Genomic DNA, 288358 nt, shown 5'->3' on the forward strand with positions numbered 1-288358 from the left:
ATAAGATTCGGCCCGGCCGAACTTAGCTGGCTTTTATTTGTTTATTATAACTCCACTCCCATATCCATAGTTATATCTATGTAGGGGCTTGTCTGGATCATGTTATATTCAGGTCCCTAGAACTCTTATTAAAGTTACAGTTTCAGCCTAATCAGGCAAAAAAATTCCCTTTTTGTGGGATTAAGATCCTAAATTGCAACATAGGTCTATATGGCAGCTATATCTACGTAGTCTCATCTGGATCATTTCTGTATGAGATGTCGAGAGGTTTGAAACAACTCACTATTACAAATTTCAAATGTCCAGGCACAATGTCCAGAGGCATTAGGTGTTGCACTAAAATTAGTAAATCAGATGGTGCCGCCCTCAGTGCAGTTGTGATGCACAAACTAGGCATCCGGCTGAGTATTGAACAATATGTGGACTTTTGAAGCGCCGTCCACCAGACCACAACACCATAGACCGGCACGGGATAGCTGTGAGCACCACACAGGCTGGAACTTTGAGGTCCGATCTGTGTGTGTGGAGCTCATTGTTGTGGATAGTGGAATACTCCATACGAAGTAGCTGCAATGGCAACCGCTGACAATAAGCGGTATCGAGCGGAGAGTCTCAGTGAGAGGCTGGGCGGCACCAGCTCATGCATAAATATTGAGTGCCTAATATTTAGAACAAGCCGATTACTGGCTTAGGTGTATGTCCATAGTGGTATATTTATATATAGCTGCCATATAGACCGATCTGCCTATAGAGGGTCTGAAGTCCATAAAAACTTTATCTATTACCCGATTTTGCTGAAATTTGAAGCAGTGAGTAGATTTGGGCCACATGATATCCGAGCTTAATATGGTTGAGGTTGGACTATATTTAGATATAGATGCCATATATACGAATCTGCTGATAAAGGGTCTGAAGCATATAAAAGCTTTATTTTTTATCGGATTTTGCTGAAATTTTAAACAGTGGTTAGTTTTAGGTCTCCCGACATCCGTCCCAAATGTGGTTCGGATCGGACTTTATTTAGATATAGCTGCCATGCAGACCGATCTCCTGATAAAGAGTATGAAGCACATAAAAGCTTTATTATACCCACCACCGAAAGATGGGGGGTATATTCATTTTGTCATTTCGTTTGCAACACATCGAAATATCGATTTCCGACCCTATAAAGTATATATATTCTAGATCAGCGCAAAAATCTAAGACGATCTAGACATGTCCGTCCGTCTGTTGAAATCACGCTACAGTCTTCAAAAATAGAGATATGGAGCTGAAACTTTGCACAGATTCTTCTTTGTCCATAAGCAGGTTAAGATCGAAATTGGGCTATATCGGACTATATTTTGATATAGCCCTATATAGATTGGTCGATTTGGGGTCTTAGGCCCATAAAATCCACATTTATTATCTGATTTTGTTGAAATTAGGGACAGTGAGTTGTGTTAGGCCCTTCGACATCCTTCTTCAATTTGGCTCAGATCGGTACAAATTTGGATATAGCTGCCATATAGAGCGATCCTCCGATTTAGGGTCTAAGGCACATAAAAGCCACATTTATTATCCGATTTTGCTGAAATTTGGGACAGTAAGTTGTGTTAGGCCCTTCGACACAATTCTTTAATTTGTCCCTGATCGCTTCAGATTTGGATATATTTGGATAGCTGCCATATAGACCGATCTCTCGATTTAAGATTTGGAGCCCATAGAAGGCGCATTTATTGTCTGATGTCACCGAAATTCGGGACAGTAAGTTAACTTGAGCCCCTTGACATATTTCTGCAATATGGCACAGATCGGTGCAGATTTGGATATAGCTGCTATATAGACCGATCTCTAGGTCTTAGGTTTTGGGGACATAAAAGGCGCATTTTTCGTCCGATATCGCTGAAATTTGAGACAGTTATGTTAGGTCCTTCGACATCCTTCTTCAATTTGGCCCAGATCGGTCCAGATTCCAATATAGCTGTCATATAGACCGATTTCTCGATTTAAGGTTTTGGGCCCACAAAAGGCGCATTTATTGTCCGATTTCGCCGAAATTTGGGACAGTGCGTTGTTTTAGTCTTTTCGACATTTTTCTGCAACTTGGCCAAAATCGGTCGAGATTTGGATATAGATGCCATATAGACCGATATCTCGATTTAAAGTCTTGGCCCCATAAAAGGCGCATTGATAATCCGATTTCACTGAAATTTGATACAGTGACTTATGTTACGCTTTTCGTCATCCGTCTCGTATATGGTAAAAAGACCAATATTTGGTTATACACAATTGAACAATGACTTGTACTTATTAGTATTCGGTCCAAATTGGAATATATTTGGATATAACTGCTATGGGACATAAGGTATGCAATTTTCACCGGACTTTGATGAAAGTTGGTTTACATATATACCTGAGGTGGTGGGTATACAAAGTTCGACCCGGCCGAACTTAACACCTCTTTACTTGTCTTTTATTCGATTTCGCTGAATTTTGACCCGCCGCCATCTGACCCAAATATGGTAAAGATCGGATTATAGCTTTCATATAGACCGAAATGCCGTTTAAGGGTCTGAAGTTCATAAAAGTTTTATATATTACACGATTTTGTTGAAATTTGAAACACAAAATTCAACACTGGACCACTCAATGTCCGTGCCAAATTTGGGTCATAAATTATCCAATTTTCACTGGATTGTGACAAAAGAGAATTGACATTTATACCTTAGGTGGTGGGTATTCAAAGTTCGGTCCGGCCAAACTTAATGCCTTTTTACTTGTTTTCACCAAACTGTGTCGCCTTACCTGCCCACTGTGTCGCCTTACCTGAATTTTTTTATTTCATAACATTTTTTTTTTCTGATAATTTGTCTAATTAATATAAAATTTTTTTAATCATTCCCCTACTGAACAATGACTAAACATTGACACTTCCTCCCCTCCCCTCCCTCCAATTGTTTTCATTATTTCATAAATTAATTAATTATAAGAAAATACGTAACAAAATTTTCTAAAGACCTGCCTAATGAGCTCAGCGAAACACAACACTAAACAAAACAAACTTGAAATTAAGTCGAAAGAAAAACAAAATGTGAGACACACAAGTAACCAAAAAAAAAAACAAAAAAAGTTGCATGGAAACTACCTTACCGGCGGGCACACAGTGCCGGAAACCAAAAGTGCGGAGCGCACCAAAGTCATGGTAACGACAAGTGCTGCAAAATGCAGTTAATGGAGGCCACAACCAGGGTCGGTTATTAAAAAAAAAGAAAAACTCAAAACATTGGATGCATGCAAACTAGCGTTTTACCAAAATTAAAAAAAAAATAATAAATTGGGTAAACAAACAAAAACTTGTTTCGAGAAAGAATGTTGAAGAGAATCCATCATCAAAACTCTCTTACATTTGCTGAAATGCTCTTAACTAACGTAAAGCTAAACGTAAGCATGACTTACGTTTGAATGTTACGCCACATTGCTGACTCTCGAATCATGAGCCTTATGTCTTCCAATGATGATGGTTGTTGTTTGCTTGGCTTAAATCTTGGCTTTCTCCACGGCAGCTTGAATTAGTTAAGAAACACCATTTACTACAGACGGTTGTGGTAAGCGGAAGATTGTTTTTAGCGTTCAAACTGGAAGTGCGTGGTTTTCTCCTACGAGTCGACGTAGAAACTGGTTAAAGCTCGGCGCTTCAATAGAATCCGTGAATTTGGCGAAATTTTGGCCAAAGCAAACGCATATCGTGTAAATTGCTGCCGCGCATGCGCATTGATTGTAGTTGAAAGAAAATATTTATTTCAGTTTCGTGTGCCTCTCAAACGCAACTAATCGATTTACTCTGGTAGTGCTTCGACTTGGCCATTTCCACCAAGCGATTAATACCACAGATCATCTTGGGAAAGTTATCCCATTTGTTGGATGGTGGTAAATAAAGAGCGAAATTAAGAAAAAAAAATTATAAAAAGATAAATAAATGAATACGTGAGTGAAATAGTTATGGTTTCGATTACATTTTGGTATCTGTGGTTTAATGAAGCAATATAAAAAAAAAACAACAATGTGTCTGAGCAGTGATCAATGACCTTTTTGTGACAAGATATTAAAAAAAATTTAAGAAAATAATAAAAAACAAAAATATTTTTTTCTATCAAATATGGATTTCCCTAAAGTTGGAAAAAATTAAGAAAACCCAAAAATGTTTTATCTGACCTTGCTAAAAATAGAACTCAACACAGCCTAAACTTGGATAATCACCGACATGCATACTGCTGCAATTTCACACATGGATTATTTTGAAAAATTGGATAGATGAATGAGTAAGAATTTTGGGACAAATCAGGGAATCCGTAGGCCTCGACACTATATTTGGTGTTGGTGTTGGAGAGTCTATGTGTGTTTCACTTATCGAAATAAAAGTGCAAATCATGGGCAACATGAACATTCCACTAAGGAATAGGGCAAACTTCTCACATATCATTGAGTGAAGTCCGATTCAAGTTTTAAGCTCAATGATAAGGGGCCTCCTTTTTATAGCCGAATCCGAAAGGCGTGCCGCAGTGCGACAGCTCTTTGGAGAGAAGTTTTACATGGCATAGTACCTCACAAATGTTGCCAGCATAAGGAGGGGAAAACCACCGTTGGCAATTTTTTTTCTGATGGTCTCGCCAGGATTCGAACCCAGGCGTTCAGCGTCAAAGGCGTACATGCTTACCTCTGCGCTGCGGTGGCCTCCCAATTAGTACAAAATCTGATTCTGCTCTCTCGACAAAATCAGACATTATTCCACTTTAAGGTTCTCATCGCACATCTGCCTCTCCCTGCACCAAACGCGAAGTCAAAGAACTAAAATTGCCATTTCTTTGAGAACCGATCGCACATCCAACAGAAGTCTGCCTCTCCCTGCAGCCAGCGCGACGTCAAAGACTCAAGTTTGCAATAAACAGTCTCTATAAGCAGTCCTAAGTCATGCTTTCTCAGCCCCAGGATAAGCGACCACAGAGCTACAACCTACAGCACCATACCACGCCGTATTCGCGCAGTCAGCGTAGAAAGCGCCCACCCTACCAAAAAAAGTGCAAAGTGGAGGTCTCATTGATTCCATAGCAAGATCTGCGGCAATCAGTGGTCTATTCCTGGCCAGCTCGTCAGCCGCTTCATTCCCCACCACTTCTTGATGGCCCAGCCGAGCCTGACAGCCTTTCCCATGGTTCGAAGAAGCTCTTTGCATCATCTAACCAGTTTTGCTCTGACGCGTCACCACGCCAGGGCCTTTAGCGCCGCCTGACTGTCCACGTATATAGTGATTGTCTGATCGGGCCCCTTCTGCTGTACTAACATTGTCTCTAGTGCCTACAGGATCGCGAAGACCTCCGCCTGAAACCCGCCCACCCTACCAAAAAGAGCGCAAAGTGGAGGTCTCATTGATTTCATAGCAAGATCTGTATATTCCTGGTCAGCTAGTCGGCGGCTTCGTTCCCCTCCACACCTTGATGGCCCAGCAGAGCCTGACAGCCTCTCCCATGGTTCGAAGAAGCTCTTTGCATCTTCTAACCAATTTTTCTCTCACACGTCACGACGCCAGAGCTGACAGCGCCACCTGACTGTCCACGTATATAGTTATTGTTTGATCGGGCCGCCTCTGCTGCACCAACATCGTCTCTAGTGCCTACAGGATCGCGAAGACCTTCGCATGAAACCCACCCACCCTACCAAAAAGAGTGCAAAGTGAAGGTCTCATTGATTCCATAGCAAGATCTGCGGCAATCAGCGGTCTATTCATGGCCAGCCCGTCAGCCGCGTCGTTCCCCACCACACCTCGATGGCCCAGCAGAGCCTGATAGCCTCTCCCATGGTTCGAAGAAGCTCTTTGCATCATCTAACCAGTTTTGTCCTCACGCGTGAAGACGCCAGAGCTTTTAGCGCCGCCTGACTGTCCACGTTTATATTGATTGTCTGATCGGGCCGCCTCTGCTGCACTAACATTGTCTCTAGTGTCTTCAGGATCGCGAAGACCTCAGCATAAAACCCGCCCACCCTACCAAAGAGAGTGCAAAGTGGAGGTCTCATTAATTCCATAGCAAGATCTGCGGCAATCAGCGGTCTATTCCTGGCCAGCTCGTCAGCCACTTCGTTCTCCACCACACCTTGATGGCCCAGCAGAGCCTGATAGCCTCTCCCAAGGTTCGAAGAAGCTCTTTGCATCATCTAACCAGTTTTGTCCTCACGCGTGAAGACGCCAGAGCTTTTAGCGCCGCCTGACTGTCCACGTTTATATTGATTGTCTGATCGGGCCGCCTCTGCTGCACTAACATTGTCTCTAGCGCCTTCAGGACGCATGAAACCCGCCCACCCTACCAAAAAGAGTGCAAAGTGGAGGTCTCATTGATTCCATAGCAAGATCTGCGGCAGTCAGCGGTCTATTCCTGGCCAGTTAGTCAGCCGCTTCGTTCCCCACCACACCTTGATGGCCCAGCAAAGCTTGATAGCCTCTCCCATGGTTCGAAAAAGCTCTTTGCATTATCTAACCAGTTTTGCTCTGACGCGTCACGACGTCAGAGCTTTCAGCGCCGCCTGACTGTCCACGTATATAGTGACAGTCTGATCGGGCCGCCACTCTTGCACCAACACACGAAACACGCTACACCCATCCAGAAGTCATTAGAATCCCTGATTCCAAGGAATTCAAAGAAAACTCCTTCTCCGGTGCCCCCACTCAAATTAGACTCATCCGTGTATACAGAGGGTCCCAGGAAGGGTGGGGTATTTCCAAATCAGATATACCTTTTCGGGAAAACGAATTTCAGCCCAACAACAAGGAAGGACTCCTCTGATATATAATCAGTCGCGCCGCATACTACATGGTGCCAAGCGGCAACACCATCCCCCCGCAGAGCAAACGAATGGGCCAAGTTAAAAGAGCGCCATGTACCTGACTCCCTCAGCCCTATGGCGACCTTTATTACCACACACCCAACATAAAGGCATAAGATCAAGAAAACGACTTTCAACCCAACAACAAGGAAGGATTCCTCTGGAATATAATCAGTCGCGCCGCATACAACATGGTGCCATGTGCCAACACCATCCCCCCGCAGAGCAAAAGAATGGGCCAAGTTCAAAGAACGCCATGTACCTACACCCTCAGTCTCATGGCGATATTTATTGCCACACACCCAACATGTATGTGCAAAGACATAAGATCGAGATTGGCATTCAGCGCATCTCTCGGGCAACTTATTCTTGCCCCAGAGACTAGCACTGCCGCGGTACCCTATACCTTCTCGATCATCTTGAGAAGGCTACGATTGTCCAGAGTTCTGTGCCGACACCAGACAACCATAGATGAGAGTTGGCCGAACGGTCGCAGTAAACATCCAGTGCACCGTCCCCGGTTTCGGCCCCTAAATACACCCTATCGAGTTGCGATAGCAGTAGAGCGCATTTGGTCCCCTTTTGACCCTTTGTTCACGGTTTCTTCCCCAACTTAGTTTCTGGTCAGAAATCACGCCCAACTACTTGGCTTCCGAAGAGAGCGGTAGCTCCACCCAGAACAGGGCCCTTAAAAACACCCAGCTTCCTCCTCCTGGCGAAAAGAAGCATTTCAGTCTTTCTGGGATTTATGCAAATCCCAATGGCCTTCGCCCATTCGGACAGCTTCCTCAAAGCTTCCTGAACGTGGCCCGCAGTAATAGAGAGGAAACAGCCGTGGATGGCTGATGACAAGATGACAATGTCGTCCGCGAAGGCCCACTCACTCTCTTCCCCTGTAAAGGCCTCAGAATCCCATTGATGGCCAAAACCATAATAGAGAAGATAAAACTCCTCCTTGAGGAGATCCTCGGGTCACAAACTTGTTTATCGAGCCTTCTGCAAGACATGCGTTCGGTTAGTATGAAAAGAGGATGCGGATATTAATCCGCCCCATGCCAGTATGGACATACACCTAAGCAATAATCGGCTTGTTATACATCCTAAATACTAAAAAAGTAACCTCGATCGAGAAAATCTAAGTTAGAAATTCCATGCTACTACCATTCAACGCCCCTAAGTTGGATCATGTCTGATATTGTGTCCCCACCTAAGAGCCGGCATCTGTTAGCCGCGAAAACTGGGCAATGACATAGAAAATGCTACAACGTCTCCTGCCCTACATTTGCTATCACTTTCCGCACCAATTTTACATAAGTGAAAGCTATATTGACCTTCTTACTTCTTTTCGGTAATAGCCTCGTCTCTCTCACGATCTGGATCTCCCCATAGGATTTTCGCCGTCCCACCGACCATTTCGCTGTTCCACAGGGTTACATGCGCATTCGTCGCCCTTAACTCGGACTGCGTTGACCCGAAAGGCCTCGTGTTAACCATGTTTATTGATGGGCCTCCTCTGGCCTTCACTGCCAATTCGTCTGCCCACTCCGCTATGGCACGGCCCCAAAATGATGCGGATCGTCAGAGAAGGCTTTATTCTCACACTCCAATACCGCTCGTGACGTCACCGTCCTGGTTGAGCTCTCCCTCTTTCGATATATTGGGTTGATACGATGCTGAAAGCCCTGATATTAATTGCCCTTATGGCCTGTTTACTGTCCGTAAAGAGGTTCATACTCGACATCCTCGCGTTAACACCACACCACCTCACTCATTCCGTGATCGCCCGGATCTCCGCCTGTCCTCTGTCCTCCTTGATCCATCCGTCAAAGCTAGAGGATAGAGTTGGCCTGAGGGTCTACATTGATAAGCCAGGGACTGTTTTATACTGCCTGACCATAATACTTCCCTGTAGGCGGAGATCCGAGTGATCACGGAATGTGCGTTAACGCGAGCACGTCCAATATGAAAATCTTTACGGACAGTAAACAGGCCATAAGGGCAATTAATATCAGGAGTTTCAGCATTCTATCATCCCAATTCATCGAAAGAGGGGGCCCTCCATGTCTACCAGAGCGCCTTGTATTGACACCATTTTCACTTTATTAAAGCCCCTTCTATGTCCAAGAAGGCCACCAAAGTGTAGTCGCTCACACCCAAATTCCTCTCGATGTAACAAAATACATCATGGAGGGCGCTATCAACCGACTAACCCTCAGTGTGCGCTTGCTCATGGCCGCATACCACTGAAGGGTCGAGACGGTCTCTAATACATATGCCAAAGTCTTCAAAATGAAGGATACAAATGCAAATTTACCCTTTAACATTCCCTTAAGGAACAATGGGCAAACTTCTCACATATCAATGAGTGCTGTCCGATTCAAGTTGAAGCTCTGATAAGGGGCCTCCTTTTTATAGCCGAGTGCGAACGGCGTGACGCAGTGGGACACCTCGATGGGTAGAAGTTCAAACATGGAAAAATGCCTCTCAAATGTCGTCAACATGAGGAGGAAATTCCAACCTTTGAAAATTTGTTTCTGATGTACTCTCTAATATTCGAATTCAGGCGTTCAGCGTCATAGGTGAACATGCTAATCTCTGCGCTTCGGTTCTCTCTATCGAAAGGCTTATTAGCCTGTATACCTTGGCGAGAGAATTGCTTGGTTTTCCAGGTTCCAGGATAAAAACCACCCTCCTAACCTCCCGCCATCCAGTCGTTACATAGCCCAGCAAAATGCTGCTTATAAAAATCATCTCAAGGATTCGAATGACAATCGGCCTCCATAGCAGGCAGTACGCCATACGGTCCCGTTGACTTGTTGGGTTCAAAAGAATTCACCGCCTAGATTATCTCCACCTCCGTTTTCATGTTCTGATACACGGACAGTGACTCGGCACTATATTGTGTCAGAGGGACATGGATACCATCGGCGTTAAATAAGTCACCGGCCACGCCAGAGCACCCTAGAGGGTATATAGCATCCAGTAGCTTGAACGTCTCAGAGCTAGATTCCTTCCAGGTACAGTCATCTCTCTGAAAGTTTCCATGAGTTTTCGAATACTTGGAGAGCAATCTGCGGAACCTGGAAGACTCATTTATTTCCTCAATCGACTTGCAAAAACAGGCCCATGAGGTCCTCTTGGACGATTTCACCACGCTTTTCTACTTGTTTAAGGACTCCCTGCACAGGTCCCAGTCCTCACGCAGCTTGGTTTTGTTTGACCTATTATAGAGCCTGCTCGTAGTCTGTCTAAGCAATCTCTTTTGCCCTGCCAGCCGATTCGCTACCAATTCAAGGTTCGTTGGTCTATACGGGGGTCTATACTGGGGTCTATACGGGGGTCTATACGGGAGTCTATACGGAGGTGTGTCTCGCACTAGCAGTTAGACCGATCTGCTGATTTAGGGCCCTTAGCCCATAAATGCCGCACTTATTACCCGATTTCGATAAAATTTGAAGCAGCGAGTTGCTTGAAGCCTTTCGTCATATGAACTGAAGATGCTCCAGATCGGCCAATATTTAGATATAGCTGTCAGCCCTTAAAAGGAGCCTTATCACCCGATTTCGCTGAAATTTGAAACAATGAGTTTTATTAAGACTCCAGACACCTGCCTTATGAATATGGCCCTGATCGGGACCTACTAATATATGACTGCTATATAAACCAATCTACCGATTTCGGGTCGTAATCCCATAAATGACACATTCGTTACCCGATTTCGCTGAAATTTTAAACAGCGAGTAATTTTGACTTTCCGTCTTCTATCTAGAATATGTTACAGATCGGACTATAATTTTATATATAACTAATGTATGAATTGATCATCCGATTTAGGGTCTTGAACCCATAAAAAGCTAATTTGTTGCCTAATTTCACTGAAAATGAGACTTATAGAACACTTCTCGGAAAATTGCATGTAAATTTTGACTTTAGAGAAAATTCATGGAAATTTTGTCTCTAAGGAATATTTCATGAAATATTTTGTCTTAAGAGAAAAGTTTATGGACATATTGTGTTAAGAGAAAAATTCATGGAAATTTTATCTTTCGAGAAAAATTTATGGAAATTTGATCTTTCGAGGAAAATTTATTGAAATTTTGTCTTTCCAGAAGATATCAAAAAAATTTTGTTTTTAGAACAAATTTTATGGAAATCTGTTATCAAAAAAAATTTCAGGAAAATATTGTCTTTAGGGAAAATTTTATGGAAATTTTATATTTAGACAAAATTTTGTCTTTAGAGAAGGCAAGACTTTATGGACAAATTGTGTTAAGAGGAAATTTCACGGAAATGTTATCTTTAGAAAAAAATTCATGGAAATTTTGTTTTTTTCAGAAAATTTTACTGAAATTTTGTCTTTGACAAATTTTCAAGAAAATTTCATGAATTTTTTTTGTATTTTATGTAAATTTTGTTTTTAGAACAAATTTTATGGAAATCTTTTCCATATAGGAAATTTCATGGAAATTTTGTTCTCAGAGAAAATTTCATAGAAAATTTGTTATCAAAAAAAATGTCAGGGAAATATTTTCTGTAGAGAAAATTTATGGGATTTTTTTTTTTTGAGAAAGTAGCATGCAAAATTTTTAGATAACATTTAAATAAAAAGTGTACCCAAGAGAAATCCCAGCATGAGTTAGTGCAGAGATATCCTAATGTAATTTTGATTGGTGTACACTGGATGAACAAATCTAGTTAAAAACCAGAAAGGAAATGCTAAAGTCGGGCGGAGCCGACAATACAATACCCTACACCACCGAGTCTTAATACATGGAACCTATGTTGAAATGTAGCAATCTTTAATTTTCAATAAAGAACGGACCAAATGGATAAACGACTTTCTATTGGAGAAAGTCATTTAAAGAATTTGACAAATACGACCCATGGTGGTGGGTATAAAGGATTCGGTCCGGCCGAACTTAGCACGCTTTTACATGTTTATAGCTCAAAAAGTCAAACTAAAAATGTTCCCAAAATTCTTGGGAGTGCGATTTCGGATGCCACCGTAGCGTGTCCGCCTATGACGCAGAACGCCTGAGTTCGAATCCTGGCGAGACCATCAGCTATATGGCAGCTATATCCAAATCTGGACCGATCTGGGCTAAATCGACGAAGGATGTCGAAGGGCCTGACACAACTCACTGTCCCAAATTTCAGCAAAATCGGATAATAAATGTGGCTTTTATGGGCCTAAGACCCTAAATCGGAGGATCGGTCTATATGGCAGCTATATTAAAATCTGGACCGATCTGGGCAAAATTGGCAAAGGATGTCGAAGGGCATAATAAAACTCACTATTCCAAATATCAGCAAAATCGGATAATAAATATGGCTTTTATGGGCCTAAGACCCCAAAATCGGCCGATCGGTCTATATGGGGGCTATATATAGTCCGATATAGCCCATCTTCGAACTTAACCTGGACAAGAAAAGAATCTGTGCAAAGTTTCAGCTCAATATCTCTATTTTTAAAGACTGTAGCGTGATTTCAACCGACAGACGGGCGGACATGGCTAGATCGTCTTAGATTTTTCGCAGATCAAGAATATATATACTTTATAGGGTCGGAAATGGATATTTCGATGTGTTGCAAACGGAATGACAAAATGAATATACCCCCATCCTTCGGTGGTGGGTATAAAAATTTAATAGGTTTTTTTGAGAAAATTTTGTCTTTAGAGAAATTTGATTTACCTTATGTCTTCTTTGAAATTTGGGAAGTTTTTGTGCTATCCATGGTGATGACTGTTCGTATCACATTAAACCTGTAAAAAAAAATTAAAAGAAAACTTAATTTAATTTAATTTAATTTTTTTAAAAATTCCGTCTTTAAAAGGAAACAAATATTTAAAAACTACTTCTTACCAAAAATGGTCGAAATATAACTACTTCAACACTTTTGGGTTAATCCAGTGAAAGGAGTGAAATTAAATTGCAACAAAAAAAAGTAAACCATAACCAGTGGTGATCCTTACCGGTTTTAAGAGGAGCTGCCATAAGAGTTTGTCCGCCACTCACCAACAACATTGGTGGCTTACATTTCAGCAGCATCAGTTTCAGCATCATCTGTCTTGGTCTCTGCTGTTGTCATTGTATTTAAAAGTTTATGACCAAAGAAAACAGAAAAGAAGAAAACAAAAAAAAGGAAAAAAATCCAAAATAACCAAACACAAAGTGCAAAAAAGAGTTTACAACCAAAAAAAAAAAAAAATCACTACCTACAAAATTTTGTGGCTGCTCGCGTTTTTTTTTTGCTTTTTTTGTTAAATGCATACAAAAACTAAAGTTATCAACAAAGCCTTTATCGCCCAAGACAACAAAACTGTTCATAACTCTTTTGTGGTGGGGCTTGCTTGAATTAAGAAGGGCACCCAGCATCCGTGGATATTTTTTTATGAGCAGATGTTTTATTGTGGAACTTTAAAAAAGTAAAAGGTAAGTTTATGAAAGTGAAATTTATGAAGTGGTGAGTGGGTTTTTTTTAAATTTTCCTTGGAATTGCAATGAACATAACTTTAGCATAATCCTGTATAATTTTTCTCAAATATGTTGTACTAAACATAAAAACAAAGTTTCGTAATTTCATTACCTATGTCTGGCTTAATGTGGTCACAGCAGTGGGTGTTTTAGTGAATTTTGTGGCATTTTGTCTCGCCTTTGATGATATTTTTGAAATAGAAACGTCTTGCTCTTCAACATATTCAAAGTGCTTTTAGACATATTTTAGACATCTCCCAAAATAACCCTAAATGTTGTCAAACAGTTAATGCTATTTTGGGGTTTTGCTCATACTTTATGGCAAACACTTGCCAAATTTGTCTACCAATATCCTTTGACGCAACAATAAGTATTACCGCGAATTCACATACACAGAGAAATATACAAGCATTTCAAAATTCTGTGAACCATTAAGAATGTAAAAATTTCTCTAAAGACAAAATTTCCAAGATATTGTTTATAGATATTATTTTTAACAAAATTTTCTCAATAGAGGGAAGTTTAATGCAATTTTCATTAAATATAAGATAAAATAAAATAAAACTTTCTCCAAGGACAAAAAAAAATTTCCCTAAAATGTCAATTAAATAATTAAAATTTCTCAAAGGACAAATGGCAGTTAAATGTCTCCAAAGATAAAATTTTGGTAAAGTTTTCCTCAAAGTCGCAATTTCAATGAAAAAGTCTCCAAAGACGAAATTTTAAAGAAATTTTCTGTTAAGACAAAATTTCCTTGAAATTTTCTCTAAAAAAAAAACTAAAAGCGTGCTAAGTTCAGCCGGGCCGAATCTTATATACCCTACACCATTGATCGCATTTGTCGAGCTCTTTCCACGGTATCTCTTTTTAAACAAACTAAGGATAAACGAAAAGAATTGCCATGTTATTGGAACAATATCAAGCTATGGTTCATTTCAGACCATAATTGAATTGAATATTGGAGGCCATAGTAAAAGTCATTGTGTAAAATTTCAGCCAAATCTAGTATGAATAGCGCCCTTTAGGGGCTGATGAAGTAAAATAGGGAGATCGGTTTATAGGGGAGCTACATTAGGCTATAAACCGATGCAGACCATATTCAACACGTATGTTAATGATCATGAGAGAAGCAGTTGTACAAAATTTCAGCCAAATCGGATAATACTTGCACTCTTTAGAGGCTCAAGAAGTCGAGATCCCATATAGGTTTATATGAGAGCTATAACAGGTTATGAATCGATTTGAACCATACTTAGCACAATTGTTGAAAGTCATGATAAAAAAACGTCATGCAAAATTTCAGCCAAATCGGATAATAATTGGGTCCTCTTGTGGCTCAAGAAGTCAAGACCCTAGATCGTTTTATATGGCAGCTATATCTGGTTATGAAGCGATTTGAACCATACTTAGCACAGTTGTTGAAAGTCATGACGAAAAACGTCATGCAAAATTCCAACCAAATCGGATAATAATTGCGCCCTCTAGTGGCTCAAGAAGTCAAGACCCCAGATCGGTTTTTTTGTTGTTGAAAGTAATGACAGCAAACGTCATGCAAAATTTTAGCCAAATCAGATAATAATTGCGCCCTATAGTGGCTCAAGAAGTCAAGACCCCAGATCGGTTTATATGGCAGCTATAACAGGATATGGACCGATTTGAACCATACTAAGCATAGTTGTTGAAAGTCATGACAAAAAATGTCATGCCAAATTTCAGCCAAATCGGATAATAATTGCGCCCTCTAGTGCCTAAAAAAGTCAAGACCCCAGACAAAAAACGTCGTGCAAAATTTTAGCCAAATCGGATAATAATTGCGCCCTCTAGTGCCTCAAAAAGTCAAGACCCCAGATCGGTTTATATGGCAGCTATATAAGGTTATGAACCGATTTGAATCATACTTAGCACAGTTGTTGAAAGTCATGACAAAAAACTTCATGCAAAACTTCACCCAAATCGGGTAATACTTGCAACTTAGAGGCTCAAGAAGTCAAGATCCCATATAGGTATATATGGCAGCTATATCAGGTTATGGACCGATTTGAACTATTCTAAGCACAGTTGTTGAAAGTCATAACAAAACACTTCATGCAAAATTTCAGCTAAATCAGATAATAAGTTCGCCCTCTAGAGGCTCAAGAAGTCAAGATCCCATATAGGTTTATATGGCAGCTATATCACGTTATGAACTGATTTGAACCATACTTAGCGTAGTTGTTGAAAGTCATGAAAGTCAAAAAACGTCGTGCAAAATATCAGCCAAATCGGATAATAATTGCGTCCTCTAGTGGCTCAAGAAGTCAAGACCCCAGATCGGTTTATATGGCAGCTATATCAGGCTATTGATCGATTTGAACCATACTTAGCACAAATGTTGAGAGTCATGACAAAAAACGTCATGCAAAATTTCAGCCAAATCGGATAATTATTGCGCCTCTAGTAACTCAAGAATTCAAGATCCCAGATCGGTTTATATGGCAGCTATACCAGGATATGGACCTAATTGAACCATACTTAGCACATCAGCTAAAAGTCATAAAAAAAAACACCGCATGCAAAATTTCACCAAAATCGGGTAATATTTGTGCCCTATAGTAGCTCAAGAAATCAAGACCCTAGATAGGTTTATATGGCGGCTATATCAGGTTATGGACCGATTTAAACCAAACTCAGCACAGTTGTTGGAAGTCAGAATAAAACACCTCATGCTAACTTTCAGCCAAATCGGATAAGAATTGTGCCCTCTAACGGCTCAAGAAGTCAAGATCCCTGATCGGTTTATATGACAGCTATATCAAAACGTGTACCGATATAACCCATTTATAGGAAGTATTTGTGCAAAATTTCAAGCGGCTAGCTTTACTCCTTCGAAAGTTAGCGTGCTTTCGACAGACGGATGGACGGACGGGCATGGCTAAATCGACTTAAATCAAGATCAAGAACATATATAATATATGAGATCTTAGACGAATATTTCGAGTAGTTAAAAACATAATGACAAAATTAGTATACCCGCATCCTATGGTGGAGGGTATAAAAATCAATTTGTGTTTGTTTGTAAATTTGTTTGTTTGTTTGTGTGTTCCTCATAGACTCAGAAACGGCTGAACCGATTTTCTTGAAATTTTCACAGATGGTCCATAATGATACCTTGGTGAAAATAGGGTACTACATATTTCGTTATCTGAAGGGGGAGCGGATCCTCCCCCTTACCATAAATTTCAGTAACGCCAGATCTCGGAGATGGGTGATGAGATTTAAGCAAAGATTTTGTCTGCTCTCTTTTAGTAACCTACAAACAAAAATTTGGATGGGGTACCTAGGGGGTCCGCCCCACCCCAAAACCTTCCAAATATATGTATACACCAATCACGATAATATGGGACTCAGATTAAAGGTATTTAAGATCAGAAAACGTATCTGATATCCAATTGTCGGACCAAGTGTTTGGGGGACCACCCCAACCCCCAAAACACCCCTAAATCGGACATATTTACCGACCATGGCAATATGGGACTCAAGTGAAAGGTATTTAGGAATAAGAAAACGTATCTGATATGCGATTGTCAGACCAAGTGTTAGGGGGGCCACCCCTAAAACACCCCTAAATCGGACATATTTACCGACCATGGCAATATAGGACTCAAATAAAAGGTATTCGCGAGTAGCATACGAATCTAATATCCAAATGTGGGACCACGTTTCTGGGGATCCACCCCTTCCCCAAAACATCCCTAAATCGGACATATTTACCGACCATGGCAATATGGGACTCAAGTGAAAGGTATTAAGGATAAGAAAACGTGTCTGATATCCAATTTTCAGACCAAGTGTTAGGGGGACCACCCCTTCCCCAAAACACCCTCCAAACAGGACTTATTTACTGACCATGGCAATATGGGTCTTAAATAAAAGGTATTTGAGTGGACTCTTGGTCCAGATGTGGGACCAAGAGTTTGGGGGGCCGTCGCTCCCCAAAAACATGCCCCAAAGAGGACAAATTTACAACCATATCATTATGGGGCTCTAATGAAAGGTCTTTGGGAGTAAAGCACGAATCTGATATCAATATTCGGGAAAAGTGTCTATTCACAACACCACCCAGATAGAAGATATTTGCTGACTATTGCAATATGAGGCTCAAATAAGAAGGTTTTTAGAATAGAACACGAATCCGATATATATTGTATTTGCAAGGCCAACTCATTGAGTGGCCGCCCATTCCCCAAAACACACCCAAGCCGGTAATTTTTGCCGACTATGGAAATATGAGGCTCAAATGAAGGGTGTTTGGGAGTAGACCATGAATTTGACATCAACATTCGGGACCAACTGTCTAGGGGACGTCCCACCACCGTAACAACCCCCAAATAGGACGTATTTGCTCACCAACACAATTTGGGTCTTAAAGAGAGTGGAACTAAATATTTATAGTTTTTAGGGCCAATACCCCATACCGGACATATTTGCTTAATTTAGAAATAAGCGGTTTAAATGAGATTAGAAAACAAACTTGATATCCAATTTTGAGGCCATTGGCAAACTTTCTATGGAATTTTCAATAAACACGTCATTTCCATGAATTTTTCTCTCAAGATCAAACTTTAATCAATTTTTCTGCCCATAACATCTTTTCTTAACACATAATTTTCATGAAATGTTCTCTTATGACAAAATTTCCACGAAATTTTCTCTAAAGACGAAAATTTGCTTTGAAAAGAATAAAATAAAAAGACAAAATGTCCATGAAATTTTTTCTTAAAATAAAATTCATTTTTCAAGTTTTTTGCCTAAAAGGGCGAGATCATTAAATTCTACAATTTATGGTTGTTTCTCTTTCGAGACGAGCTCAATGATCGGCGATGCAAATGTAAAAGGAAAGCCAAAGATACCAACACACACCAACTACTATGGGACGCGTTTCGTCTTTGTTTAGAAGACTTTTCAACCATATTAGGTGTGACGGCTTTAAAGGCCGCGCGTTGGTATGTTGTATTTGAATCGTATTAATAGCGAAAACGCATCTATGATACAATTACCACATTAACCACACTCGACAGCCCTGTCTATTAGGTGTAAATTTTCCAATGCATGTATTTTTGTGTAATGACAGACATTCTTTCTGTGACAAATTACACTTCTTCCGTACTACACATGATTTTGTGCATCTGTTGGAAGTTGTATTGATGTCTTCGAACTCTAAGACAACGGCAATGGCTCTCGCTGTTGCTCCGAGTGCCCAGGTTCGAATGCTGGTCGGGCTCTGCCGAATTTTTCATTTTTCTAGTCTTTTTGCCTGTTAGGGCGATGATCATTAAATTTTAAAATTTTTGTTTGTTGCTCTTTCGAGGTGAGCTCAATGATCGGAGATGCAAATGGAAAAGGAAAGCCAAAGAAAGTAACACACATCAATCACTGTGGAACGCGTTTCGCCTTTAGTTAGAAGACTTTTCAACCATATTTCCATAAAAATATCCTCATGAAGATTTCTCTGGGAACAAAATTTCTAAAAAAAAATTTTCTTAAGACAAAATTTTCATGAAATTTTCTCTTAATACTAAATTCCTATGAAATTTTCTCTAAAAACAAAATTCCCATGTAACTTTCTCTTAAGACAAAGTTTTGATGAATTTTCTCTTAAGACCAAATATCCATGAAATTTTCTCTTAAGACCAAATATCCATGAAATTTTCTCTTAAGACCAAATATCCATTGAATTTTCTCTTAAGACCATATATCCATGAATTTTTCTCTATAGACAAAATTAGAACGAAATTTTCTTTAAGGACAAAATTTGCATGAAATTTTCTTTAAGCACAAAATTTCAATGAAATATTTTTGAATGACATTTTGTGTAAAAACCAAATTGTATCAAAATTTTCTCTCAACACAAATTCTACCAAAGTTTCTTTCAAAACAAAATTTTTTTATAAAATTTTCTTAAAAAAAAAAATTAAAAAATTTTCTCCAAAACAATTCAATATTAAATATTCTCTAAAATAAAATTTGCAAAAGATTCACAAAGATGGTTGTTCAACTATTCGGCTTGACAAAAATCGTACATTTCTGCTTCATTTTGGGATCGATATCATTTGCTTGAGAATAATATTTTGATTGCCCTTATAACCATTGGCATTTTCATATCGTATTCATAGATTTCAATGTGCATTAGTATTCTTCATACTTTCTGTTTTTACGACCTTCTTTAAGTTTTTGCTTTAGGTCTACTCTGGTCTGCCAACCCAATAACAGTTCAACGAACCGCCAGACCTTAAGAAGACGGCGGGCAAACAACATCACCAAATCTTTGACATATATATTGAGATTTTTTGGTTTCTCTGGAATGTTTATTGCAAATAATGGAATTACATTAGGAGGAATTTTTGCAACCAGAGAGAATTTCAGAAATTCTAAGCTAATATTATTATTATTGTATAGCATTGATATTTCAAATACAACAATGACTTATTTATATGCTTTAATCTGACTGGAGTCACTTTTTTGCGCTCTATCTGTCTGTCTACAGGTTCATTGCTTGAATGTGGCCACAGGGGATGCTTAGGGATTCTTTGAAATAGAAATCATGGAAAATTGGATTTCCACTGAAATGTTAGAGATTTGAAAATAAAATTACACTAATGAAAGTGTATAAAAATCCAAAATGTTCATATTCCTGGAATTGCATCTAAGTCTAAGAGAGACTTTCTGCACCAAATGTTATCAAAAGTGTTATTAGAAAAGAGTGCAAGAGTATTTACACTAGCAAAATTGTTTTAAGGGCCAACTATCCATATTGGACAATGTGTGGGCAGAGTGAATGTACATACATATATATGCATGTATGTGTGTATATTAAGGATATACATTTGGAATTCTACAACATGCATTGGTGATGACATTTTTATACCCTCCTACATAGGATGGGGGTATACTAATTTCGTCATTCTGTTTGTAACATCTCGAAATATGCGCCGGAGACCCCATAAAGTATATATATTCTTGATCGTCGCGACATTTTAAGTCGATCTAGCCATGTCCGTACTTTCGAAGGACTAAAGCTAGGCGCTTGAAATTTTGCACAAATACTTTCTATTAGTGTAGGTCGGTTGGGATTGCCAAAATTGATCCATGTTTTGATATAGCTGCCATATAAACTGATCTGGGATCTTGACTTCTTGAGCTTCTAGAGGGCGCAATTCTCATCAGATTTGGAAGAAATTTTGTACAATGGCTTCTCTCATGACCTTCAACATACGTGTTGAATATGCGCATGGTATTTTGGTATCACTTCCAACAACTGTGCTAAGTATGGTTTAAATCGGTCCATAACCTGATATCGCTGCCATATATAACGAACTTGGATCTTGACTTCTTGAGCCTCTAGAGGGCGCAATTCTCGTGGTGTTTTGGTATCACTTCCAACAACTGTACGAAGTATGGTCCAAATCGGTTCGTAATCTGGTATAGCTGCCATATAAACCGATTTGGGTTCATGATTTCTTGAGCCGCTAGAGGGCGCAATTCTCATCCGATTTAACTAAAATTTTGCAAGTGGTGTTTAGGTATCACTTCCAACAACTGTATTAAGTATGATTCAAATCGGTTCATAATCTGGTATAGCTGTCATATAAACCGATCTTGGATTTTGACTTCTTGAGCCAATAGAGCGCGCAATTCTCATCGGATTTGGCTGAAATTTTGCACATGGTGTTTTGTTATGACTTCCAATGACTGTGCTAAGTATGGCGCAAATCGGTCAATAACCTGATATAGCTGCCATATAAACCGATCTGGGATCTTGACTTCTTGAGCCTCTAGAAGGCGCAATTCTTATCAGATTTGGCAGAAATTTTGTACAACGGCCGTCTGTCTGTTGAAATCATGCTACAGTCTTCAAAAATAGAGATATTGAGCTGAAACTTTGCACAGATTCTTTTTTTGCCCATCAGCAGGTTAGGTTCAAAGATGGGCTATATCGGACTATATGTTGATATAATCCCCATATAGACCGATCCGCGATTTAGGGTCTTAGGCATATAAAATGTTATCTGATTTTGACGAAATTTAAGATAGTAAGATGCGTTAGGCCTATCGATATTATTCTTCAATTTGGACCAGATCAGTCCAAATTTGGATATAGCTATATATATATATATATATATATATATATATATATAGACCAATCCGCCGATTTAGGGTCTTAGGCACATAAAAGCCATATTTATTATGCGATTTTGCTGAAATCTGGGACAGTGAGTTGTGTAAGGCCACCCGACATCTTTCTTCAATTCGGCCCAGATCGCTACAGATTTGGATATATCTGCCATATAGACCAATCTCTCTATTTAAGGCTTTGGGCCCATAAAAGGTGCATTTATTGTGCGATGTCGCCGAAATTTGGGACAGTGAGTTTAGTTAAGCCCTTCGACATACTCCTGCAATATGGCACAGATCGCTACAGATTTGGATATAGCTGCCATATAGACCGATATCTCGATTTAAGGCCTTGGGCCCATATAAGGCGCATTTATTGTCCAATGTCGCCGAAATTTGGGAGAGTGAGTTAAGTTAATCCCCTTGACGTACTCCTGCAATATGGCACAAATCGGTACAGATATGAATATAGCTCCCATATAGATCGATCTCTTGATTTAAGGTTTTGAGCACATAAAAGGCGCATTTATTGTCCGATGGCGCCGAAATTTGAAACTATGAGTTGTGTTAAGCTCTTCGACATTCTTGTCGTATATGGTTAAGATCGGTTTATTTTTAGGTATAACTACTACAAACACCAATATTTTGTTATACACAAATACACATTGACTTGTACTTATTAGTATTTGCTCCAAATCGGAACATATTTCGATATAGCTGCTATGGGGCATAAGGTATGCATTTTTCACCGGATTTTGACGAAAGGTGGTTTACATATATACCCGAGGTGGTGGGTATCCAAAGTTCGACCCGGCCGAACTTAACGCCTTTTTACTTGTTTAAGAAGACTACTTCCTTCTATTTACAACTGAACATTGTCTTTACAGAAATAAGATTTTCTATTAACAAAAAGTCCTTCTATGATCACAATTGAGAACCATCTATTCAAAATGGGTACCTGCATATTCACAACACAACACCTCGCTGATGACTCTTTTGTGCAACTCAATGGTTTATATAAAAAAAAACGTTGACAATTAAAGATGGTAAACTGCAAAATATTAAATCACATACGCATTTATTGCCATTTAACCGTTATGAAGAAAGTATTATGAATTTCTCCGAATTCGGGTTAATCCCATCAGCTGAGTGTGATTTTATTCATTTTCCGGTCTGTGTTAGCTAATCGAATGGTATATGGCATACTTTCCCAACTGAATCATCAGATTTAAAAGTGCGCCTGACTTTTATGTGTGTGTGTGTGTATTATGCAATCCAGAGTCATTCAAATGAATTTGATTGTTAATTAATGCGCGATGCGAATACTCTGTATTAGTTTTGTAATTAAAAATGAATCTGCCCTGGCATTCGGTCAAACTCATCATCATACCATTTGCTTTTTTTTGACTCATATCAAAGCCTTGAATGGTATTTTATCCACAAACTTGTTTGGATGCCACCACTTCACTACATCTTAGCCATATGCTGAAGTGGAACTTGTTGGCTGACTATCCCACCGATTGCCGGTTCAACAGATGACGGGTGCGTATATGCTCGCTGTGTATTTACAACTAAACAAAATCCAATCTTATTTCACTGGAATCTTCATCGGCCAAGTTTGCCCATGATGTTTGTTTGCTTGTCTCTCGCCAAGATTTTACATCTTTATGACACTTTCTTTTCAGCAAGTTGGCCAAGAGTCGGAAAAAGTGAAATAGCCAAAAAATTTGTTTGTTCACCAAAAACGAGAGTGAGAGTTTTTTGACGATTCGTTTGATTGGAAACATAGTTAAATATTTGTTTTTCCAACAAGCAAAAAAAAAGACAAAATACAGAAAAACAAACTCGAGACGAAAAATTCCGAAAGAGCAATTTTGTGTTTTTTTTTATTCGCTGTCAAAGTCGCACATTCATGTCGTAATAGAAATAAGTCATTCTCCACAAGTCATCAGTGTATATGGTGACCGACGATGCTTGACCTAACGTCACAGTGCACCCATGCAAAAGTTGGGTGCCACCCACCTTCATTTCACCATACATGGTGGCCATTTATTTTCAAGTATATCATGACAATTTCTTCATAATTTTCCAAGACAACACAGGTTGTGAGGTTTCAGATTTCAGATTTCTCCCCAGTATTGTCAAAAATTAAGTTCGTACTTGATATTAAACTAATGCGATTTTTGTATATTTTCTTTTTTTCATTAAAACATTTTCTTTCTTAATATAAAATTTAGGAATGAGTAAAGATAAGAAAAACAAGTAAGACCGTGCTAAGTTCGGCCAGGCCGAATTTTATATAACCTCCACCATGGATCGCATTTGTCGAGTTCTATGCGTGGTATCCCTCTTAGGCAAACAAAGAATATTGAAAAAGAACTGGTATGCTATTGGAGCTATATCAAGTTATAGTCCGATTCGGACCATAAATGAATGCTGAACATTGTCAAAGTCATCGGTGTAATATTTCAGTTCATTCGGATAAGAATTGCACCTTGTTGGGGCTCAAAAAGCAAAATCGGGAGATAAGTTTATATGGAAGCTGTATCAAGCTATTAATCGATTCAGAGCATATTAGACACGTATGTTGAATGTCATGAGAGAAGCCGTTGTACAAAATTTCTGCCAAATTGGATGAGAATTGTGCCCTCTAGAGGCTCAAGAAGTCAAGATTCCAGAATGGTTTATATGGCAGCTATATCAGGTTATGTACTGATTTGCACCATACTTAGCACAGTTTTTAGAAGTCATAACAAAACACTACGTGCAAAATTTCAGTCAAATCGGACAATAATTGCGCCCTCTAGACGCTCAAGAAGTCATGACTCAAGATCGTTTTATATGGCAGCTATATCAAAACATGGGCCGATTTGAGCCATATTTAGCGCGGTTGTTGGAAGTTATACCACGTGCAAAATTTCAGTCAAATCGGAAGAGAATTGCGCCCTCAGGAGGCTCAAGAAGTCAAGACCCAAGATCGGTTTATATGGCAGCTATATCAGGTTATAAACCAATTTGACAACACATATGTTGAAGGTCATGAGAGAAGTCGTTGTACAAAATTTCTGCCAAATCGGATGAGAATTGCGCCTTCTAGAGGCTCAAGAAGTCAAGATCCCAGATCGGTTTATATGGCATCTATATCAGGTTATGTAGTGATTTGCACCATACTAAGCACAGTTATTGGAAGTCATAACAAAACAGCGCGCTCTATTGGCTCAAGAAGTCAAGACCCTAGATCAGTTTATATATAAAACATGGACCGATTTGAACCATACTTAGCGCGGTTGTTGGAAGTTATACCACGTGCAAAATTTCAGTCAAATCGGACAAGAATTGCGCCCTCTAGAGGCTCAAGAAGTCATGACTCAAGATCGTTTTATATGGTAACTCTATCAAAACATGGACCGATATGGCCCATTTACAATCCCAACCGACCCACACTAATAAAAAGTGCAAAATTTCAAGCGGCTAGCCTTACTCTTTCGAAAGTTAGCGTGCTTTCAACAAACAGACGGACGGACGGTCGGACATGGTTAGATTGACTTAAAATGACATGACGATCAAGAATTTGTATACTTTATGGGGTCTTAGAAGCATATTTCGAGGTGTTACAAACAGAATGACGAAATTAGTATACCCCCATCCTATGGTGGAGGGTATAAAAAAAGTTACCTCGAAAAAGAAAATTTAAGTTAGGAATTCCGTGCTACTTACAAAATCCTTAATTGTTTCCATGCCACGCCGCTTAGTTGATTCATGTTGGGTTTTGTGTCAGTAGTTTTTTATGTAGAAAAAATTATGCCCTTTATCTAAATTTATTTATTTTTAGTTGAATCCATGGTGGTGGATTCTCAAGATTCGGCCATTACTGTGGTCGTGTCGTCGGTTTCCTGTACGTTTCCCTGTATTGGGTCATCCACCTCTGTACTGCCTGATATTCCAATATTAGGATCTATGCCTATACTAGTCTTCCTAATCTTGAGTAATTAGACTTCTTGGGAGAAGACAATGGTCTCATCGTCTGCTCCCCGTTTGTTAGGCTGCATTTAGTTTTCTGTCACTGCACTGCTGGATGTCTCAATATTATGATCTTTATCTATCCTAGTCTTCCGAATCTTGAGAAAGTCAGTAATGGTTCCATCCTCGGGTCCATCCTCGGGTCCCTGTTTGTTAGGCTGTATTGAGTCTTCCGTCCTTGCACTGCCTGATATTCCAATATAAGGATCTTTGCCTATCGTCGTCCTCCAAATCTTGAGTAAAAGGACTTCTTGAGAGCAGGTGATGATTCCATCGTCGAGTTCCTGTTCGTTAGGCTGCATTGAGTTTTCAGTCACTGCACTGCCTGATGTTTCAATATTAGGATCTTTATCGATCCTAGTTTTCCGAATTTTGTGAAAGTCTTTGATGGTTCCATCGTCGGGCGGACCAGCCACCGATCTGGCCTACATGCCATTTATCGTGCTACAGTCACCGCTCTTGCCTACGTGCCATTTATCGAGCTACTGAACACAGTAGAGGGAATGGCCAGAGCGGCGTCGGTGGATAGTTGTCGGACTGCAAAGGCCCTCTGGCCTGTCATCGACCGGAGTAGGGCGAGGGAGTTGCTGCCGTACGATACGAGGTCGATGAGTACCTCAACTGGACTTATAACCGGGCACTGTGTCATAGGCCGCATGGTGGCGCGGAATACGGCACAATGATATGGGAATACAACACAATGATGAATAACTCGATGAATATGAGGAGGAGACTGTCGAGCACTTTCTGTGTTCATTTCCTGGTCTCCTGGGACGTAGACTCTCCTTTCTGGGGAGTCGTTTCTTCTGCGATCTGGCTGAACTTGCGAACGTACCTCTGGTAGATCTCCTAAGATTTGTTGACGGAACAGCGTAGGTACATCGGTGCTTACGTGGGGATGGAAGTTCTTAACCTTCTGCTCGGGTTGTCCATTCCTCCTGTTTTTCTTTTATTCGTGTATAATATCTAGTCCGAGGTCTCACATCTATTTTCTCTCCCTTCCTTTCTAAGGTACCACAATTGGGTCAAACTGGTCTTTTTGTGAACTCACCTATTATGGGCAACCGACTCAAACTAACCATCGTCGGGTCCTAGTTCGTTAAACTGTGTTGGATCTCCCGTCCCTGCACTGCCTGATGCTTAAGCATGAGGATTTTTGCTTCTCCTGGTCTTCCCAATATTGAGATAATCGGTTATTGTCTCGCCGTTGGCCCTCTGTTCTTTAGGCGGTATTGAGTGTCCTGCCACTGCTCCGACTGATGGCTCAATATGAGGCTATTTGCCTATCGTAGTCTTCCCAATTTTGAAAAAGGCGGCGGTAGTCCCATTGTACGACATGCCTTCTTGCCAAACTTGTCATGGAGACTTGATCAATGCCCACTCCAAGGAGAGTTCCTCCCTCATTCTCCTCCTTCTAGAAGACTTCCCATTTCTCCACGACCAAATCTTGGTTTTGCTCGTTTATGACTTTCATTGCGAATTTGTCGCGCTCACCATTGATGAAGACCGTCGCCTTTGAGAGCTGGGAGATGTCCTTCTCACTCACAAGGACGAGCTTTGCGCCACAGGCAGTGTAGATATTTCCAACGAACTTTGACGGTATCAATACATTCTGTTGACGCAAAGGGCAGCGTTGAGATATCCCCTCTATACTCGCAGCTCATAATTTGTATGGGTGGACCCCCTTAAGAGTTCAACACATGTTGGAAAAACCGTTTGTTTACCAGATGGTCTGTTCGAATCCTACCGGATGCACTGCCCATATATATTACTGCATAAGTCGTCTCATATTTGTGGTGTTGTCATGCCACTCTTGCGTGAGAGGGCGGCTTCTTACCTTTCTCAGCAACCATCTTCCGCTTCCGTGATGGCTGTGGCATCCTTTTGGAAGTCACAGTCCTCCATGAAGATGCAGGGGTCGTGAGCGCTTGCTTCGACTTTTTTGTTCCGACTTTATCTCCCTCCTCAGTACACTGGCTGGAGTCTCCATTGCGGGAGGGATGGCTTGGTCTTCCCAGAGTACTTTAAAGCAGGGAGCTCATTTTCTTCTTCCGCGTCTTAGCAGTGTTATGCTCTTCGGGAGATCTGATTCTCTTCCCAGCTGCCGTAGAAGAGCCTGGAATCTCGGTTCTATCCCGTCCAGCACTCTACACTTTTGCCCGATAGCGCTGTCGGGCATACTCCGAAGTTCATAAAATTCAGTTCAGAATTACAAATAGCTCCAATTTTCCATTTAAAGGATAAATAAAGGGTATTATATTTGTCTTTTTTTTCTTATTTTTTCATGCCCAGCACTATAGGATGGGGGTATATAACTCGTAATCTGCCATTCCATTTGTAACACCTGATCTGACACCCTAACTAAATACTAAAATTCCCATGAACCTTCCATTAAGGAACAAGAGATACTTCTCGCATATCAATGAGTGCAGTCCGATTGAAGTTTTAAGCTCAATAACAATGGGCCTCCTTTTTATGCCGAGTCCGAACGGCGTGCTGCATAGCGACACCACTTGGTAGGGAAGTTTTAACATGGCAGTTTACATTACAAATATAGCCAGCATTAGAAAGGGGATAACCACCGGTGAAAATTTTTCTGATGTTAGCGCTGAGATTTGAACTCATGCGCTCGGCGTCATAGGTGGATATGTTAAACTCTGCGCCACGGTAGCCTCCTACACCCTGACACCCTATAAAGTGTATATATTTCTGATCGTCTTGAAATTATGAGTCGATCTAGTCTGTCAAAATCACCATAGCGTTCGAACGAATGAAGATATCAGTTTGAAATTTTGCAAAGACGATTTTAATGATGTAGGTCGTCGGGGATTGCAAATGAGCCATATCGGCTCAGAATTGGATATAGCCACGATACAAACGGATCCCCGGTTTTGACTTCTTCAGCCCCTAGAGACTTAAACGATTTGGCTGACATTTGGCACAAGGACTTGTGTTATGATTTCCAACTTACATGCCAAGAGATCAGAATCGGCCTATAAACTGATATAGCCCACCAATGAACATATCCCCGGATTTGACTATCTAAGCCTCTACTACCCCCATATAAACCGGATTCCGGATTTGACAGCTGCAAGAAGCCTTGGTTTTTGACTTATTTTCTCCAATAATCACAACGAATCCTACCTCAATAGGTTCATAAATAAGGCCCTCTCAAATCGTTATCACGATATCACTTCTTGAGTCAATTGAAGCATCAATCAAAATAATTCAAAAACAAGTTGAGTTAACAAGGACACAGAATCTGAGATAGTGCGTACTCAAGATTCGTTCCGGCCGAACATAGCACACTTTTACTTGTTTTTGATTTCATTTTCGAGACATGCGAAAGCGACATCGGCACATGTGTCTTTGATAATTAAATGCAACCAACTGGAAATGAGATAAACGCATGACTATGCACATGCGTAGAGACAGGCGACAGGTTTAGGCCAGTTTTACCCTTTCTTATTTTTATAAAAAGTGAAAAACAATTTAGATGAAAGGTGAAATTTCGTACAAAAATTCAAATCGGAGTAGGTGTGAAGAAGGTTGTTGCACTATTTCAGGTTGTGTGTTACCAGTAGTACTCGTAATGAGTGGTTTGGTCTCTTGAAGTACGTTATTGGGTGAACGATTTAAAACTTTTAATTTGGGTAAATGAATGAACGATGGTAAAATTAAAAAATAATAAAAGAAATAAAACATAATAAAATTAAACAAATTAAAAAAAAAAAAATTAGTTAAAATATTGAAATAAATAAAAAAAGATCAAACAAGTAAAAGCGTGCTAAGTTCGGCCGGGCCAAGTCTTATATGCTCTCTACCGTGGATCACATTTGTCGAGTTCTTTGCCCGGTATCTCAATTTAGGCAAACAAAGGATAATGGATAAGAATAGCTATGCTATTGGAGCTATATCAAGTTATGGTCCAATTGGAACCATAACTCAAATGAATGTTGAGACCATAGAAGAAGTCATTGTGTAATATTTTAACCAATTTGGATAAGAATTTCGCTCATTAGGGGCTCGAGTAAAATCGGGAGATGGGTTTATATGGGGGCTTTATCAGGCTATAGAACGATTCAGGCCATATTTGACACTTATGTTGACGGTGATAAAAGAAGACGTTAACAAAATTTCACCCAAATCGGATAAGAAGGCCCAAGATGTCAAGATACCATTTGGGATTACATGGCAATTATATCAGGTTATATAGCGATTTGAACCATTCTAAGTACAGTTGGTGGAAGTTATAACAAAGCGCCCTCTAGAGGCTCAAAAATTCAAGATCCGAGACCGGTTTATATGGACCATTTACAAACCAAACCGACTTACACTTTATTCCTTCGAAAATTAGCGTGCTTTCGACAGAAGGACGGACAAACGGACGGACATGACAAAATCGATATACACTGCCAAGACGATCAAGAATATACATCAACAAGTAAAAACGAACCAAGTTCGGCCGGGCCGAATCTTGGTAGCCCACAACATGGAATCTGTTGAAAATTTGCCCATACAAACTTATTTGATGGTCACATGTGTACTATGCAAAATTTTAGCAGAATCGTTAAGAATCGCCCCCTCTAGGGGTTCAAGAAGTACAAGATTGTTCTATACATTGCTTGAAATGAAGATGCGGATACTACTCCGCCCCATGCCACAATGGGCATACACCTAAACCAGTAATCGGATTGTTGTACGCTTTAAATACTAACAAGTATAAGCGTACTAAGTTCGACCGGGCCGAATCTTGGGAACCCACCACCATGGATTCCGCTAAAAATTAACACAAAATAAATTTAGTTGAAGGGCATTTTATTCTACATACCAAACTTCTGTCAAAGCAGCTAAAATTAAATCTCTAGGAACCCAACAAGGATGATCGAGAGACCGGTTTGCATGGGAGCTATATCAGGTTATAGACCGATATCGGAAGAAGGGTTTATATGGGAGCTATATCAGGTTATAGACCGATTTGGAGCGTACTTAACACAGTTGTAGGAAGTCATAACAGAACACTATGTGCCAAATTTCAGACAAATCGGATAAACATTGAGGATTCCAGAGGCTCAAGAAGTCAAATCAGTAGATCGGTTTAAATGGGAGCTATTTAAGGTTCTTGACCGATTTAGATCTTACTCGGCACAGTTGTTAGAAATCATATCCGAACACCGTATGCAAAATTTGAGCCAAATTGGACAAAAATTGCGGCTTCCAGGGGCTCAAGAATTGAAATCGGGAGATCAGTTAATATAGGAGCTATACACAAATCTTAACCGATATGGCCCATTTGCAATCTCCAACGACCTGCATCAATATCCAATAGCTGTACAAAATTTCAAGCCGCTAGCTCTACGCGTTCGACACCTATCGGGATTTCGACAGGACGGACGGAAATGGCTAGATCTACTCAGAATGTCGAGACGATAAAGAATATATAAACTTTATGGGGAACTAGATCAATATTTGGAGGTGTTTCAAACCTAGTCACTAGGTTATAAAAAGTAAGTAAAGTGGGTATAAAAAGTAAACTCGACAATTTGAGTCGGGAATTCTGTGCTACTAACAAAATCCCTGTTTTCTATAACACGCGCTTAAGTCGGTTCATGGCTGGTATTGCGTCCCCCCCTAAGTGCCGTCCTTGAGCCATGAGCTTGTAGTCCAAAGTGTCCCGTTATGATACCGACAGCTATACGGACCTTATCTAACTTCCTTTCAGTAATAGCCTCGTCTTCTCATGTTGCGGATCTCCACGCCCTTAACACGGATTGCGTCTATCCGAAATGCTTCGGGTTAATAAAGTTTGCTGAAGTCTGTACTCTGGCCTTTCTGGAGGCCACCGTAGCGCAGAGGTTAGCATGTCCGCCTTTGACGCTGAACGCCTGGGTTCAAATTATCGAGACCATCAGAAAAAATTTTCAGCGGTGGTTTTCCTCTCCTAATGCTGGGAACATTTGCGAGGCACCATGCCATGAAAAACTTCTCTTCAAAAAGGTGTCGCACTGCGGCACGCCGTTCGGACTCGGGTTTAAACAGGAGGTTCCTTATCATTGAGCTTAAACTTGAATCGACCTACACTCATTGATATGTGAGAACATTCCTTAGTGGAATGTTCATGGGCAAAATTTGCATTTGTACTCTGGCCTTCATGGCCAAATCTTCTGCTCTTTCATTCCCCTATGCTCTGCTATGGCCCGTCACCCAAGTAATGCGGTTTGTGCAATACCCAGAGAAGGCATTAATCTCCTTCATACCCTTCAAGACTGTTCGTGATTTTGAGGTACTGGTTGTTATTGCCCTAATGGCCAGTTTAGTGTCAAAAAAGAGGTTCACACTCTACGTCCTCGCGTTAACAACACACCACCTCACGCATTCAGCGATCGCCCGGAAACAGGATGTCGGAAACAGATCTCAGTTTCTGGGTTCTCAATGTAGTGTTTAGCATGGCAATACGAAAACGGACAAACGGAACATTCAAGATTGTGCCGCTGGCTGCAGTGCCTCGCACTCGACCTCAAATGTCCCATCGGATACTTAAGACAAGAATGTTGGAGGTCATTAATGGTGGAGGCAAATTTTCAGCCAAATTGGATAACAATGGTTCACTCTAGGGCCTAAGAAGTAAAATCGGGAAATCGGTTTACATAGGAGTTATATCAGACTATGAACCAATTTTGACCATACTCACCATAGTTGTTGGAAGCCATAACAAGATGCATCATCCTAAATTTCATCGGATAAGAATTGCGCCCTTTAGAGAAATCAAGGTACAGGAATGGTTTATATGTAGAGATGGGCGTTGGGCAAATACCCAAAAGGTATTTACCCGGTAAGTTGGGTCAATACCCGGCTATTTACCCATATATACCCAAAAGCTGGGTATTTATAATTTTGCAGATATCTTGCGTATAAAAACATTTTCTAAACAATTTTTGTTCATTTCGTATGCTTTATATTTAAATCAGATCTTTTAATCTCATAAAATCGGATCTTAGTTATATGTAGCCTCTATATAGACCGATCTCCAGACTTTAAGTCTTGAGGCAACAAATTGATCATTTTTCATCCGATTTCTATGAAATTTCTATGGCACACTGAGTTCTGGTTGGACCCTACCCATTTCTGTGAAGTGTGGTTCAGATCGGACCATATTGGGATATAGTTGCCCTATATGCCGGCCGCCTGATCTCCCGATATAGGGTATTGAGGCCATGAAAGATCCATTTATTACCGGAATTCGATTAAATTTGGCACAGTGTATTCTGGTAGACCCCTACCCACTCCTGTTGACTGAGGTCCAGGTCGGACCACATTTGCATATAGCTGCCATATGGACCGATCTCCCGATATGAAGTATTGAGCCCATAAAAGGAGCATTTTTCATCCGATTTTGATGAAATTTGTTTTGTGTGTTTTGATAAACCTCTTCACATTTGTGCCAAACATCGTTCAGATCGAACCATATTTGGATATAGCTGCCATATAGACCGATCTTCCTATATGGAGTACTAAGCCAATAAAAGGAGCATTCTGCATCCGATTTGGACGAAATTCGAAATATTGCGATTTGGTATGGCTCTAAAGATTTTTGTTGAATATCGTCCAGATCGGACCATATTTGGATATAGCTCCCATATAGACCGATCTCCCCATATAGAGTATTGAGCCCATGGGAGGAGCACTTTTCATCCGATTTTGATGAAATTTGAAACATTGAGTTTTGACCTCTACACCTATGTGACGAACATCATTCATCGTTCTATTTATATGGCAACTTTTTTGAAAATTGACGAAATTATTATGCCCCCATCTTATTATGATGGATATAAAAAAGTTACAGTGGGAATTTTCAGTCAATTTGGATAAGAATTGCCCTCTCTAGAGGCTGAAGAAGTAATATCAAAAGATTGGTTTATATGGGAGCTATATCTAAACATAGACCGAAATGGCCCATGTTACAATCCCAATGACCTACACTAATAAGAAATATTTGTGAAAAATGTCAAGCGCCTAGCTTTACCCCATTCGAAAGTTAGCGCGCTTTCGACAGTCACACAGACGGACGGACAGACAAACATCCAATGATGGAGGGTATGAAAACCACCGTGGCGGGGGGTTCATGGCGTATTCATGTACCGGAACATAACGATTTTATTATTTTTAATATTTCATTTTGATTAATGCACAACATAATTGCAATCGCCGTGGGAGGGAGTAAATTATTTGGCGAAAAAAAAAATTCCCAATTATATAACGAATTTTTCAAGTATTCTTAGTTCCATTAAATGTTAAGCCCCGATATGCTGTCACATACCCCACACACATTTCATGAAATTACCACAAAATTTTGCGGTTTTCTGTATTCCCATTAAAAGTCATTATTTTCTTATTACTGACATATCAAAGCATTACTTAGGAAGCCAATGCCACTGGCGCATGCCTGTAATGAGAATTTTGAATTCAAGTTTCAGGAAATCGGTTGTAGGCAAACGAGTTTGCCCAATATGTTGCGTCTACTGTTATTGATGTGACAGATGGTGTTGTAGCTGCTGCACATTACGGAGGTGATTCACAGGTTAATCGTGAAAATGAATGAAAAATTTCCCAGCGCGATATTTTAACCTTCTGCTCTCCTCTTCTCTTCTCTTCTCTTGCATCAAGTACGCAATTAACTTCAAGTGCCACACAGCCTTAATGTCAAAAGAAGTAATTTATTGCCAACGATAATGATGTATGAATACTTTTGGGCGTGTTGTTTTCCTAAGTAATGGAAAAGTTAACACGACATTTGAAATTGTGCCGTTTGCTGCTGCATCTTCACAAAGGACTTAAATGGTTTTTATAAAAAAGTAATGAAAAACAAAATTCAAATAATTCAATTTCGAACAAATTATGAATTTCTTTTCGCAAATACACCCATTTGTAGACATTAATGTACGCTTACACAAGAACATAAGTCTTCAAGTTTGCTCACCAATTACGGGGAACTTAGAGAATTTTAGAATCCTATTCGTATGAAACCATAATGATGTCTCAAAGAAACCTTGTAAGCCATTAGATCATCTACCATATGATTTAGGCATTTTAACTAATTTTAAAAGATCCTGCATTGAGGATTCTCCAAAATATACTTGTATCGCAAATGCTGGTTCTTTCTTCTTCTTATATATAAAACTCAATTTGTGTTTGTTTGTATGTTTGTCGGTTTGTTTGTTTGTTCCGTAAAGACTCAAAAACACCTGAACCGATTTCCTTTGTCTGGAAGGTAACATAGGCTATATAATTTTTTGATATCGGGAGGGGGACGTACCCTCCCCCTTACCCCACAAGTACTACCCAAAAATAAAAGTGGACCGATCGGGACAATATGGGATTCAAATGAAAGGTATTCAAGAGTAGAGTACGAATTTCATAATGAAAGTTGGGTCCAAGAACCTGGGGGCCGCCCCAGTCCCAAAAACCCCTCAAAATAAGTTTATTTGACGATCATGACAAAATGGGGCTCAAATGAAAGGTATTCGGCAGTAGATAACGAATATGGTCAGGAGGTAGGAATAGGCTTTATAATTTATTGATAACGGAAGGGGCGGACCCTACACCGTTACCCCAAAAACACCACCCAAAATCAAAAGTGGACAGATTAGAACAATATGGATATCAAATGAAAAGTATGCGGGAGTAGATAACGAATCTGGCATACAAATTCATGTCGAAGTATAGGGGGTCACCCCACCCCCACAAAAAACGCCCAAAATGGGCACATTAGCCAATCACGGATATATGGGACTCAGTTTGTTTGTTCAGTATAGACTGAAAAACGGCAGAACCGATTTTCTCAAAACTTTCGCATATTGTGTAAGTTGTTCTGGAAGGAAACATAGGCTATATAATTTTTCGGTATAGGAAGGGGGACGGACACTCCCCCTTATGCCAAAAACACAAACCAAAATCAAAAGTTGACCCATCGGGACAATATAGGTACCAAATGAAAGGTATTGGAGAGTTGAATACGAATATGGTATTAAAATTTGAGTCTTAGAATCAAATGAATGGTATTGGAGAGTAGAATATGGTATACAAATTTGAGTCTTAGAACCCATCGGGCCACCCCAACCCCAAAACTGCCTCAAACAGACATATTCAGTATGGGGCTCAAATGAAAGGTATTCGGGAGTAGATTTCGAATCTAGCATACAAAATCAGATCGAAGCATTGGGGGTCTCGTCACCCATCAAAAACGCCATTAGACCCATTATGAATATATGATACTTGGCTGAAACGATTTTCTTAAAATTTTTATAAATTGTGTAAGTTTGTCTGGAAGGAAACATAGGCTATATAATTTTTAGATATCGGGTGGAGGCAGAACCTCCCACTTACCCCTAAAACGCCACCCATATCCGAAAGTGGTCCGATGAGCACAATAGGTGCATCAAATGAAAGGTATTGGAGACCAGAAAAAGAATATCGTTTTAAAATTTGGGTGCTTATACCCAGCGCCCAGTGCTTTGGGGCGTACCCCCTAAAGCAACCCCCTAAACTGAACTCCATTTCCGTTTGGAATAAAAACGAATTTGATATCTATTTTCATTGCAAAGTGCCGGTGGCCGCCCAGCCACAAAACACCCTCCAAACGGTTCATATTGGGTTGCCCAAAAAGTAATTGCGGATTTTTCATATAGTCGGCGTTGACAAATTTTTTCATAGCTTGTGACTCTGTAATTGCATTCTTTCTTCTGTCAGTTATCAGCTGTTACTTTTAGCTTGCTTTAGAAAAAAAGTGTAAAAAAAGTATATTTGATTAAAGTTCATTCTAAGTTTTATTAAAAATGCATTTACTTTCTTTTAAAAAATCCGCAATTACTTTTTGGGCAACCTAATATTTACCGGCCATGGCAATATGAGCCTCCAATTAAAGGGATTTGGAAGTGCAGCACGAATTTGATATCCATATTTGAGTCGAAATGTCTGAGCTGCCATCCCTCCCCTAATAAGAACATTACCCCAAAGGAAGAACATTTCCACCAGGAACAGAGAAGAGGCAAATTCTCCCACATCAATGAGTGCTTTCCGATTCAAACTCAATGATAAGGGACCTTTTTTTATAGCCGAGTCCGAGCGGCGTCCCACAGTGCGACACCTCTTTGGGGAAAAATTTTTAAATGACCATGCAGGGCATTATACCTCGCACATGTCGCCAACATTAAGAGGGAATAAACACCGCTTTGTCCGATGTTCTCGCCAGGATTCGAACGCGTTCAGCGTCATAGGCTACAATGGCACGAAATCGATATCCGCATTCAGGGCGAAGTGTCCCCACCCTAAAAAGACATTAGTGAGTTAAAGAAGGCGCTGCGGAGCGGGTCTGGTTCGGCTAGATTTAAAATAAAAAAATTATCAAAATCAAATTACAAATTAGAATAACTTTTTTTTTAATAAATTATGTATGCTCCATCATGGCAACAGACAATTTGCTACTGTAAATTGTTCACACATGAAAGAATTATGGGTCTTAAACTAGAAAAGCAAAAAAAAAAAAAACTTTCTCTTTTCAAGTTTTTTTTTTGTATGTTGTGATACCAAGAATTGAGGATATGGTGCGCAAAACAAAGCTAGCCATACAGGGGAGATCACGTTAGTTTGCGACATTGGTCCGTCGCACTTTAATAACAATTCAATTGGGTATTCAATTTGTAAAATACCAACATGAAATACAATAGACGACATTGACTGGCGGAACAAGGCAAAAACGAGGTGGATGCGAACAAGCAGAAAAAAAAAAATAAATGCTTAAAATAAGATACCGCCCGAAGTGGGCCATTTGCCGTGACGTATGAGGAAAAAGTTGACAATGTTAATGAACGGCCCGTCAAACAACATCCCAACATTGATCGGAAGAGAGGCTTTTTCTATTGTCGTTATAAACATAAAAATGGTCACTAATTGAATGTTTATTTGTGTTATGGTATGAATAAAGCAAGTAAACTGCTTTGCAAACTTAGCTGCAAAGAACCCGATATGGAAGACTTTAAAATAGTTGGCCACAAGAAAGTGTTCAGTTTTGAATTGAATTGCAAGTCAAAGACAAATTTATCATAGTGGTGTTTTTCCAACAAAGATATCTTCAAAATGTGGCCTATAACCCAAAAAGAAAAGTCTTTTACAAAAACAAACTTTTCACCTATAGATGCAATTCATGGCAATTGAGGCTGAAGACAAGTATGATATGCATACCAGTTTCTCAAGTGATTAGTCTGCAGAGTAGCTTCTTTAAAAAGTAGCATGGAAACTAACTATTTATATTTGAATAAACTGTGATAGTAGCCAATGACAAAGTAACAAAAGTTAAAAAAAATTGCAAAAAAAAGAGTAGAAAAACTAATAATAAGAAATAAAGGGTGATTTTTAAGAGCTATAGGAAAGTTAAAAAAAAAACATAAAATTCAGAATATTAACTGTGACTACATCTCAAATGGTCCATCCGCTTAGTCCAAGTTTGGACATACCCTTTCCAATATTTCGCCCGGTATCTCACGAATAAATGCTTCAATGTTTTCTTCCAATGCGTCAATTGAAGAGGGCTTGTCTGATCTTTAACATACCCTCACAAAAAGTAGTGTAAAGGCGTTCAATTGCACGTTCTAGGGGGCCAATACATCGGTCCCGAATGTGAAATAAAATTTTCACCGAACTCGCCTCTCAATAAGTCCATTGTTATGCGTGCTGTGTGGCAAGCCTTTTTGACAACACATGTCATGCAAGTCAAGCTCTTGCATTTTGGGCAAAAAAAAACTTGGATATCATACCATGGTAGCGCCCACCATTTACAGTTACATTACGATTAGCATCATCCTTCAAGAAGTACGGTCCAATGAAGCCACCAACCCATAAACCGCACCAAACTGCAACTTTTCCGGGTACATTGGTAGCTCTAGCAATGCTTCTGGCTGATCTTCACTCCAAAATCGACAATTCAGCTTATTTACGTACCCATAGAGGCAAAAATGAGCTTCGTCGCTCAATGGAAGAAGCGCGCGATGAGCTTTCTTAACAGAGCACGCATTTTGATAATAAAATTCAAAGATTTGCAAGCGTTGTTCGTTTGTAAGACGAATCATGGTTAAATTATAGACCAAACTGAAGACATTTGACAGTGAAACACAACACGGAACGGGCGTAAGCTGTTAAAACCAGTGCTGCCACAAAGATAATAGTTAAAAAATCACCCTTTACAAGTGTGTTAAACTTTGGCTGGGTCGAATCTTATATATCCTCCGCCAAGTATAACTTTTGCAAGTTCTTTGGTTCATACGATTTTCGTCAAAATCATCGCAATTGTAATTATTTTAAATCTCAGGCAGGCTCAAATAAGTATTGTGCTAATTGCCTTTCGAATACTCATTTTAAGCCCAATAGTACGAGTGAGAAATCATACTCCAAGTGCCATCGAAGGCATCATACAGTGCTTCATCTTGAACCAAATAAGAGAAACTCATTTCAGAGACAACGAGACTCTAGCAAATCAGCGGAAATTTAAACTTCACGAGTTGATCCCCCTGTTTCAAATGATCAACGGTCACCTCAACCAATTAACACGGTTCAAGCTCATTTCTCCCAGAATGGTGGAACAACTATATTGCCTACCGCACTTATAAATATTGTTCATGCTGGAGCATTATTTCCATCAGAGCCCTTTTGGTTATTAACATAAGAGCCAGAAGATTCAACTACAGAATACAGATTTATGTCATTGTAGTATCAAAACTTTCCCATTTATTGCCCTCGAGACAAGTCAAAGTTGATAATCTTTCCGATACGAAAAACTTAGAACTTGCCGACCCGAACTTCTTCATGTCCGAACCTATTGAAATGATCATAGGTAGCGATTATTTACCAGGAATAAATCTAAATGGTGTTCGCTCGGACATAGAAAAAGGTTAATAAGCTCGCGAATCTCATTTTGGCAGATGGAAAAACATTTTCTATTCTGATATCAGAATCTGATGATATTGCTCTTCATGAACAAATTAAGAAATTTTGGGAAATCGAAGAAACTGACAAGAGAGTTCAGGTTTCAGAAAGGGATATATATTGTGAAGAATTTTTTCAGCGAACAATTTTCCGTCAACCTGATGGCAGATATGTTACGGCTTCCATTTAATTCCGAATTTCCTGAGAAAATATATTTGGATCATTCCAGAAACATGGCTCTTGCCCAATTCCAAAGAATGAAAGCACAATGATCTGAAAGCACAATTTCAAGCAGTTCTGCAAGAATACTCGGACATTGATCCTGTGGAGTCCAGTCTACCCTACGAGATCCCAGACGGGAAATAATCTTAATTGTTTTTCTCCCCCACCATGCGGTTGTAAGACCGAATAGTAAGGCAACAAAAGATCGTGTTGTTTTTAATGGATCTCAAAAATCCAGCAACAGATTTTCCTTGAATGATATCTTGAATTTAGGCCCAACTCTACAAACAGATCTTATGCAGCTCGTACTCAGTTGGCGGTATTATAAATACGACTTCACAGGTGATATACAAAAGATGTATCACCAAATTTTGGTTCATCCTGAGGATAGACAATACCAACAGATCATTTTTCGTCCTGACTCAATTCAGAATATTGCACAGTTTCAATTTAAGACTGTACCTTTGGGATCAACTGTGCCCCCTTCTTGGCGAAACTCAGTATCCCAAAGCATCCGAAGACTCGAAAACAGAAATTTATGTTGACGATGTATTGTCAGGAGGATATTCATAACACAAGGCCAAAGAAAAGCAGTAGCAAATAATCTGTACTTTAAAATCCGCCTCTTTCCCCCAGAAAAAGCATACGGCTAATAGTTCTACCCTTCTCAAAAATTTTGCCCGGGAGGGTCTTCTTGATGAAGATTTTTTGAAAATAGACGATTCTAGCACAATTAGAACTGTGGGAATTCGCTTCGCACAAACCTTGGAGCAACGTAGCGGCAAATTCTTTCCGTGATTGCCCGACTTTTCGACCCATTTGGTTGGTTAGGAGCAATAGTTATTATGGCTAAAGTTTTTATGCAAAATCTCTGGGAAGAAAAATCAGAATGGGACGAAAGCATCCCATTGCATTTGTAAATAAAATGGAACTCATTTGTTCAAAGTTTGCCCAGCATCGAATGTATTGAAATCCCCAGATGGGTGAAATATTCTTCAAGTGTATCAATGCAGATACATGGATTCTGCGACGCCTCGTACGAACCACGAGCTGTATGACGACGATAGCATAATTACACGTGTAAAAATATAATGGCTGCGTTGGCTAGATCAGGTCGTCTGAATGGTTTTAGAAACGGAATGACGAAATAAGTATACCTCATCCTATGGTGACGGGTATAACTAATGCCCATATTTTGATGACATTCGTACTCCTCTCATAAATCCCTTTAATTATAGACCCATATAGACCTGATCGGTCTTAGTGGCAACTTGAAGGATAATGGGCTTTGTGCGTGACTTTCCCCCTTCTGACAGTTTTCAATATATCGGTCGAGCAGAAGGCCACCATAGCGCAATTGATAGCATGTCCAACTGGGAATATCACAAACATGGCGGTGATTATCCGCTTACAAATGCTGGTCACATGTTTGATATCCTGCAAACGCAAAATTGTTCATGAATCTTCCAATGACAGCTGTCCGATTGAAGTTTAAGCTCTATTATAAGGGGCCTCCTTTTTATAGCCAAGTCCGAACGGCATGTCGCAGTGCATAATACCTCATAAATGTGGCCAGCATTAGGAGGCGATAACCACCTCTGAAAAATGTTTCTGATGCTCTCGACAGAATTCGAAAGCAGGCTTTCAGTGTCATAGGCTTACATACATGACGCCCAACGCCTGTGTTTAAACCCTGGCGTGAACGTGATATGGTAAAGGGTGATTTTTTTGAGGTTAGGATTCTCATGCATTAGTATTTGACAGATCACGTGGGATTTCAGACATGGTGTCAAAGAGAAAGATGCTCAGTATGCTTTGACATTTCATCATGAATAGACTTACTAACGAGCAACGCTTGCAAATCATTTTCAGTGAATGGGCCTTAGAAAAGTTGGCAGAAAATCCGCTTTTTTATCGACAAATTTTGTTCAGCGATGAGGCTCATTTCTGGTTGAATGGCTACGTAAATAAGCAAAATTGCCGCATTTGGAGTGAAGAGCAACCAGAAGCCGTTCAAGAACTGCCCATGCATCCCGAAAAATGCACTGTTTGGTGTGGTTTGTACGCTGGTGGAATCATTGGACCGTATTTTTTCAAAGATGCTGTTGGACGCAACGTTACGGTGAATGAACACATTTCGAACCGAACACTGATTTTGGTAATAAAATTCAATGATTTGCAAGCGTTGCTCGTTAGTAAGTCCATTCATGATGAAATGTCAAAGCATACTGAGCATCTTTCTCTTTGACACCATGTCTGAAATCCCACGTGATCTGTCAAATACTAATGCATGAAAATCCTAACCTCTAAAAAATCACCCTTTAGTATCCCCTGTTTCTTAATGAAATGTTCTCTTACCACCATGTAAAATGTCGCCGAAATTAATGTACAGATTTTTTCAGAAATTTCCCAACGGCCTTTTATTGAAAATGGTTGAAGTCGGTCCAGATTTAGATATAGATTTCATATATATGTTTGTCCAATTTAAGCTAATATTGGAAAAATGTGATCATTCGGTAACCGATCCTGATGAAATTTAGGACGAAAAATTCTCTCATGACTCTTCACCAGTAATCTAGGTGAATATCTGTAATCTAGGTGAATATCTCATTTAGATATAACTTCCATATTTTTAAATTGAACGGCTTTCTCTTCTATCCTATGTCAGCGCATTTATCAAACGATCTTCTCTAAATTGTCTACAATGTAATGTGTTTGCGAATGGTGGTAATCGGTTTAGATTTGGAAGTTTGCCCCATATATATGTTCGTGCGATTTAAAGTAATGCGGCAATAATTTTTTTAACCGATGCTCATGAAATTCAACAGATAACACTCTTTAATGACTGTTGATATTTCCAGTGAATTTTATCAAAATCGGGTTACACCAATAGATCCTTAGTTCTCACAATTTTGCATAGATTTGCCAGAGTTTTTTGGTAGGATTGTCTTGTTATCCTTCTGAATGACTCTATCGATTTGCAACAAAATTGGTTCACAATTGGATATAACGTCCATATAAAGATAAAGCCCAATTGATAATTATTGGGTAGGTGAAGGGTATTATATAGTCGGCATCACTCGAATATTACCTTACTTTACTTGCTTAAATTCAACATGCTTATTTTTAACCTTTCACTCTCTGGATCGAAATGATTTGTCTCCACACACTCATTAAAATACTGCATTTTACTACATTATTTCTCCTTTCTTTCATGCATTTTTTTCACAGAATCTTTCCAGTGTACAAATCCAATAATATTAAACATTAACTTCATTGTAATGTGATATGCCATGGCAAAATTGCAGTGTCCATGGGTTTTATTTTCCTGTCGGTTAATTTTATCTAACATTCTTTTTAATGGTGAAGGAATTCCGTGAATAATTACTTCAACAATTCTATTTCATAAAAATTCCACTTTTATATTTCTATGAATGGAAACCAAGCAAGCATTCCATCAATTTAATGCAGATAATTTTACAACTGTTATGTGAAACATTTTGAAGAGTGGTGTCATGATATGTTTTTTTTTTATTTTGGCTGAGTATTTAGGTTTCCATTGATTGTTGACCTTGACTTGGAATTTATAATAACTTAAAATAGAATCTCATACTTTTATAAAAATTGTTGAAGGGAACTCAATAATGACTTAAGGGAAATACCATAATTGTTCAAAGAAATGCAATAAAAGTTCCATGTGAAAACCTTAATTTAATAAAAGAAATTATAAGAAATACTAACATTAAGATGTTCCTTATTTCCCGGTCACAATTGCAACTAAATCTTTAATATTTGCATACAATTCGACATTCTCATAAGTTTTGTGAAAATTGAAATTTTTATGAAAAGTTTTCATCTTTGGATTGAAATTTCCCAATAATTGGAATGAAAATTTTCTTCTATTCCCTTTCATGCAAATTTTGCCCATGAACATACCACTAAGGAACAGTGCCAAACTTCTCACATATCAATGAGTACAGTTCGATTCAAGTTTAAGCTCTATGATAAGTGGCCTCCTTTTTTTAGCCGAGTCCAAACGACATGGCGCAGTGCGACGCCTCTTTGGAGAGAAGTTTTACATGGCATAGTACCTCACAAATGTTGCCAGCATTAGGAGGGGAAAGCCACCGCTGAAAATGTTTTCTGATGGTCTCGCCAAGAATCGAACCCAGGCGTTCAGCGTCATAGGCGGACATGCTAATCTCTGCTCTACGGTGGCTTCCCAAGTGTACCATGGAAGTAGAGTAATTGTCGCAGACAAAAAATTTTTCATTACACGAAAACACATGCATTGGGAAAAGTACAAAGTGAGCCCCTACAAGGTGTAATTCACTTATGGTCCGAATCGAACTATTACTTGATATATCTCCAACAGCATAACAATTCTTATGCTTTATTCCCTGTTTGTCTAAAAAGAGATACCGCGCAAAGAAAATCGACGAATGCGTTCCATGGTGGAGGGTATATAAGATTCGGCCCGGACGAACTGAGAACGCTCTTACTTGTTAAAGACTGTGGCGTGATTTCAGCAGACAGACAGACGGACGGGCATAGCTAGATCGTCTTAGATTTTCTACGACGATCAAGAATATATATATATGGATATTTCGATGTGTTGCAAACGGAACGACAAAATGGTATATACCCCCATCCTTCGGTGGTGGGTATAAAAAGTCACACACAAACCACTTTGAAATTAAATTTTTGTGAAATTTTTTTAATTCATTTTGTTCACGACGTTTTTTCCGACTTTTGTGTAAGATTTTATCTAATCTTAAATAAAGACTCTACAAAATATGATACAGGGATATGAGGTTGTAAAATAGTCATCACCTTAGTGTTTATACTACATATAGCGTCCTCTGGTCTCTGGCCTCCTTCTCCAAATTAGAGTGGAGATACAGTAAATTGCTGTATAAATTATGTCATCCTAGTTAACATTTTGCGCTACATAACTTGTCATACATTTAAATGGCTTCTGTGTTCAATGTCAACTTAATGTCCAAACGCGTCGATTATGTCATTTAAGTTTTATAAGAAATGTCGTCGTAATGTTCGCAAAACTGTCATTGCATAGCTGTCAAAGATATATCCATCTAAAGTAAGTGGCTTGGCATTGTGTCTCTGGACATGTAGTGTTCCACTATAAACAAGCAGTTGAGACATTGAATAAGAAAACCCAAAAACAATTACTTCAAATACTTAACGATTTAATAGGACCAGTTAATGTAAGGCAAGAAATGTACATCACGCTTGGGTTTGAACAGAGCGAACAACTAAGAGCGTGTTAAGTTCGGGTGTACTGTATGGTATGTACCCTCCACGGTTACTTTTTGCCAAAATAAGAAATCCACTGAACTTTTGCAAAATATTTGGACAAGAACTGTTTTCTGTAGTGGCTCCAAAAGCCAAATCGAGACATAGATAATAAGAGTTATGGATCGAATGGTTTAGCTTTTGAAGATCATAGTATGGTTTAAATCAGTCCATAACCTGATATAGCTGGCATATAAACCGATCTCCCTATTAAACTTCTTAAGCTTCTAGAGAGCACAATTCTTATCCGATTTGGCTGTAAGGGTGATATTTTAGCTACTATCTTTTTGACAACACTGGTTTAAACAGCTCACGCACATTTCGTCTTTTGTTTCACTATCAAACGTCTTCAGTTTGGTCTATAATTTAACCATGAATCGTCTTACAAACGAACAATGATGGCAAATTATTGAATTTTATTATCAAAATGCGTGCTCTGTTGATAAAGATCATCGCCCGCTTCTTCAATTTTATTGTCAGAGCGTCAAGGTATGTAACATTGCAAGAGCTACCAATGCATCCACAAAACGTCACAGTTTGGTGCGGATTATGGGCTGGTGGCATCATTGGACCGTACTTCTTCAAAGATGATGAGAATCGTAACGTAACTGTGAATGGTGAGCGCTACCGTGAGATTATATTTAACCTTATTTTTACCCAAAATGCAAGAGCTTGACTTGCATGACATGTGGTATCAACAAGACGGTGCCACATGCCACACAGCACGCGTAACAATGGATTTATTCAGAGGCGAGTTAGGTGAAGATTTGATTTCACATCCGAGACCGGTCAATTGGCCGCCTAGACCGGGTGATTTAACGCCTTTAGACTATTTTTTGTGGTGCTATGTTAAAGCACATGTCTATACAGACAAGCCCGCTTCATTGACGCATTGGAAGGCATTGAAGCATTTATTCGTGAGATACCGGCCGAAATGTTGGAAAGAGTATGTCAAAATTGGACTAAGCGGAAGGACCATTTGAGGCGCAGTCACGGTCAACATTTACATGAAATAATCTTCGAACATTAAATTATTTATATAAGCTGTACTATCTTCAAATAAAGATTTCATGAATTTTTATGGTTCTTTTTTGAAAAACTATCCTATAGCTCTTAAAACATCACGCTTTATGTTTTCGGGAACGTCGTTATATTCTAAGATGATTTAATTATGTCTGTGTGTCTGTCCGTTTGTTGTAAACACGGTACAGCCTTCAAAAAATGAGATATAGAGCTAAAGTTTGGCACAGATTCGTATTGCATCCATACGCAGATTAAGTTCTGAAACGAGCTACATAGGATCATATTTGGGTTGCGTTTATCACCCGATTTTGTTGAAATTTGGAACAGTGACATCCTATGCACATCCGCAACCAATTTGGTCCAGATCGAACTATATTATATGACATAGCTGCCATATGGACCTATCTGCCAATTAAGGGTCTTAGGCCCATAAAAGACCCATTTGTTACCTGATTTCGCTTAAATTTGGAATGTCGAGTAACATTAGACCTCTCACTGTCCCACCTGAACATAGTTCAGATCGGACCATTTTAAGATATAGCTGTATTATAAGCCGTTCTGCCGAATTAGGATTTTAAACCCATAAGAGCCCCATTTGTAACCCAATTTTGCTGAAAATTGAAACACTGAGTTGCACTGGGCCTCTCATTGTCCAAACTGAACAAAGTCCAGATCGGATCATATTTGGATATAGCTGCTATATAGACAGATCCACCGATTTAGGGTCTTAAGCCCATAAAAAGCCGTATTTTCCTATTTTGCTAAAATTTAGAGCAGTGAGTTGAACTAGATTTCCCGTTGTCCGAATCAAAGTTGGTCCAGATCGGACCATACTTTGATATAAATTTGGAACATGGAGTTGCACTAGGTTACCCGATAACCGAAACACGTATGGTCCAAATCAGACTATGTTTGGATATAGCTGCCATATAGACTGATCTGCAGATCTGTGATTTTGAGCCATAAAATCTTCATTTATAACCGTATTTCCTTGAAGTTTTAAACTGTGACTTATACAAACTTCTCGTTACCTGAACCGAAAATGAGCCAAATTGGCCCATACTTGGACATTAATATGGATATAGTACGTTTTTAATACAATAGGTACTTCGAAAACTTATAGGCAGAAACTAAAAATGGATAATGGTAGGTCATAAAAAGAGATACCCACGTGTTTTGTAAATGCTAGAAGAAGAATCGCGTTCTTTAGAGCCTCAAAAAGTATATTCGGCTATTTCAGGTTTTGGCCAAGGTTTCAGCCAAATCGGATCAGAATTGCGCCCTCTAGAAGCTCAAAAAGCCTATTCGGGAGATCGGTTTATATGGGAGCTATATTTAAACATGGACCGATTTGACCCATTTAGCTTCCATATAAACCGATCTGGGCTCTTGACTTCTTGAGCCACTAGAGGGCGCAATTATTATCCGATTTAGCTGAAATTTTGTACAACGGCTTTATTCCATTACGTGTAGAAAATGGCATGAATCGGCTTATAGCCTAATGCAGCTCCCCTATAAACCGAGCTCCCTATTTTACTTCTTCAGACCCTAAAGTGCCCAATTCTTACTAGATTTGGCTGAAATTTTACACAATGACTTCTACTATGGTCTCCAATATTCAGTTCAATTATGGTCCGAAATGAACCATAACTTGATATTGTTCCAATAACATAGCAATTCTTTTCTTGTATTCTTTGTTTGCCTAAAAAGAGATACCGTAGCAAGAGCTCGTCGAATGCGGTCCACGGTGTAGGGTATATAAGATTCGGCCCGGCCGAACTTAGCACGGTTTTACTTGTTTCAAACTGTATTACTTTTAACCGAATAGTCAGGCTGCGAGTGTGGAGCAACTGAATAGGGCCCCAAATAGTGTGTCTCATTCTATAGTTATGCTGGCGAACAAGTATTTCGTAGACTAACATAAAATATATTTCTAAAGCAATTCACTCATGCCCAACTGTTTAACTCTGGTTATCATTCTCCATTTTGGGTGAGCCATCACGGGATTTTATCTCTTCAAACAGTTAAGGCTAACTCCTTAGTGCCATGTTCACTGAGATTTAATTGTGTGGGGAAATCGAAATTCTGAATGAATTTTCCATTCATATTCATGAATATATTGATGATTATCTGACAAACTTTTGTATTCAAAAAATGCTCCAAATAACGCAAAAATTAAATACTCATTTAAAATCTTAATAAAAGTAGACAAGAATTTTGAAATATTAATGCGTTTTCCGTTAAGAATATTCTATTCATTTCTATAAAATGCTACGTTAACCTGATTCTCTTTCACTTTTCCACATGAGAAGGCATAAAAGCTTGGTCACCAAAGAATAGCTCACAGATTTACTGTATGGCTAGATGGTCATATAAAAGATTTACTGTGTCCGAATGTAACATTCTGACTTCTTTATTATCTCAGCATGGCCGTAGGCGCATGTTGTTCGGCCAAGTTGTATTTGGTCATTCATAAAGAAGAAAAGACCAAAACCAGCAGCAATCAAACACACAGAAAAAGTATCATCCCAAATACACAACCGGCGGCAGACAGTTATGTAATGTCATTGTCCGACTGGATAATGTCATAGTCGTGTTGTTGTTGTTGTTATTTCTTTATCTTTGTCTATTCTATGTTCATTTTTTTCTTTCTTTTTCATCTTTTTTGTTTTTCTTTCATTTTTGTTGGTCTATTTACCAACCTTCACAACAACCTACCATTATGCATGCCCTGAGTCAACTTTGAACTTGAAAGGGCCGCATGTTGACTTGTAACAAAATTATAAGGTTTTTTAGTTTCTTGCCTGTTATTTTATTTTTCTGGTCTACAATCATGAGCGTAAAGGGCATTTATTTTCCTAGCAATGCAAACAGTTTGTCAATGGTATTCTAGGGAATATGACACACAAAATCATAAACAAGAGAATAACAATAACAATATTTATACCCTACACCACTACTGTGGTACAGGGCATTATAACTTAGTGCATTTGTTTGTAACACCCAAAAGCAAGAGAGATGGACCCATTGATAAGTATACCGATCGACTCGGAATTACTTTCTGATTCGATTTAGCTATGTCCGTCTGTCTGTCTGTCCATGTTACTTTGTGTACAAACTACAGGTCGCAATTTTCATCCGATCGTCTTCAAATTTGGTATAGGCATGTTCTTTGGCCTAGAGACGAAGCCTTTTTAAATTGGAAAAAATCGGTTCAGATTTGGATATAGCTCCCATATATATGTTCTTCCGATTTGCAGTAATCATGCCATAAAATGGTCATTTGTTAACCGATTCTCTCGAAATTTGGCAGGAAGGACATTCTTATGACTCTCGACATTATTGAAATCGGTTCAGATTTGCATATAGTTTTCATATATATATATAACCCGATTTTCACTCCTAGAGCCATTGCAAGCGAATTTATTGACCAATCTTCCCAAATTTTTATGACTATCGACAATACTGGTGAATTTCATGGAAATCGGTTCAGATTTAGATATAGCTCTCATATATATATATCGCCCGATTTTCACTCCTAGAATTTCGCATTATTTAACCAATCTTCCCAAAACTTTGTACAACGCCTTGCTCGACGACTACCACATTATCTAAGAAGTTTGCTCAAAATCGGTTCAAACTTAGATATAGGTCTTATATATATGTTCGTCAGATTTTGGGCAATTTGCAATAATGTTGTCATTTGTCAACCGTAGTTATAACAGTTTGAACATATTTGCTCGCCAAGGTCCATCAAAATTGGTTCAGAATTGGATATAGCTCCCACATTGTACCTATAGGGTAGGTGTAAGGTATTATACAGCCGGCACCGTCCGAATTTTGCCCTTCCTTACTTGTTTTTATGTGAAAAAGTTTCTCATGCCTTCGGTTATGACTTGGGTTGCTATATAACCCAAGTCGAGGTATGGGCTAAAGTGGATATATAACTAATTTTGGACATATATGGACCATGTGGAATGCTAGTGTTGGGAAGTTTAAATGTACTTTGCATACCAAACTTTGGTCGAATCGGATAATATAAGAAGTTTATATAACAAGGCTGTATATAATATATGGCCCATTTACAATGCGTTTTGACCTTTATCATTAAAAAGTAAATGTTGTTAAAGAGGACCCAATATGCCTTAATGGGCTAAGAAAGTCCGATCACTGACTGCCGAGTGGGGTATTCTAGGTTAGAGTGATGGTATGAGTTCACTAGAGCAAACCGCGAAAAGATTTTAGAGTTCTCTGACCAAACAAATAACATGGGTCTTAAATGGAAGGTAATTAAGAGTGGAGTACGTATCTTAAATTAAAACTTGAGGCAGGTGTCAATGTATGTGGCAGCCACTTCTGTTACGAAATTTAACTATGGATAGGAAATAGAAGGAGGTCATACCATCGCTTAAAAGCGTGCTAAGTTCGGCGGAACAAATCTTGGAAACCCACCACCATGGATTCTGCTAAAAGTTTACACAAAGGATTTGGACCGTACGTGACACGATTGTTGGAAGTCGTAACAGAACACTACGTACAAAATTTTATCCCCATCGGCTAACAATTGAGGCTGTCAGGAGCTTGAGATTTCAAATCTGGAGATCGGTTTATATAGGAGCTATATCAGGCCAGGTCAAGTATGGTCAAAATCGATCCACAGAATTTGACCATACTTGTCACCATTGTTGAAAGTCATAACCAAACCTTACGTGCAAAATGTCAGCTCAATCGGATAGCAACTGTAGCTTTTAATGCCTCAAGATGTCAAATCGAGAGATCGGTTTATATGGGAGCTATATCAGGTGTTAGACCGATTCAGATCATACTTGGCACGATTGTTGGAAGTCGTAATGGAATACTATGTAAAATTTCAGCCAAATCGGATAGGATTTGCGCCCTTCAGAAGCTCAAGAAGTCAAGTCCACAGATCTTGGCACAGTTGTTGGATATCATAACAAAATACTTCGTGCAAAAATTAATTCAATTCGGATAAGAATTGCGCCCTCTAGAGGCTCAAGAAGTCAAGACCCAAGATCGGTTTATATGAGAGCAATATCAGGTTATGGACCGATTTGAACCATACTTGGCACAGTTATTGAATATCAAAATCGGTTAAGAATTGCGCACTCTAGAGGCTCAAGAAGTCAAGACCCAAGATCGGTTTATATGGCAGCTGTATCAAAACATGGACCGATATGGCCCATTTACAATACCAACCGACCTACACTTATAAGAAGTATTTGTTCAAATTTTCAAGCGGCTAGCTTTACTCCTTCAGAAGTTAGCGTTCTTTCGACAGACAGGCGGACGGACAGACGGACGGACATGGCTAGATCGACATAAAATGTCACGACGATCAAGAATATATATACTTTATGGGGTCTCAGACGAATATTTCGAGTAGTTACAAACAGAATGACGAAATTAGTATACCCACCATCCTATGGTGGGGGGTATAAAAATAGAGGAAGAAAGAACAGAGCCTTGTGGTACTACTGCGGTCAATTTATATTCGTCAGATGAGAACTCACCTTTATCAACTCTTATAGTGCGATCTCTGAGAAAACTCGATATAAATCGAGCGATATTATTACCGACACCAAAAGCGACAAGCTTTGAAAGGAGAGCACAGTGCCAGACCTAATCAAGTGCCCTGGAGATATCTAGAGCTACAACCTTACTCTCACCGAACTGGGGAATAGAGCGACTCCACTGTAGCGACAGATCAAGGCCTCTAATGGGAATCGAACCCGCGACCCCCGCACAGACAATAGAGCACGCTACCAACTCGGCTACCAGAGCGCCTTCTTCAGGCCCTTTACTCCTATAAAAATTTAGTATAGGTGTATAGTGCAAAAGAAAATTCTGTAACATTTTACTGAAATAGTATTTGGGAAATTCCTCTTTTTTTGATTTATCAACGATTTTTTTCTCATAATAACTGTATGTTTGATCAATTTCCCCATGGATTTCCTCTAAAATTGTATTGTTGTTTTTATGCTATCCACAATACTTGTGCGGATATTTCTCTCTTTAATCACATTCGATTTCCGTCTCACATTAGATTAGATTGATGAAAATGAAATTTTTGTTCCCGTGCACACATACATGATGACTGCGGAGTTTCTGTCATTCATAATGACGGCAAAAACAAAAAAAAAAGTTAACTCTCATAAAACGAGAATCAACCAAAATCATCCAAGGGACAGACAAATATTTTGATGTTTGACTTTCGGGGGTTTTCAACATACTTCTAACTGTTTATAGAATAATGGCACATTATAAGATTAGCCGAAACAAAAATAAACACATACAGACACACACACTCACTTACACATATATTTACAGCCACATGTGCCATAATGAAAATGAAAACTCGTGTGCTCTAAATTGAACCGTTATTATAAGGCATTATTTTAAAGATAAGCGCATTTTATGCGAACGTATTTGTTTTAATGGAACACATTCATAAACGTAAAGGCTCTTGTACGGCATGTACGGAATTAAAAATACTCAAAGCTGTTGTAAGAGCTTTGATTTGATAGAGATGGAGAGAGAGAGAATAACTTTAAAGAGGGCTGTTGGCTTAACTGCGTTCGTTTCAATTTCTAATGTCTAATTGTTTCACGAGCCAAATTTGACAAAAACATATGATGCCTTTGTTTCCATACCAAAAGACGTCTTCTTTTCTGCACTTTTTGCTTAATATTTTTTTTTCGGAAATAAATAATGTGACAAAAAGAAAACACGACCCATAAAACGAACATAAATGATGCCGGCAGTGCACAGTGGAGGCAAAAAATTGACAAAAATCAAAAATGTGATATCGCGATTTTGGTGTAAAAATTTATTAAATAGATTGAAAAGACATTAAATTTTATTGTTTGACCAGTTTTTAATGTTATATAATAGTATATTGTCTAAAAAGTGATGTAAAAGATAATCTATCAAAGTGATGAAATGTATGATTATAACAGAGCAAAAAGGCGTATGTTATAAACCCTCTACAACGGACAAAGAATAAACCTTTCTAAAATATTTTTTAATGCGACTTTGATGGAAAGTAAAAGCTTTAGTTGAAGCTTAAAACATCTCATGAATCGATTATGTAGATCACATTAAATTCGCGTTTAAGGTTCGATAATTTTTATACCCTCCACTATAGGATGGGGGTATACAAAATTCGTCATTCTGTTTGTAACACCTCGAAATATGCGTGTGAGACCCCATAGTGTATATACAATATATTCTTGATCGTCATGCCATTTAGTCGATCTAGACATGTCCGGCCGTCTGTCCGTCCATCCGTCTGTCTGTCGAAAGCACGCTAACTTTCGAAGGAGTAAAGCTAGCCGCCCGAAATCTTACACAAATACTTTTTATTAGTGTAAGTCGGTTGGGATTATAAATGGGCCAAATCGGTCCATGTTTTGGTATAGCCATATAAACCGATCTTGGGTCTTGACTTCTTGAGCCTCTAGAGGGCGCAATTCTCGCCCGATTTGACTGAAATTTTGTACGTGGTGTTGTCGTTTCACTTTCAACAACTGCGCTAAGTATGGTTCAAATCGGTCCATGTTTTGATATAGCTGCCATATCAACCGATCTTGGGTCTTGACTTCTTGAGCCTCTAGAGGGTGCAATTCTTATCCGATTTGACGGAAATTTAGCACCTAGTGTTTTGGTGTCACTTCCCATAACTGTGTTAAGTACGATTCAAATCAGTTAATAATCTGGTATAGCTGTTATATAAACCGATCTTGGATCTTGATTTCTTGAGCCAATAGAGGGCGCAATTTTCATCCGATTTGGAAGAAATTTCGCATGAGGTGTTTTGTTATGACTTGTTTTGTATGACCAACAACTGTGCTAAGTATGGCGCAAATCGGAATAGAACCTCATATACTGTACTTTACTTTAATTGGCTATGACAGAATATTTGTTCCACTAGCTGAACGTAGAATAGCGTTCCAAGCGCCAAAATCTCTGACACCAAGTTTCGAGATGTCTCCCACAACTTGATCTTTCCATCGGGCTTTTGGTCTTCCCGGTATGCGTGTACCACCGTGTTTGCCTTCGAAAGACTTCTTTGCAGGAGCTTCTTCATCCATTCTGACAACATGACCTAGCCAACGCAGCCGTTGTATTTTGATGCGTGTAACTATGCTTTCGTCGTCATACAGCTCATACAGCTCGTGGTCAATACGTCGCCTATATTCTCCGTTAACGCAAACTGGTCCATATATTTTACGAAGAATCTTTCTCTCAAATACTCCAAGCACTCCCTCATCTGCTTTCACAAGTACCCATGCTGCAGAGGCATATAACAGCACGGGTAGTATCAGTGTCTTGTAAAGTGTAGTCTTCGTCTGTCGAGAGTTGGCCTTGTTTCTAAACTGCTTACTTAGTCCAAAGTAGCATCTGTTTGCCAGTATTATTCTTCGCTTTATCTCAAAACTGGTGTCATTCGTTTCGGTTACGGCGGTGCCGAGGAGTATAAAGTTACTGACTATCTCAAAGTTGTGGTTCCCAACTTTCTCCATTTTCTTTATCTGCCGGTTGTGCAAAGCAGAACCTCATATAGCTGCCATATAAACCGAGCTGCGATCTTGACTTCTTGAGCCTCTAGAGGGCGCACTTCTCATCCGATTTGGAAGAAATTCTGTACAACAGCTTCTCTCATGACCTTCTACATACGTGTCTAATATGGTCTGAATCGATCAATAGCTTGATACAGCTCCCATATTAACCTATCTCCCGATTTTGCTTTTTGAGCCCTTACAAGGCGCAATTCTTATCCGAATGAACTGATATATTACACAATGACTTCTACAATGTTCAGCATTCATTTTTGGTCTGAATTGGACTATAAATAGATATAGCTCCAATAGCATAACAGGTCTTATTCAATATTCTTTCTTTGCCTAAAAAAAGATACCCCGCATAGAATTCGACAAATGCGATCCATGGTGGAGGGTATAAAGATTCGGTCCGGCCGAACTTAGCACGCTCTTACTTGTTCGATTTCAATTTACATATTCTTAATATCGATTTAGAGTTTCAGTACCTTGACCCAACGAGGTTTCTGTTAAACTATACACCAAAATGTCAGCTGAGATCTACATATTACAACTATAACTTTTACACATTTTTATACTTAACACCATAGGATGGGGGTATACTAATCTAGTCCTTCCGTTTGTAACACTTCGAAATAATCGCCTAAGACCGCATAAAGTATATATATATTCCTGATCCTCTCGCCGTTCTGAGTCGATCTAGCCATGTCCGTCCGAAACAAACAGAATCGTCCAACAAACAAACCGCGTTTTTTTCGGTGTCCCTCTGTTATCACAACAAAAAATATTAAGAGACATAAATTAGTTGTTCCAGTAAATCATTATTACACTTTAAACTCTTCTTAATTTGTGAACAATAAAATACAAACGCTTTGTGAGTCTTAATCGACGGAATTTAATTATTTAAAAGTTCTATTACCACAAAAAAAATACTTTGCAAAAATAAAATCACTGGAAAGTGCTTTGATTACACCATTACAAACAAATCAAAATAACTAAACAGCTGGCCTTGTCTATCAAACCTAGTGAAGACGATAAAACAAAACACTTCAACGATAACAGTGTAAAACTGCAAGAAAAATCGATTAACATCGGGTTTTTGTCTGTGATAACAGGGTAGTCAATAATATAGAGCACAGTGTTATTAAAGGGTTGCCATAACATCATTTTTAAATCAAAATAATTACACATAAACAAAATTAGAAATAAAATTCGTTAAAAATGAGTACCAAAATGTCAAGCCTACGAGCAAATTTAATTTCTACTCCTCGAGGAAAGTCGAACCATATTGAAAATACCCCGATTTCGTCCAAAAACAAATCTCCAAAATTGATTCAATTAATAGAGCAGAAGTTTGCCAAACAAACTGAAGTAATTACTGCAAAGATAGACGAAGCCGTGCAAAACTCTTTGCGTATATTCGAAAACAAAATATTAGAGATAACAGCAAATATAAATGGGCTTTCAGATAGAGTGAATTATATCGAAAGTTCATTACCTCAAATACAGGACCTTAAAAAAGAAATCAGTGATTTAAAAATTAAATTAAATCACCAAGAAAACATCAACGTCTCATGTAATTTGAAATTGTGTGGCATACCAAACACAGTGAACGAAGATCTTTCTGCCATTTTTTCGTTATTATGTGACTCACTCAAAATTGCAACACCTAACATAGCTTCTATACACCGCATTCGTAATAATAGAATCAAATCTGTCGATGGACCTATATTTGTGAAATGTTTTTCTCCAATTGATCGAAACTTCATTCTTAGAACTGTCTCTACATACAAACGTGAAACAGGAAGACAACTCTCTCTGGATATGTGCGGTTTTCATTCGAACAAACACTTTTTTTTAAATGAAGACTTAACTAAAGATAACTACAAAATATTTCAGACAGCTCTCAAAATGAAAAAGCAAAAGCTAATTTCTACTGCATTTACATTACGCGGGCTCGTATATGTAAAGATTAAAAACGAAGAAAAAGGTACTCGGGTAGATTCATTAAATCAACTCGACCAATTTTTTCGTGTGGCAGATGAACCAAATATTTTACGCTTGGAAAACAATATTGAACAACTTTAATTCGGCGTCAACAAAAATTAATTTCTTAAGATTATTAAAACTTTGCATAAATTACATAAAATTAAAAAAAATTAGTACTTTACCAGAATATTTTATTAATACTAGAAATAACCTCTATCTCACCAACCAATGTCATAATCCCATTAAATCATACAACTACAAATACTATTTACATGCGTTGCTTTTTAATCATTTGTATCGATGACTAATATAAGACACTGTTCCAATGACGGTTTATACAGAATGGTTAGGGTGCTCTCGAAACAAAAACATGGAATTTCTATTGTCCACATCAATGCACAAAGCCTTAACAACAAAATGGACGAGCTTAGAAACATATTTACTTCCTCCAGCATCGATATTGTATGTGTATCCGAGACGTGGTTCCACCCAGAACTTAATGATTTTGTATATAATCTTTCGGACTACAATCTATTTCGAGCTGATCGAGTATCCAATGCAGGCGGCGTGTGTATATACATTCGTAAGGAATTAAAATGCAGCGTAAAAATCAAGTCTGAAACCGATAGTGAAATTGAATATATATTCTTGGAGCTGATAACAAAAGGATCTAAAATTCTTTTGGGAACTTTATACCGACCCAACCGAAATATTCCATTCAATAATCTATTACGCGTAATTGAAACACATTCGGTTTACTACAATGATGTTATCATCGCTGGAGACTTTAACAGCAATCTCTTAGTCGAGAAAAAACTTATGGAGTCTATGAATACACTGGGTCTCTACTCAGTAAATACATCAACACCAACACATTTTTCCTCTGCTGGAAACACACTTCTTGATGCTTTCTTTGTCAACTGCACGTCTAAAATATTACTATACGATCAACTTTCTGCATCAACTTTCTCAAAACATGATCTGATTTTCATTACTTATGACACCTTTGTTGACAGAGCAAAATCTCAAACAGTGTACAGAGATTTTAGCAAAATTGACTTCCACAGTCTCTGGACATTAGAAAATGAAATTAATTGGAGCGTGGTCTATAATTTAGACTCTGTCGAAGATCAAATAGATTATATGGAGTACCATATCACAAATCTTTACAACGCTTGTGTTCCCTTAAAATCTCGAATTGTGTGCAACAATCAACAGCCATGGTTTAGCCAAGAGATCAGACGCCTAATTAACTACAGAGATGAGCTGTACAAGAGATGGAAACGTTTTAAAACCCACTTGCTCTACGACCAGTTCAAAAAGGCAAGAAAAAAAGTTTCGGATTCAATAAAGACTGCAAAAAACCAATATTATCAGCAAAAATTCTCTACTGCAGTCGATAGTGGATCTAAATGGAAGATCATACGCAACATCGGAATAGGACAAAAAAATAAAGCACCGGTTGAAATCAACTTGGATGAATTAAACTCACAATTTGCTAATTTAAACACCACTGATCCAGTCACTAACTTTTCAAACCAATTGACACTGAGAAATTGTTTTGTTCCACAAAACTCCTTCTCTTTTCGTTGTGCAGATCAGACAGAAGTTTTGCATGCATTTCGCTCAATAAAGTCCAACGCTGAAGGAATGGACGGGTTAAACCCAAAATTTCTTAAATTATTGTTACCCAGATGTCTACCTTTCTTTACACATATATTTAATACAATTTTAACAAAGTCTTATTTCCCTGCTTCCTGGAAGTATTCGAAAATAATACCACTTCCAAAAAAGAATAGCGATTTTAGACCAATTGCAATTTTACCTTTTTTGTCAAAAGTATTGGAGAAACTTTTATGCGAACAGATCAATCATTACATAGCCAGACACAATTTATTAACTGAACGTCAATCTGGATACAGGGCACAAAGAAGTTGTATTACAGTTCTCACTGACTTAGTTGAGGAATTAAGATGCAAAATGGATGAGAATATGACGTGCATTCTAGTTTTACTAGATCACAGTAAGGCATTTGATACAGTTAACCACAAAATTTTGCTCGAGAAACTAAGAAAATTATTCAATTTCGCTAAATCTGCTTGTCGATTGTTATCAACATATCTATATAATAGAACACAATCTGTATGCCATAATAATCTAACATCGAATGTAATAACAGTCAATAGAGGAGTGCCACAAGGGTCTATCTTGGGCCCTTTGTTGTTTAGCATGTATGTGAATGATTTACCATCAATTTTACGTAACTGTGATGTTCACATTTACGCCGATGACGTTCAATTGTATGCCAGCTCACAAAAAAACAATATAGCCCAGTGTATTGATGATATAAACAATGATTTACTAAACATATATACATGGGCCAGCAGCAACCATCTTACAATCAATCCAACAAAGTCAAAATGCATTTTAATATCAAACAACAAAGTAAACAAAGAAAGTCTACCCCCAATACACATTAATAACTCGGTTATTGAATTTGTGTTGAATGCAACAAATCTCGGTGTAATCTTTAACGAACGCTTAAACTGGACTAATCACATCCAAAGAAATATTGCAAAGACATATGGCATGTTAAGAAATCTATGGGCTGTACAAAACTCAACCCCACTGAATATTCGAATGCTGCTTGCAAAGACCTATTTGGTCCCAGTGCTCCTGTATGGATGCGAATTATTTGCCAACTGTAATAGTGCTGATAAACGATTGTTGACCGTAGCATACAATAGCATAGCTAGATATATCTTTCAAAAAAGTCGGCGGGAGAGAATATCGTCATACTCGTATAAAATTTTTAACATGAGTTTCGACAACTTACTCCAATTTAGGTGTATTACATTCCTACACAAAATAATCTACACTCGCGAACCGTCATACCTTTATACGAAATTGCAATTCGCTCGTTCCAATCGTGGAAGAAAAATTATCCAGTTACGCTACAGAAAAACTAAGTCTGAATACCAGTTTTTGATAAATACCATTCGTCTTTGGAACAACCTCCCCACAACATTACAAATAGTTAGCAACGCATCTCGCTTCAAAAAGGATTTGTCAACATATTTGCAGTAATGCGTAATCTACATAATTTTTTAATCTTAATTTTTATACTTTTACTTTTATATATTTATAGTTTGAAATTGTATCTACTGTATTTAAAAATCTTCATCTTATACCTAGTACTGTAATTTATAAGATATTATGTCTTGTTGTACTAGGATTTCAGATATTTAATAAATAAATAAAAATAAATAAATAAAATAAATAAAGCTTGCCGCTTGAAATTTTGCACAGATAGTTCATATCGATGTAGGTCGTTGGGGACTGGAAATGGGCGATATCGGTTCAGATTTAGATATAGCTCCCTTATATCGATCTACCGATTTGACTTCTTGAGCCCTCGAAGCCGCATTTTTTATCCTATTTGGGTGAAATTTTGCATTTAGTGTTCTGTTATCACTTCCAACAACTGTGCTTAGTCCAGTTCAAATCTGTCAAGAACCTGATATAGCTCCCATATAAACCGATCTCCCGATTAGACTTCTTGAGCCCCTGGAAGCCGCATTTTTTATCCGATTTTGTTGAAATTTTGCATGTAGAGTTCTGTTATGACTTCCAACAACTGTGCCAAGAGCGGTCCAAGTCCGTATTTAACCTTATATGGCTCCTATCTAAACCGATATCCCGATTTGACTTCTTGAGCCTTTACAATCCGCAATTTTTGTCCGATTTGGCTGCTATTTTGCTTGCGGTGTTCTGTTACGACTTCCAACAACTTTGCCAAATACGGTCAAAATCAGTCTATAACCTGATATAGCTCCCTAATAAACCGATCTCCCGTTTTGACTTTTTGAGCCCTCACTAGCCGAATTTTTTGTCCGATTTGGCTGCAATTTTGCAAGTAATGCTCTGTTACACTTCCAACAACTTTGCCATCGAAATCCCGATAGCGGTCGAGCGCGTAAAGCTAGCCCTTATATAAACTGATCTTCCGATTTGATTCTTGAGCTCCTAGAAGCCAACATTTTCGTCCGATTTGCCTAAAATTTTGTATATGATGTTCTGTTATGACTTCCAACAACTGTGCAAAGTACGGTTCAAATCGGTCTATAATCTGATATGGCTCCCATATAAACCGATCTTCAGATTTGACTTCTTGAGCCCCTGGAAGCAAAAATTTTTGTGCGATTTGGCTAAAATGAAGCAGTTTTAATACAGGAATTCTTATTCCACGAACCATTCCCCAACACAACTATTGTTGCTGGATAAGAACCATGTCAAATCCTCCTGCCTTCAGAAGGACCTTTAGCGCCGCCCTTACAATTGTGGAGATTTATCTGCAAAAACCGGACCATAGTCAGGATTCAGAATTTCCACCACTGTTGAGTTAGCCTCGTCATCTGAGTCCGCCAGTAGTTCATCCTATCAAGATTCATTCAATCTTGTCATGAAGAGTTTCCTTATGCGTTCAGGGGCAGTTGAGAAAGCATTCAATTGCCGCCGAAGCGGCCTTACAATTGTGAAAATTCGTTTAAAAAATTTGTCTGGTCCGAAAACCAGACCATAGTCAGAATTCAGAATTTTCACCACTATTGCGTTAGCTTCGTCTTCTGAATACGCCAAAAGTTCATCCTCACACGAAATTCGTTCGATCTTGTCATGATGAGTTTCCTTACGCGTCCAGTTGAGAAAGTATTGAATCCATTCTTCCTCTTCTTCATAAGCTGCTGCTGTCGAAGCACCTTATGAGTTCATTCCTTCCCCGCTGGCGCACAACCAGTTGAGATAATTTGCCCTTTTGCCTATGCACAGTACAAAAAAGACAAAGTGACTTCTCTTTTCAAACAAAAGGGCTACAACAGAATTCATCTATTCAAACGGCAAAGTTTGGAAAAAAGGTTAAACAATTTATAAGCCAAAGTACTTAACGATGTTGATCGCTTGGAGGTCCAAGAAGAAGAGAGAGTTTTAAAATCAAACTGAAGTTAAAAAAGTCTTAAAATCTAATAGAAAATGTATATATCGTACATATTTACTTATAATATGTTACATGAAAATAAACCAACTTATGTGGCGAATGCCTGTATGTCCAATCAAACTTAGTTCCAGCATGTTTGATGTTGGGAGTCATTGACTATCTATTTGTTGGATTGCCAAGCTATGGTTTGATCGTTGCACATGCAGGCATTCGCAATGTAAAACAAAAATACTAAAGTGCGTGTGATTATGCATAGGTGTATTGATGTGCGTGCTGCTATTCTGTAATCCCGGATATGTGGTTGTTGTTACGTTCTATATCAGACTAGGCGTATGCTTAGCCCTCGCAGTAGGGGGTGGTGACGCACAAGCTGCTGGAGTATAAGTATGCACATAAGAGGCAAGGGGGTAATGTGAACGCCCACGCAGATCAGTACGCATATTGCAGAGCTAATTTTAAATAAATAGAAATGCGTTATATTGGGTTAATTACTTTTTGGGCAACCCAATAGTTTAGAGGAGTTAGAAATAAGCTAATAATGATGTTATTTATGATAATAATGACCAGTTTGGCCTTGGAAGACTTAAAATAATTTTCAAAGTAATTGGGGTAATGTTGTTCGATGAGTTGATGACAAGCTGTGGGAGTAATTTTGACGAGAATAGTTGATGATGACCGGTAGGAAAAATGTTAATAAGTTGATGCATGTGAGTTATTTGGATGTGGTTTGAAACAGATATATTATTCATAACACAACCTGAGTCCATTTCAACCGGATGACCCACCCATATAGGGCTTGTCGGGTACCCTTTAGACGCTTTCCCCTGCTGTTTCAATCGTGGTAGGGGGATTTTCAGACTCCTTTAAGCCTCTAGACTTAAGAGATATAGTTGATAGTTTTTCAGACTGTTCCCCAGCAACAACTGCTGAGTCCTGATTCCACACCCACACCGTTTCTATACACCTTCAGTCTTAACTTGTTTCATAGATACTTCTTATTGATGTAGGTCATTGAGGACTGCAAATGGACCGTATCGTTTCAGTTTTGGATATAGCCTCCTTATAAACCGATCCCTCGATTGGGCTTCTTTAGCCCTAAGAGGGCACAATTTACCCCCGATTTGGTTAAAATTTCGCACAATGACTTCTTCCATGACCACCAAAAATTGTCCCAAGTACAGTCAAAATCGATCAATAAACTGATATAGCTTCCATATAAACCGATCTTCTGAATGAATTTCTTGTTCCTCTATAGTGCTCAATTCTTACCCAACTCGGCTGAAGTTTTGCATAATGACTACTACTATGACCTCCAACATTCGTGCCAAGTATGGCCGTTTCATAACCTGATATATCTCCCATATAACCTATTTCTCGATTTGACTTATCTATTTATTCCCCATCCAGCTTTTAAGATAAATCGTGCAAAAACTTGACAAATGCGATCCATGGCGGTGGGATCGGCCGAACTTAACACGTTTTTATACTCACCACCATAGGATAGGGGCTATCTTCATTTAGTCATTCAGTTTGCAACACATCAAAATATCAATTTCCGACCCTACAAAGTATATATATCGGATCGTAATTAATTTCTAAGATGATTTAACGATGTCCGTTTGTCTGTCCGTCCGTTTGTTGTAATCACTCAGCCTACAAAAATTGAGATATTGAGCTGAAATTTGGCACAGATACGTATTTTTGATGCACGCTGGTTAAGTTCTTGAACGGGCCAAATCGCACCATATTTGAATATAGCTGCTATATAGACCGATCTGACGATAAAGGGTCTGAAGACCATAAATTTCTATTTTTATCAGATTTTGCTGAAATTTGAAACTCCTGACATCTGACCCGAATATAGTTCAGATCGGACCATTTTTAGATATAGCTGTCATATAGACCGATCTGCCGATAAAGGGTGTGAAGTACATAAAAGCCTTATTTATGAACCGATTGCGCTGAAATTAGACACAGTGAGATGTTTAAGTCCTTCGTAGTCACACCTAAATATGGTTCAGATCGGACTATACTTAGATGAAGCTGTCATATATTGGGTTGCCCAAAAAGTAATTGCGGATTTTTTAAAAGAAAGTAAATGCATTTTTAATAAAACTTAGAATGAACTTTAATCAAATATGCTTTTTTACACTTTTTTTCTAAAGCAAGCTAAAAGTAACAGCTGATAACTGACAGAAGAAAGAATGCAATTACAGAGTCACAAGCTGTGAAAAAATTTGTCAACACCGACTATATGAAAAATCCCCAATTACTTTTTGGGCAACCCAATAGATCGAGCTGCCGATTTCGGGTTTAAAGCCCATAAAAGCTGCAATTATTATTAGATTTCGATAAAATTTTAAATAATGAGTTGTTTTGAGCCTCCTGATATCAGAGCTAAATATGGTCCAGATTGGACTATATTAAGATATAGCTGCCGTATAGACCGATCTGCCGACAAAGGGTTTGAAGTCCAAAAAAGCTTTATTTTTTCCGATTTCGCTAAAATTTTAAACAGTGAGTTGTTTTAAGCCTCCCGACATGCGTCCCAAATACGGTTCAGATCGGACTATATTAAGATATAGCTGCCATATAGACCTACCTGCCGTTTAAGGCATTGAAAATTGAAATAGTGAAGCGTTTTAAGCCTCCCGACATCCGACTTAAGTATGAGTCAGATCAGACTGTATAGATATAGCTGTCATATAGACCGATCTTCCAATTTAGGGTCTTTATCCCATAAAAAGGGTTATTGCCTGAAAATGTTACTTGTACATGAGTTCTAGGGACCTGAATAAAATATGATCGAGACCAGTCCCTATAGATAACTACGGATATAGTAGTGGAGTTTTCATAAAATAGGATGATTATTATATCCTTCGTGGTGGGTGTCCAAAGTTCGACACGGCCGAACTAAACACCTTTTTACTTGTAACTTGTCTAATGTTTATAACGGTTTCTTTTGTCGTTCTCCCTGCTCCTGAGATCATGTTAGAGGACTTCGCAAAAACATAAGCTCATGACGAAATTCCCCTCATTTTAGCTGAATATTCTCGAAAAAAACTTTTGGCACATGGCAACCCCTACTTCTTGCACATGGCAACTAATTCATCTCCCTTTCATCGTAAAAGCAAAAAAAATAATCGATTGAGTGTCAATACATTCATTCATATTCTTTTTCTGGTGTGGTAGTGCCAAAGATATGAATATTGATGTCTTCAATGCATGTGTGTTGTGTTACCTCATTCAAGTCGAAGAAATTTTTTTTTTTTTTTGGAACGTGATTCTTTGTCTTGGCCATTAGCTAACCCAGCCATTCAGGCCACTAACGAACTCACTAAACAACAGCACATATGGTGGTAAATAGAAAGTGATGAAGTGCTCAAGAGTTGACATAACAATGTCAATGACAAGAAGAAGAAGAAAAAGTAAAGTTTTGACGCAATACTTTCCTCTAAGCATGCCTTCGCTGATTAATTAACACATTTGAATGCCTGGCGTGAAGATCTAAGGCTAAGACGCATATCGTCCGAAATGGCCACATAGATAAGCGAATTCATGCCAGTTGGTTTGGCGTTTTAATTCACTGCAAAGCCGAATAAGCAGATAATTACTCTGTTAGGCATTGGCATTCGCTGGGATTCCAATCCAGACAGAGGGATGGACGGACAGACACTCCCGCTTGCCTTTAGTGAAAAAAACTTTGATTTTCTTCACCTTTTTTTTATTATTTGCCTATTAACATGAGCAGAAAGTGAAATTGTAAATATTGTAATAAAGTTTGGTGTGCGTGCATGGATTAAAAAAAAAAAAAACATTATTACTTTTAACGCTCTCTAGCTACATGGACTGAATGCACATAGTAGTCGTCATCATCATCACCTTCATCATCAGAGGCATCATTCGCAGCCATAACATAACCATCATCAACGCGGGCTTTGCGGTCTTAACGTTAAGTTGCTATTACATGGGGTTTTTTTCTGTTTGCGTTTTTACGATTTATGTGCCTTTAGCCTGAAGTCCATCATTGCAATTTCTGTGGACTCTTGAAAGAGTTTTTTCTTTGGAATGATAGTGTGTACCTGCCTACTATTTGCCATGCATTTTCACTTTCTATATTTGGCCCGAAAGCCAAGTTTAAATGATGTTTGCTGTTTGTTGTGGAAATAACACTTCAATCATGTCCCAGGGAAATAAAAAGAAATATTTATTTTGTGTAACATAAAAATTGCAATCAATGTTCAATGTTGCCGCAAATGCAAGCCGATTGTCATTCAATTTCGAATAATAAATGACTTTGTCATTAACGAAAAGTCCAATGACCATGTAAGGTCTAAGAGTACTAAAAATGCGGCACCATGGGGGAAAATGTTGCGAAATTTATGAAATACTGCACTTTCAAATTTTGAAATTTGATTATCAGGTTTTTAGTCAACCAAATGACAGTAACTGTAATCAGGTTGACACATTAGGACGATGATTGCAATATCGGTGTAAATACTAAACAAGGTGTCATATAAATTGGTTGAGAAAACACGTTGCAAAATCATGCACTAACAGTGTCTTATATATTATGAAACTGCCAAGGGTTTTATAAAGCCGATTATGTGGTACGTATTACGGCCAAAGACTGAATGGATTTTAATGCAATCAGCATCAAGCGAAACATATTTTTCCAGAGAAGAGACTAATATATATAAAAATTAATTTTCCTTAATTTTCAATAAAAGAAGAAGAAGGATAATCAAAGCAAATGATGTTGCTTTTTACTTAAGCATCCGTTATTTGTGTGAATGCAAAGCCATAGGTGGGAGTATAAGAAGCGAGAGTGCGAGAGGTGACTGGTATGTGCGAGAGAGAGAGAAAGATAGAGAGAGAGTGTGCTAAAAGAGGTGTAAATATTAAACAAGGTGTCATAGAAATTGGTTGAGAAAACACGTTGCAAAATCATGTACTAATAGTGTCATATATATTATTAAACTGCTAAGGGTTTTATAAACTCGATTTTGTGGTACGAATTACAGCCTAACAGCTGAATGGATTTTAATGCAATCAGCATTAAGCAAAAGATATTTTTTTGCAAAGAAGCGACTAATATATATGAAATAAATTTTCCTTAATTTTCAATAAAAGAAGAAGAAGCACAAACACAGCAAAATGACGTTGCTTTTTACTTAAACATCCGTTATTTGTGAGAATGCAAAGCCATTAGTGTATGTAGGAGTATAAGTGACGAGAGTGCAAGAGGTGACTGGTATGTGCGAGAGAGAGAGAGAGAGAGGTCACTATTGGGGTGTGATACAAGTGGTCCTCCTTGGTGGTCTTTGGCATTACGCAGCGACGGGCAGAGATTTTTGTCTCTGTGTGAGTGCATAAATATTTTTCTCCCTACACGCGAAAAAAATCGAAATGGTTTGGGGAAAAAGTAGTTTTTGAAGTACAATTTAAATTTTTTGGAAATTTGATGTAGTTGATTGTTATACCCACCACCGAATGATGGAGGTATATTAATTTTGTCATTCCGTTTGCAACACATTGAAATATCCATTTCCTATAAAGTACATATATTCTTGATCGTCGTAAAAATCTAAGATCATCTAGCCATGTCCGTTCGTCTGTCCCTCCGTCTGCCTGTTGAAATCACGCTACAGTCTTTAAATATAGAGATATTGAGCTGAAACTTTGCATAGATTCTTTTTTTGACCATAACCAGGTTAAGTTCGAAGATGGGCTATATCGGACTGTATCTTGATATAGCCCCATAGAGACCGATTTGCCGATTTAGGGTCTTAGATCCATAAAAACCACATTTATTATCCGAAATTTGGAACAGTGAGTTTTGTTAGGGCCGTCGATATCTTTCTTCAATTTAGCCCCGATTGGTTCAGATTTGGATATAGCTGCTCTATAGACCGATCTCTCGATTTAAGGTCTTGGGCCCATAAAAGTCGCATATATTGTCCGGTTTCAACGAAAGTTGGGCCAGTGAGTTGTGTTAGGCCCTTCAACATCCTTCTTCAATTCGGCTCGGATCAGTCCAGTTTTGGATATAGCTGGCATATAGACCGATCTTTCGATATACCGTTTTGGGCCCATAAAAGGCGCATTTATTGTCCGATTATTCAATCCCATTTATTGTTCGATTTTGCCAACATTTTAGACAGTCAGTTGTGTTAAGCCCCTCATCATCCTTCTTCAATTTGGCCTATGAAAAGCGCATTTATTGTCGGATGTCGCCGAAATTTGGGACAGTGAGCTAAGTTAAACCCCTCGACATACTTTTGCAATATGGCATAGATAGGTGCAGATTTGGATATAGCTGCCATATAGACCGATCTTTCGATTTAAGGTTTTGAGCCCCTAAAAGGCGCATTTATTGTTCGATTTCGCCGAAATTTGGGATAGTGAGTTCTGTTAGGAGCTTCGACATCCTTTAATTTGAATATAGCTGCCATATAGACCGATTTCCCGATTTAAGGCTTTGGGCGTATAAAAAGCGCATTTATTGTCGGATTTCGCCGAAATTTGGGACAGTGACTTAAGATAAGCCCCTCGACATACTTTTGCAATATGGCACAGATAGGTGCAGATTTGAATATAGCCGCCATATAGACCGATCTTCCGATTTAAGGTTTTGAGGCGATAAAAGGCGCATTTATTGATCGATTTCGTCGAAATTTGGGACAGTGAGTTCTGTTAGGAAGTTCGACATCCTTCTTTAATTTGATTCAGATCGGTCCAGATTTGAATATAGCTGCCATATAAACCGATCTCTCGATTTAAGGCTGTGGGCCCATAAAAAACGCAATTATTTTTCGATTTCGCCGAAATTTGAGAGAGTGAGTTCTCTTAGGAAGTTCAAAATCCTTCTTCAATCTGGCTCACATCGGTCCAGATTTGAATATAGCTGCAATATAGACCGATCTCGGATTTAAGGTTTTGGGTCCATAAAAGGCGCATTTATTGTCCGATTTCGACGAAATTTGAGACAGTGAGTTAAGTTAAGCCCCTTGACATACTTCTGCAATTTGGCTCACATCGGTCCAGATTTGGATATAGCTGCCATACAGACCGATTTCTCGATCTAAGGTTTTGGGGCCATAAAAGGCGGATTTATTGTCCTATTTCGCCGAAATTTGGAGCAGTGAGTTGTGTTAGGCTCCTCGACGTGTGTCTACAACTTGGCCCAAATAGGTCCAGATTTGGATATAGCTGCCATATAAAAGGCGCATTTACAATCCGATTTCACTTAAATTTGGCACAGTGACTTATATTAAGCTTTTCCACATCCGTGTCGTATATGGTTCAGATCGGTTTAGTTTTAGATATAACTACTAAAAAGATCAAAATTTTGTTATACACAATTAAACAATGACTTGTACTTATTGGTATTTGATCCAAATCGGAACATATTTCGATATAGCTGCTAAGGGGTATAAGGTATGCATTTTTCACCGTATTTCGATGAAAGGTGGTTTACATATTTACCCGAGGTGGTGGGTATCCAAAGTTCGACCCGGCCGATCTTAACGCCGTTTTACTTGTTGAGCACTCAAATGCTCTTAACATTTATTACTCTTAAACACTGTCAAAACTAGTTTTTGGCTAGGCTTACGCCATTTTCGACATAATAAACGTCACAGAGTTTCCGACAGACTGTCTCTGGCCACTAGACAATATCCATATATTTTCTGACTTTTGAATGGACAGGATTAGGGAATTAGGGTTAAGCGATTTTCATACAAACCCCACACAGTTAAGCCTATCTCGCCATCAACTAAAATACGGCTGCACGACATATAACTCTAACTTAATTATTGCTAAAAACCACAAAAATGCGATGCCAATGTGCAATTGGTTAACGATTTTTTTTTTAAATTTTAGATAACAACCATTCCCATTTTGCTCATAACACACTTGCTAATTGCCAACTATCTATGCAGTATCCCAAAAATATGCCAAATATGCCAATGCAAACTCTGCAGCACAAAACTAATAGGATTATGCATTTATTCAACTAAAATATTTTTAGCTGTTATTTCCATTTTAATACGCTATCCACTTAGTAAAGAACTCTTTCAAAACACGTGTAAATATATTTGAACGTGCCGCTGCTATTCTAATTAGCCTAGAAATGTTTTTGGGAGAGAAAAAAAAATGCAAACTACAAAATTATATACATTTAAATGCCATTAGAAATAATTTTTTCATTTGTTGTTACTCTCCATTTAAAGCTTTTAAGTGAAAACATTAAATAATCACTTAAGCTTCTTATCGCAGATTAAATCTGACCTAATTTCACGAAATTTTGAATGCACAGCTTGAACTCGGTGGAGTGGATTTGGAGCGTTAAAAATGTTTGTCTGACTACAGCAACAGATTCTGGGTAATGAGAATGAAAGTTGGTATTTAAAAACAAATTGAACGCTGGCGTTTTTAGAATGTGCAATGAAAATTAATTTGAATGAGCAACTTTTAACAAATTAACTTGAAATGGTTTCAGCACCATACTATTTATGGCAGTTTGGAATATGAACATTTTTGGAATATGAAAATTTGGTAAATTGAAGGCAAAAGAATAAAAAAATAATCAAATAGAATAACCTTAAATTATAAAAAAAACAGTAAGGAAGGGCAATAGTCGGGCGGTGCCGACTTTATAATACTCTACACCTACCCAATAATTACTATGAGGGAGCTATATCCAATTCTGAACCAATTTTGATTGACCTCGGCGAGGGTTTTCAGATGGGTTATTAAACAATCCGTATCAAATTTCTAGCAAATCGGTTGACAAATGACAACATTATTGCAAATTACCCAAAATCTGACGAACATATATATCGGAGCTATATCTAATTCTTAACCGGTTTCGAGCAAACTTCTGAGATATTCTAGTACTCGTCGAGGACAGCGTTGCGCAAAATTTTGGCAAGATTGGTCAATAAATGTGCTTGCAGTTGCTTTTGGAGTAAAAATCGGGCGATATACATATGTGATACCTATATCTAAATCTGGGACGATTTCTATGAAATTTACGAGTTATGTCGAGAGTCATAAGAAAATCCTTCCTGCAAAATTTCGAGAGAATCGGTTAACAAATGAGCACTTTATTGCAATATTTCTCAAAGTCGGACAAACATATACATGGGAGCTATATCTAAATCTGAACAGATTTCGAGCAAACTTCTCAGATATTCTAGTAGTCGTCGAGGAAAGCGATGTGCGAAATTTTGGCAAGATGGGTCAATAAATGTGCTTGCAGTGGCTCTAGAAGTTAAAATTGGGCGATATACATATATGGCAGCTATATCTAAATCTGAACCGATTTCTATAAAAATCTCCAGTAATGTCTAAATTTATAAAAAAAATTTTCTCCTGTCAAATTTCGAGAGAATCGGTTGACAAATGAACACTTTATTGCAATATTTCTCAAAATTGGACGAACATATATATGGGAGCTATATCTGAATCTGAACCGATTTCGAGGAAACTTCTCAGGTATTGTGGTAGTTGTCAAGGAAAGCGAAATTTTGGCAAGATGGATCAATAAATATATATATATATATATATATATATATATATATATATATATATATATATATACCGCCTGATTTTAACTTCTAGAGCCACTGCAAGCGCATTTATTGATCCATCTTGCCAAAATTTCGCTTTCCTTGACAACTACCACAATACCTGAGAAGTTTGCTCGAAATCGGTTCAGATTCAGATATCGGTTAACAAATGAGCATTTTATTGCAATATTATTGCATATCGGACGAACATATATATGAGAGCTATATCCAAATCTGGACCGATTTTTTCCAATTTTAATAGGCTTCGTCTCTAGACCGAAAAACATGCCTGTACGAAATTTAAAGCGATCGGATGAAAACTGCGACCTGTATTTTCTACACAAATTAACATGAACAGACGGGCAGGCAGACAGACAGACGGACAAAGTTAAATCGAATCAGAAAGTGATTCTTAGTCGATCGGCATACTTATCAATGGGTCTATCTCTCTCCCTTCTGGGTGTTACAAACAAATTTCAAAGTTGTAATGCCCTATACCACAGTAGTAGGGTATAAAAAACAAATAAAAAGTGCTAAGTTCGGCCGGGCCTCGAACTCGCATTTATCAAATTCTTTTATACGTTTTCTCTTTATATGCAGAAACTAAAAAGGACTGAAAGGTCAAGCAAGAAATGAATGAGATTGCTGCCTGTAGGTACTCAAAAAGTCAGATCAAGAGATTTGTTTATATAGAACGATATAAGATCAAAGATCGATTAGGACCAGCTTGGCATGGACGTTGGAAGTTAGTTTGCAAAAGTTTAGCCACATTAGACAATTATTTCTCCCTCTAAAGGCTAAGGTTAAGTTGAAAATAGGGTACACATATTAATCCGCCTCATGTCACTATGGGCAGTAATCGGCTTGTTATGCGCTCTAATAACTATAAAGTAACCTCTAAAAAGAAAATTTTTTTAGTTAGGAATTTCGTGCTACTTACAAAATCCTTAATTGTTTTCAATACCACTCCCCTAAGTTGGTTCATGTCTGGTATAGTGTCCCCACCTAAGTGCCGGTATCTGTTAGACGCGAAAGCCGGGCAATGACAAAGGAAATGCGCCAACGTCTCATCATCTTCCACGCATGCCCTACACATGCTATCACTTGCCGCACCGATTCTACATAAGTGAGCTCGTAGTCACATGTGTCCCGTTATGATACCAATAGCTATACTGAACTCTTTTTACTACCTTTCAGTAATAGCCTCCTCTCCTCACGTTCTGGATCCCCCCATAGGATTTTTACCGTCCTACCGACCGTTTCGCTGTTCCACAATGTTGAATACACATTCATCGCCCACTCCCTTAACTCTGACTGCGTCGACCTTAAAGGTTTCGGGTTAACCAAGTTTATTGACGGCAGTCCTCTGGCCTTAACCGGCAAATCGGCTGCCCTTTTATTCCCCCTTACTCTGTTAAGGCCCGGCACCCAATCGTTCCGGATTTTACCAGCCTCAGTGAAGGCGTTAATCTTCTTCTTACACTGCAAGACTGTTCGTGACCTTACCGTCCTGGTTGTTATTGCCCTATGGCAATTTTACTGTCGGCAAAGATGTTCACACTCGACGTCCTCGTGTTAGCACACACCACTTCACGCATTCCGTGATCGCCCGGATCTCCGACTGCAGGACCATATTATGGTCAGGCAGTATAAAACAGATCTCAGACCCTGCGTTCTCAATGTAGACCCCCAGGCCCATTCGGTTCTCTAGCTTTGATCCAGCCGTCTTCCAGATGGCAATACTAGGGTTCCGTCAATTCGAGACTGTGCCGATGACAGCTGTGCCTCGCACTTAACTCCAAGGTTCATCTGAGGTATCCGATCGGAAACCTCTACCCTTCCTTCCAGGTTTTCTATCGTCGCCTCGATTATACCGCGTTGGTATGAGCTGCTCCCATCCTCAATCCATTCTCCCATCGCCTAAGTCTCATAGCCGCAGTGGCTGCCTCACACTTAATCTGTATGTGAATGGGTCGGATATCTAGAACTCTAGTGCCCTAGTGGGCGTGGTCCTTATCGCTCCGCCTATGCCAAGACAATATGTTCTCTGAACCCGTTGTATGGTCCAATCCACCAAACTACTGAGGCGTAAGTAAGTATTGGTCTAATCACGCTCCTGTAGAGCCAGTGGTCTACTCTCGGAATCAGGCCCCATTTCGGGGCCTACGGCCCGTCTACATATTGCCCAACATCTGTGAGCCTTCTCAGTACGCTCCTGAATGTGACACTTCCAATTCAGTTTCCTGTCCAAGATCACACCAAAGTGTTTGACCTTGTCAGATACCAAAATCGTTTCGTTGAGGAAACGTGGTGCTTTAAATTGGTCCACCTTCGTCTTCCTCGTGCACAGGCATATTTCAGTCTTCTCTGAGTTAACACTGAGACCTCTGGGTCTAGCCCAGTCATATGCCATATGCAAGATCCTTTCGGTCCTTCTGCATAGCTCGTTCGGATCCTTATCCCTTAGAAGTATTATAACATCGACTGCATAGCAGACGGGTTCAAATCCCTCCTCAGTCAGCATCCGTAATAGGTCAATTATGGTTGTCACCCATAGGAGTGGCCATAAAATAACTGGCTAGAAGAACGCATACCCGATGGTTGGAACTTCAGCATACTATGTCCAGTACATAAGCAAAGCGACATCGCATACAAGTCAATGAAATAAATGAGCCCTATTAGTGCGGCTTTGGACCTTGCAAATCCACCATAGACCAGATATTTATACTGTGCAAAATCGTGGAAAAGACGCGAGAAATACAAATTAACGCCGCCTTCTGAGTTTGGTATACCTGCAAAACTTACAGAACTTGGGAGGATGAGGATTCCTGATATACATCCCTCAGAAAGAATAGAAAATAACCTCTTCCCGTCGTATACTGTGGAAAATGGGTTTTCATCAAAAGCCTCAACATGTCCTCCGTTGTCTCGGCTCTCATGGTTTGAATGGTTTGAAGCTCCTCAAGGATTCCTTTATCATAAATTCCGTTCCGTAAACGTTCGATTAAAGTCATTATTCCCACATTCCGTTGTCTCCGTGAGTCCCGTCGTATCCTTTGGAAAATGGGTTTCATTAAAAGCCTCAACATGTCCTCCGTTGTTTCTGCTCTAACTCCTCCTCCCCCTCCTCTCGCCAGATAGTCTGCCTCTTTCTGTAGTAGCACCGGAAATACCTTAAGGTCCGGGTGACATAAATGGTTTGAAGCTCCTCAAGGATTCATTCACCTTAAATTCCGAAATTACAAACCTTCGACCAACATCATTATCCCAAGATTCCAGTGTCTTCGTGAGTCCCTTCGTATCCTGTGGAAAATGGGTTTTCATTAAAAGCCTCAACATGTCCTCCGTTGTCTCTGCTTTAACTCCTCCTCCCCCTCCTCTCGCCAGATAGTCTGCCTCTTTCTGTAGTAACGCCAGAAATATTCCATCAGGTCCGGGTGACTTAAATGATTTGAAGCTCCTCAAGGATTCCTTCACCTTAAATTCCGTAATTATAAACCTTCGATCAACGTCATTATTCTAAGATTCTGGTGTCTCCGTGAGTCCCGTCGTATACTGTAGAACATGAGTTTTAATCAAAAGCCTCAAAATGTCCGCTGTTGTCTCTGCTCTTACTCCTCCTCCTCCTCCTTCTCCTCTCTTACTCCTACTCCTCCTCCACCTCTCTAACTCCTCCTCCAGATAGTCTGTCTCTTTCTGTAGTAACGCCGGAAATATTCCATCAGGTCTGGGTGTCTTAAATGATTTGAAGCTCCTCAAGGATTCCTTCACCATAAATTCCGTTATTATAAACCTTCGATCAAAGTCATTATTCCAAGATTCCAGTGTCTCCGTGAGTCCCGTCATAGACTTTGGAAAATGGGTTTTCATCAAAAGCCCCAACATATCCTGCGTTGTCTCTGCTCTAATTTCTCTTCCTTTCGCCAGATAGTCTGCCTCTTTCTGTAGTAACACCGGAAATACCTTAAGGTCCGGGTGACATAAATGTTTTGAAGTTCCTCATGGATTCCTTCACCATAAATTATAAACCCTCGACCAACATCATTATTCCAAATACCGGTTTTCATCAAAAGCCCATTTTCCAAAGTTTGGACATGGGTTTTTGAGAGAAACTTTTTTTTTTCGACCTGTTCGCAGAAAAGCTTCCAGGAGGCACGTTTTGCCGCTCTGGTAATTTTGTATTTCTCGAGCCGTGTGTAATACACATTAAAGAAGTTTACTTGTTCAAAATTTCGTTTATGACTTATGAATTATTTGTTTGCATATCTCTTCCCTATGGAACATTCAGGAAATTCAGATACTGAACATTTCATGAACATCCTATCCTAGCTTCAGATCAAACAATATTCATAGTCCAAGACCAACAATGTTCCTTACAGATACGCCCCATGTCACCTCAAAAGCCTTAAAGAGGTTATATGGTTGAAATTGCTTATGGTTATTATTATCTAGTTTCGTTCACAATAGGGCATTTTAACCTCTACGCTTAAGTGAATTCAGCTTATAATCCTTCAAACTAATGCTGGGTGCGCTAACTTATACACGGATCATTGTCACCTAAACTTTGGCCTTGTAACCTCAACTTCAACACTTTGGAGGATCCTGCTTTTACTCGATTTGTCTGAAAACCTGCATGTGATGCTCTCCTATAACTTTGAACAGCTGACAAGTTATAATAGGGAACTGAAGTGAAATAATCCATGACTACTTTAGCTACCACTTTGTTGAAATTTATGTTGTACCATATCCTTCGCAGATTTTGGTGTAGACTGTCCATGGCGGTGGAAACGATTCACATGAACATGCTTAGCCTTTGACTTGTATTTTGTTCTAGTTTTAAAGAACAACACGAATAATTATCCTTATTAAGTCAAGTTGATAAGTAAAGAGTTTTCTGTGTCTGTGACAGAATTCTGCGAAAGTAAAGTAGCATGAACACTGGTAACTTTGCGATTAAATACAAAGCCAAGAAGTGTGGGTGCATACAACATTCATCATTGCCAAGAAATAAGAAGTCATTATACATTACATGAACAAAAGAACAAATGATACACAGGCAGCCATAGATACATATCCTGTTGCTACTTCTCAGAATAGGGTAAATGAGTGTGTGTGTATGTGAGATCAACTAATTCAAGGATATACATTGTGTTGCTGTTCAACAATGAAGCTAATTTGAAAAGAGAGTGAATTGAGGCTGATTTTGGTTATTTACCACATCACATCACTTATGAAAATGAATATAATTTCTAGAACAGAAATGTTACTTAATCACATCTCATATCTCTGGAAAACCAATTTAGAATTTTATTGCTTGCATGTGTCATTCGTTGTTGGCCAGTTAATGTAATGTATGTATACAAATACAGAAAGGATTCACATTCAGAATATTTTCGACTACCATTGATGAGGGGTTAACCACTCGAATTTGTTAAATGCATCTGGGAAAGATTTCTGCTTAATGTAAAATGAAAATTTGTCGATGAACATGACATTAAGGAACATTGGCGAATTTTGCACATATCAGTGGGGGTTGTTATGGTGGTGGGACGTCCACTAGGCAGTTGGCCCCTAATGTTGATATCAGATACGTAGTCTACTCCCACATACTTTTAATTTGAGCCCCATATTTCCATAGTCGGCAAACATGACCGGCTTAGGGGGTGTTTTGGGGGATGGGCGGCCACTCAGTAAGTTGGCCTTGAAAATATATATCGGATTCGTGTTCCACTTTAAAAAACCCTCTTATTTGAGCCTCATATTGCAATAGTCAGAAAATACTTACTATTTGGGTTGTGTTGTGGGGTGGCGTGGCCCCATAGACACTTTTCCCGAATATTGATATCAAATTCGTGCTTTACTCCCAGAGACCTTTCATTTGAGCCCCATATTGATATGGTCATAAATTTGTCCCCTTTGGGGGATGTTTTTGGAAAAAGGCGGCCCCCCAAACACTTGGTCTCATATTTGGATACCAGATTCGTATTCTACATTCAAATACCTTTTATTTAAGCCCCATATCCCCATGGTCAGTAAATAAGTCTTGTTTGGGGGGTGTTTTGGGAAAGGGGTGGACCCCCAGAAACGTGGTCCCACATTTGGCTGTCAGATTCGTACCTCGCAAATACCTTTCATTTGAGTCCCATATTGCCATGGTCGGTAACTATGTCCGATTTGGGGGTTGGGGTGCTCCCCCTAGCACTTTGTCCGGCAATTGGATATCAGATACGTTTTCTTATCCTATATACCTTTCATTTGAATCCCATATTGTCGTGATTGGTCTTAATATGTGTTCGGTAGGGTTTAGGGTGGGGCAGCCCCCCTAGGTATCCCATCCGAAATTTGGATACCAAATTTTTATTTTTAGGCTACTATACGAGAGCACACAAAATTTCGCTTAAATAGCACCACCCATCTCTGAGATCTGGCGTTTCTGAAAATTAGGGTAAGGGGGAGGGTCCGCCCTACCCCCCTCCCCCCTTCAGATGTCAAAAAATTTAGTACCTTATTTTCACCACGGGATCATTATGCACCATCTGTGAAAATTTCAAGAAACGGTTCAGCCGTTTCTGAGTCTATAAGGAACACACAAACATACAAACAAACACAAATTGATTTTTATACCCACCATCAAAGGATGGGCATATATTCATTTTGTCATTCCGTTTGCAACACATCGAAATATCCATTTCCGACCCTATAAAGTATATATATTCTTGATCAGCGTAAAAATATAAGACGATCTAGCCATGTCCGCCCGTCTGTCTGTTGAAATCACGCTACAGTCTTTAAAAATAGAGATATTGAGCTGAAATTTTGCACAGATTCTTTTTTTGTCCATAAGCAGGTTAAGTTCGAAGATGGGCTATATCGGACTATGTCTTGATACAGCCCCCATATAGACCGATCCTCCGATTTAGGGTCTTAGGCCCACATAAGCCACATTTATTATCCGATTTTGATGAAATTCGGGACAGTGAATTGTGTCAGGCCCATCGACATCCTTCGTTAATTTGGCTCAGATCGGTCCAGATTTGGATATAGCTGCCATATAGATCGATCATCCGATTTATGGTGTTAGGCCCATAAAAGCCACATTAATTATCCGATTTTGTGGAAATTTGGGACAGTGAGTTGTGTAAGGCCCTTTGACATATTTCTTCAATTTAGGTCAGATCGGTTCAGATTTGGATATAGCTGCCATATAGACCGATTTCTTGATTTATGGTTTTGGGCCCATAAAATGCTCATTCATTGTCCGATGTCGCCGAAATTTGGGGCAGTGAGTTAAGTTAAGCCTCTTGACATACTTTTGCAATATCGCACAGATCGGTCCAGATTTGGATATAGCTGCCATATAGACCGATATCTAGGTTTTAGGTTTTGGGGCCATAAAAGACGCATTTATTGTCCGATGTCGCTGAAATTTGAGACAGGGAGTTTGGTTAGGCTCTTCGACGTCCTTCTTCAATTTTGCCCAGATCGGTCCAGATTTGAATATAGCTGCCATATAGACCGATCTCACGATTTAAGGTTTAGGGCCCATAAAAGAGGCATTTATTGTCCGATTTCGCCGAAATTTGGGACAGTGCTTTGTGTTAGGCTCTTCGATATGTTTATGCAACTTGGCCCAAATCGGTCCAGATTTGGATATAGCTGCCATGTAGACCGATATCTCGATTTAAAGTCTTGGCCCCATAAAAGGCGCATTTATAGTCCGATTTCACTGAAATTTGACACAGTGACTTATGTTCGGCTTTTCGACATCCGTGTCGTATATAGTTCAGATCGGTATGAGGTATATGAGTATAAGGTATGAAATTTTCACCGAATTTTGATGAAAGGTGGTTTACATATATACCCGAGGTGGTGGGTATCCAAAGTTCGGCCCGGCCGAACTTAACGCCTTTTTATTTGTAATATATAAGATTCTGAACGTGCCGCAGAGCGATTTCTCCCCAAAGACCACTTTGGAAAGGGAAGTTTTTACATGGTTTCTATGCGTGGCATAGTACCTCACAAATATCGCCCCATTAGCAGGGGATAACAACCGCTGAACATTTATTCTGGTGTTCTCACTAGGATTAGAACCCAGGCGTTCATTATCATTGACGGACATGATTGCTTTTGCGCTACGGTTACCTCCTTCTTAATTCAAGTTAAAGTTCAAGGTAAAACTACAAAACGAAATAAGAACTTTCTGTTGAAATTTTATTTTGTGTTTGTCTTACTGAACGTTAGCAAACCGGCCAGAGTGCATTGCTTTTCATCCTAAAGGCAACATTAACAGCAGAAAAGCAGATTAGAGAAAAAGTTACTAAACACAAACATGAAACCATTTCCATGAATAATAAAAGAATAGTTTTTGTGTTTATATTTTATACCCACCACCATAAGAAGGGAGGTATACTAATCTACACTCAAAAATATTTGAGTTTGGGACATTTTTACGACACAAAATATTGGGTTGCCCAAAAAGTAATTGCGGATTTTTCATATAGTCGTCGTTGACAAATTTTTTCACAGCTTGTGACTCTGTAATTGCATTCTTTCTTCTGTCGGTTATCAGCTGTTACTTTTAGCTTGCTAGAGAAAAAAAGTGTAAAAAAGTATATTTGATTAAAGTTCATTCTAAGTTTTATTAAAAAAGCATTTACTTTCTTTAAAAAAATCCGCAAATAATTTTTGGGCAACCCAATACTTTATTTACTATAAAGCTTTTCTTTTATTATAACTATCTAACGTTTAGCTATATCAAACGATAGCGAAGCATTATTGAACGTCATTAACTTTGTTTATTGTAATCCTTTTAACAGCTTTGCCCACTGTAAAAGGACCATTCTTTTGTTTTGAAGATTGTTAGTTAGCAATCTGTTGTGTCTCTCTTGCCAGGGAGAAGGGGTGAGCAATGAGCTCATTGACCAGTGATGGGCAAAAATACACACACTATTGCATGTTAAAGTGTACGTTCACACGAAAATAATATTAAGCAAGCCCATGAGCTTGTACATAATTGCAATTGTACGAGCAATTGCTAGTAACAGAACAAAGAGGAATCAGTATGTTGAACAGCTCGGTCGAGTGCGGATGCTAAAACCCGGAAGTGAAAATTTTTAAAGTTTCGCCTAAAACCTAGCTCTGGCTTCGACTTTTAGCCCGAACAACTGTCAAAACGTATTTTAAACAAGTAAGAGCGTGCTAAGTTCGGCCCGGGCCGAATCTTATATACCCCCCACCATGGATTGCCTTTGCCGAGCTCTTTTCCCGGTAACTCCTTTTAGGCAAACAAAGGATAAAAGAAAATAATTGCTATTTTATTGGAACTATATCAAGTTATGGTTCGGACCATAATTGAATTAAATATTGGAGGCCATAGTAGAAGTTATTGTGTAAAATTTCAGCCAAATCTAGTAAGAATTGCGCCCTTTAGGGCTGAAGAAGAGTTCATTTTATATGGGAGCTGTATAAGGCTATAAACTGATTCAGACAATATTCGAGACGAATGTTGAAGGTCATGGGAGAAGCCGTTGTAAAAAATTTCCGCCAAAATCGGATAGGAATTGCTCCCTGTAGAGGCTCAAGAAGTCAAGACCATAGATCGGTTTATATGGCAGCTATATCAGATTATGAACCGCTTTGAATCATACTTAACACGGTTGTTTGAAGTGATACCAAAACACTAAGTGCAAAGTTTCATACAAATCAGACGAGAATTGCGCCCTCTAGAGGCTCAAAAAGTGAAGACCCAAGATCGAATTTTATGGCAGCTATATCAAACCATGGACCGATTTGAACTATACTTAGCGCACTTGCTGAAAGTGATACCAAAACACTACGTGCAAAGTTTCAGTCAAATCGGACGAGAATTGCGCCCTCTAGAGGCTCAAAAAGTGAAGACCCAAGATCGATTTATATGGCAGCTATATCAAACCATGGACCGATTTGAACTATACTAAGCGCACTTGTTGAAAGTGAAACACAACGTGCAAGGTTTCAGTCAAATTGCGCCCTCTAGAGCCTCAAGAAGTCAAGGCCAAAGATCGGTTTATATGGCTGCTATATCAGGTTGTGAACCGATTTGAACCATACTTAGCAAGGTTATTGGAAGTGATATCGGAACACAACGTGCAAAATTTCAAACAATTCGGATTAGAATTGCGCCCTCTAGTGGCTTAAAAAGTCAAGATCCAAAATCGGTTTATATGGCAGTTATATCAAACCATGAACCGATACTTAGCGCACTTGTTGGAAGTGATACAAAAAAACCCCAGTCAAGCCCCAGATCGGTTTATATGGCAGCTATACCAGGTTATGGACTGATTTGAACCATTCTTGGCACAGTTGTTGGATACCATAACAAAATACTTCGTGTAAAATTTCATTCAAATCGGATAAGAATTGCGCCCTCTAGTGGCTCAAGAAGTCAAGACCCCAGATCGGTTTATATGGCTGCTATACCAGATTATGAACCGATTTAAATTATACTCAACACAGTTGTTGAAAGTGAAACTAAAACAGCACGTGCCAAATTACAGCCAAGTCGCATAGGAAGTGCACCCTCTAAAAGCTGAAGATGTCAAGACCCAAGACCGGTTTATATGGCAGCTATATCAGGTTGTGAACAGATTTGAACCATACTTAGCAAGGTTATTGGAAGTGATATCAGAACACTACGTGCAAAATTTCAGACAAATCGGATAGGAATTGCTCCCTGTAGAGGCTCAAGAAGTCAAGCACCAGATCGGTTTATATGACAGCTATATCAGGTTATGAACCGATTTAAACCATACTTAGCACAGCTGTTGAAAGTTATAGCAAAACACTTCGTGCTAAATTTCAGCTGAATCGGATAAGAATTGCGCCCTCTAGAGTCTTAAGAAGTCAAGACCCAAGATGGGTTTATATGGCAGTTATATCAGGTTATTTACCGATTTGAACCATACTTAGAACAGATGTTGAAAGTGATACCAAAACAGCACGTGCAAACTTTCGGTCAAATCGGACGAGAATTGCACCCTCTAGAGGCTCAAGAAGTCAAGACCCAAGATCGGTTTATATGGCAGCTATATCAAAATATGGACCGAATGGCTCATTTACAATCCCAACCGACCTACCAAGAAGTATTTTTTGCAAAATTTCAAGCGGCTAGCTTTACTACCTCGAAAGGTAGCGTGCTTTCGACAGACAAGCGGATGGAAGGACGGACAGACGGACGGACAGACGGACGGACAGACGGACGGACGGACAGACGGACGGATGAACGGACAGACGTACAGACGGACGGACAGACGTACAGACGGACGGACATGGCTAGATCGACATAAAATGTCACGAATATCAAGAATATATATACGTTTAGGGGTCTCAGACGTATATTTCGAGTAGTTACAAACAGAATGATGAAATTAGTATACCCCCATCCTATGGTGGAGGGTATACAAATAACATCATTGTTTTGAAATTTTCTTTTTTGGCTCAATAAAATTATCAAAATCATTCGCATAAGGAGAAATCTTTTCTTTGTGTGCATGTTATGTAGTGTAGAATCAAAGCTATTACTACAAAAATTTTCTCGAACAATCAAAATGTAAAAAAAAATCTGGGTTTATTAAAACATGCCAACTATTTTCAATTCACCTTGCATTCACTTAAATGTTTCCCTTATCTTCCTTTGCAGGCATTTTGTTAGCATCGCCTTTTGAAGAGACCAACTACAGATACAAAACACTAGGAAACCGACATCAAAAATTCATATGAATAATGACTGCAAAAAGAATTCCTCTTTCATCGAATGACCTCAAAAGAAATAATGCCAGCATGAGAGCAAATATGAATTGCCACAATAGCTGCAAAGACATGTTTACAACTGAAGCATCAACAATAAAGAACCAAAGCGTACAACATGCCAGCTGCCACAGGAGGTTGTTTTCAGAAAACTATGAATTAGTCCAATTTTATCCTGAATTACATCATCGCAGAGCATGCAATAGAATATTTAGTGTGGGCACACTGCAAATGTGCACTCTGGTATTCTTTGGCATCCTTCTGAGTATGGTAGCACGTATCCAAGCAACTTCTACAGCCACAACACCCAAATATAGCCAATTATTGTCAACCAACGGTCAGATGGAGGAAATGTCAACTGGCGATGCGGAGGACACATTCCGGCCATTCATACCCAAGGATCCAGCGGCAATAGCACGAACAGTTTTCACTCCCACTGGACAATTCCGAGTATTCCAAACGGTCGACACTGACCTAAGGTCCACTGTAAATCTGGCACGCAATTCGCAGGCAAATCAAATTATTTCGCCGCAACATTCAACCCTATCGACAGCGCCAATTGATAAGAATACTCTGCAAGACAACTCAACTGAAAACATTCATGAAAATAATAAAACCCAAACAATGGCGAAAGCAAAACAGATATCGGGCAATGACATTGATAATAAACTCAATACCATACCGGACAGCAATGGCGATTTGTCAACAGATCTTCGTAGTCTGGAGGACCTATTGGTTGAGTATGTGCAGAATTTCTTTGAAAAGGGCGAATATCAGCCATTGCCCGGACTCCTGGTTGAGTTGCAGAAAAATCATACCCCAACTGCGGAGGGCTCTCTGCAACAGAAATCCCGCCATACGCGACATACAGCACCAACTGGAGCAAAAATTAGTTTGGATATGCCACGGACACTGGCCACAGGACGGGTGTTGTTTTTAACTGGTAAGATGAAATAATGAAAGAAAGAACGTTTTTTCAAGGACTTCTAAGAAATCTCTGATATTTTGCATTACACATACTAAAGGCTAAAGTATTGCAGTTGTTTCACGTTTATTTGTATGCTTCGTATTGACGCAAAAATGGCTGAAACAATTTTCATGAAATATTCCCGAAATGTAGAGGTTGGCTGGAAAATTTTATACCAACCACCATAGAATAGGGGGTATATTCATTCCGCTTGCAAAACATCGAAATGTTCAAAATTCTAAAACGATTTGACGATGTCCGTGTGTCTTTCTGTTCTTCTGGCCATCTGCCAGTTGTAAACACGCTTGACCCTTCGAAACATTAAAATATTGAGCTGAAATTTTGCACAAGTTGGTATTTTTTCCATACGCTGGCTAAGTTATTGAATGAGTAAAATCCGACCATCTTTAGATATAACTGCCCCATATCTCCCGATTTCGATCTCCCAATTTAGGGTCTTGAGCCCATAAAAGGCGCAGTCATTATTCCATTTTGAAGAAATCTGGAACAATGAGTTGTATTGTGCCCTGCAAACCGAAGCGAATATCGGCCAGATTGGACCATATTTCGGTATAGCTTAAGACCCAGTATTGGCCAATTTGCCATCATTGGGTCTTAAGCCTTTAGCAGCCACATTTGTTGTACAATTTCGCAGACATTTTAAACGGTGAGTTTCAGTAGGCCCCCCTATATCAGAAACGAATATGATACAGATCGGACCATACTAATATATAGATGTCTTATATATCGATCTGAGGACTAAGATTTTAAGCCCACAATCGCTGCATTTATAAACCGAATTCGCTAAAATTGGGAACAGTGAGCTGTATTAAGCCTCCCGCTATCCGAACCAAATATAATACGGATCGGACCAAATTTTGATAAAGCTGTCATATAGACCGATCTGCCGAGTTAGGGTCTTAAGCCCATAAAACGCTTCATTTATTTCCGATTTCGCTAAAATTCTGAACAATGAGTTGGTCTAGGCTTCCCGTTGTTCGATCCGAAGAGGGTCTGCAACGGACCATACTTCAATTTCTTCTTATAAAGGGTGATTTTTTTGAGGTTAGGATTTTCATGCATTAGTATTTGACAGATCACGTGGGATTTCAGACATGGTGTCAAAGAGAAAGATGCTCAGTATGCTTTGACATTTCATCATGAATAGACTTACTAACGAGCAACGCTTGCAAATCATTGAATTTTATTACCAAAATCAGTGTTCGGTTCGAAATGTGTTCAAATTTTGACAAATTTTGTTCAGCGATGAGGCTCATTTCTGGTTGAATGGCTACGTAAATAAGCAAAATTGCCGCATTTGGAGTGAAGAGCAACCAGAAGCCGTTCAAGAACTGCCCATGCATCCCGAAAAATGCACTGTTTGGTGTGGTTTGTACGCTGGTGGAATCATTGGACCGTATTTTTTCAAAGATGCTGTTGGACGCAACGTTACGGTGAATGAACACATTTCGAACCGAACACTGATTTTGGTAATAAAATTCAATGATTTGCAAGCGTTGCTCGTTAGTAAGTCTATTCATGATGAAATGTCAAAGCATACTGAGCATCTTTCTCTTTGACACCATGTCTAAAATCCCACGTGATCTGTCAAATACTAATGCATGAAAATCCTAACCTCAAAAAAATCACCCTTTATAACAAGAATTTAAGCGTGGGCATTAAATTAAACAAGTATGAGCGTGCTGAGTCCGGCCGAGCCGAATCTTATATACCCTCCACCGTGGATCGCATGTATCTAGTTCTATGCGCGGTATCTCTTTTTAGGCAAACAAAGAATATTGAATAAGAACTTCTATGCTATTGGAGCTATATCAAGTGATGGTCCGATTCGGACCATAAATGAATGCAGAACATTGAAGAGGTCATTGTGTAATATTTCAGTTCATTCGGATAAGAACTGCGCTTTGAAGAGGCTCAAGAAGCAAAATCGGGAGATAGGTTTATATGGAAGCTTTATCAAGCTATGGATCGATTCAGACCATATGAGACACGTATGTTAAAGGTGCTGAGAGAAGGCGTTGTGCAAAATTTCTGCCAAATCGGATGAGAATTGCGCCCTCTAGAGGCTCCAAAAGTCAAGATCCCAGATCGATTTATATGGGAGCTATATCAGGTTACATATCGATTTGCGCCATACTTAGTACAGTTATTTGAAGTCATAACAAAACACCTCATGCAATATTTCAGCCAAATCGGATGAAAATTGCGCCCTCTGGAGGCTTAAGAAGTCAAGACCCAAGATCGGTTACTATGACAGCTATACCAAATTATAAACCGATTTCAATCATACTTTGTACAGTTGTTAAAAGTGATACCAAAACACTACGTGCAAATTGGATAAGAATTGCGCCCTCTAGAGGCTCAAGAAGTCAAGACCCAAGATCGGTTTATATGGCAGCTATATCAAAACATTGACCGATTTGAACCATACTTAGCGCAGTTGTTGAAAGTGATACCAAAACACCATGTGCAAAATTTCAATCTAATCGGACGAGAATTGCGCCCTCTAAAGGCTCAAGAAGTCAAGACCCAAGATCGAGTTATATGGCAACTATATCAAAACATGGACCGATTTGGCCCATTTACAATCCCAACCGACCTACACTAATAAAAAGTATTCGTGCAAAATTTCAAGCGGCTAGCTTTACTCTTTGGAAAGTTTGCGTATATATATATATATATATATATATATATATATATATATATATATATATATATATATATATATACAGGGTGGCTGATGAAAGCCGCTACCAAAAAAAAATGTAATAACTTTTTTTCTATTTAATAATAATAATTTAATAATTAATTTAATTAATTAATTAATTAATTTAATTAATAATAATTTAATAATTAATTTAATAATTTAATTTAACATGAATAAAAGAAAAATGTATTCCATACACCGAAAAAAAAATGTAGCAATATTCATCATTGTAGCAATATTCATCAGCCACCCTGTACATATATATGGGGTCTGAGAAGCATATTTCGAGGTGTTACAAACAGAATGACGTACATATTATATATGGGTATAAAAAAGGTTTGTCTTTGTTTGTCCGTTAGGGTGGGTTTTGTGATGTGGCATCCCCCAGGTTATTTCACCCCAAAATTTTATAACAATTTCCTGTTTTTCGGGGTACCATGAGGTGGCATGCAATTTCGCTTAAATCAATTCACCCATCTCCGAGATCTGGCGTATTTGAAAGTGGTGGTATGGGGGAGGGTCAGGGAAGATCATGCTACGCGGATTGATCAAAGCTAGAGGACAGAGTGGGCCTGTGGGTACCCACCTTGAGTACCCAAGGACTGAGATCCGAGCGATCACAGAATTCGTGAGGTGGTGGGGTGCTAAAGCAAGGACGTCGAATGTGAATATCTTTACGGACAGTAAAATGACCATAAGGGCAATAACAAGCAGGACGGTAAGGTCAAGAACATTCTTGCAGTGTAAGAAGGAGATTAACGCCTTCACTGAGGATGGCAAAATCCGCATCGTTTGGGTGTCGAGCCGTAACGAAGTAAGGGGAAATGAAAGGGCAGACGATTTGGCGGAAGGCCAGAGGACTGCCGTCAATAAACTTGGTTAACCCGAATCCTTTCGGGTCGACGCAGTCCGTGTTAAGGGCGTGGGCGATGTACGCTCATGCAACACTGTGGAACAGCGAAACCGTTGGTAGGACCGCGAAAATCCTATGGGGTGATCCGGATCGTGAGAAGACGAGGCTATTACTGAAAGAAAGGAGGTCAGTATAGCGTTTGGTATCATAACGGGATAATAGGATTACGAGCTCACTTATGCAAAGTCGGTGCGGCAATGTCATTGCCCGGCTTTCGCAGCTAAAAGGCACCGGTAATTAGATGCGGACACACCAGACATGAACCAACTTAGTGGCATGGCATGGAAAATAATTAAGGATTTTATAAGTAGCACCGAATTCCTAACTTAGGTTTTTCTTTTTCGAGGTTACTCTTTAAGTGTTTAGAGCGCACAATAATTAAAGCCTGACTTAGGTGTATGTCCATAGTGGCATGGGTTTAATATCCGTATTCGCTTTTCAACCTAACCTTCCCCCTCCTAATGCTAACGACATTTGTGAGGCAATATGCCGTGCATAGAAGCCACAAAAAAACTTCTCCAAAGAGGTGTCATGCACAGTGTGACTACTATAAAAAGCAGGTCTCTCATCATTGAACTTAAACTTGAATCCGACATCACTCATTGACATGTGAGAAGTTTTCACATGTTCCTAAATGGAGTGTTCAAGGGCAAATTTCTTGTGTGTGTATATCTATTTATATTTAGCGGAAGCGAACTTCACATACCATATTTCAGCCAAATCGGATACAAATTTCGGCATCTAGGGGGATCAAAAAGTCAAGGCGGGGATTGGTTTATATTTAAACCGATATGGTCTATTTGTAATACCCAACGAAATACATCAAAACGAAGTTGACTGCTATCGTGATTTCTAAAGACAGATGCGCAGACATGGCTAGACCGACATAAAATGTCAAGACGATAAATAACTTATAAACTTTATGGGATCGTACATCAATATTTCGAGGAGCTACAAACGGTATGGCTGGATAAGTGTACCCATCCTTTGGGGGGTATAAAAATTGATAACAATTAAATTTATATTGCTATATTTTTATAATATTTCTGTCTCGCACTGAAGTTTCGCAAAATTTTAATTTATAATAATTTTTTGATTTTACTTTATTTCAATAGGTCTAAAGAAGCTTTTATGGCCAGTTTTTATGGGTCTGCAGGTGCTTAAATCATTGTTGATTGCCATGTTTATACCAGCCATTATTGGATCGTTTACTAAATTACTGGGTAAAGGTAAGAAAATCACTAAGCTTAGTCCATCAATTAAAGATCTTAAATTGATCGACCTTATAAAAAGCAATAGAAGTGTCGTTTGACGCAAATGCATGACTTTTTTATGAATGTAGCATTTAAGGTATTACACCAGCAGCACGATTGTATTTTTTTTTATTTAACGTTAGGGAATAAAAAAAGCATCAAACCGCCCAGAATTCCCCAAAAATGATTATGAGATAAAATATAGGAACTGCATATATACACTGAAAAAATGTTTGTCTTTATTTTAAGGAATCGAGCCAAAGATTAGTAAACTTACTTTAGTTGATCATTTTCCAACTTTTTAACCATATTTGAGTCGGATAGCGGGCCTTATCCTACTTACTGTTTACTGTAACCACTGTGCTAAGTATGGTCGATTCATGGCCTGATATATTGGGTTACCCAAAAAGTAATTGCGGATTCTTTAAAAGAAAGTAATTGCATTTTTAATAAAACTTAGAATGAACTTTAATCAAATATACTTTTTTAACACTTTTTTTCTAAAGCAAGCTAAAAGTAACAGCTGATAACTGACAGAAGAAAGAATGCAATTACAGAGTCACAAGCTGTGAAAAAATTTGTCAACGCCGACTATATGAAAAATCCGCAATTACTTTTTGGGCAACCCAATAGCTTCCATATTAACCGATCTCGGGTCTTAACATCTTGAGCCGCTAGAGGGCGCAATTATCATTCGATTTGGCTGAAATTTTGCATGAAGTGTTTTGGTCTGACCATAAACAACTGTGACAAGTATGGTTCAAATAGGTTCATAAACTGATAAAGCTCCCTTATAAATCGATTTCGGATCTAGATTTCTTGAGCCGCTAGAGGGCGCAATTGTTGTCCGATTTGACTGTAGTTTTTGATTAACTGTTTTGTTTTAGCTTCCAACAAGTGCCAAACCAAAGTATGGTTCAAATCGATTCATAATCTGATATAGCACCTATATCAGACGATTTCGGTTCTTGACTTCTTGAGCCTCTAGAGGGCATAATAATAATCCGATTTGCCTAAAACTTTGCATGTTTTGGTTGGACCATCAACCACTGTGCCAAGTATGGTTCAAATAGATTTATAAACTGATACACTGGCATAATTATCATCTTATATGGAAATTGAAACAAATACTTCTGTTCTAACTTTCAACATCCATGCTACATGTGATCCGAATCGGTCTATAAACTGATAAACCCCCATATAAACCGATTCCCGAATTTTACTTCCTAAGCCCCTAAAAATGCCTCCATTTTCACCAAAATTACGACTTCCAGCATCCGTATCGAATATGATCCCAATCGGTCTATACACTTATATAGGCCCTCTTAAATTCCGATACCCTGAAATGACTTCTTGAGACCATAGAAGCCGTATCCGATACCCGATATGATGGTGGGTACCAAAGTTTCGGCCAGCGAAACTTGGCACGTTTTTTTTTTATTTAATTTAGAGCAGTGCAATATGTTTTTGAAGTACTATACCAATAACCGACTTGTTAAAATTTTAATAGAACTCAGATTTTTCCAAAATTTTTAAATTCCGGATTTCTAAATTAATTTTAAAAGAATGACTAAAATTTTATCAAATGTTTTAGTTTAAAAAGAAACTGATATTCTTTTCCTGCCAATCTAGGTCTCAGCCAAGGTTCGGCGCCTCTCTTCATTCGGCCCATGGATCCTCCGCAGGAGTTGGATTTCCGAGACAACTTTGGTGATGGTGACAAGTTTGTGGCGGGTGAAGATGGCCTCACCGACTTTATGCCATCCGAGGACAACAAGCCATATGCCTATAATCAGCCTGGTTTGTTTGAAAAAATACTTAAAAACCTCCTTAACCCCATTTAAGTAAAATTATTACCTGATATATTTATTATTTTTTTTTTTTTAATTTTCTAGAAGCCTCACAATACAGCAATCAATACACCCTTAATAGTGTTTCTCCCACCTCCCAACTGGGCCCCTTGAGTTTCACCCGTTTGGGCATGAATGAAAGACAGCATCAATTAATGCAAGATTCCTATGCTGGGGCACTACAATCCATTACATCGGCATCGTTTAAAAACTCCAATTCAATATCAGGAGGCTCTTCCTCACTATCAGCTCCTATGGTCAATAAACCTGCTGCTCCAGCAAATATGAATAACTTCCAACAATTTCAAAAAGTTCCAGCCTCATCACTGCTACTCTCAAATTATGACCCCTTTTACAGTCCGCTGCTGTCACGTCTGGACTCAGTGTTTGGCCAACTGAAGCTAAACTCGGACAATGAAGAATGTCGTGAAAAGGTGATATGTTTGATGTATGCGAATCCCGCAAAGTATGCACCATATAGTAATTTGGTGTCGGCGCAATTGAGTCGGTGAGTATGATGATGATGTGAGTATGATGATGATGATGTATTTAAGCAATAGTTTATAGTGCGCCTAAAAGCCTGCTTTTAATATTACCATGAAAAAAAAACAGGTAGGTCTGCGATACTGCGGCAAACACAATAATAGGCCAAAATAATAAGGGAGCATAGAAGTTAAGAAAATATGATAGCCATTACCGATTTTGTCTTTAAAATGACCTGCCATACGATGATTATTTAATCGAAAAGGTAAATTCTATTATTTTGTGGGGTATGCGATATTTAGTTTGTTAGTGGGTTGTATAATAGTAAGTTTGTTTTCTGATAATGCGATAATTGTATTTGTTTGAGAATCCATTGCAGGATATTTTCCGGCTATAGAACATTTTGTATCATTAAAAGAATATCACTGCAAAGAAAAAGAATAGCACAGCAAAGAACTCTTTAAAGTAAGGCAAACAAAGTGATGTTGTTAAAAAGCATTTTTGATTTGCCACGAACCTTCATCAGCGGGCATTATCAAAGGAATCATTGTGCTTTATATACCAACCCAATTAGAGTAGGTTGTAAAGCACTGGCACCATCAGTCGTTGGCTGATCGCAGTGCAGAGAACAAATACGTTCGACAAGTTGTGAGTGTTTGTTGCTACTGGCATAGTTGGATAAGTTCGATTTGAACATGGGAAATAAGATTTTACTTGTTTTCTGTTGCGCTTGTGGAGCAAGTCGTCATTAAGCGACCTATTTAAATTCAGATGTGTACTTTACAACCTACTCTACTTGGGTTGGTATGTCAAGCACCATGATTCATTAGACGAAGCCCACTGATGAGGATTCATGGCGATTCTGAAATCGCGATGCGCGTAGCTGGTCAAATGCTTTTTAGCAACATCACGCAGTTTGTTTTACTTTTAAGCGTTTTCTGCTGTGTTGTTCTTTGAATAGTAAGCTTTACAAAAATGGTCTAAAATGGCCGGACAATAACCTGCAATGGAATCTCAATAAGATTTTATGAGTAAGAAAGGAAAGCGCAAACTGACGAATTAGTTGCCTCAAATCTTATGACAACATTGTGCTCAAAGGCACAAACATATGTTTGCAAAGGGTACTTACTTTTTTAAGAAAGTCCAGAAGATTTTAATCTTATTCTTGAAGATCCATCGAATTTTAAACCTATGAAAATGTAGGGAAAAGTGAAAAATATTCTTATGGCGTTGAATGTTGAATCACTAATAAAGATTTTGGAAAGGATCCTGATGAGCCTTGTACATAATTTTGAATATAATTACCGCTTAGGAATAAAATTTGTGGATGGATTGAGTCCAGTGTGAACTGATTTTAAAGCGAGTAGGCTGGGTAAAAGTTAAGATGTTTGTCTCCTGATATAGTTGGCCCATATGAGAGCAAGGCAACCTTTCGCAGTTCGTACAGTTCCGATTTGGCGAAAATTTTTCACTTAGTGTTCTGTTATGACTTCCGACAGCTGTGTTAAGTATGGTCCAAATCGGTTCATTCGTGCAAATCGGTATATACCCTGATACCGATACCCATATAAACCGATCTGCCGATTTGACTTCTTGAGCTCTTGCAAGGCGCAATTGTTCTCGGATTTGGCTGAAATCTTGAATGAAGTTCTGTTATGACTTCCAACACCTGTGCCAAGTATGGTTTTAATAAGTCTATATCATGATATAGCTCCCATAGAAACCTGTCTCTATTATCCCTGTTCGGTTCGTAGAAGCTTTAATTTAGCTTAGCACGCTTTTACTCGTTTAATATCAAAATAGAAAAAAATCGACAGACTCACCTTTATTTCGTGAGTTGTATATTAGCAGCGTTAGTCTAAAAAAAGAAGTTAAATGTTCATTACTTTATCGAATGTTGTAATAAATGAAATTCATCTATGAATGCTGCTCTTTAATCGCTTTAGCCTCGCAAAACCTAATTAGATGTTAAGGTGCTTTCTGGGGTTAAACGATTTTATCCCAAAGTTATAGGTGTAAAAGCCATAATCGCTAGTTGTAATAGTCTAAGACAATTGAATGACTTTAAGCAAACAACACTAGTCTACAAATACGTGTACTATATCTGCTGAGATGCGGATGGTGTAAACAGACTGAACGTTAGACGATCCTATTACAAATACCTGCCTTGATTGCGGCACTACATGCCATGACACCCATCACCTTTTTAAATGCCCGGCAAAACCAACGAATCTGACTGCAAAGGCTCTATGGACCGATTGAGTTTAGGCAGCCAGATTTGTAGAGCCGGGTCGGAATGATCTTAGAGAGATGAGTGGACTAGGGACAAAAGAAGCATCAACAACATACCAATTTATCACTCCAATGCAGATTCTGGAAACTACTTAAAATGGGAGGCCACATTAGCGCAGAGGTTAACATGTCCGCCTATGACGTTGAACACCTGAGTTTGAATCCTGGCAAGAACATAAGAAAAAACTCAGCGAAGCTTATCTCCTCTGCAACAACAACATACCAATCTGTCACTCCAATACAGATTCTGGAAACTACTTAAAATGGTAAAATGGGAGGCCACCGCAGCGCAGAGGTTAACATGTCCGCCTATAACACTGACCGCCTGGGTTCGCATCCTGGCAAGAACATCAGAAAAAAATTCAGCGGTGGTTATCCCCTCCTATTGCTGGCGACATTTGTGAGGAACTATGCCATTTGAAACCAGTAAGGAAAGGCAAAATTCGGGTAGCCGAACTTTGGATGCCCACCTTGGATATATATGTAACCACCTTTCGGCATAATCCGATGAAAAGTGCATAACTTATTCTCCCATAGCTGCTATATCGAAATATGGTCCGATTTGGACCAAATTCAGCACGGACATTGAGTGGTCTAATAAGTAAAAGTCATTGTTCAATTTTGTAAAACAAAATTATGGTTTTTTTGGTAGCTATATCCAAATATAGACCCATCTGAACCAAAAACGACACGGATGTCGAAAAGCCTAACATAAGTCAGTGTGTCAAACTTCAGCGAATTAAATCGATAGATCTGTCTATATGGCAGTTATATCCAAATCTGGGCCGATCTGGGCCAAATTGAAGAGGAATGTCGAAGGCCCTAACACTACCCACTCTCACCAAATTTCGGCAACATCGGACAATAAAAGCGCCTTTTATGGGCTCAAGATCTTAAATGGAGAGATCGGTCTATACGGCAGCAATATCCAAATTTGGACCGATCTGAGCCAAATTGGAGAGGAATATCGAATGTCCCAAATATCGGCGACTTCGGACAATTAATCGTACTTTTATGGGCCCAAAACCTTAAATCTAGAGATTGGTCTATATGGCAGCTATATTCAAATATAGAATGATCTGAGCCAAATTGAAGAAGGATGTCGAAGGGCCTAACACAACTCACTGCCCCAAATTTTGGCAAAATCGAGCAATAAATGTGTCTTTTATGGGACCAAGACCTTATAGGGCGGATCGGTATATGGCAGCTATATCCAAATCTGGACCGATCTGGGCCAAATTGAAGAAGGATGTCGAAGGCTCTAACACAATTCACTGTACCAAATTTTAACAAAATCGTGTAATAAATGTGGCTTTTATGGACCAAAGACCCAAAATCGGCGGATCGGTCTATATGGGGGCTATATCAAGAATCTGTGCAAAGTTTCAGCTCAATATCTCATAAATTTAGTTGAAGAGCATTATTTTATTCTACATATCAAACTTCTGTCCAACCAGCAAAAATTAAAGCTCTAGGAACCGAATAAGGATGATCGAGAGACCGGTTTACATGGGAGCTATATCAAGTTTTTGACCAATTTGGACCGTTGTTGGAAGTCATAAAAGAAAACTATGTGCAAAATTTAAGCCAAAACGGATGAAAATTGAGGCTTCCTATGGCTCAAGAAGTCAAATCAGGAGATCGGTTTATATGGGAGCTATATCAGGTTATAGACCGATTTGAACCTTACTTGGCACAATAATCGGGAGATCGGTTTAAAGAAAGTCATAACAGAACACCACATGCAAAATTTCAGTCAAATCGGATGAAATTGCGGCTTTTTTTGCGACCATCTGCCGTTCGTTGACACTTTAAGTCGAACTAGCCATGTCCGTCTGTCTGTCGAAAGCACGCTAACTTTCGAACGAGTAAAGCTAGCCGTTTGAAATTTTGCACAAATACTTCTTATTTATGTAAGTCAGTTGGGATTGTAAATGGGCTATATCGGTCCACGTTTTAATATAGCTGCCATATAAACCGATCTGGGATCTTGACTTCTACAGCCGCTAGAGGGCACAATTCTTATCCGATTTGGCTGAAGTCTGGCATGAGGTGTTTTATTATGATATCCAACAACTGTGCTGAGTATGGTTGAAATCGGTTCATAACCTGATATAGCTGTCATATAAGCCTATCTGGGGTCTTGCCTTCTTGAGCCACAAGAGAGCACAATTATTATCCGATTTATCTGAAATTTTGCATAAGGTGTTTTGTTATGACTCTCAACAACTGTGCCAAATATGGTTAAAATCGGTCCATATCCTGGTATAGCTGCCATATAAGCTGATCCGAGGTCTTGACTTCTTCAGCCTCTGCAGGGAGCAATTCATATCCGAGATTGCTAAAATTTTACATGACATGTTTTGTTATGACTTCCAACAACTGTACTAAGAAAAGTTCAAATCGGTCCATAACCTGATATAGCTGCCATATAAACCGATATGGGGTCTTGACTGCTTGAGCCACAAGAGGGCACAATTATTATCCGATTTATCTGAAATTTTGCATAAGGTGTTTTGTTATGAATTCCAATCAAATCGGTCCATAACCTGATATAGCTGCCTCATAACCCGTTCTGGGGTCTAGACTTCTTGAGCCTCTAAGGTGCGCAATTATTATCCGATTTGGCTGAAATTTTGTACAACCGCTTCTCCCATGACATTTAACATACGTGTCGAATATGGTCTGAAACGGTTGAAAGCCTAATAAAACAGCTGTTTTCGAAAATTCGAAATTCCCTGTCCGAAATTTTGCATCATTCCATTCAATCGGAATAGGACGTTTTTATTAGGGGGATAAATTAATTCCCTGGGAGTTTATTCCCAGGGAGTTTTCAGAATTGGGCAGCTAGTCTTTTCTTCCTCGACGTTCTTAAAGCTTCTTCAAATGACGTTAATGGTTATCTTCAGTTCATCAACAAGTTTGTTTTACCCTGCGACTGCAAAGCGGTAGACTTATTCAAATTTTTTTTCTACTTTGTGACCATCTGTCATTTGTTTCAGTTCGGCCCGATATCATTATCGATAGATTATATATATATCGATATATTATTATATCGATATTTTATCGATGTAATCGATATTTTTTTTTGTCTGAATATCGATTGATATTTTTCCTATCGATAAGCAATATTAAATTTGTTTGCAAAATTGAACAAAAACAAGCGATCCGACACTGAATATATCCTACATTGCGCCTATGGAGGGTGCAATATTCATTTTGAACATTGATTTCTTTCATGACTTTCACCTGACCTTATCAAATTTGGTTTCGTTGGGTCTGTGCATTGTTATTGCTTCTATATAAATAGTCGATTTGCTGATTTTTCTTTCTCATTTTGGTTTAAAATATGTGATAGGAAGTTAATTCGACACTATCGATATTTATTATGAGAAATATCGAAAATATTGAATGTTGCGATTATCGATAGTTTGCCATCTCTAATTATGAAGACTTAACTTACATATCGATAGAGGCATAAATAATGCCTTTGGTCAATTACATTTTTGTATCACAGTGTAATCTCACAAGTATTATCAACATTATTTGCTCTACTCTCTCTCTATTATTGTAGACGACTTTCAGCTCATCCTCATAATGGTGAAGCCAGTTTTAATTATTGTTATACAAGATTAATCCCCTAGAGCAAAATACCTACCATTTAAGTCTGTATGATGAGGTAACTTTAAGAATCAGGAAAATATCCAATTAAGTGAGTGTGCTCATGTCTGCGTGAAGGCATGAAAAAGGACTACTTAAAGAGTTTCATAATGATAATGAGTGAAAATAACAATGGCTCATAGCCCTACAAAGGATGTGAGGAGAATAAATAGGATAATAAAAGTGAATGAATTTGAAGGTTTGAAAGGATGATGAAGAAATTTAAATGAAAACGTAACTAAATAGGATTATTGTAGCTCAAGGCAATGGTTGGGATAAACAATAAATTTAAATAATAATGGATTACAGTGTAACAAAGGTTTGTAGTTGACACCTGACTAAATATAGGAAAATTTATAGGCAATATAAATAACTTTGTAATGCTATTGTTCAAGTATGAACTAAAACAAGGAGTACAAGGCTCGCCGCGCCACCAATGGTCTATGAAATTGGTTTGTGTCAGAGACACAGATAGATATTTGAAACTGTGGAATTGGCGCCTGACATTAATAGTTTCAAAAGTCATTTGCTCTAAGCGTGAGAGCCATGACTGGGAATGAAGCAGTCATCAGATTGCATTTTGCTGGATCTGGTGACAAAACTATTGATATCAACTGAAATGGGTTCTATTGGGTTGCCCAAAAAGTAATTGCGGATTTTTCATATAGTCGGCGTTGACAAATTTTTTCACAGTTTGTGATTCTGTAATTGCATTCTTTCTTCTGTCAGTTATCAGCTGCGACTTTTAGCTTGCTTTAGAAAAAAAGTATATTTGATTAAAGTTCATTCTGTTTTATTAAAAATGCATTTACTTTCTTTTAAAAAATCCGCAATTACTTTCTGGGCAACCCAATATATTCACTACAAAGATTTAAAATATAAACAAGTAAAAACGTGCTAAGTTCGGCCACGTCAAATCTTATTTTACCTGTACCATGGAACGCAATTTTCAAGTTCTTTGCCTAGCATCTCTTTATAGCCAATCAAGGGATAATGGATAAGAACTGCTATGCTATTGGAGCTATACCAGGTCGGAAAGTTGGAGTCGCTCAATCCACCAGTTTGGTGAGAGTAAGGTTGTGGCTCTGGATATATCCAAGGCATTTGATTGGGTCTAGCACGGTGCACTACTATCAAAGCTTGTCGCATTTGGTGTCTGTAAGGGTTTCGTTCGATTTATTTCGAGCTTTCTCAGAGATCGCACTATTCGAGTCGTTATACATGGGTTCTCATCCAATGACCACAAATTGACCGCACGTGTACCCCAGGGCTGTGTTCTTTCTCCTTCTCTTTTTCTTATTTCATCAACGATCTGTTGGATCAGACATTGAATCCGATCTACTCATTGGCGGGTGACAGTAATCTCTGTCATTCGACCATAGGCCGAGTCTTCGAGAGATTGAGGACAAGAGACGGGTTATGGATGATACACTCTGCCAGGATTGCTGTCTGAGTTTGCACGGAAGACTCAGTGCTGCTTGTTGTCCCACACACAATTCGCAGACCCATTACGATCATCTTTGTCTATCAACGGTGCAGATGTTGAGCAATCAGAAGCTCTTGATGTGCTGGGCATGAAAATACATAGTGATGTCCGTTGGGCTAAACATTTATTGGAAGTGTCGAAAGAAGCATTCAAGTGTTTCAAGACCGAAAATGGAGTATAACTCACATGTATGGGCTGGAGCTTCAAAATCATCCTGGAGCTACTTGACCGTGTACAGAGAAGAGCGCTGGCGTTGATTGGGCACAGTGGGGTATCCAATTCTATTGCCTCACTTCATCATCGTCGCAATATGGATTGTTTGGCGCTGTTCTATCCTTAAATGGTGTAAGAATTACTTCACTCCGTCTGATCTTCTTAACATCTACACCACTTTAATAAGACTGAAAATGGAGTACAACTCACATGTATGGGCTGGAGCCTCAAAATCATCCTGGAGCTGCTAGGCCGTGTACAGAGAAGAAGAGGAAAAGGCACAGTAGGGTATCCAACTATATTGCCTCCCTTCATCATCGTCGCAATGTGGCGCTGTTCTATCGGTACTTTTATGGTGTGTGTTCGTCTGATATTCGTCTTCTTATTCCTGATGTAAGAATTTATGTCAGCGATACTAGACATTCCAGGAACTCACACCCGTTTGTAATTGATTGGCCAGCGGAACGCACAATGCATTATAGAGAGAATTCTTATTTCACCCCAACCGTACTTCTGGCTAATGTTTTTCCCACCCACTTTGACATCAATAAGCACTACATCCTTTTCTCCCCCTCCAAGTCCTAATTTCTTCTCGCCTACGCAATGCACTGCATTCATAGGGGACATACCCTGCGTGTTGGCTGACAGAAAAACGATCAGAGCCCGGCATTGCTGCAAAATGTCAGCCAAATCGTATAAAAACTGAGCCCTATTGTCCGATTACAAGAAGTAAAATCGGGAGATCGGTTTATATGAGAGCACTATCAAGTTATGGACTGATTCCGTACATATTTGGCAAGCACAATATATTAAAGGTCATAGTAGAAGTAATTGTGCAAAGAATAAATAAAAGAATAGCGCTTTCTAGAGGTTCAAGAAGTATAATCGGAAGATCGGATTATATGAGAGCCATATAAGCATTTGAGCCGATTCGAACCATTTGAATGTGTGTTGAATGCCATAAAAAAGTCATAGTACAAAATTTCAGCCCAATCGGATGGGAATTGTGCTCTTTAGAAGTTCAAGAGGTCAAGATCCGAGTTCGGTTTAGTAGCAGCTATATAAAAACATGCACCGATATGGCCCATTTACAATCCTAACTGACCTTCAATAATAGGAAGTAATTGTGCAAAATTTCAAGCGCCTAGCTTTCAGCCTATGGATACCCACCACCTCGGATCAATATTAACCAGATTTCGTAGAAAAAGGATGAAAAATGCACCATTTATGAATCCATGGCAGCTATATCGAAATATGGTCTGATGTGAACGAAACTGAGGATGGTGGTCGAAGGGTTTAACGAGAGCCAAAAAATGGGTCTTATATGGGTCAGTCCGTAAATCGGGAGATGGCTCTACATGGGAATTATATCCAAATATTGGCCGATTACACCATGTTCGGGAATGATTTAAAGGGGTCTTATTGTAAACAAGTAAAAGCGCGTTAAGTTTAGGCGGACCGAATCTCATATTCCCTCCTTCATGGATCGCATTTGACACATGTTTTGAATGACTTTTTTTAAATACATAAGAGATACAGACACAGAAGGACCGTACTTATCATGACGAACAGACGTAGCCATGTCCGTCCGTCTGTCCATCCGCCCGTCTGTCCGTCTGTCTGTCGAAAGCACGCTAACTTTCGCTTGAAATCTTGCACAAAAACTTTTTATTAGTGTAGGTCGGTTGGGATTATAAATGGGGCAAATCGGTCCATGTTTTGATATAATGCCACATAATCTGATCTTGGGTCTTGACTTCTTGAGCCTCTAGAGGGCGCAATTCTCTTCCGATTTGACTGAAATTTTGTGCGTGGGGTTTTGGTATCACTTCCAACAACTGTGTTGAGTTTGATTCAAATCGGTTCATAATCTGGTATAGCTGCCATATAAACCGATTTTGGGTCTTGACTTCTTAAGCCTCTAGAGGGCGCAATTCTCGTCCGATTTGACAGAAAATTAGCACGTATTGTGTTGGTACCACTTCCAACAACTGTGCTAAGTATGGTACAAATCGATCCATTGGTTTATATAGCTGCCATGTAAATCGATCTTGGGTCTTGACTTCTTGAGCCTCTAGAGGGCGCAATTCTCTTCCGATTTGACTGAAATTTTGCACTTGGTGATCTGGTATCACTTCCAACAACTGCGCTAAGTATGGTACAAATCGGTGCATGTTTTGATATAGCTGCCATATAATCGACCTAGGGTCTTGACTTCTTGAGCCTCTAGAGGGCGAAATTCTCTTCTGATTTGACTGAAATTTAGCACGTAGTATTTTGGTAACACTTCCAACAACTGTGTTAAGTATGATTCAAAGCAGTTCATAATCTAGTATAGCTGCCATGAAATCCGATCTGGGATCTTGACTTCTTGAGCCTCTAGAGGGCGCAATTCTTATCCGATTGGAATAAAATTTTGCACGACGTGTTCTGTTATGATATCCAATAACTGTGCCACGTATGGTTAAAATCGGTCCTTAACCTGATATAGCTGCCATATAAACCGATCTGGGATCTTGACTTCTTGAGCCTCTAGAGGTCGCAATTATTATCCGATTTTCCTGAAATTTTGTACGACGGATCCTCTCATGACCATCAACATACGTGTTTATTTTGGGTCTATAGCCTGACACAGCTCACATATAAATCGGTCTCTCTATTTTACTTCTTGAGCCCCCAAAGGGCGCGATTCTTATTCTAATTGGCTGACATTTTACACAGGTCTCCAACATATAATTTAATTGTTGTCCGAACCGGACCATATCTTGATATCGCTCTAATATCAGAGCAAACCTATTCTTGTATCCGTTTTTTGCCGGGAAAAGAACTCGACAAATGTGATCCATGGTGGAGGGTATATAAGATTCGGAACGGCCGAACTTAGCACGCTTTTCCTTGTTATATATCACGCCAAGACCTTTCTACAGAGTCCTAAATCATGCAAATCAATTTAGTAGATCAAAAGTTAGAGCCCATTGAAAGTTAAAGAAGTGGAAAGTGGTCAATTTTAACACCCTGTATCTCAACCTGAAAGCCTATTCCCCCCTCTACAAATGTCTAGAACAGTTTTTCTTCACATCAACAGGTTAAATTTTGTGGACTTATTTCGAAAATTTTCGCTGTTTGGTCAACTGTGGGATGGGTCATATCGGTTCTGGTTTGGATATAGTTCCCATGCAAACTGGTCCTTCGACTTGGCTTCTTAATTTTTCTAAAATTTTTTATGTAAAGTGCGCTTATACTAGGGTGATAAGTTCGGTGTTTGAAAACGGGTCTATCGGTTTGTCGAGCTCCCAGTCTATATAGTGACCAACATCTATAAAACTTCTTGGTATGCTCCTGAATGTGACACTTTCAATTTAGTTTCCAGTCCAAAATCATTCGTAAGCTTTGACCTTCCCAGCTGTCGAAATCGTTCCATTGAGGGCATGTGGTGCGCCAAATTGGCCTACCTCGTGTTCCAATTGGCAGATTTCGGGTTTTCTGGGTTAACATTGAGACCTCAAGGTCCAGCCTGTTCATATGATATCTCCAAGACTCTTTTGACCCTTCTCCATAACTGATTCGGATCCTTATTTCTAAGAAGTATTATAACATTGTTAGCGTAGCAGACGGGTTTAAATCTATCCTCAGTTAGCTTCCGTAATGGTATATTTGTGGTGGCCCCTATAAGAGTGGCGACAAAATCCCCCCCTAGTTTTGTGTCCTGTGCTACTTTCATATCATCTTAAATTAAGTTTGGTAGTCTTTGGCTCGAATCTTAAAAATTAGGACAAATATTTTTTCAGTGTGTTATCCATTATACGCTTCATGGACTTAAGATTTAGGGTCTATAGCACTTAAAGGTCTATAGGTTGCCTAACTTGCCTTGCCGGTCTTGGTTATAAACACCACCCTTGCCTACAGCCAGGCCTACTTCAAAGGCACAGGCAAGCAGTGAACATAGAGACCAGATGGGGCGCCAGGTATCCTGCCTCTATCTGCAGTATCGCCGGAAATATTTCATTAGATGCAGGTCACTTAAATGGTTGAAAGCTCCTCAAAGAAGGTCTATAGATTGCCTAACTTGCCTTACCGGGCTTGGTTATAAACACCACCTTTGCCTACAGCCAGGCCTACTTCAAATTCGCAGGCATGCAGTGAACATAGAGACCAGATGGGGCGCCAGGTAGTCCGCCTCTCTCTGCAGTATCGCCGGAAATATTTCATTAGATCCAGGTGACTTAAATGGTTGAAAGTTCCTCAAAAAGGCTAGCATTTGATACAAACTAATTTTGTTCGGGGTCATACTTATCATTACAAACCATATCATCTGTAACTTATTTATGCTCTTAACACTTCTTAACACTTTATGCTCTTCTTCTTACCATTTCAGAGAACTAAATGAATTGCGCAAACCCACATCGGATAATCCAGATATATTGCGATTCTTCAAATATATGCGTGCCGCCAAAGATGGACAGGATGGCATTGATTGCGAAAAGACATTTGACAAATGTACAGAATTTAAGGACTTTGAAAATCCTGCCATGGTATCAACCTATCATGACATCAACAAATTGGTACAGGCAAGAAAGATGGCATAGACCCAAAATAAAAAAATAAAAAAACTATAGAAAAGAAAATTGTAAAATTTAGTTGAGAGCTTTAAGAACAACGACTACGAAAATGTATTTATTACTAGCATATATAAGAATTATTTATTATTAGTTTTAAGTAGTTAACGAAAATATCAGCCATAGTTGTTTTGTTTTTTTGTAGTTAGAAATAAATTAAATTTTTTAAATAATTGGTTAAAAACATATGATATTAATATTTAAGCAAAATCAAGGAATATTATCTTTTGTTAAAAATAAAAATATTTTCTATTTGTTGAAGGAAGGCAATTTTGCTGTCAGTTTGTCCTATGTAGGGAAAGTTTTGGATTAGCAATTGTCATTTCATGAGGCCTTTTGCGCAGCACCCAGTATGACCTTTTTAAATCCAATGCTTCCGATCCATATGCCAAAATGCCAGAGAAAAATAAAATTGTTTTCTTGTTAAACCCTGCACTTAAGCCCTCTCGTCACTCACGACATAATTACTATGCATTATGCCTCATTCCTTAAAACCCTTAGTGCTAAAAACCCGGCAGTGCTAAAAATTCAACCTCTTATAATTTCCAAATAAATAACTCAATTGCGACATCTTTAATCTTTTTCAAGTGATTAGTGAATTTGGTGAAAATTTTATCTCCCACACTTAGTTTAATAACAAGTAAGAGCTTGCTAATTTCGGCCGGGCCGAATCTTATATACCCTCCACCATGGATCGCATTCGTCGAGTTATATGCGCAGTATCTCTTTTAAGGCAAACAAAGAATATTGATAAGAACTGTTATGCTATTTGAGCTATGTCAAGTTATAGTCCGATTCCGACCATAAATGAATGCTGAACATTGAAGAAGACATTGTGTAATATTTCAGTTCGTTCGGATAAGAATTGCGCCCTATAGAGGCTCAAGAAGCAAAATCGGAAGATCGGTTTTTTATGAGAGCTGAAGGTCATGAGAGAAGCCGTTGCACAAAATTTCTTCCAAATCGGACGAGAATTGCGCCCTCTCGAGGCTCAAGAAGTCAAGACCGAATATCGGTTTATATGACTGATATACCAGATTATGAACCGATTTGAATCATACTCAAAACAGTTGTTGGAAGTGATACCAGAACACTACGTGCAAAGTTTCAGTCAGATCGGACAAGAATTGCGCCCTCTAGAGGCTCAAGAAGTCAAGAACCCAGATCGGTTTATATGGAAACTTTTTATATTAAACCATGGACCGATTTGAACTATACTTAGTGCAGTTGTTGGAAGTGACACTAAAACACCACGTGCAAAATTTCAGTCGGACAAAAATTGCGCCCTCTAGAGGCTCAAGAAGTCAAGACCCAAGATCGATTTATATGGCAGCTATATCAAAACACGAACCGATTTGTACCATACTTAGCACAATTGGTACCAAATCAACACGTGCAAAATTTCGGTCAAATCGGAAGAGAATTGCGCCCTCTAGAGGCTCAAGAAGTCAAGACCCAAGATCAGTTTATATGGCAGCTATACCAGATTATGAACCGATTTGAATCATACTCAACACAGTTGTTGAAAGTGATACCAAAACACCACGTGCAAAATTTCAGTCAAATCGGACGAGAATTGCGCCCTCTAGGAGCTCAAAAAGTGAAGACCCAAGTTCGATTTATATGGCAGTTATATCAAACCATGGACCGATTTGAACTATACTTAGCACAGTTGTTGAAAGTGATACCAAAACACCAAGTGCAAAATTTCAGTCAAATCTGACGAGAGTTGCGCCCTCTAGATGCTCAAGAAGTCAATACCCTAGGTCGATTTATATGGCAGCTATATCAGGTTATGAACCGATTTGGACAATATTTAGCACAGTTGTGGGAAGAAATACCAGAACACTACGTGCAAAGTTTCAGTCAAATCGGACGAGAATTGTGCCCTCTAGAGGCTCAAGAAGTCAAGACCCTAGGTCGATTTATATGGCAGCTATATCAAAACATGAACCGATTTGAACTATACTTATCACAGTTGTTGGAAGTGACACCAAAACACCACGTGCAAAATTTCAACCAAATCGGATGAGAATTGCGCCCTCTAGAGGCTCAAGAAGTCAAGACCCAAGATCGATTTATATGGCTGCTATATCAAAACATGAACCGATTTGAACTATACTTATCACAGTTGTTGGAAGTGACACCAAAACACCACGTGCAAAATTTCAACCAAATCGGATGAGAATTGCGCCCTCTAGAGGCTCAAGAAGTCAAGACCCAAGATCGATTTATATGGCAGCTATATCAAAACATGAACCGATTTGAACTATACTTATCACAGTTGTTGGAACTGATACAAAAACACCACGTTGAAAGTTTCAGCCAAATCGGATGAGAATTGCGCCCTCAAGAAGTCAAGACCCAAGATCGCTTTATATGGCATTTATATCAAAACATGGACTGATTTAGCCCATTTACAATCCCAACCGACCTACACTAATAAAAAGTATTTGTGCAAAATTTCAAGCGTCTAGCTCTATTCCTTCGAAAGTTAGCGTGGTTTCGACAGACAGACGGACATGACATGACAATCAAGAATATATATACTTTATGGGGTCTCAGACGCTTATTTCGAGGTGTTACAAACAGAATGATGAAATTAGTATACCCCCATCCTAAGGTGGAGGGTATAAAAATGTAATCAATGGCCATGCCAATATATTCAATGTCAATTTCAGCGCCACGACTTTAACCTTAATTGACAGCAGCAAAGCTTACACAATGCCCAGCCCTGGGCACACCCCCCTATGTTGAAACACATATTTATACACAATTCCGATAACATCATTTTCCAGGGACACTTCAACGCTCGTTATCGTTATCATACGTACGAGTGTAAACAGAGTGTCCTTTGTAAACATTATTCCTTTGCCTGGTGGCACGATGCCTTTTCACAGCTTTGGTTCCTGCATTCTTTGCACATAGAGACCAAAAGGCGCTCATTTTCTTTCTCTCTAAAAAATGTCTTTTTTATTGTTTTAGGTTACAGTGACCCTAATGGTGGCAAAGAATGTAAAACAGAGTGCCTTAAAAAATGGTAGAGAGTTTTGTTTGTAATTCTGTTTTTTGTAATGTCCTTTTTCAAGGTCCTGTTTTTCAATAGTACAATAGCAAAAGAACTGTTGCTTTTTAATCTCATTTCTCTCGTAACGAAACCCTTGTTAAAAAGGATATTTAAAAAAATTTCAATTTTGTTTTTTCTACATCTTTTTTCCAACCAATGTCTTATTAGTGTAAATAGTTATGTCACATATTTTTATGTAATTTTCCCCATGTTTGTATATAAAGAAATTTAATTTTAAACATATTTTAAAATTATTTATTTCCAACAATTTCAAGTAATAGGTGAACAAAATCCTTATTGAGCTCTGGCCTATTAAAATATATTTATATTATATTGTATATGTATATGCTCTAATGAGCTTAGTCTGTAATTTAATCATAAATGATCCTATTTATTTATTTATTCGCTAATTTATTTATATTTTTGTATTTCATTTAAATATGAGTATATATTAAATCAATACTAATTTGTTTATTTATCGAAAATATATTGACCAGTCATTGTGCGGCAGAAATATTCGCATATAACCATGTTAAAAATTTTGTATTAAAATTTAAATAAATTTAATTAATGAGTAACATTTTTACTTTGATGGCAAAATGAAGCAAAAGGAAAGGAAGCAAAAGAATCTTGCTAATAGGCACTGGCCTCACAGTCGCCATTGTGGAAAGAGCTCCTGATTTCGGGCGGCCCGGTTGCGAGCGTACCATTCCCGATGTGACACTAGTGTCAGATACCATATCAAACAGAATAATAAACTGAGAAGTCCTAGCAATTCACACAGCAATAGGCAACACAACCACTACTAAGGACGGTAAAGAGCACCCCCAAGTGGAATGTTAATAGGCTGGAAACCTCTGTACTCAAGTCTGGGATCCACCGGCTAGTAGGTAGTCAACTGATCGAAGCAGATCCCAGAACCGTAGTACTCCCGACAATAAGTGTCATAATCAAAGCTTGCCACAAGGCGATGCCAAAAATCAAAACTCTAAGAGGAAACAAAAAAGCTGTATGTCTATTGGTGGAACGAGACAACTGACACACTAAGGCGAAACTGCCTTAAATATAGAAGAAAATATACGAGAGCTAAGCGGAGAGAGTAGAAGGGACGTAAAGCTTATAGGCCTATAGACCCATAAGCCTGACGTCCTTTCTACTCAAAACCATGGAACGTATTGTGGACACCATGATAAAGAGTATGACATCCAGCAAACTGCTCAAATACAAACAGCATGCCTGTCAGGTCAGAGGAGACTGCCCTGCACGAGGTTGTGCATAAAATAGAAGAATCTTTCGATGCCAAAACGTACACACTGGCGGTATGCATTGACATCGAGGGGGCTTTTAACAATGTGCGCACTGACACATTGATCCCATCCTTAGACCAGTACCGGGTGCAACCGGTTCATAGAGACTGGATAAACCATATGCTAAGGAACCGGTGGATAAATTGTGTGTCCCATGGCATAATTATAAGGGAGAAATAGGCACAGGGAACGCCACAGGGGACATTTTATTGCCACTCCTATGGGTGACCACCACACATGACCTATTACGGATGCTGGCTGAGGAGGGATTTGAACCCGTGTGCGGCGGACCCTCCCCCTTACCCTAAAAGTACGACCACAAAATAAAAGTGAACCGATTGGGACAATATCGGATTCAAATGAAAGGTATTCAAGAGTAGACTACGAATTTCATACTAAAAATTGGATCCCAGTAAATGGGGGGGCGCCCCGACCCCAAAACCCCCTAAAATAGGTTTATTGGACGATAATGACAACATGGGACTCGAATGAAAGGCATTTGGGAGTAGATTATAAAAATGTTCAGGAAGGAGGAAAAGGCTTTTTAGATTGTCGATATTGGAAGGGGGCGGACCCTCTCCCGTTAGGCCAAAAACACCACCTAAAAAAGAGGACCGATAGGGACAATATGGGTACCAAATGAAAAGTTATGCGGGGTACAATACGAATATGGTATTAAAAATTGGGAAGTATGCAAGGAGTCGTCCATCCCCAAAAAATCCCCCAAACAAACATATTAGACGTAAATATCAATATGGGACTCAAATAAAATGTATTTGGGACTGGACTACGAATATCTAACTAACAAAAAAACAAGTAAAAGCGTGTTTAGTTCGGCCGGGCCGAATCTTATATACCCTTCACCATGGATCGCATTTGTCGAGTTTTTTTCCGGCATCTCTTTTTAGGCAAAACAGGATATAAGAAAAGATTTGCTCTGCTATTAGAGCGATATCAATGTATGGTCCGGTTAGGACCACAATTAAATTATATGTTAGAGACCTGTGTAAAATGTCAGCCAATTCAAATAAGAATTGCGCCCTTTGGGGGCTCAAAAAGTAAAATAGAGAGATCGATTTATATGGGTGCTGTATGGGCCAAGCCATACTTGGAACAGATGTTGGATATCATAACAAAACACGTCGTGCAAAATTTCATTCTAATCGGATAAGAATTGCTCACTATAGAGTCTCAAGAAGTCAAGACCCAAGATCGGTTTATATGACAGCTGTACCAGGTAATGGACCGATTTAAACCATACTTGGCACAGTTGTTGGATATCACAACAAAACACGTCCTGCAAAATTTCATTCCAATCGGATAAGAATTGCGCACTCTAGAGGCTTAAGAAGTCAAGACCCAAGATCGGTTTATATGGCAGCTATATCAGGTTATGAACCGATTTGAGCCATACCGATTTGAGCAAAATTTCATTCAAATCGGATAAGAATTGCGCACTCTAGAGGCTCAAGAAGTCAAGACCCAAGATTGGTTTATATGGCAGCTATATCAGGCTATGGACCGATTTAAACCATACTTGGAACACTTGTTGGATATCATACCAAAACACGTCGTGCAATATTTCATTCAAATCGGATAAGAATTGCGCACTCTAGAGGCTCAAGAAGTCAAGACCCAAGATCGGTTTATATGACAGCTATATCAGGTTATGGACCGATTTAAATGGCACAGTTGTTGGATATCATACTTGGCACAGTTGTTGGATATCATAACAAAACACGTCTTGCAAAATTTCATTCCAATCGGATAAGAATTGCGCACTCTAGAGGCTTAAGAAGTCAAGACCCAAGATCGGTTTATATGACAGCTATATCAGGTTATTGACCGATTTGAACCACACTTGGCACAGTTATTTGGTATCATAATAAAATACTACGTGCAAAAATTCATACCAATCGGATAATAATTGCGCCCTCTAGAAGCTCAACAAGTCAAGACCCAAGATCGGTTTATATGACGGCTATATCAGGTTATGGACCGATTTAAATGGCACAGTTGTTGGATATCATACTTGGCACAGTTGTTGGATATCATAACAAAACACGTCTTGCAAAATTTCATTCCAATCGGATAAGAATTGCGCACTCTAGAGGCTTAAGAAGTCAAGACCCAAGATCGGTTTATATGGCAGCTATTTTAGGTTATGGACCAATTTGAACCATACTTAACACAATTGTTGGATATCACAACAAAACACGTCGTGCAAAATTTCTTTCCAATCGTATAAGAATTGCGCACCCTAGAGGCTCAAGAAGTCAAGACCCAAGATCGGTTTATATGGCATCTATATCAAAACATGGACCGATATGGCCCATTTACAATACCAACCAAAATTTCAAGCGGCTACCTTTACTCCTTCGGAAGTTAGCGTGCTTTCGACAGACAGACGGACGGACATGGCTAGATCGACATAAAATGTCGCGACGATCAAGAATATATATACTTTATGGGGTCTCAGACGAATATTTCGAGTAGTTAGAATGACGAAATTAGTATACCCCCCATCCTATGGTGGAGGGTATAAAAAATGAGGACCATGTAATTGGGGATCGCCCCACCCCCAATGACAATATAATTCGATCATAGCTAGATAAGCCTCAAAGTAAATGTATTTGATAGCAGGTTACGAATATGACATTAAACTTTGTGTCCAAAAATCTAGGTGGTGCTTTACTTCCTAAAGTCGCCTCCAAAAGTTTATTTGACCTATTAAAACAATGGGGGATCAAGTGATGGATATTTTGAAGTGGAGTGCGTTAATCAAATTTGTGCTCAAGTGGCAGATGGAGTGAGGCGCATAATTGTCCTACGCCCCCACCAAACGGCTGTATACACCAATTACTACAATATGGGGTTCAAATTCAAAGTATAAATTTGTGGACTATGAAATCTTTATTCTGCTCATATATCATGCTCATATATCTGCTCATATAAACAGTTGATCAGTTGTAATGACCTAATAGGACACTGCCGCCATACCTCCACAGTTATGATGTTCAGTGTGATAGGAGCAGTTGCAAACCTTAACGTCATGGTGGCCGCCATTTTTAGCTCATCGAAAAGAAGCCTTCTTTCCCCAGACAAATCCAAACAACGTGCTGCTGGGCGATATTTTCATGATTAAAAGTTTTACACGGTTTAATTACTAAGAACTGTCGCCACGGCACCTAATACAAAGACCGGTAAATTAGTTCTTTACCACTGAGAATCGTTTAATATGGCAATTTGATTTGATTTAAAAAGGCTAAATTATGACGATTATGAGAAGGCTCACAGATGTTGGACACTATGTAGACGGGCCGTAGGCTCAAAACGGGGCCTGAATCCTAGGATAGTCCACTGACTCTACAGGAGTGTGATTAGAAGTTTCCGATCGGATACCTGAGATGAACCTTGAGTCTTGGGTTGACGGAACCCTAGTATTGCCATCTGGAAGATCATGTTACAAGGATGGATCAAAGTTAGGAGACATAGTGGGCCTGGGGGTTTACATTGAGAACCCAGGGACTGAGATCTGTTTTAGACTGCCTGACCATAATACTGTACTGCAGGTGGAGATCCGGGCGATCTCGGAATGCTTGAGGTGGTGTGGTGCTAACGCGAAGACTTCGAGTGTGAACATCTTTACCGACAGTAAAATTGTCATAAGGGCAATAACAACCAGGACGGTAAGGTCACGAGAAGTCTTGCAGTATAAGAAGGAGATTAACGCCTTCTCTGAGGATGGCAAAATCTGCATCGTTTGGCTGTCGGGCCATAATGGAGTAAGGGGAAATGAAAGGGCAGACCATTTAGCGGTGAAGGCCAGAGGACTGCCGTCAATAAACTTGGTTAACCCGAAGCCGTTCGGGTCGACGCAGACCAAGTTAAGGGAGTGGGTGACGAACATTGTGGAACAGCGAAACGGTCGGTAGGACGGCGAAAATCCTATGGGGGGATCCAGATCGTGAAAAGACGAGGCTATTACTGAAAGGAAGCAAGAAAGAGCTTAGTATAGCTATTGGTATGATAACGGGACACATAGGACTACTAGCTCACTTAGGTAAAATCGGTGCGGGAAGTGATAGCATGTGTAGGGCATGCGGGAAAGATGATGAGACGGTGGAGCATTTCCTTTGTCATTGCCCGGCTTTCACGTCCAACAGATACCGGTACTTAGGTGGAGACACAATATTAGACATGAACCAACTTAAGGGAGTGGTATTGAAAACAATTAAGGATTTTGTAAGTAATTTGGCAGCTGCAAAATGAAACAAGTAAAAGCGAGCTAAGTTCGGACGGGCCGAATATTGGGAACCCATCACTATGGATTCTGTTAAAATATGGCAGCTTTATCTGGTTATAGACCGATTTGGGCCATACTTGGCACAGTTGTTGAAAGTTATTACAGAACACTATATGCAAAATTTCAGTAAAATCGGAATAAAATGAGATCGGTTTATATGGGAGCTACATCAGGTTATATATCGATTTTAACCGTAATTGGCACATTTGTTAAAAGTGATAACGGAGAATTATCTGTAAAATTTCAGCCAAATTGGAAAAAAATGCGGCTTAGTTATCTGGTTACAGGCTAATTCGAACCGTACTTGGCATAGTACTTGTAAGTCATAATAGAATGCTATCATCAAAATGTTTGCCAAGTAGGACAAAAATTGCGGCTTCCAGGGGCTCAAGAAATCAAATCGGAAGATCGGTTTATATGGAAGCTACATCCAATTTTGCACCGATACTTACCATTGATGTAGGTTATGTAGATCATTGGGGATTAGAAATGGGCTATATCGGTTGAGATTTAGATACAGCTCCCATTTAAACCGATCTTCCGATTTGACTTCTTCAACCCCTGGAAGCCAGATTTAGCTGAAAATTTGTATGACATGTTCTGGTACGGATAATAACAACTGTGCCAAGTACGGTTCTAATCGGCCCATAACCTGATATAGCTCCCATATAAACCGATCTTGTCCGATTAGGGTGACATTTTGCATGTTATGTTCTGTTAAGACTTTCAACAACTTTTCTAAGTAAAGTCGAAATCGGTCTATAGCCTGGTATAGCTCCCTTATAAACCGATCAGCTGATGTGACTTTTTGAGTTCTTAGAAGTCGCAATTTTTGTCCAATTTGGCTGAAATTTGGCAGAAAGTGTTCTGTTATGATGTCCAACAACTGCGCCAAGTACGATCTAAATCTGCACATAACTTGATATAGCTCCCATATAAACCGGTTTCTCGAATATCATTGTTCGGTTCCTAGAAGCTTTAATGTTTGCTGGTTTGACAAAAGTTTGGTATTTAGAATAAAATTATGCCCTTCAACAAAATTTATTTTGTATCAATTTTTAGCTGAATTCATGGTGGTGGGTATCCAAGATTCGGCTCGGACGAACTTAGCACGCTTTTACTTGTTTGATAGTTAACAGAGGTACAACAAATTTTGAGTGGCAAAGACAAGCTCGCATTATTTGCATTTATTTATCAATTTAACACTGCTTTTTCCATTATGGTATTTCTTTGCGTAGTACTAAAACTTGTTTTATCTCATTTTTATATCTTACAGTATTTAACGTTATTATGGATTTTCCAATGGATTCGAAAGAAAAAAACCCATAGACTTTATTTGTGGTTTTGTAAGGCATTAACATAACTCACTACATTGCTTCCATTGCTTTTGAAAGAAAATTTGGGAAAACCAAATTTGTTTGTAATCTGTAAAATCCCACTGACACAATGATACACTTAAATAATTTTGAATGGGGCAAAACTTGAATGCGAACAAATACACCATATAACATTGTCGGATTACAAAAAGTAATTGCATGAATACGTTTGAATAGCCTAACTCCAAAGCGGAAGGAAAAAAGCGAAAAATAAGAGAAGCTACCACCTTAGATGATAAGCCTCACAAAGTAATTCGACATAATAGAGCAAGGAAAATTATTCCCACAAGGATAGATTGTTTGAACTCAGAGAGGTTCCTCATATCCACAATACGTATCTTTTGATACCCATCACCTCGGATATATATATTAACCGGCTCTCGAGTTAAATAATGAAAAATGCACCATTTATGAATCCATAGCAGCTATATCTTAATGTAGTCTAGTCTCCACCATATTCGTGAAGGCTACGTAAGGATCCAACATAACTCATTGCAATAAATTCATCGGTTAATAAATGCTTATTATTATTAGCTTAAATCGGGATATCGGTATATGTATATAGGAGCATTATCCAAATATAGACAGATCTGAATTATATTTAAGACAAATGTTGAAGACCCTTCCACAGCCCACTGTGTCAAATTTCAGCGAATTCGATTAATAAATGTCATTTTATTGTCCCAAGAACTTAAATCGGGAGATCGGTATATATTGCAGCCATATCCAAATATAGCCCCATCTTGGTCATACTCGGTACGAATAAAAAGACTACGCATAAACATTCATTTCTGCTTTCAAGACACATTAACAATCATAAAGTATTTCAAGAACTGAAATCTTCGTTTAAAAATACAACATTGTGTAATACAATTGAGAACTGAGTAAAACTGATAAACAAGACACCTAGTAACGAGATGAGTGAATGCATAAAATGAGCCCTTCAGCAGAAAGAAAGATTGATTCGGATTTCAGTGAGTGCACGTTGTACAATGCATGTATTCTGGCATATTTTGCTTCTGATAATGAACCATTTTTCTTGTCGTCTACTTTCATAGTACGAAATTCGTACGAAGGCAAAGTGGTTGATATGGCAAAAGTATGAGTAAACACAAACACACCCCTAGTTTTCTTTTATATCAGAAAACCAACAGTTTGCAATTGATATGTGTGATCAGTTAAAATTTTGAAAATGATAACAAGACACTTTCATATACAGCAAGTAACTTCTCATATCTCACTGCACACAGAAAAAAATAAGAATCGGTTTCAATTACCAAAATAATTGATCCAAATAATTTTTTAATTAAAACTACTTCAATCATGAAAATGATAATATCGATCACTGTTTTTTGGAAAAGTAATTGGAAAAATTTCTAATTAAAAAAGTTGCATATTCAATTAAAAAAATTATTATAATTTTCAATTAATATTTTAATTGATCCAATTAAAGAATTTTTTGATTAATTTTTTAATTGATCGTATTACAAAATTATTGAAATTTTTTTCAAAACAAACTCAAATCATTTCTATATTTGGTATATTTACCTCCTGGAACATGAACTTGAGGTGCGTTGTTAGGGCAGCGGTACGTGGGCACCCCATAAAAAAAACTATCCTGCTGGGGTGGTCCTAAACATTTTTTAAAAACTCCAATTCATTTCTATATTTGGTATGTTTACCTCCTGGAGCATGAACTTGAGGTGCGTAGTTAGGGCAAAGGTCCGTGGGCACCCCCATTAAAAAAAACTCCCCTGCGGGGGTCCTCCTAAAAATTTCGGGTGTTGGTGTAATTGTCGCCGATGCAGATGAAGGAATCTATCGAGTTGATCTGTCACGTTGAACCGGCTGTCATAGTATTGCTAGAGATTTGTCGAAATGTGGGACGTATGGGGCTTTGAAAAACTCCTTCCCTTTATACTGTAGGGGAAATATAGGCATTAATTGAATTTACTTGAGCATCATATTTGAAAAAATTTTTAAGATTCGATTAAAAAATGATTGAATCAATTATGCAGGTCTTTGGTACGAATGTCGAAAGGCCTACTAGAACTCATTGTGCTAAATTTCAGCGGAATCGCTCAATAAATTCACCTTTTAAGAGCCCAAAACCTTAGACCGGTAGATCGGTGTATTTGAAAGCTACATCCAAATTGGGACCGATCTGGGACGTATTGAACAGGGATGTCAAGGAGCCGAACAAAACCCGCTATTCCAAATTTCTTCAAAATCGGACAATAAATACGCTTATTAAGGGCCCAAGATGTAAACGGAAAGATCGGTCTATATGGCAGTTATATGGAAATATAGATCGATCTTAACCATACGCGGTACGAATGTCGAGGAACCTAACGCAACTCATTGTGCATAGTTTAAGAAAACCGGCCAATAAATTCACCTTTATGGGCAAAAAAACCTTATATCGGGAGATCGGTATATATGACAGCTATACACAAATCTGAACCGATCTAGGCCGTATTAAACAGGGATGTCAAAAAGTCTAACACAACTTGCTATACCAAAATTTCTGCGAAATCGGACAACAAAGACCATAGGTCAAGAGATCGGTCTATATGCAAGATATACCTAAACCTGGACTGATCTGGACCGTATTGAACAAGGATAACAAAAGGGCTAACACAACTCACAGTACCAAATGTCAGCGAAATCGGATAATAAATGTGGCTTTAATGGGCCTAAGACTTTAAATCGGCAGATCGGTATATATGGGGGCTATACCAAAGTAAAGTCCGATATAGCCCATCCTTGAACTTAACCAGCCTATGGACAAAAAAATTTGAACAAATTTTAATTTATTTTTAAAGACTATAGCGTGATTTCAGCAGACAGACGGACGGATAGACAGATGGTCGGACATGGCTAGATCGTCTTCGATTTTTATGACGATCGAGAATATATGTACTTTATAGGGTCGGAAATGGATAATGCGTGCCACAGTGCGACACGTTTTTGGGAAAAGGGTTTTTAGAGAAGTAGTACCTCACAAATGTCGCCAGCATTAGGAGGGGATAACCACCGCTGAAAAAATTTCTGATGTTCCTGCCAGGATTCGAACCCAGGCGTTCAGCCTCATAGGCATGCTAACCTCTGCGCTACGGTGGTGCTATACTATTCAAGCTATATCAACTTGTGAAATGATTCAGGCCAAACTTGGCTTAAATAATGGAGATCATAGTAAAAGTCATTCAGCAGTATGTCAGCCAAATTGAATAGGAATTGCGCCCTATTGGGACTCAAGAAGTAAAATCGTAAAATCGAGAGAGCGGTTTATATGGGAACCGTTATGGACCGATTCAGACCATATTTGACACGTTAGTTGAAGGTCATAGGGGAAGTTGTTGTACAACATTTCAGCCAAATCAGAGAAGAATTGCGTCATCTACAGGCTCAAGAAGTCAATATCCGAGATCAGTTTATATAACAGCTATATCAGATAATGAACCGATTTAACCCATACTTAACTCAATTTTTTGAGGTCATAACAAAATGCCTCATACAAAATTCCAATTCAATTCGAATAAAAATTACGCCTTCTAGAGGCTCAAAAAGTCAAGACATATGTACCGATTTGGACCATACTCAGCGCAATTGTTGGAGGTCATAACAGAACATTTCAGCCAAATCGGACAAGAATTGCACCGTCTAAGGCTCATGAAGCCAAGATCCAAGATCGGTTTGTATGACAGCTATTTCAAAACATGCACCGATATGGCCCATTAACAATCCCAACCGACCTTTACTAATGGAAGTGGCAAATATCAAACGCCTAGCTTTATTCCTTCGAAAGTTTGTGTGCTTTCGACTGACAGACAGCCGGTCGGACGTGATTAAACGGACTTAGAATTTCATGACGATCAAGAATATATATATATATATATATATATATATATATATATATACTACGTTTTTTATATTCCCATCTTATGAAGAGGGTATAACAACATTTCCCTTCATAAAGTTATCTCAACTTTTCACCCTCCCAACAATTGAAGAAAACCATTAATTTGGCTTAGTGTCATGACAATAATTTCCTTGACTTCATTTTCGACAAGTATTCAAAAATCTTTGCCATTTTATTGTCTTGGCAAATTTAAATTTACAAAAAAAAAATCCGTTTTGTCTGGCAACATTATTCAAGGGTACCACTCCACATTGAATATAAATATTAAAATTTATAATTTACATGTACCGGTCATGTCTTGAGTCATATATGAAAGTGCCAACAAATTTAAAAAAACTCACTATATAAATATTGACAATCATTTAATTTTGCAAAATGAAAAATAAAAGGGAGAAAAAAAACAAACAAATATTGTCAATTTGATTGTCATCGCACAGTATTTAGTGGGAGTTGTACCGAAATCTTTCTTCACCATCACTGAACCGTCAAAACCCAAAACGCCATCAATGGCAGAAGAAAAAAAACAATTTTTACCTACAAAAGGTGTAGAAACCAGTTTGGACCAAAGCACCAGCAGTAAACATTTGTTTGACAATAGTGACCGTACATCATTATGATGATAATCATCATTATCAACATTATGATTATAACCATCATTGCTGCTGAAATAAACAAATAAGCTGCGAAACCGCAAACAGATGGCCGGACAGACAAACAGTCGTGTGTACATGAGAAATTGCATAATTTCTGTTGAATGATTTTTTACCTTTATTGCTTGGAATGATGGTCACAAAAAGTGCGTTTGGAGTATTCCCACTCGCATGACTCATTGAATGTTTGTTATGGGCAAACTGTGGTTCATATTTAATCAACTTATGGAAAGGTAAAGTCGGCAATCGAGTTACGCTGCAAAAAAGCAAATAATAAATAAACTTTTTATGCTGGCAATTTTTTATTATTAATATTTAATTACTTTTGGTTTGATGCGGACTAGTTAACAAAGGAAAAATTGTGGAAATAATATTTTATTGGACTGAGAATATATCAATACATATTTTAATTAGGTATATAGCGATAATTTTTATTAATGTTCCCATATCTTTCTTTACTTGAATTTGTGTTTGTTTGTCGGTTTGTTTGTCTGTTCCCTATAGACTCAAAAATGGCTGAACCGATTACCTTGAAATTTTCACAGATTGTGTAGGTTGGTCTGGAGGGAAACATAGGCTAAATAATTTTTTGATATCCGTAGGGGGGCGGACCCTCCCCCTTACCCCAAAAGTACTATCTAAAAATAAAAGTGGACCGATCGGGACAATATGGGATTGAAATGAAAGGTATTCAAGAGTAGAGTACGAATTTTATGTTAAAAGTAGGGTCCAAGTACCTGAGGGGCCGCCCCAGCCCCAAAACCACTTCAAATAGGTTTATTTGACGATCATGACAATGTGGGAATCAAATGAAAGGTATTCGGGAAGAGTATTCAGGAAGAAGAAATATGCTTTATAATTTGTTGATTTCGGAAGGCGGCGGACCCTTCGCGTTACCCCAAAAATACCACCCAAAATCACAAGTGGACCGATAAAGACAAAATAAATATCAAATGAAAGGTATTAAAGAGTAGAATACGAATGTGGTGTTAAAAAATTGGGTCCAAGTACCCAGAAAGTCGCCCTAACTCCAAAATTTCTAAAAACAGACAAATTGGTCTTCCATATCTATATGGGGCTTAAATGAAAGGTATTCGGGAGTAGATTACGAAGCTGGCATACAGAATCAGATCGAAGTGTAGGGGGTCACCCCACCCCCCAAAAACTCCCCAAATGGGCATAGGACCCATCATTACTATATGGGACTCGGTTTATTTGTTAGTTCCGTAGAATCAAAGAAAGGAAACATAGGTTATATAATTTTTAGATATCGGATGGTGGCTGATCCTCCCCCTGCACCAAAAACGCCACCCAAATCCAAAAGAAGACTGATGGGCACAATATGGGTATCCAATGAAAACCAAAAAACTCCTCTAAACAGAAATAAAGGGTGATTTTTTTGAGGTTAGGATTTTCATGCATTAGTATTTGAGAGATCACGTGGGATTTCAGACATGGTGTCAAAGAGAAAGATGCTCAGTATGCTTTGACATTTCATCATGAATAGACTTACTAACGAGCAACGCTTGCAAATCATTGAATTTTATTACCAAAATCAGTGTTCGGTTCGAAATGTGTTCATTCACCGTTCATTTCTGGTTGAATGGCTACGTAAATAAGCAAAATTGCCGCATTTGGAGTGAAGAGCAACCAGAAGCCGTTCAAGAACTGCTCATGCATCCCGAAAAATGCACTGTTTGGTGTGGTTTGTACGCTGGTGGAATCATTGGACCGTATTTTTTCAAAGATGCTGTTGGACGCAACGTTACGGTGAATGAACACATTTCGAACCGAACACTGATTTTGGTAATAAAATTCAATGATTTGCAAGCGTTGCTCGTTAGTAAGTCTATTTATGATGAAATGTCAAAGCATACTGAGCATCTTTCTCTTTGACACCATGTCTGAAATCCCACGTGATCTGTCAAATACTAATGCATGAAAATCCTAACCTCAAAAAATCACCCTTTATTAGACGTTCCTATCACTATGGGACTCAAATGAAAAGTATCCGGCAGTAGATTACAAATATGGCATACAAAATTATGTCTAAGTAATGGGAGGTCGCCCCACCCCCAAATACCCCAAAATGTCAATATTAACCGACCATGACCATGACGACCATGAAAGGTATTTGAGAGTAGAACACGAATTTGATATCCAATTTTGGAGCCAAGTATTTTGGGATACGCCCTCAAGCACCCCCTAAACTGAGCTTCATTTCCGTTGGGAATAAAGAATGAACTTGATATCTATTTTCAGTGCAAAGTGCCGGTGGCCGCCCCAGCCCCAAAACACCCAGCCAAGTATCATAATGTCGTAATGGATCTAATGGCATTTTTGATGGGTGGATGGGTGGTCGATCTGATTTTCTATGCCAGATTCTAAATTTATTCCCGAATACATTTCATTTGAGCCCCATATTGAAATGAACGTCCAATATGTCAGTTTGGGGGAATTTTGGGATTGGGGCGGCCTGATAGGTACTTAGACTCCTATTTTAATACCATATTCGTATTCTACTCTCCAATACCTTTCATTTGATATCTATATTGTCCCGATCGGCCCACTTTTGATTTTGGGTTGTGTTTATGGCATAAGGGGGAGGTCCGTCCTCCTTCCGATACCGAATAAATTATAAAGTCTATGTTTCCTTCCAGACCCACCTACACAATATGCGAAAATTTCTAGAAAATCATTTCTGCCGTTTTTCAGTCTATACGGAACAAACAAATCGAGTCCCATATATCCGTGATTGGCTAATGTGCCCATTTTGGGAGTTTTTGTGAAGGTGGACCCCCTATACTTCGACATGAGTTTGTATGCCAGATTCGTTATCTACTCCCGCATACTTTTCATTTGATACCCATTGGTATCGGTTCACTTTTGATTTTGGGTGGCGTTTTTGGTGTAATGGTGGAGGGTCCGCCCCCTTCCGTTATCAATAAATTATAAAGTCTATTCCTACTACCTGACCATATTCGTAATCTACTCCCGAATACCTTTAATTTAAGTCCCATGTTATCATGATCGTCAATTAAATCTATTTTAAGGGGTTTTGGGGCTGTGGCGGCCCCCAGGCATCTGGACCCAACTTTTATCATGAAATTCGTACTCTACTCTTGAATACCTTTCATTTGAATCCCATATTGTTTCGATCGGTTCACTTGTATTTTTTGGTAGTACTTTTAGGGTAAGGGGGAGGGTCCGCCTATGTTTCCTTCCAGACCAACCTACACATTCTGTGAAAATTTCAAGGAAGTCGGTTCAGCCGTTTTTGAGATTATACGGAATAAACAAAAAAACATACAAACAAACGCAAATTGAATTTTTTTATATAGAAGATATCCATACCGTGCAATATTGATATGCTATCATACGGCGTAGCTATTAATACCATATGGTACTGCAATGAGCACGTTTGGTATCAATTTTTCTCTGGGTGTACTAAACACTGCAACGCTGGCAGTCACAAGCTTAAATCCAGTAATAGGCCACCAGACATTGTAAGCTGGAGCTTGATGTAGCACTGTTGAGCTTCTGGCACGACTATAGAACAGCAAATATTAATTTCCTCATTCGGTTTGTAAAACATCGAAATATTGATCTGATGGTCTTGACGTCCTAAGTCGATTAAGCCATGTCCGCTCACTTCCGGACGGTTTATGTTTTTATATAGCCTCTAGAGGGGACCATTCGGGTGAAATTTTTGACGAGGTGTCTTGTTTTGACTTCCAACATAGTATGACTACATAATTTTATCCGTTATCTTTGGTTTGCCTATGAAGAACTTGGCAAATGCGATCCATTGTGGAGGGTATATAAGATTCGGTCCGGCCGAACTCAGCACACTCTTACTTGTTTTTTATACCCACCACAATAGGATGGGGGTTAGTATACCCTGCGACCTGCGACCCCATAAAGTATATTCATGAGCCTGTACAGGGCGCACTTCCTATACGATTTGGCTTAAATCGGTCCATAAACTGATATAGCTCTCATATAAACCGATTTCCCGATTTTATTTCTTGAGCTGCTATAGGGCCCAATTCTCATCCGTTTTAGCTGAAATTTTGCTCAATGACATAGTGGAAGATCTCCAACATCCAAAGCAAATATGACTCGAATCGAATATTGCTGAAATTTGGGACAGTAAGTTGTGTTGGCGCCTACGACATCTTTCTTCAATTTGGCCCAGATAGGTCCAGTTTTGTATAGAGCTGTCATATAGACCAATCTCTCAATTTAAGGTCTTGCGCCCATAAAAGGCGCATTTATTTCCGATTTTGCCAAAATTTGGGCCAGTTAGTTGTGTTAGGCCCCTTGACATCTCTCTACAATTTGGCACAGATCGGTCCAGATTTTAATATAGCTGACATATAGACCGATCTCTCGATTTAAGTTATTGAGCCCATATAAGGCGTGTTTATTGTCCGATTTTACTGAAATTTGGGATAGTGAGTTATGTTAGGCCCTTCGAAGTCTTTCTCCAATTTGGCTCAGATCAGTCCAGATTTGTATATAGCTGCCATATAGACCGATCCGCCGATTTAGGGTCTTAGGCCCATAAAAGCCACATTTATTATCCGATTTTGCTGAAATTTGGGACAGTGAGTTGTGTTAGGCCCTTCGACATTTTTCTTCAATTTGGCCCAGATCGGTTCAGATTTGTTTATAGCTGCCATATAGACCGATCTCTCGATTTAAGGTCTTGCGCCCATAAAAGGCGCATTTATTGTCCGATGTCGCCGAAATTTGGGAAATTGAGTTGTGTTAGTTCCTTCGACATCATTTTCCTATTTGACCCAGATCGGTCCAGATTTGTATATAGCTGCCATATAGACCGATCTCTCGATTAAAGGTCTTGGGCCCATAAAATGCGCATTTATTGTTCGATTTCGCCGAAATTTGATACAGTGAGTTGTGTTAGGTTCTTCGACATTTTCTGCAATTTGGCCCAAATCGGTCTAGATTTGGATATAGATGCCATATAGACCGATATCTCTATTTAAAGTCTTGTTTTTTGTTTGTTTTTTTATTTTTCTTCCCATTCACTTTTAATAACGCACAAATAAATATATAAATCACCATCCAATTATGTAGAGTGCAATCCATAATTACTTATTTGCTACTCTTTTCGATTAATTGTCAAGGTCTTTGAAAACGTCACTTATGCGTCAATGGAATTTTTGATGGCAAAAGAAGCTCTTCTTTGACCAAAAAAGTTGTATCTCTTGGCCACGCGTATTTTTCCAAGTTCTCGTGAATTCATGAATCGAAGCCAAACAAATCAATGATAAAGCGTGCGACTGCGCAGACAGTGTTAATAAACTAATGATGATTGAATTCAACGAACAACATAATCATCAACGCATATGAGCGTTATGGGGTTTTCAACCTACCACAATGCGAATCGGCTTGGCTAAGTCATAGTGGCAGTCTCTTTGATTGGATGTGGGTTTGTGTTACAGCCACAAAGTGGAAGTGAATGTGGAAGCGTGTGTATATTTCTGGACTAATATAATTTTAGCTCTGCCATGAAATTCGTTTTTTTCCGTTTTATAGGAAATTGTTAAAGGCAGAGAGTTTATGCTATTTTTGTTTTTTGGTTTGGTGCTCTTATTTCTCTTCAATTCTCGTATTTATCTTTTAACCATAATACGTTGGTATTGTTTTTTTTTTTTTTTTGGTTTTCTGGGTTTTTACCAATATCATTGCCATTATTACCCTAACTTGTAGTTGTCTCACAGACCAGCCATACAGCCAGCCAGCCAGCTTACAAATCTGTCTGCCTTGGCAACGTCATGATGCGATTTTGTGACTACGAGCGGTGGCTGTGACGTTGATTTTGTTTAATTTCGAGTGTTTTGTATAAAACCATTGTGACCGGCAATTGGTGCCAACAGTTCAAATTGTAACCTAGCAAAGGTAGTTCACAATACTACCAATTTTGTTAACTTTGTCGTAAGGACTAGATCTTAATCCCTTACAAGTAATAGAGAGCAGCAACAGAAAGTAAGTTCACTATAAGGATACACAACAAGAAACATTAAAAGTGCAAATTTAATATAAAAAAAAAAGAAAAAACAATCAACAAAAACAAAATCCAATTAAAAGTTTATTTTGAATTTTATAGTTAAAGAAGATGTATGAAATTGTGGAAAAACTTGAAAAAAAAAGTTATATAGTGTAAACATAACTGATTTTGAACTATGTTATAGTGAATTAAAACAACAACTCTTTGGACTGCAAAGGAAATAAATTAACAAATGAAAATCTTTTAGTTAAAAATCAAAGAATATATTCAAAACAAATGCAGATAAAAAGTGCATGTGAGAAAATGCTAGAAAAGAAGTGGTTAAGAAATCAAGTGTTGAAAAAAACAAGTATGTTCAAGCTAAAGTGGGTCAAAGCTGGGCATTCGATGCCCTAAATCTTAGTGAATATTAAAGAAAAGTAGTTTCAACAAATTCAGCGGAATATACTTTTGTAGCAACATTTAAACCCTGATAATAAAAAAAGGGACCGATAAGATCCGGTGAAGGTACATAGGTGTTTGTGTGAGTGTTAGGAGTTTCACCATCCGCTCTAGTTCTTCATTTCTCCTATTTCTTTTATTCGTGACCTCGTTTCCTCCGAGTGAACGCACCTATGGTGGGCAACCCAATCAACTTAATCTAACCTTAAAGCCCTTAATGAAAATTCGGTCAAAATTCAATTAGCCTATATTATTTGTATATTGCCTTACAACGAATTGTTGCAAGTTTGCCTGAATATTTAAGTTCGAATGATTTAGGCTGCTTTCCTTCTTTATCTCTCTTCTTTAAGCTTGTTCAGGTGGCTGGAAGTCGAAGAAGTCGCGCTAATAGTTTTCCCACAACCAAACTTGAAGCTTGTTCGCTAGCTTGGATCGTTGGAGGATTCTTTCCATTCGCGCTAATTCCCCTGCATCATCTTCTTTGCCCCGTTTGCTCAGCCGGATCGGAAGAAGATTTCTAAAGAACATGTTCTCTTTCTACTCCTCTCTTGGCAGCCTGTTCGCCTATTTTGGATGTAGAGAGAAACTTTCAATACCAAAACAACTTTTCAGCAACTTTTCAGCTTCATTTTCTAAACATTTTCGCTTTTTAAGTCTCACACATCAGATATTGTACTCACTCTCTATATAAGTCCCACACCGAAGTGACCAAGATTATCACGCCCTCTGTTGCAAAATCATGCACCAATAAAGACTACCTTTAAGAATAAATAAAAAACGTTAATCACACAGGTTTTTATTTATTTTTAATATCATGTCGTACACAATCCTTTCACCTCGACACGCTACCACCCGAATCCAAAGAGGTTTTCACGTACACTTTTTCTTTGGCGGTGAGAGAGAGAGAGAGAGCGTGAGAGTGAAAAACACTTGGAGAGTTTTTCCTAAATGAGAGGATTCATATTTCAAATTTACTTTTGTCTAGTCATTAACTTACCTTGATGAATGGAAGCACTTTATTCCCTAAGGTATCGTCGTAATCCCCAACACACATTTGGTTCCAAATGCAGAAAATGGGTACCTAAGAATATATTCCTTAGAACCCCCAGAACGCCGTGAAACATGTTGGCGTCTCATAGATGATTTGTGGTGGTTTTTCTGTATCTGGTCTATATGCCATTTTCTGTATTAGGGGCACAATGTGTTTTTTATTACGACGATATCATAGGGAATAAAATGCTTCCATTTTCCGAGGAAAAAATGCCACTTAAGTGACAGTTCAGGTAAGTTAATGACTCAAAGCACTCTCCCAGACTAGCGGAATTCTAGTTCCGAGAGTTTGTTGTACAGAGTTTGGATCGCCTTGACACCAAACGTGCTCATTTCAGTACCATACGGTATTGACAGTAAAGCAACACCATATGGTACTAAAACAATACTGGCTGGCATGGTTGAACCATAAAATGCTTAGTACCATTTGGTACTTGCTCCATTACCGAACTGGTATTGGTTTTAATACAAATCAGTTATTGGTTTTAGCACCAGACCTCAACAACAATTCTGGTGCGATGACAAGAATTTAAATGTGACGTCTTCAATTCTTAACAGCCTATTTTGTCTGGCATTGAATTGATACCAAATGGTATTAAAAATCTTTGCCAATGGCGCGAACATAATAATACCAGTAACTCCTTGACAATATTCGTCTTAGACCCCATAAAGTAGTTATAATCTTTATCGTCATGACTTTTGGAGTCGATCTAGCCATGGCCTTCCGTCTGTCTGTCGAAAGCACTCTAACTTTTGAAGGAGTAAAGCTGGGCGTTTGAAATTTCGCACGAATACTTCCTACAAGTGTAGTTCGGTGGGGATTGTAAATGGGCTACATCGGTCCATGTTTTGACATAGCATCCATATAAAACGATCTCGGATCTTGAGCTTCTGGAGGGCCCAATTCTTATCCGATTTGTCTGAAAACTGTGCTTAGTATGGCCCAAATCGGTTTATAACCTATTATAGCTGCCGGTTAGACTTGTTTAGCCTCTAGAGGGCCAAATTCTTATCCAATTCGGCTGAAATTTTGCATGATGTGTTTTGTTATGACTTTTAACCACTGTGCTTAGTATATTGTAAATGGGTTCAATACCTGATATAGCTCAAATATGAACCGATCTCCCGATTTTACTTTTCGAGTCTCTATAGGGTACAATTCTTATCCAATTTGAAATTTCGTACAACGACTCCCCCATGACCTTACAAATACGTGCCAAATATGGTTTGAATCGGTCTTTAGTCTGATATGGATCCCATATTATCCCGATTTTACATTTTGAGCCCCTTAATTAATCTTTAATCTAAATCTTTATTCGAAATTTTGCACATTGACTTCTATTTATGATCTCCATTATCCTAACCAAGTATGGTTCGAAGCGGTCCATTACCTGATATAGCTCCAATAGCATGGCCATTTATCCATTATCCTTTGTTTGCCTTTAAGAGATACCGGGCAAAGAACTTGCCAAATTCTATCCATGATGGAACATATATAAGATTTGGTCCAGCCGAACTTAGCATGCATTCACTTGTTATACCTAACATCATAAGATGGGTCATTCCGTTTGTTACACCCCGAAATATTGATCTGCGACCCCATAAACATATATATTTTGGATCGTGTCGACATTCTGAGTCCATGGTTGTCGAAATCACCATAGCAGTCAAAGGTGTAGAGATAGTCTCTCAAAATTTTGCAAAGATACTTCTTATTGACGTAGGTAGTTGAAGTTTAGATTTTGATATAGCCCCCATTTAAACCGATCCCCGGGTTTGACTTCTTGAGCCCTTAGAAGCCTCAATTTTCATCAGACTTGGCTGACATTTGGAACAAAGACCTGTGTTATGACTTCCAACATCCACGCCATGTACTATCATAGTCGGTCTATAAACTGATATAGCCCCCATATAAACTGATCCCCGGGTTAGTATTATTGAGCCCCTAGAAGTCTTAATTTTATTCCGATTTGGCTTAAATTTGGAATAAAGTCTTGTATTATGACTTCGTATATCTATGTCAAGTATGATCTGAATCGGTCTATAAGCAGATATAGCTCTCATACAAACCGATCCTAAATGTTCTCCTGATTTCGTTGAAATTTGATCCTAAAACCTATTTAATGACTTACAACATCAGTGCCAAGTTTTATTTGAATCGGTCAATATGGTGATATAGGCCCCCCAAGTACCGATTTCCCGATATGAATTCTTGAGACCATTGAAGCCTCAATCAACTCCCGATTTTATTGCTACAAAATAATTCAAATACAAATTCAGTTAAGAGGGTACATTTTTAGGGGAATCTATGGTGGTGGGTACCGAAGATTTGGACCGGTCATACATAGCGTGTTTTTACTTGTTTAAGTTGAATTTTTCAGCATTAAATATTTCCTACTCTCACTTAAATATTTACTGGGAAATTGTTACTGGAAAGGTACGGAACACTCCTAATATTGCGCATCAATCGGTAAATAAAAAAACAGCTGATTACATATTACCATCTGTTTCAATTTATCGGGTCGAAAGTCACTAGCCGACACTCATATGCCGATTAAAGTTTATCGATAGGATGAGAAATAAATGAATATAAACCCTGATATATTTGAGTTCTATATAGCGCAGCGCAACAAAAATTGTGTGGAAACGACATCTATCCAGTACAACAAAGCTCTGAAGAATGTAAAACATCTGTGTCTTCAAAATTGTCGCAGGTTTCGATATAACTCCTATATAATCTATTTTCTGATATCGCCTTTTTAAGGATGTGGTAAACCAATTTTGTTGTCTTATCGTAGCGAAATCTCACAGGGTTCTATTTGATCTTTCAAAAGGTATCCAAATTAAAGTCTGACTAGATTTCGAGATAAGTTCTACATATAAAAAGTACTACGTACACCAGGTGGTGTAGGGTATTATTAAGTCGGCTGCGCCCAACTTTTGCCTCTACTTACTGGTTTTCCATTGCCGGTGTTTGTGTGTGTAGTGGTAGACTTAATTTCTGCTCAACTACATTATCTCCCATGGCATACACATGTTGCTGTGCATCTTTTGGAAGTTGTGTCAAATGGCTTCGAATGCTAGATAACGGCAGCGGCTCTCGCTGTAGCTCTAGATGCAATTTTGAGTTTTGTTTTTGTCCTTCAAGGCTTGTGTATCCAGTACTAAAATAAAACCCAGCAATATTCAGAAATACAAATTCCCTTAACAAGATACGATAAATTTCAATCCTAGAATGAGTAACAGGCTCTTAAACTTCAATAACAATTTCTTTTTTTAAATGTCAATACAATCAATAACATATTGTAAAACATGATAAGCCTCTCTTAGTTGCAATTAAAATTTCCAAGAAATTTATTTTTATTTGCATATATCCCACAAATGTTTTCATCCATGTTTCCAATATGCAATATGCATACGTAAAAAATTCCATTTCAATATTAAATTGTTATTGTACCCAACACCGTAGGATAGGGGGTATATTCATTTAGTCATTCCGTGTGCAACACATCGAAATATCAATTTCCGACCCTACAAAGTATATATATTTTGGATCGTCGTAAAATTCTAAGATGATTTAACTATGTCCGTGTGTCTGTCCGTGTGTCCGACCTTCTGTTGTAATCACTCTACAGCCTTCAAAAATTTAGATATTGAGCTGAAATTTGGCACAGATACATACGTCTTTTTGATGCACGCTGGTTAGGTAAGGTTAGGTTAAAAAGAGGGCGCAGATATTAATCCGCCCCATGCCCCTATAAAGTAACCTTTAAAAAGAAAATTTTAAGTTAGGAATTCCGTGCTACTTACAAAATCCTTAATTGATGTTCAATACCACTCCCCTAAATTGGTTCATGTCTGATATTGTGTCTCCGCCTAAGAACCGGTATCAGTTGGACGCGAAAGCCGGGAAATGACAAAGGAAATGCTCCAACGTCTCATCATCTTCCCCGCATGCCCTATATATGATATCACTTGCCGCACTGAATTTACATAAGTGAGCTCGTAGTCCTATGTGTTCCGTTATGATACCAATAGCTATACTGACCTCCTTCTTGCTTCCTTTCAGTAATAGCCTTGTCTTCTCACGATCTGGATCCCCCCCATAGGATTTTCGCCGTCCTACCGATCGTTTCGCTGTTCCACAATGTTGCATGCGCATTCGTCGCCCACTCCCTTAACTCGGACTGCATCGACCCGAAAGGCTTCGGGTTAAGTTCTTGAACGGGCCAAATCGGACCATATTTGGATATGGCTGCTATATAGATCGATTTTCCGATAAAGGGTTTAATGCCCATAAATGCTTTATTTTTCATCCGATTTTGATGAAATTTGAAATAGTGAGTAGTTTTAAGCCTCCCGAGATCTGACCCAAATATGGTCTATATCGGACTATATATAGCTGCCATATATACCGATCTGCCGATAAAGGTTCTGAAGCCCATAAAAGCTTTATTTTTTAACCGATTTCGCTGAAATTTTAAATGGAGGGTTATCTTAAGCCCCTTGATATCCGACATATATAGTTAACAAATCGGTCTATATTTAGGTATAGCTGTCATATAGACCGATAAAGGGTCTGAAGCCCATAAAAGCCTTATTTTTTAACCGATTTCGCTGAAATTCGAAACATTGAGAACTTTTAGCTCTCCTAACATAGGACCCAAATATTGTTCAGATCGGACTATATTTAAATATAGCTGCCATATATATATCGATTTGCCGATAAAGGGTCTGAAGACCATAAACGCTTTATTGATTACACGATTTCGCTGAAATTTGCAGCAGTGGGTTATCTTAAGCCTACCGACATCTGACCTAAATATGGTTCAGATCGGTCCATATTTAGATATAGCTGCCATATATACCGATCAGCCGATAAAGGGTCTGAAGCCCATAAAAGCTTTATTTTTTAACCGATTTCTCTGAAATTTGAAACAGAGGGTTATCTGAAGCCTCCTGATATCGGGCCTATATATGGATCAAATCGGACTATATTTAGGTATAGCTGCCATATAGCCCGATCTCCAGATATAGTGCCTAAAGTCCATAAAAGCTTTATTTTTTAACCGATTTCGCTGAAATTTGAAGCATTGAATAGTTTTACGCCTCCTAACATATGTCCCAAATATGGTTTAGATCGGACTATATTTAAGTATAGCTGCCATATAGACTAATCTCCAAATAAAAGGTCTGAATCCCCTAGAAACTTTATTTTTTAACCGATTTCACTGAAATTTGACACATTGAGTAGTTATACGCCTCCTAACATAGAACTCAAGTTTGGTTCAGATCGAATTTAGATATAGCTGCCATATAGACCGATCTCCCGATTAAGGGTCTGAAGCCCATAAAAGCTTTATTTTTTAACCGATTTCGCTTAAATTGGAAACAGTGGTTAGTCTTAGTTCTCCCGACATCCGTCCCAAATATGATTCGGATCGGACTTTATTTAGATATAGCTGTCATATAAGCCGATGTGCCGATTAAGGGTCTGAAGCTCATTAAAGCTTTATTTAATACCCGATTTTGTTGAAACTTGAAATACAAAATTCAACAGTGACTTTGATTTATAAGACCACTCAATATCCGTGTCGAATTTTGGGTGCATAAGTTATCCAATTTTCACCGGATTGTGACGAAAGGGGGTTTACATATATACCCAAGGTGGTGGGTATCCAAAGTTCGGTTCCGGCCAAACTTAATGCCTTTTTATTTGTTTTTCTTTAGTTTCATTATTATATTCCAAAGAAGAAGACTCGCCCCTCTCAACCTTCACATTTGTGAATGAAGAAAAATTTGTCAATTTTTTTCTCCTATTTGTTTACCCAAGTTTTTTACTTCGTCTTCAAATATTGCCATTTATTTGGAAATACAGCCATCCTACCATATACATGCAATGGTACAATTTATTATGCATCAAATGAGTTTTTTGCTATGTTTCTTCCCATTTTGAAGGCTTCATTATTTGTTTTTGAACATTCAGGACGGTAATTCAATTCTTGACTGCCATATGGCAAAGTCACACTGCATTGGGTTCATATCGTTCATATCCTACGCATGAGATTAATTTTCATAATAAAAGCTTCCTCATTTTCGTAGAAATGTTGCAAGCATAAGGTTTCTGTTGAAGGAGATGGCGCATGAGGATGTCATGTTGCCAACGCCACAAAGTCTTTAAGAAATGTCTGCAAACAGACAGTGACACGGGGATGTAATCATGATGGCACAAATGAAGGAAAGGCTTCCGAATGAGCACAACTGTCACAAACAAAGTTATCATGGCACATCATCATGAGAATTATTTGTAGGCTTTGGTATTTTTAGGTTTCTTTGTTGAATTTTATTTTAATTTTCTTGCATTATATGCTTATTTTAATGCGTGTCGTTGTTTGTTCGACACGCCATTTGTTTTTATTTGTCAGAATAACCAAGTTTGTCTTCCTTATTATTATAATTGTATTATTATAAGGGTTTTATATTTCAATTAGCGTAAGTGTAATAACTTGTGATTGCATGTAATGCGACATTTCCCAATGAACTTTTGATAAGTAGACCTAGAAGACAAATTTAAATAATGTCTTATGATTAAGATAACATTTTTGGAGAAAGCCAGCAAAATAGTGAAGCATCCTAATCAACACTAAAAAGTCAACTAAAAAGTTCAATGAAATTTATAGAAAAAAACTATATTTTTATTTAAATAGCAAATGTCATAAAAAACTTTATTCAAACCTTTTTTTTTTTTTTTTGTCCTCATTATGGAGGTGTTAATGCAAGCATAATCTATTATACATTTATTTTCTTTTTTTATCACTTATGTTAATAGTTTTATGATTCATCTGCTGATTAGGTTCAATGAATTTGATAATATATTCGCATTGTGTTTGTAAACAAAACTGCCATCAATTTGCATCATAACCCATTTTTTCAAGGTTTTCTATAAACGAATTCAACAGCGTTTGGTTGGTTTAAAAATAAGTTATTAACGATAAAACAAAGAAAAATAGCAACAACAATTTTTTAATGTCAAAGCATTCACAGGGGATTATCATTGAAAAGGTTCAATGACCTTGTTTTAAAATTCATCGATTTTTGAATGACAATCTCTCTTTTTTGGTTCACATGACCCCTTTTTTAGGAGCACGATATCCACGTGAGGGTGAATATCAGATGGTGACTAAAATTCAATGGATTAAAGCCTATGAATCATAACAAACATCAACTTTCAGCCAAATTGGAAAAGTATTGTTGTAGTCTTACATGGCTCAAAAATAGATCTGGCAAAATATCGATGGCCGTATCGATATTTAATTTTTTGACTGAATATCGATTGATATTTTTCCGATGAATACTATCGCAAAAGTAAAATTTTTTGCAAAACTAACAAAAATAAGCAATCCGACACTGAATATATCCTTTAAGATACATTGCGCCTATAGAGGGCGCAATTTTCATCCAATAAGGCAAACATTTTGTACAATCATTTCTCTCATGACTTTATTAACCTTGGTTTTATTTGATCTGTGCATTGATATTGCTTCTATTGCTGAATTTCCTGATTTTTACTTCTCATTTTTGTTTGAAATATAGGGGATGGGAAGGGAATTCACGATACTATCGATATTTATTATTAAAACTATCGAATGTTGCGATTACCGATTGTTTGCCAGCTCTACTCAAGAAACAAATTTAAAAGATATTGGCCATATGGCAGTTTCTTGTAATATGAACCTATTTGGTCAATAATAATCGCAACTTAAGAACTTGAGAGAGGGACAGACATGTAGCAGACTGGCATCTAATGTCTGCTATTAGTTGGGTTTTTTTTTTAATTTTGATCAAAAATGTTCTCAAGCCAAGTTAAAAAAATTATAAAAATTTATCGAGATAAAAAAAAAAAATGTTTACAAAATTTTTTGAAATTTTTCTAAAGACAAAATTTAATGAAATGTTTTCTAAAACCAAACTTCAATGAAACAATAAAATTTCCAAGAAATGAAATTTTTCAACACAAGGCGAATTTGAATAAATTTTTTCTACAGAAAAATTTTAATTTTAATTTTTCATCTTTTAAATCCTTTTTTTTGATTTTTCGATATACATACAGCTCGAGATCATATTCAATGCTTTCCATTCTAAGAAAATTATTGCTTTACTATTCTTTGGATAGAAAACATTGAATACGATCTCGAAATGGAAGAAGTTCGACAAATCACAAAAAAAAAAATTCAAAAAAATGCATTGGAATTTTTTTTTTTTATAAATTTTTTTTTCTAAAAATAACATTTTTTCAAATTTTGTCTGTTTCTTTTTCGAGACGAACTCAAAGATAGGAGATGCGAATGGAAAAGGAAAGCCAAAGATAGCAACACACACCAACCACTATGGGACGCGTTTCGTCTTTGGTTAGAAGACTAGTTTAAAAGTCTTCTATTAGGTGTAATGGCTTCAAGGGCCGTGTGTTGGTATGTTGTATTTGAATCGTATTAATAGTGAAAACGCTTCTATGATACAATTACCAGTTTAACCACAATCGACAACCTTATCTATTAGCTGTACTTTTCCTAATGCATGTATTTTTGTGTAATGACAGACCTTCTTTCTGTGACAAATTACACTTCTTCCGTACAACACATGATTTTGTGCATCTATTGGAAGTTGTATTGATGGCTTCGAACGCTAAGATAACGGAAAACAAAAATTGTAAAATTTAATGATCTCGCCCTAACAGGCCAAAAGCTTGAAAAATGAAAAATTCGGCAGAGCCCGGCCAGGATTCGAACCTGGGCACACGCAAGAACAGCGAGAACCATTGCCGTTGTCTTAGCGTTCGAAGCCTTCAATACAACTTCCTAAAGATACACAAAATCATGGTACTACTCCAGAAGTGTAATTTGTCACAACGAAATCGGGTGTTAAATAAAACTGTTATGGGCTTCAGACCCTTTATCGGCATATCGGTCTATATAACAGCTATGTCTAAATATTGTTCGATCTTAACCATATTTTGGTCAGATAGTGGGAGGCGTAAACCAACTCACCGATTCAATTTTCACCGAGATCGGGTAATAAGTAAAGCGTTTATGGGTTCAGACCCTATATCTAAATATAGTCCGATCTGAACCATATTTGGGTCGCATGTTGGAAGGCTTAAAACAATTCACTGTTTCAAATTTCAGCGAAATCGGGTAATAAAAGCAGCAGACCCTTTATCGGTAGATCGGTCTGTATGGCAGCTATATCCATATATAGTCCGATCTGAACCATATTTGGGTCAGATGTCGGGAGGCGTTAAACTACTAACTGTTTCGAATTTCAGGAAAATCGGATAAAAAAATAAGCATTTATGGGCTTCAGACCCCTTATTGGGAGATCGGTCTATATGGCAGCTACATCTAAATATAGTCCAATCTGAACCATATATGGGTCGGATGTCGGGAGGCTTAAAATAACTCGCAGTTTAAAATTTCAGCGAAATCGGGTAATAAATGCAGGTTTTATGGGTTCCAGACTTTTAACCGGCACTTCGGTCTATATGGCAGTTATATATAAATATAGTCCGATTTGGCCAGTTCAAGAATTTACTCTTAGTGCAGCAAAAAGCCGTATCGGTGCCAAATTTCAGTTCAATATCTCAATTTTTGGAGGCTGTAGAGTGATTACAACAGACGGAGGGACAGACGAGGACCCCAAATATAAATACTTTATAGGGTCGGAAATCTTCGATACGTTGCAAACGGAATGACTAAATGATAAACCTCCTATCCTATGGTGATGGGTATAAAAAAACACATGCGTTGGAAAACAACAGCTAGTGTAAAAGGTGTCCAACTTGTGCCAGTGACGAGCTTACATCGTAGACACGTTACGGATTATTCGATTTACGTACAGCCTACCACAATGAATGGCCCTTGAAGCCTTCACACCTCAAATGGTTGAAAAGTCTGGCTTTCCTTTTACACTGCAAAAATCTCCGATCATTAGCTCGAGTCAAAATAATTTTTTATGGTTCAAGTCAAAAGTACTTTTTTCGAAAAGAATTTTTTCAAAAAAAAAAAAATTATTGCAATTTTCAGTATTGCCAATAAATTTTGTGTAGCGCAGATTTTTTATCTATGCAAATTAAACTACTGTCATGGTTGTAAAAAAGATTTCAATAAAAATTTTTACTAAAAGAATTTCAATACCAATTTTTCTAGAGACAAGATTTCAGTTTGTTTAAACATTGGTTTTTGAACATTTGTTAAACGAAATGCGACCTCTTATAACTAATTTTAACACTACGCATGTGCAAACGTTTTATTGTCACTTATGCTTACAGCCACTGGGAATATACACTAAGGGTGTAACAAATTTGGTGCATACATTCAGGCGCAATTCCAAATCTCGCATGCAACTCAAACCAAACAAATTTGTAGATTTTTATTTTCTTTTTTACCACCGCCACAAGCCAAGGTGAACATTAATTTTGTCATTCCGTTTGCAACACATCGAAAAATCCTTTTCTGATCCTACATTACATCTCGGCCCTACTTAACTTTAATGGGTAGGTGAAATACGGTCATCCTTTTGGTTGTTTAAGCTGCTGAATATGGAAAATTTCTCTATCAAGTGATTTCCGTAGATATACATGGCCTACATCCTCACTTCCCCTCATGTTATTTTTTCATTAAACCAAATTGACAATTACAATAATTATCTCATTACCTATTAGCATCAACTCATTCGTTTACATTTGTAAAATTGAGTTATTTTCTTCAATGAATCCCTAATTACAATAATATCATTTTAATAATAATAGCAGCCTTTGTTATAGTCGAGGGGTTCATTTTAATTTTGCAAAATGAACGCTGCTAATTAAAAATCGTCATAATTATCCATGACTTAATTTCATGCATACTATAATTACATAATATTTAATTAAGACAAGGTGTAATTAGAAAAGTTTCATTGGAACTTAGACAGAATATTTAATTTAATTTTGGTCCATTACCATAGGAATTTAAACATGAAAAAAACTTAGTGCTTACTTCTGAAGAAAAAAAAAATAAACGAAAACACACCCACAAAAATTGCTCAAAGAGAAAATCGAACAGTTTAAACAAAGCATAGAGTGCAAAAAAAGGACATTTAAAGAGCGTGTTAATTAAACTCAATGAGCAATATATCTCCAAAGGGCCATCCTTGCCACTATTAAACTTCTATGCGCCCAACTATGCTATGACTATTTAGTTTTTATTTCCCTTTTGTATAGGACAACCATTGACATCATAATTCTCTTTAATAGATATGAAAGTGCAAGTAGTTAATAACTGTCAAAGGATTATTAATAGCCATATTTAATTAGTTGGCTATTCACTTTACTTCTTTGATTTCTTGTTTGTGACTTAATTCATTTTCCTTTGAGTGGCTATCTGAAATCACATTTCCATTTGTGATTAAGATTTTTTTTTGCTCTTTATTGACCATTTCCAATGCAAAGTCATTACTTCACCAAACTGAAGTTGCCTCTTTGACAGCACATACATGTAAATGTTTGCAATTCCGGATTATTGCCAAAAAGGCTTTGGAATACTCAAAATTAATTCTATGCCATTTTTTGTGTTATCGCATGTTATTTGAACATGTTTGGATATTGCAAATGCCAGCAAATGTGTAGACGTTTGTATCTTAGCACTTAAGACGACGCAATAATGCTAGGAAGCCATTGTTATGTGTACATGATGAAAATGGGAAATTTAAGGATAACACTAGCCTGCAAATTTACTTGGTTTTCGAAAGTAAATAAAACAACTAACGATGAATAAGAAGAAAAACAAACACAAAAATTGGCACATTCCAGCTCAAGTAAGATGGCAGGAACCGATTGTATTCAGATTTCTCGGTGATGATAGCAACCCAAATAAATTGGCTATAAAAAGGAGATCCGTTATCAATGAGCTCAAACTTGAATCGAACAAAACTCATTGGTATGTGAGAATTTTGACCGCCCTTTGGAATGTTCGTAGAAAAATTAGCCTACAAACTTTTGGTTTGAACGAACTAGAGAACTAACTACACAAACTAGTGAACTAAATAAACAAACTGGTGAACTAACTTAACGAACTAGTGAACCAACAAAACTTGCTAGAGACCTAACTGATCGAGCTAGTGAACTAACTTAACGAACCAATGAACTAACTTAACGAACTAGTGAACTAACTTAACGAAACAGTGAACTAACTTAACGAACCATCGAACTAACTTAACGAACTAGTGAACTAACAACACTTATTAAAAACCTAAATGAACGAACTAGAGAACTAACTTAACGAACCAATGAACTTACTTAACGAGCTAGTGAACTAGTTTAACGAACCAGTGAACTAACTTAACGAACTATTGAACTAACTTAACGAACTAGCAAACTAACAAAACTTACTAAAAACCTAACTGAACGAACTAGAGAACTAACTTAACGAACCAATGAACTTACTTAACGAACTAGTGAACTAACTTAACGAATCAGTGAACTAACTTAGCGAACTAGTGCACTTACTTAACGATCTAGTAAATTATCTAGTTCAGTAAATTAAATTTGTAGTGTGTATATGTGTGAGACAATTGTCTGGCCTTGGTCATGACCATTGTCTGGCTTAGGTAATTTGATTCGCGCATATGGACACCCATCCGCGTCCCATATACACACTACAAATTAAACTCCATTTAATTTTTCTCCATTTATTGGCAGATCTACTTAGGTGAATTATATCTTCCTTTTTCTAATAGCTGATCGAATCATTATAGGAAGATATTGCGCCCATAACTTCGGTACAAGAAAAAAGTTGTTTGCAAATTTAATACCCACCACCATAGGATATGGGGTATATTCATTAAGTCATTCCGTTTGCAACACAAATTTCCGACCCTACAAAGTATATATATTTCTGATCGTCGTAAAATTCTAAGACGATTTAACGATGCCCGTGTTGCAAATTTAATACCCACCACCATAGGATATGGGGTATATTCATTAAGTCATTCCGTTTGCAACACAAATTTCCGACCCTACAAAGTATATATATATTTCTGATCGTCGTAAAATTCTAAGACGATTTAACGATGCCCGTGTGTCCATCTGTGTGTTGTAATTACTCTACAGTCTTAAAAATTGAGTTAATGAGCAGAAATTTGACACAGATACGTTTTTTTGGAGCACGCAGGTTAAGTTCTAGAACGGGCCAAATCGATTGCTGTATAGACCGATCTGCCAATAAAGTGTCTGAAGCCCATAAAAGGTTTATTTATTACCTGATTGCCCTTAAAGTTGAAACAGTGCGTTATTTTAAGCATCCCTACATCCGACCTAAATATGGTTCAGATCGCACTCTATTTGGATATAGCTGCCATAAAGACCGATCTGCCGATAAAGGGTCTAAAGCCCATAAAAGCTTTGTTCATTACCTGATTATGCTGAAATTTGCAACAGTGAGTAGTTTTAGGCCTCCCGATATCCAACTCAAATATGGTTCAGATCGGAGTATATTTAGATATGGCTGCCATATAGACCGATCTGCCGGTCAAGGGTCTAAGGCCCATTATACACCATTGATTATTCTTAAGGATATATGGGTGTATTGTAGGCCACCGTAGAGCAGAGGTTAGCAAGTCCGCCTATGACGCTGAACGCCTGGGTTCGAATCATAAAATTTTTCAGCGGGGGTTATCCCCTCCCAAATTTGTGAGGTACCTTGTCATATAAAAATTTCTCCCCAAAGAGGTGTCGCTCTGCGGCACGCCATTCGGACTCGGCTATAAAAAGGAGGTCTTTTATCTGTAAACATAAAATTGAATTGGATATCACTTATTGATTTGTGAGAAGTTTGCCCCAGTTCCTTAATGGAATGTTCATGGGCAAATTACATTTGCATATGGAGCTTATTTTTCATATGATTTCATTGAAAATGTTAATGGGCAGTTGAAATATCCATATATGGTTCACATAAAACCACTTTTCAATATAGCTCCTATATTGAACTCGATTTAATTTCCCAATTTAAGGTACTCTTATGAAAATAATTGATACCAAACGTGCTTATTTCAATACCATACGGTATTGATTGCAAAGCAACCCCATATGGTATCAAAACAATACCGGCTGGTATGTATACGGTTTGGTATTGGATTTATTACCAAACAGGTATTGATTTTAATACCAAACTGTTACTGTCTTTAGGAGCAAACCAAGATTGTTTTAATTCCATTCTCGTAATCGTTGGAGTGACAACGATCTACATACATATATGTTTAGTTTTGGTTGGCTCTCATTCTGATATCCAGATTCCAAAGGGCTAGTTTTTCAACTAATTTCAATAAAACTTAAAACATTGTTTGAATTCCGGATTTATATTAGCACTTCCAATAGAAAGGATGAAAAACGATCATGTAGGCCATGCTTTTGCGTATCAGCGGCATAAAAGTCTACTCCCAATATAAAATCACCTTACAATACGATAAAACAAAATGGTATTGTTTATACCCTCAAAATAATGGCCGTAAACTAGTGTTCCTAGATTTCCGTACCATTGAATGTTAATGAAATTCCTTAGTATTAAACATGAGGTTATAACCCTTTACAAACGAACACGTTTATATTTTCCCCAGAATAGAAAATAAAAAAAAAATGGTGTCACACCGAGAAAAATTTAAAGAATAGAATATATAGTGGATGACATAAAGGGGATTCACCTGAAAAATTTCACTTAAATAAATCGAATAAAAATGTCTTTATCTAGGCTCTTAATAAGTCAAATCTGTTGATCTATTTATTTAGGTAGTGTATACAAGTTTTTAAGTTGAATTAAAGTGTATGCCAAGTTTTTGACATTTACGTTCCATACATGAAGTGTGTGAAGCACGTGGTATAGAACTATATTTAATTTTAACCAATAAAAACGTGCTAAGTTCGGAATTCGGTGCCGAATCTTATACAGAAGGAAATAACAATCCATTTCAATCACTATATTAAATGATTGAATTAATTTTTTAATTGAAACTGTTGCAATCACGAAAATGTTTTCACTCACCCCTTCCAATCACATTTTTTGAAAGGAGTCATTGAAAATGACTTCAATTAAAAACATTACAAATTTAATTGAAAATATTTAAAAATTCCAATTATTTTGTTTATTGATCCAATCAAAAAAATAATTGGAAATTTAAAAATTTTTAATTAATTTTTTAATTGACCCAGTTTAAAAATGATTGAAATTTTTTAGCATTTCGGCTAATTTCTAAAATTAAGGGTGATTTTTTAGCTTTTCTCTTTTCGACAACACTGGTTTAATCTTACATTTTTGACAACACTGGTTTAATGTCGAATCAATTACTTTTTTAATTGAGAACGATTTTATTTTTTTTAATTAAATTTTTGATTGAAAAATGTGTGACCTTTTTTCTGCGTATAAACCCTTCACCATGGATCGTATTTGTCAAGTTCTTTACGCAGTATCTGTTTACAGGAAAAAAGGACCATGGTTATGAATTGCAATGCAATTGGAGCTATTGGGTTGCCCAAAAAGTAATTGGGGATTTTTTAAAAGAATGTAAATGCATTTTTAATAAAACTTAGAATGAACTTTAATCAAATATACTTTTTTAACACTTTTTTTCTAAAGCAAGCTAAAAGTAACAGCTGATAACTGACAGAAGAAAGAATGCAATTACAGAGTCACAAGCTGTGAAAAAATTTGTCAACGCCGACTATATGAAAAATCCGCAGTTACTTTTTGGGCAACCCAATATATTATGTTATGGACCTATCCGGGCCATACTTGTTAGGGATGTTAGAAATCATTGCGTCCTATAGAGACTAAAAAAGTAAAATCGGGAGATGGGTTTATATGGGGGCTATATCAGGTTATGGATCGATTTCGACCATACTTGATACGTATGTTGAACGTCATAAGAAAAATTGTTGTTCAGAATTTCAGCCAAAATGGAATAGAACAGCGCCCTCTATAGGCTCAAGAATTCAAATCGGAACATTTATATGGCAGCAATATCAGGCTATTGACCGAGTTAGATCGTAAGTAGAACCATTGTTGACCGCCATGACGAAACACCTCGCACTAAATTTCCGCCAAATCGGATAACAATTGCGCCCTTCAGAGGCTGTTTATATGGAAGCTTCATCAGGTTAACATTTGATTTCGACTTTAACGTGGTAGTTGAAAGTCACAGCAAAACACCACATGCAAAATTTCAGCCTAATTGGATGAAAGTTACGCCCTCTAGAGGCTGAAGAAGTTAAATATGAAAATAGATATAGGCAGCTATAACTTATTATGAATAAATTTGGATCAGCCAAATTTCAGCCAAATCGGGTAACAATTGCGCCCTCCATAGGTTCAAGAAATCAAACCTGGAGATCTGTTTTTATAGCAACTACATCAAAACATTGACCGATTTCCCAACTTCCTGCACTAATACGAATTTTTCGAATTCAAAATTTCAAGCGCCTAGCTTTACTACTTTGAAAGTAAACGAGCTTTCCACAGACGGACGGACATAGCTAAATAGACTTTGAATGTGAAGACTATCAAAAATATTTTACTTTGTGGGGTCTCAGATCCTTATTTCGATGATTTACAAACTAATTGGCGATATAAGTATACCCCATTCTATGGTTGAAGGTATAACAAAATCGGATTACCCTTAAGCTGCTCAGCAAAAGTAAAATCTCCCATGAACTTTCCTTTAAGGAACAGCGGGAATAATTCTGCTTTCTAATAAGGGACCCTCTTTTTATAGCAGTGTCTGGGCGGCTTGCCATAGAGCGACACAACTTAGTAGAAAAGTTTGCATGACTGTATAACTTAAGGTATACACCCCACAAGTATCAACAGCATTAAGAAGGGGTAACCGTCGTTGAATATAAGCTTTTCCAAAAACATGCAATTTTTTTCAGCGTATTTAAGATTTTATAAGCTATTTCCTTTGCCCTTAACACAGCTCCTAGCTTTTGGTTGACTTTTCATGGTCATATCTAACTGTTAGCCTATTATTTTTTTACACTATTTTCCCAGTGTATTTAGCATGTTTTTCTTTAATTTTCTCTTCTTCTTCTCACAAAGCCATTATAGCTTTCCCATCTATTTTTATTTGCTCTTGCTTTTACCCACTCACCCACAAATGCACACGTCATGATGTGGGCTTTTAATTCTATTAACAGGATTTGCTTCTCATTCATGAAAAAGAAAAACCTCAATTACGCCTTTAACAAAAGCTCTCCTAAAATACTGACAAATAGAGGCATACATTTGTCAAGGCACCCAAGCATCCCACCAAACGAATTCATGGACCCAATGATTGAGTGGTTGCTGAAATTTGTCTATGCGGCCTAAGAAAAATAGAAAAAGATTATCGAAAACATTTCAATAAATCGAACTGTCTGTCCATCTGTCCGTACTTCTTGGCTTTGAGTGCGGCTCTTTGTTAACGCTTCTCTTCTTTGATTTGTTTTTGAGGAGTGAATATTGGTATACCAAATCTCATGCATTTGTATAAAAAAAAAAACAAACAAAACAAAACAAAAAACTTTTACTTTCATTTTTACCATCATTTTCGTTTAAACCAACTTAAGTTTGATTACGTGTTGTGTTGATGGTGTTGTTCTTGTTGTTGTTATACATCGCATTTGGCCTTGTGCCGTTGATAGTTAAGGGGGGTATTTTGTTTCACAACGCCTTCAAGACACACACACGAGCAGCTACTTTCGTCTTTGTTTGAGTGTGTGTGTGTGTGTGTTTAGTTACTCAAGCTGCCATATGAAATCTTAAAACAGTGTTTTGTACGTGACAGCGTCAAAAGATCTCTCAGCTACTTCACACATATATCGCCGCAGCATCAGTTTTGCCTGATTTCATTACAATTACAAACAATTCAAGTGCACGCTTTTGTGGTTGTGAGTTTTCGCTTTATCTCCATTTAACAGCCAACTTTAAGTATTTGTAAGTTAAATGGAAAACCATAAAACACACAATTTTGCTTCAGTAAACAGTAGTGAAATGTTTTTGGGGGGGGTTATACAAAAACTGATCGAGTGCCCTTTACCATTTGTCTGTCTGTCCATCTCCCTGTGGGCGGTAACATCCCTTAAGAATGTTAAACAGAAAGTTTTGCTAATGACACCTAATTGAAAAGATTTTTTTTACATTTTTTAAGGCGCAATTCAAATGAAGTCAAATCCGTGAGAAACCCATTTACAAGATTTCTTCATGGTATAACAAATGAGATTAGGCTCATATGTGACAAATTTAAATTTCGTGGGTACATATTGAAAAAATTCATCAAATATGCGTTTGGTCTATGGAAACTAAGCAAAGAAATTTTTATTTGATGTGATAGATGAATAGAAGTCACATTGGTTCAGGCATTTTACAAAGAACCATTCCCTCACGAAATTGAGGGAATGGTTCTTGTATTGAAGAGAGTAGGTGAAAAAGAAGAAGGAAAATCAAGTAAGAGCGTGCTAAGTTCGACCGGGCCGAATCATATATACCCTCCATCATGGATCGCATTTGTCGAGTTCTATGCGCGGTATCTCTTTTTAGGCAAACAAAGAATATTGAATAAGAACTGTTATGATATTAGAGCTATATCAAGTTATAGTCCGATTCGGACCATAAATGAATGCTGAACATTGTAGAAGTCATTGTGCAATATTTCAGTTCATTCGGATAAGAATTGCGCCTTGTAGGGGCTCAAGAAGCAAAATCAGGAGATCGGTTTATATGGGAGCTGTGTCAAGCTATTGATCGATTCAGACCATATTAGACACGTATATGGAAGGTAATGGGAGAAGCCATTGTACAAAATTTGTGCCAAATCGGATGAGAATTACGCTCTCTAGAGGCTCAGGAAGTCAAGGACCCAGATCGGTTTATATGGCAGCTATATCAGGTTATGTACCGATTTGCGCCATACTAAGCACAGTTATTGGAAGTCATAACAAAACACTTCATGCAAAATTTCAGCCAAATCGAATGAGAATTGCGCGCTCTATTGGCTCAAGAAGTAAAGATCCAACATCGGTCTATATGACAGCTATACCAGATTATGAACCGATTTGAATCTTACTTAACACAGTTATTGGCTGTGATACCAAAACACTACGTGCAAAATTTCAGTCAAATCGGATAGGAATTGTGCTCTCTAGAGGCTCAAGAAGTCAAGATCCAAGATCGGTTTAAATGGCAGCTATTGCAAAATTTCAGTCAAATCGGATAGGAATTGCGCTCTCTAGAGGCACAAGAAGTCAAGACCCGAGATCGGTTAATATCGCAGCTATATCAAAGCATGGACCTCAAGAAGTCAAGACCCAAGATGGGTTTATATGGCAGCTATATCAAAAAATGGACCGATATGGCCCATTTACAATCCCAACCGACATACACTAATAAGAAATATTTGTGCAAAATTTCAAGCCACTAGCTTTACTCCCTAGTAAGTTAGCGTGCTTCCGACAGACAGACGGACGGACATCGCTAGATCGACTTAGAATGGCATGACGATCAAGAGTATATATACTTTACGGGCTCTCAGACGAATATTTCGAGGAGTTACAAACAGAATGACGAAATTAGTATACCCTCATCCTATGGTGGAGGGTATAAAAACGAAATTAACACATAATACAAGAAGAAACTACTCCCACAGTCGAGAGTATAATCCAGTCAGCCAATTCTGGCCTCTACAGAACTCCCAAATGACAAGAGGGCTAAGAGCATGCAGGGAATCTAGGCACAGAAACAGGTGTTCACCCATTATTCTGTGTCTTATCCTTGCAATTACGGGGCAGTGACATAAAAGGTTATCGACCGTCTCCAACTCTACGTCTTCATCACACGATGTTACAATGACCAGTCAGGACTCCTATTAGCAGTCCTAAATCATGCTTTCTCAGCATCAGGATGAGTGTCTTTGACACCCAACAACCTACAACACTCTCTTACGCCTGATTCGCGAAGGCGTCCGCTCTATCAAAAATCTCTTACAGTAAAGGGCTCACTGATTCCATAGCACGATCTGCGACAATCAGTTATCCATTCCCGGCCAGTTCGTCGGCCACTTCGTTCCCTACCACACCTTGATGGCTTGCGACCCAGCAGATCCTGACACCCTTTCCCATATGATTCGAAGAAGCTTTTTGCATCTTCTAACCAGTTTCGATCTCACACGGCCTGCCGCCAGAGCCTTCAATGCCGCCTGGCTGTCCACGGATATTGTGACAGTCTAATATGACCGCCGCTCCCGCATCAGCATCGTCTCTAGTGCCTTCAGGACAACGAAAATCTCCTCCTGAAAGACTCTGCACCCGTCCAGGAGAATATAAGATTCCCTGATTCCAAGGAATTCAATGAGGGCTCTTGTTCCAGTGCCCCCATCCAGTTTAGACTCATCCGTGTATACAGAGGGTCCCAGGAAGGGTGGAATGCCCCAAACTCAGAGATCCTTTTTGGGGAAAACGACTTCCAACCCATCAACAAGGAAGGTCTCCTCTGGTTTCACCGCATTTAGCATGCCGCCATTCGTCTACACCATCCCCTTTTGGAACAGAAGAATAGCCTAAGTTCGAAGATCGCCAAATACCTGACTCCCTGATTCTCATAGCGATCTTTGTTGTTAATTTAATATTTGAAGATTATTTTATGCAAATGTTGACCGTGACTGCGCCTCAAATGGTCCATTCGTTCAGTCCAAATTTGGCATACTCTATCCAATATTTCGGCCGGTATCTCACGAATAAATGCTTCAATGATGTCTTCCAATGCGTCAATTGAAGCCGGCTTGTTTGCATAGACATGAGCCCAATCTAGGGGAACAATTGACCGATCCCGAACTTGAAATAAAATGTTCACCGAACTCGCCTCCTAATAAGTCCATTGTTACGCGTGCAGTGTGGCATGAGGCACCATCTTGTTGAAACCCCATGTCCTGAAAATCAAGCTCTTGCATTTTGGGCAAAAAAAAATTTGATATCAGCTCATCATAGCGCTCACCATTCACAGCAACGATACGATTCGCATCATCTTTGCAGAAGTACAGACCAATGATGCCACCAGCCCCTAAACCTCACCAAACTGTGACTTTTTTAGGATGCATTGGTAGCTCTTGCAATGCTTCTATATGATCTTCACTCCAAAATCGACAATTCTACTCACTAACGTACCCATTGAGCTAAAACTGAGCTTCGTCGCTCAATGGAAGAAGCGCGCGATGACCTTTCTTAACAGAGCACGCATTTTGATAATAAAATTCAATGATTAGCAAGCGTCGTTCGTTTGTAAGACGATCCATACCTAAAAAATAGACCAAACTGAAGATGTTTTACAGTGAGACACCAGAAGAACGAGCGTGAGCTGTTTAAACTAGTGTTGCCAAAAAGATAATAGCTAAAAAATCACCCTTTATTTCCTGTTGAAAACAAAAATGTTAGTATCAATAGCCACCGCTTAACTCAAGCAATAGCTTTTAACCTAACTAAAGAGGCATTAAGAATAGCATTCAATTCAGTGCATAATAGGGAGTAGTCCTCAGTGCAGCTATGTGGCATAGATTAGCCATTCTTCCAGATTTCTTTCAGAGAACAGGTTTGCATGGCTGGTATGAGAAAACTTGCATTGACTCCCAACCGGACTCCCATTCCGGCTCGAGGACCCTGACTTCACAGCACAGGTAGAGACAATATTATGGACAATACACCTGCTTGGAGTAGCAATGTCCGCCTATAACGCTGATCCCCTGGGGGTAGATTTTTCTGACAAAATCAATTTTTTTTTTTAGCGGAGGCTATGTCCTCCCTATACTGGCGATATCTGTGAGCTACTATGGCATGTAGAAATGTCTCCCCAAAGCCGTTCGGAGTTGGCTATAAAAAGGAGGCCTCTTCTCATTGAGCTTATGCTTGAATCGAACAGCGCTCATTGATATGTGAGGAGTTTGCCCCTGATCTTTGATGGAATGTTCATGGGCAAAACCCACCTGCTGGTATTGCTCTACTGATTCATCTCTGTAGGTCAATATTTTTTAAGCTGGCTGTATTAAGTCTTCCATTAACTTTCTTACGGTATTAAAATACCATCGCCTATGGTTTTCTTGTAGTACAGTGTTTCCAATTTCATTGCAATTTTTATTTAATTCAATTTTAAATTGCTCATAATGCATATTGTGGCTAAGAGCTCATAATGCATATTGTGGCTAAGAGCACGTAAAACCTCATTGAAATTTCATAACCATAGTAATTAAGTCCCTGGAAAAAAAACATTTTTATTTGTTAGTTTATAACTGGATCTCATGGTATTTGTTATGGCTCTTTGAGTAGGCCTAAGCCAAATAGATAAAAAGCATTCATGCAATGGCCATATAACATAATAAGTAAACTATTAATGCAAATGGGCTTAAAGAAAAAGCCTCAGTGATTCATATGTTGGCAAGAGTCGCTAAATACATAAAATATGTTAAGTACAAGAAAACAAAAAAGGGAACTCTTAATAAAGATTGCCAAAGCTTAGTAAAGAATGGGGTTATTTAACATATTGAGTGCCAAGTCGTACGTTTCCGTACGTCATCTAGTGACAGACAGACGGACACTGAGTGAAATTTGTTGCGATCTTCCAATAAAAAAAATCTTTTACTGAATGTTTTTGCAAAGGCATACATGGGTGTAGAATGATTTTTGGAGGTTTTAGTAAGTGAACAAGTAAGAGCGTGCTTAGTTCGGGCCGAATCTTATATACCCTACACCATGGCTCGCATTTGTCGAGTTCTATGCGCGGAATCTCTTTTTAGGCAAACCAAGAATATTGAATAAGAACTGTTATGCTATTGGAGCTATATCAAGTTATAGTCCGATACGGACCATAAATGAATGCTGAACATTGTAGAAGTCATCGGTGTAATATTTCAGTTCATTCGGATACGAATTTGCGCCTTGTAGGGGTTCAAGAAGCAAACTCGGAAGATCGGTTTATATGGGAGTTGTATCAAGCTATAGATCGATTCAGACTATATTGGACAAGTATGTTGAAGGTTATGGGAGAAGCCGTTGTACAAAATTTCTGCCAAATCGCATGAGAATTACGCCTTCTAGCGGCTCAAGAAGTCAAGATCCCAGATTGGTTTATATGGCAGCTATATCAGGTTATGTACCGATTTGTGCCATACTAATCACAGTTCTTGAAAGTCATAACAAAACGCCTCATGCTAAATTTCAGCCAAAACGGTTTAAAATTGCGCCCTCTAGCGGCTGAAGAAGTCAAGATACAAGATCGGTTTATATGGCAGTGCAAAATTTCATCCAAATCGAATAAGTTAGCGCCCCCTAAAAGCTGAATAAATCAAGGCCCAAGATCGGTTTATATGGCAGCTATATCAGGTTATGTACCGATTTGCGACAAACTAAGCACAGTTCTTGAGAGTCACAACAAAACACCTCATGCAAAATTTCAACCAAATCGGTTGAGAATTGCGCCCTCTAGCGGCTCAAGAAGTCAAGATCCAAGATCGGTTTATATGACAGCTATACCAGATTATGAACCGATTTATTTCATATTTAACACAGCTGTTGGAAGTGATACCAAAACATTACGTGCAAGAATTCAGTCAAATCGGACGAGAATTGCGCCCTCTAGAGGCTCAAGAAGTAAAGACCCAAGATCGGTTTATATGGCAGCTATATCAAAATATGGACTGATTTGAACCATACTTAGCGCAATTTTTGGAAGTGATACTAAAACTCCTCATGCAAAATTTCAGTCAAATCGGACTAGAACTGCGCCCTCATGAGGTTGAAGAAGTCAAGACCCAAAATCAGTTTATATGGCAGCTATATCAGGTTATGTACCGATTTGCGCCATATTAAGCACAGTTGTTGGAAGTCACAATAAAACACCTCATGCAAAATTTCAGCCAAATCGTATAAGAATTGCGCGCTCTAGAGGCTCAAGAAGTCAAGGCCCAAGTTCGGTTTTTAAGGCAGCTTTACCAGGTTATGGACTGCTCAATTGCTGGAAGTCATAATAAAATACCTCATGCAACATTTCAGTTAAATCGAACGAGAATTGCGCCCTCTAGAGGCTCAAGAAGTCAAGACCCAAGATAGGTTTATATGGCAGCTATATTAAAACATGGACCGATTTGACCCATTTACAATCCCAATCGACCTACACTAGTTAGAAAGTATTTTTGCAAAATTTCAAGCCCATAGCTGTACTCCTTCGAAAGTTAGCGTGCTTTCGACAGACAGACGGACGGACGGACAGACGGACGGCCAGACGGACGGACATTGCTATATCGACTTAAAATGTCATGACGATCAAGAATATATAAACTTTATGGGGTCTTAGAAGCATATTTCGAGATGTTACAAATAGAATGACGAAATTAGTACACCCCCAACCTATGGTGAAGGGTATAAAAATCCTTTACTGAATATTTTTGCAAAGGCATATATGGGTCCAAAATGATTTTTGGAGGTTTTAGTAAGTGAAAAATTTATGAAATGTATTTTTTTTTTTTTTTTTTTTTTTTTTTTAAAATGTTTGGCCTTCGGGGAAGGTTTTCTTCAAACCCGCTTGGCACTCAATGTGTTAAGAAGGATGTTTTAAGAAAAGAAAAATATCCCTTATAAATTTAACTTATATAAGGCGGCCCAGCTTGCGTTATTAAAACCTTTTTGTGGGGTAACCCATAAGATTCGTAAAAATGTTTTTGTTAAGGAATGTTTTGGAACGTCATCCTGGTAACACTTTATATGTTACAATTTATTGAAAAAATGCTTAAAATCCAATAAAATCTATTGAAACTCCCTCTACCAAAAGCACTTAATCCATTTCATTACCTAAAGCCTTTTTCATTCATTAAGTCGGACTATTTACAATTCGAATAACGAAAACATTGTTACTATCATTGTTGCTTGACTCGTGTGAAGTTGAAGTTTGCGCCTCACTTTATTTTCCAAAACGAAATACATTTAACGCCACTGCATTGCAATGAGGGTTTTAATTAAAATGGGAGATAAACAACACACACAGCAAAATAAATTGAGTGCAACCATCACACCACACTGTTGATGGCCAAGTTCAATAGATTTAGTTTCAGTTGGCCATCAACATTGCTGAAGTGAAATTCTCCAAAGCCACCATAACAAACACCACCATCCAGCAACCATATGAGTTTAGTTTTCCAATTTGAACAAAAACCAAATATCTGCAATTGATTGATATTGGACAAGTTGTGGCGCTCACCAGTGCTGCCATTGCCACCACCATCACCACCAATCTCCATGAGGATAAAAGATTAAACCAAAAATAAAAATAATTCGATATGCCACCAATGATGGCATCTGTTGCAATTTGTCTGTAAAGTTTTTGGATTTTGTGTTATTTTTTTTTTTCATAAATTTTCCATATATGTGAGTGCAAGTGTTTAAGAGTGGTATTTAATCTGTATTTTTTATAGTTGAAATACTTTGTTTATATGGACTTTGAAACAAATTTAAGCATATTACTCGATTGACTTTTCCGATTTTAATGAAGTTTCTAAGAAATTTAACTTCTAGTGATACATAATGTATCAATGCAAAGTTTGGATACCATTCTACTGCGGTGATTAAGTAACGTACTCATGCAAAGTATCGAAACAAAGCAATTATGGGCTTTGTTTACATCTACCATATGAATGCAATACATTGTTTATTTTCATTAAATATGTTTAAAAGTATGAAATTAGTATTAAAAATGCTACCAAAACCTGCCAAAATTTGTTACCCGGCCATTTTTCTTTGTCTTTTGTTATCTATTGTGTGTGCGAAAGCAGAAAAATGTTTAAGCATCAATAATCAAATTGGTGCTTGGTTGCTATTATGTTGCGTTACAAATACTTTACCGATACAATATAAAAATTTTGTATCGTGATATTTTGAAACATAATACATTGTTGGAATACAAAGCAACCAAAATTTTGAAGTTGGCAAAAATAGCAAATTTTGCCAATGAACATTCCACTAAGGAACAGGACCAAACTTCTCACATATCAATGAGTGCACTCTCATTCAAGTGCAAGCTCAATGATAAGGGCCTCCATTTTATAGCCGAGTCCGAACGGCGTGCCGCAGTGCGACACCTCTTTGGAGAGAAGTTTTACATGGCATAGTACCTCACAAATGTTGCCAGCATTAGGAGGGGAAACCACTGCCAACAATTTTTTTCTGATGGTCTCGCCAGGATTCGAACCCAGGCCGTCAGCGTCATAGCCGGACATGCTAACCTCTGCGCCACGGTGGCCTCCTACATTTTGGCGGTTAGCCTGAATTAATTTCTTAAAAAAAGTCGGGCGATGACGACTTTATAATACCCAACACCTACCTCGGCGGATGTTTTCAGATGGGCTATTAAACAATTCTTATCAAATTTCGAGCAACTTTGTTCAAACTGTAATATCTACGGTGGACAAATGACAACATTATTGCCAATCAGCCAAAACCTGACGAACATAAATATGGGAGCTACATCTAAATCTGAACCGATTTTGACCAAACTTCTTAGTTATTGTGGTAGGCATCGAGGAAAGTGTTGTGCACAATTTTGGCAATATTGGTCAAAAATGCGTTTGCAGTGACCCTAAAAGTAGAAATCGGGTGAAATACATGTATGGCAGAACCGATTTCTATGTAATTCAACAGTAATATTATAAGAATATGAGAGAATCGGTTAACAATGAGCATTTGATTGCAATGTTAGTCCAAATCTGACGAACATATATATGGAGCTATATCTAAATCTGAATCGATTTCTTGCAAACTTCTTAGATATTGTGCTAGTCATCGGGTAAAGCGCTGTGCCAAACTTAGCTTTTGGGTCAATAAATACGCTTACAGTGACCATAGAAGTGAAAATCGGGTGATATATAAATATATGGCAGCTATATCTAAATCTGAATCGATTTCTATGAAATTCACCTGTAATGTCGATAGACATTAGAAAATCTTTCCTGCCGAATTTCTAGAGAATCGGTTAACGAATGAGCACTTTATCGGAATATTTCTCAAAATCGAACGAACATCAACATGGGAGCTATATTTTAATCAGATTCGATTTCGAGCAAACTTTATAGATATTGTGGAAGTTGTCGAAGAAGGCATTGAAGAAAATTTTGGGAAGATTGGTAAATAAATGCGCTTGCAGTGGCTCGAGGAGTGAAAATAGGGCAATATATATATAAATATGAGAGCTATATGTAAATCTGAACCGATTTCTATGAAATTCACCAGTAATGTCGAGAGTCATTAGAAAATCTTTCCTGCCGATTTTCTAGAGAATCGGTCAACAAATGAACACTTTATTGTAATATTTCTCAAAACCCGACGAACATATATATGGGAGCTATATCTAAATCTGAAACGATTCCGATTGATATAGTGGAAGTCATCGTGGAAAGCGTTATACAAAGTTTTGGAAAGATTGGTCAATAAATGCGCTTGCAGTGGCTCTAGGAGTGCAAATCGGGCGATCTATATATATTGGGTTGCCCAAAAAGTAATTGCGGATTTTTCATATAGTCGGCGTTGACAAATTTTTTCACAGCTTGTGACTCTGTAATTGCATTCTTTCTTCTATAAAAAAAAAGTATAAAAAAAAGTATATTTGATTTAAGTTCATTCTAAGTTTTATTAAAAATGCATTTACTTTCTTTTAAAAAATCCGCAATTACTTTTTGGGCAACCCAATACATGAGAGCTATATCTAAATCTGAAGCGATTTCTATGAAACTCACCAGTAGCAACGAGAGTCATTAGAAAATCCCTCCTTCCTAATTTCAAGGGAATCGGTTAACAACTAACCATTTTATTGTCTTATAACAGCAAATCGGACGAACATGTATATGGTAACTATATCTAAATCAGAACCGATTTTTTTCCAATTTCAGTGGGCTTTGTTTCTAGGCCAAAAAAAGTGAATGTACCTAATTTGAAGACGATCGGATGAAAACTCCGACCTGTAGTTTGTACACAAATTACCAAGGACAGACAGACAGACGGACAGTCAGACAGAGAGACAGACAAACGGACATAGCTAAATCGAATCAAAAAGAGATTCTGAGCCGATCGGTATACTTATCAATGGGTCTATCTCTCTTTCTTTTGGGTGCGTTACCACAGTAGCGCTGTAGGGTATTAAAAAAATGTGCCAAGTTCGTCCTGGCCAAATCTTGGGAACCCACCGCCATGGATTCTGTTCAAAAATATGGGAGCTATATCTGGTTATAGACCGATTTGGATCGTACTTGGCACAGTTGTTGAAAGTCATAACAGAACACTACACGCAAAATTTTCAGCCAAATCGGATAAAAGTCGAGGTTTGTAAGGGCCCAAGAAGAAAAATTTCAGCCAAATCGCATAAAAGTCGAGGTTTGTAAAGGCCCATGAAGTCAAATCGGGAGATCGGTTTATATGGGAGCTATATCATATACTCGATTGAATTGGACCGTACTTGAAACAGTTGTTGGAAGTCATAACAGAACACTAAATGCAAAATTACGGCCAATTCGGGTGAAAATTGCGGCTTCCATGGGCTCAAGAAGTCAAATCGGGAGATCGATTTATATGGGAGTTATATCAGGTCAAAGACCAATTTGGACCACATTTGACACAGTTATTGGAATTCATAACAGAACACTAAATGCAAAATTTCGACCAATTCGAGTGAAAATTGCGGCTTCCATGGGCTCAAGAAGTCAAATCGGGAGATAGGTTTATATGGGAGCTATATCAGGTTATAGACCAATTCGGATTGTACTTGGCACAGTTATTAAAAGTCATAACAAAACACTAAATGCTCAATTTCAGCCAAATCGTACAAAAATTTCGGCTTCCAGGGGCTCCAGAAGTCAAATCGGGAGATCGGTTTATATGGGTGATTTTTCCAAATTTAACCAATATGACAAATTTACAATCCCCATCGACCTACATCATTAGTAAGAATCTGTGGAAAATTTCAATCGGCTAGCTTTACGCGTTCGAACGCTATCGTGAGACGATCAAAAATATATATACTTTATGGGGACCTAGATCAATATTTCGAGGAGTTACAAACGTAATGACTTGATTAGTATACCTTCATCCTAGGGTGGTGGGTATAAAAATAGGTTTTTAACTAAGATTTACAAAACAAAAGCTTTACCTGAAAAAAGTTATGTTTAGGATTTTATATTCATCAACCTGCAAAAATCGAAAAAAAAATAAAAAAAATAAGAAAAATATTTTAAAAGTATGTTAAAATCACATAAAAACTAAAATTTAACAGAAAATTAAATATAGTGAAAAAAATTTTATTTTGTTTTTTTTTTGTGTTTCTTATTATTTTTTAGCTTTTGTAAAATGTACTTTTTTTGGCTTTTATTTGAAAATTAAATCGTATATATATTTCTTTTATTTTTGCGTTCTGATTTTCAATATCTGTGCCGAGAATGATTATAATCGCTCTATAAACTGATATAGCGCCCATACAAAGCAATCCTTAGATTTTAATTCTTGAGCCCCTAAAAGTCTCAATTTTCATCCGTTTTCTCTGAAATTTGGTTTTGACTTCTTGAGCCGCTAGTGATCTCAATTTTCATCTGATTTGACTGAAATTGGGACAAGGGCTTGGATTCTGACTTTCCATCTCAGTGCCGAGTATGATCGGAATCAGTTTATAAACTGATATAGCCCCCATACAAACCAATCCTCAGATTTGACTTCTTGAGTCCCTAAACGCCTTTATATTCAACCGATTCCGTTTTAACTTCCAATATCAGTGCCGAGTATGATTTGAATCGGTCTATATGCTGAGGTAGGCGCCTTGAATACCAATTCCTCCATATAACTACTTGAGAACAAAGCAACCGCAACCGATTTCCAATTAGATTTTTGTCAAATAATGCAAATACGAACTGAGTTAATAAAGCCAAAATTTTGTAGCGTAACCATGGTGGTGGGTACCCAAGAGTTGGTCCAGCCGAACTTGTTTTCTTTAACCATAAAAGGCGTTGAATACTATAAAACACCAAAATGATTAGCAGAAAACTACACAAAAGCCAGGGAACGGCTTGTTGTGCTCTGTATCAACTCTAATACAGAGGTTTTCACGTTTTCGATCCTAATGGATGGGGTGTCTCTCAGGCGTAGTACCGACATTGAAAAATACTCATCGCCCCTCCCATATGATATCCACACAGATTCACAGACTCTATACCCAAAATTAAAAAAAAAATTGTATGACATTTTTTTTTTTATTTGTTTTAATTCAAGAATTTTTTGCAATTACTGCTTTGTTTTTAAATTGACTATCTTACTTTTTTTTACTTTCATCATCATGGAATAGCGAGCAAGGTTTGTGAACAGTTTCATATTGTGCGCATGCGCAACATTTCTTACACAAAGACATATGTTCAAATTCCACTTACATGAATGATGATAGCTACAACACCGACACTCTGTGCAAGTGACCAAGGCAGAAAGTTTTACTTGCACTTGGTCATTGCGTGTAAGAGCCACACACGATATGACCAAAAATAACAGTACCAGCAGCATTTTCGGCTCCACAAGGAGTTTTGGAGCAAAAATGCATTGGCCAGGCTTAAACGAGTTGGCTGATTGGTGGAGTTATATGGATCGTTTTGTTTTTTTTTTTCAAGTGAATTTATGATCGATCTTATTTTTGTATGCGAAGTGGCGAAGAAAGTGTGTCAGGTGTGGTGGTGGTGGCTGCCTGATGTGTGGCTGCGCCTGGGATTTGGACTTGCACCACAATCACACACATTTAACCAAGCATTTCGATATTGTATGTCGTGTCATGGCACTTTGCTTACACAAAATCACATTCATTGAATGCCAGCGAGACCATAGCAAAATGGTCGGCTATATGTATGCTGCAGTGGTCGCCTTACAATGTTTGTCAACTGGGGAGAGATAGGCAAACGAGAGACTAAAACCGCAACAATCGCACTCGTACTCGCACCATCCGAAAACCAGCTTCCAGCAACTCAGTTCAAAAGAAATTTTTTCTCCATCTGCTGTTGTCTTCAGATAAAGCCGAAAAGTGTATAAACTGTTTCTGGATGTTTTTTTTTTTTTTGATTATTTTTTTTTTTGCCTGAAATTTATGTTGTTTTGATCAAAGTGAAAACCATACACCACACATCACTGCCTTAGCTGTAAAGGCATACAAAACATTTTAAACGCCATCGCCATCACTGGCAGCTGTGGCAAACTTGGCTTTAGCGTCAGACAGCGCCAGCGCCTTTGCCTGCAAGCAGTACAGCAACATCATCTCCATACACCATACACATCAACAGCACCGGCCCGCCACCGGTTTCGGTCTTAAAGTCAAAATGTGATTAAACTTTATTAGAAATCAATTAAATTTATGCATACAATTTCAAAGTAAACGTAGTCCAGTCAAAAATGACGTTGTTTGGGAAAGTTGTGGTGTGTTCAAATTTCATATGAAATATTTGGATAAGGGGGAGAGTAACAAAGAAAACAAAAAACTAAATGAAAATTTTGAAAAAAATGACAGTGTATACTTTTATTAAAACTTAACAACATTTCAAGAATGTCCAGGTGCAAGTGAGTTATCACTTTGTAAGACATTTACAATTTTTGTGAGTGTAAAAATAGTAAAAAAAAACACAATTTTGGAAAAAAAAATTGAAAAAATATTTGGTGAATATTTGGGTGAAGTTGGATTACTGCACATGTCAACAGCTAGCAAGCGCTATTCGCAATATCACATTTTCCTCACTTTAGTATCATGAACTTGGCTATATAACGTGAAAAATTGTTACCTCCTAAACTTAATCTTAAAGAACAGCAAAAGTGCCTTCACCCAGGCCGATTCTTTTGTACTTTCCCTTCAAATAGTAACAAGTCTCATGAAGCTTATCTGTTTTAATCATACATTTTTAAAATACAGACCAAAAAATTTAACACTTTTTCTAATTTTCCTTTCTTATTTTTCGTTTCATTTCAGAGATGGAATTTAAATTGAAATCATTAGGATTTTCAATTCTCATAACCACATTCATCTGTTTGTCCATCTTGGTTGGTCATATCTCCGCTGAAGCTTTACGTTTGCCCGACCAACAGGGACCCGTTCAACAGGTGCAGCAGCCACAGCTTCAACTTCAACCTCAGCAGCAACAACAACAACAACCCATTAATCTCAACAATGTTCAAACGATATTCCCCAATCAACAACAGCAGCCTCAACAACTGCAACAACCAGGTGTTGGTGGTGAGGAACGTGGTCGTTCCTCCATTCTAGATATCTTCGGTTTGGGCTCTGACAATGATCCCTATTTGGCTCGCACTAGCTCAAATTGTTTGAGTGGTGATCTCTCAGAATGTTTCAAAAATCAAGCATTGTCTACATTTGATGAGATTTTCTATCGCCAAAGTTATCCGTGAGTATTAAAGTTGAATGAATAAAACGAAAACTTTACTAAATGTCTTATTTTCGTTTTAGCTTAACTGAATTTGCCCGTGTTGTTCGCATGCCCGAAAATCAACAACGTTCGCTGTTGCAAGAACCTTTTGAATATTCCGAAGAACCCCGTAATGAGGATAACGATTGGGATCAAATGGCTAAATATGCCTTGAGACGAGCTGAAAGGTGAGTGTACATGAAAAGCTAATTAAAAACAAATGAGATAAGAATTACGCCCTCTAGTGCCCCTCAAGATCCCAGATCGGTTGGTATATGGCAGCTATATCAGGTTATAAACCGATTTGAACCATAGTACTCACAGTTTTTTGAAGTCATAACCAAACACTTCATGCAAAATTTCACCGAAATCGGATAAGAATTGCTCCCTCTAGAGGCTCAAGAAGTCAAGATCCCAGATCGGTGTATATGGAATCTATATCAGACTATAGACCGATTTGAAAGTCATAATAAAACACTTCAAGCTAAATTTCAGCTAAATCGAATGAGAATTGCGCCCTCTAGTTGCTCAAGAAGTCCAGATCCAAGATTGGATTAAATGGCAATTATATCAGGTCATAAACCGATTTGAACCATACTAAGCACAGTTGCTGGAAGTCATAACGAAATATTCCATTAACAAATTTTAGCCTCCCATGGTGGAGGGTATTGCTGGGCCGACTCTGTTGTACACACCTTCATGGATTTCTCCAAAAATTTGCCTTTATTAACTCACTTCATATTTGAATTATTTTACAACAATCAAATCGGGAAATTATTACGGCTTCCATGGTCTCAAGTAGTCATATGGGGCAATCGGTATGTAGAGGTCTATATCAGTATGTAGACTTATACTTGGCATGGATGTTGGAAGTCATAACAGAAGCCTTTGTGTCAAATTTCAGCCAAATGAGGTGAAAATTGACCTCCCTCCCTCCCTGAGACCTGGGAGCTCAAAAAGTCAAATTCGGGGATCAGTTTATACATGAGCTAAATCAGTATATAGAAGGATTCAGTTCAATTCCTAGTATGGATCTTGGAATTCATTAAGGAATTCGTTGCGCCAAATGGGATGAAAATTACTACTTCTAGGTGCTCAAGAAGTCAAATTCGGGCAACGGTTAATTTTGGGGGTATACCAGTTTATTGACCAATTCTGATCATACTTGGCAATGATGTTGAACAGAACAGAAGTCCTCATGCCAAGATTCAGCCAAATCTGATGAAAACTGAGGCTTTAATGGGCTTGAGAAATCAAATCCGGTGATTGGTTTGTATTGTATTTATAGACCAATTCAGATCATTCTTGGCACTGATATTGAAAGTCAGAACGGAAGTCCTTGCGCCGAATTAGATGAAAATTTGATCTTCTATGTGCTCAAGAAGTCAAATCAGGGAATCGATTTATATTGGGGGTAAACCGATTCTGATCATACTCGGCAATAATTTTAAAATCAGAACAGAAGTTTTTATGGCAAGTTTCAGTTAAATCGGATGAAGACTGAAAATTTTAAGGGCTCAAGAAGTCAAATCCGGGAATAGGTTTATATTGGGGGTAAACCAGTTTCTTGGCCGATTAAGATCATACTCCGCACCGATGTTGGAAGTCAGACTGAACGTCATTGTGCCAAATTTCTGCCAAATCGGACGAAAACTGGGGCTCAAGAAGCCAAATTCGGGGATCGGTTTGCAAGGGGGCTTTATCTGTTTATAGACCGGTTCGGATCATTCACGGTACTATTAACAAATGTCAGAATTATGTGCAAAATTTGAGCCGAATCGAAGGAAATTTGAGGTATCTTGGGGCTCAAGAAATGCAAAATGGGGATCGGATTACATTTTCTTCATCCAATTGCTTCGCTTCCCCACACAGCAAAGCTAGGATGCTGGTTCATACCAAAGTTGGACGTTTTCTTCGCCTTTCGTCCAGTGAGCCATTGTCTAAGAATAAAACTCTTCACTTTTCGCAGTGACCATGGAAACAAAACTCTTGTTTAATACGTTGGAGACTTAAATCGCTCGAGAGCAGTAATCTCATCCTGATACTTCTTCTTAGTCAAAGTGAGATCCATACTGTTTGGAAAAGCAAACATTGTATCACATGTTGCACAGTTGCCTGATTTTAAAGTCTGACAGCCTTAAAATAAGATATGTCCCCATCGTTGTTATGATGCACAAAAGTCCTTAACACCTTTTTGCAGGTGTAAGTTGTTTTGCCCTTTTCCAGCAACATGGATTTGCCATAACTCTCAAAACGATATGTTTTGAATGTTTCTGTGAGTGCTGGAATGTCATCTTTGTGGTGATTATCATCTATTCTATCGACATTCAGTAAGCATTCAGCCATATAACTCTTCTCTACGTAGAGATGTTCTCCACCATTGCTGAATGGAATTTTCATTCTTCATTCATTTCTGTTAAATCGGATAACAGCTAGCATAAAGAAGACTACACTGTGCAGCAATTACAATTACAATATGTTCATTAACATTAAATACAAGAAAAGATAGTTCTATTAGTCAAAAAATAGGATAATTCCATAGACTGAAAAAAAGAAATAAATAAAATAAATAAACCTCTTCTGAAAATCCCATACCAAACAGTACTCTCCACGATATAATAAAACTACAATCACATCTTTTTAAATTTCTTTACAGATTTATCAAATCCACCGCTTTGGAAGTAGAAGTTCCTGAAGAATTTACTGAAGCTGGACGTTATCAGGCTCGTTTCATTGGCAATGATATTGACAGTGAATTGGATATCATTGAAGACAAACATGCCTCAGGCCTAAGTAAGTGATATACATTTAGTTAACCTTAATTTCAACTCCTAACTAATTTTGTTTAAACCTTTTCTTTGTAGAACGCAAGAAGTTGAAGAAATTGATCATTCCCCTGTTGTTGGTATTGAAAATCTTCAAATTGAAACTGTTGCTGTTCTTGCCCTTCATCTTGGGTCTTGTTGGTCTGAAGAAGATTCTTAGCTTGGCTGCCATCATTTTGCCTGGAGTTTTTGCCTACTTCAAATTGTGTCGTCCACCAGGTGCTGGTTTCAGCTCAGGCGGTGGCATTTTGTCGGGTCTTTTTGGTGCCAAGGAATCCTTTACACAATACTCACCTCAAGGTGTGGGTTCAGCTACCTATTATCATCATCATGATCACTATGAACATGGAGGCTATAGGCCAGAACCTCAGTTCTCTAAACCTTATGGTGATTACTATAACAAGAACTATGATCAGGGAACGGCCACCAGTGGAAACTCGGTTAGCTTTGGTGGTTCTCATGAAGCTGCTTACTCTGGTTATTATGGCAGAAATACAGGCAAAGATATTGAAAGTACTCAAAAGAGTTAGAAAGAAGGGAGAACCATCTCTCTTTTATAGCTTTGCTGTAATGCCATGAATTTCTAATATTTATAGGCTTGTTTTCATTTCATTGTTATTTTGTTTTATGTGTTGTGAAATTTTTACTTCTATTAAGGGAATATTTATTTAAATTTTTTTTATAAAACTATTTATTTATATAGATTTTTTGTTAAAATAAAAATGTAAATTTTTTATAAATTCAAATTGTTTTCTATTAAATGAATTGCCTAATGGAGATGATAGTGCCAATAAGCCTTAACTACTTAACTGACCAAAGTTATGCAATTCAAAGAATTATAATTATACTTCAGTCTTGACAAAGATACTGTTTCTTCATTCACTCTGCCAAACACCAATAAATGTTGCCAGCAGTTAGCTATAATTAAGCAACCAGAGTTAAACAAATAGTTATCACTAGTTATTGATTTATTTCATCTAGATGTTCATATCAATGAATTCATGTTAAATTTGTTTCCAACTATCCATTGGAGTTGATAGTTCCAACCGCTCAATTGACCAAAGTTATTCAATTCGAAGAATTAAAACTACACTCCAGTCTTGACGAAGATAATATTTCTTCTTCATTCACTGTGCCTAACATCAATGAATGCTGCCTGCTGTGACCTTTTACTTAGCAACCATACACACATGGTTATCACTACTTGTACTTGTATTTCATTAAGAAGTTCATATCATAAAATTCATTGATGCCTTCAACTACATTTAATTATAAACAATTATCCTTTCGATATTTCATTGTGAACATCTTACCTTAGTTGTACACAATATAGCATGTATTTGATCTCGTAAAACTTTCCATAGATATAAACTAAAATTAATAAAGCTTTGCAGCAATTAAGTATGATATTGCAATTTGCAAAGTAATTGTGGAATTACTTTCAATAACTGTATGCAGAAGAATAATTGTAGCAAATATATGTGTTATAAGAAAGATTTGAGTTAGCAGGAATTTAATATAAATTGGTATGAAATTAATCCACATGATGTTCGGCAAAGGTGCATTTGGACGTTACGCATCAAAATGCTAAGAAATGATTTTCAAGGATTAATTTATAAATTTCAACCTTTGAGTTATTATACTGGGTTGCCCAAAAAGGAATTGCGGATTTTTTAAAAGAAAGTAAATGCATTTTTAATAAAATTTAGAATGAACTTTAATCAAATATACTTTTTTTACACTTTTTTCTAAAGCAAGCTAAAAGTAACAGCTGATAACTGACAGAAGAAAGAATGCAATTACAGAGTCACAAGCCGTTGAAAAAATTTGTCAACGCCGACTATATGAAAAATCCGCAATTATTTTTTGGGCAACCCAATACTATGTACAATAGGCCGTCCCATCCCCTACAGGAGAAAAACTTTTTCCTTAGTAGAGAAATCCTTCACTGTATTGTTCTCTTGATCCTAATAAGCAAAATACGAAAAATTATTATCCTCCACCATAACATGGAGGCATAGTAATTTCATCATTCAGTTAGTAACATATCGAAATATTGGTGTTAGATACGATAAAGAATATATATTCTTGATCGCCATGACATTATAAGTCGATCTAGTTTCGGCCGCCCGTCTGTGGAAAGCACTATAACATTCGAAGGAGTAAAGCTAGGCCATTGAAATTTTGCACAAATTCTTCCTGTTAGTGTAGGTCAGTTGGGATTGTAAATGGGCCATATCGGACTATATTTAGATATAACTGCCATATAAGCCGATCTTCCGATTATACTCTTTGAGTCTTGAGAGCGCAACCATGACCTCGTGTCAAGTATGATTTGCATCGGGTTAAAACCTGATATAGCTCCCAGATAAATCGATCATCCGATTATATTTTTTGAGTCCCTAGAGGGCGCAGTTCTTATCTGATTTGGCTGCAATTTTGCACAATGACCTTTCATACGACTTGTAACGTATATGCCAAGTGTGGTCTGAATCGGTCTATAATCTCATAAAGCTCCCATATAAACTGATCTCCCGACAATACTTCTTTAGCCTCAAAGGGCGTAGTTCTTTTCTGATTTAGCTGAAATTTTGCACAACAGCTTCTACCATGACCCTTAACTTACGTGGTTAATATGAATAGTTTCATAACCTGATATAGCTTCTATATTAAACCAATCTCCCGATTTTACTTCTTGAATTTCAGCCAAATCGGATGAGAATTGCGCACTCTAGCGACTCAACAAGTCAAGATCCAAGATTGGTTTCTATGGCAGCTATACCAGGTTATAAACCGTTTTAAACCATGCTTAGCACAGTGGTTGGAAGTGCCACCAAAACATCACGAGCAAAATTACAGCCAAATCGGATGAGAATTGCGCCCTCTAGCGGCTCAAGAAGTCAAGATCTAAGATTGGTTTATATGGCAGCTACACCAGGTTACGGACAGATTTGTACCATACTTAGCACAGTTGTTGCAAGTCAGAACAAAACACCTCTGTCAAAGTTTTAGCCAAATCGGGTAAGGATTGCACCCTCTAAAAGCTGAAGGAGTCAAGACCCAAGATCGGTTTATATGGCCGCTATATCAGGTTATGAATCTATTAAAAACATATTTAGCACAAATGTTGGAAGTGATACCAAATCACCACGTGCAAAATTTAAGTCAAATCGGATGAGAAATGCGACCCCTAGAGGCTCAAGAAATCAAGACCCAAGATCGGTTTATATGACAACTATATAAAAACATGGACCGATTTGGCCCGTTTACAATCCCAACTGACCTTCACTAATAAGAAGTATTTGTGCAAAATTTCAAGCGGCTAGCTTTAATCTTTCGAAAGTTAGCGTGCTTTCGACAGACAGACGGACGGATAGACGAACGGACAAGAACATATATTCTTGATCGTCGTAAAAATATAAGACGATCTAGCCACGTTCGTCCGTGCAAAATTTCAAGCGGCTAGCTTTAAACTTTCGAAAGTTAGCGTGCTTTCGACAGACAGACGGACGAACGGATAAGTACATATATTCTTGATCGTTGTAAAAATCTGTCTGTCTGTTGAAATCACGCTACAGTCTTTAAAAATAGAGATATTGAGCTAAAATTTTGCACATATTCTTTTTCTGTTCATAAGCAGGTTAAGTTTGAAAATGGGCTATATCGGACCATATTTGATATAACCGATCGGCCGATTTGGGTTCTTAGGCCCATAAAAGCCACATTTATTAACCGATTTTGCTGCAATTTGAAACAATGAGTTGTTAGGCAATCTGACATCTTGCTTCAATTTGGCCACGATCGGTCCAGATTTGGATATAGCTGCCACATAGACCGATCTCTCGATTTAAGGTTAAAAGGTGTACTTATTATCCGTCGCCGAAATTTGGAACAGTGAGTTGTGTTAGGGCATTCGACAACCCTCATAACTTTGGCCCAGATCGGTCCAGATTTAAATATAGCTGTCATAAAGACCTATCTACCAATTTAAGGTCTTGGACCCATAAAAGGCGCATTTATAATCCGATTTTGCTGAAATTGTGAGTTGTGTTAGACCATGTGACATCCATCTTAAATTTGGTCCCGATCGGTCCAGATTTGGATATAGCTGCCGTATAAATCCTATCTCTCGATTTAAGGTTTTGGGCCAATAAAAGGCGCATGTGTAATCCAATATCGCCGAAATTTGGGATAGTGGGTTGTGTTAGGGCCCAGATTTGGATTTAGCTGCCATATAAACCGTTCTCTCGATTTAAGATTTTGGGCCCATTAAAGGCGCATTTATTGTCCGATTTCGCCGAAATTTCAGTGAGTTGTGTTTGGGCCTTCTACATTCCCCTTAAATTTTGCCCAGATCGATCCAGATTTAAATATAGCTGCCATATGGATCGATCTCTCGATTGAGCTCATAAAAGCGCATTTATTGTCCGATTTCGCCGCAATTTTGGACAGTGAGTTGTGTTTGGACCTTCAGCAACCCTCTTCAATTTGGCTCAGCTCGGTCCAGATTTGGATATTGCTGCCATAAAGACCGATCAATCGGTTTAAAGTCTTGGCCCCATAAAAGGCGCATTTATAATCCGATTTCGTTGATATTTGACACAGTGATTTATGTTAGTCTTTTCGACATCAGTGTCGTATATGGTTTAGATCGGTATATATTGGGTTGCCCAAAAAGTAATTGCGGATTTTCCATTTAGTCGGCGTTGACAAATTTTTTCACAACTTGTGACTTTGTAATTGCATTCTTTCTTCTGTCAGTTATCAGCTGTGACTTTTAGCTTGCTTTAGAAAAAAAGTGTAAAAAAAGTATATTTGATTAAAGTTCATTCTAAGTTTTATTAAAAATGCATTTACTTTCTTTTAAAAAATCCGCAATTACTTTTTGGGCAACCCAATATTTAGATATAGCTACCAAAAACGACCAATATTTTGTTCTACAAAATTGAACAATGACATGTAGTTATTAGACCACACAATGTCCGAGCTGAATTTGATCCAAATCGGACCATATTTCTATACAGCTGCTATGGAGGCATAAATTATGGACTTTTCATCGGATTATGATGAAAGGTGGTTAACATATATACCCGAGGTGGTGGCTAACCAAAGTTTGGCAAGGCCGAACATAACGCCTTTTTATACCCTCCACCATGGAATGGGGGTATACTAATTTCGTCATTCTGTTTGTAACTCCTCGATATATTCATCTAAGACAACATAAAGTATATATATTTTTGATCGTCATGTCCTTTTAAGTCGATCTAGCCATGTCCGTCCGTCTGTTCGTCCGTCCGTCTGTTCGTCCGTCCGTCTGTCCGTCCATCTATCTGTCGAAAGCACGCTAAATTTCAAACCGGTACATAACCTGATATAGCTGTCATATGAACCGATCTGGGATCTTGACTTCTTAAGCCTCTAGAGGTCGCAATTATTATCCGATTTGGCTGAAATTTTGTACAACGACTTCTCTCATTACCTTCAATATACGTGTCAATTATGGTCTGAATCGGTGTATAGCCTGATATAGCTCCGAAATAACCCGATCTCCCTGTTTTACTTCGTGAGCCCCTAAAGGGCGCAATTTTTATTCGAATTGGTTGAAATTTTACACAACGACTTCTGAAATTGTCTCCAATATAATTTGATATTATAACTTTAATATCGTAGGAATCCTTTTCTTCTATCATGTGTTTGCCTAGAAAGAGATACCGGGAAAACAAATCGACAAATGCGATTCATGGTGGAGGGTATGTAAGATTCGGCCCGGCCGAACTTAGAACGCTTTTACTTGTTTCTTGTACTCTCAGCTTATTTTTCCATATATTTTTTGTAGCCTCCACCAAAAGATGGGGTTATACTAATTTCCGTTTGTAACACCTCGAAATATGCGTCTAAGACCCCATAAAATATATATATTCCTCATGATCATGACATTTAAATCGATCTAACCATGTCCGTTCGTTTGTCCGTCCATCCGACTGTCTGTAGAAAGCACGCTAACTTTCGAAGGAGTTAAATTAGGAGCATGAAATTTTACAAAAATACTTTTTATTAGTATAGGTCAGTTGGGATTGTAAATGGGCCAAATCCGTTCATGTATTTATAAAGCTGCCATATAAACCGATCTTGGGTCTTGACTTCTTGAGCCTCTAGAGGGCTCAATACTTAAGCGATTTGGCTGAAATTTTGCACTTGGTGGTTTAGTATGACTTTCAACAACTGTGCCAAGTATGGTTCAAATCGGTTCATAACCCGATATGGCTGCCTTAAAAACCGATCTCCCGATTAGACTTCTTGAGCTTCTAGAGGGCGCAATTTTATCCAATATGATTGAAATTTTGCATATATCATTTTGGTATCACTTCCAATCACTCTGCCAAGCATGGTCTTAATCGGATGATAATCTGATATAGATGCCATATAAGCTTATCTCCCGATTAAACTTCTTAAACTTCCAGAAGGCGGAATTCTTATCCGATTTGTCTGAAATTTTGCACACATCGTTGAGGAATATATTCTAACAACTGTGCCAAATATGGTCTAAATCAGTCCATAAATTGATAGAGTCGCCAAACAAGCCTAAATTGTACACATAGTTGAGGAATAACTTCCAACAACTGTGCCAAGTATGGTCTGTATCATTCCATAACCTGATAAAGCCACCATATAGACCGATCTCCCGATTAGACTTCTTGAGCATCTAGAGGGCACAATTCTTATCCAATATGGTTGATATTTTGGATATGTCGTTTCGGTATGACTTCAAACAACTGTGCCAAGTATGGTCTTAATCGGTTGATAAACTGATATAGCTGCCATATAAACCAATCTCCCAATTTGACACTCAGAGCCACTGGAGCCTGCCTGCTGTTAGAAGTCATACTTTTCTATGACTTCTAACAGCCATGACATGTAAGGTCCATATCGGTTAATAAATTGATGTAGCTCATATGTATATTGAAAAAGTCATTCACAGAATGATGCGATGGAGGGTATATAAGATTCGGGCCGACCAAACTTAGCACGCTTTTACTTGTTTTTTGACGTGCTCGCCAGTATTCGAACCTAGGCTTTAAGCATCACATGAGGACACTTGCGTTTCAACAAAAAACTTTTTGTGGGACACTCTAACACATTCACTTGTACAAGATTTTATTTCAATACCAAGCCAAAGGCAGACCATCATCAAATAGGTTTTGCTCTACAAACGACATTTTCATTAGCTAAGGTATTATTAAAGGCAAATGCCTAAAGGTGCTGTTGAAGTTAGAAAATATGTATGTGTGTGTAACATTAACCACAAAATTATCAGAATATCATACAAGGATTATGTATGCGTGTGCAAAATTAATGAAACAAACATGAAAATACTGTGTTACCAATTCATCAAATTTCAATTCCTTACCAACAACCCTCACACTGTAAGCTTCTGTTTGAACAAGAGAGAACCTAAGAAGTGATGGCAATATGAATAAATTATGTTCCATTAAGAGCACAACTTTTTAAAATAAGGTTGTAGTGGTTAGAATCATGGGCCAGATGAGGCAAGGATAGATTAAATTTAAGATGCATTTAATACATTTATGTGTGCCTTAATAAATATCAAAATAAATAATTGATATTTGGTTAACATAAGAAGAATAAGGGAAAAATTAAGAGAATTATGAAAAAGAAGGTAGAAATAGAAAAAAAATGTAACGGGGTTTTTTTTGAAGCGTATCATTGTAAGATAACTAAAAACGGGTTTACCTCTTCGCATAATCGGCGACTTTACTTTGTTAAAGTTATATATTGAGTAACTCAACAGTACTATTGACAGCACAAAAAGAATTTTATTTGTAACATTTAAAGCCTCAATTCTCATACAGAAGTGGTCGGTTTGGTCCCCTCTTTAAAAGGTTTAGAACAACGTTAAATTCCATTCTGATATATGTATTTGCAATAAAACTTTGCTATAGATATTTGAATACATCAAAGTCCGTAGTTTAAAGCGGTTCACATTAACTCATAAAAAAGTAACCACAACCATGGATTCTACTAAAGATGTACACTAATTAAGTCATTATTCCTCACAGAAACAAGTAAAAAAGCGTTAAGTTCGGCCAGACCGAGCTTTGGATACCCACCACCTCGGGTATACATGTAAATCACCTTTCGTTAAAATCCGGAAAAAAATGCATACCTTATGCCCCATAGCAGCTATATCGAAATATGTTACAATTTTGATCAAAAACTAATAATAATAAGTCACTAGCTGGACAGGGCCCGCTACGCTGCGCCTTCTTTATCTCTCTAATATCTATTTAGGGTGGGGACACTACGCCCTGAATGTGGATATCGTGCTACTGTAGCCTATGTCCGCCTATGACGCTGAACGCCTGCATTCGAATCCTGGCGGAACTTCGGTCAACATTTAAAGCGGTGGTTATCCCCTCTTAATGCTGGCGACATTTGCGAGGTACCATGCATGGACATGTAGAAAATTCTCCCCAAAGAGGTGTCGCATTGCGGCACACCGTTCGGGCTCGGCTATAAAACAGGTCCCTTATTGTTGACCAAACTCAACTTGAATCGAAAAGCACTCATTGATGTATGAAAAGTTTGCCCCTGCTCGGTTCCTGGGTAAATTTTTACTCTACTCCTAAATGCCTTTCCTTTGAGCCCCATATTACTGTATTGATAAATATTTCGGGTTTAGGGGGTATTTCGGGGGTGGTCATTTGGCCATTAAAGTAAATATAAGATTCGTGCTTTACTTTCAGAAAAATTTCGTAAGAGTCCCATAATGGCACGATCAGTAAATAAGTTGTGTTTGAAGGTGGGGTGGACCCCAGGGTCTTTGTCCCGAAAATGAATATAAATTTCCAGAAAATCAAAAAATATCCACCCCAAATGGCTTTTATATAATAGGGAGGTATTTTGGGGTGGGGCGGCTCCCCAAACACATGGCTCTATATTGCCGTGATGGGTCTACATATCCATTTGGCGGGTTTTGGACTGTCCCCGCGGCACCCGTCTTCAACAATAGAAACCATCATTTTTTTTTGGTGATTGTTAGAGTCCAAAAGTTCGAAGTAATCGCTTTACCAATTCTCGACATCTGGTATTTTTGAAAATACGGGGAAATGAGAAGTGCTTTTTAGGGGAAACATTTCGACTCAAATATGCTCCACATTGTATAGTCCGAAATAACGCTCAGTTTAAGGGGAGATTTAGAGGGTACCCCCAAAATTGGATATTAAATTCGTTTTCTACTCTCAAATACCTTTAATTTGAGTCCCATATTGCCATAATGGGTTAATTAACTTATTTGACATATTTTTAGGAGGAAAAGCGCCACCTGGATTTGAACGCAAATTTTAATGTCATATTGTAATCTACTCCCAAATACCTTTCATTTGAGTCTCATATAGCCGTGGTCGGCTAATATGCCCATTTGGGGGTATTTAGGGGTGAGGCGACCTCCCATTACTTGGACCTAATTTTTAATGCCATATTTGTAATCTACTGCCGGATACTTTTCATTTGAGTGCCATATTGATAGGAACGTCGAATATTTCTGTTTAGAGGAGTTTTTGGATTGGGACGGCCCGCTAGGTACTTGGACACAAAATTTAATTTGATTTTCATTTTCCAGTCTCCAATACCTTTCATTGGATACCCATATTGTGCCCATCAGTCCTCTTTTGAATTTGGGTGGCGTTTTTTGGTTTAAGGGGGAGGATCAGCCACCATCCGAAATCTAAAAGTTATATAACCTTTGTTTCCTTTTTTTGATTATACGGAACAAACAAACAACCCGAGTCCCATATAGTTATGATGGGTCATATGCCCATTTGGGGAGTTTTTAGGGGGTGGGTGACTCCCTGCACTTCGATCTGATTTTGTATGCCAGATTCGTAATCTACTCCCGAATACCTTTCATTCAAGCCCCATTTTTACATGGAAGACCAATTTGTCTGTTTTTGGAAATTTTGGAGTTAGGGTGACTTTCTGGGTTCTTGGACCCAATTTCTAATACCATATTCGTATTCTACTCTTCAATACCTTTCATTTGATATCCATACTGTCTTTATCGGTCCACTTGTGATTTTGGGTGGTATTTTTGGGGTAACGGGAAGTGTCCGCCGCCTTCTGTTATCAACATATTATAAAACATATTTCATCTTTCTGACCATATTCGTAATATATTCCCGAATACCTTTCATTTGAGTCCCATATTGTCATGATCGTCAAATAAACCTATTTGAAGGGGTTTTGCGGCTGGGGCGGCCCCCATGTACTTGGACCCTACTTTTATTATGAAATTCGAACTCTATTCGAAATTTTGTCCCGATCGGTCCACTTTTATTTTTGGGTAGTACCTTTGGGGTAAGGGGGAGGGTCCGGGCCTAACACAACTCACTGCCCCTAGTTTCGACGAAATCGGACAATAAATACGCCTTTTATGGGCCCAAAACCTTAAATCGAGAGATCGGTCCATATGGAAGCTATATCCAAATCTGGACCGATTTGAGCCAAATTGAAGAAGAATGTCGAAGGGCCCAACAGAACACAATGTTCCAAATTTCGACGACGTCGGACAATGAATTCGCCTTTTATGGGTCCAAAAGCTTAAATCGAGAGATCGGTCTATATGGCAGCTATATCCAAAACTGGACCGCTCTGGGCCAAGTTGAAGAAGGATGTTGATAGGCCTAAAACAACTCACTGCCCCAAATTTAGGCGAAATCTGAAAATACAAGCGCCTTTTATGGACCCACAACTTTAAATCGAGAGATCGGTCTATATAGAAGCTATATCCAAAACTGGACCGATATGTGCCATATTGCAGAAGAATGTTGAAGGGCCCAACACAACTCACTTTCCCAAATTTGGGTGGCATTGGACAATAAATACGCCTTTTATGGGCCTTAAGCCTTAAATCGAGAGATCGGTCTATATGACAGCTATATTCAAATCTGGACCGATCTATGCCGAATTGAAAAAAGATGTCGAAGATTCTAACACCACTCACTGTCCCAAATTTTGGCGAAATCGGAAAATAAATGTGGTTTTTATGGGCCTAAGACCCTAAATCGGCTGATCGGTCTATATGGGGGCTATATTAAGATATAGTCTGATATAGCCCATCAGCTCAATAGCTCTATGTTTAAAGACTGTAGCGTGATTTCAACAGATAGACGGACGGACATGTCTAGATCGTCTTAGATTTTTACGCTGATCAAGAATATCTATACCTTATTGGGTCGGAAATGGATATCTCGATGTATTGCAAACGGAATGACAAAATGAATATACCCGCATCTTTTCGTGGTGGGTATAAAAACTTTACTACAAATTTTGGAATTAAATGTTTCACTTCAGTTGTTTGTTTCCAAAGTGGAGCCGAGCTTAATAACAATGAGATTTATGTTAAGCGAAAAGATTTAGTTATTGAAAAGTAACTGAAACAAAATGACCTGATCAACAGATCCTTTAACATACACATAGCTGCCATTGGTGTACGTTTTGTTTTGAAAGGTGGCTAAACATTCTTGTCCACTACCATCGCTTTGCTCATATCCACATGACTGCAGAGGCATCTGGCTTTGAAGCTAATTTTTGTGATACTTATTCAAAATCCTTTGTTATTGGCATATGTGGTGCTGAGAGACCACAGCGACAACATTCCCTTACACCTACAGGTCAATATATCATTCATGAAGCTTTTTCAAATCTATCTCTAACAACATTATGCTCTATTATTTGACAATTGCAACGATTGCAATTTCCCATGTCTGCAATTTCATTGATTGTAGCAACAATGGTTTTGTTTTCTTGGCTTTCCATCCACTGACTGATGAGGTGGACATGGCAACAACAACGGCATTGCTGGCAATGTTGTTCTGTTTCGCAGGACACACGCTCAGTGGAATAGTTTTGCTATTATTTATGTTATACTGTTAATGTCCTGTCATGTATATCCCAACAAAAAATTGTTTAGATGACATTATTTTTCAATAATCTTTGCCAAAATCAGTGATTATCAAAATCGACAATTCTGCTTATTTACGTACCCATTGAGCCAAAAAGAGTTTCGCCGTAAAATGGAAGAAGCGTGCGTGGAACTTTCTTTACAGAGCATGTATTTTGCTTATAAATTTCAATTCAGTGTTGCCAAAAAGATAATAGGTAAAAAAATCACCTTTTAGAAGACAAAATTTCAAGCAAATCGGATAAGAAATACTCCCCCTATGGGCTCAAGAAGTATAATCTGAAGATCGGTTTACATGGGAGGCTGAAATCCGTAATTGGAAGAGTAATTGGAGATCAAAGGACCTAAGGAGTCATTGTTCTAAATTTCAGCTAAATCGAATAAGAATTCCGCCCTCTATAGGCTTAAAAAGTCAAATCGGGAGATCGCGATTTGGCCCACGTTTGTTTACCTTCCTAGATAGGAAGGATTTGAACAAAATTTTAAGGGACATATTTTAATCGCTTAGATAGATGGATGTACGAACGTGGCTAGATCGCTATACAATGTCATGACGATCAAGAATATGTATATATAATAGGGTCGCAGATCAATATTTCGATTTCGAAGTGTTACCAACGGAATGACTGAATTAGTATACTCCGATCCTATGGTGGTAGGTATAACAAGCAAAAGCATGCCAAGTTCGGCCGGGCCGAATCTTGGGAACCCACCACCTGCATTCAGCTAAAAAAGTATACAAAATAAATTTAGTTAAAGGGCATAATTTATTCTGCATACCAAACTTCTGTCAAACTGGCAAAAATTAAATCTTCTAGGAACTGAACAAAGATAATAGCGAGAAAGGTTTCTATGGTAGCTACATCAGGTTATAGACTGATTTAGATAGTACTTGGCACAATTGTTGAAAGTCGTAACAGAATATCGCATGAAAAATGTCAGCCAAATCAGACAATAGGGGGTGGAATAATCAATAACGATTTGGCAATAACACCAATAACAGATTGGTATTAAAACCAACACCAGTTCGGTAATAAGGCTAATACCAAACGGTACTAATCATTTTATGTTTCATCCATACCATCCATTTGTGCCATACTGTGTTGCTTTACTATCAATACCGTATACCGGCACTAAAATAAGCACGTTTGGTATCAACTTTTCTCTGGGTGTAAGCACTCAGGAAGTCAAATCGGCAGCTCGGTTTATATGGGAGCTATACTAGGTAAAAGACCGATTCGGACTGTACTTGGCACATTTGTTGGAGGTCATAACGGAACACTATCGGCAAAATTTTAGCCAGATCGGACAAAACTTGTGGCTTCCAAGGACTCAAGAAGTCAAATCGGGAAATCGGTTTATATGGGCGCTATATCCAAATCTGAACCGATATAGCACAGTTGCAGTCCCCCACATCCTCCATCAATAGTAAGTATCTTTGCAAAATTCCAAGCGGCTGTGGTGAAAATAGGGTACTACATTTTTTGATATCTAAAGGGTGGGCGGACTCTCCTCCTTACCCTAATTTTCAAAAACGCCAGATCTCGGAGATTGGTGAAGCGATTTAAGCGAAATTTTGAGTGCTCTCTTATAGTAACCTACAAACAAATATTTGGTATCCAAATTTCGGATGGGGTACCTAGGGGTGGCGTCCCACCCCTAAACCTTCCAAATATATATATTCACCAATCCCAACAATATTGGACTCAAATGAATGGTATAAGATAAGAAAACGTATCTGATACCTAATTGTCGGACCAAGTGTTTAGGGGACCACCCCAACACCCAAAACACCCCTAAATCGGACATATTTACTGACCATGGCAATATCGGACTCAAATAAAAGGTATTTGCGAGTAAAATACGAATCGGGTATCCAAATGTGGGACCAAGTTTCTGGAGATCGACCCCTTCCCCAAAGGACCCCAAACAGGACTAATTTACTGACCATGGCAATATGGGCCTTAAATGAAAGGTATTCGGGCGTAGAAAAGGAATCTGATATCCAGATGTAGGGCCAAGTATTTGGGGACCACCCCTCAATCAGAACATCTCCAAAAGTGGACAAATTTACGACTATAGCAACATGGGGCTCAAATGAAATGTCTTTGGAAGTAAAGCATAAATCTGATATCAATATTCGGGGAAAGGGGCCACACCACCCCATAACACGAATCTAATATATATATTTTCAAAGTCAAGTCACTGAGTGGCCGCCCATCCCCAAAACTGGTCCGATTTGCCGACTATAGAAAACTGGGCTCAAATAACATATCGGAGAGTAGACCATGAATCTGATATCAACATCTGGGACCAACTGTCTAGGGGACATCCCACCCCCATACCAACCCCTAAATAGGGTCTTCAAGACAGTGGAGCTCGATATACATAGTTTTTAGGGCCCATACCTCAAGCCAGACACATTTGCAGACTTTTGCAATAAGGGATTTAAATGATTGGTATTCGAGATTAGAAAACGAATTCGATATTCAATTTTGAAGCCAATGGCAATATGAAGTTCAAATAAATGATATATAGATATATGAAAATAGAGAACGTTGCCGATATATTTGCAGGGCTTAGTGTTTGGGGAACCACCCCTTTCCCCAAAATAAAATATTTTAAGAATGGAGTACACCTTACATCCAAACGTAAATTGGTAGACCAATAGAGATCATATGGAATTCAGATAAACTATTAGTCAAGCGATTTGTAGCACGGTATTTCACAAAAAGCTCTTTAATTGTCGAAAATACATACTCAAAGGATAAAAAGTAAAATAGGAGCACCGGAGCGGGCCGGTTCAGCTAGTCTATTATATAAAAATTAAAGCGTTGCGCTTTCTTTGTTTACTTCATAGTTTATTTGCATGTTTCCTATAGACTCAAAAACGGCAGAACCGATTTTCATGAAATTTTCACAGATGATAGAATTAGACCCCCGATGGATATAGGATAACCCATTTTTGATATCCAAGGGGGGAGCGGACCCTCTCCCATAACACAATTTTCAATAACATCAAATCTTGGAGATGGGTGGACCTATTTAATCGAAAATTGGTTTGCACGCTTTTGGTAACCCAAATAATCCAAGGGAACGCCCCACCCCAAAAACCATCCAAACAGACAATAACAATTTGACCCCAAGTGTCGAGGGGTGCGTCCCATCCCCAGAAACCGACCAAATATGACGCAGCACGACTAGGTTCGAATACTGGCGAGAACATCAGAAAAAATTTTCAGCGGTGGTTAACCTCTCCCAATTGTGGCGACATTTGTGAGGAACAATACCATTTGCAAACCAGTAAGGAAGGGCAAAACTCGGGCGGTACCGGCTGTATAATACCCGCGAGGATCTCAAAAGTGAACATCTTTACGGACAGTAAAATGGCCATAAGGGCAATAACAATCAGGACGGTAAAGTCACGAACAGTCTAGCATTGTAAGAAGGAGATTAACTATCTTTCTGAGGATAGCGAAATGCGCATCGAGAACATCAGCAAAATTTTTCAGCAGTGATTTATACCTCCCAATACTGGCCACATTTGTGAGAAACAATACCATTTGAAAACCAGTAAGGAAGGGAAAAAGTCGGGCGGTACCGACTGTATAATACTCTACACCTAACCTATAAGTACAATGTGGGAGTTATGTCTTATGCTGAACCGATTTCAAGCAAACTTCTCAGATAATGTGGTAGACGTCGAGGAAAGCGTGGTGCAAAATTTTGGCAAGATTGGTCAAATAATGTGCTTGCAGCAGCTATTGAGGTGAAAATCTGGCGATATACATATATGACAGCTATATCTAAATCTAAGCCGATTTCTATGAAATTCACCAGTAATAACGAGAGTCATAAGAAAATCCTTCCTGCCAAATTTCGAGAGAATCGGTTAAGAAGAGACCATTGTATTGCAATATTTCTGCAAATCTGACGAACATATATATGGGAGCTATTTCTAAATCTGAACCGATTTCAAGCAAACTTCTCACATACTGTCACAGTCGTCGAAGAAAGCGTTGTACGAAGTTTTGGGAAGATTGGTCAATAAATGCGCTTGCAGTGGCTCTAGGAGTAAAAATGGGGCGATATATATATGAGAGCTATATCTAAATCTGAACCGATTTCCATGAAATTCACCAGTAATGTCGAGAGTCAAGAGGAAATCCTTCCTAACAAATTTCAAAAGAATCGGTTGACAAATTACCATTTTAATGCATTATTACTGCAAATCGGACGAATATATATATGAGGGCTATATCCAAATCTGAACCGATTTCTATGAAATTCGGTAATGTCGGGAGTCATAAGAAAATCCTACCTGCCCAATTTCGAGAGAATCGGTTATCAAATGACCATTTTATAGCAGTATTACTGCAAATCGGACGAACATATATATAAGAGATATATCCAAATCTGAACCAATTTTTTTGCAATTCCAATAGGCTTCGTCTCTATGCCGAAAAACATGCCCATACCAAATTTGAAGACGATCGGATGAAAACTGCGACCTGTACTTTGTACACAAATTAACATGGACAGACGGAAAGACAGACGGTCGGACAGATAGACAGACGGACATAGCTAAATCGAATCAGAAAGTGATTCTGATTTGATCGGTATACTTATCAATGGGTCTAACTCTCTTCCTTCTGGGTGTTACAAACAAATTCAATAGGTTATAATACCCTGTACCACAGTTGTGGTGTAGGGTATAAAAATGGTATGGCCATATAAAAACTTCTCTCCAAAGAGGTGTCTCACTGCGGCACATCTTTCAGACACGACTATAAAAAAGAGCGTCAGCTATCATTGTGGTTAAACTTGCTTCGAACAGCACTCATTGATATGTGGGAAATTTGGCCCTGTTCCTTAATGGAATATTGTTAAGCAAATTTGCGTATGCATATATGGTAACATATGTTGGATGTTTTACTGTCAGCACCGCCTAATGTTTTCTTACCTCTACCTATATTTTTTTCTACATTTCAATCCCATAGGTGTTTTTAAAAATCAAAATAAATTTTCACTCCATAGCTTAACTAATTTTTCGCACAATTTTTTTTCATTTACAAACTGGATTATTGGCCACTTTCTTTTGGAAAATGCAGACCAGTCTAGTTTTCGTAAATACAACACGCAGGCATATATAAATGTTTGTTAACTGGACGTATCGCATTTATTTTCCATTTTGGTTTGTTGCTTTTTTTTCGTTTTGTTTTCATTGACCACAGAAAAACCCATTTGATTTCACTGCATGATACTGGTTTGATACATGGATATGTAGGAGGATCACATTTCGGCGATAAATGAAAGAAATCTTCAGAGGAAATCCAATTTGATATGCATGTGGATTTGGAAGTATTTTTCGCATACTGATCCTACAAAGACAACAAGATTGATGTTTTTCAACTCTTGGCAGCCATATTATGAATGTAATCTTAGAAGGCTGCTTTATTAATATTTTTGGTGATTGGATGGAAATTTCCTCATAATTTGATGACCGTAGAAATTTTGATCAATGTTTTACCATCACAGAAGATTTATATTAAAAATTGCATTATTTACAGAACATTTATCTCTAGGAAATAGCCACAGAAAATTTTAATAAACTTTTAATTTTGTCCAAAAAAATTGTTAATAAAATATTTCACGAAAAAAATTTACACAAAAATTTCACTCACTGTTGCATTTATTTAAGCTTCAGTTATTCCTTTAATTAAAAAAAAAAAAATATTTCTCAATTCCTTTGAAATATTAATACTCTGGCAAACAACTTTATACAAATTGCCTCACCAATTAATTACGAAATTATTTTTCAGTTTAAACTGAATTTTTGCCTTCAAGCTTAGTCATGCTGCTAATTAGAAGAGAAAATTTCCAAACCTAAAACATTTCGAAAACATAAACAACTCATTGCCAGCTATACGAATATTTTGCAAAAGCCAATGCAAACAATTCCCATTTAGAGTTGTTGGTTCTGGTCTCGAGAACTTTTCCATAAACTACAAACGGCCGTCGGCATCAATTGGTCCTGATTAAATTGACTTTGTATTCGGATTTATGGTGTCAAAGAGGTCGAAGCATTGGCAGCCAGAGGCATAAACATCCAACTCATCGATGAGTAGACAAAATCAATTAGACATCCATAAAGTGTGGCTCTTAAAGGCCATTACCGAAAAACGGTAACGTTTTAGTTCGCTATTAGAATCCTGCACAGATACTATTCAAAGTTTAAATACTTCTTTATCATAGCGAAAAAAAAAGTTCAGCGTAGTTATTGCGTTTTGTAAAGAGGCTTAACATGAAAAGGAAGATAGCTTGAAGCTGTAAATTACACGACTTCAATGAAATGAGTTACAAAAATTAGCTCTGGACATTCTCTCTTGTTTTTTTTTTTTAATTTTAAAAATTAAACAAAACAAGCAAAAACTTATTAAGTTCCGTACAAAGGCTGCTATATAAATTACTGGCCCAATAGTGACAATGCATGCGCTTAAGCTAATTGTCAAAGCACTCTTTCCCTTTAAAACAACAGCAATTTATGGCGCAAAAATCATTGACCACGTAATGTGCTGGAATAAAAAGGAACAGTGCGAACCAAGTCTAGGCTGTACAGTAGATGACCCATCAATCAGAAGTCAAAAGGCGCTGGTTTATACCGATGTGTCAGAGCTCGCTTTGTATGGGGAACAATATTTCGTATTCTCTTGTTCGCTTTTCGAGTTTCTCCCAATACCTCAGGCAATCAAATTATTGTGTACCACTCCGAATTGGCCATCTTGCTAAGAGTCTAAACTCAACCAAAGAGTCAAAAGTCAGCGTCAAGTTGTTTTGCATGCATTTTATATGGGAAAGCAAAAAACCGCCGCGGCTAAAATCAGAGTACAGCGTCGTGACGCTGAAATAGACTCTATTCTATTTTATATTTGCTCTCAATTTTCTCCTCTCTCAGCAAATTTCTCTCTGAAAATGTTTCCACAATTTTCATGAAAATTTGTTACATTGCCAAAAATTTTCAAAATTCTCTAAAATTCTTCTCTCTCTATATACATCCGATTCGCACCATTATTGAATTGCATGTTGAAAACCATAGTAGAAGTCATTGGGTAATATTTCAGTCCATTCGGATAACAATTGCGCCTTCTGGGGCTCAAGAAACATATTCGGGAGATCGGTTTCTATGGGAGCAGTATAAGGTTATAGATGGATTAAGATCATATTGAAGGTCATAAGAGAAGCCGTTGCACAAAATTTTAGTCAAATCGGATAAGAATTGCGCCCTCTAATGGCTCAGGAAGTCAAGACCCCAGATCGATTTATATGGCAGCTATATCAGGTTATTGGCCGATTTGAACTATACTTAGCACAGTTGTTGGAAGCCATAAGAAAACACTTCATGCAAAATTTCAGTCAAATCGGATAAGAATTGCGCCCTCTAGAGGCTCAAGAAGTCAAGACTCCAGATCGGTTTACATGGCAGCTATATCAGGTTATTGACCGATTTGAACTAAACTTAACACAGTTGTTGGAAGTCATAAGAAAACACTTCATGTTAAATTTCTGCCAAATCGGATAATAATTGCGCCCTCTAGAGGCTCAAGAAGACAAGATCCAAAATCGGTTTATATCAAAACATGGACTTATATGGCTAATTTAGAAAACCAACCGACCTACACTAACAAGATATATATATATATATATATATATAAAACTTCAAGAGTCCAGCTTTACTCCTTCGAAAGTTAGCGTGCTTTCGACAAGCGGACGGACGAATTTGTTAAATATCGCCCAGCTCGGACCATGTTTGGTTATAGCAGCCATATAGACCGATCTACCGATATAATCCCGATGTATTCATTAAGTCAGATTTTAACTTTGCTGTAGGATGATCATGATTTATCGCCGTACAAAGATTTAAGTTCATCAGTGACCTCTTGTCGTGATAATCCACGTCGAAAGTTGTGAAAAATGGTCGCTCAGAAATGTTGACGAGTTAATTCCTTTTTTTAGTGTTTTAAGTCACTTTATATAACACAAATGGTCGTCGTATGTCAAAACGTTCTAAGTACGATTATACTAGAAAACGTCAAACTTTCCAATGGAAATGTCGGATTGCACTTGTCCCGGAACTTTTATAGCACCACTCGTATTCATCATTCGCGATGCCTTATAAAAGTCACAGTTTCAGCAAAATCGTGTATTAAATACGCTTTTAAGAGTGTATGTAGGAGCTTTGTTTTAATATGGTACGATTGGAAAATAGATCAAGCTATCTAATATAACTCACTGTTTCAAATTTAAACGGAATCGGATAATAAATGTGCCTTTTATGGGCTTAAAACCCTTTAAGCGAATATAAGTCATATATATGACAGCTATGTCTAAGTATGGTCTGATCTGGACCATATTTTGGTCCCATATCTACCCACAAAATTTCTGTAAAATCAGCCAAAAACGGAAGTTCTTAGGCGACTAATTGGGAGGTCGGCGTGCTTTGTATTGCTTTAATTGGCTATGAAAGAACATCTGTTCCACTAGCCGAACGTAGAATAGCATTCCAAGCGCCCCGATCTTCTGCGCTCATTTTATAATCTCTGACACCAAGTTTCGAGGTGTCTCCCACCACTTGATCTCTCCATTGGGCTTTTGGTCACCAAGGATTGCGTGTACCACCGTATTTGCCTTCAAAAGACTTCTTTGCTGGAGCTTCTCCATCCATTCTGACAGCATGACCTAGCCGACGGAGTTGTTGTATTTTGATACGTGTAACTATGACATCGTCGTTATAGAGCTCATACAGCTCGTGGTTCATACGACGTCTATATTCTCCATTAACGCCAACTGGTCCACATATTTTACGAAGAATCTTTCTCTCAAATACTCCAAGCACTGCCTCGTCTGCTTCCACAAGTACCCATGCTTCAGAACTATATAACTGCACGGGTAGTATCAGTATCTTGTATAGTGTAATCTTCGTCTGTCGAGAAGTGGCCTTGTTTTTAAACTGCTTACTTAATCCAAAGTAGCATCTGTTTGCCAGTACTATTCTTCTCTTTATCTCAAAACTAGTATCATTCGTTTCGGTTACAGTGGTATCTAGGTAGATAAAGTTGCCGACTATCTCAGAGTTGAGGTTCCCAACTTTTTACATTTTCTTTATCTGCTCGGTTGTACAAGGCGTTTTGGGTATCAACTCCCATCCATTTTGTTTTATCTCCATTGACTGCCAGACTCATATTCACTGATTCTCTTTAGATTCTTTTAAAGGCTGCGGTTACTACTTTCGGTGACCGACCTATGATATCGATATCGTCGGCATAGGCGAGTAGCATGTGCTCTCTCGTGATTAGTGTGCCATATCTACTCACATCTCCATCTCGTATAATCTTCTCCAGCAGGATATTAAAGAGATCACACGATAGACTGTCTCCTAGTCTGAAATCTCGTTTGATATTAAATGGTTCGGAGAGATTCTTTTCTATTCTTACTGAGGAACGCGTATCAGCAAGTGTCATCCTGCAGAGTCTTATTAATTTTGCAGGGATACCAAACTCAGACATGGCTTGAAATACCTTTGAACGTAAAGGAGTATCGAAGGCGGCTTTGTAGTCAACAAAGAGGTGGTAGGTGTTGATTTGTCCTTCTCGGGTCTTTTTCAGGATTTGGCGCAGTGTGAATATCTGTTCTAGGGTGGATTTACCTGGTCTAAAGCCGCATTGATAGAGCACAATTATCTCATTGACTTTAGGTTTTAATCTTTCACACAGTACGTTCGAGAGTATCTTGTATGCGATTGGGAGGATATTTTATTCTTCTGTAGTTGGCACATTCCGTCTTGTCTCCTTGCTTGTGTACGGGTATCCTAAGGTTCCAATCATCGGGTATGCGTTTTTCTAGTCAAATTGCGCAGGCGAGCTAAAGCATATGCCTTATCAGCGTGTCACCTCCGGTCTTAATCAGTTCATCCAGCAACGCATCGGCTCCTCCTGCCTTATTGCTTTTCAGCCGGATATTTTCTACATGGACCTCTGACTGAACATTCTATACCATCATCAGGAATTGGTTTCACGTTATCCTCTTCGCCGCTGTTGTCGGACACTTGCAGCTGAGTAAAATGTTCTTTCCATATCCTCAGGACATTATCTGTATCAGTTACCACATGTCCTTCTTTGTCTCTGCAGGAGATGCCTGTACCAATGCCATTGGTTTGATGTTTGATTCGTTGGTCAAATTTCCGGACTTCATTCTGACTCCTGTACATCTCAACTTTCACACACTCACGTCTTTCCATTTCCTTCTTCTTTATGCGGAATATACGTTTCTCCTCTCTGTGTTGCTGCTGATTACAGGGGTGCTCTGTATGCTGCATTCCTGGGCAAAAACTGCTGTTTTAGCAAGCATTTTTGCTGGTTTGAATAACAAATTTGTTTGATTGTAACGGCCCAATAAGTTATATCTGGATTTCGGTTTATATGCGATCTATATCACGTTATAGATCGATTCATACCATACTTGACACATTTGTTGAAGGTCATAAAAGAACACCATAGGCACAATTTAAACCAACCCCTATGACTTTTTTGTGGCAGTTATATCAGAACACCGACCCGAAAAATACCCATTCTATTTTTACTATCTGTTTGCTCATAGAATCGTTTTAAATGCCTGCAATGACTTTTACACCGTTCCAACGTTTCTATAGGCCACATCGGATTCACTTTCATTTGCTACTTTTAAAGCAAGTTGTCCCAAAATTTGTTTATGATCAACCTATACAGATTTACAATGGGTTTATTGCCACTGCTACCTGAGAAAGAAGTGAAAACAAACCGTCGAGTTGGATAAATAATCGGACTTTAACAAATTCACATTTAGCGCTAAAACAAACATCAAACTTGTTGTTGTTATTGAATTTGGATGGAAAAACTGCACAAATGAAAAACCAAACTAGTGGTAAAATTCCATAAAACTCCTTGAACATGAAAAACCAGTCGGTCGCCAACATGAAGATCTGTGACTTTGACATTCACAATCAATTCACAAAAAAATAGTAATAACAACAAAAGCAGCAACAATTTTCATACAGGCTCAGAAGTACGAGTATCAGTATGTCACGAGACAGTTAGTTAGTCAATGGATGGTGAATATATTCAGCCATATTAGCCTATTATTAAGTCTACGAGGGTTGTGCAATACAATGAGAAAAGTTTTTAAGAAAGGTTTGTTTCAGTGTTATTATGTATTAGTTGGCCCGGGGTTCTTCGCCACAACCGTATGAGTTTGCGGCCCCTTTTGAGATGGTCCAAATTTGAAAATTATTTATATTCGTATTTAACTCCTAATTAACTTTCACTAGATTCCCATAACGTCGCATTTTTTTTTAATTTTTAAGACATCAATGAAAAAGTTCCACAGGGACCTTGAAAAAAGTCCCCAGGGACCTTGAAAAAAGTCCCCAGGTACCTTCTTACCCGCCGTAGGGCTAAATACTTCGTTAATTTCGTATGTACCTACCACCAAGGAATAGGGAAAGGTATTGGGAAAGAGAATGTCAAATGAATTTTGGCGATTCCCCAGCCTTGCACCAAAAATAACCCCAAACGAATATATAGGCCAACTTGAGATTTAAATAAAAGAATTTGGGAGCGGGTTTTTAAATTTGTTTGTTCAGTATAGACTGAAAAACGGCTAAACATTTTTTCTTGAAATGTTCACAGATTGTGTAGGTTGATCTGGAAGGAGTAAGAGATTATATAATTTTTTGATATCATCGAACTTTTCTTCTTTTTAGTTTCAGATACGTAATCTACTCTCAAATACCTTTCATTTGAACACCATATACTCATGATAAGCTAATATCACGATTTGGAGACTGGTTTAGGGGGTTGGGCGGCCCCCCATTCCTTGGACCTAATTTTTAATGTCATATTCGAAGTTTTATCCCAAATATCTTTCATTTGAGTCCCTTATGTGCATGATCATCCACAATGCATATTTGAGGCGGTTTAGGGCACTTTGGGCAGAAAGAAAAGAAAAAGACAGAAGGAGTCGGGAAACCCAGTGTCAAAATTCAAATTTACCAGATTACAGAAGAAAGGAGGGCCTACTCCCCTGCAGACCCGGACAGGAACACAACAAGTCCTTAATAGTCTCCTTCTCATCCTCATCGAGGCAACTCGTACAGACGTCATAGTGCGGTATCCCCACGCGCCGCCATGCGGCCTATGGCACAGTGTCTGGTTATGACCTCTGTCAAAGTACTTATCCACCTCTTATTGAACGCCAGCAACTCCCTCGTCCTCCTCTGGTCGATGACTGGCCATAGCGCCTTCGCAGTCCGGCAACCATCTACCGAGTCCCACCTCGCCACCGACGTTGCCCTGGCTATCCCATCTACTGTGTTCAGTAGGTCGACAAATGCCACGTAGGCAAGACCGATGACTTGTCCGCCCGGCGCAGTCGAACCCCTACTGGCGCACTCGTCCGCCCTCTAATTTCCTGCAATACCCTCATGCCTAGGAACCCATGTCAGCGTCACATCGTGGGCCTGGAGCCAATACCATCCTCGACCCCAAGGCCTTGAGCGCCGCAATACTGTCCACATAAATTCTGAGTTTCGAGGCAGTGGCCTTGCGGCCGCTGCAATGGCACAGACCTCTTACTAAAAGACCGTACACTCGTTCGGCATTCTCAGAGACATACTGATATTGAATACACCAGATTAGACCCCCAATCCAGTCCCTGATTCCATCTTGGAGCCATCTGTGTAGATCGAGGTCTCATCCTCCTCAAGCACACCATCCGCCCTCCATTCATCCCTCTCAGGAAAACGAATCGCGAATGCCCTCACTCCAGTCGGCACTGGTGCCAGTTAGTCGGAGATCCTCCTCAGTCTACCCTCCGTATCCATAACACCCAGAATCGAATTGTGGCAACAACCATCCTCCTTCAGCATGCCGAGCTCTCTCAGCCTAAGCGCGACCCTGGCGGCGCAGTTCCAAAAATAGGCCCCAATGGGCAGCATATCCATCATCGCTTTCAGGCCTGCAGTGCGCATCTCAGCCTTCCTGTGATCTCGACGCAGGCAAGTGTCTGGACCTTCTCGAACTCCTTCGCAAGCGTCCTCTTCCCTACCAGTACTCTATAGACCAGTACTGGCCTCACGATGGCCGTATAGGGAGAATCCCCGTGCGGTCCAGTTCAGGCCTCCAGTGCGGATCTCAACGTTCCTGTGATCCCGACGCAGGCCAGTCTCTGGACCTTCTCGAACTCCTTCGCACGCGTCCTCTTCCCTACCAGTGCTCTATAGACCAGTACTGGTCTCACGATGCCCGTATAGGGAGAATCACCGTGCGGCGACTATCGTCCCAATCTCTACATTATTGAAAGCTCCCTTTATATCTAAAAAGGTAGCCAAAGGGTTATCCTTCTGTCGGAGAGACGTCTCCATATCCTGTACCACCTCGTGAAGGGCCGTCTCCACCGATCTGCCTTTCGGGTATGCGTGTTATACCCCACTGAAGTTCTACGGCGTCAGTCCCCCTCTCACCTTCAGGTCAATCAATCTTTCCAGCGTTTTAAGCAAAACCGATGACAGACTATTAGGCCTATAACCCTTCAATCATCTAAAAATTAATGTATTTCAAAGCAACAGCAGTACTTGCTATTGTTTAATGAAGGCAATTCAAAAGGAACGACAACTTGAATGCGAATAGTTGTAATCTGTTCTCTGCCTGGGAGTAGATCCCAAAATATTATAAGTATTCCGAGTGGGGTAGAATGAACAGAGTAGACTTTAACGCACAGAAGACGCAGTGCTGCTTCTTGTCTCACAAGCTGACCCACTTCAATCGTCGATATCTATCGACGGTATAAATATTGAGCAGTCAGATGCTCTTGATGTTCTGGTCATGTCCGTTGGTCAAAACACGTATTCAAAGTGTCGAAAGAAGCATTCAAGTGTTTGGGCTTTCTTAAGCTGTGCAAGAAATATTTCACCTCTCCTAATCTTCTCAATATCTATACTACTTACATCAGAGTGAGGATGGAATAGCACTCTCATATATGGGCAGGAGCTCCAAAATCATCCTTGGAGCTACTTGACCGGTTCAACGGAGAGCGATTGTGTTGATTGGAGACAGTGGGGTATCCAACTCTATAAGCGTTGTATTGCTCTATCGTTATTATCGTGGCGTTTGTTCCAGAGACATTCGTCTTCTTATCCCTGACGTTAGGATATTCACCAGGAATACAAGACTTGCCAGGAACTCACACCCGTTTGTAATCGATTGGCCAGTCGAACGGATCATGCATTACCGAGAAAATTCATTTTATGCCCGAAACATTCGTTTGTGGAATCGACTTGCATCTAATGTCTTTCCCACCGACATTGATGTTCAGAAATTTAAGACTAATATTTATAAGGACTACTCCCTCTATACCCCCTCCAACCCTTAACTTTCCTTATTGCCAATGCAATGCACGGGATATATATGTCTGCGTAGCAAACGGGTTTCATTTTAACCAGCATCCGTAATAGGTCATTTATGGTTTATATAGTTTATATGGAAGATGTATCCAAATTTAGACTGATCTGCACTATATTTAGCATTTGCGAAGAAGGGTATGATACAACTTGAGTTCGTGCAATAAATGATGCTTTTATGGGACTAAGTCCCTTAATCGCGATTGAGCCCATCCTTAAACTGAATATGCAAAGAATCTGTGCAAAGTTTCAGTACAATATCTCTATTTGTAAAGTCTGCATAGTGTGATTCAACAGACAGACAGATGGATACGACTAGATCGACTTTGGATTTTAACGATGAACAGGAATATATATACTTTGTAGGGTTAGAAATAGATCATTTGATGTGTTGGAATGACAAAATGAATATACCCCCATCCCTCGGTGGAGGGTATTAAACATTTTTTATAGTAAATTTCTATTACAAAAATTGTCAAAAGTTATTGGAGTAGATGTCCATAAAATTTTAATAAAAAATCTACTCAACATGTGTATGAGGTTCTAATTTCAAGCATAAGCCACACTATATTTTAATTTTGATAATATTTCAAAATGAGACACTATGACACGTTCACTCCAGATTCAACAACTTTGTTCCCCATTGTTGGAAAACTTTACCTGCATGGTTTGTTCTTTTGCATTAAACAAACTTTTAGCCAACCATGATGGTACAGAAAATGCTGACGGCAAATGTACATTGTTGAAATAATCTATGAGAAAAGTTGTAAATGCTAGAGTTCACAAACAAAAAGAATCCAGTATGATGTGGCCGACTCAAAACTTAATTCTTGTATAGCATTTAATTAGAACAATTTTTATTATGAACAGAATATTTTAATTGCACTTTAAACAAGCACTCTTAAGTGTGGGAAGTAGTTTCGGTTTGAATTGAATTACATATAATGAAATTAAACTTTTATATGGATGAGTTATGAGGTATTAAAATTATTTTAATGTAGTAGTTAAATTTCCAATGTACTTACATAAATATTGCAAATTTGCCCATGAGCATTTCATTAAGGAATCCTTAAGTTGAACAAATGGGAATTCAAATGTGGATTTGTGGACTTGCTTCTTGGCTAATACCTAATTTGCAAATATTGACCGCACCCAATGTGCATTTGGTGATATGCCAAAGAGTTTTTGATGACCGAAATTGGGTTGCATATCATATAGACCCTGAACTTATACTTACGAGAGCGTTTGCAAAAGTTGCCGAAATAACAAAGAAAACACACAAACAAATTTGGGCCATTTTTCTAAAGTCTGAAAACGACTAACAAGTTAAAAATTGGGAAAACACCACTATAAATTAAGCTTAATTATTCATACTCGGTAATGCAAAAAGTAATAAGGCGCCGGACTTTGATAGAATCCCTTTTGAATTTCACAAATATGCTTCAGTTTCGTTTCTACAAGAAATTCTTCATCTGCTTAGCTTTATTTTTGTTCGGGAGTCTAAACCTTCGTCCTTTCGCAGAACTATAATCAGCCCATTGCACAAAAAAGGTTACGTAAATGTGGTGTAGAGGTTTGTCTCTGCTTGACACACTGTACACAATATTCAACGGTATAGTGTTGAATCCCATTAATTCGCGGGTAGAGTAAAATCGTATTCTGAACAAATACCAGACATGATTTAGACGGGGCTACTCGACTACTGGTAATATCTTTAACCTTAAAAGCATGCTTACTTTCTTTAATTGGCTATGACAGAATATTTGTTCCACTAGCCCAACGTAGAATAGCGTTCCAAGCGCCTCGATCTTCTGCGCTCATTCTAAAATCTCTCACACCAAGTGTCGCGAGGTGTCTCCCACAACTTCATCTTTCCACCGGGCTTTTGGTCTTCCCGGTTTGCGTGCATCACCGTGTTTACCTTCAAAAGACTTCTTGCTGGAGCTTCTTCATCCATTCTGACAACATGACCTAGCCAACGCAGCCGTTGTATTTTGATGCGTGTAACTATGCTATAGTCCGTCATACAGCTCGTGTTTCATACGTCGCCTATATTCTCCATTAACGCAAACTGGTCCATATATTTTACGAAGAATCTTTCTTTCAAATACTCCAAGCACTGCCTCATCTGCTTTCACAAGTATCCATGCTTTACAACCATATAACAGCACGGATAGTATCAGTGTCTTGTATAGTGAAATCTTCGAGGTGGCCTTGTTTCTAAACTGCTTACTTAAACCAAAGTAGCATCTGTTTGCCAGTATTATTCTTCGCTTAATCTCAAAACTGGTATCATTCGTTTCGGTTACGGCGGTGCCGAGGTAGATGAAATCACTGACTGTCTCAAAGCTGACTGTCTCCCAACTTTCTCCATTTTCTTCATCTGCTCGGTTGTGCAAGGCGTTTTGGGAGATGAAACCATCCATTTCGTTTTATTTTCATTTACTGTTAGATCCATTTTCACTGACTCTCTTTCGATTCTTTCAAAGCCTGCAGTTACTACTTCCGGTGACCGACCTATGATATCGATGTCGTCGGCATAGGCGAGTAGCATGTGTTCTCTTGTGATTAGTGTGCCATATCTATTCACATCTGCATCTCGTATAATCTTCTCCAGCAGGATATTAAAGAGATCACGCTATAGGCTGCCTCCTCGTCTGAAACCTCGTTTGGTATTAAATGGTTCGGAGAGATTCTTTCCTATTCTTACTGAGGAACGCGTATCAGAAAGTGTCATCCTGCAGAGTCTTATTAATTTTGCAGGGAAACCAAACGCAGACAAGGCTTGAAATACCTATGAACGTAAAGGAGTATCGAAGGCGGCTTTGTAGTCAGCAAAGAGATGGTAGGTTTGTGATTTGTCCTTCTCGGGTCTTCTCCAGGATATGACGCAATGTGAATATCTGGTTTAGGATGGATTTACCAGGTCTAAAGCCGCATTGATTGGGCCCAATTATCTCATTGACTTTAGGTTTTAATCTTTCACACAGTACGCTCGAGAGTATCTTGTATGCGATGGGGAGGAGACTTATTTCTCTGTAGTTGGCACATTCCGTCATGTCTCCTTTCTTGTGTACGGGACATAATATGCTTAGGTTCCAATCATCGGGTATGCGTTCTTCTAGCCAGATTGCGGAGATAGGCTGATGCATACGTCTTATCAGCGTGTTGCCTCCGGTCCTCCTCTTCGCCGCCAATGTCGGACACCAGCATGTTATCTGGGTCAGTTGCCAGATTCCCTTCTTTGTCTCTGCAGGAGGATGTGCCTGCACCAAAGCCATCGGTTTGGTGTTTAATTCTTTGGTAGAATTTCCGGACTTTATTCTGATTCCTGTACATCTGAATTCGCTCACACTCACGTCTTTCCATTTCCTTTTTCTTTCTGCGGAATAGACGTTTCTTCTCTCTCCTTTTCTCCCGACACATCTCCTTCATCTGGCGCGTTGATACTGATTGCAGGGTTGCTCTATATCCCGCATTCTTGGCTTCAGTAGCATCCCGACACTCTTGGTCGTACCTTGGGTTTATTGGAGGAGGCTTCCGGTACCCAAGTACGGATTTTGCGGCATTTGCCACCTTCCGTGCAGTGTCAGATCGTACTTCCCTCGCCATATTCAAACGGGTGCGAACATTTGCTGCAACAAGGTAATGATCCGAATCGAATTTGCTCTTCCAATTAAAGTAAACTATGCTTGTAAGGTCCCGGCCGATACGGGATAACTGTGAGCACCACTCAGGCTGGAACTTTGAGCTCTGACTTGTGGGGTGTCCATCGTTATCACGGCGTCTGATTTATTGTGACACCACAACTCAAGTATGGGATGGTTCTATCCTATCTACACTTTTTAAGGTTATTCGGGGAGTCTATCAAGGCTGTTTACTGAGCCCAATACTGTTCGCTTTGTATTTAAATGATTTACATGAAGTTCTACCCACTGGTGAACCTGCTTTTGGACTCACCGACGAAACTTCAGTAGATGATTGATGCTCTATACGCCTATTGCTCTTTATGGGGGTCTAAGTTTAAACCTGACCAAATCTAAGGTTGTTGTTTTCAGAAAGGGTCCTAGGATCAGTCGCAGTCTGTCTTGGTATTAGGGCGCGGATCCCATAGAGGTCGTAAATGAGTACAAATATCTCGGTATGAATCTAACGTACAACCTTTCCTTTGTAAAGCATCTTTCTAACAAACTACAATCTTCAAAAATGGCTATTAATTCTATATGGCTACGCTACATCCACAACGGAAGAATTAGCATTTCGAATAAGATGAAGATATTTAATACCACTGCCAAGTCTATACTGTTTTACAGCGCTCAGGTGTGGGGACATGTTAGCTATGAGCAAGAAGAGAGACTATTCAGGTTCTTCATAAAAAAGGTACTACTCTTACCAAGTAATAAGCCTAACTATATGTTGCATATCGAAACGAGGGCTACCGAGTATGTTTTTGGAGACCATCAGGATGCACTTTAATTATATTAGCAAGGTACTTACAATGCCTAGTGATAGATTACCCCGACTGCTGGCTGAGGAGACTATAGATGCCGGGGTTTACTGGACTAAGAGCTGGTTAGATTTAGGTGCTGAACTAAGTATTGAAGTTGATTTCAGTTTAAGATGTCGGGACCTAGTGTTAAGGCGCAATAGTATTCTATGCGACCTTATGTGGCGTGAAAAGGTCTTGAATGAGAACATGGCTATGGCTTTACAATACCACGACAATTACCTACATCTTAAATACGATATCCCCCTATACTTTCGAGATGGCAACTCCCAGGAATCCAAATATAAGTTTGATTTTTCGAGCCAGAGGTGGTCTGCTTAACCTCAATTACAGAGCCTTTAGAAATGATACAAACGGTAATTGCTCTATTTGTAACCTACAAGTTCCTGAAACCATTTCTCATTTTACAGGAGCATGCCCTATATATGCTTACGAGAGAAGACGATGTTTTGGAAAAAGCTCATTGACTCTTAATGAGCTCGGTAATTATCTAGTTAAATCCTTGAATTACCGAAAGTTAATTCTAAATGAATTTAATCAATAAAAAATAATAATAATAAAAGTAAAACCAAACCTGAAGCAAACCAAATCAGAAACTGGGCCAACCTAAAAATAGAACAAAAAAATTATGATAATTTATCACTCTACATTTTAGTTTTTTGTAATTTTTTTTTTGTATGCCAGTCTGACACACAACATAGATGTTATGTCAAATTAGATTTTCATAAAAAAAACTGTATCGAATTGTATTTGTAAATGAATTATAAATTAAATCTTTTCTTTTTTTCTAATCTAAATCAGCTAAAACAAGTAAAAGCGTACCAAGTTCGGCAGGGCCGAATCCTATATACCCTCCACCATGGATCACATTTGTCGAGCTCTTGCCACGGAGAATTACTACGTTATTGGAACAATATCAACTTATGGTTCATTTTGGACCATAATTGAAGTGAATATTGGAGACCATAGTGGAATGAGAGCATTGTGTAAAATTTCAGCCAAATCTAGTAAGAATTGCGCACTTTAGGGGCTGAAGAACTAAAATAGGGAGATCGGTTTATAGGGGAGCTGTATTAGGCTATAAACTGATTAATGGCATATTCGACGCGTATGTTAAAGGTCATGAGAGAAGCCGTTGTACAAAATTTCAGACAAATCGGTTAATACTTGCCCCCTTTAGAGGCTCAAGAAGACAAGATCCCATATCGGTTTATATGGCAGTTATATCAGGTTATGGACCGATTTGAACTGTTCTTAGCACAGTTGTTGGAAGTCATAATAAAACATCTCATGCAAAATTTCAGCCTAATCGGATAAGAATTGTGCCCTCCAGCGGCTCAAGAAGTCAAGATCCCAGATAGGTTTATATGACAGCTATATCAGGTTATGAACCGATTTGAACCATTCTTAGCACAGTTGTTGGAAGTCATAACAAAACACGTCGTGCATAATTTCAGCCAAATCGGATAGGAATTGCTCCCTGTAGAGGCTCAAGAAGTCAAGACCCCAGATAGGTTTATATGACAGCTATATCAGGTTATGAACCTATTTCAACCATACTCAGCACAGTTGTTGGAATAAAACACGTCGTGCAAAATTTCAGCCAAATCGGATAAGAATTGTGCCCTCTAGTGGCTCAAGAAGTCAAGACCCCTGATCGGCTTATATTTCAGCTATATCAGATAATGGACCGATTTGAACTATTCTTAAAACAGTTTTTGGAAGTCATAACAAAACATGTTGTGCAAAGTTTCAGTCAAATCGGATAGGAATTGCGTACTATAGACACTCAAAAAGTCAAGATCCCAGATGGGTTTATATGACAGCTATATCAGGTTATGGACCGATTTGAACTATTCTTACCACAGTTATTGGAAGTCATAATAAAACACCTCATGCAAAATTTCAGCCGAATCGGATAAGAATTGTGCCCTCTAGCGGCTCAAAAAGATCCCAGATAGGTTTATATGACAGCTATATCAGGTTATGAACCGATTTGAACCATTCTTAGCACAGTTGTTGGAAGTCATAACAAAACACGTCGTGCATAATTTCAGCCAAATCGGATAGGAATTTCTCCCTGTAGAGGCTCAAGAAGTCAAGATCCCAGATCGGTTTATATGGCAGCTATATCAAAACGTGGACCGATATAGTCCATTTACAATCCCAACCGACCTACAGTAATAGCTTTACTCCTTCGAAAGTTCGCGTGCTTTCGACAGACAGACGGACGGACATGGCTAGTTCGACTTTAAATGTCATGACGATCAAAAATATATATACTCTCTGGGGTCTGAGACGAATATTTCGAGGAGTAACAAACAGAATGACGAAATTAGTGTACCCCCGTCCTATGGTGCAGGGTGTAAAAATTACCCCAATCAGCTTAGTTGAAGGGCAAATTTCCAAATTCCTGTACAATTGTTTAGGTTGGTCTGGAAGGAAACATAGGCTATATAATTTTTTGATATCGAGAGGGGGCGGACCCTCCCCCTTACCCCAAAAGTACTGAACAAAAATAAAAGTGGTCAGATCGGGACAACATGGGATTCAAATGAAAAGGAAAGTAGGAATGGGCTTTATAATTTATTGATAACGTTAGGGGGCGGACCCTTCACCGTTACCTCAAAAACACTACCCAAAATCAAAAGTCGACCGATAAGGACAATATGGGTATCAATGAAAAGTATGCGGGAGCAGATAACGAATCTGGCATACAAATTCATGTCGAAGTAAATGGGGTCACCCCACCTCCACAAAAACGCTCAAAATGGGCACATTAGCCAATCACGGATATATGGGACTCGGTTTGCTTGTTCCGTATAGACTGAAAAACGGCAGAACCGATTTCCACGAATTATCGCATATTGTGTAGGTTGGTCTGGAAAGAAACATAGCCTATATAGTTTTTCGGTATCGGAAGGGGGAGGACCCTCCCCCGTTACCCAAAAACACCTCCCAAAACCAAAAGTGGACCGATCGGGACAATATGGGTATCAAATGAAAGTTATTTGAGAGTAGAATACGAGTATGATATTCAAATTTGAGTCTAAGTACCCATTGGGCCGCCCAACCCCAAAAACTCCCCCAAACAGACATAATGGACGTTGATTTCAATATGGGGCTCAAATGAAAGGTATTCGGGAGTAGATTTTGAATCTGGCATACAAAATCAGATCGAAGTATAGGGGGTCATGCCATCCCTCAAAAACTCCTTTAGTCCCATTATGACTATATAATACTTGGCTGAACCGATTTTCTTAAAATTTTCATAGATTTTGTACGTTTGTCTGGAAGGAAACATAGGCTATATAAGTTTTAGATATCGGGTGGAGGCGGACCCCCCCTTATACCAAAAACGCCACCCATATCACAAAGTGGTCCGATGGGCACAATAATTGTATCAAATGAAAGTTATTGGAGACCAGTAAACGAATATCGTAATAAAAGTTGGGTCCAAGAACCCAGCGTGCATATTAGCCGACCATGGCTATATGGGACGGAGGCCACCGTAGCGCAGAGGTTAGCATGTCCGCCTACGATGCTGAACGCCTGGGTTCGAATCCTGGCGAGACCATCAGAAATTATTTCAGCGGTGGCTTTCTCCTCCCAATGCTGGCAACGTTTGTAAAACTTCTCTCCGAAAAGGTGTCGCACTTCGGCACGCCGTTCGGACTCGTCTATAAAAAGGAGGCCCATTATCATTGAGCTTAAACTTGCTTCGGACTGCTCTCATTGATAGGTGAGAAGTTTGCTCCTGTTCCTTAGTGAAACGTTCATGAGCAAAATCTGCAAAAAAAATTTGCAATTTTGCTCAAATGAAAGGTATTAGGGAGTAGATTACGAATATGACATTAAAATTTGCGTTCAAGTCTAGGTGGCGCTTTTAATCTTTATGGTACGTCAAATGGGCTATTTGAGTTTTGATTACTTGGGAATAAAGAACGAATTTCATATGTATTTTCATTGTAAACAAAACAATCCACCAAACACCCACCATATTTACCAGCCATGGCAATATGGGGCTCAAATTAAAGGGATTTGGAAGTGCAGCACGAATTTGATATCCATATTTGAGTCGAAATGTATGAGATGCCATCCCTCCCCTAATGAGAACATTACCCTAAGGAAGAACCACCAGGAACGGAGAAGGGGCAAATAATTACTCATAATTATTACATATGGTATATTTATATATCGGAGATGGGTGGTGCGAATTACGCGAAATTTTGTGTGCTCTCATATAGTACCATAAAAATAAAAATTTGGTTTCCAATTTTCGGATGGGGTACCTAGGGGGACCGCACCACCCTAAAACCTACCAAACATATACTAAGACCAATCACGACAATATGGGACTCAAATAAAAGGTAATTACGATTAGAAAACGTATCTGATATCCAATTGTCGGACCATGTGTTAGGGGGACCACCCCAACATATTTACCGACCATGGCAATATGGGACTCAAATGAAAGGTATTCCCTTCCCCAAAAAACCCCCAAACAGGACTTACTTACTGACTATGGGAATATGGGGCTTAAATAGAAGGTATTTTAGTGTAGAATTCGAATCTGATATCCAAATATGGGTCTAAGTGTTTAGGGGGCCGCCTCTCCCCAAAAACATCCCCTAAAGGGGACAAATTTACGACCATGGCAATATGGGGCTCAAATGAAAGGTCTTTGGGAGTACAGAACGAATCTGATATCAACGTTAGGGACCAATTGTCTAGGGAACGACCCACCACTATAACAACCCCCAAATAGGACGTTTTTGCTCACCAAGACAATTTGGGAGTTAAAGTGAGTGGTATTGGCCCTAAAAACTATAAATATTTATTTTTAGGGCCAATACCCCAAACTAAAAATACTTGCTGACTTTTTTTTCCAAGGAAACTTTTGTTCCATACAAAGTAAAAGAAGGCACAGCGGAGCGGGCCCGGGTCAGCTAGTATACATATAAATTACAATTGGAATGACTAGATTAGTATACCTCCCATCTTATAATTGTGCGTTTAAAAAGCTTATATTTCATTGGATTTTTAATAAATTTGTAGCAGCGTGTACTATTAGCTCCTACAAAATCCTTGCCGCATATTTTTCAATGTAAACACTAATTACATAGTTTGGTGTGAAAATATGATTTACGGAATATCTCTTACGAAGGGCATAACAAAGTGTTAGCGTTTTTAATTATTTGCTTTAGGTGAAAAAAAAATCATGCGCGGTAAGAATCTCTGTTGTGGAATTTTTATTTTTGCATTGCAATTTCGCATTCATTATTCTTGGTAAAAAACATAAAAATTTCATTTATGAACCTCAATACAACATTCTCTTCTTTGTCTTGTTATGACTTCCCCCAATATCCCTCGTTTTTCTTTTTTGTTTTTTTTTTTTTTTTTTTTTTTTTTAATATAATGCAATACGAATATATTTCACTTTGGGAAAAAATATTTTTCTTTAACAAGACAATCAGCGAAAAACTATTTTTTTCCAAGCCATAGCAATGATGAAAAATAGTGCAGTAGCAAAGGAGAAAACTCGGCAATAGCAATAACATGAAAAGAGACGAAAAGAAAAAAGATTCCAAGTTGAAACAAAAGTGGACCGGTACAACGACTCCAGATGGGGCAACCTGGCCAAGGCGACTGACATGCATCCATGTCGTTATGTGTGTTTGTACATAGCAACGTTAGGAATTCTCACTTTTGGCTAGAAATGACGATGACAGCAACGACTTTTGCTGCTATAGAGGCAAGTTGCCACAACCGGAGTGCAGCTTGTGGCCGGGTGGCAGCTGTTGCCGCAGCCGTGTTGCCTGCACCAAAGACATGGTATGGGGTTCGTATAAAATCTTAATCACACTCACGAAAAATCGCATTAGGTTTTCTTATATCACGACGATGTCATCAAATTCTTAACGCAACGCTTAGCTCTAACGCTGTGTTCGAAGATAACATCGTCAAATTCGCCAGAAAAAAAAGGATTTACTACCCGCTAACTCAAAAAGACTGTCTCGTAGAGTGCCTGTGGTACAACAACAAAAAGCGTTAATGAAAATTGTATTGTCAAGGATGTTGAAAGTGTTGCCATAATTCAATTAAAAAAACTACAAAGTGCTTAAGATAAACTTCCATTACCAAGGATTGCATTAAGAAAAAAAACAAAAAAAAAAAAAATTTTACAAAAAAAAAAAAAAAACATAAGAAAAAAGGACATTTTCTCCTTAAACGCCAACAGCAGAAAAATGAAAGCTACATTAGTTCTGTGGACAATAGTTTGTACCGTGGTACTCTCTGCGTACGCCACACCTGCCATCAGTTCCAATGAAAATGCGGTAAATATTACAAGAAAAAAAATCCTAAAAACGAAACCTGCACTAACCACAACTTCCGCTGCGTGTTTAAAATAATCCAGTGTTGGACTGAAACTGAAGTATTGAAGGAAATTGAAAAACTTCATGTGAAATGGAACGTATCATAAACTAAGCAGAAACAATTAAATAAGAGATATTTATATAAAGCAAAAAAATGGAAAATTGGTTTACAACAAAAAAACAAAGGACAACTCGGGACAAGTTTTAATTAAAAGTGTGAAAAAATATACCAAAAGGGTTTTGCTTAAGGAATCAACCTTATAAGAAAGTAATAGGCTAGGCTGCATCTAATGTAACCCCCAACATGGATTTCAATCGGCAATTTCTTTGCATGATTTCAATAATAGGTGGAAACTAAAATAAGATAAAGAATTAGGATTAGGACGATCCGGGCCCGCTCCGCTGCGCCTTCTTTAACTCTCTCATATCTATTTAGGGTTGGGACACTTCGCCCTGAATGTGTATACTGTATTCATGCCACCGTAGCCTATGTCCGCCTATAACGCTGAACGCCTGCTTTCAAATCCTGGCGATAACATCACGCAAAATTTAAAGGGGTGGTGATCCCCTCTTAATGCTGGCGACATTTGCCATGTAAAAAATCATGTCGTGTAAAAAATACTCCCCAAAAAGGGGTCGCAAAAAGTCCCTTATTATTGAGTTTAAACTTAAATCGGTAAACTTTCATTAATGTGTGAGAAGTGTGCCCTTTCTCGGTTCCTGGGTAAATTTTTACTCCTCTCCCAAATATCTTGCCTTTGAGTCCTATATTATCGTATTGGTAAATATTTCCGGTTTAGAGAGACACTTGGCCCTTTTTGTGATTATAAGCTTCGTGCTCTACTTTCAAATACATTTCATATGAGCCCCATAATGGCAGGTGCTCTACTTTCAAATACATTTTATATGAGCCCCATAGTGGCATGATCGGTAAATAAATTCTGTTTGAGGGTGAGGTGGACCATAAAGTCCCTAGGGTCCACCATAAAGTCCCTAGGGTCCATCTCACCTCAAATGAGTATCAATTTCCCGAAAATCAAGCAATTTAAACATCAAATCGCTTTTATGTAATAGGGAGGTGTTTTCAGGTGGGACTGTTTACCAAACACATGGCTCTTCAATTGGATACCAAATTCGTTTTTTCCTCTCAAGCACCTTTTATTAGTGCTCCATATTGTCGTGATTGTTCTATATACCCATTTGGCGGGTTTTGTACGTCCCCCGGGGCACCCGACCCCAACAATAGAAACTACGTTTTGGCTGTAAGAGCCAAATTTCGAACGAATCGCATTACCCAATTACCAATAGGGTATTATAAGAAGTGGTTTTTAGGGAAGGCATGGCACTTAGACATTTTGACTCAAATATGAATATCAAATTCATACTGCACTCCCAAATCCATTTAATGTGAGCCCCATATTGCCATGGTCGGTAAATATGAACTGTTTGCAGGATGTTTTGGGGCTGGGGCGGCCACCGGCGCCTTGCCCTGAAAATAGATATTAAATTCGTTCTTTACTACCAAATACCGTTGATTTGAGCACCATATTGCCATAATCGAAAATAAAGTTCAGCTACGGGGGTGCTTTAGGACGTACCCCCAAACACTTGGCTCCAAAATTGGATTCGTTTTCTACTCTCAAATATCTTTCTTTTGAGTCCCATATTGTCATAATGGGTCAATCAACCTATTTGAAAAAGCGCCACCTAGACTTGAACTCAAATTTTAGTGTCATATTCGTAATCTACTCCTAATTACCTTTCATTTGAGTCCCATATAGGCATGGTCGGCTAATATTTTCATTTGGGGGTACTTGAAGGTGGGGAGACCTCTCATTACTTGAACCTAAGTTTTTATGCCATATTTGTAATCTACTGTAGAATACTTTTCATTTGAGACCCATATTGACATGAACGTCTAATATATCTGTTTAGAGAAGTTTTGGGATTGGGAAGGCCCGTTCGTAGTTGGACCCAAATATTAATACGATATTCGTTTTCTAGTCTCCAATGCCATTCATTTGATACCCATATTGTGCCTAACGGTCCACTTTTGGTTTTGGGCGGCGTTTTTCGGGTAAGGGGGATGGACCGCCCCATCCGATATCTAAAAATTATATTGCCTATGTTTCCTTCCATACAAACTTACAGAATCTGTGAAAATTGTAATAAAATCGGTTCAACCGTTTTTGATTCTACGGAACAAACAAAAAAAAAAAAAAAAACTTAGTCCCATATAGTCATGATGGGTAATATGCCCATTTAAGGCATTTTTGGGAAGTAAGGTGACCCCCTATACTTCGATCTGATTTTGTATGCCAGATTCGTAATCTACTCCCGAATACCTTTCATTTGAGGCCCATATTGACATGAACGTCCAATATGTTTGTTTGGAGGAATTTTGGGGTTGGGATGGCCCGATGGGTAGTTAGACCCAAACTTTAATACCATATTCGTATTCTATTTTCCAATACCTTTCATTTCATATCCATATTGCCCCGATCGGTCCACTTTTGATTTTGGGTGGTGTTTTTGGCCCACAAAAGCCACGTTTATTTTCCGATTTTGTTGAAATTTGAGACAGCGAGTTGTGTTAGGCCTTTCGATATTTTTCTTCAATTTGGCCCAGATCGGTCTAGTTTTGGATATAGCTGCCATATAGACCGATCTTTCGATTGAAGGTTTTGTTTCCATAAAAGGCGAATTTATTGTCCGATGTGGCCGAAATTTGGGACAGTGAGTTGTGTTAAGCCCCTCGATATACTTCTGCAATATGGTACAAATCGGTTCAGATTTGAATATAGCTGCCATATTGACCAATCTCTCGATTTAAGGTTTTGGGGCCATAAAATGGGCATTTATTGTCTGATGTCGCCGAAATTTAGGACAAAGAGTTGTGTCAGGCCCCTCGATAGCCTTCTTCAATTTGGTCCCGATTGGTTCAGGTTTTGGGCCCATAAATGTCGCATTTATTGTCCGATTTCGCTGAAATTTGGGATTGTGAGTTAAGTTAAGCCCCTCGGCATATTTCTGCAATTTGGCCTAGATCGATCAAGATTTGCATATAGCTGCCATATAGACCGATCTCTCGAATTTAGGTTTTAGACCCGTAAAAGGCACATTTTGTGCGATTTCGCGGAACGTGAGTTTAGTTAAGCCCTTCTTTATCTCTTTTCAATTTGGTCTAGATCGGTTCAGATTTGGATATAGCCCGATCTCTCGATATAAAGTATTGGTCCCATAACGAGCACATTTATAATCCGATTTCGATGAAATTTGAAACAGTGACTTATGTAAGGCTTTTCGGCATCCGCGTCGCATATGGTTTAGATTGGTCCATATTTGGATATGGCTACCAAAAAGACCAATATTTTGTTCTATAAAATTGAACAATGACTTGAACTTATTGGACCTCTCAAAAACCGTGTCGAATTTGGTTCAAATCGTACCATATTTCGATAAAGCTGCTATGGGGGCATAAATTATGCATTTCTTACCGGATTATGACGAAAGGTGGTATATATACCCCAGGTGGTGGGTATCCAAAGTTCGGCCCCGCCGAACTTAACGCCTTTTTACTTGTTATCCTTCTAAAGGTGAACTCATGGCACATTTTAGCTCTCTACCTTTAAGGGATGTTAAAGGTAGCTACCCAGGTAACACCGCGGGGAGGTTTGCATCCACATTTGTGATAAAAGAAGATTAAGATAAGCCTGGATTTTGCTAAGTCAAAAGCAATCAGAACCGTTACTTGGTTACTTGGTTCCCAACATCCCTAAGTCACCCAAATAGCATCGATCTTATCGTATATGGCGCCACGACACAACCGCAGTTCCGTCTCAATGTTAACTTATATAGTTACAGTCTAATCAGGCAGCTCCCGTATTCAGATCGTCTTCAGTGCCTTCAGAAGCGCAAAGATCCCCACCTCGAAGGTGCTGCAACCGCATCCATGCTTATGTGGTTCTCTGATTTCAAGGAATTCAATGAACACTCCTGCACCGGTGTCCCTATCCAATTTTGACCTATCGGTGTAAACAGAAGGTATCCGTAACAGCGGAATAACCGGAAGAAGGTTAACCACTAATGCTAACCTCTGCGCCTCGTTTTGCATTCTATGTGGGAGCAATATCAGGCCATGGTCCAATTTCTATCATCGGTTCAATATTGCGAACTATAGATGCTCAAAAAGTTTCATCTGGAGATCTGCTTATAGGCTTACATATATCAAAATATAGGCTAATTCGGTTCATTTGTGGCCCCAACCGACCTAAATATATAACAAATACTTGGGCAAATTTTTGAGCGACTATTCACTATACATTCCTTCGACAAACGTACGGGCATAGCTAAATGGACCTGTTATTGAATGACAGATACAACCGGAGTGATTTTGGTTAGGTATGGTTGAAAAAAGGGTGCAGATATAAATCCGCCCCATGGACATACACCTAAGCCAGTAATCGGCTTGTTGGGCGCTCTAAAAAGTATAAATTGTCCTCTTTAAAAAAAATTTTAAGTAAGGAATTCCGTGCAACTTACAAAACCTTTAACTGTTTTCAATACCACTCCCCTTAGTTGGTTTATGTCTGGTATTGTGTCTCCACCTAAGTGCCGGTATCTGTTAGAAGCCGGGCAATGACAAAGGAAATTCTCCAACGTCTCATCATGCCCTACAGATGATATCACTTGCCGCACTGATTTTACATAAGTGAGCTCTTAGTCCTATGTGTCCCGTTATGATACCAATAGCTATACTGACCTTATTCTTGCTTCCTTTCAGTAATAGCCTCGTCTTCTCACGATCTGGATACCCCATAGGATTTTCGCCGTCCTACCGAGCGTTTCGCTGATCCACAATGTTGCATGCGCATTCATCGCCCACTCCCTTATCTCCGACTGCCTCGTCCCGAAAGGCTTCGGGTTAACCAAGTTTATTGATAGCAATCCTCTGGCCTTCATCGCCAAATCGTCTGCCCTTTCATTTCCCCTTACTCCGTTATGGCCCGGCACCCAAACGATGTGGATTTTCTATCCTCAGAGAAGGCGTTAATCTCCTTCTTACACTGCAAGACTGTTCATGACCTTACCGTCCTGGTTGTTATTGCCCTTATGGCAATTTTACTGTCGGTAAAGATGTTCACACTCGACGTCCTCGCGTTAGCACCGCACCACTACACGCATTCCGTGATCGCCCGGATCTTCGTCTGCAGGACCGTATTATGGTCAGACAGTCTAAAACAAATCTCAGTCCCTGGGTTCTCAATGTATACCCCAGGCCCACTCTGTCCTCTAGCTTTGATCCATCCGTGTAATATGATCTTGCATATAGCAATACTAGGCTTGCGTCAATCCAAGTCTGTGCCGATGGCAGCAGAGGTTTCCGATCGCAAACCTCTTCCCTTCGTTCACGGTTTCATATCGTTGCCTCGATTATACCGCGATGGTATGAGCTGCTCGCTTCCTCAATCCATTCACTCATCGCCTTAAGTCTCATAGCCGCAGTGACTGCCTCGCACTTAATCTGTATGTCGATGGGTCGGATATCTAGAATAGTCTACAGTGCCCTAGTAGGCGTGGTCCTCAGGCAGTCTAAAACAGATCTCAGTTCCTGGGTTCTCAATGTATACACCCAGGCCCATTCTGTCCTCCAGCTTTGATCCATCCGTGTACCATGATCTTGCAGATGGCAATACTAGGCTTCCGTCAATCCAAGACTGTGCCGATGGCATCAGTGCCTCGCACTCGACTTCAAGGTTCATCTCAGGTATCCGATTGGAAACTTCTTCCCTTCCTTCCAGGTTTGCTATCATCGCCTCGATTATAACGCGATAGTGTAAGCTGCTCGCATCCTCAATCCATTCTCCCATCGTCTTAAGTCTCATAGCCGCAGTGGCTGACTCACACTTAATCTGTATGTCAATGGGTCGGATATCTAGAATAGTCTCCAGTGCCCTAGTGGGCGTGGTCCTCATTGCTCCGCCGGAGTGTTTTAGTATACCATTCATCCTATGTAGGAGGCAGGTGGGTGAAGTAAACGTTTTTTTAACCTTTCTTTTCTTACTCTTTCGTTTTTGTGGCATGGAAAATGAAACCTTTTCAATGCTTCAAAAATCCGCATCAAAACTCTTTTAGTTATGACATTGTCCACAATTGAGAAAGCATCTTTTATATGCGTATAAATAAATGGATATTTTTATCTCATCCATTGAACAGATTCCGGCCGTAAATCGTAACCAATTGGAAGAGGGATTTCTGCGAAAACTGAATACAAAATGCAGCCAAAGAGATAATCATTCATGCATGATGCTGAAGTTGATAGTTTACATGAATCGAATATTCAAAAAATCCTCGCTGGAAGTAAACAAAAAAGTTACGGTGACACAAAACAGGTGAGTGTTTCCGAAAAGTTTTTTTTTTTGGTTTTTTTCGCCGGAATTCTGTCCTTTTCTCTAAAGAACTTTGATGATGTCAAAATTGTTTTCGTTTTGTTTGTTTTGATATTTTCAGGGATATCGATGAAATACCTGATGACCCAGAAGATGATATGCTTTTGGCTCGCTCCATTGACTCGGATGATGAAACTTTGGCCTTACTGGTGGCCAGTAAGGTGAGAAAGTTCATATCGTCCCGCATGCTGCGTTATCATTTCAGTGATAATGCAGATTTTGTGGCCTACACCGAACCCAAGGGAAATTTGAATTTTGGTGTCTCCATAAGTCCGGCCCATGCCTTCGATGAGGGTAGGGGAAAAATGAAGAACATGATGCCCATACTGATGATGATGGCAGGCAAGGCGGGTATTGTGGGTGCCATCATTTTGAAGGGTTTGTTCCTGTTGGCTGGCAAAGCTTTAATTGTTTCCAAGATTGCTTTGCTGTTGTCGGTCATCATTGCGCTGAAGAAGTTGTTGTCACAAAAGAAACACGTGGTGGAGGTGCCTCATCATGACAGCTATAGCAGCGGTTGGGCCAGAGCCTTGGATGGCTTTATCGAAGGCATTGTGGAGGTGCCAGCGAAAATTTTGGCCGATGAAGCCCATGACATGGCTTTTAGTGGGCAGAAACCAGAAGCTTTATAAGTACCAAGAAAGACGGAAGGAAGGAAGATATGACTGCTGAAAGGACTAAGTAAATCTGTAATGGAGTTTTGGAAAGTGTAGATATGCTCTCTTTACACTCGTTGATCTATATTAAACTTTTATTCACTTCTTATAAGCACTTGTTAAAGTTTTTATTATAACTTTCCTTAAGACTGTACTAATATGGTGGAACAAAGCCTAAAGGTGGGGTTTTGAGAAATGTTGGACTACTTCTTAGACTACGATGCCTTGTCTAAAAGTTTGTATTTTAACTTTCTTTAAGACTCTACTCATATGGTAGAACAAAGCCTAAAGGTGGGTTATTGATAAATGTTGGACTAGTTTTTAGACTACGATCCCTTGTCTAAAAATTTGTATTTTAACTTTCTTTAAGACTATACTCATATGGTTGAACAAAGCCTATAGGTGGGGTTTTGAGATATGTTGGACTAGTTTTTAGACTACGATCGCTCCTCAACCTTATTGGGTTTGTTTGGGATTTACTAGCTCTCTTTTGAAAAGTTCATGAAGTCTTCAATTTGCAAAATTTCTCAAAATCTCACTGATGGCTTTTTTGTTTTGCCTTTTCTTCTTGGTTTTCCTTGGAAGATCTTTTAGCTTTGCTTTTGTTATTGTTAAATGGTGTATTAAATATTTGTTATAGTTGTTATTTAATAATTTTTTGTTTTTGTAACATTTATTACTAACTGCTCTAAGGTGTGGACTAATAACTGATTTTCTTCTCAAATCTTCTTTGCATTTCTCTTCTTATACTGTGATAATTTCTTTAAAATCTTTCTAATTTCATGCTGAATCTCTACTTCAAATTTTGTTTTAAACTCCTCTATATGTGTAGCAATAGAAAAATTACTTTTTTTTACTCTTAAAAGCTAAGAAATGAAAGACAAAAAAAAACGAACAAAAAAATATTTAATTTAAAAATATATATAAATTAATTTATTTTAACTATTTATTAACTAATTTATTTATTTATTATACGTATTAAAAAAAAAATATTGTTTTATAAGCATTTAAAAAATAACAACAATAAATAAAATGTGTATGCTAAGAATGTTCCTTGCCCTCTGTGTTTCATTTACAGAAGAAGAAACCATGAAAGAGAAAAACTTTGAATGACATAAAAACGAAGAAAAATTAACTAAACACAAGTTCAAATTTTGTGCATTTAAAAAAATATATAATTAAACATATATAATAAATTAGAGGAGAATGCTCATATCTCTTTATTCTGTTTTTGTTTTTAAATATGGAAAAAATTTTACTGTACGGTATATGAGGATGAAAACAAAATTCTCACTATCCTCTCCTATTCTTTATATTTTTTTAAATATTTTTTTAATATTTTTTATATTTTTTTAATTGCTGCATAATTTTTGGATTTAATTACTTCAAAGCAATTCAAATATTTTTTCATTAAAAAATTACAGAACTATTTTTTCCGTTTTTTTATTTTTTTATTTATTTTTTTATTTATTTTTTTTTTTGATTTTTTTTTTTCATTTTTGAGCATTTTCTGCTATTATTGATACTAAAAACTAATCTCCTATCTTTTTATACATTTTTTTCTCATTGCCTTACATAATATGGAAGAACTTACTTGTATTGTTTTTTTACTTTTGTAGTCAAAAGCAATATTTCACTATAAAAATTGCCCGTGTGTGTATATGTTTTTAAACTACAATTTTACTAACTTTTATTTAAAAAAAAAAAAAAAACTTTAATGTCTCTTTGAAGTAGTCGGATTTCCATTTGGCCAATTTCATTCCATCATCATTGTCGGTAGTGCGAATATGGATTTAGGTAATTATAAACCAAAGGCCTTCGCGGATTAGCCGTATCTAAATGAGAATTAAAGTTTATGATATCATATGGCAAACGATTCATACTAAAAAGTGCCAGGGTTTAATCGGAAGCATGAGGAAAGGGTGCAACAATAAATAATAATAATAGAATAAGGAAGATATATAAATTTGTCTATTCTCCACCATATGTTGCTTCGAACGGCCTGCATGTTCGTTATATTGGTTTTGGTTTGGTTGATTCCCAGATTTTTGCCCGAATCCGAAAATTAGATTCGTATTTTTCTTTCAAAGTCGTTTCATAAAAGTTCCATATTGATCCGGTCGACCTATACGTCCGTTTTTTATACCCTCCACCATACGATGGGGGGTATATTAATTTCGTCATTCCATTCCCGTAACACCTCGAAATAAGTGTCTAAGACCCCATAAATTATATATATATTCCTGATCGTCACGACATTTTAAGTCGATATAGCCATGTCCGCCTGTTCGCTACTTTAGAAGGAGTAATGCGCTTGAAATTTTGTACAATTACATCTTATAAGTGTAAGTCGGTTGGGATTGTAAATGGGCCAAATCGGTTCATGTTTTGATATAGCTGCTATATAAACCGATCTTGGGACTTGACTTCTTGAGCCACTAGAGGGCGCAATTTCTATCCGATTTGGCTGCAATTTTGCACGTGATGTGGTGGTATCACTTCCAAAAAATGTGCTAAGAACGGTTTAAATGGGTTGATAACCTGAGCTTGGGTCTTGAGCTTCTGGAGGGCCCAATTTTCGCGATTTGACTTCTTGAGCCTCTAGAGGGCGCAATTCCTATCCGATTTGGCTGAAATTTTGCACGTGGTGTGGTGATATCACTTCCAACAAGTGTGCTAAGTATGGTTTAAATGGGTTGATAACCTGATAGAGCTGCCATATAAACTGAGCTTGGGTCTTGAGCTTCTAGAGGGCGCAATTCTCCCGATTAGACTTCTTGAGCCTCTAGAGGGCGCAATTCCTATCTGATTTCGCTGAAATTTCGCATGACATTTTTCGTTATGACTTCCAACAACTGTGCTAAGTATGGTTTAAATGGGTTGATAACCTGATATAGCTGCCATATAAACTGACCTTGGGTCTTGAGCTTCTAGAGGGCGCAATTTTCCCGATTAGACTTCTAGAGTGCGCAATTCCTATTAGATTTGGCTGAAATTTCGCATGACGCATTTCGCTTTGACTTCCAACAACTGTGCTAAGTATGGTTTAAATGGGTTGATAACCTGATATAGCCGAAATTTTTCATGAGGGAGGAGGTTGGGATTGTAAATGGTGCAAATCGGTTCATAACCTGATATAACTGCCATATAAAACGACCTTGGGTCTTGACTTCTAGAGCCTATAGAGGGCAGAATTCTTATCCGATTCGGCCGATATTTTTCGTGAGGTCTTATATTTTGACTTCCAAAAACTGTGTCAAGCATGGTCTAAATCAGTTCATAACCAAATATAGCCGCCATATAAACCGATCTCCCGATTAGACTTCTTGGGCTTCTAGAGGGCGAAAGTCTTATCCAATATGGTTGAAATTTAGCATGTGTAATTTTGCTATGACTTCCAACAATTGTACCAAATATATATACTCATATAGCTCCCATATAAACCGATCTCACATATAAACCGAGTTTGACTTCTAGAGCCTATGGAGGGTGCAATTATTGCTCGATTTGCCTGAAATTTTAGAGGTGGTGCTTATCTACCACTGGTATTTTGATACGCCACACCACTACTGTGGTACAGGGTATTATAACATAGTGAATTAGTTTGTAACACCCAAAAGGAAGAGAGATAGACCCATTGAAAAGTATACCTATCGATCTAGAATCACTTTCTGATTCGATTTAGCTATGTTCGTCTGTCTGTCTGTCCGTCCGTCTGTCAGGTCGCAGTTTTTATTCGATCTTTCTAAAAATTGGTACATGATTTTCGGCCTAGAGATGAAACTTATTGAAATTGAAACAAATCGGTTCAGATTTGGAAATAGCTCCCATATATATGTTCGTCCGATTTGCTGTAATAATGAAATAAAATGGTCATTTGTTAACCGATTCTCTCGAAATTAGGTAGGAAGGATTTTCTTATGACTATCGACTTTATTGGTGAATTTCATAGAAATCGGTTCAGATTTAGATATAGCTCTCATATATATAGCCCGATTTTCACTCCTAGAGCCATTGCAAGCGCATTTATTCACCAATCTTCCCAAAATTTTGCACAACACCTTTCTCGGCGACTACCGCAATATCTGAGAAGTTTGCTTGAAATCGGTTCAGATTTGGATATAGCTCCCGTATATATGTTCGCCCAATTTGCAGTAATAATGCAATAAAATCGTCACTTGTAAACCCAATCCCTCGAAATTTGGAGAGACAGATTTTCTCATGTCTCTCGACATTACTAGTGAATTTCATAGAAATCGGTTCAGATTTATTGTAGATATAGCTCTCATTTATATATATCGCCCTATTTTCACTCCTAGAACCATTGCAATCGCATTTCTTAACCAATTTTGCCAAAACTTTATACAACGCCTTGCTCGAAATTGGCTCAGAATTAGATATAGCTCCCATATATATGTTCGTCAGATTTTGGGTAATTTGCCGTAATGTTGTCATTTTTCATTCGTAGGTATTACAGTTTGAACATATTTGATCGTCGAGGTCCATCAAAATTAGTTCAGAAGTAGATATAGCTCCAACATTGTACTCATAGGGTAGGTGTAGGGTATTATACAGGCGGCACCGGCCGACTTTTGCCCTTCCTTACTGGTTCTATTTGAAAAAGTCATTCAAAAAACTTGACAAATGCGTTTCTTGGCTTTTACTTGTTCTGGATAAACTAGGTCCCGAAATAAGACATGAAAAACATGCTTCACTCCTAAATACCTTTCATTTGAGCCCTATATTGCCATGGACGCTAAATGTTTGGTTAAGGGGGTGTTTAGGGGTGGGGCGTCCACCAAGTACTTGAACCCAAAATCTCAAATAGCTTTCATTTTAGTCCCATATTGTTATGATTGGTCTTTGCATCCCCTTGGCGGTTTTTGGGGGTGGTGTGGTGCCCTGAGATACCACATCCTAACGTATGGATACCAAATTTTTGCTTATAGGTTACGTAACCCATCTTCCTCTAATCTCATATATCATTTAATTGAATTCCATATTGCCATTGGCCTCAAAATTGGATAGCAAATACGTTTGCTAATCTCAAATACATTTCATTTAAAACACTTATTGCAAAAGTCAGCAAATATGTCCGGTTTGGGGTATGGGCCCTAAAAACTATCAACATAGACACTTTTTCCCGAATATTGATGTCAGATTCGTGCTTAACTCCCAAATATCCTTCATTTGAGCCCCATTTTGCTATGGTCGTAAAATTGTCCTCTTTGGGGGTGTTTTTGGGAGGGGCGGTCCCCAAACACTTGGCCCCACAATTGGATATCAAATTCGTATTCTACTCACAAATCTATCGTATAAACCGATCAGGGGTCTTTACTTCTTGAGCTTCTAGAGGGCACAGTTCTTATACGATTTGGCTGAAATTTTGCACGACGTGTTCTGTTATGACTTTAAATAAGTGTGTCAAATATGGATCAAATCGGTTCATAACATGATATAGCTGCCATATAAATCGATCTGGAATCTTGATTTCTTAAGCCTCTAGAGGCCGCAACTCTTATCCGATTTGGCTGAAATTTTGCATGAGGTGTTTTGTTATGATTCTGATATAGCTGATATAGCTGTCACATAAACCGATTTGGGGTCTTGACTTCTTGAGCCACGAGGGGGCACAACTCTTATCCGATGTGGCTGTAATTTAGCATGATGTGTTCTTATATGATTTCCAACAACTTTGATAAGTATGGTTGAAATCGGTCCATAACCTTATACAGCTGTCATATAAACATGAAGTGTTTCCTTGTGACATTCAACAACTGTACTAAGTATGGTTGAAATCGGTCTTTAACCTGATATAGCTGCCATATAAATCGATCTTAAATCTTGACTTCTTAAGCCACTAGAGAGCTCAATTCTTATCCTATTTGGCTGAAATCTTGCATGATGTGTTTTGTTACGACTTTCAACAACTGTACGTGTCAAATATGGTCTGAAGCGGCCTATAGTCTGATACTGCTCCCTTACAAACTGATCTCCCTATTTTTCTTCTTGAGCCTCTAAAGGGCGCAATTCTTATTCGAATTGGCTGAAATTTTACGCAATGACATCTACTATAGTCTCCAATATTTCACTCAAATATGGTCCGAATCGGACTGGATAGGAATCGGACCTGATATATCTCCAATAGCATAGCAATTTTTTTCTTTTATCCTATGTTTTGCCTAAAAAGAGATATCGGGAAAAGAACTCGACAAATACAATCCATGGTGGGGGGCATATAAGATTTGGCCCGGCCCAACTTATCACGCTTTGACTCTTTTCTTTTAAAAAACACTCCAATACCTCTTAAAAATTACCCTTCATATAGTCGACTCCTTTTATCCATCAGTCCTTTATATTGCATGTCCCCTTAGCAGAATATGCGTTCGAGCTGCCTCTCAAACACTCAAAGCGGGAAAAGTTGGCGACCTCGAAACTTCATAGAATTTCTTGTTTTGTATCTGGAGGGCCTGGTCTCCGAATTCCATGTTTATAAAATTTTTCAACATTTTATGGCAAAGGATAAGAAGGACAAAATTGCTGCTTTAAAACATCAAAAGTCCAACCAGTGACTAGGTTTTCCTATGTTGTTGATTGGCCAAATTTCATTGGAAATTTTGCAAATATTTGATTTTCCAAGAAAGGTTGGTAAACATTTGACCTTAGATGACAACTTCTGTTTAATGCATTATTTTAAGTTACGAAATTATTTTTACGTAATTAAATTTCCATGGAAAATTATCTTCAAAATGTTATTTTCAAATCCATTTACCTTCTGTTATGAGCTTGAAATATAAATTTAAACGAAAACAAAAAATAGTAAAAATGAGATCACAGAACATTTTGTTGTGCAAAAAGAAGACAAATCCATTTCCACATTTACTTTTTCCTCTTTCTGCGTATATCCATTCCCAGAAATTGTAAGGTCTCCTTAATATTCTCCTCCTCATTGAATATGTCGTCCTTTTCCTCCTCCTCTACCTCGTCAACGTCCATGCCCAGCAAGTGTGCCTTGTGCTGCAAACGCTTTTCGTTTTCCTCCACGACCTCGGCAGCAGCGATAGCGGCAATATTTACGTAAAAATCGTGAGGATTCCTTGAACCTTCTTTAAAATTTTGTTTTCTATTAAAGGGTGTTAATTTGCTTGATGAAGTGCTCTCAAAAGGGTGCTTTTGGTGCGGATCTAGGCAATGAGTTGGAGGGGGAGGTGCATAAGATGGATGGAGGATAAGCAAACAAGTGAACAGGGTCATACATACTTCGTGCCAGCCAAGTGTCCTCACGTTTAACCTTTTGACCCAAACCGGCAACATTAAGGGCTGCCAGCACTTGGGTATTGTTTTGGGTTTCGGCGGCAATATTATGATGTAACGAACTTTCAGCGGCGTAATGTTCTAGTCCCGGATGGCCTGCATGACCACCACCGCCACCACCCAGGGGAGCCATGGCCGCCGCAGCGGCATGAATGGGTATACCACCAGCATACATGTCCGATGCCCCTATATCATGGCCTCCACCGGCCATGGAATGTATGCCATAGTCCATGCTATAGGGCATCATATAAGGCGAGTGTTCGGGATACTGATACATCATTCTTAGATGAAAACAGAAATTTTAGAAATTCCATTTTATTTCCTTAAACTCGATATCTTACTTGTCCGAGGCATTATCCATCAATTTTTTGATCAACACCATGGCAGCAACAATAAAAGCTATTTTCGATATGGCCAAAGCCTTCAGCGTTAGCAGGCCCACAAATTTGGCTGCAACCAGAGTCCAACCGAATGTGGTGGCCGCCAAATACATGGGTATATACATTTGCATTTGCTTTTTATCCTCCTTTTCGTGTCGTTCCTTGAAGTGTTGCATTAAACCATGACCACCACCTCCGCCGCCTCCTCCTCCTCCACCCAGCAGGCCACCACCGCCTTCATCGCCTAGACGAGCTGTTATGTTTGCAAATATATGATGGGAAAAAAGTAGAATTAAATATTCTTCAAGTGAATTTGAAACAGTAGCATAAATTAGAGAACAATAATCCTTAATTTATATTTCTAAAGTGTTCTCTTGGGAGCAGTGGTACCTTCTAAATTTGTCTAACGACAAGACAACGTTTAATAAATTACTATCCAAAGACAAACGTTTATGCACAAATTAAATTATATTTTTAAATTTTTTAAATTAGTCCTAAGATCGCATCCTTGCTACATTTGTACACATCCTGACTTTTAACTCAATTTTTGTTTATTATTTCTACATTTAAGAGCTGATGGTTTAAGGTATCCTCATGTGTGCTGTTATGAATGAAACTTTTAAATAATTTAATACTAGATTTGAATTGTTCGCAAATGGGAGGTCTAAACAAAAAACTATTCCTCTAACCACACCCTTGGTACATTTGTTTCATTGCACGTGTTGAACTCCATATTAAAAACTCAGTGGTACAGCTGTACCAAGGGTGTAGTTAGAGGGTGTATGAATGGGGTCTAAGGGTTGAAATTTCATTTAAAACCTATTTCAATATTCTAATGCAGAGGAAATTTTGTTAAAACTGTGTGTTTATATAAAACTAGCTGATCCGGACCCGCTCCGCTGCAACTTCTTTTACTTTTTATGGAACAAAAGTTTCCTTGGATTATTTATTTTCGACAATTAAAGAGCTTTTAGTGAAATACCATGCTAACTTGACTAACAGTTTAACAATAAAGTGCCTTTCTCTGAATCCCATATGATCTTTATTGGTCTACGAATCTAAGTTTGGATGCAAGGTATAGTCCATTCTTAAAACACTTTATTTCAGACCGATATCCTCATGATGTCTGATTTAGGTGTGTTTTCGGGGGTGAGGTGGTCCCTCAGACACTTGGCCCGGAAAAAATATCAGCATCGTGCTCTTCTCTCAAATACCATTGATTTAAACCCCATATTGCCATTTGGTTTTGAGAGGAGTTTACAGGATGAGGCGTCCCCCAAACACATGGCCCCAAAATTGGTTATTAAATTCGTTTGCTAATCTCAAATACCTTAGCTAATCTCAAATAACTTTCATATTGGCATGGGGGGTGTTTTGGGAAATACCAAATACCTTTATTTGAGCCCCATATAGCAATGGTTATCACATTCGTTTGATAATCTCAAATACCTTTCATTGGAGTCACATATTGGCATGGGGGTGTTTTGGGGAATACCAAATACCTTTATTTGAGCCCCATATTGCGATGGTCATTAAAAAATTGCTGTTTGTGGGGTATTTTGGGAAAAGGGGTAGACCCCTTTGGTCCTGAAAGTGGGTATCAATTATTGCTCTACCCCCCAATACCTTTCATTTAAGCCCCACATTTAAGTCCCACATGATCGTTAAATATGCCCGATTTAGGTTTGTTTTGGGGAGTGGGGTGGACCCCCAAACACTAAGCCCTGAAAATATATTTTCAACGTGCTCTATTCTCATATATCCATATATCATTTATTTGAACCCCATATTGCCATTGACCTCAAAATTGGATATCAAATTAGTTTTCTAATCTAAAATACCATTCACTTAAACTTCTTATTGACAAAGCCAGCAAATATGTCCGGTTTGGGGTATGGGCCCTAAAAGCTATGAATATGAACAAATACGTCACACTTAGGGGTTGTTATGGTGGTGGGACGTCCCCTAGACAGTTGGTCCCGAATGTTGATGTCAGATTCATGGTCTACTCCCAAATACCCTAAATTTGAGCTCCATTTTTCCATAGTCGGCAAACATGTACGGTTTGCGGCGTGTTTTGGGGAATGGTCTCTTAGTGACTTGGCTTTAAAAATATATATCAGATTCTGATTACCTCTGATTTGAGCCTCATATTGCAATGGTCCGAAAATACTTTCAACTTGGGTGATGTTATGGGGGTGGGGTGACTGACAGACACTTTTTCCGTACATTGATATCAGATTCATGCTTTACTTCCAAAGACCTTTCATTTGAGCCCCATATTTCTATGGCAGTAAATTTGTCCCCTTTGGGGGATGTTTTTGGTGAGAGGCGGCCCCTCAAATACTTGGCACCATATCTAGATATCAGATTCGTATTCTACACTCAAATAGCTTTTATTTGAGTTCCATATTGCCATGGTCAGTAAATAAGTCCTGCTTGGGGGTTGTTTTGTGAAAGGGGTGGAGGTGGACCCCCAGAATCTCTGTCCCAAATTTGGATATCAGATTCGTATTTTAATCGAAAATACCTATCATTTGAATCGCATATTGCCATGGTCGATAAATATGTTCGATTTAGGGATGTTTTGGGCGTTGGGGTGGTCCCCCAAACGCTTGGTCCGACAATTGGATATCAGATACGTTTTCTGATCTTAAATACCTTTCATTTGAGTCCCATATTGATTTGGTCGTAAATTTTACTTCGCTCGGGGATGGGCGGCCCCTCAAATACTTACATATACCTTTATGCCATTGTGAGTTAATAAATCCTGTTTGGGTGGTGTTTTGGGGAATAGGTGGACTCCTAGAAACTTGTTCCCATATTTGGATATAAGATTCGTATTTCACTCGAAAATGCCTTTCATTTGAGTCCCATATTGCCATGGTCGGTAAATATGTCCGATTTAGGGATGTTTTGGTTGTTGGGGTGGTCCCCCAAACACTTGGTCCGACAATTGGATATCAGATACGTTTTCTGATCTTAAATACCTTTCATTTGAGTCCCATGTTGTTGTGATTGGTGTGTATGTATATATTTGGTAGGTTTTAGGGTGGGGCGACCCCCCCCCCCCACCCCCCTAGGTACCCTATCCAAAATGTGGATAACAAATTTTTGTTTGTAGGTTACTATAAAAGAGCACACAAAATTGTAAATTGCTCTACCCATCTCCGAGATTTGGCGTTTCTGAAAATTAGGGTAAGGGGGAGGGTTCGCTCCCACTTCAGATATCAAAAAATGTAGTACCCTATTTTCACACGGGATTTAAGAAAATCGGTTCAGTCGTTTCTGAGCCTATAATGAACACAGAAATCAACAAACAAACAAACACAAATTGATTTTTATATAAAAGATTTCAATAAAAATTTGATAATTCTTTTTATTAAACTATTATGGAGGCCACCGTAGTGGAGAGGTTTACATGTCCGCCTATGAAGCTGAACACCGGAATTAAATCTTGGCGTGGTGGTGGTTATCCCCTCCAAATGGAGGCGACATTTGTGAGTTACTATGGCATGTAAAATCTGTTCCCCAAATTAATGTCGTACTGCGGCACTCCGTTCGGACTCGGCTATGAAAAGAAAGCCCCTTATCATTGAGCTTAAAAACTTGAATCGGACAGCACTCCTTGATATGTACGAAGTTTGCCTCTGAAAGTTAGGTTAAGTTTGCAAGGTTAGGTTTGCAATCAGACTCACTTAGACGTTTCGTTCATTGTGATGCCACAGGAATAGAAGAAGGAAGATGCCTTCTAGTTCCTACCGTTGAACCATCCAGATCACTTTAAAAAGCCCAACATTATGCGAATGTTCACATCCGCTAAATCAGACAGCTTCTCAAAGAAATGACTTCTCTAAAGTGGAACTCCTTCTGACTGCTAGTGCGGGACAAAAACACACAGAAGGTATTCTACAGTCTCTTCTCCTTCGATGTCCTCACAGCTTCTGCAAAAGTCGTTGCTGGCAACCTCCAGTCTGTCAGCATGTTTTCCGATTAGACAGTGACCTGTCATGACGGATACAGTGACCGAGACGTCTGTTCTAACCAGAGACAGCAAAGCGGTAGATATTTTCAAGTCTAGATTTGGCCACATAGTTTTGGAACGCAAGTGTTGTTACTGGCAACCGTCAGTCTGTGTTTATGTTTTCCGATTAGACAGTGACCTGTCGTAACGGTAACAATGAGACGTCTGTTCTAGCCAGTGACAGCAAAGCGGCAGACCCCTTCAAGTCTAGATTAGGCCACATATTTTTGGAATGCAAAAGTCGTTACTGGAAAAGTCGTTACTGACAACCTTCAGTCTTTAAGCATGTTTTCCGATTAACCAGAGACCTGTCATGACGGACAAAATGAGAGAGACGTCTGTTCTAGCCAATGACAGCGAAGCGGCAGAACTCTTCAAGTCTAGATTAAGCCACAAAGTTTTGGAGTGCTCACAGCCCCCTCATTGTGACCATTTATCAATCGTTGTCCTTGGGGCCTGGTTCTGAAAACTTAGCTTGCATGTCGCTAGAGGCATACCCACAGATTCCAGAATCCTCGGAATGTGTAGGGTAGTTCCTAGTCTCGCAAGCTCGTCCGCCTTACAATTCCCTGAGATATCTCTGTGGCCCGGTCATGACGGACAAAATGACAGAGACGTCTGTTCTAGCCAATGACAGCGAAGCGGCAGAACTCTTCAAGTCTAGATTAAGCCACAAAGTTTTGGAGTGCTCACAGCCCCCTCATTGTGACCATTTATCAATCGTTGTCCTTGGGGCCTGGTTCTGAAAACTTAGCTTGCATGTCGCTAGAGGCATACCCACAGATTCCAGAATCCTCGGAATGTGTAGGGTAGTTCCTAGTCTCGCAAGCTCGTCCGCCTTACAATTCCCTGAGATATCTCTGTGGCCCGGTACCCAGAACAGATGAATTTGGAACTGTTGAGTCATCTCGTTGAGAGATCTGCGACAGTCGAGGGCTGTTTTTGTTTTCATAAATGCGTTCTCCAGGAATTTAATGGCTGCCTGACTGTCTGAGAAGATACTTTTGTCAAGCGTCGCTATGACATTATATCTTAGCCATTCCACCACTTCCTTAATTGCAAGGATCGCCACTTGATACAAACTGCACTGGTCGGGTAAACTTTTCGATGTGACCAGTTCTATATCTTTAGAGTACATCCCAAAGATCTCTTGTTCGTTTAGTTTGAAACCATTCGTATAGAAGTCTATGTAACTTCTATTACCAGGGATATCGTAGTTCCAATCGGTTATATCAGGAATAGTGGTACAGTAATTTTTTATCAAAAAGGCGCTCAGGTAGGGTGTAATCCACACTGTCTGGAACATGGGATATTGTATCGAGGATAACTCAGTGTCCATAGCTGACTCATGACCGTAGCTGCCTGCAAATTGTCTAGCCACAATATCCAGAGGCATTACATTTAGCACTGAAATCAGTGCATCAGAAGGTGTCGTCCTCAGTGCGGCTGTGGTGCACAAACAAGCCATCCTTTGGATCCGGTTGAGTATTTAACAGTAGGAGGACTTTTGAAGCGCTGTCCACCAGACCACAACACCATATAGCGTTAAAGGTGCGACAACTTCAGTATATACTCAGTGCATGACACGCGGCAAATAAGACGAAATGGATGGTTTCAACTCCCAAAACGCTTTGTACAACCGAGCAGATAAAGAAAATGGAGAAAGTTGGGAACCACAACTTTGAGATCGTCAGCAACTTTATCTACCTCTGCACAGCCGTTACCAAAACGAATGACACCAGTTTTGAGATTAAGCGAAGAATAATACTGGCATACAGATGCTACTTTGGACTAAGTAAGCAGTTTAGAAACAAGGCCACCTCTCGACAGACGAAGATTACACTATACAAGACACTGATACTACCCGTGTTGTTATATGGTTCTGAGGCATGGGTACTTGTGAAAGCAAACGAGGTAGTATTTGGAGTGTTTGAGAGAAAGATTTTTCGCAATATATATCGACCAGTTTTCGTTAATGGAGAATATAGGCTTCGTATGAACTACGAGCTGTATGACGACGATAACATTGTTACACGTATCAAAATGCTACGGCTGCGTTGGCTAGGTCACGTTATCAGAATAGATGAAGAAGCTCCAGCAAAGAAATCTGTTGATGACAAACACGGTGGTACTCGCAAACCGGGACGACCAAAAGCCAGATGGGATATATCAAGTGGTGGAAAGCACCTCGAAACTTGGTGTCAGAGAATTTAAAATAAGAGCAGAAAATCGAGGCGCTTGGAACTTTCGGCTAATGGAACAAATGAAGCGTTTGGTGGAAAAATGTTCTGTTATAGCCAATCAAAGTAAAGTAAAGTCAGCATAACGCTCGGTTTAAACCCCCAACTTTTGCCAATAGCTCCCTTGCAGGTGTATAAGGCAAAAGTTGCCTTTCTTGTCCTTTCCAAAATGTTAGATTTGAAGCTAAATTTCCTGTCCAGCAAAACACCCAGGTTTTGGCAAACTTTTGAATTACACAAAGAATTCGTTTCAATATAGACAAACAGGCTATAAGCCACCAACACACTTACGTAGAGTGCGAACTGAAGAAAATATCGCAGCTGTATCGGCCAGTGTTAATGATGACCATCAATTATCGATTCGTCACCGATCGCAGAAACTGGACGTCTGTTACTAAACAAAGTGGAAAACTTTGGGGAAGAATTTAGGTGTGAAGCCATTCAAAAGACCGAGAAGACCAAAAGCCCGATGAAAAGATCAAGTTGTGGAAGACACCTCGAAACTTGTTGTCAGAGATTTTAGAATGAACGTAGAAGATCGAGGCGCTTGGAATGCTATCCTACGTTCGGCTAGTGGAACAAATATTCTGTCATAGCCAATTAAAGTAAGTAAAGTAGCCATTCAAACTACAGCTTGCAGAAGAACTAAAGTCGAAACGACCTACCGCAATACAGAATTTTTGATGAATGGGCTCTTGGAAAGTTGGCCGAAAATCCACTTTTTTATCGAAAAAATTTTATTCAGCGACGAAGCTAATTTTTGGCTCAATGGTTACGTATATTAGCAGAATTGTCGATTTTAGAGTGAATACCTTCGAGGAGCATTTCAAGAGCTACCAATGCATCCGGAAAAAGTCACGGTTTGGTGCGGTTTATGGGCTGGTGACATCATTGGATCGTACTTCTTCAAAGATGATGCGAATCATAACGTAACTGTGAATAGCGAGCGCTATCGTGAGATGATATCCCACGTTTTTTTACCCATAAGGCAAGAGCTTAACTTGCATGGCATGTGGTTTCGGCAAGACGGCGCCACATGCCACATAGCACGCGTAACAACGGACTCATTGAGAGGCGAGTTCGGTGAACATTTCATTTCACATCAGATTTAACGCCTTTAGAGTATTTTTTGTGGGGCTATGTTAAAGCTCAAAGCTATACAGACAAGCCCGCTTCAATTGGCGCATTGGAAAACAACATTGAAGCATTTATTTGTGAGATCCTGGCCAGAATGTTGGAAACAGTATGCCAAAATTGGACTAAGCGGATGGACCATTTGAGGCACAGTCACGGTCAACATAAGCATGAAATAATCTTCTAACATTAAATTATATGGACAGTACTATCGATTCAAATAAAGGTTTCATGCATTTTTCTTTATTTTATGTGTTTTTGTACCCTACCTGTTCCACTGTGGAACAGGGTATTGTAGATTTGTGCAATTGTTGCAACGCTAAGAAGGAGTAGAGCTAGAGCCATCGATAAGTATACCGATAGACTCAGAATCACTTTCCGATTCGATTTAGCCATGTCCGTCTTTCCGTCTATGAATCCGAGTATTCTTGTAATCAAAGTGCAGGTCGTATTTGTCGTCCGATTGTCACGAAATTTCGCACATGCCACTTTTTTGGCCCAAGGACAAACGCTATTGATTATGAAAAAATCGGTTCAGATTTAGATATAGGTCCCATATATATCTTTCATCCGATATGGCTTTTTAAGGCTGTAGAAGCCATAATTTTCGTCCGATCTTTACAAAATTTGACATTGGGTATTTTATTTAAGGTCTACATATGTGTGCAGAATTTCATAAAAATCGGTTCAGATTTAGATATAGCTCCCATATATATCTTTCATCCGATATGGGGTTTTAAGGGTGTAGAAGCCACAGTTTAAAATATTTTGCGCGAGGTGTTTTCTTTGACGTCCTAATATGTGTGCAAAAATTTCATAAAAATCGGTTCAGATTTAGATATAGCTCCCATATATATCTTTCATCCGATTTGGCCTTTTAAGGCTGTAGAAGCCACAATTTTAGTCCGATCTTTAAAATATTTTGCGCGAGGTGTTTTATTTGACGTCTTCATTTGTGTGGAAAATTTCATGAAAATCGGTCCAGATTTAGATATAGCTCCCATATATATCATTCATCCGATTTGGCCTTTTAAAGCTGTAGAAGCCACAATTTTGGTCCGATCTTTACAAAATGTTGCATGAGTTGTTTTATTTGACGTCTTTATATGTGTGGAAAATTTCATGAAAATCGGTCCAGATTTAGATATAGCTTCCATATATATCTTTCTTCCGATATGGACTTTTAAGGCTGTAGAAGCCACCATTTTTGTTCCGATCTTTACAAAATTTGGCTTTGGGTATTTTATTTGAGGTCTACATATATGTGCAAAATTTCATAATAATCGGTTCAGATTTAGATATAGCTCCATATATATATTTCATTCGGTATGGGGTTTTAAGGGTGTAGAAGCCACAGTTTTAGTCCGATCTTTACAAAATTTGGCATTGGGTATTTTATTTGAAGTCTACATATGTGTGCAAAATTTCATCTAAATCGGTTTAGATTTAGATATAGCTCCCATATATATCTTTCATCCGATATGGCGTTTTAAGGGTGTAGAAGCCAAAGTTTTAGTCCGATCTTTAAAATATTTTGCGCGAGGTGTTTTCTTTGACGTCCTAATATGTGTGGAAAATTTCATAAAAATCGGTCCAGATTTAGATGCACATGCACGAGGTGGTGTAGGGTAATATATAGTCGGCACCGCCCGACTTTTGCCTTTCCCTACTGTTTTTTTTTTTTTTTTTTTGAAAACTGTCTCTTTAGTTTTTAGAAATGCACCCTTTATATTTTGCACCGATTTGGACTAATATTTTAATTATGTAGTCATTTATTAACCGATACTCATTAGGCACAAATGGATTCCTTTATGAATCTCGGTAGAATTTCATAGGAATCGCTGCACATTTAGATATGTATGCAACTCCCGATTTTCACCTTAAGGGCCTTTAGGTCGAAATTTTACACTTCAAATTTAAGCAAATTTTAATTTCGGCTACTTAGCCTGCATATCTACTTGAGCATGTCCTTACTTCTTAATATGCATGCTTTCGCCTATTTGCTTTCATTGAAATAATTTGGTCTTAAACTGAACTAAAAGTGCGCAAAATGTTATCCTGATGCATTTCAACTTGTTTTATTGCCAAGTTGTTTATGTATTCATTAACCACAATGAAACTCCTCTCAACAAATATACTCAATCATTCTTAACACATCAATCTGTTCAATGCATGAAATCGTTTGACTAATTAGCCACATTCATTTCCAAGAGATTTGTTTTTCTGTTCGCTAAGAATTTTTAAAAAACCAAGTAAGAGCGTGCCAAGTTCGGCCGGGCCGAATCTTATATACCCTCCACCATGGGTCGGATTTATCGAGTTCTATGCGCGGTACCTCTTTTTAGGCAAACAAATAATATTGAATAATAAGAACTGTTATGCTATTGGACCCATATTAAGTTATAGTCCGATTCGGACGATAAATGAATGCTGAACATTGTAGAAGTCATAGTGTAATATTTCAGTTTATTCGGATAAGAATTGCGCCTTGTAGGGGCTCAAGAAACAAAATAGGGAGTTCGGTTTATATGGAAGCTGCATCAAGCTATTAATCGATTCAGACCATATTAGACACGTATATGGAAGGTAATGGGAGAAGCCATTGTACAAAATTTCAGCCAATCGGATGAGGCTTCCGCCCTCTAGAGGCTCAAGAAGTCAAGACCCCAGATCGGTTTATATGGCAGCTATATCAGATTGTGTTCCGATTTGCGCCATACCTAGCAAGGTTATTGGAAGACATAACAAAACACCTTATGCAAAATTTCAGCCAAATCGGATGAGAATTGCGCGCTCTACAGGCTCAAGAATTCAAGACCCAAGATCAGTTTATATGGCAGCAATATCAAAACATGGACCAATTTGAACCATACTTAGCACAGTTATTGGAAGTGATACCAAAACACGAAGTGCAAAATTTCAGTCAAATCGGATAAAAATTGAGCCCTCTGGATGCTCAAGAAGTCAAGACCCAAGATCGGTTTATATGGCAGCTATATCAAAATATGGACGGATTTGGCCCATTTACAATCCCAATCGACCTACACTAATAAAAAGTGTTTGTGCAAAATTTCAAGCGTCTAGATCTACTCCTTCGAAAGTAAGCGTGCTTTCGACAGACAGACAGACAGACCGACGGACGGACGGACGGACAGATGGACGGACATGGCTAGATTGCCTCAAAAGGACAATACGATCAAGAATATATACACTTTATGGGGTCTCAGACGCATATTTCGAGGTGTTACAAACAGAATGACGAACTTAGTATACCCCCATCCTATGGTGGAGGGTATAAAAAATAGACATTTTCAATAGCCATTATCCTAGATTCGTTACATATCATTGATTCTCCGCTACCAGTCGCACTTGGTTTGCATGAAAGTGTAACACACTTTTTCGACAAATTGTTGTTTTGATTGTCTGTTTGTTGTCCTACATTGGCCATTGGAGAATTGGCTATTAACAACATCAGCGAATTATACCTGTACTACTGGTTGCCTTCTTTAGCAGAGCCACTTCAATGTAGTTGGCATCCTCCTCATCCCGCTGCACACTAAAGACCATGGGGCCAACCGGTATGCGAATGGCATTGCCGCTGATAAAGTCCATGAACGTTGATATGCCACGACCAGTTTCCGTTTCGCTGGCACCCCAATTCGAGTTGGGTTTCTTCGATGATGATGATGATGGTAATTTAACTAAATCTAGGAAGCCCAAATGTATCGAATCTCCACGACGATACGAGCTGATAATACTGTTGGCCAGGCCATAGAGACAGCTGGCATTATTGGCGCATTTCCATGACATTTTATCCACAAAGTCTGTATTAACCGAGGTCATCGAGGATGTCGAAGCTGAACTGGACGAGGAGGTTGAGTCCTTGGTGCTGCTGCTGCTGCCTGATGTTTTTGTTTGGCCTTCATGGATGCTGTTAATTTTCACATTGGCACCTTTGGGACCATGCGAGGATCTGCTACGAATTTCCGCGTTTATCACATGCAACAAAGAACCACACAGGCAGATTGTGAATAAAACCGATAGGGAATTAAATGAATTTCTAAAGCCTTTGCAACGAGCCATGTTTCTTTGTTATTGTTTTTCTTTTTTTTTTTTTTCTTTCTTTTGTTCTCTTGCTCTCACTGAAGGATTTTTTTCACAGTTTCAAAAGATTTCTTTTTTTTTCTTTCGATTTTTATTTCATATTTAAAATCCTGGACTTCAGTGTCCAGCTGTGGGGTGAAAACGCGAGCGCGTATCACTTTCAACACCAGCGTTTCGAGTTTTGTGCTGGCGGTTCAATGTCGACTAATTACCTTGGTAAACGTGCAACTCAGTTTTATTGTCTTTGCAACAATGCAGCATTGGGGCAGCCACAAAAATTATTTCTGCTCTGTAGAAGCATACTTTTGCTATTTTCAACATTATTATGATTAAATATAATTTAGTTGCGTTAATATATAATTTCAATTGGATTTTACACATTTTTGTCTATGTGTTGGAGGTTGGTGGTTAACGATTGTACAGTGGTTCATGGGGATTTTAAGGGAAAATTAATTAAAAAAAAAAAATTTGGATTTTCATGGAAAATTTTGAAGAAATTTTAAGGTGTATGAAATTAAGGAGACCAAACCTGCGAAATAACACTCGAAATCTAAAATTAAAATATTGCCGAGGAGAATGACAACAAAATTACTAAGGGAAGACAGAGTTTGTCCTCTTCACTCGCATATATGAGGTAGCGAATTTACGACTCCAGTTTTTGGACGGGATCAGACTGTTGTTGTGAAAATGGGCAAATAACTGGGCCTAGTTTTCTATTCGTTACGTTTGTAAAAAAGATATATGGAGGAAAAAGTCCAAAAGTAATGTGCGCATTCTAGTCCAATAGGTGGATGTTCGGTAGGACAGGGGTTATAGACCAAAGATGAATTCAATCCCATGGCAACCGGTTGTACGTACCGAAATGACCCAATGGATTCCTTCATCGGCAAGGGTTGCCTCCCCAGTGTACAACACACTGCTACAACAACAACCAAAGATGATTTACTCGATATACACGGCCTAGTGCTAATGTGAGATTAGTGCTGACATATTGAACACAGGTGTAGAGGATGGCTGTGAAGGGTTTCTAAAATAATTTTCAAAAAATTTAGCGCTTTCTGTTATTTTTAAAAAATTTTAAATTTTCACAACAAGTAAAAACGTATAAAGTCAACTTTGAATACCCAACACCATGGATAACTTAACCATCCTCTTTTATAAAAACTCAACTGCCAAATCCATAGAAATATGCAAATGGGGTCTGATCTGGATCGTACTTGATTCAGAAGAACTCTTATACAAGTCACAGTTTCAGCAAAATCGGGCAACAAATCCGGTTTTATGGGATTAAGACCCTTTATTGGAAGATCGTGTCAGTCATATCTTAATCTTGTCTAATCTGGATCATATGCTGGTGGGTTGAGGGAAGCTTAAAACAACTCGCTGTTTTAAATTTCAGCGAAATCGGTTATTTAATAAAGCTTTTATGGGCTTCAGACCCCTTATTGGCAGATCGGTATATATGGCAGCTATATCCCAAAAAAAACCGATCTGAACAATATTTGAGTCGAATATCGGGAGGCTTTAATCACCTCACTATTTAAAAATTCTGCGAAATCGAATAAATGAAATATAGTGCGATCTGATCTGATCTGAGCCGGAGTCGGATATCGGGAGGCTTAAAACAAGTCTAAAGAAAACTTTAGTGAAATTGAATAATAATTGCGGTTTTTATGGGCTTAAGAGGCTCAGTCTGCCAATCGGTCCATATGGTAGCTATATCTAAGTATCTGCCCAGAGTTAAGATGTGTGTGATCACTGGAGGCCACCATGGCGCAGAAGTTAGCATGTTCGCCTATGACGCTGAACGCCTGGGTTCCAATCCTGGCCAGACCATCAGAAACATTTTCAACGGAGGTTCTCCCCTCCTAATGCTGGCAACATTTGTGAGGAGCTATGCCATGTAAAACTTCTCTCCAAAGAAGTGTAGCACTGCGGCACACCGTTCGGACTTGGCTATAAAAAGGAGGCCAGTTATCAGTGAGCTTAAACTTGAATCGGACTGCACTCATTGATATGTGAGAAGTTTGCTCCTGTTCCTTAGTGGAATGTTCATGGGCAAAATTTTGCTATTTTGTGATCACTGGAAGGTCATTGTTTCAAGTTTCGGCAAAATCGGTTTATAATTGCAGCTTTTATGGACTCAAGACCTTAATCGAAAGATCGCTCTATATGGCAGCTATAGCTGAATGTAGACCGACATCAGTCATATCTGAGATGGGAAACTCACTGCTTCTAAATTCGTCAAAATCAGATAATAAATAAGCCTGTTAGGGTCTAAAACCCTAAACCAGCATATCGATCTATATGGCAGCTGCATGTAAATATGGTCCAATGTGGGAATATCAGGGCCTCTAGTATGTCGAGGCCCTCCGAAGTCGCCGAAATTTAGGACGGTAGGTGGTGTAGACCGATCTCCAGACTTAAAATCTTGAGGCAATTAATTGGTAATTTTTCATCCTATTTCATTGAAATGTGGCACAGTGAGTTCTGGTAGATTCCTTCCTATATGTTGAATGTGGTCCAGATTGGGCCATATTTGGATATAGCCACTATATAGAGCCATGTAAAAAATTTCCTCAAAGCGGTGTCGCACTGCGTTACCCTGTTCGGACTTCTTGATATTTGCGATAAGTGAGAAGGTCCGATCTGAACGAGATTCAACCAAAATATGTAGGGGTCTACCAAAACTCACTGCACCAAATTTCATCGAAATCGGTGATCCTTTTATGGGCTCAACTCTCTATATCGAGAGATCGGACTATATGCCAGCTATATCCAAATATGGTCTGATCTGGACTACATTTTACAGGAATGGCTACGGTTATACCAGAACTAGCTGTGCCAAGTTTCATTGAATTCGGATCGGGTATAAACCCAAGCCCGGAAAGGCGAGTTATGCAAAACCTAAGGTCTACAGACATATAAGCCTTAAGTCCTTTCTACTCAAAACCATGGAACGCATTGTGGATACCATGATAAAGAGTAGGACATCCACTGATTAAATACAAACACCATGCTTATGTCAAGGCAAGATTGGGGGAGACTGCCCTGCACGAGGTTTAACACAAGATAGAAGAATCCTTCTATCCAAGACGTACACACAGGCGGTATCCTTAGAGCAGTACCGGCGGTATCCTTAGAGCAGTACCGGGTGGACCTGGTCCTTATAGACTGAATAAACCATATGCTAGGGAACAGGTGGATTAATTGTGTGTCCCATGGTATAAATATAAGGAAGAAAGTGGCACAAGGCACGTCACAGGGGGCATTTTTTCGCCACTCCTATGTGTGACCACCATAAATGACCTATTATGGATGCTGATTGAGGAGGGATTTGAACCCGTCTGCTTTGCAGTCGATGTTACTGTACTTCTAAGGAGTAAGGATCCGAACGAGCTATGCAGAAGGGCCGAAAGGGTCTTGCATATAGCATATGACTGGGCTAGACCCAGGGGTCTCAATGGTAACCCAGAGAAGACTGAAATATGCATGTTCACGAGGAAGACGAAGGTGGGCGAATTTAACGCACCACGTTTCCCCAATAAGACGATTTCGATATCTGACAAGGTCAAATATCTTGGCCAGGAAACTGTATTGGAAGTATCACATTCAGGAGCGTACTGAGAAGGCTCATAAATGCTGGGCATTATGTGGACGGGCCGTAGGCTCGAAATGGGGCCAGAATCCTAGGATAGTCCATTGGCTCTACAGGAGCGTGATTAGATCAATACGTACTTACGCCTCAATAGTTTGGTGGACTGCTATGGAGAAAAAGTGCAACATAAGGCCATACAACAGGTTCAGAGAACATGTTCTCTTGGCATGGGCGGGGCGATGAGAACCCAATAGGGCACTATATGCTATTCTAGATATCCGACCCATAGACCTACAGATTAAGTGTGAGGCTACCACTGGGGCTATAAGACGTAAAACGATGGGAGAATGGATAGAGGATAGGAACAAATCATACCATCGCGGTATAATCGATAGCAAACCTGGAGGGAATGGAAGAGGTTTCCGATGAGATACCTGAGACGACACTTGAGGTCGAGTGCGATAGAATGCTGCCAACGGCACAGTTTTGGATTGACGGATTCCTAGTATTGCCATCAGGAAGATCATGTTACACGAATGAATCAAAGGTAGAGAACAGAGTGCGCCTGGGGTCTACACTGAGCACCTAGGGACTGAGATCTGTTTTAAACTACCTGACCATAATACGGTCCTGCAGGCGAAGATCCGGGCGTTGACGGAATGCGTGAGGTGGTATGGTGTTAACGCGAGGACGTCGAGAGTTTACATCTTTACGTACAATTGCCATAAGGGCAATAACAACCAGGACGGTAGGGTCATGAACGCCTTCTCTGAGGATGACATGATCCGCATCGTTTGGTTACCGGGCCATAGCGGAGTAACTGGGATTGAAAAAGCAGACGATTTGGCAGTGAAGGACGGAGGAATGCCGTCAATAAATTTAGTTTACCAGAAGCCTTTCAGGTCGATGCACTCTGAGTTAAGGGCGTTGTCGACTTATGCACTTGTAACGCTGTGAATAGCGAAAGAGTCGATAGGATTGCGAAAATCCTATGGGGAGATTCGGATTGTGAGAAAACGAGGCTATTTCTAAAAGGAAGTAAGAAGGAGGTGTGTAGCTTTCGTTATCATAGCAGAATACATAGGACTGCGAACTCACTTATGCAAATTTGAAGCGGCAAGTGATAGCAAGTGTAGGGCATGTGGGGAAGATGATGAGACGTTGGAGCATTTCCTATGTCATTGCTCGGCTTTCGCGGCCAACAGACACAAGTACTTAGGTGGGGACACAATACCAGACATGAACCAACTTCGGGGCGTGGCATTTAAAACAACTAAGGATTTTGTAAGTAGCATGGAATTCCTAACTTAGATTTTCTTTTTCGAGGTTACTTTACTTTATTACTGACTTAGGTGTTTGTTCTTAGTGACATGTGGCACCGTTTTTTCAACCTCACCTTTCCTACCAAGTGAAGAATGTCATCTCGAAATTGGGTGTCACAGATTGGAGATGGAATGCAGATGATCGAGGCGCTTGGAAATCTATTCTACTTTTGGCTAGAGCAAAAAATTTTCTGGAATGGCCATCTAAGGAGAAGTAAGTCCCATTTTCAGACGTTTTGTCAAGCTCTTTTTGTTGTTTTTACTAACAAATTTTTACATTGCAGTACCATCAAGGGTAGATCTTAGCGGAGACCGCATGGTCAAGGACTTATCAGAAAACTTTATATCTAAAATATAGTGTGCCGCAATCTAGGCAGTCTATCCCCTCCAAGCCAGATATGTCAAGACACCGTCCGCACTGGTCTGCCTGTGGTTTAGGTTACCCGGTGACCGTCTTTCTCTATTAATTAGATCAATCAAGCATTGTTTTAGGATGGGGTGATGGGCTTTTAGGCGTTCGTTGTATTGTCAAACATTTTTACGCTTTGGGGTAAATACCTCTCTGACTTCTCTTCAGGCCCTTGGTAGGGTGGACCACGACCACGCTTTCTCTGAAAATCGGTTTCAGCCATGGTATGGTATTTTTGAGGTTTACTGCAAGACTGCCGCGACGAATCTTTATCCCGCCGCTACTCTTACTGATGAGTTGATCTGCAGAGGATAATGGATAAGAATTTCTATTCTATTGGAGTTATATCAGCATACGGACCGTGGCTTTAGAGGCTTTGTTGGTTTGTATGTTGGATGCCATAGTCGTTGTGCAAAATATCAGCCAAATCGTATAAGAATTGCGCCCTATAAGGGCTCAAGAAGTAACATTGGGAGATCAGTTAATGTGGAAGCTGTATTAGGTTTTGGGCCGACTCAGGCCATACTTGACACGTTTGTTGATGCAACTTTTTACGAGATTATAGTTGAGCACCCTACCGTCTCCAGATGTATAATTGGGAACTCGGTTTATATGGGAGCTATATCAGGTTTAAGATCTCTTCGAACCATGGTTGGCACAAAATTTCAGCAAAAAATCGGATAAAATTTGCGCCCTCTTGGGACTTCAGAAGTTTAATCAAGAGACCGGTTTAGATGACAAATATATCAAAAAATGAAGCGATGTGCAACCGACCCACTCTAAAAGGAAGTATTTGGGCAAAATTTCATGCGGCTTCTGTACTCCTTTGAAAGTTAGCGTGCTTTCGACAGACAGACAGAGGAACGAACTTGGCTAGATCAACTGGAAATGTCATGACGACCAAGAATATTTAGATGTGTTATAAAAAGAATGACAAAGTTAGTATACCCCCATCCTATAGATGAGGGTATAAAAATTAATAGCCGGAAATTGGAAAAAAAAAAACTTAAAATTTTTCAAAATTTAATTGTTATGAAAAATTTTTTTTCAAAATTGTGTTTTATGGACATTTTGTGTCCAATTTCATTCAAATGTAATTTTCTGAAAAATGTTTTTTAAAATAGAACTTTTTTTCAAAATCCACTGTTCCAGCATTCATCGTTTATTGTTTCATTGAGGGATATTAATTACGTTGCCGCCACCACAAAGCAGCCAAAGAAAAGCGCTATCTTTTTCATATCCAACGGAATCAGAGAGTTTTCTGTGTTTTTTTTTTTCCTTTTCATCAATCTGATCTTCTTAAGTGCAAAAGCAGCATGCAACAAGCGAACGAATGAACGCAAAACATTCAGTGGCCATGGTCATGGACATCATACCGACTGCAACATTCAAGTTGGCGGAGGTGGTAAGTGTTGCTGCAAGCTATTGAATTGCATGTTGCATAAAAAAATGTAAAACCAACAGAAAGAGGCAAGAAAATAAAAGCACTATAAAATAATAACTAAAAGGCGTCGTTAAATGTTATTAACTTGATTTACAACATAAATTCTTGGTCTAGTGAGTGCAAAGGAAATCGAATGGAAATGCCATATCAACGGACACAATCATTCGAAAGTAAACCGCTGCAAATCTATTCAATGTGAAGTAGCGAGAAGAAAAACTAGAAAAATCAATCATTAAGTTGAATCACATTGAGAAAGGATATGGTTAAGCATGAACGTAGTAGTTGTTAGAACTCCATTTGGAAAGAAGAACAAATAATGAGGCATACAAACTGGTTTTATGGGAATAAATGGCGCAAAATCAAAATCTATTAACAAACGAAGGCAATGGCATAGAAAATGCCCCAATGCATCTGTCTTCATAAATTTTGTTATAATAATTCACTTACAGCTCCTCACTGCACCCAATTCTATTCTTCCCGATAGCTTTTGACTATCAGATGGCAACATTTGAGTTCTTTGGAGCCAAGAATGTGCCGCTGGCACTAATGTCTTGAGAATCCATCACCTTGGATTCTGCTATATCATGTTACAGGCCGATTTTATCAAGACTTATGTTGGATGTCGAAAGTCATTACAAAACACTACGAACAAAATTTCAGCCAAATCGAATAAAATTTGAGTATTCCAGGGGCCAATGATCTCAAAACGGGAGATAGGTTAAAATCGAGATATACCAGGTTAAACCCCAATTTGGACCGTACTTGCCACGATTGTTAAATACTGTAACAGAACACTACGTGCAAAATGTTAGCCAAACTGAATATCAATTGCAGCTTCCAAGGGCAAAAGATGTCAAATTGGGAGATTGAAGATGTCAAATTGGGAGATGGGAGCTATATCACGTTATAGACCGATTTTAACAAAACTTACCTTGGATATCGAAATTCATAACCAGGGCTGCGGAGTCGGATTCGATCAATTTTCTCCAGGGCTTTTTCTTATCCGACTTAGTTGACCCATGAAATCTACTATGTTTCCAACAACCAAGCTAAGTATCACTCAAATCTGTCCATAACCTGGCATAGCAGTTCCTATCCATTATTCTTTGTTTGCTTATAAAGACATATCGGGCAAAGAATTTGCCAAATGCGATCTATGGTGGAGGGTATATCACATTCGGCCCGGAAGAACTTAGCACGCTTGGGTGTGAGGATTGCAGCAAAAACAAAAACCCGCAAAAAACGTGCTGTATTTGGCCGGGCCGAATCTTATATGACCAGAACTTTGTCAAGTTCTTCGAATGACTTTTTCAATATATATATGAGCTACACTAAGTTATTGACCCATAAGGACCGTTTTTGTATTAGCTGTTAGAAGTTCTAGAAAAACACCACCTCCAAAATTTCAGGCAAATCGAGTAAAAATTTTACCCTTCAGTGGCTCAGAGTGTCAAAATGGGAGATCGGTTTATATGGCAGCTATATCAGGTTATCAACCGATTTAGACTGATTTTGACCGTACTTGACACAGTTATTGTAAGTCATTTCTCAACGATATGTGAAAAATTTCAGCCAAATCGGATAAGAATTGTGCCCTTTAGGAGCTAAAGAAGTCTAACCAGCAGATCCTTTTATATGACAGATATATTAGGTTATGAACCCATTTGAACCATACTTAGGACAGTTGTTGGAAGTCATAACAAAACACCTCATGCAAAATCGGATAAAAAGTGCGCCCTCTAGAGGCCTTGTTTTAGGCCTTTCGACATCTTTCTTTAATTTGGCCCGATCCCTCGATTAAAGGTTTTGAGCCCATAAAAGGCGCATTTAATGTCCGATGTCGCCGCAATTTGGGACAGTGATTTGTGTTAGACCCTTCGACATCCTTCTTCAATGTCACTCAGATCGGTCCAGATTTGGATATAGCTGCCATATAGACCGATCTCTTGATTTAATGTTTTGGGCCCATAAAGGCGCATTTATTGTCCGATGTTGACGAAATTTGGGACAGAGAGTTAAGTTGAGCCTCTCCACATATTTCTGCAATTAGATATAGCTACTTAAAAGACCAATATTTTGTTATTCACAATATACACGAGGTGGTGGGTATCTAAAGTTCAGCCCGGCCGAACTTAACGCCCTTTTACTTGTTTTTTTTTTTTTGGTCTATCCCACTATGTGGCTTGTGGTCCCAGGTCACAATCGTGACACACAACCTGCTTGTTGACATCAATCCTTGCTCTCAAGGAATTGAGGCGGCGTCATCTGTCGCATCTTAATTGAGCCATATCTACTCTGGTTTGCCGGGGGAGGTCAATTTCTTCAGGTGCAATGAGAGGCGCTCGTTCTTCAAGGACTACATTCACCCAGTAGCCATTTACCGCATATGCTACCGTGTCTGCATGAATGTTGTCTAGACCTGCATGATATGCCGCTTGTTCTAAACCTCTCGCTCACGTAGATCTACCTTAAGGCTTCTGGGCGTTGAATACCTATCCACAAGATGATGATGTGGATGGTCTCTGCCATAACAGCCCAGAAGTTATTGCTTAGACAGCATGTTGTTATGTCTTTGCACGGATACGATCTTTGGCAGCTGATGGCCGTGAGAACTGAGGAGACAGCCCGTCGCAGTCCGTAGCGTGAAATTATGACAGATGTGAATATTATTCCACTTCGTGTCACAAAGCTGACGAGACCACACTGGCGCTGCATAACTTACCACAGACCGGCCAATTGCTTTGTACGTGGTCAACAAGGTTTCTTTGTCTGCAAACCAAGGTTTCTTGATAGGAAGTGACTTGAGGACCTTGTTTCCGCTTTTCACCTTATTATAAATTGCTATGACATGTGAGGAGAATATTTAAGATCTCTCAAATGTGAGATCAAGTGTTTTGGGGCACTTAAGGGTCAGAATCATTTCTCCATCGACCATCACTTTCAGCTCATTATTCACATCACGCGTATAGTGAACAATGTGGCTGAAGATTTGGTGGCAGGTATCTTCAAATCTCTTGCAACGAAATATGAGCCAAGTTCGTTGAGGTAGACGTTCAACCCATAGAAGACGTCATCAATGGGTCGGGGGCCTGATGCCATGATCGTTCGCATATGATACGATCTCTATGCCGTCTGGGGGGATAGGGCATAGGTAGTGGTTGAACAGCGTCGGAGATATCACCCCTCCTTGGGTAACTCTCTGTTTCACTCTACGGTGCTTCGACTTCTTATCCCTAAATTCCACAAATGACTGGCGACCACACAGACAATTCGCGACCTAGCGTTTCAGCCCTGGCTGGAGGGACGAGTTGGCGATGACCTCAAATATTTTGGCATGGCTAATCGTGTGAAATGCTTTCGATAGGTCAGGTGCCACGAAGAAAGTCCTACCACATGACCTGGGATGATTGAAGCCACGGCAAATGTTTGCGGTGATGGCATGCAAAGCTGTTGTTGTGCTACACAGTCTTCGAAATCCATGCTGATTCCCGGAGAATAGAAATTCACCTACGAGGCTCGGGAGGAGCAGTGCCTCAAGCGTCTTGGCTACTGGTGAGTGAAGGGAGATGGGTCTGTACGACTCCCGCAAAATCGAATCCTTTCCAGGCTTTAGTAGCGGGATCACTCAATTCATCTTCCAGACATTGGGAGCTATAAGAGTGTTCAAAGACAAGTATAGTACTCAACTCCAGGTAGGTCCAGAAGGAGGGCCTATGCCCTCCAGTAACTTTACAGTAACTTTACCCACGGTTCCATTGGCTCGAGGGCTACGGATTCGACGAATGGCTCTCCTCCTAGCCCTGACACTCTCCGGATGCGTAATAAATTGACGATTGAACAACCTGGCGCATCTCTTCGGAGCTGTCACAGTTACGTCGCATAAAGTGACTGCGGTTCGTCATCACGTTTACCGGGGTTCGAGAGTGTTTTTACAGTAGACCATAGCTTGCCTAAACAGGTACCTAAGTTACATTGCGCCAGCTGTTCCAGCCACAATTTCCGCTAGATTAGTTACCCCCATGCTACGGTGATGGGTATAAAATCCATTTAAGGCTGTAGCGATTCACTCCGGGCCAGCTAGTACTATATAAAAATTTGATTAAACTATGGATTCAAACATCGATGTGACAAGGCTGCAAGAAACAAGGCATTGAAATTTCGTTTTGCGTTTTCGAAACCCGTAACAGGCCGATTATTTGGAAGATTTCCATTGGGTTTTCACATATACCCAGATATTTTGAAGCTTTGTTGTGTTTGTTGAAAATCTAAGCAATATTTCCCACAGATATCAAAACTAATGATTTGAATTCGTTCATAGTTATATGTATTCCATAAATTTTTGTTTTACATTACTTTAACAATTTTCATGGCTACTCTTTTCATGGCTGCTCACCTTTAAATCATTGTTGCACCTCCCAGCATTTTCTATACTTTTGAATTTTGATTTTTTTTCTAGCATTTTCTTTTGTTGTTTTCCTAATGAAATAAGAAAAAGTGAATTACATTACCATGATAATGGGCGGTTTAATTGCTGCATTCATGATGTAGCATTTATGGTCTTTTAGCATGATTTATCCAATAAACACCAGCGCACCAGTGCTCGGATCTTTAAGCATCGCGTTACAATTTGCTATCCTCTGCCGATTAAACAGAGACTCCGATTTGAGCGTGAACATTTGGTAGACATTAAAAGTGGGGTGGCTATGAGAGTGAATAATTTGCGTGCAAAACGAATTTGATTGATTACACTTTCAATGAAAAACCACTTAAAGTTTAATTGGTTGAAAGTGGACGTGGTGGCTTCATTATCTTTCTCTCCATCATTGGAAATTATCTCCCATGTCTGTATTAAACCAATTCGTGGCAAATGACATTGTTTAAAAAAAATCAAAGTTAATTACCATGACGTGAAATGCGAAAGTGTCAATTTTAAAGAAATTATGAAAAATAAGGTTATATGGAAATATTGAAATTTATGTTTCTTGGCTACAGCAATAAAACTGGTTGCTTAAGCAGGGATCTTCCTAGACGACAAATTGTCAAGCTTGATTAACATAAATTTGTTCTATGGATCTATGCAGAACAACTTGAAAAATTATGCATCAGCTTTACATATTTTGCATTAAACTTCCACAAGATGTTTAAGTGTCGGCTAAACTAAGTGAATGGAAGAAATGAATAGGAAACTGCATGCATAGTTCGTTGCCATTTCTTTGACTTTATTGGTATTCATATTGTGCATTTGCTCGTTATGGGACAAATTCTTAAGTACAAAGGCACGGAAGTGAACACTACGCTTTGCATTGAATGTGTTAGCAAAGTATTTTCTGAAGTACATGAATTTCCACTGAACAAAATAAATGTCTAAAGGAGAAATGTTCAAGGAATTCACCAAGATTAAGAAGTCTAAAGGCAACTAAAAGCGGTGAGTGGGGTTGGGCACTCGGTAGACGCGTCGGTAGTTAGTGCTCAAAACTTATTACCACATAGCCTGTTTGTCGACGCCGAACGTCGGTGTTCGTTCGGCCTTCAAACGATAAAAAACTGATTTCGAGTGCGAATTTTTAAGCAAAAATATGGTTGCCCAAAAAGTAATTGTGGATTTTTTAAAAGAAGGTAAATGCATTTTTTATAAAACTTAGAATGAACTTTAATCAAATATACTTTTTTACACTTTTTTTCTAAAGCAAGCTAAACAGCTGATAACTGACAGAAGAAAGAATGCAATTACAGAGTCACAAGCTGTGAAAAAATTTGTCAACGCCGACTATATGAAAAATCCGCAATTACTTTTAGGGCAACCCAATAGAAAATAAACAAGTAAAAGCGTGCTAAGTTCGGCCGGGCCGAATCTTATATACCCCCCACCATGGATCGCATTTGTCGAGTTCTTTGTGCGGTATATCTTTTTAGGCAAACAAAGAATAAAGGATAAGAATTGTTATGCTATTGGAGATATATTAAGTTATAGTGCGACTCGTACCATAAGTGAATTAAATGTTGAAGAGCATAGTAGAAATCATTGGGTTATATTGTATTTTAGTTCATTCGGTTATGAATTGCGCCTCAAGAAACATAATCCAAAAGATCGGTTTATGTGGGAGCTGTATGAGGCTATAGATCGATTAAGACCAAATTGGACACGTATATTGAAGGTCATGGGAGAAGCCGTTGTACAAAGTTTCAGCAAAATCGGATAAGCATTGCGCCCTCAAGAGGCTTTAGAAGTCAAGATCCCAGATCGGTTTAGAAGGCAGCTACATCAGGATATGTACCGATTTGATCCATATTTATCGCAGTTGTTGGGAATCATAAAATACCTCATGCTAAGTTTAAGACAAATCAATTCTAGTGGCTCAAGAAGTCAAGATCCAAGATCGGTGTATATGACAGTTATATCAAGTTATGAATCGATTTATACCATACTTTGCACAGTTGTTGGAGGTCATAACATGCTAAATTTCAGCCAAATAGGATCAGTATTGCGCCCTTTAGTGGCTCAAGTATTCAAGACCAAAGATCGGTTTATATGGCAGCTACATCAGATTCCGAACCGATTTGAACCATACTTAGCACAGTTATTGAAAGTCATAACAAAACAATTTGTGCAAAATTTCTGCCAAATCGGATGAGAAGTGCGTCCCCTAGATGCTAAAGAAGTCAGCCAATTTGGATGAGAATTGCGACCTCTAATGTCTCAAGAAGTCAAGATACAAGATCGGTTTATATGGCAGCTATATCAGGTTTGGAACCGGTTTGAACCATACTCAGCACAGTTATTGGAAATGATACCAAAACACAACGTGCAAAATTTCAGTCAAAGAAGTGCGCCCTCTATAGGCTCAAGAAATCAAGATCCAAGATCGGTTTATATGCCTACTATATCAGATTATAAATTGTTTTAAACCATACTAAGCACAGTTGTTGGAAGTCATAACAAAACACTTCGTGCTAAATTTCAGCCAATTCGGATGAGAATTGCGCCCTCTAGTGGCTCAAAAAGTCAAGACAAAAGATCGGTTTATATGACAGGTATATCAGATTATGAACCGATTTGAGCCATACTTAGCATAGTTGTTGGAGGTCATAACAAAACACTTCATGCTAAATTTCAGCCAAATCGGATCAGTATTGCGCCCTCTAGTGGCTCAAGTAATCAAGACCAAAGATGAGTCGATATGGCAGCTATATCAGATTATGAATCGATTTAGTCCGTACTTAGCACAGTTGATGAAAGTGATACCAAAACACTTCGCGCAAAATTTCAGCCAAATCGGATAAGAATTGCGCCCCCTGGATGATCAAGAAGTCAAGACCCACGATCGGTTTATATGGAAGCTATACAATATTATGAACCGATTTGAACCATACTTAGCACAGTTATTGAAAGTCATAGCAAAACATTTTGTGCTAAATTTCAGCCAAATCGGATGAGAATTGCGCCCTCTAGTGGCTTAAGAAATCAAGACCCCAGATAGGTTATATCAGATTATGGACCGATTTCAAGAATACTCGGAACAGTTGTTGAAAGTTGTAATAAAATATCTCATGCAAAATTGCAGCCAAATCGGATAATATTGGTGCCCTCTGGTGGCTCAAGAAGCCAAGACCCAAGATCGGCTTATATGGCAGCTATTTCAAAACATGGACCGATTTGGCCCATTTACAATCCCAACCGACCTGCACTAATTAGATATATTTGTGAAAAATTTCAACCGCCTAGCTTCACTGCTTCGAAAGTTAGCGTGCTTTCGACAGATGGACGGACGGACAGACAGACGGAGGACGAACAAACAGACGGACGGACAAGGCTTGACCGACGTAAAATGTCATGGTGATCAAGAATATTAGACGTATTTTTCGAGGTGTTACTAAAGGAATGATGAAATTGGATATATTTATGGATTATGGCAAAAAGGGGCTCAAATCTGTATCTATTTCATAGTCAAGTGTTTCAGGGACACCTCACCTCCCCCTAAACTACATTTATATACGGACTATCGCAAAATATAGCTCCAATTTGATTTTTGGGAGTGGAGTTTGAATCCGATATCCACTTTCGGGGCAAAGAGTTTAGCTGCTCAAATCCACCACCAAATCCAAGAGAACGAAGTAGATCGAATATCCAAATTTTAATGGGCGGACCCTCCCCTTGCCCTATTTTCAAAAACAACAGATCTTGGAGATGGGTGGGTCGATTTAAGCGAAATTTAGTTCGTTTATAATAACTAATAACCTTATTTAGGGTGGGATATCTAGGGGTGGCCCCACCTCTAAAGCCAGCCAAATGGAATATAAACCAATAATGACAATATGGGACTCAAATGAAAGGTATTTCAGAACAGAGCACGAATCTGAGAACCTGATGTATGGGGATCCGCCTCACCCCCAAAAAGCCCCCATACCGGACATATTTACCGACCATAGCAATATAAAGCTCCAATGAAAGGTGTTTGGGAGAAGAGCACCAATATAATATTCACATTGGGTCGAAATACCGAAAAATCCAGCAGCCCCAAACAGGATTTATTACCTGACATGACTGTATAGGGCTCAGATAAAATAAGAGAGTGAAAGAAGGCGCAGCGTGACCGTATAGGGCTCAGATAAAATAGGAGAGTGAAAGAAGACGAAGCGGAGCGGGCCCTGTCCAGCTAGTTGTTTTATATGTAAAACACATAAAAAATAGTAACATTTTATATATCAAGAATTAAAAGTACTATCAGTGTACAAAAAAACATGAAATTTGACACAAATTCTTGGAAAAGGCAATCGCAAGACATGTACTTTTATCTAACGTTTTCGTAAAAGAAGTTTACTTTGCAAAATTTTGTTTTATGTGAAACTAATTACTTTTTTGCGTGTAGGTGATATGGCTGATTCAATGGTAGGAACTACCGTTCTCCTCCTTCATCTGTTGCTATGGTTTCACAATGCACTAAAATGTAAAAATTAGTCTGGTAGCAGACTACCACTAAAACCTAATCTCGAAACTTGACAATTTTTGAGTAACGACTTCAATTCCCAGAGTATAAAAGGTTTCGAAAAAATCCTTTTATGTAAAACCATTTTTTAAGTGTATCTCTATCTCTTATCGTATTACAGCAAAGTAGTGCGCCAGTCACGCTTTAGTTGCATTGAAAATTCAAATTAGTTTGCATATCCTGATGCTTATGCCAAGGATTTCCTATATAAACAAACATAGAACAGAACAGTTGTGTTTTTTGAGGCTCTATAATAAATTAATTTTTTTTAATTGTTGCGAACTGAGTTATTCTTTAGAAGTGAACATTTTATTTTGCACTTTTGCCGCTTTAACATCACATAGTTTCCGCTTGATGCTTAGCCGAGTTTAACCATTAAAAATATTAAAATACAATTTAACATAACTACCACCGGTGAATAATAAAAAAAGAAAAGAAACTTTAGAAAATAACAAAAAGGCACCAAACAAAACAATAAGAACAAGCACCATATATTTTCGCTCACAATCTCAACCTCGAAAATTAAGAACAATGAATAATAACAGTTTTGATCGCTCAATTACAAAATGCAGTGAGAGTACTATCCCCCCGCAAGCACCAAAGCGTATGCGAGAGATAATGCAAACCTCTTACTCTGAGAGTATTTGCAAAACACCTCGCTTGTCAAACTACGAGTCGCCTCAACGCATTGTTATGATTATCGACAAGAGATTTGAGAAGCAAAACGAACTCATCCAAACATTAATTAAAGAGAGTGAAACGCGCTTGCTAAATGAACTTGATAAGAGACTAAGTGACTTCAGAAACGAAATTATTTCTCTTAAAGATCGTGTTGTCAGAATGGAAACAGTAGCTGGAAAAATTGATATGATTGAACAAGAAGTCTTGGAAATGAAAGCACAAAAATTTTTAAATCCTCAAAATAATGAAATCCAAAATGAAATTAAAAACCTTAAGACTCAGTTATTGAAGCAAGAAAATCTACAAGTTGCTTCTGAAATAAGAATAAACGGTATTCCTTTCTATGAAGGTGAAAATTTAAATGCATTGTTCAACAGCATATGCAATAGTTTGAACATACATACACCTTCTATAAAATCTATATATCGAATTAAACCAAAAATACAACGAAATTATGACACAACAATAATTGTGAATTTGATGTCACCCTATGATAAAAATTGCATACTTAAATCAATCGCTTATTTTAAACGTAATAACAAAACTCTTCTGTCACTAAACCATATTGGCTTTGATTCCCCCAACGTCATACATATAAATGAAAACTTGACGGCAACCAACTACAAAATTCTACAGAGCGCGCTCAAACTAAAAAGGCAGAAAATCGTGGAATCTGCATACTCCTTCCGTGGGCTCATTTATGTCAAAGAACGACGATCTGATCCACCTCACCTAATAGATGAGGTCGAATTGCTATCTAAATTTTTTCGAGAATACCCTGAACAACGAGGAGAAACAGCTAGCAACCCCTCACCTAATACCGATGAATAGCACCATTTGTATTATATCTGTCGTTCTTTATATTGATTTCATTTATATGTTTTTTATGTTTTTTATGTGTTTTTTGAATCAACATTTTTATATCGCATTTCATAATATCTTAAACTTCATAGTCCCAAGCTCCTTATTTTTTATCGTATTTTCTACAACCACAGAAGCATTGCAAAGTTGTTTATATATTGATGAGTGATGAAAATTATAGTTCCAAAGACAGTCTCAGCTGCATGCTTAAGATAATGGTCAAACAGAAATCTGGTCTATGTGTGGCACATATTAACGCGCAAAGCCTTAACAACAAACTGGATGAGTTCAGACATATTTTTTGCGATTCAGGAGTGGACCTTATTTGTGTCTCTGAAACTTGGTTTCATTCCTCCATAGATGACGGTATTTTCCATGTTCCAGGATACAAATTGTTAAGGGCTGATAGAAGGTCTCATGCTGGCGGAGTGGCCATATACATAAAAGTTGGGCTTAATTTCAACCTTAAGCTCAGATCCAACGACGAATCCAATATGGAATACCTTTTTATTGAAATTACTATGGAAAACAAAGCTAATATCCTCTTGGGTTGTGTTTATAGACCCAATAATCACATCGATTTCGAGCCTGTTCGAAATGCTATAGAAACTTTATCTTTAAACTATAATGATACAATCATCGTTGGGGATTTCAACAGCAATCTGATAATCGACAACAACCTATCTAACATCATGGAAACACTTGGACTAGTCCCATTTAATACCAGCATACCCACGCATTTCACCAGTACCAATTCAAGCTTGCTAGATTTAGTCTTTGTCAATAACATATCCAAAGTACTTATCTATGACCAACTTTGTGCTCCCGGCTTTTCAAAGCATGATCTGCTATTTTTTACGTATGATATGCATGTAAATACCAAGCCTACGAAATACACGTATCGCGTTATAAAAAACATTGATGAAAGTCTGGTAAGCTCTTGTCTCGACGAAGTCAATTGGAATGCCATTTATTCATTTCACAATGTGGATGACCAACTTGCGTTCCTACAAAATAACATTTACATGATTTATAACAGCTGTGTCCCTCTCAAAACCAAGGTGGTAAATCATAAACAACAGCCGTGGTTCAATAATACAATTAAGTTTTTAATTGAAAAAAGAGATATTGCGTATCAAAGGTGGCAACACTTTAAAACATTTGAACTTCACGATATGTTTAAATCTGCCAGGCGGGCAGTTGTAAAAAGTATTAATGCCGCTAAATATGAATACTATAGCCAAAAATTCAAATCTGCGATAGACAGCAAGTCAAAATGGAAGACTATTCGCGAAATTGGTATTGGCACTAAACAATCTACTGCTGAAAATATTGACATAAATAAGTTAAATGAGAATTTTATAAAATTGAATAGCAGCGTCAACAATTCTAATATATATTCCTGTGTACATACAGCCCCAATTGAAAACGATTTTTCATTCCGATGCGTAGACAATAATGAGGTCATGGAAAGCATTTTTGCAATTAAATCAAATGCTATTGGAACCGACGAATTGTGTCCAATTTTTATAAAATTTGTGCTGCCCAAGCTATTAACATACATAACATATTTGCTAAATAGTATAATTACACAATCTACCTTTCCTAGACAATGGAAACTGGCAAAAATTATACCAATACCTAAGTCAAATAATGATTTCCGACCTATAGCAATATTACCTTTTTTGTCTAAAGTTTTGGAACGTTTACTAAATTCTCAGATTTCCTCGTTTCTTGAAAAGGAAAAACTGTTGACTGAAAACCAATCTGGATTTAGAAAGAAAAGAAGCTGCACCACAACTCTTATCGATGTCGTTGAAGATCTTCGTAAAAGCCAGGACGAAAACATGACATCTTTTCTTGTTCTACTGGATCACAGCAAGGCGTTTGACACAGTCAACCATGATATATTATTGTCAAAACTAAGGAGATTTTTTTACTTTACCGATACCGCCTGCAATTTAATTTCATCGTACTTATCAAATCGTTCTCAGTGTGTTGTTCTTAACGATAGGAAATCTAGATCATTAAATGTATTACGAGGTGTACCCCAAGGTTCCATTCTGGGCCCTTTGTTATTTACCCTGTACATAAATGATCTTCCTCACGTTCCTGAGACCTGTAGCATACAAATGTATGCAGATGATGTGCAACTATATGCAAGTACTAAAACCGTGGATATGAGTACCTGTATTACGAAAATTAACAACGATCTAAAATCTGTTTATGAGTGGGCAAGTAATAACTGTTTGGATCTCAACCCATCAAAATCGAAACTCATAGTTATTGGTAAAAATCAATCTCTTCAATACAACGTCGAATTAAGAATTTCAGACAATGTAATACAACGAGTAGAGTCTTCATCCAATTTGGGTTTAACGATCAATACAAAGCTGACTTGGACAAACCACATTAATCGCGCTTCTGGCAAAGTATATGGTATGCTGAGAAATTTATGGAATGTGCGTACATGTACTACTTTTAATATTCGTATGATGCTTGCAAAGACATATTTACTCCCAACACTGCTTTACGGATGTGAAGTCTTTGCATATTGTGACTACAATGACTCCCGGACACTAAATGTTGCATATAACAACATCGCACGTTATGTCTTTAACAAAACTAGGAGAGACAGAATATCTGAATTCGCATACAAAATTTTCAACGTTCAATTTAGCAACTACTTAAAGATAAGATGCTTAATACAGCTGCATAATATAATTTACACAAAAGAACCCTTTTATCTTTATAATCGTGTGCAGTTCGCCAGATCCAACAGAGGCAAAAAACTCATTCTTCCCAGGTTCAAAAAACTCTCCTCCGAACGCCAATTCTTCATCAACACAATTCGTCTTTGGAACTCGCTCCCTAATTATTTGCAATTACTAAGCAATGCTTCTGTTTTTAAGACTGAGCTTTTTAAATTTTATGCTTGATTATTGTTTTTTTTTAATTTTGTTTCTTAATTATACAAATTTAAATTTTATTTATACAAATTTCAATTTTATTTATACAAATTTCAATTTTATTTACACAAATTTCAATTTTATTTATAAAATGTTTTCCTACTTCTAATTTTTGTAAACCATTACTGTGTATCTTCTTGTGATTCTAGTACAGTCAATTATAAGACTTATGTCTTGTTGTACTAGTAATGTCATAAATAATAAACAAACAAAAAAAAAAAAAAAAAAAAAAAAATTAGTTTGCATATCCTGATGCTTATGCCAAGGATTTCCTATAAAATGGTAATGACAGAAAATTCAGTTCATACGAATAAATGTCGGGTGCATTTCAAGGGAATCGATATGATAACAGAGCTTCATACACGATAAAGTGCAATTGAAAATAAATTTCTGAAATATGTGGGGGTGTAGAATAACAAGTAAACAACTACAGTTGCAAGCTAAGCCGAGTGTTTAAATGGATGTACATATACTCTCCACCTACTCTCCACCAATGTTGTTTTCTTTTATTTTTATAACATCTAAGAATGCAGGGCCTTTTTTACCAGTAAACCATAAAAATTTTATAATGTCGACGGATATAAAAAAAGGAAAAGTATAATTCACACATATTCAGGCTTAGAGATCCACCAGCATGGATTCTACGAAAATTCTATGAAAGCAAGCGTAGCATTAGTCTAGTTTGCACAGTTTCTCTCTTTAGGCATACATTAAAAAAGGATAATGGAATGTCACACAGTGGGAGAAAATCACAAAAAAAAAAAAATAGTAAAAATATGGCATTTGAGAACGGATAGAGATAACTCTTTGAAATTTTTAATAGCTAAAGCTGAGATGTTATCGAGATCATGTAAGCCTCTTGGCCCTAGCCGTTGGTAGTCCGTCCGCCTCTTGGCAGTTGGTCATCTTGGCATTTCGAAAACTGGTAATCTGTTTTGTTGGTCCGATTTTCGAATTTGCTGGATATGCTCAAAAAACCCTGCAAAAAAGTTCGCTTGAGGTAAACTATATCTCCACGGGTTTCGGCGATATACGATCTTAAATTTTTATTTGGTAAAATTTTGGCCGAGTTTGGCTTGTATTTTGCAATTTACGAAGGCTTTTATGGTTCGATTTTCATTTTTATACCCACCACCGAAGGATGGGGATAAAATAATTTTATCATTCCATTAGAAACACATTGAAATATCAATTTCGACTCTATAGGCAGGTTAAGTTCGAGGATGAGATTTATCGGACTATATCTTGATATAGTCCCCATATAGACCGATCTGCCGATTTAAGGTCTTAGGTCCATAAAAGCCACATTCATTATCCGATATTGCTGAAGTTTGACACAGTGAATTGTGTCAAGCCACTCGACACCCTTCTATAGTTTAGCCCTTCTTCTTCGTTTATTGTCCGATTTCGCTGAATTTTTGGGACATATCCATATCATTTTTTAAGATGACCCAAGTTCGGCCGGGCTGAATCTTGGGAGCCCAACACCATGGATTCTGCTAAAATTTTATACAAAATAAGTTTAGTTGAAGGGCATTATTTTTTGGTTTTTTGGACCGTACTTGGCATAGTTGTTGGAAGTCATGGCAGAACGAATGTGCAAAATTTTAACTAATTCGGACGATAATTGCGGCTTTCACGGGCTAAAGATGTCAAATCGGAAAATCGGTCTAAATGGCAGATATATCAGATTATAGACTGATTTAGTGAGTATTTGGCACAGTTGCTGGAAGTTATAATAGAACACCGCCAGCCAAATCGGGCAAAAATTGCGTGTTGTAAGAACTCAAGAAGTCAAATTGGTAGATCGGTTTATATGGGAGTTATATCATGTTATAAGCCGATTTAAACCGTACTTAGCACAGCTGTTTAAAGTCATATCAGAACACTACATGCAAAATTTCAGTCAAATCGGACAAAAATTATGGCTTCTAGGGCTCAAGAAATCCAATCGGGAGATTGGTTTATATGGGGGGCTATATCAGGTTATAGACCGATTCGGACCGTAGCTGTTGAAAGTCATCACAGAACACCCCATGCAAAATTTCAGCCAAATCGAATAAAAATTGTGGCTTTAAGGGGGTCCAGAAGTCAAATCTGAAGATCGATTTATACGGGAGTTATATTTAAATCTGAACCGATATGGCCCATTTGCATTCCCCAACGTCGGATCGTCGTAAAATTCTAAGACGATTTAACGATGTCCGTGTATCTGTCCGTCTATCCGTCTGTGCGTCCGTCTGTTGTAACGGACGCACGATGTCCGTGTGTCTGTCCGTCTATCCGTCTGTGCGTCCGTCTGTTGTAATCACTCTACAGCCATCAAAAATTGAGATATTGAGCTGAAATTTGGCACAGATACGTCTTTTTGATTTACTCTGGTCAAGTTCTTGAACGGGCCAAATCGGACCATATTGGGATATAGCTGCTATATAGACCGGTTTTCCGATAAAGGGTTTAAGGCCCATAAAAACTTTTTTTATCCGATTTTGCTGAAATTTGAAACAGTGAGTAGTTTTAGGCCTCCTGACATCTGATCCAAATATGGTCCATATCGGACTACAGTTATATATAGCCGCTATATAAAGCGATCTGCCGATAAAGGGTCTGAAGCCCAAAAAGTTTTGTTTGTTTATTACCTGATTTCGCAGAAATTTGAAACAGAGGGTTATCTTAAGCCTCCTGATATACGACCTAAATATGGATGAAATCGGACTATATTTAGGTATAGCTGCCATACACACCGATCTCCAGATAAAGGGTCTAAAGCCCATAAAAACTTTATTTTTTTTACCGATTTCGTTTAAATTTGAGACATTGAGTAGTAGTAGTAGTTTACGCCTCCTAAAATAGGACCCAAATATGGTTCAGATCGGACTATATATAGATTAAGCTGCCATATAGACTGATTTCCCGATTAAGGGTCTGAAGCTCAAGAAAGCTTTATTTATTACCCGGTTTTGTTGAACTTTGAAATACAACATTCAACAGTGACTTATATTTATTAGACCTTTCAAAGGCCATATCGAAAAAAGATTATATGGGAGGTATATTGATGATGGTTTTTACTGCCTTAAAAAGCCAAATCTAAACCGATTTTTATGAAATATTGCACAAACATTGAGACTTCACAAAAACGACTCCACGCAAAATTTGGTGAAGATTGGACGAAAATTATGGCTTCTACAGCCTTAATAGTTCAAATCGGATGGAAGATATATATGGGAGCCATATCCAAATCTAAACCGATTTTTATGAAATTTTTAGAGATATATTAAGTGCAGTAACAAAACAGTCCATGCCAAATTTTGTGCAGAACTGTTGAATATTGTCGCTACTATGGCCATTTAAGTGTAAATCGGGCGATACATATATATGGAAGCTATGTCTAAATCTGGACCGATTTTTATGAAATTTTGCATACATATGGAGACATCAAATAGAAAACTCCGTGCCAAATTTTGTGAAGATCGGACATAAATTGTGGCTTCTACAGCCTTAAAAAGCCATATCGGTTGAAAGATATATATATATATCAAAATAAATAGCGTTTGTCCTTGGTCCAAAAAAGTGACATGTGCAAAATTTCGTGGCAATCGGACTACAAATACGACCTGCACTTTGATTCATAAATTGCGAAATACGAAGCCAAAATTCCTGCAAATTAAAAATCGTATATTTCCGAAAGCAGTGGAGATATTGTATACCTTAAGAGAACTTTTTTGTAGGTTTGGAGCACTTTCCAGAACAAAAGGAAATTTAAAAATCGAACCACAAATGAAGAAATTTTGCAAACGATCTTAATAACACCTCATCTTAAACCATTTCAGGTAACTAAGTTTAGGGGCCTGCCAAGAGGCACCCGGACCATCTAGGTCCTTGAAATTTTGCATATAATGTCAATGACACCTCAGCTTTAACCGTTTCAAATGCGAAATCGAATATTTATCTTTATCCGTTCTCGAATGGCATATGTTGTACTCTTTTTTTCCATTTTCTCCCAATGTGCCATATTTACTAATCGTTACGGTGTTATTTTTAAATATAGAAAAACAGCTTCCAGTATTGCCCTTTTGAAATTTAAAGTTTTCTGTAAAAGTTGTAACACGTGCTGTAGTTCAAAATTGTATTTCCCCTTTTATGGTAGAAAATATTTCTGAAATATCATATTGCTTTAGTTTTGTCTTCGAAAAAAAAAAAAAAAAATTAAAAAAAATTTTGCTTACAAGAGTAAGAGTGAACTCAACAGAGGATACAAATTGAAATAAATATATTTGCATGTATACATTTGAAGCTAAATGTAAATATTTTGCATTGTCCAAGTTCATACTTTGTTACCATTTGCAGTAACGGCAATTTGCTTTTAATTCTACACCATTATTTGCATACTAATAAGTACAACTGGTGTTGCTGAAAAAAAAAAATATGTTGAATGCATAAACTATAGTTCAACTCGCAACATTATGCTATGGTGCACGTGCCACACAAACACAGCTGTCATTACCTTGCAAATACTTCATTATGAATGGAAAATGTTGCAAAAAAATATTTGCACTAAAACTTAAACTAATTCTAGAGCATGTCCATGAAGATAAAGTTAACTTTAACTGGCAGAGACACAAACCCATTCAATTAGCAGCACACTGTTACGATTTTTGCTGTTTGTATTTTTGCAGTTCCCTGGATGGCATACTCTTAATAATGGTGTCCACAACACGTTCCATGGTTTTGAGTAGAAAGGACGTAAGGCTTATGGGTCTGTATATATATGTTTCTACTCGTATCAACCCCTCGAGAGACACTAAGATAAAGGCAGTCAGACTGTTAGGACGAAAATTGCTTGCTCTCGTGTGACACGGTTTTCCTGTCTGTGGAAAGAAATCAACTTTTGTGTCCCTATCTCGCTGAGCCATGGAGCCAATCCATCAAACATAGCTAGTATTTCGACAGGTGATACATTTTCCGTTCCAGACGATTAAAGTTGTGTAAACTTTTTGTCGCCCAAAATCTCCGATGAAAGCATATCACGTGAATCAACGAATAGTTCTATCGTGTATGCACTAGACATATGGACTCTGTGTTCGAAATGTACCCTACAGGAATACACTCATAGAAAAAAGTTTGCTGAAAATAGCAAACGTTGTCTGCAAAAGGCCATGTCAGTCATGTACACATTATTAGCGCACTAACAAAAAATGCGTTCGAGCTCAGCCATATTTTGAAATGTATACAAATGGATGGATCAGGTGGCTTCTTTACAGTAATATTCCACAAATTAAAATCATCTCTTCCAGTGAAATTTCAAAAAAAAATTATTAAAGTAATCAAAATTAGTAACAGGCAAACTTAAAAAAAGCATAAATTTGAATCGGACAAGACTCATTGATATGTGAGAAGTTTGCCCCTTTTCTTTAATGGAATGTTCATGGACGTTTGCGCACAAAAGAACTTGGTAATGGTCTTAATTACAAGACCCTCGACATCCGTACCGAATATGGTTTAGATCATTTTGTACATGGATATGGCTGCCGTATAGACCGATCCCACGATTTAAGGACTAAGGCCCTTTTGGGCTTTTGGTCTTCCCGGTTTGCGTGTACCATCGTGTTTGCCTTCAAAAGATTTATTTTCTGGAGCTTCTTCATCCATTCTGACAAAGCAACCGTTGTATTTTGATGCGTGTAACTATGCTATCGACGTCATACAGCTCATACAGATCGTGGTTCATACGTCGCCTATATTCTCCGTTAACGAAAACTGGACCATATATTTTACGAAGAATATTTCTCTCAAATACTGCAAGCACTGCCTCATCTGCTTTCACAAGTACCCATGCTTCAGAACCACGGGTAGATATTAAAGAGATCACACGATAGGCTGTCTCCTTGTCTGAAACCTCGTTTGGTATTAAATGGTTCGGAGAGATTCTTTCCTATTCTTACTGAGGAACGCGTATCAGCAAGTGTCATCCTGCAGAGCCTTATTAATTTTGCAGGGATACCAAACTCAGACATGGCTAGAAATACCTTTAAACGTAAAGGAGTATCGAAGGCGGCTTTGTAGTCAGCAAAGAGATGGTAGGTGTTAATTTGTCCTTCTCGGGTCTTTTCCAGGATTTGGCGCAGTGTGAATATCTGGTCTAGGGTGGATTTACCAGGTCTAAAGCCGCATTGATAGGGCCCAATTATCTCATTGACTTTAGGTTTTAATCTTTCACACAGTACGCTCGAGAGTATCTTGTATGCGATGGGGAGGAGACTTATTCCTCTGTAGTTGGCACATTCCGTCTTGTCTCCTTTCTTGTGTACGGGGCATAGTATGCTGAGGTTCCAGTCATCGGGTATGCGTTCTTCTAGCCAGATTGCGCAGATAAGCTGATGCAGCATGTCGCCTCCGGTCTTAAATAGTTCAGCGGGTAACCCGTCGGCTCCTGCTGCCTTGTTGTTCTTTAGTCGGGTCACTGCTACTTGGACCTCATTCTGACTAGGAGGTAAACATTCTATACCATCATCAGGGATTGGTTCTGCGATATCCTCCTCGCCGTCAACTTCGGATACTAGCAGTTGGATAAAATGGTCTTTCCATATCATCAGCATGCTATCTGTGTCAGTTACCAGATTTCCTTCTTTGTCTCTACAGGTGGATGTGCCTGCACCAAAGCCATCGGTTTGATGTTTAATTAATCAGATTAATTTAATCAGATTTGCATATATCTCCCATATTTCGGTTTAGATTCAGACATATGCCATCCAAGTACTCCCTTAACTCGGACTGCGTCGACGAATGCGCATGCAACATTGTGGAACAGCGAAACGGTCGGCAGGACGACGAAAATCCTACGGGGCGATACAGATCGTAAGAAGACGAGGCTATTACGGAAAGTAGTAAGAAGGATAACTATTGGTATCATAACGGGATACATATGACTACGAGCTCACTTATGTAAAATCGGTGCGGCAAGTGATAGCATTTGTAGGTCATGCGGGGAAGATGATGAGACGTTGGAGCATTTTCCTTGTCATTGCCCGGCGTTCGCGTACAACAGATACCGGTTCTTAGGCGGAGACACAATATCAGACATGAACCAACTTAGCGGAGTTGCATTGAAAACAATTAAGGATTTTGTAAGTAGAGATCGGTTCAGATTCAGACATAGCTTTCATATATGCGTATCGCCCGATTTTCACTCCAAGAGCCACTGCAAGTGGATTTACTGGTCAATATCGCCAAAATTTTGCACAACGCTTTCCTCGATGACTACCACAATATCTGAGAAGTTTGCTCGATATCAGTTCTGATGTACATATTGCTCCCATATAAATCTTTTTCAGATTTTGAGTAATTTGCAATAATGTTGTCTATTGTCAACCGTAGTAATATCAGTTTGAACATATTTGCTCAAAATTTCATACGGAATGTTTAATAATCCATCTAAAAACATCCGCCAAAGTCCATCAAAATTGGTTCAAAATTGGATTTAGCTTTAACATTGCACTTATAGGGTAGGTGTAGGGTATTACAGCGACTTTTGCCTTCCATTACTGCTTTTTTATTAAATTTTTCATTATCATTTTTAGTTATGTTGTTCAACAAAGGCAAACCTTGTTACAGTGTGTTTTTACAACTACATTTCACGCTCTAAAATAATTAACTTAACATTATTATCATGTTAAGTCTATTTGCAATTTCAATACGATCACGTGAGATGTAAACCTGTTCATCTAAGCATTTAGAGATATAAATATAATTATTATTTATGTGTGCATAACGCGAAAATTCCATTAAAATTGATTAAGAAGATTACACAAACAACTAAAAAGACATTTCCCACCACCTCAGGTATATATATATATATATATATATATATATATATATATATATATATATATATATATATATATATATATATATATATATATATATATATATATATATATATATATATATTTGCCGTTATATATGTATTTCTGGCTAATAATGCAAATACAAATGCCTATCATCAACAAGAAAAGCATGCTAAATTCGGACGGGCGGAATCTTATATGCCCTCCAACATGGATCGGATTTGTCAAGTTCTTTGCCTCATATCTCTTTATGGGCAAACAAAGGATGATGGATAATAATTGCCTTGCTATTGGAGCTATATCAGGTTATGGACCGATTCGAGTCATACTTGCCTCGGATAGTGAATGCCATTGTGCAAAGTCTTAACCAAATCGGTCATTGGTTTCCAAGTCAGGATGGTTTGGCGGATTTTTTTTTTTTTTTTTTTTTTTTTTTTTTTTTTTTTTTTTTCATTATAACTGAGTTACACTCATCTAGTAATTTTAAGATAGCGTATAGATAAATAATACAAACTAGAGAATTTAGCCTAGTTCGAATTCATTTTGTGGAAATAGTTCAGTAACTACATCCTAGTTCTTGGGATTTAAGGCCTCTTAAGGGACTAGATCCATTGGTATAGTTCTTTGAAGTCTTCTGGTGGCTGGATAGTTTCGAACAATATTATTTAAGTCAGAGTTAACGTGACTATGTAACTTGTTCGCATGTTTCAGGGCGTGAATGGATATTTCCTCTGATATTGTCCTCACTCCCAAGTCTCTGTGCAGATCGGTGTTTCGTATGTACCAAGGTGCATTAGCAATGGTACGAAGGATTAAATTTTGGGTTTTTTGAATCTTTTCTACTTCATTCTTGGCAGCGCAACCCCAAAGTTGTATTCCGTAGGTCCATATTGGTTTAATCATTTGATTATACAAAAGAAGTTTGTTTTGAATCGATATTCTATTGTCCACTAGCATCCAGTACAGCTCTGAGAATTTTATTTTTATTTCCTTATTTTTTTTCTTCACGTGCTCTTTCCATTTAATTTTAGTGTCTAGGGTCATTCCCAAATATTTTGCTGTGTTTGCGAATGGTATTACTTTACCATTTAGATATAATGGTAAATAACGAAGCTCTTTGTTTGTGAAAAGTATGTGGATTGACTTGTTTTCATTTAGATTCATCCTCCATTTGTTTATCCAAAGTAAAATGTCCGACAGAGCTGCTTGAAGTTTATTTGTAGCTTCAATTTCACTATTGGCAGTCGTAAGAATTGCAGTGTCATCGGCAAATGTTGCAATTGTTGCATCAGGCGGGTTTGGTATATCTCTGGTGTAAAGAAGGTATAAAACAGGGCCTAGGACACTCCCCTGAGGTACTCCAGCCTTTATTGGTTTCAGTTTTGAATAATTATTTTCTATTTTTACTCGAAAGTGTCTGTTGGTTAAGTATGATTCCAAGATTTCATAAAATTCCTTTGGGAGATCGTTATGAAGTTTGGTTAAGAGCCCTTGGTGCCAAACTTTGTCAAATGCTTGTCCCACGTCTAAAAACACGGCAGAGCAGACGAGTTTGTTTTCAATGGCTCTTTCGGCTATATCAACTATTCGGTGAACTTGTTGTATAGTTGAATGATTATTTCGGAATCCAAACTGATGGTCAGGTATGAGAAGCCTACTTGTTAATAAGGGACGCAATCTTTTTAATAGCAACTTTTCAAATATCTTTGACATAACCGGTAGTAGCGATATCGGACGGTATGATGTTATTTCATGATCAGGTTTTCCAGGTTTCTTGATTACGATAACTTCTGCAACTTTCCATTCTAATGGAACATGTCGCAGACGAAAACATGCATTTATTATAAATAAAAGCTTTTTAACAGCTATATGTGGAAGCTTTTTAAGTATTTTGGTTGTTATTAAGTCATAACCTGGAGATTTCTTAGCGCTCAGATCTTTGGCGATGAGATTTTCTAGCTCTTTAATTGTAGCTGGTTTAATGACTTGGTTGTCACATTTTTCTAATTTATAAGTTTCTTCATTGTCAGACCTACATTCAAGTGGTTTAAATATGTTGCTAAAATAATTTGCAAACAAATCTACTTTTTCTTCGGCTTTTTTTACCCATGATCCATCTACATTTTTAAGTGGTGGAATGGTTGGGGAAGCTTGATTTAATTGCCGCGTGGCCTTCCATAGATTGTAGTTGGTTTCTTTGGTTGCTGTTAGGTTTCCTAAGTATCTAGACATAGCCTTATTTTTTGACTCCTGTGTGATGCGTTTGAGTTCATTAACAAGCCTGTTCAATGTTCTTTTATTTTCGATTGTTCTTTCTCTTTGCCATTTCTTCCTAGCTTTTCTTTTCTTCGATAAAAGGTCTCTAATTTCCTTCGGATATGTGCCAGTAGTGTTGGTATGACTTGTAGTAGGAGTACTTTCCCATGCAGACGTTTGTATTGCGTTGATGAAGCTTGTCAACTCTTCATCAATTTGATCTTTGGTTCTAAGGGGAATCTTTAGTTCAATTTTCTCAGACAATATATATTTGAAAAATTGCCAGTTAGTACGATTATTCGAGAGAAAACTTGGAGTTTCTTTTTCGATAAAATTATCACTGACGGTCATTATCACTGCAGAATGATCCGATGATGATAATGCAGCTGTGTTCTCAATGTAAATAAAGTTTTTAGGTATATTTTTAGTAACAAAAAAATCAATTAAATCTGGAATACGTTGCTCATTCGATGGCCAATACGTAGGCTCGTTTCCTGAATATATCTCACATTTTAGAGCTCTGCATGCTTTGTGAAGTTGGTGTCCTTTGGGTGTAGTTAATCTAGAACCCCAGAGTTTGTTTTTAGCATTGAAATCTCCTCCTAATATAAAGTGATTTTGAAAACCTTTTAAAACTTCAATGTAGTGTTCGCTTTTAATGTTATGCCTTGGAGGTGAATAGATAGCACATATTTTAAAGGTCTTATTATTTTTTAAGCTCACTGATACACATGCAATTTGAAACATTTCATTCTCTATTTTCTCTTCTTCTTGGTGTTCAATATTATTTTTGATTATTATTGAGGCTCCTCCTCTCGGTCTTTGGGAAGGATGAACTGCATTATAAATCATGTACCCTTTGACACTGACATGTGTATGTCTAGTCAGATGGCTTTCTGAGATTAATAATATATCAATTTTGTGGTCGTTGAGAAAATATTCTATTTCATTAATGCGGCTCACTAAGCCATTACAGTTCCATGTTGTTATTCGCAGAGTAGCCATTATTGTGGGACTATATTTTGCGCGTTTATTATGATAGCGTTTATTTTATCTATTAATTTTTCATTTAATACCGCTTGATCATCCAAACGGCGATTAATTTTTTGCATATTTTTTAGGATTTCGTTTAAGATCAATGAATTATCTGTTGCATTTTGTGCGTTGTTTGGGCTCAAAGCCTCTGCAAAAGTTTTTGGTTGCATGTTTTGCCGGTTCATTCCTTGAAATGGTTGTTGGACACGTGCTTGTTGGAGTCTTTGGAAGGTTTGGTTTTGATATTGAGGTTGTAGCAATTGGTGGTCTCTTGTACGTGTTCCCAGTGGTTCTTCGTTATCCTGAATTTTTCTTGTTCCCTCTTTCATGAGTCTAGTTTTATTTCTCATTTTTTGCAATTCCTTTGCCACTTCGCAACCTCTATAGCTGGCTGGGTGGTTACCTTTACAGTTAATACATTTTGGAACTATTGTTTTAGGCTTTTCACAGTTTTCTGTGTCGTGTTTACCAGCACATTTAACACATCTCGCCTCCTTTTGGCAATATCGTTTAGTATGATTGAATCCCTGGCACCTTTTGCACTGCGGAATTAATCTCGTTTGTGCTCGTACCGCTTCTACTTTAACTCTTAAGTTGAGAATGCTAGTAATTTTAAAGATATTTTCCATGTTATCATCTCTGTGGAAAGTGACTCGAAATATAGGCAGTTTTCTGTATGTATAAGAGTTGCTTTCTTCTTTTCTCTCTTTCTTTAAAATGTTAACTGCATCAAGGGGATTGAAGCCTTTGTTTTGAAGATCTTCTATGATGTCTTCTTTAGTGCATGTATGGTGGAGGCCTCTTATAATTACTTTGTTTGGCCTCTCTGTTTTATTTTCATATGTGTACCATTCGAATTTCATTGAATTTAATGTTGCTGATAAGTTTCTGTACCCTGTTGAGTCAGAAGTGTTAATTTTCCACACATTATTGTTCAAAGAAGTAATAGTAACATTTTGGACATTTGCAGATTTTAGAATGTTTTTTATTCCTTCATAGCTAGTTACTCCTATAACATTAATTGGAGGAGGTTTATCAACCCATCCTTGTTTCACTGCGTTTTGTTTATTTATATTGTTGTTTTCACTATTAGTTTTAGGTGGGTTGTATTGTTTATTACCTTGGTCTTGGTTGACTTTGTTAGCAGTTGATCTGTTCTTTTTTGACCTCTGGACGATCCAATTAGTTTCCCTTTCTAGTTCCTCTTCATCTGTTACATATTGATGAGCATTTACATTCACGTTTTGTTCCTCTTCGGTGTTTTGATCATAGTTTACGATGTTTTCATCAACCATGGAAGCGCTATCACTATATCTTTCATGTTGAAAATCGTTATTGGAATGCAATTGTTCTTTAAGGGCAATGTTTTCGTGCTTCAAATGTTGTAGTTCAGCAAGAATGTTATCAATAGAATGCTGCATTTCATGAATTTGCTGCTTTAACATAGTGTTTTCATTCTGAATAATCTGTATTCTATTACCTCGTAAAGGCGTTCCTCCGCCAGGAGGCGGGTTATTAAAACTCATTTTAAATTTTAAATACAGTGACCGTTAATAACAGGGTGACTATATGTATATTTTCTTTAAAGTCATGAACACCACCACAGTTGTTTGAACTAAGTCTGGCAACACCATTTGACTGTCAGACTGAGAAACAAGATCAGCTGCTGTTGTTTTATTTCTTATCACAAGGGACAGATATAGTTTGTTTTTTAATCGTAATTTTGAGTTTTTTCACTAGTGGTGAGTTTCTTTTGCATCCAAGTGTGTTTTTCTTTTGCAAAATGTTTTGCCGTTTGTGTGCACACCCGACAATTCCCGAGAAGAGATAATAATCGATGCACTACCCAGGAGTGTAAGGAATTTTTTGCACTACTTTTAATGGTGATGGTATGTTATGTTTATATTGTATTTTGTATACGAACGGAGCGCTTTGATAACACGACCACAACAGGCGGATTAGACATCAATTCGACGTTAAGGCTGTTCAAAAAGGCGCTGGTTAATGCCCATGTGCCAGCGCTCGCATCGTCATGATGAGCAATGATTCATCTTCTCTTCTTCGTATTTCGAATTTCACTGAAGACGTCCTACGTTACTTAAGTGGAACTGTCGCCACGATAAGTTTTGCTGAAGAAACAGTCAACCATTTGTTTATAATTTCTTCTTGCACGAACAACTTTGGTTGTGTTGGGCTCCTCTTCGAATCAAATACGTATAGATCAGTGGCGGGCAAATGCACACACACACACTATTACACATATTTGTGGCTGCGAACAAGAACATAAGCCCATGGGCTTGGAAAAATTACGCATACTATCATACGTGCAACATAAGGGCCATACAACAGGTTCAGAGAACATGTTGTCTTGGCATAGGCGGAGCGATGACGACCACACCCACTAGGGCACTGGAGACTATTCTAGATATCCGACCCATTGACATACAGATTAAGTGTCAGGCAGCCACTACGGCTATGAAACTTAAGGCGATGGGAGAATGGATTGAGAATGGGAGCAGCTCATACCAACGCGGTATTATCGACAGTAGGAAACCTGGAAGGAAGGGAAGAGGTTTCCGATCGGATACCAGAGATGAACCCTGAAGTCGAGTGCGAGGCACTGCTGCCTTCGGCACAGTTTTGGATTGACGGAACCCTAGTATTGCCATCTGGAAGATCATGTTACACGGATGGATCAAAGCTAGAGGACAGAGTGGGCCTGGGGGTTTACATTGAGAACCCAGGTACTGAGATCTGTTTTACACTGTCTGACCATATTACGGTCCTGCAGGCGGAGATCCAGGCGATCACGGAATACTTGAAGTGGTGTGGTGCTAACGCGAGGACGTCGAGTCTGAACATCTTTACCGACAGTAAAATTGCCATAAGGTCAACAACCAGGACGGTAAGGTCACGAACAGTCTTGCAGTGTAAGAAGGAGATTAACGCCTTCTCTGAAGATGGCAAAATTCGCAGCACCTTTGGGTGTTGGGCTATAACGGAGTAAGGGGAAAGGATAGGCGATTTGGCAGTGAAGACCAGAGGACTGCCGTTAATAAACTTGGTTAACCCGAAGCCTTTCGGGTCGCCGCAGTCCGAGTTAAGGGAGCGGGTGACGAATGAGCATGCAACATTGTGGAACAGCGAAACGGTCGGTAGGTCGGCGAAATTCCTATGGGGGGATCCAGATCGTGAGAAGACGACGCTATTACTGAAAGGAAGCAAGAAGGAGGTCAGTATAGCTATTGGTATCATAACGGGACACATAGGACTACGAGCTCACTTATTTAAAATCGGTGAGGCAAGTGATAGCATGTGAAGGGCATGCGGGGAAGATGATGAGACGTTGGAGCGTTTCCTTTGTCATTGCCCGGCTTTCGCGTCCAACAGATACTGGTTCTTAGGCGGAGACACAATATCAGACATGAGGATTTTGTAAGTAGCACGGAATTTCTAACTTAAAATTTTCTTTTTAGAGGTTACTTTATAGTTTTTAGAGCTCACAACAAGCCGTTTACTGGCTGAGGTGTATGTCCATATCGGCATGGGGCGGATTAATACCTGGACCCTCTTTTCAACCTAACGTAACCATCACATGTGCCCAACACTGGCATAGATCGATGATTCATCAACTGTGACGATCTTATAAAAGTTTTTGAATCCTCGCGTTCGTTTTTTTCTACCCTCCACCATGCCGATGATGACTAAAGTCATCATTTCATTTGTAATACCTCGAAATATCCTATAAGGCCTCATAAAGTATATATATTTTTCTAGCCATGCATGACCGTCTGTCCGTCCGTCTGTCTGGTGAAAGCTCGCTAACTACAACGATTGGTGGGGATAAACGTAGGTCGGTTGGGGTTAGCTCCCATATAAACCGATCCTCCAATTACACTTCTAGAGCCTCTTAAGGGCGCAATTCTTATCCAACATATCTGGAATTTTACACAATGACATCTCCTATGACCTTTATCATATGTGCCATGTATGCCTTGAGTAAGTCTGAAACTTGATACAGCTCACATATAAACCGATCTCCCCATGTGACTGATTTGGTTACATAACAACTTCTCGTATGACCTTCAATATACGTCCCAAATATGGTCTAAATCGGTCCATAGCCTAATATATATAGCTCCCATACGAACCGATCTCCAGATTTTGCTTATTGAGTCCCTATGGGGCGCAATTCTTATTCAATTCGCCAGAAATTTTGCACAGTGGTCTTTAATATCCAAACCAAGTATGGGCCGAAATGGTCCATAACCTCATATGGCTCCAATAGCATAGACATTTTTAACCATTATTCTTTGTTTGCCTGTAAAAATAGAGCTGGTCCCGATTGATCAGATCCCCCGCTGGACGACGCTGCGAGCGTGGATACCCTCTCCAGTATTGGAGGACGAAGCTATTCTCAGGTTACTTAAAGGGCAGAATAAGGATCGGCTAGCGGAGAGCTGGACAATTGTTAGGGGACGAGCGAAGGATAAAGGTAAGCAAGGATCTCTGGATCAGTGTTGGCTCAGAATCCTTGTCACTCCTGAAGTCCTCGCTTGGAGAGGTCAAGTACAGCTTAAACCATGTGAGAAAAGTCCTGCCCGCCGATGAAGTTCACGCCACCTAGGGTACTAGGGCCCATGGGCTGCCTGAAGCTAGTGCAGATTAACCTGCACCACTCGGTGGATGAGCTGCTGAGAGCTATGGGGAAGGCCGCAGTTCGATTCTGGGAGTTATGGATATGGAGGGTAGACTGAGGAGGATCTCCTACTTCCCGGCACCAGTGCCGGCTAGAGTGAGGACATTCGCAATTAGACTTCCTGAGACGGATGAATGGAGGGCAAATGGTGTACTTGAGGAGGATGAGACCTCGATCTACATAGATGGCTCCAAGGGGACTGGGACTGGATTGGGGATCTACACTGATTCACTCAATATCAGTATGTCTCTGAGACTGCCGCACGAGTGTACGGTCTTTTAGGGAGAGGTCTGTGCCATTGCATTCGCCGCAAGAGAAATTCTGGTAAGGCACTCACCGCCCATGAAACTAAGAATTTGTGTGGAAAGTATGGCTGCGCTCAAGGCCTTAGGGTCGAGGATGTTGAGGTCGAGATGCGTGGCGGATTGTTTGGAATCCCTGGATAGGCTTCGGGCCCACGCTGATATGGGCCATGTGACGCTGATATGGGCTCCTGGCCATGAGAAGATTCCAGGGAATGAGAGGACGGACGAGTGCGCCAGGAGGGGTTCGTCTGCGCCGCGCGGACCAGTCATCTGTCTCGCCTACGTGCCATTTGTCGGTTCGGATTTGGATATAACTGCCATATAGACCGATCTCTCGATACAAGGTTTTGGGCCTATGAAAAGGCGCACTTTTGGCCAAGATCGGTTTAGATTTCGATATAGCTGCCATATAGACCTATCTTTCCATTTAAGGTTTTGAATCCATAGTAGACGCATTTTCCATCCAATTTTGCCGAAATTTGGAACAATGGGTTTTGCTAGGCCCTTCAACATCCTTTTTCAATTTGGCCCATATCGGTCCAGATTTGGATATAACTGCCATATAGACCGATCTCTGGATTTAAGGGTTTGGGCCCATTAAAGGCGCATTTATTATCCGAAAATTGGGAAAGTGAGTTGTATAAGCCTCTTTGACATCTTTCTGCAATTTAGCCCAGATCGGTGCCGTTTTGGATATAGCTGCCATATAGACCGATCTCTCGATTTAAGGTTTTGGGTCTATAAAAGGCGCATTTAATGCCCGATGTCGTCGAAGTTTGGGTCAGGGAGTTGTGTTAGGACTTTCGACATCCTTCTTCAATTTGGCCCAGATCGGTGCAGATTTGAATAAAGCTGCCATATAGACCGATCTCTCGATTTAAGTTCATGGGCCCATAAAAAGCGTATTTATTGTCCGATGTAGCCGAAATTTGGGACAGGGAGTTGTGTTAGGACTTTCGACATCCTTCTTCAATTTGGCCCAAATCGGTCCAGATTTGGCTATAGCTGCCATATAGACGAATCTCTCGATGTAAGGTCTTGGCCCCACAAAAGACGCATTTATTAACCGATTTCGCTGAAATTCGACACAGTGACTTATGTTAGGCTTTTCGACCTCCGTGTCGTATATGGTTCAGATCGGTCAAATTGGATATAGCTACCAAAAAGACCAATATTTTGTTCTACAAAATTTAGCAATTACTAGTGCTTATTAGACTATTCAATGTCCGTGCCGAATTTGGTCCAAATCGGACCATATTTCGATATAGCTGCTATGAAGACAAAAATTATGCATTTTTCACCGGATTATGACGAAAACGTGGTTAACATATATACACGAGGTGGTGTGTATCCAAAGTTTGGCCCGGCCGAACTTAACGCTTTTTACTTGATTTGCGATACTTGGCATAAATGTTGGAAATCTTAGTAGAAGTCATTGTTGTGCAAAATTTCAGCCTAATTGGATAAGAATCCTTTCTTAAAGGCCTCTTTAAGGGCCCTACAATCGATAGGTTTATAAAAGGAGCTATATCAGGTTGGGTATCGATTTAAACCATACTTGTTATGGGCATTAAAGTCTTATGCCACATAATCCAAATTAGATAAAAATGTGCCATCTACGGGCTGAAGAAGTACAATCAGGGTTTCCACGGACGAACGGTCAGAACAGATAGACAGATGCACGAACATGACTGGATTGACCTGAACTGTGATTACCATCAAGCAAATGTATACCTTGTGAAGTCATAGATCAACATTATGAGTATCACAGACGTGATGACTAGATTAATAAAACATTAGTTTTAATATATTAAAACTAATGTTTTAATATAAATAAGCTACGGACTTTTTATATGATTTCCAATAGTCTTCCATTGGTTGTTACTTATTGTAGATGCTCTAGCAATAATTTGTTAACATCTCTTTACACAAAGCATACAGTTAGGCTCAAAGATAAAATAAATGAACGGTTTTATTTATTTCAATGCATAACACAGTATCCGGTTCCTCTACAAAAATGACTTTAGTCACACACTCTATATAAAGCCAATAGGAAGTTGAAATATGAAAAAAAACATAGTACAAAAGTTAGCAATGAATACTTACCAGGAAGACCAATAGCCGCTTTAAGACAGTTTACATTAAATATTTAAGAAGTGTAGTAGGTAAACAAGAATTGGCAAATATTGAACGATACAATGAGAGCGCTTTTGAGAAATAGAGCACAACAAAAAGATTCAAATCAAAATTAGACGGAGTTCTTGATGTCAGTAGAGTTTATAGGATGAGGCGTCCCCCAAACACTTGGCCCCACAACTGGATATCAAATACCTTTCATTTGAGCCACATATTGTCATGGTCGGCAAATTTTTACCCTTTAGGGGGTTTTTGAGGAAAGAGCCTTGCCAAAATACATGGTCCCACATTTGGATATTTGCATTCTATCTGTATCTGTTTGTGGTCTATTTTGGGAAAGGGGTAGACCCCCAGAAAATTGGTCCCGAAAGTGGGTATCAATTTCGTGCTCTATTCCCCAATACCTTTCATATGAGACTCACATTAACAGGGTCGGTAAATATGCCCGATTTAGGGGTGTTTTGGGGAGGGGGGTGGTCCCCCAAACACTAAGCCCTGAAAATATATCAGCATTGTGCTCTATTCTCATGTATCTATATATCAGTTATTTGAATATATATCGGATTCGTGTTCTATTCTAAAGGCCACCGTAGCGCAGAGGTTAGCATGTCCGCCTATGACGCTGAAGGCCTGGGTTCGAATCCTGGCAAGACCATCAGAAAAAATTTTCAGCGGTGGTTTTCCCCTCCTAATGCTGGCAACATTTGTAAGGTACTATGCCATGTCAAACTTCTCTCCAAAGAGGTGTCGCACTGCGGTACGCCGTTCGGACTCGGCTATAAAAAGGAGGCCCCTTATCATTGAGCTTAAACTTGAATCGGACTGCACTCATTGATATGTGAGAAGTTTGCCCCTGTTTCTTAATGGAATGTTCACGGGCAAATTTGCATTTGCATTTGTTCAATTCTAAAAACCCTTTTATTTGGGCCTCATATTGCAATAGTCAGCAAATACTTCCTATATGGGTAGTGTTATAGGAGTGGGGTGGTCCCATAGACACTTTCCCGAATATTGATATCAAATTCGTGGTATAATACCAAAGACCTTTTGTTTGAGCCCCATATTGCTATGGTCGTAAATATGTCCTCTTTTCGGGATGTTTTTGGGGAAGGGCGGCCCCCCCCAAACACTTGGTCCACATCTGGATATCAGATTCGTATTCAACACTCAAATAGCTTTTACTTACGCCCCATATTCCCATGATCAGTAAATAAGTCCTGTTTGGGGGTGTTTTGGGGAAAGGGCTGGACCCCCCCCCATTTGGATATTAGATTCGTATTCTACTCATAAATACCTTTCATTTGAGTCCTATATTGCCATGGTCAGTAAATATGTCTGATTTAGCGGTGTTTTGGGGGTTGGGGTGGTCCCCCAAACACTTGTTCCGACAATTGGATATCATATACGTTTTCTTATCCCAAATACCTTTCATTTGAGTCCCATATTGTCGTTATTGGTGTATATGTATATTTAGTGGGTTTTGGGGTGGGGCGCCCACCCTAGGTACCCCATCCGAAATTTGGATACCAAATTTTTGTTTGTAAGTTACTAAAAGAGAGCAGACAAAATCTTCGCTTAAATCTCACCACCCATCTCCGAGATCTAGCGTTTCTAAAAATTAGGATAAGGGGGAGGGTCCGCTCCCCCTTCAGATATCAAAAAATGTAGTACCCTATTTTCACCAAGGGATCATTATGCACCATTTGTGAAAATTTCAAGAAAATCAATTCAGCCGTTTCTGAGTCTATAAGGAACACACAAACAAACCTATAAACAAACACAAACTGATTTTTATATATAAGAATCGGTTATAGACCGATTTTGACCGTACTGGGCCAGTTTTTGGAAGTCATAACAGAACACTACATGCAAAAATTCAGCCAAATCGGACAAAAATTTAGGTTTCTTGGGTTTCAAGAAGTCAAATCAGGAGATCGGTTTATATGCGAGCTAATCAGGTCACAGACCGATCCGAAATGAACTTGGCACAGTTGTCAGATGAGAATTGCGGGCTGTGTGGACTTAAGAAATCAAGATGCAAGATCGGTTTCTACGACAGCTATACCAGATTATGAACCGATTTGTATTATACTTAACAAAGGTTAAAATTTCAGTCAACTCGCATATTTCGAGGTGTTACAAACAGAATGACGAAATTAGTATACCCCCATCCTATGGTGGAGGGAATAAAAAATTACATCCCTCTTGTTTTTATACCCTTCACCATAGGATCTACTCGAAATATTCGTCTGAGACCAAATAAAGTATATATACTCTTGATCGTCGCGACATTTTATGTCGATCTAGCCATGTCCGTCCGTCCGTCTGTCAGTCGAAAGCACGCTAACTTCCAAAGGAGTAAAGCTAGGCGCTTGAAATTTTGAACAAATACTTCCATTAGTGTAGGTCAGTCTTGGATCTTGACTTCTTGAGCCTCTAGAGTGCGCAATTCTTATCCGATTGGCATGAAATTGCACGACGTCTTTTGTTGTGATATCCAACAACTGTGCGAAGTATGATTCAAATCAGTCCTTAACCTGATATAGCTGTCATATAAACCGATCTTTGGTCTTAAGCTCGCTTTTACTTATTTGTATTAATAGACTGTCTCGATTACTACTCCATTTGAATCTTTTTATCTGTAATAAAGAGCTAATTTTTATTGCTGTACACAACACTAAAAATGCGACAAAAAGTAGTTTAATGCGCATTTGTTGCATTGATGTTACATCACCAAGCAAAATATTACACTACACTGTACTGTGTTTGCTGCCAGCTACCTGCTGTCGTTCATACATTAATGCATAAATATTTACATAAATTTTAGTGTTAGTCCAAAAAAAAGAAACAAACATTACCAGCGTTTCTTATTTTCTTTTGGAAAAAAATGTATAAATTTCGCTTTTATGCACCAATGAAACTGATTTTCTCTCGCATAACGCTTCAGTTTCATGCTTCACATGAAAAACAAAAGTACTCGCCTCGTCCCCTGCCATCAACCTGATATTCACTGGCCATTCAATGTAGCCGTTGAAATATGCTGGAACTTTATGTCATGGATGATCGTCATCATCGTCATCTTTTACTTCGACTTTAAAACAGTCTCGCTCTTAAACTGTGGTTAACTCTTCTCCAGTTGAGTGCACTTCACTCAAGTGGGACTTAACATTTTTTTTTTATTTTTTTACCATCATGAATTATTTTCAAATAAGGCATTGCTTTTAGAGTGGGCAATGGAAGTATGTTGACAGACAATTTCTGGAGATGGGCTTTGTTTTATGATTTGTTGTAAGAGAAAAAATTTTCTGGGAAAGCTTCATATTAAATTCAAAAACGAAGATTATAAATTTATTAATGGAAATTTGAAAATTTTTCCATAAAAATTTAATTCAGAAAAAAACACCTTTTTTTAAAAAAAAAAATAAATTTCGGTATTAGGGCCGGTAACAAGGTTTTTTTTTGATTGGGTTTTGGGGGGAGGGGGGGGGGGACCACAGGGACTTGACCCTGAAATACCATTTATTATGACCCGTGGACACTTGGTCCCAAAAGTGGATATCGGTCTCTTGCTCTACTCTGAAATATCTTTCATTTAACACCATAGAGCTTAGAGAGTGGAGCACCTCCCCAAACTCTTGGCTCCAAAATTGGATATCAAATTCATTATCTACTCTCGAAAATCTTTCATTTGAGTCGCATATTGTCATTGCTGGTCTCGATATCCCATTGGCGGGTTTTGAGGTTGGGCAGCCCCTTAGGTATTCCACCCAAAATTTGGACACAAATTTAGTTATACCCTCCACCATAGGATGGGGGTATACTAATTTGGTCATTCTGATTGTAACACCTCGAAATATGCCTCTGAGACCCCATGCAATGCAAATTTTGCCCATGAATATTCCACTAAGGAACAAGCGCAAATTTCTCACATATCAATGAGGGCAGTCCGATTCAAGTTTAAGCTCAATGATAAGAGGCCTCCTCTTATAGCCGAGTCCGAACGGCGAGCCGCAGTGCGACACCTCCTTGGAGAGAAGTTTTAAATGGCATAGTAGCTCACAAATGTTGCCAGCATTAGGGGGGGAAAACCACCGCTGAAAATTTTTTTCTGATGGTCTCGCCAGGATTCGAACCCAGGAGTCTGAGACCCCATAAAGTATGTATATTCTTCATCGTCATGTCATTTTAAGTTGATCTAGATATGTCCGTCCGTCCTTCCATCCGTCCTTCCGTCCGTCCTTCCGTCCGTCCTTCCGTCCGTCCTTCCGTCCGTCCTTCCGTCCGTCCTTCCGTCCGTCCTTCCGTCCGTCCTTCCGTCCGTCCTTCCGTCCGTCCTTCCATCCGTCCTTCCGTCCGTCCGTCCGTCTGTCCATCCGTCTGTCTGTCGAAAGCACGCTAACTTTCGAAGGAGTAAAGCTAGCCGCTTGAAATTTTGCACAAAAACTTTTTATAAGTGTAGATCGGTTGGGATTGTAAATGGCCAAATCGATCTATGTTTTGTTATAGCTGCCATATAAACTGATCTTGGGTCTTCGCTTCTTGAGCCTCTAGAGGGCGCAATTCTTGTCCGATTTGACTGAAATTTTGCATGTGGGGTTTTGGTATCACTTCCAACAACTGTGCAAATCGGTTGACTGAAATCGGTTCATAACCTAGTATAGCTGTCATATAAACCTATCTTGGATCTTGACTTTTTGAGCCAATAGAGCGCGCAATTCTCGTCCGATTTGGCTGAAATTTTCCATGTTTTGTTATGACTTCCAATAACTGTGTTAAGTATGGCGAAAATCGGTACATAACCTGATATAGCTGCCTTATGAACCGATCGGGGATCTTGACTTCTTGAGCCTCTAGAGGGCGCAACCGATTTGGAAGAAATTTTGTACGACGGATTCTCTCATGACCTTCAATATACGTGTCTGAATCGATCAATAGCTTGATACAGCTCCTATATAAACCTATCTCCCGATTTTGAATCTTGAGCCCCTACAAGGCGCAATTTATTATCCGAATGGACTGAAATATTGCACAAAGACTTCTACAATGTTCAGCTTTCATTTATGGCCCGAATCGGACTATAACTTGATATAGTTCCAATAGCCATAACAGTTCTTCTTCAATATTCTCTGTTTGCCTAAAAAGATATACCGCGCAAAGAACTCGACATATGCGATTCATGGTGGAGGGTATAAGAGATTCGGACCGGCCAAACTTAGCACGCTCTTACTTGTTTTTTACTCTTCTGGGAGAGCGTCTACTACATAATGCGCCTCCTGTCCACAATCTCTTGAGGACTGGGCCTATGGTCGAATGAATGTGAATGACACAGACTAAAGTCATCGACAAATGAGTAAACTGGATTCGAAGTCTGACCCAATAGATCGTCAATGAAAATAAGAAGAAGGAAGGGGAAAGGACAGAGCTTTGTGGCACACCTGCAGTCAATATATACTCATCGAATGAGAACCCATCTACAACAACTCGTCTAGTGCGATCACTGAGAAAGCTCAATATAAATCGAACGAAGTTATTACCGACTTCACAAGCGACAAGCTTTGATAAAAGTGAAACGTGCCAGACCCTATCAAATGCCTTGGAGATATCCAGAGCCACTACCTTAGGTTAGGTTGAGAATAGGGTGCAGATATTAATCCTCCCCATGCCACTATGAACATACACCTAAGCCAGTAATCGGCTTGTTGTGCGCTCTAAAAACTATAAAGCTCGTAGCCCTATGTGTCCCGTTATGATACTAATAGCTATACTGACCTCCTTCTTGCTTGCTTTCAGTAATAGCCTTGTCTTCTCTCGATCTGGATCCCCCCATAGCATTTTCGCTGTCCTACCGACCGTTTCGCTGTTCCACAATGTTGCATGGGCATTCGTCGCCCACTCCCTCAACTCGGACTGCGTCGACCCGAAAGGTTTCGGGTTAACCAAGTTTACTGACGGCAGTCCTCTGGCCTTCACCGCCAAATCGTCTGCCCTTTCATTTCTCCTTACTCCGTTATGACCCGGCACCCAAACGATGCGTATTTTCCCATCCTCAGAGAAGGCGTTAATCTCCTTCTTACAGTCTTACGGAGTAAGGGGAAATGAAGGGCAGACGATTTGGCCGTGAAGGCCAGAGGACTGCCACTACCTTACTCTTACCAAATTGGTGGATAGTGCGACTCCAAAGTTCCAATAAAAATACCATTAGATCTCCCGTAGAGCGATTTCTGAGAAACCCATACTGTCTATCGCTAAGAAGGCCATTGGAATCTAAGTAATCTCCATAACCTTGGAGAGTGCGGAGCATATCGCAATTGGACGGCAATTCGCTCCATCTTTTTGGGAATGGGCTGAACGTTCGCAACCTTCTAACGCGCCGGAAAAACTCCCGCACGGTAAGCAAGGTTGAAAAGGTTACGTAGTGGACGAGCAAGCGTTGAAGAACACTTCCAAAGAACAAGTGTTGATATACCGTCGGGGCCCGGAGATTTATTAACGTCGAGATAAGAGCCCAAGCAACCTTTCGCTTGAATCTTTTCACACATCTGATCTGAGATCTGACGTTTTTGAAAATCGGTATAAAGGGGAGGGTCTATCCCCTTTATTTAAAACAAGTAAAAGCGTGCTAATTTCGGCCAAGCCGAATCTTGGGAACCCACCACCATGGATTCTGCTAAAATTTTATACAAAATAAGTTTAGTTGAAGGGCATAAGCCATAACAGAACAAAAGCGCCAAATTTAAACTAAATCGGAAGAAAAATTGCGGTTTTTAGGTGCTTAAGATGTCAAATCGAGAGATCGGTTTATATGGCAGCTATATCAGGTTATAGACTGATTTGGACCATACTTGTCATAGCTGTTGCAAGTCATAACAGAACATCACATGCAAAATTTAAGACGAATCGGGAAAAAATTGTGACGTTCAGGGGCTGAAGAAGTCAAATCAGGAGATCGGTTTATATGGGAGCTATATCTAAATCTGAAACGATATGGCCCGTTTGCAATCCCCAACGACCTACACCAATATTAGGCATCTGTGAAAAATTTCAAGCGCCTAGATCAACGCGTTAGATCGCTATCGTGATTTCGACAGACGGACGGACGGACATGGCTAGTTCGACTCAGAATATCGAGACAATCAAGAATATATATACTTCATGGAGTCCTAGATCAATATTTCGAGGTGTTATAAACGGAAAGACTAGATTAGTTACCCCCATCTTATGGTGTTGGGTATAAAAATGGAAAACCCTTTTTTCACCACAATACCATTATTAACCATCTGTTTAAAGTTTTTCATCACAGGGCCATTCTCTAACAACTGTGGAAATTTTAAAATTTTGCATGATAAATTTCGTAAAACAAACAAGCAAACCTATAAAAATATTTACGAACACTTTTGTCCTCAACTGTTTCCATAAACATCACAATTTGTGTCTACTGCCATGCCCTGTTGAGGAGGGTCAACGTAGTTTTACAACATTGAAAGATTGACGTGACTCTCTTACCACGTGGTTATCTTAACAAACTCAACAAATTGCTATTGAACGCTTTTCAATTTCGATGTCTGCTTCCCCCAGGAGCTGAAGACATACTTATTTCTTATACGCTATTGTAGATTTAGTAAAGCTTTGACAATAGAAGTAAAAATATTTTATGAATGTGCATTTAAACATTCCTATTTATTTACGTTTTTAAATGTCCCACCCCCCAGCATCTGGGGTATAGCAGCAGCTGCTGCCGATGCCAGCATGTAACTCTCTTCCGAACTCCGCTACTCGTGCTAACTGTTTATGAAGTGATTTTCAAGTTTAGTGGTGACAAAACAGAAAAATGTGGGAAATCACGACAACGGCGGCCACGACAACCGCAGATCAGCCGCGTCGTTTCAATGTGTGCGCGCTGAGCTTGCTGTCGAACTTTCGCTTTTCTTTAAGCTGAAACTATTTTTCGTGTCTTTGAATTTATGAATACCATGACAATTATTATGTAAATTTTGAAATATTTTTCGTTTGAGGTCTAACCGAAGAAATGCCATCTTAAGCAAAGGTATTTCAATGGGCACTTGATTGATGTATTGAACAAAACAACTTCCAGTCAACATGGGAGATGAAGAAGTTTTTATTTAAATGAGAGGAAAAAATATACAAAACAAATGGAAAATCAATCTGCTTGTTGTCGGAGGCCTTCCCCAAGGTGTTTACAATTGTTTATAATGAAGTGATAGTAAAAAAGTTCATAAAAAATTACATTAAATGTAGCGGCAACTACCACATTCATCAATCCGTTTCTTAATTGATTTTCATTGAGCCTCTAGAGGGCGCAAGTAATATCGAATCGGTTCATTACCTGATATAGCTCGGATCTCGGATCTTCAGTTCTTGAGCCACTAGAGGGCGCTATTATTAACTAATTTGGCTCAAATTTTGCATGAAGGGGCTAGTTTTGACTTCCAATAACTGTGCCAACTATGATCTAAATTGATTCACAACTTGATATAGCTCCCATGTAAACTTATCTCCCGATTATACTTCTTGAGTCTCTAGAGGGAGAAATATTCTTATCCATTACAATTCTTATCCACTATCCTTTGTTGGGCTATAAAGTGATATCCATGGTGGACGGTTCAGCACACTTTTACATGCTAAATAATAAGATTCAATAGTTTAACTAATAGGCATCTTTCCTGTCTAGTTTCTTTAATACCAAAATGGATATAAATATCTGAGTAAGCCTCAGTACCGAAATAAGAATTGTAATGTCTTTGACACAAACTTGTGTCTGTAAAACAAAACTAGGTTAGGTTTAAGGACACGCAATTTGCAACCTTGGTTTCTAGTGTTCACCCCAGCAGAATATAGAAGAGAACAGGTAAAAACGTGTTAAATTCAGCCGTGTCGAACTTTAGATACCCACCTCCAAGGATATAGTAATCATCCTATTTTATTATAACTCTACTACTATATCCATATTTACATCTAAATATGGGCTCGATCATATTTTACTCAGGTCCCGAGAATTCATATACATGTAACAGTTTCAGCGAAATTAGGCAACAAATCCACTTTGTATGGGATTAAGACCACAAATTAGAAGATCGGTCTGTATGACAGCTAGATCTGTATAGTCTGATCGGATTCATGTTTGCGTCGGATGCCGGGAGGCATAAAGCAAATCACTATTTCAAATTTCAACGAAAAAGGGTAATCAAAAAGCTTTTATGGGCTTCAGACCCTTAAAAGGCATATAGGTCTATATGTTTGATCTTTACAATATCTGGGTCAGAACATCTCACTGATTCACATTTCAGTGAAATCGGATAATAATCAAAGTTTTAATAGGCGTCACACCCTAAATCGGCATATCGGTCTATATGACAGCTATAACTAAATATAATTCGATCTAAACCATTATCAGGTCATATGTCGGGAGGTTTTGAAAAACTCCTTGTTTCAAATTACAGCGAAATCGGGTAACAAATGCAGCGTTTATGGGCGCCGACCCTTTACCGGCAGATCGGTCTACATGGCAATTATATCAAAATATAGTCCGATCTAAACCAAATATAGCCAGGACGACGGGAGGCTTAAGATAACCTAATAAATTCAGCTTTTATGGGCTTCAGACCGTTCATAGGCAGATCGGTCTATATGGTAGCTATATCAAAATATAGTCCGATCCCAACCATATTTAGGTCAGATGTTGGGAGGCTTAAAACAACTCACCTTTTAAAATTTCAGCGAAATAAAGCTTTTATGGGTTTTAGACCTTATATCGGGAGATCGGTCTATATGGCAGCTGTATACGGGAGGCTTAAAATAACTCACTGTTTCAAATTTCAGTGAAATCGGATAAAACATAAAGTTTTTATGGGCTTCAGACCCTTTATCGGAAGATCGGTCTATATGGTAGCTATATCTAAATATAGTCCGATCTGAACCACATTTGGGTTCTATGTTGGGAGGCCCCCCTACTTACTATTTCAAATTACAGCGTAATCGGGTAATAAATAAAGCTTTTATGGTATTCAGACCATTTATCGGAAGACCGATCTATATGGTAGCTATATCTAAATATAGTCTGATCTGAACCATATTTGTGTCAGTTGTCGGGAAGCCTTAAACTACGCACAGTTTCAAATTTCGAATGAAAAATAAAGTTTTAATGGGCATTAGACCCTTTATCGGAAAATCGGTCTATATAGCAGCTATATGCAAATATGGTCCGATTTGGCCCGTTCTAAAACTTAGTCAGTGTGCATCAAAAAGATGTATCTGTGCCAAATTTTAGCTCAATATCTCAATTTTTGAAGGCACTAGAGTGATTACTACAGACGGACGGACAGGCGGATAGACAGACAGACACGCGGACATCTTTAAATCGTCTTAGAATTTTACGACGATCTGAAATATATTTACTTTGTAGGGTCGGAAATTGATATTTCGATGTGACGCAAAAGGAATGGCAAATGAATATATCCCCTATCCTATGGCGGTGGGTATAAAAAAAGGAAGATAGACCCATTGATAAGATGCCAATCGATATCGAATCACTTTCTGCCTATCTGTCCGTCTTTCTCTTTGTCCTAGTTAATATGTGTACAAAGCACAGGTCGCAGTTTTTATCCGATCGTCTTCAAATTTGGCACAAACAGTTTTCGGCCCAGAGTCAAAATCTACTGAAACTAGAAACCAGTAAAAGTGCTAAGTTAGGCCGGGCCGAATCTTGGGAACACACCACCATTCTGCTAAAATATGGGAGCTATATCTAGTTATAGACCGAATTGGACCGTACTTGGCACAGTTGTTGAGAGTCATAACAGAACACTTTATGCAAAATTTTAGCCAAATCGGAAAAAATTGCGGCTTGTAAGGGTTCAAGAAGTCAAATCGGAAGATCGGTTTATGTGGGAGCTATATCATGATCTTGACCGATTTGAACCGTACTTTGTACAATTGGAAATCATAACAGAACACAGTGTGCAAAATTTCAGCCAAATCGGACAACAATTCTGGCTTCCAGGGGTTGAGGAAGTCAAATCGGGAGTTCGGTTTATATGGAAGCTATATCAGATTATATACCAAATTAGACCGTACTTGGCTCCATTGTTAGGAGTCATAACAGAATACTTTGTGCTAAATTTCAGCCAAATCGGATGAAAATTGAGGCTTCCAGGGGCTCAAGAAGCCAAATCGGGAGATCGGTTTATATGGAAGCTATATCAGATTACATACCAAATTAGACCGTACTTGGTTCCATTGTTAGGAGTCATAACAGAATACTTTGTGCTAAATTTCAGCCAAATCAGATGAAAAGTGAGGCTTCCAGGGGCTCAAGAAGTCAAATATGGAGATCGGTTTATATGGGACCTATATCAGGTTCTTGACCGATTTGAACCGTACTTGACACAGTTATTGGAAGTCATAACAGAACATTATGTGTAAAATTTCAGGAAAATCGGCTAGCTCCATGCGTTTTACCGCTATCGTGATTTCGACAGACGGACGGACGGACGGACGAACGGACATGGCTAGTTCGAATCAGAATTTCGAGACGATCCGGAATATATATACTTTATGGGTTCCTAGAACAATATTTCGAGGGTTTACAAAAGGAATAACTAGATTAGTATAGCCCCATCCTATGGTGGTGGGTATAAAAATCAGTTCAGATGTGGACATTGTTCAAATATATATCTTCGTCCGATTTTGACTAGAATTGCAATAATGTGGTCATTTGTAAACCGATACTTACAAGACTAGGCAAAAACTATTCTCCTATGAGTGCAGACATTGCTGTTGAATTCCATGAAACATCGGTGCAGATTAAGATGTAGCTCAGCTACTGCTTTGCAAATGGCATTTGGAATTGTATTGGAAAAAAAAACAATGCGAAATGAACAATGCCAATTGTCGGGGCGTAAACGTGATGCATTTTCATTTTTGCAAGCAACTCTATAATAACTTAATTGAAATAAGCGTAGACACTAAACTTGGAGCGTGCTCAACAGACCATGGGAATTTAAAACAATGTACAGCAAAAAAACAAAAAACAAAAATGGTGTCCAGCCCAAATGAAGACTTTTTCTTTTCGTTGTTAGTTATTAATGAAAAAATATTAGCAATACAGATTTGTGTTCCATATGAACGTCTAGGTCGACATCAACACATATTATTAAATATTTTTAAACAATTTTTTAACTTACAAAATCGGTTTTTGTTATATTTTAAAACATTTTTTAAATTTTTTTTTGAAAAAAATTTTATATAAAAAAATTTGAATTTTTTCATTGCCCGTTCTTTTTATGCCTCCCATAGGGTGTCTTTTTAATCAATGAAAGGTGATCTGGCCCCTAGGGGGAAAAAAAGAAATTGTAGCAAATTTCTTTGCCCTTGAAGAAAAACCAAAACTGTGGTCCGCTGAATGGGCGGTTGTGGTACAATGGTCACTGCGGCATGCCACATGCCACGGTTAAATTAAAACAAAATTAGTATAAATTCCATTTGTTTTCATTTGATGGATTTAGTTGACAATTGAAGAACAAAACGTTCAACATCGTTAAGTGGCCGCCAGTGGCAAAAGAAAAGGTGAATCGAATCGCCCGTAGCTCGCTGTTGATAGACTAGCAAATACCCGCCGTGATTTTGGATTAAAACCGCATCGCGAAAACCCCATCAGCAACTATGCGAAACAATTTCATGTTTGTTTTTCTGCTTATCATACCCCATCTAATGATCCTGAGATGCAAAGGCTCCCTGCCACCCGGGGATATGGAAATTTCCAGCGATGAATGCCTAAGCAATTCCCTTGAAGTTTCGGTGTTGTGTCGCGGTTCCCGAGCCATACGTAATGCTTTGAATAATTTAAGCAAAACCAATAAGCCTGTTGTTATTGTACGTGGCCTGGAATTGGTTCCATCTAAATCCCAGCAACAACAACAACATCATCAACAGCAGCTAATAAATGCGACGGCAGCCGATTCGAATGGAAAGGTGAATATGACAGCGGCAGATATGGCCTCGGGCGGTGACGTCGATGACTCCTTCTTGGGACGTTTTTCCCGTTATTTGCGAACGCATGAATTGAATATAAAATTTTCGGATTTAATGGCGGATGAGAGTGAACGAAACGATTTGGCACGTGATCTGGAGCAGAGTGGAATGCAAATGAATCACTCGAATGTGAACGGTGAGTTTTGTTTCCATTATCTTGACGACAGGTGGTTGTCAGCCCAAACAGCCACGGTCAAAGCCACTGTGGTCGTGCCAAAGTGTATTCGTAATTATAGTTTATGGCTGTGTTAAAAATAGACGAGGTGTGATTTGAAATGAAACGAAACTAAACAACTAAAAAGGCATTCAGTTTGGCTGGGGCGAACTTTGCATACCCATTACCTAGGATCATAATCCGGTGAAAAATGTATTATGTATAATAGCAGCTATATCGAAATATGGTCCGATTTGGACCAAATTCGCCAAGGACATTGAGTGGTCTAGTGAGTACAAGTCACTGTTCAATTTTGCTTCAATATTGGTCTTTATGGCAGCTATATCCAAGTATAGACCAATCTCAACCATATACGACACTGATGTGGAATAGCCTAAAATAAGTCACTGTGTCAAATTTAAACGAAATCGGATAGTAATTGGGCCTTTTATGGAGCCAAGACCTAAAATCGAGACATCGGTCTATATGCCAGCTATGCCCAAATACAACCCGATCTGGGCGGTCTTCAAGAAAGATATTAAGGGGCTTAACACAACTCACTGTACCAAATTTCAGCGAAATCGTACAAAAAATGCCGCTTATATGAGCCAAAGACCTTAAATCGAGAGATTGGACTATATAATAGATATATGTAAACCTGGACCTATCTGGAAGAAACTGAAAAAAGATGATGGAGGGCCTAACATAACTCACTGTCTCAAATTACATCGAAATCGAAAAATAAATGCGCCTTTCATGGGCCCAAGGCCTTAAATCGAGAGACCGGTCGATATCCAAATTATATATCAAGATGTAGTCCGATATAGCCCATCTTCGAACTTAACTTGCCTATGGACAAAAAAGAACTTGCGCAAAGTTTCAGCTCAATATCTCTGATTTTAGAGACTTTAGCGTGATTTCAACAGGCAGACAGTCGGATGGACATGGCAAGGTCGTGATCAATTTGATGCCTTGTGTTTTGATCAGGTGACAGCCATGTGGCTTTGTGAATATTTTCATGTTGAAATCTGGCGCTACTAACTACCATGTTTTTTGCCGAGCCGAAATCTATCAGCCTCAACACGTTACTGGACATTATCTCGTGGAGGCTAAACTTTCCGACTGTTGGATTAAAAATGACTTCCTTTCCTATCTTCGCATTGAAATCTCCCAGAACGATTTTAATATCATGGGCGGGCAGCGCTCATATTCTCCCTTTAGGCGATCGTAGAAAATATCCTTGGTCTGCTCGTCCTTGCCTTTTTCGGGGCTTGGGCACAAATAAGGCTGATGTTGAAGAATTCAGCTTTTATGCGGATTGTGGCCAGCCTCTCATCCACTGGAGTAAAGTTGGAGACAAGGTGTTTCAGCCTCCGACTTACCACAAATTCGCAGCCAAATTCATGTCTCGTGTTATGACAGCTAAAGCATAGTTCGTCACCTTTTGGTGTTGTAGTGACGCCATTCCCAGTCCGTCGCACTTCCTGTAAGGCGGTTATATTTGCTTTGTACTTCTCTAATACATCCGCTAACGCGTATACTACACCTTCTCTTTAGAGAGTGCGGACGTTCCAGGTGCAGATCCGCAAATCATGGTCATTTTTTCGTTTACGTGGGTCGTCAACGTTTGGGGGGTCCATTTTTACTATTCCTTTGTTTCTCATAGTAGTTCTCCTAGTTGTCCGGGGGCGGGTTACTGGCCCAGCGCCCCTACCGCATGTGTTATGTGGGATTGCTGATGCTGATGCTCCCCTCCAGCCGCCCCTAATCTGGGGACAGACGCTGATGTTGGCCATTGCTTATTTGAAGGCGCCAATACCTCGCCTTGTCATTTCGAGTATCATTGGCACTCAGTTAATTAAGAGCCAGTGCCACCAGATTCCTCACTGAGATTCTCCTTTTGAAAATTGCTGACTGCCCGCGGCCGCATTTGCAGCTACTCCACATAAAAATAGAACTTTCCACCATACGCAACCTGTGGAGGCTTCCGGTAGCCTCAGCTAAGCTTCCAGTGGTAACGAAGGACACCACACAAGTCGGAGCTCAAAGTTTCAGCCTGTGTGGTGCTCATAGTAATCCCGTGTCGGCCGGGACTTTTTTCATTCTAGGAACAGAAAATCCTCAACTGAATCCCTTAGAAAAAATAACATCCAACTTTGGACGTCGTTTTGATTTCTTGTATAGCAATTATGTTAATTAGATTTTTCTTGTTTTGTATCGGTATTTGATTCTCTATATAACACCATTGTCCGATTTAAGCTTGAAGACTTTTCCTTGGTTCTACATCAAATTAAGAGATATAACAAGTGAAAGCGTTCGTTCGGCCGGGCCGAATCTTATATACTCTCCGCCATGGATCGCATTTGTCGAAATATTTTCCCGGCATCACTTCTTAGGCAAAAAAGGGATGAAATAAAAGATTTGCTCTGCTATACGAGCGATATCAAGTTATGGTCCGGTTCGGACCACAATTAAATTATATGTTGGAGACCTGTGTAAAATGTCAGCCTATTCGAATAAGAATTGCTCCCTTTGGGGGCTCAAGAAGTAAAATAGAGAGATGGATTTATATGGGAGCTGTATCAGGCTATAGACCGATTCAGGCCATAACAAACACATAAGTTAATGGTCATGAGAGGAAACTTCGTACAAAAATTCAGGCAAATCGGATAATAATTGAGACTTCTAGAGGCTCAAGAAGTTAAGACCCAAGATCAGTTTATATGGCAGATATATAAGGTTATTGACCGATTTGAATCTTATTTGGCACAGTTGTTGAAAATCATAATGAAATACTTCATGCAAAATTTCAGCCAAATCGGATAGGAATTGCTCCCTCTAGAAGCTTAAGAAGTCAAGACCCAAGATCGGTTTATAAAGCAGCTATATCAGGTTGTGGACCGATTTGAATCTAACTTATCACAGTTGTTGGAAGTCATAGCGCAACACGTCGCGCAAAATTTCATTCCAATCGGATAACAATTGCGCCCTCTAGAGGCTGAAGATGTCACGACCCAAGATCGGTTTATATGGCAGCTATATCACGTTATTGACCGATTTGAATCTAACTTAACACACTTGTTGGATATCATAAAAAAAAAACACGTCGTGCAAAATTTCATTCCAATTTGATAAGAATTGCGCCCTCTAGAGGCTGAAGAATTCAAAACCCCAGATCGTTTTATATGGCAGGTACATCAGGTTATTGACCGATTTGAACCATACTTGGCACAGTTGTTGGGTATTATAACAAAACACGTTGTGCAAAATATCATTCCAATCGGATAAGAATTGCGTCCTCTGGAGGCTTAAGAAGTCCAGACCCAAGATCGGTTTATATGGCAGCTATATCAGGTTATTGACCGATTTGAATCTTACTTAACACAGTTCTTGGAGGTCATAGCGAAACACGTCGTGCAAAATTTCATTCCTATCGGATAAGAATTGCGGCCTCTAGTGGCTGAAGAAGTCAAGACCCAATTTCGGTTTACATGGCAGCTATATCAGGTTATGGACCGATTTGAACCTTATTTGGCACAGTTGTCGAAAGTCATAATAAAATACGTTATGCGAAATTTCAGCCAAATCGGATAAGAATTGCGCCCCCTAGAGGCTCAAGAAATCAAGACCCATGATAGGTTTATTTGGCAGCTATATCAGGTTATGGACCGATTTGAACCATAATTGGTACAGTTGTTGGATATCATAACAAAACACGTTGTGCAAAATATCATTCCAATCGGATAAGAATTGCGCCCTCTGGAGGCTTAAGAAGTCCAGACCCAAGATCGGTTTATATGGCAGCTATATCAAAACATGGACCGATTTGGCCCATTTACAATCCCAACCGAACTACACTAATAAGAAGTATTTGTTCAAAATTTCAAGCTGCTAGCTTAACTCCTTCAATAGTTAGCGTGATTTCGACAGACAAACGAACGGACAGACAGACGGACGGACAGACAGACGGACGGACGGACAGATGGACGGACGGACGGACAGACGGATGGACAGACGGACGGACAGACAGAAGGACGGAAAGACATACGGACGGACAGACGGACGGACATTGATAGATCGAAATAAAATGTCACGACGATCAGAAATATATATACGTTATAGGGTCCAGATGAATATTTGGAGTAGTTACAAACAGAATGACGAAATTAGCATACCCCCATCCTATGGTGGAGGGTATAAAAATGGCAACTCGGATCATTCAATTTAAGATCTCGATCCCATTAAAGGTTTTGTTGGAATAGGATCGCTTGACTTTTTGGACAATCTATTTGATGATTTGAAACAGCCATTTATATTTGAGCTTGCCAAGATCGGGCCATATCTTAGCTGCCATATATATCTATCTCCCGATTTCAGGGATTTTACTCCATTTGTCAACACAGATTCATTGCCGTGCTGATTTACACTAATTTTGCACCCACATTATAAAAACTTTTCCCTCAACACTCGCATGAACTCCCTTGGAAATGTTTGTCTACCCACAGCAATAGTGCACACCATAATACATTCACTAAGAAATGGTAGTGTAAACCTCTGCCATTTAATAGCTTAATTCAAGTGAATTGGATTTGATTTAATTATTTATACCAACTCATCCACATTTTCCCATCAGCTCACAATTTAACATAGAGGCTAATGTGGACTTACAAAAGCGCAACTCAAAATTGGGCATACCGGTAATTTGCCATTTAATATTCCTGACCATACTCAACAATATGATTAGCTGGGATTTAATGGCTCTGGTACACTTATTGGCTAGGCCATAGGTAAATAAAGACAAATTGCCTTTAACAATAAATCAATACATTAAATCGAGTGAATAAAATCAAAATACGCACTCGTACATATCTAGCCAATTAATTTGATTGGTATGTCAGCTTAAATTAAATAATTACTTTGCTCTTCGTTGTTTGGTTATTCGGGTGAAGTGAAGTTGCAAAGAGCTTTAAATCAATATTTTACGTTATATGCATGCATTATGCCAAATGTATAAAAAAAACGTAAGGTTTAATCATAAACTTGTGGACAAATTATTTCAAGTAAAAGCTCGTTTAGTTCGGCCGGGCCGAATCCTCTATACCCTCCACCCTGCATCACATGTGACTTCTTTAAATGACTTTTTCGAATATATTATAGACCGAAAAGAACCGCACTTGTCATGGCTGTAGGAAGTCCTAGAAAAATACCATCTCCAAAATTTGAGGAAAATCGAGTAATAATTGCGCGCTCCAAAGACTCAGAAAGTCTTATTGGGAGTGTACTAATTTCGTCATTCTGTCGGTAACTACTAGAAATATTCGTCTGAGACCCCATAAAGGGGATCTAGCCATGTCCGTCCGTATGTCCGTCCGTTTGTCCGTCCGTTTGTTCGGCCGTTTGTTCGGCCGTTTGTCCGTCCGTCCGTATGTCCGTCCGAATGTCCGGCCGTATGTCCGTCCGTTTGTCCGTCCGTCCGTCTGTCCGTCCGTTTGTCCGTCCGTTTGTCCGTCCGTTTGTCCGTCCGTCCGTCTGTCCGTCCGTTTGTCCGTCCGTCCGTCCGTATGTCCGTTTGTCTGTCCGTTTGTCCGTCCGTCTGTCTGTCTGTACGTCCGTCCGTCCGTCGAAAGCACGCAAACTTTCGAAGGAGTAAAGCTAGCCGCTTGAAATTTTGCACAAAAACTTCTTATTAGTGTAGGTCAGTTGGGATTGTAAATAGGCCAAATCGGTCCATGTTTTGAGATAGCTGCCATATAAATTCTTGAATTCTTGAGCCTCCAGAGGGCGCAATTCTTATTCTATAGGAATGAAATATTGCACGACGTGTTTTTTTATGGTATCCAACAACTGTGCCAAGTATGGTTTAAATCGGTCAATGACCTGATATAGCTCCCATATAAACCGATCTTGGGTCTTGAATTCTTGAGCCTATAGAGGGCGCAATTCTTATCCGATTGGAATGAAAATTTGCACACCGTGTTTTGTTATGAAATCCAACAACTGTGCCAAGTATGGTATCAATCGGTTCATAACCTGATATAGCTGCCATATAAACCGATCTTGGGTCTTGACTTCATAAGCCTCTAGGGGGCGCAATTCTTATCCGATTGGAATGACATTTTGCACAACGTGTTTCGTTACGATATCCAACAACTGTGCCAAGTATGGTTTCAATCGGTCCACAACCTGATATAGCTGCCATATAAACCGATCTTGGGTCTTGACTTCTTGAGCCTCTAGAGGGCGCAATTCTCGTCCGATTTGACTGCAATATTGCAAATGGTGTTTTGGTATTACTTTTAACAACTGCGGTAAGTATGATTCAAATCGGTCTATGTTTTGATATAGCTGCTATATAAACCGATCTTGGGTCTTGACTACTTGAGCCTCTAGAGGGCGCAATTCTTATCCGATTGAAATGAAATTTTGCCCACGTGTTTCGTTATGATATCCAACAACTGTGCCAAGCATGGTTTCAATCGGTCCATAACCAGATATAGCTGCCATGTAAACCCAATTTGGGTCTTGAATTCTTGAGCCTCTAGAGGGCGCAATTCTCGTTCGATTTGGCTGAAATTTTGCATGTAGTGTTTTGGTATTACTTTCAACAAATGGGCTAAGTATGGCTCAAATTGGTCTATGTTTTGATATAGCTGCCATATAAACCGACCTTTGGTCTTGACTCCTTGAGCCTCTAGAGGGCGAAATTCTCATCCGATTTTGGAAGAAATTTTGTACAATGGCTTCTCTCATGACCTTCAATATACGTGTCTAAAATGGTCTAAATCCATCAATAGCTTGATACAGCTCCCATATAAAGCGATCTTCCGATTTTGTGTTTTGAGACCCTTCAAGGCGCAATTATTCTCCGAATGAACTGAAATATTACACAAGGTTTTCACAATGTTCAGCATTCATTTTTGGTCCGAATCGGACTATAACTTGAAATAGCTCCAATAGCATAACAGTTCTTATTCAATATTCTTTGTTTGCCTAAAAAGAGATACCGCGCATAGAATGCAATCCATGGTGGAGGGTATATAAAATTCGGTCCGGTCGTACTTAGCATGCTCTTACTTGTTTTTGATGATCTCGCCAGGATTCGAACCCAGGCGAGCATGCTAACCTCTGCGATACTGTGGCCTTCCGTTTGTATGGCAGCTATATTAAAACATAGATCGATTTGGCCCATTATTAATCCCAACTGCCGTATTCGGTTTGAATAAAAGGTGCAACTCGCTGTTCCAAGTTTCAGCAAAATCAAATCAAACTCACCTTCAGTGACGAAATTCATTTTTGGCTTAATAAGTTCGTCAATAAGCAAAATATGCGTTAATGGTTAGGTGAAAATCCACATGTGTTTCACGAACCAACACTTCATCCACAAAAACTAGCTGTTTGGTGTGGTTTGCATGCTGGCGCCATCAATGGGCCATACTTCTTCGTCGACGATGTCAATCGCCTTGTTACCATGAATGGCTACCGCACCATGCTCACGGACTAAATTGGGCCTGTATTGGAAGATATGGACCTGGACGACATGTGCACACATTACAATCGATTGATTGAAGAGTAAGTCTGTCGAAAGTATAATCTCAAGAAACTGCCCAGGCGATTGGACGCCTCGTTTGCGCGATTTGACACACAGGTTGCACTGACTTTTATTTAAATACTGAGTGCCAATGAAACTCAAGATGACAAGGCGAGTTATTGGCGGCTGGAGGCGAGCGTTTAGGGCGAAGGGCGAAGGGAGGCGAGCGTCGGATCTTAGAGCAATTGGCTCGCGACACCCAGGGATACATGTGCGATCCCACAAAACCCATGCGGGGCGCTGGGCCAGTAACCCGCCCTCGTGAAATCATGAAAAATCACAAAAAAAATATAGAAAAAACGGACACCTAAATTTGACGACCCACGTAAACGAAAATAGGACCATGATTTGCGGATCAACATTTGGAATGTCCGGCCTCTTTGTAGAAAAGGCGCAGTATATGCACTGGCAGATGTATTGGAGAAGAAGAAGGAAGTGCGATGGACTGAGAATTGCGTTACAACAACAACAAATGGTGACGGACTATTCTATAGTTGCCCTAACACGAGGCATGAATTTGGATGTGGATTTGTGGTTAGCCGGAGACTAAAAAACCTTGTATCCAGCTTCACTCCAGTGGATGAGAGGCTAGTCACAATCCGCATAAAAGACAAATTCATCAACATCAGCCTAATTTGTGCCCAATGCCCCGAAGCAAGACAAGGACGAGCAGACCAAAGAAATTTTCTAGGAGCGCCTATAGAGAAAATACGACTGCTGCCCGCCCATGATATTAAAATCGTTCTTGGAGATTTTAATGCAAAGATAGAAAAAGAAAATATCTTTGATCCAACAGTCGAAAAATTTAGCCTACAAGAAGAAACATCCCATAAAGGTTTGAGGCTAATAGATTTCGCAGCACCAGATTTCAACATCGAGAATTCACACGGCCACATGATTGTAACCCGATCAGAACACAAGAAACCAAATTGATCATGTTGTAGTAGATGGAAGGCTTTAATCCAGCGTTTTACATGTACAATCGGTGCGTGGAGCGAACTAAGATTCGAATCATTACCTTGTTGCAGCAAAGGTTCGCAGCCGTCTGAGCATGGAGAGAAAAGTACTATCTGACACTGCACGGAAGCTGGACACTGAAAAGCTGCAATCACAACATATGGCAACGGCATCTCCACTAGACCGATCCAACTGCTTGATGAAAGCACACCTTGTCCCAATGATATAATGGCAAACCATTGCCCACTCCATGGAAAATGACGCGAAATCCGTACTTGGGTACCGGAAGCCCTAAGAAACCCATGGTACGTTCATGGAAGTCGAGATGCTACTGAAGCCAAGAACGCGGCATACAGAGCAACCCTGCAATCAGTAGCAACGCGCTCGATGAAGAGGAGGTGCCGGAATAAAAAGTGAGAGGAGAATTGCCTTTACCGCAGAAAAAAGAGAGAATGGAAAAGCGTGAGCGTGAGCGAAATGAGATGTGTAGGAGTCAGAATGAAGTCCAAAATTCTACCAAAGAATGAAACATAAAACCGATGGCTTTGGTACGGGCAGATGCTCCTTCAGAGACAAAGAAGGAAATCTGGTAACTGATACAGATGGTGTGCTGAGGATATGGAAAGAACATTTTACCAAGCTGTTAGTGTGCGACGATGGCGGCAAAGAGGATACAGCAGAACTAATCAATGATGATGGTATAGAATGTTTACCTCCTACTCAGAATAAGGCCCAAGTAGCAGTGACCCGGCTAAAGAACAACAAGGCAGCAGGACCCGACGGGTTACCCGCTGAACTGTTTAAGACCGGAGGCGACACGCTGATAAGGCGTATGCACCAGCTGGCTAGAAGAACGCATACCCGATGATTGGAACCTCGGCATACAGTGTCCTGTACACAAGAAAGGAGACAGGATAGAATGTGTCAACTACAGAGGAGTAAGTCTCCTCCCCATCGCATACAAAGTACTCTCGAGCATACTGTGTGAAATACTAAAACCTAAAATCAAGACTTTAGACCCGGTAAATACACCATAGACCAAATATAGAATCGAAAGAGAGTCAGTGAAAACGGGTCTGGCAGTAAATGGAGATAAGACGAAATCATCAACTACCAAAACGCCCTGTACAACCGATCAGATAAAGAAAATGGAGAAAGTTGGGAACCGCAACTTTGAGACTCTAAACCCCTTCTGTAGGTTTGAGAACTGAAATCAAGAGATTGGTTTATATGGCAGCTATATCGAGTTATACACCGATTTGGACCATACATTGCGGAGTTTTTGAGAAACCTAGCAGAAGTTATTGGGCAAATTTTCAGCCAAATCGGTTAAAAAATGCACTTTTAAATGGCTCAAGATGTTAAATCGGGATATAGGTTTATATGGGAATTATATCAGCTTAAGACCCATTTGGACCATACTTGTGGTAGTTTTTGAAACTCTTAACAGATGTCATCAAGCGAAATTTCCGACAAATTGGGAATAATGCGACCTCTGGAGGCTCCAGAAACTAATCGTGAGATCGGTTTATATGGGAGCTATATCAGATTAGGGAAAACCCTATAAATGCGACTTTTAATGTCTCGAGACCCTATATCTTCCGATTAATGTATATGGCAGCTGAATCTTAATACACACAAACATCCGTATTGGCCTTAAAGCTAGTTTGGGAGGTTTTTGGGTTTGTTGGGCCCTTTAATTTTAGAATTCCTAAAAACCTTGCGCGAAGTCTCACATTGTCTGCATGATGGATTTATGGCCACTCAATATGGATGTCAGATACGTCAATACCTTTCACTTATACGCATATTTTCATGTTTGGTCGACTTGTGCGTTTTTTTAGGATGGGCGGCCTCAGGTTCGTGGCTAAAAACTTAAGTGTCGGATTTGCATTCCAATTCCAAATGCCTTTCACTGGTGCCCCATTTTACCATGGTTGGTATGGAGCGCCTGTATGGCACGGAATTGCTGCGACTGTCGTAGGACGAAAGAAGATCATCTCTTGTCAGAGGATGGCAATGCTGGCTTGCTTGCCTGTGTGTAGGACTGTTTCGACAGATGCACTACAGTTATTGCTTGGCGCGCCCCCGCTTGATTTACTCGTGAGTTACATGACCGTTCTGTAAAGTCTGAAAAAGGGAATTCCATTAGTGCGTGAGGATTGGCTCACTGCTTCGGAGCTTGCAGATGGGGATGTAAGGCGGTTCAAGGCACTCCTTTTGGAGCGTCCGGATGATAGGTGGAGAACTAGATGGACGAACAGTGACAATGGTCGGGTGACTTACGAATTTATTCGAGACGCGATGTTCGTACGAGACCGTCCGGACTTTGGCTTCGGCCTTAGTCTGGGCTTCATACTGACGGGACATGGTTCCTTTAAGGCATTTTTGCATCTGAGGAATTTGTCCGCGACTGATTTGTGCAACTGTGGGAGACCTGAAGTCTGGAGGCATGTACTGACAGAATGTCCATACTATGCAGACATTAGAGATTTAGGCGCGATGGGGATTAGCAAGGCGGTGTGGGATTTCAGTAGGGCCCTTGAGGACGAGACGACTGTTGCAAGGCTGGCCACCTTTTCCCGGGATGTATTTCTTAGGAGGCAGACTAGACTTAGTGGAGGGGTGAATACACGCTAGTTATCCATAACGAGGTGTTGCGGTACTGGCTGTGTGACTGTGTGATTTGGTGCTGCGCATGACATGGCCTGGCACCTGCCTTGCCCATGTCGATGCAGCGGTGTTTTCCCCTTGTTGATTCCCTTAGCTGTTGTGGTTGTGTTCGGTCGCCCGTGAGGGTGGTCCGAATGTTGATTGTAAAGTCCCATGTTGATGCTGATATATGTGGCGTAGCCCGTGAGGGCTGCCGTGTCCTGTTTGTGTATATCGTCCCGTAGTGTGTTTGATGCATACTTTTGTATTCTGGCTTGAGGTTGGCTTAGGGTGATTCTTCTCATCCAGGTGACCAGTCCGGAACTGTTTGGGGTTCAATTGGCAGTAGTATTTTAAGGCTACGAAATCTGACCGGAGACTTTAATCTGGTACCACGGGTGTCAGGAGCCCCTAGATCTTTGGTTCCAGCCTGACAATGGTGAGGCCCCAGTGGGGAGCAATGTGGTGGTGGCTGTGGTTTGTACCCAAATCGCGGTTAGAGCATAAGCTCGGCGTGGAGTTGCGTTTTCAACCGAGTGCCGTGACCCATAGATCGAAAGGAGTTTAAGGTAGTGCTCCGCTGCTAACCAAGGAGGTGAACACGTCCAAATACGTGGGATCAAATTGGTACTCATGTGTGGGTTACTCATGTGTGGGGGCGTAGGTAGACGCATTGTATTCAACCTTGTGACTTGGGCCTCGCAGGTTTGGGCCGTGATGGCAGGTATCTGCGTAAAACTCGACATTCGTTGCTTTATATGTGGTGTTTTGCCCGGATTTACCCAATTTTTTTTTCCATTTTACTCATCCGAACACCTCCACCGAAGTCTCTCAAAATCGTTTAAGAATTACATAT

The 288358-nt window shown here is 38.8% G+C and overlaps 5 protein-coding genes across 7 annotated transcripts in view; 4 read left to right on the forward strand and 1 right to left on the reverse strand.

Moving 5' to 3' along the window:
* The first annotated feature begins 13144 nt into the window (after positions 1 to 13144).
* Positions 13145 to 104447, forward strand: LOC106085874 (uncharacterized). Its single transcript, XM_013250317.2, has 6 exons — positions 13145 to 13290; positions 82852 to 83901; positions 88682 to 88795; positions 90452 to 90619; positions 90715 to 91177; positions 103179 to 104447. Exons 2-6 carry the CDS (start codon positions 82935 to 82937, stop codon positions 103387 to 103389), a joined length of 1923 nt encoding a protein of 640 aa, XP_013105771.2. The 5' UTR covers positions 13145 to 13290; positions 82852 to 82934; the 3' UTR covers positions 103390 to 104447.
* Positions 104448 to 123952: 19505 nt separating this feature from the next.
* Positions 123953 to 161560, forward strand: LOC106085876 (uncharacterized). Of its 3 annotated transcripts, none has more exons than XM_013250320.2 (5): positions 123953 to 124062; positions 157630 to 158062; positions 158125 to 158271; positions 160740 to 160876; positions 160948 to 161560. In XM_013250320.2, exons 2-5 carry the CDS (start codon positions 157632 to 157634, stop codon positions 161436 to 161438), a joined length of 1206 nt encoding a protein of 401 aa, XP_013105774.1. In that variant the 5' UTR covers positions 123953 to 124062; positions 157630 to 157631; the 3' UTR covers positions 161439 to 161560. The 3 variants fall into 3 exon arrangements, with proteins under 3 accessions (XP_013105774.1, XP_013105773.1, XP_013105775.1); XM_013250319.2 differs by lacking the exon at positions 123953 to 124062 and adding an exon at positions 150676 to 150792; XM_013250321.2 differs by lacking the exon at positions 123953 to 124062 and adding an exon at positions 150677 to 151031.
* Positions 161561 to 198131: 36571 nt separating this feature from the next.
* Positions 198132 to 205341, forward strand: LOC106093456 (uncharacterized). The gene is made up of 3 exons (XM_013260509.2): positions 198132 to 198221; positions 204477 to 204652; positions 204771 to 205341. Exons 1-3 carry the CDS (start codon positions 198132 to 198134, stop codon positions 205339 to 205341), a joined length of 837 nt encoding a protein of 278 aa, XP_013115963.1.
* A 1791-nt stretch (positions 205342 to 207132) lies between these two features.
* Positions 207133 to 224540, reverse strand: LOC106093457 (uncharacterized). Its single transcript, XM_059361486.1, is given in 7 exon segments — positions 207133 to 207200; positions 212626 to 212960; positions 213021 to 213294; positions 215534 to 215544; positions 216122 to 216147; positions 216685 to 216707; positions 223943 to 224540. Coding segments are annotated over 7 exon segments (1335 nt in total).
* A 51242-nt stretch (positions 224541 to 275782) lies between these two features.
* Positions 275783 to 288358, forward strand: part of LOC106093458 (uncharacterized) — a 13201-nt gene continuing 625 nt past the window's right edge. The window contains exon 1 of the mRNA XM_013260511.2: positions 275783 to 276287. Within this exon, the coding sequence (XP_013115965.2) occupies positions 275783 to 276287 (505 nt within the window). The remainder of the gene's footprint in view (positions 276288 to 288358) is intronic.

This window comes from Stomoxys calcitrans, chromosome 2 (assembly GCF_963082655.1).
Source record: "Stomoxys calcitrans chromosome 2, idStoCalc2.1, whole genome shotgun sequence".
In the NCBI taxonomy this organism is placed as follows: Eukaryota; Metazoa; Arthropoda; class Insecta; order Diptera; family Muscidae; genus Stomoxys; species Stomoxys calcitrans.

What these genes read in the sequence shown, in the direction of transcription:
- LOC106085874 (XM_013250317.2), top strand. Translation starts at nt 82,935, where the DNA reads ATGACTGCAAAAAGAATTCCTCTTTCATCGAATGACCTCAAAAGAAAT. An exon ending in ACGGGTGTTGTTTTTAACTG is followed by an intron (nt 83,902 to 88,681) that starts GTAAGATGAAAT and finishes TTATTTCAATAG; the next exon opens with GTCTAAAGAAGCTTTTATGG. An exon ending in TACTAAATTACTGGGTAAAG is followed by an intron (nt 88,796 to 90,451) that starts GTAAGAAAATCA and finishes CTGCCAATCTAG; the next exon opens with GTCTCAGCCAAGGTTCGGCG.
- LOC106085876 (XM_013250319.2), top strand. An exon ending in TTCTATCGCCAAAGTTATCC is followed by an intron (nt 158,063 to 158,124) that starts GTGAGTATTAAA and finishes TTTTCGTTTTAG; the next exon opens with CTTAACTGAATTTGCCCGTG. An exon ending in CAAACATGCCTCAGGCCTAA is followed by an intron (nt 160,877 to 160,947) that starts GTAAGTGATATA and finishes TTTTCTTTGTAG; the next exon opens with AACGCAAGAAGTTGAAGAAA.
- LOC106093456 (XM_013260509.2), top strand. Translation starts at nt 198,132, where the DNA reads ATGAAAGCTACATTAGTTCTGTGGACAATAGTTTGTACCGTGGTACTC. An exon ending in TCAGTTCCAATGAAAATGCG is followed by an intron (nt 198,222 to 204,476) that starts GTAAATATTACA and finishes TCCATTGAACAG; the next exon opens with ATTCCGGCCGTAAATCGTAA. An exon ending in GTTACGGTGACACAAAACAG is followed by an intron (nt 204,653 to 204,770) that starts GTGAGTGTTTCC and finishes TGATATTTTCAG; the next exon opens with GGATATCGATGAAATACCTG.